This window comes from Nomascus leucogenys, chromosome 21 (assembly GCF_006542625.1).
Source record: "Nomascus leucogenys isolate Asia chromosome 21, Asia_NLE_v1, whole genome shotgun sequence".
Classification (NCBI taxonomy): Eukaryota; Metazoa; Chordata; class Mammalia; order Primates; family Hylobatidae; genus Nomascus; species Nomascus leucogenys.
The window spans coordinates 7878116-8113213 of NC_044401.1; the positions used below are offsets into that span (position 1 = coordinate 7878116).

General features: G+C 38.4%; 2 protein-coding genes and 2 pseudogenes across 3 annotated transcripts; 3 read left to right on the plus strand and 1 right to left on the minus strand.

Moving 5' to 3' along the window:
- Window positions 1-4641: 4641 nt before the first annotated feature.
- On the plus strand, window positions 4642-79502 carry SPICE1 (spindle and centriole associated protein 1). Of its 2 annotated transcripts, none has more exons than XM_030801890.1 (18): window positions 4642-4749; window positions 19381-19479; window positions 22762-22809; window positions 26417-26560; window positions 31551-31644; window positions 32388-32494; window positions 36636-36754; window positions 49127-49266; window positions 49466-49603; window positions 49961-50226; window positions 52580-52711; window positions 57557-57704; window positions 61476-61697; window positions 68086-68570; window positions 71678-71858; window positions 74020-74122; window positions 75547-75634; window positions 76863-79502. In XM_030801890.1, exons 2-18 carry the CDS (start codon window positions 19381-19383, stop codon window positions 76914-76916), a joined length of 2568 nt encoding a protein of 855 aa, XP_030657750.1. In that variant the 5' UTR covers window positions 4642-4749; the 3' UTR covers window positions 76917-79502. The 2 variants fall into 2 exon arrangements, with proteins under 2 accessions (XP_030657750.1, XP_030657751.1); XM_030801891.1 differs by lacking the exon at window positions 4642-4749 and adding an exon at window positions 4885-4944.
- Window positions 79503-80859: 1357 nt separating this feature from the next.
- On the plus strand, window positions 80860-232214 carry CFAP44 (cilia and flagella associated protein 44). The gene is made up of 35 exons (XM_003261819.3): window positions 80860-80915; window positions 88596-88700; window positions 97163-97315; window positions 98225-98378; window positions 100368-100530; window positions 103854-103956; window positions 111172-111388; window positions 113482-113596; window positions 116520-116684; window positions 118796-118951; window positions 119249-119296; window positions 119889-119988; window positions 120523-120617; window positions 123786-123995; window positions 124650-124760; window positions 139369-139530; window positions 140723-140965; window positions 146707-146852; window positions 154758-155028; window positions 157526-157581; window positions 157751-157913; window positions 162165-162295; window positions 170773-170969; window positions 173530-173704; window positions 187998-188175; window positions 191232-191732; window positions 194045-194248; window positions 195219-195414; window positions 213424-213534; window positions 215677-215807; window positions 217171-217287; window positions 218206-218407; window positions 225448-225608; window positions 227524-227658; window positions 230598-232214. The coding sequence occupies exons 2-35, from the start codon at window positions 88601-88603 to the stop codon at window positions 230787-230789; spliced, it is 5562 nt and encodes a 1853-aa protein (XP_003261867.1). The 5' UTR covers window positions 80860-80915; window positions 88596-88600; the 3' UTR covers window positions 230790-232214.
- Window positions 158296-158629, plus strand: LOC115832084 (annotated as a pseudogene).
- Window positions 158926-161831, minus strand: LOC105738528 (annotated as a pseudogene).
- Window positions 232215-235098: the final 2884 nt, after the last annotated feature.

The following is a 235098-nucleotide window of genomic DNA, read 5'->3' on the forward strand; positions in this document are numbered from 1 at the left end:
GGCATAAGCCACTGCGCCCGGCCTACACTCAATATTTGTATGTTGATCTTGTATCCTGCAACTTTGCTAAATTCATGTATTAATTCTGATGGCATTTTTCTTTTTACATAGTCTTTTTTTTTTTTGAGACAAGGTTTTGCTATGTTGCTCAGTCTGGTCTTGAACTCCTGGCCTCAAGCAGTCCTCCTGCCTCAACCTCCGAAAGTGCTGGGATTACAGGTGTGAGCCACCACGCCTGGCCTCTTTTTACAGATTTTATTGAGTTTTTTTTACATAGACATTCACTCCACTGGGAATATAGACATTTTTCCTATGCAATCTGAAAGCTTTTTATTTATTTTTCCTGTCTGATGGCACTGACTAGAAACTCCAGTACAATGTTGAATAGATGTGGTGAGACTAGACATCCTCGTCTTTTTCTGATCTAAGGAGGAAAGCATCCAGTCTTTCACCATTATGCATCGCGTTAGATGTAGGTCTTTTGTCGATGTACTTAATCAGGTCGAGGAGGTTCCTCGCTATTTCTAGTTATCTGAGAGTTTTCTATTAAGACTGGATATTGGATTCCTTCTTTCACAAAACATTAGGACACAAACACAATTTAACCAAGTTCTTACCACTTAAAAACCAGGTTTGCGTATTGTCCAGTTTCCAATATTTTGTTCCTTATTTCCACCTGAGATCTCATCAGAATTTCGTTCACTGCCAACACTTTGATCATGACCACTTAAGACTGAGGCTTTTTTTTTTTTTTACAGCTCTCCTCTCCTTCTGAGCCCACACTATCGCATCCCTTTATAGTCCAGTCTTTCTCCATTATCCAGTTCCAAAGCTGTTTCCACATTTTTAGGTAATCGTTACAGCAGCACCCCACTTCTCAGTGCCAATTTCTGTTTTAGTCCATTTGGGTTACCATAATGAAATACCTTCAAATGGGTAATTTACAAACAACAGAAATTTGCTTCTCATGGTTCTGGAGCCTGCGGAATCCAAGATCAAGGCACTAGCAAATTTAGTGTCTGGTTGCTGTGTCCTCATATGGTGGAAGGGGTGAATGCTGTGTATTCACATAGCAGAAGGGCAAAATGGGCAAAAGGGTCAAACAGGCTTCCTAAAAGACTCTTTTTTAAGGGCACGAATCCCATTCATGGTGAGCAGAGCCTTCATGATCTAATTACCTCCTTCCTGAAAGCCCCACCTTTTCCTACTATCACATTGGCAAATTGTCACATATAAATTTTGTGGGGACACATTCAGACCATAGCAATGGCTTGTTTAGAAGTGTATTTTATTCCCCAAATTTTGAGGGATTTTCCAAGAATCATTCTGTTATTGATTCCTAATTTAATTACATTGTGGTCAGAGAATGTATCTTGCATGACTTGAATCCTTTTGAAATTGTTAACATTTGTTTATGGTCCAGATTATTGTCCATCTTCTAAACTTTCTGTGTATGCTTAAGAACCACGTGTATTCTGCCAATTATTGGAGTGTTTAATAAATGTCAATCAGGTCAAGATGGTTGATAAGTTGCTCAAGTCTCTTATAACCTTGTTGATTTTCTGCTTACTTGCATTATAAATTATTCAGAAAGGGGCATTGAAATATTTGACTATTGTGGATCTTTCAATTTCACATTGCAGGACTATCAGTTTCTGCTTCATATATTTTGAAGTCCTGTTATTAGATGCAAAAATGTTTAGGATTGTTATGTCCTTTTGATTAAATGGTTCTTTTATTATTATTAAATGATCTTCTTTATCTCTGGTTATATTCTCTGCTCTGAACTTTACTTTGAACTCTACTTTGTCTAATATTGATAAAGTCACTCTAATATTGATAAAGTCACTCCAGCTTTATTTTAAACTTATTTGTGTCTTTATATTTAATGTTTTTCTTCTTATAAGCGCAATTTAAAAAATTCAAGATTTTAAACAATCTCTGACAATCTGACAATCTCTGCCTTTTATTCAGTGTGTTTAGACAATTTACATTTAATATGATTTATGAGTCTATCATCTTGCAATTTCTTTCCTATTTCTCTCTTTTCTTTGTTTTTTTCTTGCTTTATACTTTTAGATTAATCAAATATTTGTTTCATTATCCTTTACATGACTTTTCTAAGCTTTTAACAATAACTTTTATTATTTAGTGGCAGCTTTAGGGTTTATAGTATACATCTTTATTTTATCACAGTCTACCTTTAAGTGGTATCAGGAATAGTATAAGGGTCAGGCGTGGTGACTCACACCTGTAATCCCAGCACTTTGGGAGGCCAAGGCGGGCAGATCACCTGAGGTCAGGAATTCGAGACCAGCCTGACCAACATGGAGAAACCCCATCTCTATTAAAAATATAAAAATTAGCCGAGTATGGTAGTGTGTTCCTGTAGTCCCAGTTACTCGGGAGGCTAAGGCAGGAGAATTGCTTGAACCTGGGAGGCGGAGGTTGCAGTGAGCCAAGATCGTGCCACTGCACTCCAGCCTGGGTGACAGAGTGAGACTTTGTCTCAAAAAAAAAGAAACAAACAAACAAACAAACAAGGAATAGTATAAGGATTCTAGGTTGACAGCTTTTTTTTCTTTGAATATGTTTGAACAGTTATTCTGTCTTCTTGATTGTTTTTATTCTAATGAGAAACTGATGTAATCCTTAGTTTTGTTCTTCTGTATACAACATGTATTTTTTTCCTTGGATGCTTTTAAGATTCTTTTATCACTGGTTCTGAGCAATTTGATTATGATGTATTTTGATTAGCTTTCTTCATGTTTCTTGTGCTGAGCTTCTGAAGGCAGGTCTGTGGGTAAAGATAGTAATAGAAGGATTAAAATAATGATGGGAGCTTAGGGAAGTTCTCTTTTGAATAATTCAGTGTAATCAATGCAGTAGGAGCAAGGTCATTGTGTGAGAATGAGGATAGGAGACGAGGCATTGGGTATGAGCGAAGGTATAAAACTATCATGTAGGAAAATCAATGAACAGGGACCTGTAATGAGATGTTCAAGCATCTTTAAGGTCCTACTTAACATCAGTAATCATGAATTTAAAGTCAGCATGGTTGGGTGTTTTTTTTCAGATTCAGCTGCATGGGTGCAAACACTTAGTAAGTGTAAAGTAGGGATGGCTAATATGGTGATTTTGCCAAGTGATTACAGCGATTTAGAGAGGGGCAGGGAGTTGAGGATGCAAGCAAGTGGATGATTATGTTGATTATTAAATATATCTACATCAAACTTCCTCAATCAGAGTGAAAACTATTAAAGGCAGTACCTTTCCTCTAGAAGGTATTGGGCATGTATTTGCAGACCACACGTGGGTGTATTTTAACAGCAGAAAGCGAGGGGCTAAAGGAAATTGTCTTACCAGAGCAAAGAAACTGTTTTTGAATCAAGTGCTTCGTAAAGTTCTTAACGTGGTCCACGCAGCTCTGACTGTCCTGGATCCAGCCTATCAGGGCAGCCTCCCCTTCACAGCAAGTTCCCACTGTTCTCTAAACTTCAGACACACTGGACTTCTTCCTGTCCCTTGCATTTTCCACATCTTTGCACATGCAGCTCCCTCTGCAGGAATGCTTTTCCCTTCCCCACTGGCCTACTCATGTCTCAGCTTTCCTGAGTAATTCAAATATTACTATAATAAGCTAAGTATTTGGTTAGAGTGCTTCCTTCTTAGGACTCGTCATAATTTTATGTTTTTGTCATTGATAACTGTTAATATGCTGTAAGTTTCCCACCTTGCCTGTTTTTAGCTCCCATAGAACCTAGCTCTCCCGCACATTTGTAGGTTGTAATAAACAACTTTTTTTTTTTTGAGACAAGGTCTTGCTTTGTCGTCCAGGCTGGAGTGCAGTGGTATGACTGTGGCTCACTACAGCTTTGCCCTCCTTGGCTTAAGCGATCCTCGCACCTCGGCTTCCTGAGTAGCTGGAACTACAGGCCTGCTCCCACGCCCAGCTAATTTTTTAATTTTTCGTAGAGACAGAGTCTCGCCATCTTGCCCATGCTTGTCTCAAACTCCTGGGCTTAAGCAATCCTTCTGCTTCTGTCTCCAAAAGTGCTGGGATTACACTACTAAAGATTTGTAAACAAATGAATAGAGATGAAAGCAAATTAAGTGATACGTGAAGTCTGGTGAGGCGAGCAATATCTTTCTTTTGGAGAATTCTCGAGGCACCGGCTAATGCTATATGCCTATTCTTTTTTTTTTTTTTTGAGACAGAGTCTCGCTCTTTCGCCCAGGCCGGACTGCAGTGGCGCCATCTCGGCTCACTGCAACCTCCGCCTCCCGGGTTCACGCCATTCTCCTGCCTCAGCCTCCCGAGTAGCTGGGTCTACAGGCGCCCGCCACCTCGTCCGGCTAATTTTTTGTATTTTCAGTAGAGACGGGGTTTCACCGTGTTAGCCAGGATGGTCTCGATCTCCTGACCTCGTGATCCGCCTGCCACGGCCTCCCAAAGTGCTGGGATTACAGGCGTCAGCCACCGCGCCTGGCCTGCTATATGCCTTGTCTATAACAATTTGCCCTGAACCTTGCAGAGGAACCACTCCCTTGGACTCAGGACTAGAGCTAGGCTTTGGGAGGCGCCTAAGCACTGGGCTCGCCGGAAATACGCAAGGGCGTGGGGCGGAGCTCTGGTAACCCAGGCAACAGCCCGGAAGCCGCAGGCTGGGTTAACCTGTGGCGCGCCCCGCGGTTCCGGCGCCTGAAGTTTTAGTTGCGGTGGCGGCGGCAGTCGGGACCGAATGCAAGGCAGGTTGAGATGATGGATCTGAGGCTTGCAGCTCGCAGTCCCAACGAGCCTTAGGGACCAGGACTACCAAAAGGGTGGGGAGAACGGTGGTGGCATCTGTCTGTTTCCTGGGATCCAGGCGCCAGGTTGGGGAATCCTTACTTCAGGAAGCGCAGCCGCGGCTCCGTGTTTTGAGAGTGCAAGTGTGTGTCAGGGTGCGTGTCTGGGTATGTTTGTGCGTGGCGCCAGAGCACCTCGAGTATGCGCGTGCGCACCGCTTTCGGGAGCTTTTGCACAGAGCTGGTAATGGGGGGTACTCGATTGTAGCGTGGGGGGAGTTCACCGTGTAGCAGGAGAGAGGCAAACTATCCAGGGTGCTTTGGGACCGGGAGCGTCATCTAAATAGATGGATGTCAGAGAGGGGCGTCTCAGAAGGCTCCGCCTGTGAGTTTTGAGGAGTCCGTGGAAGTTAATCCGGTAGAGAAGAGAGTGAGCCTAATGAGTGTTCCAAGCAGAGGGAAAAGAATGGTTGCAACTGTATGTGAGGCGAGAGCGTGTTTTTAGGATTTGCTGGAGATGTGAGAGAACACTGGAAAGAAAGGTCAGCCGGGCCATATGGGGGAGAGGGTCCGAATGCCAAGCTGAGTTGGATTCCTCTTGACAGTGGGGAGCCATCCGAATCTAGAGGAAGTAAGTAAAGGGTTCAGATCTATTCTCTATCCATGTATTTAGGTAGGATTGATTCAACAATGTTTGGAAAGAGTTCTTGTTTCTCTTTGATCAGTTTTCCACACCAGTCAGAGTGAATTTACTGAGTCCAGTCATAACTATCCCGTTTAAAATTGTTCAGTGGTTTCCTATGGTCTTAGGTGTTCAGATTGCTGTGGCTCACGAGACTACAATCGGCTCTCTGCCTTTCTTCCTTCTTTAACCTCTCACCTTCTCAGATGTTTGTTAATTGAACTGAACTTCTCAAACTCTTCGTAAATGCGTTTTCCCTTGCCTGGAATATTCTTTCCCCTGCTTCTAACTTTTGTTTGATTTTAGCTCTCAGTGCAAACATTTTTGGGGGTATTACAGAGAGGAGGCAGCTTTTACTTACTGCATAGAGTTAGTTAGGTACTTTCATGGCACACAGAATTTACTTCCCATGCTGCTCTTTTGTTGTAAATACTTGTTTAATTGCGGTCCTCTTGGAAACTCTTAACTCTGCAAGGGCATAGACTATTCTACTTTCTTGTTTTATCTGGTGCCTCGCTTTTAGGTGGTGCTTCAAAGTATTAGTTACATTAATAGATGGATGATGAAGTCAGTGAGTGAAGAGTGAAAGGGAGACTAATTAGAATAATGAGAGCCTGAACAAAAATATTTTTAGTAGAGATGGAGAAAAGCGGGCAAGATAGATTTTTAGGGAAAAAGTTAATAGATTCTGTTATCTGATTCAGTAAGAGATAAGGAACAGAGGTGATGCTGAGGTTTTAAATTGGAGCAACTAGGATTGTAATTCTGTAAATTCAGCTTAATTCAACATATTTATCGAGTCAACCAGTTATATATCAGCAAGTAGAGATTTGGGGTATGATGATGAGCTGCATTTTGATGTACTGTATTTGTGATATTTGGGAGATGTATATAGTAGGTAGTTAGAAATGAGCATTTGGTGTTTTTGTTTTGTTTTCGTTTGTTTATTTTAAGAGACAGAGCCTCACTTTGTCACCTAGGCTGGAGTGCAGGGGCGCCATCGTAGCTCACTGCAGCCTCCAATTCCTGGGCTCAAGCAGTCCTCCCACCTCAGCCTCCTGAGTAGCTGGAACTATAGGCACTCACCACCACTCCTGGCTAATTAAAAAAAACTTTTTTTTAGAGACAGGGTCTTGCTATGTTGCACAGGCTGGTCTTGAGCTTCCTGCCTCAAGCGATCCTCCAGCCTCAGCCTCCCGAGTTGCTGGGATTACAGATGCGAGCCACTGTGTTTGAAGTTTTGAGGAAAGGTGTGAATCATTGATTTGGGACTCATTTTGACAGTGTGTTTGTTTGTCCATACATTCATAGCTTTGCTCAAGGGAGTTGGTGAGGTCACTGAGGGAGGATGTGAACTGCCCCTTTGTGATGAAGAAAGCAGCTCCATGAGAGCTGGCACCATATTAGACTTGTTTACTAATATCTTAGTTTATTTAGTTTACTTAGTTTACTTGTTTACTTGTATCTCTAATGCCTAGCCAGTGCCTGGTGTGTGCTGCACTCCCCCAAATAATTATTGAATGAAAGGAGAGGGTATCTAATGGAAAGACAAGAGGAATGAGAACTGAGATAGAACTGGGTGGAGATCCTTGATTAAATTGTTTGTGTGGAGGAGGACAATAGAGCCCGTGAAGAAAAGGAGAAAAGAATAGAAGAGGCCGGATGCGGTGGCTCGCGCCTGTAATCCCAGCACTTTGGGAGGCCAAGGCAGGTAGATCACGAGATCAGGAGTTCGAGACCAGCCTCACAACATGGTGAAACCCTGTTTCTACTAAAAATACAAAAGTTAGCCGGGCGTGGTGGCACGTGCCTGTAATCCCAGCTATTCAGGAGGCTGAGGGAGGAGAATCGCTTGAACCTGGGAGGTGGAGGTTGCAATGAGCTGAGATCGCGCCACTGCACTCCAGCCTGGTGACAGAGCAAGACTCCGTCTCAAAAAAAAAAAAAAAAAAAAAAAAAAAAGGAAAAGAAAAGAATGCTTTTCAGTGCAAAGGTGGGGTCAGAGTTTTTGTAATTAATAAAACTTGGAGGTAGAACTAAGGATTAGTAAATACAGGTGCTAAAGTGTACCTCTTCATGAAGTTGGATGGCAAGAGAAGGGCAAAGATGGGATAGCAGCTTAACTATACCTGTGTTATCCTACCGTACACAGGTAGTAAATTACCACAGATTTAGTGGCCTAAAACAATTACTATTTATCATTTCACAATTTCTGTGGGTTATGAGTTTGGACATGGTTTAGTTAGATTCTTTGCTTAGGGTCTTCCAAAGCTGTAATCAAGTTGTTGGCCAGTATGCATTCTCATCTGGAATTTTAGCTTCTGAATATTCTAATATTCTAAATGTAACTTGAAATACTTTTCCCCCCATTTTTAAGAGTAACTAGGTCCGTTATAGAAAATTTGGGAAATATGGAAGCAAACAGGTAACCCAATTCTGGCAGAGTTTTCCAGCATGTGCTTTACAGTCAGTCAGACCTGGTCTTGAGTGTCAGCTCTTGGCTCTGCCTGTTATTATTTGTATAACTTTGAATTATATACTTTCTCTAAGCCTCATTTTTCATTTTTTTGAATTTTAATATTCTTAATATTTTAAAATTTTGTTTCAATTCTAGGGTACACGTGCGGTATGTGCAGACTTGTTTCATAGGTAAATGTGTGCCATAGTGGTTTGCTGCATCTATCAACCTATCATCTAGGTATTAAATCTAGCGTGCATTAGCTATTTTTCCTGATGCTCTCCCTCCCCGCATCCCCCTGCCATCCAGCAGGCCCCAGTGTGTGTTGTTCCCCTCCCTGTGTCCATGTGTTCTCATTGTTCAGCACCCACTTACAAGTGAGTACGTGTGGTGTTTGGTTTTCTGTTCCTGCATTCGTTTGCCGAGTATAATGGCTTCTAGTTCCATCCATGTCCCTGCAAAGGACATGATCTCATTCGTTTTTATGGCTGCATAGTATTCCATGGTGTATATGTACCACATTTCTTTATCCAGTCTTATCAATGATGGGCATTTGGGTTGATTCCATGTCTTTGCTATTGTGAATAGTGCTGCAGTGAACATATATATGCATGTATCTTTATAATTGAATGATTTATTTTCCTTTGGGTATATATGCAGAAATGCGATTGCTGGGTCAAATGGTATTTCTGGTTCTAGGTCTTTGAGGAATCGCCACACTGTCTTCCACAATGGTTGAACTAATTTGCATTTCCACCAACAGTGTAAAATTGTTCCTATTTCTCCACGGTCTTGCCAGCATCTGTTGTTTCTTGACTTTTTAATAATCGCCATTCTGATTGGCATGAGATGGTATCTCATTGTAGTTTTGATTTGCATTTCTCTAAAGATCAGTGATGTTGACATTTTTTCCATATGTTTGTTGGCTGCATAAATGTCTTCTTTTGAGAAGTGTGTGTTCGTGTCCTTTGCCCACTTTTTAATGGGGTTGTTTGGTTTTTTCTTGTCAATTTGTTTAAGTTCCTTGTAGACTCTGGATATTAGCCCTTTGTCAGGTGGAGACATTGCAAAATTTTTCTCTCATTCTGTAGGTTGTCCATTTGCTCTGATGATAGTTTCTTTTGCTGTGCAGAAGCTCTTTAGTTTAATTAGATCCCATTTGTTAAGTTCTGCTTTTGTTGCAATTGCTTTTGACATTTTCATCATGAAATCTTTGCCTGTGTGTATGTGCTGAATGGTATTGCTCAGATTTTCTTCTAGGGTTTTTATAGTTTTGGGTTTTACATTTAAGCCTTTAATCATCCTGAGTTGATTTTTGTCTATGGTGTAAGGAAGGGGTCCAGTTTCAGTTTTCTGCATATGGCTCACCAGTTCTCCCAACACTATTTATTAAGTAGGGAATCCTTTCCCCATTGCTTGTTTTGGTCAGGTTTGTTGACGATCAGATGGTTGTAGATGTGCAGTCTTATTTTTGAGTTCTCCATTCTGTTCTGTTGGTCTATGTGTCTGCTTTTGTAGCAGTACCATGCTGTTTTAGTTACTGTAGCCTTGTAGTATAGTTTGAAGTAGGGTAGCATGATGCCTCCAACTTTGTTCTTTTTGTTTAGGATTGTCTTGGCTATATGGGCTCTTTTTTGGTTCCATGTGAATTTTAAAATAGTTTTTTCTAATTCTGTGAAGATGTTAATGGTAGTTTAATAGGCATAGTATTGAATCTATAAATTACTTAAAAATGGCAGTATGGCTATTTTCACTGTATTGATTCTTCCAGTCTCATTTTTCTTACTTGGGAAAAGGGTTAATTGTTGTCACTGACATCATTATCCTCAACATTTAAATACAATTTTGTATGCTAGGCAGGTGTATTAGTTCGTTCTCATGCTGCTATAAAGAAATACTCAAGACTGGGTAATTTATAAAGAAAAGAGGTTTAATTGACTCACAGTTTTGCAGGCCTCAGGAAACTTACAATTATGGCAGAAGGCCAAACAGAAGTAGGTACCTTCTTCACAAGCTGGCAGGAGAGAAAGTGAGTGCAAACAGGGGAAATGCCAGATGCTTATAAAACCCATCAGATCTCATGAGAACTCACTATCATGAAAACAGCACAAGGGAAACTGCCCCCATGATCCAATCACTTTCCACTGGGTCCCTCTCACGACACATGGGAATTATGGGGATTGCAATTCGAGATGAGATTTGGGTGGGGACGCAGCCAAACCTTATCAGCCGGGGTTCTAAGCACTTATATATTTAATTAGTTCTGTTTTATAGTTAGTGAAAAAGCTGGGATGTGAACCCAGACAGTGATTCCAAACTGCATTCTTAGCCTTTATACTATATTGTCTCTCAAGACAGAACAGGCCTCACAGGGTTGTGGGATCAAATGTGAAGCTCTTAGCAGAGATAAGTGCTTTATTAATAATGCCTATATTCTAACATCATTAAGAATATACTATACATACAGTTCTGTATTCTACTTTTTATACTTCTTTTCCTGTCATTAAACATTTTTCTTAATTTTAATGGATACATAATTCATCATATATGTATACTGACATTTTATGACTCTTCTTTGTTTTTGCAGAATAAATTAGAGATCTAAGTGGATAAAGATCTAAGTGGTTAAAATACGTTAGATTCATGTCTTTGAATAACTATTGTTTTCCTATCTTTTAAAATAACAGCTTTATTGAGCTATAATTCACCCTTTAAAGTATACAGTTCAGAGGTTTTTAGTCAATTCATGTAATTGCGCAACTAACATTACTATCTAATTTCAGAACATTTTCTTAACTCCCTAAAGAAACCCTATACCCATTAGCAGTCACTCTCCATTCTATGCTCCCTCTAGATGCTGGCAATCACTAATCTATGTCTCTGTGGATTTACTTATTCTGGACGCATCATATCAATGATACCAAACAATAGGGGGCCTTCTGTGTTTAGAACCCTTTCAAAGTTCATTCATGTTGTAGCATGTATCAGTATATCATTGCTTATTATTGCCAAGTAATATTCCATTGTGTAGATATGCCACATTTTATTAATACATTCATCAGTTGGTGGACATTTGGGATGTCTCTACTTTTTGTCTGTTCAAAATGCTGCCATGACCTTTTATGTACAAGTTTTTATGTGGACATATGTTTTTAGTTCTCTTGGATGTAAATATGCGAGTTGAATTGCTGGGTCATGTGGTTACTCTGTGTTTAGCTTTTTGAGGAATTGCCACCTGTTTCCGAAGTGCCCATACCATTTTACATTCCATGAGCAATATGTGAGGATTCTAGTTTTTCCATATTCTTGTCAGTGCTTGTTGTTGTCCGTCTTTTTGATTATAGCCATCCTAGTCGGTGTGAGGTGGTATCTTGATTGGCATTTCCCTAATGACTAATTATTGAACATCTTTTCATGTGTTTATTAGCTGTCTATAGTATCTTCCTTGGAGGAATGTCTATTCAAGTCCTCTGCCCATTTTTAAATCGGATTTTTTAAATTGTTGAGTTGTAAAAATTCTTTATGTAGTCTGGATTCAAGTCCTTTATCAGATAAAGGATTTGCAGATACTTTCTCCCATTCTGTTGGTTGTCTTCATTTTCTTGTGCCTTTGAAGCACAAAAATTCTTAATTTGGATTTAGTCCAATTTATTTTTTTCTTTGGTTGCTTGTGCTTTTTGTGTCATTTCTAAGAAACCATTGCTTAACCCACGGCTCATGAAGATTTACTCTTATGTTTTCTTCTAAGAGTTTTGTAGTTTTAGCTCTTATATTTAAATCCATGATTCAATTTAATTTTTGAATGTGATGTGAGGTAGGAGTCCAACTTCATTCTTTTTCATAGGCGTATCCAGTTGTCCCAGCACCATCTGTTGAAAAGACTATTCTTTCCCCATTGAATTGTCTTGGCACCCGTGTTGAAAAACTGACCATAAATGTAAGGGTTTGTTTTAGACTCTTTGTTCTATTATATTCTGTATCTTTTTAAATGGTACTTATGGCTCTGCTACTTACTAACTGTGTGACCTTCATGTTGGTTAACCTTTGTCTCTCAGTTTTCTCGTCTGTAAAATGAGGAATAAATAGTAAGTACCTCATGGAGTTATGAGGATTCAAGAAAATAATGTTTAAAGAGCTTAGAATAGTATCTGGCTTATAGTAAGCACACAGTATGTGTTAGCTGATGCCATCATTACCACCGTGGCTATCATCATCATTACCATCATAAAACTTAAATGTTATTTTCTAACTTGTATGTGACTTGTTTTCTTTGGCTGAATTGTAAATGCTGAAATTAGATACCATGTTTAAGGAGTGAATGTTCTTGTTAAGAGAGAGTACAGAGTGCAAGGAAGATTGAGGGCAAACTCTTAAGAAATACTTATATTTAGACATTTTTATTATAGTACACAATGTTTTTTTTTTAAAAAAAGTACTTAAGGAAAATACTAGAGTCCTTTTTTTTATTATTATTATACTTTAAGTTTTAGGGTACATGTGCAGAATGTGCAGGTTTGTTACATATGTATCCATGTGCCATGTTGGTGTGCTGCACCCATTAACTCGTCATTTAGCATTAGGTATATCTCCTAATGCGATCCCTCCCCCCTCCCCGCACCCCACAACAGTCCCTGGAGTGTGATGTTCCCCTTCCTGTGTTCATGTGTTCTCATTGTTCAATTCCCACCTATGAGTGAGAACATGCGGTGTTTGTTTTTTTGTCCTTGCGATAGTTTACTGAGAATGATGATTTCCAGTTTCATCCATGTCCCTACAAAGGACATGAACTCATCATTTTTTATAGCTGCATAGTATTCCATGGTGTATATGTGCCACATTTTCTTAACCCAGTCTATTGTTGTTGGACATTTGGGTTGGTTCCAAGTCTTTGCTGTTGTGAATAGTGCCGCAATAAACATACGTGTGCATGTGTCTTTATAGCAGCAGATTTATAGTCCTTTGGGTATATACTCAGTAATGGGATGGCTGGGTCAAATGGTATTTCTAGTTCTAGATCCCTGAGGAATCGCCACACTGACTTCCACAATGGTTGAACTAGTTTACAGTCCCACCAACAGTGTCAAAGTGTTCCTATTTCTCCACATCCTCTCCAGCACCTGTTGTTTCCTGACTTTTTAATGATGGCCATCCTAACTGGTGTGAGATGGTATCTCATTGTGGTTCTGATTTGCATTTCTCTGATGGCCAGTGATGATGAGCATTTTTTCATGTGTTTTTTGGCTGCATAAATGTCTTCTTTTGAGAAGTGTCTGTTCATGTCCTTCACCAACTTTTTGATGGGGTTTTTTTTTCTTGTAAATTTGTTTGAGTTCATTGTAGATTCTGGATATTAGCCCTCTGTCAGATGAGTAGGTTGTGAAAATTTTCTCCCATTTTGTAGGTTGCCTGTTCACTCTGATGGTAGTTTCTTTTGCTGTGCAGAAGCTCTTTAGTTTAATTAGATCCCATTTGTCAATTTTGGCTTTTGTTGCCATTGCTTTTGGTGTTTTAGACATGAAGTCCTTGCCCATGCCTATGTCCTGATGGTATTGCCTAGGTTTTCTTCTAGAGTTTTTATGGTTTTAGGTCTAACATGTAAGTCTTTAATCCATCTTGAATTAATTTTTGTATAAGGTGTAAGGAAGGGATCCAGTTTCAGCTTTCTACATATGGCTAGCCAGTTTTCCCAGCACCATTTATTAAATAGGGAATCCTTTCCCCATTGCTTGTTTTTGTCAGGTTTGTCAAAGATCAGATAGTCGTAGATTTGTGGCGTTATTTCTGAGGGCTCTCTTCTGTTCCATTGATCTATTTCTCTGTTTTGGCACCAGTACCATGCTGTTTTGGTTACTGTAGCCTTGTAGTATAGTTTGAAGTCAGGTAGCGTGATGCCTCCAGCTTTGTTCTTTTGGCTTAGGATTGACTTGGCGATGCAGGCTCTTTTTTGGTTCCATATGAACTTTAAAGTAGTTTTTCCAATTCTGTGAAGAAAGTCATTGGTAGCTTGATGGGGATGGCATTGAATCTATAAATTACCTTGGGCAGTGTGGCCATTTTCACGATATTGATTCTTCCAACCCATGAGCATGGAATGTTCTTCCATTTGTTTGTATCCTCTTTTATTTCATCGAGCAGTGGTTTGTAGTTCTCCTTGAAGAGGTCCTTCACATCCCTTGTAAATTGGATTCCTAGCTATTTTATTCTCTTTGAAGCAATTGTGAATGGTAGTTCACTCATGATTTGGCTCTCTGTTTGCCTGTGATTGGTGTACAAGAATGCTCGTGATTTTTGTACATTGATTTTGTATCCTGAGACTTTGTTGAAGTTGCTTATCAGCTTGAGGAGATTTGGGGCTGAGACAATGGGGTTTTCTAGATATACAATCATGTCATCTGCAAACAGGGACAGTTTGACTTCCTCTTTTCCTAATTGAATACCCTTTATTTCCTTCTCCTGCCTGATTGCCCTGGCCAGAACTTGCAACACTATGTTGAATAGGAGTGGTGAGAGAGGGCATCCCTGTCTTGTGCCAGTTTTCAAAGGGAATGCTTCCAGTTTTTGCCCATTCAGTATGATATTGGCTGTGGGTTTGTCATAGATAGCTCTTATTATTTTGAGATACGTCCCATGAATACCTAATTTATTGAGAGTTTTTAGCATGAAGGTTTGTTGAATTTTGTCAAAGGCCTTTTCTGCATCTATTGAGATAATCATGTGGTTTTTGTCTTTGGTTCTGTTTATATGCTGGATTACATTTATTGATTTGTGTATGTTGAACCAGCCTTGCATCCCAGGGATGAAGCCCACTTGATCATGGTGGATAAGCTTTTTGATGTGCTGCTGGATTCGGTTTGCCAGTATTTTATTGAGGATTTTTGCATCAATGTTCATTGAGGATATTGGTCTAAAATTCTCTTTTTTGGTTGTGTCTCTGCCAGGCTTTGGTATCAGGATGATGCTGGCCTCATAAAATGTGTTAGGGAGGATTCCCTCTTTCTCTATTGATTGGAATAGTTTCAGAAGGAATGGTACCAGTTCCTCCTTGTACCTGTGGTAGAATTTGGCTGTGAATCCATCAGGTCCTGGACTCTTTTTGGTTGATAAGCTATTGATTATTGCCACAATTTCAGAAGCTGTTATTGGTCTATTCAGAGATTCAACTTCTTCCTGGTTTAGTCTTGCGAGGGTATATGTGTCCAGGAATTTATCCATTTCTTCTAGATTTTCTAGTTTATTTGTGTAGAGGTGTTTGTAGTATTCTCTGATGGTAGATTGTATTTCTGTGGGATCGGTGGTGATATCCCCTTTATCATTTTTTATTGCGTCTATTTGATTCTTCTCTCTTTTCTTCTTTATTAGTCTTGCTAGCGGTCTATCAAGTTTGTTGATCTTTTCAAAAAACCAGCTCCTGGATTCATTAATTTTTTGAAGGGTGTTTTGTGTCTCTATTTCCTTCAGTTCTGCTCTAATTTTAGTTATTTCTTGCCTTCTCCTAGCTTTTGATTGTGTTTGCTCTTGCTTTTCTACTTCTTTTAATTGTGATGTTAGGGTGTCAATTTTGGATCTTTCCTGCTTTTTCTTGTGGGCATTTAGTGCTATAAATTTCCCTCTACACACTGCTTTGAATGTGTCCCAGAGATTCTGGTATGTTGTGTCTTCGTTCTCGTTGGTTTCAAAGAACATCTTTATTTCTGCCTTCATTTCATTATGTACCCAGTAGTCATTCAGGAGCAGGTTGTTCAGTTTCCATGTAGTTGAGCGGTTTTGAGTGAGTTCCTTAATCCTGAGTTCTAGTTTGATTGCACTGTGGTCTGAGAGACAGTTTGTTACAATTTCTGTTGTTTTACATTTGCTGAGGAGAGCTTTACTTCCAACTATGTGGTCAATTTTGGAATAGGTGTGGTGTGGTGCTGAAAAAAATGTATATTCTGTTGATTTGGGGTGGCGAGTTCTGTAGACGTCTATTAGGTCTGCTTGGTGCAGAGCTGAGTTCAATTCCTGGATATCCTTGTTAACTTTCTGTCTCGTTGATCTGTCTAATGTTGACAGTGGGGTGTTAAAATCTCCCATTATTATTGTGTGGGAGTCTAAGTCTCTTTGTAGGTCACTCAGGACTTGCTTTATGAATCTGGGTGCTCCTGTATTGGGTGCATATATATTTAGGATAGTTAGCTCTTCTTGTTGAATTGATCCCTTTACCATTATGTAATAGCCTTCTTTGTCTCTCTTGATCTTTGTTGGTTTAAAGTCTATTTTATCTGAGACTAAGATTGCAACCCCTGCCTTTTTTTGTTTTCCATTTGCTTGGTAGATCTTCCTCCATCCCTGTGTTTTGAGTCTGTGTGTGTCTCTGCACGTGAGATGGGTTTCCTGAATACAGCACACTGATGGGTCTTGATTCCTTATCCAATTTGCCAGTCTGTGTCTTTTAATTGGAGCATTTAGCCCATTTACATTTAAAGTTAATATTGTTATGTGTGAATTTGATCCTGTCATTATGATTTTAGCTGGTTATTTTGCTTGTTAGTTGATGCAGTTTCTTCCTAGCCTCGATGGTCTTTACAATTTGGCATGTTTTTGCAGTGGCTGGTACTGGTTGTTCCTTTCCATGTTTAGTGCTTCCTTCAGGAGCTCTTTTAGGGCAGGCCTGGTGGTGACAAAATCACTCAGCATTTGCTTGTCTGTAAAGTATTTTATTTCTCCTTCACTTATGAAGCTTAGTTTGGCTGGATATGAAATTCTGGGTTGAAAATTCTTTTCTTTAATTATGTTGAATATTGGCCCCCACTCTCTTCTGGATTGTAGAGTTTCTGCTGAGAGATCAGCTGTTAGTCTGATGGGCTTCCCTTTGTGGGTAACCCAACCTTTCTCTCTGGCCGCCCTTAATATTTTTTTCTTCATTTCAACTTTGGTGAATCTGACAATTATGTGTCTTGGAGTTGCTCTTCTTGAGGAGTATCTTTGTGGCGTTCTCTGTATTTCCAGAATCTGAATGTTGGCCTACTTTGCTGATTGGGGAAGTTCTCCTGGATAATATCTTCCAGAGTGTTTTCCAACTTGGTTCCATTCTCCCCGTCACTTTCAGGTACACCAATCAGACGTAGGTTTGGTCTCTTCACATAGTCCCATATTTCTTGGAGGCTTTGTTCGTTTCTTTTTATTCTTTTTTCTCTAAACTTCCCTTCTCGCTTCATTTCATTCATTTCATCTTCCATCAGCGATACCCTTTCTTCCAGTTGATCGCATCGGCTACTGAGGCTTCTGCAGTCTTCATGTAGTTCTTGAAACTTGGCTTTCAGCTCCATCAGCTCCTTTAAGCACTTCTCTGCATGGGTTATTTTAGTTAAACATTCGTCTAATTTTTTTTCAAAGTTTTTAACTTCTTTGCCATTGGTTTGAATTTCCTCCTGTAGCTCAGAGTAGTTTGATCGTCTGAAGCCTTCTTCTCTCAACTCGTCAAAGTCATTCTCCGTCCAGCTTTGTTCTGTTGCTGGTGAGGAACTGCGTTCCTTTGGAGGAGGAGAGGCGCTCTGCTTTTTAGAGTTTCCAGTTTTTCTACTGTGTTTTCTCCCCATCTTTGTAGTTTTTTCTACTTTTGGTCTTTGATGATGGTGATGTACAGATGGGTTTTTGGTGTGGGTGTCCTTTCTGTTAGTTTTCCTTCTACCAGACAGGACCCTCAGTTGCAGGTCTGTTGGAGTTTGCTAGAGGTCCACTCCAGACCTGTTTGGCTGGGTGTCAGTAGCGGTGGCTGCAGAACAGCGGATTTTCGTGAACCGCAAATTCAGCTGTCTGATCGTTCCTCTGGAAGTTTTGTCTCAGAGGAGTACCCAGCCGAGTGAGGCGTCGGTCTGTCCCTACTGAGGGGTGCCTCCCGGTTAGGCTGCTCTGGGATCAGGGTCCCACTTTAGGAGGCAGTCTGCCTGTTCTCAGATCTCCAGCTGCGTGCTGGGAGAACCACTACTCTCTTCAAAGCTGTCAGACAGGGACATTTAGGTCTGCAGAGGTTACTACTGACTTTTTGTTTGTCTGTGCCCTGCCCCCAGAAGTGGAGCCTACAGAGGCAGGCAGGCCTCCTTGAGCTGTGCTCCACCCAGTTCGAGCTTCCTGGCTGCTTTGTTTACTTAAGCAAGCCTGGGCAATGGCGGGCACCCCTCCCCCAGCCTCGCTGCTGCCTTGCAGTTTCATCTCAGACTGCTGTTCTAGCAATCAGCGAGACTCCGTGGGCATAGGACCCTCTGAGCCAGGTGTGGGACACAATCTCCTGGTGTGCCGTTTTCCAAGCCTGTTGGAAAAGCGCAGTATTAGGGTGGGAGTGACCCGAATTTCCAGATGCTGTCTGGCATCCCTTTCTTTGACTAGGAAAGGGAACTCCCTGACCCCTTGTGCTTCCTGAGTGAGGCAATGCCTCGCCCTGCTTCGGTTTGCGCATGGTGCACTGCACCGACTGTCCTGCACCCACTGTTTGGCACTCCCTAGTGAGATGAACCCGGTACCTCAGATGGAAATGCAGAAATCACCCGTCTTCTGCGTCGCTCACGCTGGGAGCTGTAGACCAGAGCTGTTCGTATTCGGCCATCTTGGCTCCACGAGCAGAGTCCTTGTTTTAGACCAATTGGGAGTAAGGGGGTCAGCTGGAAAGTCCTGTAATTATTTAGGTAGGTTAAAAGTATCTGCAATAGTAGTCATGTATATGTGTTGCTTTTTAAAAGTCATATATATGTATTGTAAAATCCTGGTGTTTGGGGACTATGGGTCTTTTTCTAATTTGGTATAATGTGTAGTCTAGTGTGCTTAGCATTGCTGTTTAAACAGTGGCAAGCTAATGTTGGCAATTTAAAAATTGTAGTTTAAAATCAATAATTATTAATTTGTTTATCAGCAATAGAAAAAAATCAATAATTAGCACCATTTAGCATTATGTGACAGATATATTAGAAGTGATATCATACCTCATTTGTTCTCTAAAGTTTAGCTACTTTTATTTTCAAATAAGCCCATATGTACCTGGTAGTGATTTTGAGTGTTAGAGTGCTTAAAAAAGAAGTCCAACTCTCTTTTGCCCTTTCCTCCCTTCACCTTACTTTCATATTGTTAGCTTGTGACTGGGCTATTTTCTACTAATTGTGAATTTGTGTAACTGATGACAAAGCTTATGACGAATGTGTTAGTTCTCTGCTTTAGGCCATAATTTCTGTATTCCTAGAGTTCTTTGTTAATCAAATATATAAGTTATTGACTTGAGACCTCTTTTATTATAATTATCAGTACCAACATTTATTAGTTGTAAAATGAAAGAACTAAGTATTTTGATAGGCTGTTCCTTTCATCATGCTTAAATTTTTCTTCTGGCATTTTAAAATTTGTTTTTTTTCAGGTGTCTTCCCCCACTCTGGTGATGCTTATTGTTTTTTCTTGTATTTTAAAAATTTAATGTGATTATTATTCCTAGATGTCATTTGTCAGAGTGAACCGCTGTGGTCCCCGAGTTGGTGTAAGAAAGACACCAAAAGTAAAGAAGAAGAAAACTTCAGTGAAACAAGAATGGGATGTGAGTATAGGTGGGATAGTAAATAATGTAACATTACTCTGGAGAAATGGACACACTGATACAGCCCTAGTCATACAAGATGGTGTTCTGAATGGGGCTCATCATGTAATAGGGTGGAATAGGTTTCTGGGCATGTGATATTCTAGGTCTTGGAGGGAAGAGCAGAATCCTTTGGGGGAGGTTTTTAGAATACACATGTCCAGGCTGTAACCTCTATATCCTCTGAAGAATTGGAATCTTAAGGGGATGGGGAGCATATTAAAGAAAAAGTCTTTTCACTTTCACTCTTGAGAACTCACTGCATAAAGGCAACTCTAGCTCACTGGTGTCACTGAAGTCTGTGAATTTTTTCGGTACCTTTTTTAGGTTTGCTCAGAGCAACCAGTGATATCATAACCATGTGAGTGCCAGTTTTGGCTGAAAAAAATTGGTGACCTTTGCTCTCTTGTCCCATGAATTGCTCACTTCCAGAGGTTGATCAGTTTCAGAACAAATGTTCTCTTATGGTATAAGACAAGTCTCAAGTACCTGTAACGTGATCTCTGGCCCCTAACCTGAATATTGCCTGGTGTTACCAAGGGGATTTATATCTTTTTTTTAAGAGACAGGCTCATGTCCTGTCTGTCACCCAGGCTGGAGTGATGTGATGCCATCATAGCTCACTGCAGCCTTAAACTCCTGGACTCCAGCAATCCTCCTGCCTTAGCCTCCTGAGTAGCTAGGACCATAGGCATGCACCACCACCCCTGGCTAACTTAAAAAAAATATTTTTTTTAGAGACAGGTCCTTGCTGTGTTGCCCAGGTTGGTCTTAAACTCCTAGCCTCAAGCGATCCTCCTGCCTTGGCTTCCCAAAGTGCTGGGATTATAGGCCAGCCATTGCACCCAGCTAGATTTCTCTTTTGTAACCTGGTACTTTGGTTTGGACCATGAGACTTTAGGTGTCTTTACTTTCCATTGCAAAGAGTAACTAGTTAGGGATTAGTTTGGATCTCAGGGATTCTTTTGGACTTGGAATCTTCTGGTTTGCAACCTAGCATGTTAGCCAGATATCCTGGGCAAACTGACAGCCTTTGAAGTGGGGCAGGGGGACTTCTCTGTGTTTAGATTGTTTTGTTGCTGTCTGATTGGCTATAAAATTTTAATAACAAGGATGTGACTCTAAGGTAAGGAAACTGATAAATCGGAAAAAAAAATGTGTGATAACATATTTTCCCCTTCAGAGTGGTTACTTTGAGAAGTTTAGTACAGTTGACCTTTGAACAACATGAGTTTGAGCTGCACGGGTTCATTTACACTTGAATTTTTTTTCAATAAATACAGTTGGCTGTATCCTGGGGTTCCACCTCTACAATGAAAGGTGGATTGAAAATACAGTATTTTCAGGATGTAAAACCCAGATATGGAGAGCCAGTTAGGTGGGATTTGAGTATGTGTGGATTTTGGTATATGTGGGTGTCCTGGATACTGTGGGATGACTGCATTTATTCCAATATGCCACTATTGCTTAAAACTTAATTGAAATCTATCATTTGAAATTGCGTTAAGAACCTTCCTCATTTACTTTTTATTATCTGCAGTGCTGGAACAATCTTTTGTTTTTTGAAGGTAGACTGAACTTGGAAAATAGTTGTAAGTCATTTGGAGGAAATGGTAAATGATGGAGAAGAGGTCAAACTGATTAATACTGTCTTGATAAAAACAGTGAGACATTTTCTGAAATGGCTTGTAGATTAGATTTAAATGCAATGTCAAAAGAAAATGGTTTTAAGCGAGAGTAGTGTTGATGGAATTATTATTTTCTTCCATGAGAACAAATTTCAAGCCTATCCCTTATTTGTATGCCTGAGTTTTTAAATGCCTATTAAAAACAATTCTCATGATCCTGTAGTTGTACCTTGTACCTTTCTTTTCCTTTTCCTTTTGTTTTTTTTTTGAGACAAGGTCTCGCTATGTTGCCCAGGCTGGCCTCAAACTCCTGGGCTCATGATGGGATCTTCCTGCCTCAGCCTCCTGAACCTCCTGAGTAGCTGAGACTACAAGCGCACACCACCATGCCTGGCTCTTGTGCCTTTCTAAATCATTGTAAAAGTAGTAACAGTTTTCATACAGAAAAGCCTTGAGCCAAGTATAAATCGTGGCCAAAAAGTTTAGTCTTTGATCAGAAGCCATTTTTGACTGTTTGTATTCCTCGTCACTTAGAAGTAAAACTAACTTGTTTTATTTCCTGCCTTACCGAATCTGTGTAGCAAAATGGCTGAAGTTGCTTTGGAAAGGGCCAAGTTACAGGGTTGCTACTTAGAGCTGTGCAGCCTGTGTACCACACAATTTCAAGGAGTGCTATTTACACGGACTCCGATATTAATGGTAACTTATGGAGTTGTTCAGGGTGGTAGCCCTGCCATGTTGGTTTAGTGCCTTTTAATTTAAGTGACTGTTTTCACATTTTATGAAATTATGTATTGCCCTCAAATTTCATCTTTCATTGTAGTAGCATCTATGCTTAAGGTGTTTGCAGACACAAATTGAACCTCTCTATAGTGATCACGCTTTCCTTTTTTTGTTTGTTTGTTTTTTTTGAGATAGAGACTCACTTTGTCGCTGAGGCTGGAGTGCAGTGGCACAATCTTGGCTCACTGCAGCCTCCACCTCCTGGGTTCAAGTGATTCTCCTGCCTCAGCCTCCTGAGTAGCTGGAATTACAGGCGCCCACCACCAGGACTGGCTAATTTTTGTATTTTTAGTAGAGATGGAGTTTTGCCATGTTGGCCAGGCTGTTCTCAAACTCCTGAGCTCAGATGATCCACCCGCCTCAACCTCCCAAAGTGTTGGGATTACAGGCATGAGCCACTGTACCCAGCCAGTGATCACACTTTCTTTTAGGAACCTTTAGCGTTGCGTTGTGGAGTCCTGGGATTCCATAGACTACAGTGCGAACGCTAAGACTTGAAACTTACTCATATTGAATATATACTACCATTTATTCATGTATCATATGTTCATTTTGAGTATTTTCATTGTTTTAATATAGTATATGACTGCTTGGTGAATACAGTACTTACTTTCTGTAAGACATCTAAAATTAGTCTGTTATTTTCTATAAATAGGACACCTAAAACTAATATGTGTTCATATCTAAATTGAGAATACTGGTTCCTAGAAAGAAAGAATTTTTGATCCTAGGATTTTGAAAGCATTTTAGCCATTAAAATCCAATAAATGTGTATATTTTATAAGAAAACTTTTTTATTTTTTTTTTAAAGAAAGGCCACCTTTTTTTACAGAATACTGTAACTGATCTAACAGTTCATCGGGCAACTCCTGAAGATCTGGTGAGTTTAATATCAAAACTTAAGTCATTTATTCAGTGTTTTATTTGGTATTTGACTTGTAACCTTTAGAATAGAAACTATAGGCACTTCCTGGAAGTTGTTCAGTTATGTTTAATCTTGTTTATGTCTATATAAAATCAAAAAGCCTATCTTCTGGACTTCCTGATTTTAGCTAGGAATATCAATTAGTATGTATTAGAGTTTCATTAAATATGTTGGGTTTATAGTTGAAATCTCTTCAGTCTAGTACTGCCCTGTATATATCTATCTATCTGCCTTTTAAAAAAATCTGTAGATAGCTTCAGCATTGTTTATTACTTCCCTATACAAACATATTGTTCTAGTCAGTGTAATAATTTATGTGTATTTCCATGTCTGAGCCCCTATTCCTTACTTGGAACAGTTTCTGTACCTTCTTCTCTACCTGTTCAAATCTTACTTTACTTCCTTATCCTAGTTCAAATCCTACTTTATTTTTTTATGTTTCCACTTAGTTTTTTTTTTTTTAGATTTATTGAGATATAGTTCGCATACCATAAAATTTACCTGTTTAAAGTGTGCAGTTTGGTGATTTTTGGTATATTCAGAGTTGTGCAACCATTGTCACTATCTAATTTTGGAATGTTTTCATTACCCTAAAATGAAACCCTCTACCCATTAACAGTCACTCCTTGTATCCAGTTCTTCCCAGTTTGTGGCAATGACCAATGTACTTTGTGCTTTTATGTATTTGCCTATTCTGGTCGTTTGATATATGTGGAATACAACACGTGGCCTTTTGTGTCTAGCTTCTTTGTCTTAGCATAATATTTTCAAGGTTCATCCCTGTCGTAGCATGTATCAGTCTCTGCCCACTGCAGCCTCCACCTCCTGGGATCAAGCCATCTCCACCTCAGCCTCTTGAGTACCTGGGACTACAGGTGCATGTCACCACACCTGGCTAAGTTTTGTAGTTTTCGTAGACACAGGGTTTTGCCGTCTTGCCCAGGCTGGTCTCGAACTCCTGGGCTCAAGGAATCTGCCCACCTCAGCCTCCCAAAGTGCTGGGATTATAGGCATGAGCCACCACTCCCAGCTCATATTAGTTCTTTATTCCTTATAATTGCCAAATAATATTCCATTGTATGGATCTAACATTTTATTTATCTGTTGTTCAGTTGGTGGACATTGCATTGTTTCTGCTTTTGCATTGTTAGGAATAATGCTGCTGTGAACATTCATGTACAAGTTTTTGTGTGAACATATATTATCAGTTCTTTTATATGTATACATCTAGGAGTATAATTTCTGAGTCATATAATTTCTCCATATTTAACTTTCTAAATAATTGTCAAACTGTTTTACAAAGTGGCTGCACCATTTACATCCCCACCAGCATGTATGAGGCTTCCAGTTTCCCCACATTGTTACTGTCACCTTTTTCATTTTAGTTCTCTTAGTAGGTGTAAAGTGCTGTCTCATTGTGGTTTCAATTTGCATTTCCCTAATGATAAATGATGTTAAGCATCCTTTTATGTACTTTTTGGCCATTTGTAGTATATTCTTTGGAGAAATGTCTATTCAAATACCTTAGTCATTTAAAAATTTGATTATTTGTGCTTTTATTGTTGAGTTATAAAAATTATGTATGTATTCTGGATTTAAGTTCCTTATCAGATATAATTTGCAAGTATTTTCTCCCATTTTCTTAGTTGTTTTTTCAGTTTCTTGATGGTGTCCTTTAAGCAGGGAAGTTTTTAATTTTGATGAAGTCAAATTTACCTGTTCTTTATTTTGTCACTTGAGTTTTTAGTATCATACCTAAGAAACTGTTACTTACCCTAAGGTTCACAAAGACATACTCCTATGTTTTCTTCTAAGAGTTTTATAGTTGTAATTCTTATATGTAGAACTATGATTCACTTTAAGTTAGTTTTTCTATATGGTGTGTGGTGGGAGGGGGGCCCAACTTTATTTTTTGCTAAAGGATAATCATTGTCCAAACAGCATTTATTGGAAAGACCATTCTTTCCTCATTGAATGATCTTGGCACTCTTGTTGAAAAATCACTTGTCCATAAATATAAATGTTTATTCAGCACTCTCAATTCTATTTCACTGATTTATGTGTCAATCCTTATGCCAGTACCACATTGTCTTGATTACTATCGTTTTGTAGTAATTTGGAAGTCCTGTTTTTGAAACTGACCAATAGTTATCTCCTCTAAACTATTACTACCTATCTTAGGCATTGAGTATATGACATCTAATGTATATCATTTGTCTTTATATGGATGTGCCCAATCTCAATGGGCAGATTGTTAATGCTTTTGAGAGATACAGACCATATCTTATACATCTTTGTGTACCCGGGAGTCTTAATCCTAGTAGGTGCTCATTAGCTATTTACTGAGAATAATAATTATGCCCCACTGAATTAATATTTTTTAAATGAAAAATTTCAAACTCAAGGGAAAATGGAGACAAAAATAGAAATAAATACCACGTACTGTTCACCCAGATAGGATAGTTATTAAAAATTTGCCATAGTTGCTTCATTTATCTTACCCTTTTCTTTTTTCACTGAAATATTTTAAAGGAAATTCCAGAGAGCACATCATTTTGTGCTTACATATTCAGTTTGTATTTTTTAAAAATATAAGCCTTTTTTTTTTTTCAGCATAACCACAGTGCCATTATTACATCCAACAAAAGTAAATATAATTATTTGGTAACACCTAATATCTAGCCCATATTCAAATCTCCTCAATTGTCTAAAAAATGTCATCTTCATTTTTTTTTTGTGAGTCAGAATCCTTGGGTAATATTTGTTATTGTCTCTTTAATGGATTGATTTCTTATTTACATGGGGAAAACTCAGCAGTACATTTTATCATATATATTCATGTTCATAGTTCTGAATACTAGAGTACTTGTAAAACCAAATGTCTAATTTTATTTCTTAGCCACCTTAGTGAACCTTAGCGAACCCTCCTTAGTGAACCCACCTTAGTGAACCCTCTAACACTTGAGATCTGTGGCGCGTATCTTTTCTTGCACTTCAGGAACTCTACTTCCCTGACTTCTGTATTTTCAGTGAGCCACTTCCACATGAGGCCATTGAAGGGCTATAAACACACTGCATTATTATTTCTTGGTAGTGATGTGATGATCATGAAATGAGTGTGTCTTTGCCAAAGATGACTCAGTGGATTTTGTACCTTTTACATTGTGCTCAGTGTGTGTATATGTGTGTATGTGTATGTGTATGTTAAAAACAATGCTGGTTTTGACCCATGAATTGATTTTATCATCCATTAAGTGAGTCCCAACCTGTGGTTTGAAAAACACTAGTTTGCTGGATAGTCTTGCAGAAAAGTAGTAGAAATTATTATTTCTTTCTGTACCTCTTTTAGGTAGGTTTACCAGTTCTATATACTTCTTTCTTTAAGATCATTTTTGAAAATTTAGGGGACTGAAAATTTTGGCTATTAATATATATAAACATTCAGATATTGGACCAGAAAAAGTTTAAAAAGTGATGAACTAGAGTAGGTGATCTCACCATCTGAATAGGCAACTTCTTTGTGTCTGAAACATTCCTTTATGTACTTTTCTCTTCTATATAGGTACGCCGTCATGAAATACACAAATCAAAGAATAGAGCATTAGTACATTGGGAACTCCAAGAAAAAGCTTTGAAGAGAAAATGGAGGAAGCAGAAACCAGAAACTTTAAATCTTGAGAAAAGAAGGTTGTCTATCATGAAGGAGGTAATGCTAAACTGCATTAGAGTTAGAAAGAGAAAAAGGAGATAAATAGGGTTCGTTCTTTTTCCTTCAATTTGATTCATGTTGGAGAGACTCTAGTGATCACTGCGTTCTTATTCAATAATCTACATGTGGACTTCAAAAAAAGTGACAGAGTGGTGATTGGAGTCTGGTTTGGTGGTTTGAATTCCTGTTCTACAACTTACCAGCTATGTGACCCTAAGTAAATTATTTAACTTTTCAGCCTGAATTTTCTCATATTTAAAATTATTATTTGCTTGTATTGCTATGAGATTTCAGTGATATAATACTTATAAAGTGAATAGCACAGTCTTTGCTTATTCCTCTTTTTGTATATAAGCTGCTATAATTCTTTTTCTCAGTAAAGTGATTAGCACAATCTTTTCTTATTCCTTTTTATATATAAGCTGCTATAATTATTTTTCTCAGTTTAACAGCAGTGCTGTTAGATTACTTTGAAAAAAATTATAATGCTGTATGCTTGTCCAACTGAGTAATAAGCAACTTGTCTTTGGCTTAACCTTTTGTCAGACGTGGGGTGTTTGGATAAGTAATCAGATCTGTAGGGATAAACAATATGGGAAATAAGAGGAAACTACAGCAAATAACCTTTTTAAATTTGAGCTGAGGTCATTGTAAAGGAATGTGCTTTGTCTGTAGTGTTGCTCGTTGTTCAGATTGAAGCTTATGTACAGCACTTAGCTGTCTGACCTTTCACGGCAGCTTTGAATCATACATTTTCTTTTGAGGAATTTGTTAGGCTTCTTATTGAAATAAAGTCTCAGTCTTAGACATCATCAGAAAGAATAATATCTCCCAAATAAATGTTTACATGAGCTTGAGAAAAGAACAGTGGCTTGATTGAGAGAATGCTTTTTTACAGATAATTATCTTTTGGTGATCTTGGACAAGTCACATACATTTAAATGTTATGTGGTAATTCTCAGTGAAAGGCCTAAAAACACAGATCTCACCACGAAAAAAGGCAGCCTGCTTGGATTGCATCAGACTCTGGGCTTTTTTTCCTTTCTCTAGTGGTTCGTGCTCATGTCCTGAATTTCTCAGACAAGTTATAGATGTGGTAGTAGGAGCAGGTGTTTAAAGAAGGGTGGTGAGAGACGATGAGTGACGTTTCTTTGCCTTCTTTTTGTAGATCTGCTGCCTCAGGCACTAGTGTAGTGGTTCTCAACTCTCACTGCACATTAGAATCAGTCAGGGTCAAGAAGCTCCATTAAAAAAATATGTAACAGCTGGGTGTGGCAGCTCATGCCCGTAATCCCAGCATTTTGGGAGGCCAAGGTGGGTGGATCACCTGAGGTCAGGAGTTCAAGACGAGCCTGGCCAACATGGTGGAACCCCATCTCTACAAAAATACAAAAATTAGCTGGGCATGATGGCAGGTGCCTGTAATCCCAGCTCCTTGGGGGGCTGAGGTGGGAGAATTGCTTGAACCCGGGAGGCGGAGGTTGCAGTGAGCCGAGATTGGGTCATGGCACTCCAGCCTGTCTCAAAAACAACAACAGCAAAACAACAAAAAACCCTAAAGATTAGCGGGGTACAGTGGCAGGTGCCCGTAGTCCCAGGTACTCAGGAGGCTGAGGCAGGAGAATTGCTTGAAGCCGGGTTGCAGTGAGCTGAGATCGTGCCACTGCACTCCAGCCTGGGCAACAGAGTGAGACTCTCTCAAAAAAAAAAAAAAAAAGAAAAAAAGAAAAAATCTCTCTCTCTCTCTCTCTCTATATATATATATATATAAAACTATATCTGGACTCTACACCCAGAGATTCAGATTTAGTTGACCTAGGATGTGGCCCCATGTAGGTGTTTTTTAGGCAGTTCCTTTGTAATTTTAATGTGCTGCAGGGGTTGAGCACCTCTGCTCTTATCAGGATTCAGGTATTTTCTCTCTACCAGCACATCTTGGGATAATTTCCTGTCAGTGCTTAGACATCTACCTTTTATTTTTAATGGCCAGTAGCATATAGATGTACCACAATTTATTTATCCTGTGCTTTATTGGTGAACACTTAGGTTGTGTATTAGAGTATAGTTTAAGCTTCTGGAAATAAAAAAACCCTCCTATATGTTTTGCTTTAAACAAACAAATTTGTTTCTGTTTATGAAACAGTTGAGAGGAAAGTGGTAGCTGGTAGGGAACTCTGCAGTCCTTTATTACACAGCTTCTGTCTCTGAATACAAAATGGCCATAGCAGCTTCCTTCAGCTATATGCCAGCCAGCAGGAAACAGGAAGAACAGTGCATGCTACTCCTATTACATGTCACCCAGAAGTTCTGGCATATATCCTGTTGGCCAGAAGGTCATCACATGGCCATTCCCACCTACAAAGATGGTTGGGAAATCTAGCTATGTAATTGGCTAAAATGCAGGAGTTCTGCTGTTAAAGGAGAAACCAAAAGAACATTGCTGGATACTTAAGTAGTACTGTCAGTTACCCACAGATTGTTTTCTACCTTGCTACTATCAGTAATGTAATAAATATCCTTGAAAATGTTTTTGGGTACACATATAAGTATATTTTTAGGATAAATTCTTAAAAGTAGAATTGCTTAGTCAATGGATATGTGCATCTTTTATTTCAATGTTGGTAAATTTGCAATGTGTCTGTTTAAGGGATGCAGTGGACCAAAGGAAGAAGCCTCCTTAGACATACTCACATAAGCTTCATCATTGTGTATTAAAGTTAACAGGATCCATCCACCTGAAGCTGGACTCCTAGATTAACATAAATTAAGAGAAAGCTCTTTGGCCAGCATAATCCTAGATTTCATTTGCTGTAAGATGTACCCATGCCATGGGAATCAAGCAAATTAGGGTTCCCTCTCACTCATGGAGAGGGAGGCTTTCAAAAAGATCTTATAAATCCCCAAAATGTAGTAACTTCTAAAGTCTCTTTGTAATTTCCCAATTCTACCTGATGTCTGTTACCATGGTACAAAAGGGCTAAGATGACGAGTTTCTGATAATGTCTTTTTTTTTGCAGAGACTGGGATCCTTTGAAAATCCAACATGTGTACCACCACTTACAGGTTTAAGTTTGTGCTCTGCAAACTCATTTGAGGAGTAATAGATAGAGTTAGGCTTGTAGAGATCAGTTTACCTGTCAAATGGATGGGCTTTATGAGAGGAGTTATAAATCTAGAAAGAAGAAGTAAAAGCCAATACACTGATCTTTGACCACTCAAACCATTTTTCCCAAGGGCAGGGACTAAACAGGGGTGTCCAATCTTTTGGCTTCCCTGGGGCACATTGGAAGAAGAAGAACTGTCTTGGGCCACACATAAAATAAACTACCATTAATGATAGCTGATGAGCTAAAAAAAAAAAAAAAAAGTTGTAAAAAAAAATGTCATAATGTTTTAAGAAAGTTTACAAATTTGTGTTAGGCCACATTCAAAGCCGTCCTGAGCCACAGGTTGGACAAGCTTGGACTAAAAGAAGGTGGCAGATAATGGTTTTTACATGAGACCTCATTATAATCAATATCAGGTCTCAATATGGTTATAAGATTATTTATAATCTTCATGTGTCAATTCCATCTCTTTATTTTGATAGGTAAATGCTTTTAAAAAAATAGTAAACTCTTAAAATTATTATTAGGAAATAAGCTTTGTGTAATTTTTCTGGTATAGTGAAAGATTATACTCATTCATTCACATTCTTTCCTAAGCTTGTAATTGCTTGTACTTGTAAGACGGCTAAGCAGGAATAGAAATTTGGTTTGTGGGATAATATAATTTAAGTTATAGCAAAATTCTCAAACATCTCTAGAGTGGTATATAGGTTTTCAGTGTTTCCATATCCATCTACCACCCCTGTAGGGCTGGGGAAGGGTTGTTGACTGGGACTGGACTGTCAGTCTTCTGGGTCTAATGTGCTCTTGACCTGATACCATTCCAAAGCTTACTCTTTGTAGAAGGAATAGATTCAGGGCTTTCTTCTCACTGAGTCAGCCAACCTGCTTGGCTATAGCGGGGGAAGAAGGGGAAAAATTAAGAAAGTGACTCTTGCTATTTTTCTTTCTGTGTCCTAAAACAATAACTGAGGTCACATTATGTATGTATTTGATTCTGTGGTATAGAGAAATTCTGATAAGAGTATTTGTTACCAGATATTTTATCAGTTTGAGTCAGTGTTGGAAACTGAGCAGTTTCCAGGTACTTTTTTACTTGAGAATGCCATCTGGTGGTGGTGCCGAGAGAATTATCTGGCTTTTACTCTAGCCTGTGGCCTTATAATTATGAAAGTTCCTAAGTTGAAAGTGCATAATCAGAGGCACTACTGTAATGTTACTTTTTGTGTTCCTACCTCTCCAGGGTAAAAAACTGATTTGTTTTTAAACACAGGAGCCTCACATTTTTTGTTTAATCCTAAAACTCATATCTTATGTCATGTTTTTAAAGTTGTAGGTCATGACTTGACAAATTAGTGGATTACATTAGTGGATTCTGAATTCACTCTAGTGGTTGAAACACCTCTAAGTTTATGGCTCAAAGATTCATATCTTTAATCTGTGTTTTTCAAACTATGGATTATAATTTGTTAATGAATTGTGAAGTGAGTTGCTGCCAACATTTTTAAAAAATAGAATATAAATTAACAAGAAAATATCAGTGGTTCTCATGGAGCAAGGTTAATTAAAACTTTTATCTTGTATATATACACACAAATATATATGTATATGTATATAAATATATATATTTGTGCATATATAAATGTCGTGGGTCACAATTGTATTTCTTACTTTGGATTGCAGTCAGGTATTTGAAAGCCACTAATTATTGTCTTAGCCCCATCTACTGGTACTTAAGGATATTGCTACTGAAGGATTTTAGGAAGGTAGCCTATGGTTATTTTCATGCTCCAGGCGTTTTTATGGTCTTTTCCTTTGCGATTTGAAAAGTAAATATATGTTTATCTGAATAATAATATTTGTCATTAACACGTGTCTAGATTCTTTCTGATCAATACCAGATGCAAGATATGTTGGAGAAATCTGATCATCTAATAGCTGCAGCAAAAGAGCTGTTTCCTCGTAGGCGCACAGGTATTCAATTCAAACAAAAGCTTCTCTTTTTTATTAACTGTAGCCCACAAATGACTATATGGAAGAATTTAAAGTCCTTTCTTAGGCATCATATTATTTACATTGCAAGTATTGTAGGATGGATTTACAAGGGTTGTTAGGGTTAGAGTCATTATAATCTGTTTCCTTTCCACTAAGAATATTAACTACCTGTATTACAATTACAAATAATTCAGCTAAGGAAAAGTAAATTGTTTTAATCTACTAAAATATGGTGTAAAGTAAAGGATTTTGTAATTTTAAAATGTGACTTGAGTAAAGCTTAATTTGAAACCTAAAGCAACTTCAGTCTCTCTCTAAAAGGAACTTTGCCTTTTGTCAGATACACGCATTATTTATTTTAATGTGTGTGTAGTTCATTGTTTATCTTAATCTTCTAGAAACATCATTAGTTTTTCATGTAAGGTTTGAATTCCGGCTTGGCAATTTATTAGTGTTAACTCTGGGCTAGTTACTTAATGTCTGTGAGTTTCGGTTTACTGATCTGTAAAATAGTAATAGTACTTACAGGGTTTTATGAAAGTAAAATGAGTTAATATATGTAAGTATGTTTAGAACAGTGCCTGGCATATAGTAAGCACTACATTAATGTGAGCTGCTGTTTAAGATTTTCATTAGATGATGCAAACCAATGGCAGTATAGAGCTTGTGAAGTCAAGTTAATTAAATGAAACAAATCATCACATCTTCTTTTCCTTTTGCAGGGTTTCCAAATATAACAGTGGCTCCTGATTCCTCTCAGGGTCCCATTGTGGTAAATCAAGACCCTATCACCCAATCTATCTTTAATGAGTCTGTCATAGAACCTCAGGTAATGTGTTCTACTCACAGCTATAACACTCATGCTGAAAGGAAGTTTAAGTTGATATAGGCCTTGTGGTAAATATATTAAAAGTTTAAATATCAACAAGTACTAGTTGTGGTTGCTAGCTTTGCTCTTACTTAAGTGTATTGCACTTTCTGTGAGTAATGTTTGTACCAAGTAAGACTGGAAAATAATAGCTAAAATTTATTGAGTGCTTACCTAGTAGGTGTATATACTGCTTTATCCCCATTTGGCAGATGAAGAAGTTGAAGCTGAGAAAAATTAAGTCACTTGGCCAAGATCACATAGTTTGCATCAGAGATGGGATTCAAATCTAGGCCATGTGGCTCCACAAGATTGCCACCATCAATAATTATGGAAACGGCAGGGAGTCTTTCCACTTGGAGTCAGGTGGATCTACTTACTAGCTGTTTGTTCTTGAGCTGATTTCTTAAAATATCTGGGTGGGCTCAGAATGTGTTTTGCTTCTTTGTTTTTTGTTAAATGGGACTAGAAGGTACCTGATATCGTTGTTGCATGGATCAGGTGAGATAAGTTATGTAAAGTTCCTGGTATAATACCAGGAACATAGTACTTCGTAAATGTTAGTCTCTTTTAATGTATTAGGATATTTAAAAAATAGCTTCCCAAGAAACTTGCAATGTATCAACTAGTTATATGGGAGAATTATATTACAGTAGTAAAACATTAATTAGCTGTGTTCTAACCTAACGGGAATTCTTAATTAATGAAAATGTTTAGAATTTTGAGATAGTAAACTTTTTTTAAAGCCCATGAATAATTTAATACTAAAATAAAACAACTTATGCATGACTAGGACTCAGTACCTGTTTAATGAAATTTTCTAAGTTATAATTTCTATGGAAAAAGAGAATCATCAATTAGAGGGATATTCCTAGGAGTTGCAAGGTCCAGAATCATAAAAGATTTATTAATTATATTGTTTCATACTTCCAAAGGCAATTAAGTAAAATGTTACACGTATTTTAAATAGCCAAAAATCTTTTGCCATATTTCCAGGCAGAAACCATTTATGTTTTGGCACTTAATGAGAAGTTAGCTTTCAGATAGCTGGAAATTTAATCACCCTAGAATATCTTATTGCTGTAGTATGTTCAACTGGAGATTTTACTTTTATTTAAATAAATCATGTAGTGAAGTGTGCCCTATTTATTTCAGTCATACTTTAAGCACTTTTTCCAGTTAATTGGAGCCTGGAAACAAGTACACGATGTATCCCAGCAACATGGAATAAAGCAGTCAGATTTTATTCTGTTGAAAAGTCCATTTGCACACCTGAGCCTACTACCATTAATACAGCAGTAGAATTTCAAATTAATGTTACTGATACAACTAATTTACCTACCTGGTTTAAGTTCTTTCTCAATTTACAGCTGATAGCAGATGAAAAACAGTGATGTGAGCCCCTCAAAGCAGAGGTAGCAGAGAAAAATGGTGGTGAGGGAGGAGAGGGAGGACACCTGAATAGATAAGCAGAGGACCACTATACATCAGAAAGGAAATTGGTGTTGCTATAGATAATCTTTTTTTTTTTTTTTTTTTTTTTGAGACTGAGTCTCGCTCTGTTGCCCAGGCTGGAGTGCAGTGGCACAATCTTGGCTCACTGCAAGCTCCGCCTCCTGGGTTCACGCCATTCTCCTGCCTCAGCCTCCCGAGTAGCTGGGACTATAGGTGCCTGCCACCATGCCCGGCTAGTTTTTTTTTTTTGTATTTTTTAGTAGAGACGGGGTTTCACCATGTTAGCCAGGATGGTCTCGATCTCCTGACCTCGTGATCCGCCCACCTCAGCCTCCCAAAGTGCTGGGATTACAGGCGTAAGCCACCGTGCCCAGCCTGCTATAGATAATCTTGAGTCACCAAGAAAAAATGAAATTGTAACTGCGTTACTTAAGTTCCCTGGGTCCTAGTTTCTTCATCCATATAGGAATTAGTGAGACTAAACCTACTCACTTATTCATCATGTAATATTTCAGATCATGCACTAGATGCTAAGATACATAGATGATTAAGGCATGTCTCTGTCATTGGATTAGGGAAGTAGCAGGAGTTGAGGTTAGAGAGATAAGCAGGATCTAGGTCCTGAAGGACTAAGGACTGGAAAGTAAAAGTAGAGTCACTGAAGGATTTTAAAGAGTGGAGTCATGATGAGATCCAGTATAGTGTGGAAGATGGATTGGGGAAGGACAAGACTGGAGAGAGGGTCTGGTTAGAAGACTTAGGTGGGCATCTTAGAAGTGGTGAGGGCCTGGCCCAAAGCCGTGCCAATAGGGAAGAAAATAGAGGAGAATAGGGATAGACTTGAGAGTGGTTAAAATGAGGTAGAGTTGGCAGGACTGGGTGGCCGATAGGACAAGGCAAGTGAGAAAGAAGGATAACTCCTCATTTGCTGGCTCGAGCATTTGAGTAGATGGTGACACTGTTCATGGTCTTAGGTAATATTGGCAGAAACAAAGTTTCTGGAAGAATGGTAGGAGGGGTTAGAAAGCTGTTCAGCTTGGACCTATTGAGTAGGGATTTTTTTTTTTCTTTGTTGAGATGGGGTCTTGCTGTGTCACCCAGTCTGGAATGCAGTGGCACAATCATGACTCACTGCAGTCTCTACCTCCTGGGCTCAAGCAATCCTCCTGCCTCAGCCTGTTAAGTAGCTGAAATCACAGGTGCACGCCACCAAGCCTGCCTAATTTTTGTGTTTTTGGTAGAGACATGGTTTTGCCACGTTGCCCAAGCTGGTCTCAAACTCCTGGGCTCACATGATCCTCCTGCCTTGGCCTCTTAAAATGCTAGGATTACAAAAATGAGCCACTGTGCCTGGCCACAATAGGGATATCTTATAGGCAGTTGAATATGAATGTCTAGGGCTTAGGACAGATCTGAGTGTGAAGATAGAGGTTTGGAAATTAATAGCATTTCATTTGTAATTACAGCTTTGGAATTAGATAAAAACATTCAGAAAGTGGATCAGATGAGGGGAGAAAAGGTTGATATAGGCCTTGTGGTAAATATTTTAAAAGTTTAAATATCACCAAATGCTAGTTGTGGTTGCTAGATTTACTCTTACTTAAGTGTATTGCACTTTCTGTGAGTAATGTTTGTACCAAACAAGATAAGACTGGATAATAATAGCTAAAATTTATTGAGTGCTTACTTAGTAGATGTGATGTGACTTCAGTCACATCATCAGATATAAGGAAAGGGTAGAAAAATAAGATCAGTAAAGGAGATTGGGAAGGAATGGCCAGAAGAGTAGGAGAAAATCTAAGAAAATACAGTATTATGGGAGTTTCTAAAAGAAGTGTATCAGGTAGATTTTTTTTTTTTTTTTTTTTTTTTTTTTTGAGACAGGGTCTCGCTCTGTTGCCCGGGCTGGAATGCAGTGGCATGATCACAACTCACTGCAGCCTCGACCTTCCTGGGCTCAGGTTATTCTCCCTCCTCAGCCTCCTAAGTAGCTGAGACTACAGGCGTGGACTACCTCACCTGACTAATTTTTAAATTTTTTTGTAGAGACATGGTTTCGCCATGTTGTTCAGGCTGGTCTTCAACACCTGGGCTCAAGTGATCCACCTGCCTTGGCCTCCCAAAGTGCTAGAGTTTTAGGCATGAACCACCACACCTGGCCAAGTGGATTTTAAAGGAAAGAAATGAGTGGTCAGAAAAGTAAGGGAAGGCAAAGACAGAAATACCCATTTGAGTTAGGAATAAGTGTGTTGAGGTTGACCTTGTAGAGAGCAGTTTGAGTAGAGCAATAGGGCAGAAGCAAAGTTGCAGGGCATAGGTGGTGAGCGAGGAGGGTGGAACAACTCTTTCAAGAAGTTTGGTGGTAGAAGAAAGTATATATAGCTTAAGGTAAGTGTAGGGTCAGGTTAAGATTAGAGAGGCTTGCTCACATTTGAATGTTGGTGAACTGAAGCCACTACAGAGATAGATATTGAAAATGTGGTAGAGAGATAGGATAATTGATAGGAGTGGAAGGATGTGAGAGGATTTGTGTTCTACAACATGTGGAGGGCTTAGGAGGAGGGACCTCTCTTCTGTTATGACAAAAAAAAAAGTATGAGTATATATATAATCAACTTGTGCTATTTTTATTGCTGTGTTGAGACAGGCTCTTAACGATGTAGATGGTGAAGAAGAAGGAACTGTTAATAGCCAGTCAGGAGAAAGTGAGAATGAGAATGAGTTGGATAACTCTCTAAACTCTCAGTCTAACACGAATACAGACAGGTATGTGTATATGGCATAAATATTTACAACTCTTAGCTTTTTTCCATGGCCATTTCAATGTTTGCCTATTGCATCATTTTTTATTAAATGGGAGTTTATTTTTATTTAAAAATTTGTTTATTTTGGTATTTCAAAATAATTTGCAGGGATAATATAAAAAGCTCTTATATACTCTTTACTCAGGTTCATCAATTATTAACATTTTCCACATTTCTTTTATCATTTTATCTCCTTTTCTGAGTATGCACACACATGCATGCATGCACATGTGCACCTGTCACCTGAGTAATATACATTGTACCCAATATGTAGTTTTTTATCCCGCACCTACCTCCCGCCCTCCCCCTTCTGAGTCTCCAAAGTCTGTTATATCACTCTGTATGCCTTTGCATACCCATAGCTTAGCTCCTTAACAAGTAAGAACATGTAGTATTTGGTTTTCCATTCCTCAGTTACTTCATTTAGAATAATGGTCTCCAGCTCCATCCAAGTTGTTGCAAAATACATTATTATTATTATTATTTTTGTGTGTGTGTGGCTGAGTAGTATTCCATGGTGTGTCTATACCACATTTTCTTTATCCACTCATTGGTCGTTGGACACTTAGGTTGGTTCCATATTTTTGCAGTTGACTAACATACATTTTAAAAGAACTATTTGGAAGTAAGTTGCATGCTTCATGTTCCTTTATCCCTAAATACTTCAGTGTGTGGTTCCCAAGAAAAAGACCATTCATTCAGATGAAATCACAATACAATGATCACAATCAGGAAATTACATTGATTTAACACTATTATCTAATCCATAGACCTTACTTAGATTTCTCCAGTTGTCACAATAATGTTTATTTTGTTTTTTGGATGATTGAAGAACTAATCGTAATCACTTAGTATATTTAGTTTTCATGTCTTTTCATTTAAAAAAAACCTGGAATCTTCTAAAATCTAATCTTAGTGTTTCTTTGCCTTTTATGACATTTGTATAGTTTTGAAGAAGTACAGGGCAGTTATTTTACAGAATTCTCTCTAATTTGACTTTGTCTTATAATTTCTTCATTATTAGGCTCAGCTTACTTATGCATTTTGGGCAGGAATACCCCTAAAGTGATGCTAAGTCCTCAGTGTGTCATATCAAGAGGCAGTGACACCTTGGTTTAATTATTGGTGCTGCTAACTTTCATCGTTTGGTTACAGTGATGTCTGCCACATTCCTTCAATGGATTACACTGTTTTATCTTTTATTTATTTTGATGTTTATTTGTCACATATTTGGGAGCTTCTTCAAGTAATTCCTGTGTCCTTTTAATGTATCTTCTTTAACGTTTAATTTCTGGCACAACATAGCTCTTATTATACTTTCTCTTCCCTGGAATCAACTATTTCTTCAAGAATCCTTAGCTCATTTTATTAAAGAAGGGTGTTTAGAAACCAAGCTCTAAGTATTAGATGCGTTTATTGCACTTAGCAGTCATTGTTTTTAGACCAACAGATATGTATATATGCACACATATATATATACCTATAGTCATATGTATATGAACATATCTATATTAGTATCTAGTTTTCTATTTAGCTACAAATCATGAATTTATAGTGATACCTCCAAGTCCAATTTAACACTATTGGTAGGTCCTCTTGGTCCTCTTATTCCATATTTGTATCCATATTCCATATTTGTATCACTCTTCTTTACCACTGAGCAGCATGTCTCCAAACATTACACAAGTAAATTTATTCATATTCAATCCTGTAATACATAGAAAGTAGTTTTGGAATTGCTGCACCCATACTACTGCAAAAATAAACCTGCTAAGTAGAGTTCAAGATTGTTTGCAGATTTCTAAAAGGTTATTGTATTCAGTTGAAATATAATTAGGTTCATTTGCTTCTATTTGTATTCAATTTTAGGTTTTTACCTCTCTTTTTGACAAAATTATACAAAAAGCTGTTTTCAGGGTAGTGTCACCATCCCCTATCCCTTCTAACTAGTTCCCGTCTACACTTACCCTTGTAGGTAATCAGTTTCCTTAGTTTTAAAATTTATTCTTTCTGTGTTTCTTTTTATAAATGTAAGCGATATATATATATATATCCTTATTTTCTCTTCTTTCTTATATAAAAGATAACATACTCCTTATTTTCTCTTCTTATATAAAAGATAACATATTTGCTTTTATTTTACTTTATTTTAATTGACAATAAATGTGCATATTCATGGGGTACATAGGTGTTTTGATACATATAATGTATAGTGATCAGATTAGGATAATTAACATATCCATCTATATTTGCTTTTACCACTTAATAATGTATCCTGGAAATCTCCCCATAGCTGTTTATAAGTTTACAGAGATATTTTTTCTTCATTTTCATAATAAAATGAAACAGTTGCATAGTACTAAATTGTGTGAATGTACCGTAGTTTATTTGACCATTCTCATATATATATGGTCATTTAGGTTACTTTCAGTATTTTATTTTATTTTTCATTTTTCGAGATGGAGTCTCATTCTGTTCCCCAGGCTGGAGTGCAGTGTCGCTATCTTGGCTCACTGCAACATCCGCATCCCAGGTTCAAGTGATTCTCCTGCCTCAGCCTCCCAAGTAACTGGATTACAGGCATGCGCCACCAGGCCTGGCTTATTTTGTATTTTTATTAGAGACTACATTGTTCAGCTCCCACTTAAAAGCGGGACATGTGGTGTTTGGTTTTCTGTTCCTGCGTTAGTTTGCTGAGGATAATGGCATCCAGCTCCATCCATGTCCCTGCAAAGGACATTATTTAATTCCTTTTTATGGCTGCATAGTATTCCATGTTTTATTATTAAATTAACTAGAGAGAACTAGCATCTTTATGACATTGAATTTTGCTATCCAAGAACATAGTATATTTTTCCATTTGTTAAAAGGTCCGCGGCTTTCTTCAGAGCTGTGAGGCATAGATGTTTAAGTCTGACAAAGCTGTGCCCACAGCCGCCCCTTCTCCCAGGTGCTCTGTCCCAGGGAGATGGGGGTTTTATTTATAAGTCCCTGACTGGGGCTGCTGCCTTTTTTTCAGAAATGTCCTGCCCATTGAGGAGAAATCTGGCAGTCTGGCTGCAGCAGCCTTTGCTGAGCTTCAGTGGGCTCCACCCGGTTTGAACTTCCTGGTGGCTTTGTTTACACTGTGAGTTTAAAACCACCTACTCAATCCTCAGCAATGGCCTATGCCCCTTCCCCCAGCAAGCTTGAGCATCCCAGGTCGGTCTCAGATTGCTGCTGTGCTGGCAGTGAGAATTTCAAGCCAGTGGATCTTAGTTTGCTGGGCTCCATCGGGGTGGGACCCGCTGAGCCAGACCACTTGGCTCCCTGGCTTTAGCCCCCTTTCCAGGGGAGTGAACAGTTCTGTCTCGCTGGCGTTCTAGGCGCCACTGGGGTATGGAAAAAAAAAACCCTGTAGCTAGTTCGGTGTCTGCCCAAATGGCCCCCTAGTTTTGTGCTTGAAACCCGGGACCCTGCTGGGGTAGGCACTGGAGGGAATCTCTTGGTCTGCGGGTTGCGAAGACCGTGGGAAAAGCACAGTATCTGGGCCAGAGTGCAAAGTTCCTCAGGCTTAGTCGCTCCTGGCTTCCCTTGGGTAGGGGAGACTTTAACACCTTACGGTCAATATTAGACAGATCAATGAGACAGGAAATTAACAAGGATATTCAGGACTTGAACTGAGCTCTGGACCAAGCAGACTTAATAGACATCTACAGAACTCTCCACCCCAAATCAACAGAATATACATTCTTCTCAGTATTTTATCACACTTATTCTAAAATTGACCACATAATTGGAAGTAAAACACTCCTCAGAAAATGCAAAAGAATGGAAATCATAATAAACAGTCTTGGACCACAGTGCAATCAAATTAGAAATCAGAATTAAGAAACTCACTCAAAACCGCACAACTACATGGAAACTGAACAACCTGCTCCTGAATGACTACTGGGTACATAACTAAACGAAGGCAGAAATAAAGATGTTCTTTGAAACCAGTGAGAACAAAGACACAACATACCAGAATCTCTGGGACACATTTAAAGCAGTATGTAGAGGGAAATTTATAGCACTAAATGCCCACAAGAGAAAGCAGGAAAGATCTAAAATCGACACCCTAACATCACAATTAAAAGAACTAGAGAAGCAAGAGCAAACAAATTCAAAAGTTAGCAGAAGACAAGAAATAACTAAGATCAGAGCAGAACTGAAGGAGATAGAGACACGAAAAACCCTTCAAAAAATCAATGAATCCAGGAGCTGGTTTTTTGAAAAGATCAACAAAATAGACCAGTAGCCAGACTAATAAAGAAGAAAAGAGAGAAGAATCAAAGAGACACAATACAAAATGATAAAGGGGATATCACCACTGATCCCACAGAAATACAAACTACCATCAGAGAATACTATAAACACCCCTATGCAAATAAACTAGAAAATCTAGAAGAAATGGATAAATTCCTGGACACATACACCCTCCCAAGTCTAAACCAGGAAGAAGTCGAATCCCTGAATAGACCAATAACAAGTTCTGAAATTGAGGCAGTAATTAATAGCCTACCAACCAAAAAAAGTCCAGGACCAGGTGGATTCACAGCCAAATTCTACCAGAGGTACAAAGAGAAGCTGGTACCACTACTTCTGAAACTACTCCAGTCAATAGAAAAAGAGGGAATTCTCCCTAAATCATTTTATGGGGCCAGCATCATCCTGATAGCAAAGCCTGGCAGAGACACAACAGGAAAAGAAAATTTCAGGCCAATGTCCCTGATGAACATTGATGCAAAAATCCTCAATAAAATACTGGCAAATGGAATCCAGCAGCACATCAGAAAGCTTATCCACCACAATCAAGTTGGCTTCATCCCTGGGATGCAAGGCTGGTTCAGCATATGCAAATCAATAAATGTAATCCATCACATAAACAGAACCAAAGACAAAAACCACATGATTATCTCAATAGATGCAGAAAAGGCCTTTGACAAAATTCAACACCCCTTCATGCTGAAAACTTAATAAACTAGGTATCAGTGGAACATATCTAAAAATAATAAGAGCTATTTGTGACAAACCCACAGCCAATAGAATACTGGATGGGCAAGGCAAAAGGCAAGGATGCCATCTCTCACTACTCCTATTCAACATAGTATTGGAAGTTCTGGCCACGACAATCAGGCAAGAGACAGAAATAAAGGGCATTCAAATAGGAAAAGAGGAAGTCAAAATGTCTCTGTTTGCAGATGACATGATTGTATATTTAGAAAACCCCATTGTCTCAGCCCCAAATCTCCTTAAGCTGATAAGCAACTTCAGCAAAGTCTCAGGATACAAAATCAATGTGCAAAAATCACAAGCATTCCTATATACCAGTAACAGACAAACAGCCAAATCATGAGTGAACTCCCATTCACAATTGCTACTAAGAGAATAAAATACCTAGGAATACAACTTACAAGGGATGTGAAGGACCTCTTCAAGGAGAACTACAAACCACTGCTCAAGGAAATAAGAGAGGACACAAACAAATGGAAAAACATTCCATGCTCATGGATAGGAAGAATCAATATCATGAAAATGGCCATACTGCCCAAAGTAATTTATAGATTCAATGCCATCCCCATCAAGCTACTATTGACTTTCTTCATGGAATTAGAAAAACAACTTTAAACTTCATATAGAGCCAAAAAAGAGCCTGCATAGCCAAGACAATCCTAAGCAAAAAGAACAAAGCTGGAGGTATCACGCTACCTGACTTCAAACTATACTACAAGGCTACAGTAACCAAAACAGCATGGTACTGGTACCAAAACAGATACATAGACCAATGGAACAGAACAGAGCCCTCAGAAATACACCACACATCTCCAACCATCTGACCTTTGACAAACCCGAGACAAACAATAGGGAAAGGATTCCCTATTTAATAAATGATGTTGGGAAAACTGGCTAGCCATATGCAGAAAACTGAAACTGGACTCCTTCCTTACACCTTATACAAAAATTAACTCAAGATGGATTAAAGAGTTAAACGTAAGGCCTAAAACCATAAAAATCCTAGAAGAAAACCTAGGCATTACCATTCAGGACATAGGCATGCGCAAAGTCTTCAGGTCTAAAACAGCAAAAGCAATGGCAACAAAAGCCAAAATTGACAAAGAGGATCTAATTAAACTAAAGAGCTTCTGCACAGCAAAAGAAACTATGATCATAGTGAACAGGTAACCTACAGAATGGGAGAAAATTTTTGCAATCTATCGATCTGACAAAGGGCTAGTATCCAGAATCTACAAAGAACTTAAACAAATTTACAAGAAAAAAACAACCCCATTAAAAAGTGGGTGGAGAATATGAACAGACACTTCTCAAAAGAAGACATTTATGCAGCCAACAAACATGAAAAAAAGCTCATCATCACTGGTCATCAGAAAAATGCAAATCAAAACCACAATGAGATACCATCTCACGCCAGTTAGAATGGCAATCATTAAAAAGTCAGGAAAGAACAGATGCTGGAAAGGATGTGGAGAAACAGGAACGCTTGTACACTGTTGTTGGGAGTGTAAATTAGTTCAACTATTGTGGAAGACAGTGTGGTGATTCCTCAACCATCTAGAACTAGAAATACCATTTGACCCAGCAATCCCATTACTGGGTATATACCCAAAGGATTATAAATCATTCTATACAGATACATGCACGCATGTTTATTGCATCACTATTCACAATAACAAAGACTTGGAACCAACCCATATGTCCATCAATGATAGACTGGATAAAGAAAATGTGGCACATATATACCATGGAATACTATGCAGCCATAAAAAAGATGAGTTCATGTCCTTTGCAGGGACATGAATGAAGCTGGAAACCATCATTCTCAGCAAACTAACATAAGAACAGAAAACCAAACACTGCATGTTCTCACTCATAAGTGGGAGTTGAACAATGAGAACACATGGACACAGGGAGGAGAACATCACACACTGGGGCCTGTTGGAGGGTGGGGGGGCTAGGGGAGGGATAGCGTTAGGAGAAATACCTAATGTAGGTGACAGGTTGATGGGTGCAGCAAACCACTGTGGGACGTGTATACTTATGTAACAAAACTGCACATTCTGCACATATACCCCAGAACTTAAAGTATAATAATAATAAAAGAAAACAACTAGGAAAAAAAAGTCTACTTTTCTGTTTTTCAGCAGTGTCTTAACATTTCTCTCATATAGATTTTGCTTATTTCTTATTGAGTTTATTCCTAAGTATTTTGGGGCTTTTGTTATTCTTTTTTTTTCCTTGGTAAATATTCCTTGTGCTTTTTAAAAAATTAATTTTATTATTATTATACTTTAAGTTTTAGGGTACATGTGCACAACGTGCAGGTTTGTAACATATGTATACATGTGCCATGTTGGTGTGCTGCACCCATTAACTCGTCATTTAGCATTAGGTATATCTCCTAATGCTATCCCTCCCCCCTCCCCCCACCCCACAACAGTTCCCGATGTGTGATGTTCCCCTTCCTGTGTCCATGTGTTCTCATTGTTCACTTCCCTCCTATGAGTGAGAACATGCAGTGTTTGGTTTTTTGTCCTTGTGATAGTTTGCTGAGAATGATGGTTTCCAGCTTCATCCATGTCCCTACAAATGACATGAACTCATCATTTTTTATAGCTGCATAGTATTCCATGGTGTATATGTGCCACATTTTCTTAATCCAGTCTATCATTGTTGGACATTTAGGTTGGTTCCAACTCTTTGCTATTGTGAATAGTGCCACAATAAACATACGTGTGCATGTGTCTTTATAGCAGCATGATTTACAATCCTTTGGGTATATACTCAGTAATGGGATGGCTGGGTCAAATGGTATTTCTAGTTCTAGATCCCTGAGGAATCGCCACACTGACTTCCACAATGGTTGAACTAGTTTACAGTCCCACCAACAGTGTAAAAGTGTTCCTATTTCTCCACATCCTCTCCAGCACCTGTTGTTTCCTGACTTTTTAATGATCACCATTCTAACTGGTGTGAGATGCTATCTCACTGTGGCTTTGATTTGTATTTCTCTGATGGCCAGTGATGATGAGCATATTTTCATGTGTTTTTTTGGCTGCATAAATGTCTTCTTTTGAGAAGTGTCTGTTCATATCCTTCACCCACTTTTTGATGGGGTTGTTTGTTTTTGTAAATTTGTTTGAGTTCATTGTAGATTCTGGATATTAGCCCTTTGTCAGATGAGTAGATTGCAAAAATTTTCTCCCATTCTGTAGGTTGCCTGTTCACTCTGATGGTAGTTTCTTTTGCTGTGCAGAAGCTCTTTAGTTTAATGAGATCCCATTTGTCAATTTTGGCTTTTGTTGCCATTGCTTTTGGTGTTTTAGACATGAAGTCCTTGCCCATGCCTATGTCCTGAATGGAAAAATCGCAAGCATTCTTGTGCACCAATAACAGACAAACAGAGAGTCAAATCATGAGTGAACTCCCATTCACAATTGCTTCAAAGAGGATAAAATACCTAGGAATCCAACTTACAAGGGATGTGAAGGACCTCTTCAAGGGGAACTACAAACCACTGCTCAATGAAATAAAAGAGGATACAAACAAATGGAAGAACATTCCATGCTCATAGGTAGGAAGAATCAATATCGTGAAAATGGCCATACTGCCCAAGGTAATTTATAGATTCAATGCCATCCCCATCAAGCTACCAATGACTTTCTTCACAGAATTGGAAAAAACTAAAGTTCATATGGAACCAAAAAAGAGCCTGCATTGCCAAGTCAATCCTAAGCCAAAAGAACAAAGCTGGAGGCATCACGCTACCTGACTTCAAACTATACTACAAGGCTACAGTAACTAAAACAGCATGGTACTGGTACCAAAACAGAGATATAGACCAATGGAACAGAACAGACCCCTCAGAAATAATGCTGCATATCTACAACTATCTGATCTTTGACAAACCTGACAAAAACAAGCAATGGGGAAAGGATTCCCTATTTAACAAATGGTGCTGCGAAAACTGGCTAGCCATATGTAGAAAGCTGAAACTGTATCCCTTCCTTACACCTTATACAAAAATTAATTCAAGATGGATTAAAGACTTACATGTTAGACCTAAAACCATAAAAACCCTAGAAGAAAATCTAGGCAATACCATTCAGGACATTTGTTATTCTTTTAAATGGAATTTTGTCTTCCATTATACCTCCTAACTAGTTATTCTTTGTTTTTATGAAAGCTACTGATTTCCATGTGTTGCCTTGCCTTGATATTCTGCTACTTTATTGAATCTTGGTTGAATTAGTTTTAGCACTGATTTTCTAGGGGTTTCTAGGTCGACTGTCATCTCATCTGCAAATAGACATTGTTTTCCTTGTTATCTAAGTCTTTCACCTCTAATTGGTTTCTTTTGTATATTTCATTAGTTGTAGGACAGTGTGCAATAATAATGGAGATAGTGGGGATCCTTGCCTTGTTTCTGATTGTATGAAAATGCTTCTATTGTTTCCTCTTAAGTAAGGTACTGGCTTTAGTACTGAGGTCTTTTTTCTTTCTTTAAATTTTTAAAATCATTGTTATTTTTAGTCTTTTTTGAGACAGGGTCTCACTCTGTCACCCTGGCCAGAGTGCAGTAGCGTGATCACAGCTCAGGTGATCCTCTCACCTCAGCCTCCCTCAGCCTCTAGTAGCTGGGACTACAGGCATGCAAACACCATACCCAGATAGATTTTTTTTTTAAACAATGCTAAGGAAATACCAATCAATTCTTGTTTTCTCGATTGTTTTATTTTAATCAGTAGTAAGTGTTAATTTTATCAGACTTTTTCAATATCTATAGAGATAATCATATGTTTTCTGCTTATGTCTCTTAATATGGTACATTATGTTATGAGTTTCCTAATATTGCGCTATCCTTGCATTTCTGCAATAAATTCTATTTGGCCATAATGTGTTATTTTCATTAATGGAGTATTGGAGGTTGTTTGTTAATATTTTATTTAGTATTCTTGTGTTAAAATTTATAAATGATATTCTCTGTAGTTTTTTTGTGTCTGCAGCCTTTATCAGATTGAGGTAACAATGCGATACTTGATTTCATAAAAACCATCTAGAAGATTTTTCTAATTTTTTAAGTCCTGGAACAATTTATATAGCACTGAGACTGTTTTTTGAGGCTGATAGCTTTCCTCCTTTGAGACTATTTGTGCATGGTGCTTTTTTTTTTGTGGGGAAGTGCCATAATAACTTTGCTTGTTTATTTAAGCTTCTATTTCTTCTCAAGCCAATTTTTATAAGTTATGTTTTCTTAGGAAATTTTCCATTTCATCTAGGTTAATCAGTGTATTTCTATAGAGATGTGCCAATAATCTCCATACTTCTAAAAAAATTTTGTTTCAGTGCTTACTTGCTCTCAATCATTTATTTTGGTTCTCTTTCTTAAAATTAGGTTATTTAGTGGTTTGCCTATTTTATGAATTTTTTGAAGAACTAACATTTTTAATTTATTAGTTAGAGGTCTAGTTTTCCTCATCAGTTTTTGCTTTTATCTTTATTTCCTTCCTTGTGCATTTTTTTTTGTTTGTTTACTTTGTTTTTCTAGTAACCCTAGTTGAGAATTTAATACATTCATTTTCATTCTTTTATTTTTAATTGATAAACATGTTTAGGGCTCTGAATTCTACTCTGATCACTACTATAAATGTGTACCATATATTCTGGTATGTAGTGTTTTGTTACTACAAATTTCAGTTTATATTTTCATGTTTACTTAAGAATTGTCTAATAGAAGACTTAAAAAAAAATTTCCAGAGCCTAATAGTACAGGCAAATACTATTAGGATTAATGCTCTGTAACTTGAGTCTTTACCCTTCTGGATCCATGGCTCTGCCCTCTGTGCCTGTGGTTCTGGCCTTGGCCTCTGTGCCTATGGATCTGCAGCTCTGGCCACATGTTCTCACTTACTTGTGGGAGCTAAAAATTAAAACAATTGAACTTAGGAAGATAGAGAGTAGACTGATGGTTCCAGAGACTGAGAAAAGGAGTCTGTAGAATTTTTGGAGTCTAGCACCCTTCCTTCATTTCGTCCTGCCTTTGTGTCTTTTGATTCAAACTAGCAGTATTTCTGTTGGTATAATATTCTCAAAAGATCTTGTGTCTTGTGTATGTCATGGTCATCTACTCCATAGACAGATCTTTCCTGGAAAATCCCATCTTTATTGTTAGCTTCTTCTGACATCATTGGGAGGATCCATGAATCACATGCTTTATCTCTTCAGAACTAGCAAGAGGTCATTCAGCCATACTCTTGCCCTTCTCTCCAGAGTATACTTTCCAAACAGCGACTTTACTAATCTTTTGCAATTTGGACAGGCTGAAAACTTCTCAAAACATCAAGTCCCGGTTCCTTTTGCTTAAAGTTTTTCCCTTCATTTATCTCTTTGTTCTTGCTTTTATACTAAGCCTCCAGAAGAAGGTAGGCTGTACCTTCAGCACTTTGAGAAATAGACAAATGAATCAGATAGTTGAAAATTAACGTATCAACCTTAACAGTGATAAAAATGTTTATAGCGTAACGCTTAGCTCTGTAACCAATGTGCTTGTAATTACTAACCCCTAAACTGCAGCGCCTCTTCTCACTCTATCTAGCCCCTCCCTGACACACAGGGACAGCATATGCTGTGGTCAGTTTACTTCATTGATGAGCAGAGACTGGCTGCTGTGGACAGGCTCCTTTGTAGGACCGAGTAACCAAAAGGGGCTGAGCCATATATGCTTAATTACTTTACTCTAGAGAAAGAGAGAGGAGGATGGAGCCATACTACAAAACTGCAGGAAGGGCAAACATGCCTGTGTTAGGGACCAAGGTAGGTGGGAAACTGGGAGGCAGATGGAATGATTCTTTCTAACACTAAGGTGATAGGCATTTTTGCTATCTGTCTTATAAGTTAAAGTGAATAGTGTTTTTTCTTTGACTATGAATTACTAAAAGCTCCTTCAAATAAATCATGTAACTGTTTGAACAGTTTAAATGATAGCACCTATTTTTTATATAAATTAATATAATATACATATAAATTAAATAATATAAATATAATTTAATTTATATAATTAAATTAATCATATATAATTATAAAATATTACATAATTATATATAATTAATTAAATTATAATTAAATTTATATGCATATTTATCTATAAATTAAATTTGTAATTATATAAATATAAATTATAATTAATTTATAATATAGATAATATAAATATAAATTAAATGCCTGCTATCATTTAAGTTATATTTAAATTATATTTATATTGTAATTCTAATGTAGCTTATTGTCCTGTAATTTATAGGTTTGTCCAGCAACTAACGGAAGAGAATTCTGAGTTAATTCGTAAGTTGTGGACTGATATTCAGCAGAAAATAGCAACCCAGTCACAAATAACTCCTCCAGGAACGCCATCATCTGCTCTTTCAGCAGGGGAACAAAGAGGTTTGTTTCCCTTTTGCATTATTTGTAGTTGCCTGCTTTATTAGGTTCATTCTTGAATGCAGTAATTTTTAAAGGAATGTTTTTTGAGTTTTGACTGCCTTAGCCTAGTTGACTAAAATACTGATGGATCTGTCAGTTGAAATACTTTCTTAAGAAGTTTGTTCACTTGAGTTGCTTTTGGAAATGTTCTTCCTTTTAGCTGCTCTGAATGCTACCAATGCTGTCAAGAGACTCCAAACCAGGCTTCAGCCTGAAGAATCTACTGAGACTCTAGACTCAAGCTGTGTTGTGGGACACGTGCTGAACTCAAGGAAGCAAAAACAGCTGTTAAATAAAGGTTCAGTCCCTTAATTTACAAAGATGAATTATTAAACATGTAACTTAATACAGCTGTCTTAATCTCTTAGTCAATGTTTTTCTCCCTTAATCTCATCCACATGGTTCCAACTAAAAGTTTGTTGAATGGTGGCTAAGAAATGTCTCCTACCACGTGCAACTCTGGAACAGTGGTTCTAGTGCATTCATTATAGCTAGTGTAAATCTGGTTTAAACTGTGTAATTTTTATGAGAGAAATGGTGATATCGTCTATAAAAGCCTTTTATAAATTGTGAACAGTAGTCAAAGTTTTTTCTAGTAGTTTTCTAGTCATAATTTTTCCTGGTCTTAAAATAGAATGACTTCTCTCATTATCAGTGAAAAGAAAACCGAATTTGCATGCTCTTTCCAAGCCGAAGAAAAACATGTTATCAGGTAGCACAACCTCTGCAGACTTACCAAATAGGACTAATTCCAACCTGGATGTCCTCAAACACATGATACATGAAGTGGAACACGAAATGGAAGAATATGAGTGGTGGACAGGTCGCGAGGTCAAGGGACTGCAGAGCAGTCAGGGTCTTACAGGCTTCACTTTGTCGCTGGTGAGCTCCCTCTGTCGCCTGGTTCGGTACCTTAAAGAGGTAAGAACATTAGGTTATTAGAGTTTTCTCTTCGGGCAGAAATGCATGAGTTTTTTTTCCTTTCCATTTATTGCAACCTCCAAATAAAGTACAGTCAAATTTGAATAGCTTTGTTTAAAATACCTCAGTTTTAGATTATCTGCAGTAAAGGCTTATCCTTTAAATCTTTTCTGCCGTTGGTTGATACATGCTCAGATAAGTGATTTTAATTTTAATAAGAGCTGTAGCAAATTATAATTAGTAGGGTAAATCTGCCATTAATATAATTATATCTTGTGCTAATATTAAATATTACTGTTTGACAGTTGTAGATTAAATAGAACTGTTAACTGTGTCTGCATTCTATTGCTATTCTCTGCTTCCTACTCCCACGTTCAGTTTGGAGAGTGGCATTGCCTATAATTGGTAGACTTGATACGTGGGAGAATTCTTCATGTTCCCTGTATGTCTGGAAACTCACATATGGCTTCAGTGTCTAAGTGGGAGATGTTTTATTGTTGTAAAAATAATTTATAAAATAAGCAAGAATTGTTTGTTTGGCTGGGCGCGGTGGCTCATTCCTATAATCCCAGCCCTTTGGAAGGCTGAGGCAGGCGGAAGGTCAGGAGTTTAAGACCAGCCTGGCCTCAACATGGTGAAACCCTGTCTCTACAAAAAATACAAAAATTAGTTGGGCATGGTGGCGGGCGCCTGTAATCCCAGCTTCTGGGGAGGCTGAGACAGGAGAATTACTTTCACCCGGGAGGCGGAGGTTGCAGTGAGCCGAGATTGCGCCACTGCACTCCAGCCTAGGTGGCAGAGCGAGACACTGTCTCAAAAAAAAAAAAAAAAAGAAAAAGAATTGTTTGTTTAGTTTGATTTCAAATAATCATCCACAGAATGCCACAGAATTAGAGTTAGCTATGTGTTGCATCTTTGAAAATCTATTTAAACTGTTATGTACTTAAGCCTGTTATACAAATATGACAAAAATGTTTAAGGAAACTTTATTATTTCATAAGATAGATTTACCACCTTAATACAGATGTTTCAGTTTCTCTAGAGCTGTCTTCCTAAAATTGAATTGCTTTTTTTTTTTTTTTTTGAGACAGGGTCTCACTCTGTTGCCCAGTCTGGGGTGCAGCAGTGGCATGATCTCAGCTCACTGCAACCTCCACCTCCCGGGTTTAAGTGGTTTTCCAGCCTCAGCCTCCCAAGTAGCTGGGACCACAGTGTGTGCCACCACACCCAGCTAATTTTCGTATTTTTTTGTAGAGACAGAGTCTCACTATGTTGCCCAGGCTGGTCTCAAAATCCTGAGCTCAAAGTGATCTGCTCACCTTGGCTTCCCAAGGTGTTGGTATTACAGGCATGAGCCTCTGCACCTGACCCTAAAATTAACTTTTTAATGAAAGATTCGTTGTATTGTCAGACCTATTAAAACCTTAACATTCTTTCACCCTTAACTCAGGAATCTTTGGGAGTATACTTCTGGCTCTTGGAAAGTAATGCAGGCTTAGAAGCATGTACTTTTTTTTTTTTTTTTTTTTTTTTGAGACAGAGTCTTGCTCTGTTACTGGAGTGCAGTGGCGTGATCTTGGCTCACTGCAACCTCCGCCTCCTGGGTTCAAGAGATTCTCCTGCCTCAGCCTCCTGAGTATCTGGGACTACAGGCGCACGCCACCATGCCCAGTTAATTTTTGTATTTTTAGTAGAGACGGGGTTTCATTCACCATGTTGGCCAGGATGGTCTTGATCTCTTGACCTCGTTATCTGCCCGCCTCGGCCTCCCAAAGTGCTGGGATTACAGGCATGAGCCACCGCGCCCGGCCAGAAGTGTATACTTTTAAGCTAATCACTTGTTTTACAAAGTTAAACCATTTAAAGTTGTAGTCATTTATTTTAAATTATATTTTAACCATAAATTTTTGAATTGGCGATATAGTCACATGTAATGAAATTCAAAGATAACAGCAGATTGTACTAACTCTCATCACTAACTTCCAGCTAGCACGTTTGCTTACTTATAGCCAACTATTATTCCAGATACCAGTGTATCTTTCTAGAGTTGGTCAGTGTATATTCAAATAATATGTATATGTATATCCCTCTACTTTCTTTTTAGAAAAAATGTAGTTACTTAATTTTATATAGCATTTGGTTCATTTTATTCTATTTAAAGAAGGGAAGAGGATAAAGCAGCACATTTTCTTTAATTAAATATAATAAACCTTTTAATAAAAATCTTTGTCATTACTGTCACATAATATATGCTTCTTTGTAAATATCTTCTTTGCCAGCTTTGAGTGCAAACTTTTAGTTTTCAACGAAATGTGATGCTATTGGTGGAAGTTTATTTGATATTTTTTTGTAGAGTGAGATCCAGCTACGTAAAGAGGTAGAGACAAGGCAACAACTGGAACAAGTATTAGGTGATCATCGAGAGCTCATTGATGCTCTGACAGCTGAAATTCTTCGTCTTAGAGAAGAAAATGCTGCTACACAGGTACTCAGATGAGATCCCAATTTTTATGTGTTCAGTGGTATAAAACATCTTTAAACATGTACTGGATTCTCTTAGAGTTGCTTTTGGTTTCACTTTGTTGATGTGATTACTTATCAGTCATTATTATCATCAGTGGTAGGTATTATTGAACATTCATTACATATAAGTACTAGAGTAGAAGCTTGGAAGTAGTATATGGACTGTCTCCCTGTCTTTAAGAGACTTACTATTTAGTGGGAAGACAGAGTCTACATTTAAATTATAACTACAAGTGTTACAGTAGTTAACCCAAAATGTGAAATGAGTGTTATGATAGCCACTTTTAATTTCAAAACAGCAGAAGATAGCCTTTGAGGAGTCCTTTTGCAGTCACATCAGATGCCATTTACAGTTGTTCACAGTATCTTCATATTTGTTACATAAAGTCCTCTTTGCTGCTTGACTAATTGCTCCTTTTCTTTTTTAAAAGACTTACACAGTTCTCTTCTGGAAAACCTATTGCTTCCATGCTGCACTGAGCATTCTTCCTTTGTGAACTTTTTTTTTTTTTTTTTTGAGATGGTGTCTCACTCTGTCACCCAGGCTGGAGTGCAGTGGCATGAGTTCATTGCAGCCTGGACCTCCTGGGCTCAAGTGATCCTCCCACCTTAGCCTCCCAAGTCACTGGGACTACAGGTGCGCACCACCATACCCAGCTAACTTTTTATGTTTTGTAGAGATGGGGTTTCACCATGTTGCCCAGGCTGGTCTCGAACACTGGGGCTCAAGCTATTCGCCCGCCTTGGCCCTCGAAAGTGCTGGGATTAGAGGCATGAGCCACTGCACCTTGCTTCTTTGTGCACTTCTGATACTGTCTGGATATTGGTATTACTGCATTTATCAAATTATTTTATACTTATATGTGTACTTGTTACTGAGACTGTGTTCTTCTTGAGTGTACACAGTCTATTTTATTCATCTTTTTTGTTCTCATATGATGGTTATTATTACTTTTATTTATCAGCCAGAAGAGACTAGACAAGTAATAGTTAGAAGATAAATTATGTTTGTGTTAATGGACATTAGATATAGATGTATAATTTTTTAAAATTGATAATATAGGGCCAGGTGCAGTGGCTCACACCTTTAATCGCAACATTTTGGGTGCCAAGGTGGGAAGATCACTTGAGGCCAGGAGTTTGAGATCCGCCTGGGTAACAGAGTGAGACCTGTCTCTACAAAAAATAAAAATATTAGCTGGGCATGGTGGCATGTGCCTATAGTCTTAGCTGCTTGGGGGGCTGAGGCAGGAGGATCACTTGAGCCTAGGAGTTTGAGGCTGCAGTGAGCTATGATTTTGCCATTAGACTCCACCCTAGGTGACAGAGTGAGACCCTGTCTCTAAAAAAAAAAACAACAACAAAAAACCCAAACCACATACAAATTTGATAATATAGTTCACATACCATTAAGTCCTCCACACTTTTAAAATGTACAAATCAGTGTTTTTAGTATATTTGAAGTTGTATGCCAGCACTATTATCTAAATCCAGAACATTTTCTGCACTCCAGAGAGAAATCCTGTACCCTTTTTTTTTTTTGAGACGGAGTCCCGCCCTGTCCCCCAGACTGGAGTGCAGTGGCGTGATCTCAGCTCACTGCAAGCTCTGCCTCCCAGGTTCATGCCATTCTCCTGTCTCAGCCTCCTGAGTAGCTGGGACTACAGGCGCCCGCCACCACACTCGGCTAATTTTTTGTATTTTTAGCAGAGACGGGGTTTCACCGTGTTAGCCAGGATGGTCTCGATCTCCTGACATCGTGACCCACCTGCCTTGGCCTCCCAAAGTGTTGGGATTACAGGCCTGAGCCACCATGCCAGGCCATTCTGTACCCTTTAGAAGTCACTCTTCTCGCCAGCTCCTGGCAGCCACTAATCTACTTTTTGTGTTTGTGAATTTGCCTAATATAGATATTACGTCGAAATGGAATAATGTAATATGTGCTCTTCTTTCACTTAGCATAATGTTTAAGGTTAATTTATGTTTAGCATGTATCAGTACTTAATTCCTTTGTATTGCCCAATAATATTCCATTGTATGGATGTACCATATTTTATTTATCCCTTCATTAGTTAATGAACATTTGGGTCATTTTTATGTTTTGTCTGTTATGAATAATGCTGCTATGACCATTCATATACATATTTTTGCAGAATGTATGTTTTTAATTCTCCTGGGAAGATGTGCAGTTTTTAAATGTACTAATTTACTCAACAAATCTTTGTTGAATACCCGCTGTGGACCTGGTACTGTTCTAGGTACAGGAAATAGAATAGTGAACAAAATATAGAAAACTTTACCTTCATGGAGCTTACATTCTAAGTAAATCCTAAAAACAAAAAGTTGAAGTATAGTAAGTTAGATGGTGATATGTACTTCGAAGAAAAATAAAGCACATAAAGGCATAGGAAATGTATAGGATCGGGTAGGATGCGGTTACAAATGAGATGGGCCATGCCTGTCTGAGGAAGTAACATTTGAGCCAAGACTGGAAGAGGCGAGGAGTGAGCATGTGGGTAGCTGAGAGAAGAGCAGTCCGGGCAGAGGAAAAGCAAGTGCGAAGGTCTTGTGGTGGGAGTGTGACTGGTGAGCTTAGAGTCATCAAGGAGATCAGTGTGGCAAGAGTAGAGTATGAGGAAGAGAGAGAGGCAGGAGACAAGATCAGGTAAGCCCAATTACATAGTGCCTTGCATGCTGGTTAAAGATACGGGCTTTTATGCTGAGTGAGATGGGAAACCACTAAAGAGAAGAGATGTGATTTGTCTTGGGTTTAAGAGGATCACTCTGGGCTGTGTTGAAACTGGATCAGAGATTGGTTCCCTTTCTTGGGTCACATGCCCTCAGTGTCTTATAACAAAACAGTTCTACTAGGCCAAAAACAGTTCTACTTACTAAGTTGTTAAGTCCAGACAACTATGTCCTAACAACTGAGGGGCTATTTGAGAAAAAGTAATACTTTCTCTTAAATAACTACAATTATTTACTAATGGGGTATATGCACCTTTTGAGTACTGTACCACTTCTCAAAGCTTGGAATCATATGGGGCACAATCATTCCTATTTCCTGTTCCACACTGATTTTCCTCCAGAACTTGTTTTTTTAACTTAGCAACTGCTGAAAACCCAGCCATGAGAAGATTTGACATCCTCAAAAGGAATGTAATGCAATCTGACATTGAAACTGTGAACTGTCCTGAGCTAATAGTTCACCAGTGTCCGATAGATGGCAAGCACCACTATTTCCCTTGAAGATTTAAATTTTCCCCTGGTGCCCCTGTAAGTTCACTTTAGTGCCCTGAGGTGCCTCAGCAAACAGTTTGAGAACAGTATGGGACTAGAGTAGGTGGCCAAAAAGCAGAATATTACATGAGGAGTTATTGGAATAGTTCAGGTGAGACATGGCAGCTTGGTCTAGGGTGCAAGTGGGAGACGGTGTGAAAAGTAGTCAAGTTATGAATATATTTTGAAGGCTGACCAGTGCAGTCTGCTAATTTATTGGGTATGGAGTGAAGTAGAGGATATTGGAAAAGAGTCAAGGGTAATTCCAAAGTTTTGGACTGAATAATTAAAATGATGAAGTTGCCATTTATGAGGTAAAGAAGGCTTGAGGAGGAATTTGGCTTTATGTATCTTAAGTTTGAGAAGTCTATTTGAGTTCTAGATGGAGGTGTTGAGTAGGCCACTGGATATATGAGTGTGAAATTTGGGAAAAAATTTGGGCTGGTCATATAAAAATGTTTACTATGCTTCATTCAGCAGTACTATCAATAATATTTCTGATGTCTGGCTGCAGCTGACTTTTATCAAATGTCTGTATCTAAGCATACATGAGAGAGATATATATGCTTAGAAGTTTGTTACTAGTGCCATCCTTGGACTTTCTTACTTTGTCATTATTACAGAGTGTCAGCAATTTACAGAACTCTCCTTTTCTTCCTTCTACCTGCAATCTTCTCTACTTCTAAGAACATTTGCGTCACACCAATACATAACTTAGATGAGCATGATGTGGTAGTGATCAAACCTGATGTTTTTAGATGACCTACTTATATCATCCTTGTAGAAACGAGTAAGAACAAAACAAATTCATCTAACCTTCTGGGCAATCTTTTTGACTTTTACATGTAAGAATGGAATTCTAAACACTTAACATATTCAGCTCTGTGCCAGAAAGTAAATCTATGGGTATGGTATTTTGTGGGTGATCTTTTAAATAAAAAAAAAAACCTTATGTAATATTAAAAATATATATATACACACACACACAGACAAATATGAGAATATCTATATACATATATAAAATATAGTGTTATCTCTCTCATGCACATATGTAGAAATCAAGTTGTAATATTTATATTAATTACATACAGAATTTTGTGCTGTTCACATTTATCAGTTTAAATGCCTGGGTAATATTCATTGTTTCCTCCACCTCACGTATCTGTGTCTCTTGGGGGTAGCTTAAGAGTTCGTTGAAACATCTATATGAAGAGGTTTTGTAAATGGAAAGCCCTGTAGAAAGGTTAATTCTTATTGTTATAGCAGGGTATTTATTAATTACTGTTTCATGATTTACTTAACCATTTCCCTATCATGGAACTATTAGAATATTTATAGTTATAAATAGCATTGCTTTAATTTGAAGTCTCAAATTCCTGAAGTATTTAAAATGATGATATTATACATACATATCCTTTGATATTTATTGATATGATATTATACACACATATCCTTTGTGTGGTTTGCTTTCTAGGTGGTGGTTTGATGTTTGATATGCTAATATTATTTCATATGTTTTCCTCTCCAGGCAAGACTTCAGCAGTACATGGTCACAACAGATGAGCAACTGATATCACTCACACATGCTATTAAGAACTGTCCAGTGATAAATAACAGACAAGAAATTCAGGCATCAGAAAGGGGAGCCACAGGTAGAAGAGTTATGGACAGTCCAGGTGAGTGTGGTCTTACTATCTCAGACTGTCATTAGACTACCTAATAGCCTTAGATAACAAACCAAACCTTAAATCTCTAAACTTATATAGACTTATTGACTATTTATGCATGTACAGTATTGTCACTACTATAATTGCCACTACTTTTCCAGGTAATATTGGATGCTTGCTCTGTGCCAGATACTTGTTAAGTCTTACATGCATAATTTCAATTCGTGCCATAATAGTCTGATGAGGTAGATGTTATTGTTATCCCCACTGGTGTTATCCTTAGAGGAAACTGAGGCTGAGAGAGGGTTGGTAACTTAGCAAAGTCATACAGGTAGAAAGTAGCAGAACTGGACACCTAGACCAACGAGAGTGCTAGCACTTTTAATCCCAGTGCTCTAGATTCAGAAGAGATGGTTTTGGAAAGAGAAAAATAAAATCAATGTACAAAAATCACAAGCATTCTTGTACACCAATCACAGACAAACAGAGAGCCAAATCATGAGTGAACTCCCATTCACAATTGCTTCAAAGAGAATCAAATACCTAGGAATCCAACTTACAAGGGATGTGAAGGACCTCTTCAAGGAGAACTACAAACCACTGCTCAATGAAATAAAAGAGGATACAAACAAATGGAAGAACATTCCATGCTCATGGGTTGGAAGAATCGATATCGTGAAAATGGCCATACTGCCCAAGGTAATTTATAGATTCAATGCCATCCCCATCAAGCTACCAATGACTTTCTTCACAGAATTGGAAAAAACTACTTTAAAGTTCACATGGAACCAAAAAAGAGCCCGCATCGCCAAGTCAATCCTAAGCCAAAAGAACAAAGCTGGAGGCATCACGCTACCTGACTTCAAACTATACTACAAGGCTACAGTAACCAAAACAGCATGGTACTGGTACCACAACAGAGACATAGATCAATGGAACAGAACAGAGCCCTCAGAAATGATGCCGCATATCTACAACTATCTGATCTTTGACAAACCTGACAAAAACAAACAATGGGGAAAGGATTCCCTATTTAATAAATGGTGCTGGGAAAACTGGCTAGCCATATGTAGAAAGCTGAAACTGGATCCCTTCCTTACACCTTATACAAAAATTAATTCAAGATGGATTAAAGACTTAAATGTTAGACCTAAAACCATTAAAATCCTACAAGAAAACCTAGGCAATACCATTCAGGACATAGGCGTGGGCAAGGACGTCATGTCTAAAACACCAAAAGCAATGGCAACAAAAGCCAAAATTGACAAATGGGATCTAATTAAACTAAAGAGCTTCTGCACAGCAAAAGAAACTACCATCAGAGTGAACAGGCAACCTACAGAATGGGAGAAAATTTTTGCAATCTACTCATCTGACAAAGGGCTAATATCCAGAATCTACAATGAACTCAAACAAATTTACAAGAAAAAAACAACCCCATCAAAAAGTGGGCAAAGGACATGAACAGACATTTCTCAAAAGAAGACATTTATGCAGCCAAAAAACACATGAAGAAATGCTCATCATCACTGGCCATCAGAGAAATGCAAATCAAAACCACAGTGAGATACCATCTCACACCAGTTAGAATGGCCATCATTAAAAAATCAGGAAACAACAGGTGCTGGAGAGGATGTGGAGAAATAGCAACACTTTTACACTGTTGGTGGGACTGTAAACTAATTCAACCATTGTGGAAGTCAGTGTGGCGATTCCTCAGGGATCTAGAACTAGAAATACCATTTGACCCAGCCATCTCATTACTGGGTATATACCCAAAGGACTATAAATCATGCTGCTATAAAGACACATGCACACGTATGTTTATTGTGGCACTATTCACAATAGCAAAGAGTTGGAACCAACCCAAATGTCCAACAACGATAGACTGGATTAAGAAAATGTGGCACATATACACCATGGAATACTATGCAGCCATAAAAAATGATGAGTTCATGTCCTTTGTAGGGACATGGATGAAACTGGAAAACATCATTCTCAGTAAACTATCGCAAGGACAAAAAACCAAACACCGCATGTTCTCACTCGTAGGTAGGAATTGAACAATGAGAACACTTGGACACAGGAAGGGGGACATCACTCACTGGGGCCTGTTGTGGGGTGGGGGGAGGGGGGAGGGATAGCATTAGGAGATATACCTAATGTAAATGACGAGTTAATGGGTGCAGCACACCAACATGGCACATGGATACATATGTAACAAACCTGCATGTTGTGCACATGTACCCTAAAACCTAAAGTATAATAATAAAAAAAAAAAAAAAGAAATTCATAACTTTTGTTCACGTGTGGTAGTGTTGTTTTGAAATTCTTCCTTCATCTCATGTACCATCATATGCTATAGGCTGAATTGGACATTTCGGTTTTTTCATGTGTTTTACTTTTAAGTAAGACTTTGATGAGTATCTGTAAGAAAAGTGTTTTTTATGTGTTTAAAATCGTTTTCTTAGGATGGATTCTAAGAAGTGGCTGACCAAAATTTAACTTGCATGAGGTAAACTCAATGGCTAGGGCAGATCTCTGTCTTCTGGTGGAGTCTTGCTACTTTTTTTTCTTTTTTTTTGAGATGGAGTTTCACTCTGGCACCCAAGCTGGAGTGTAGTGGCACCATCTCGGCTCGCTGCAACCTCCGCCTTCCGGTTTCAAGCGATTCTCCTGCCTCAGCCTCCTGAGTAGCTGGGATTATAGGCACCTGCCACCACACCTGGCTAATTTTTGTGTTTTTAGTAGAGACAGGGTTTCACCATGTTGGCCAGGCTGGTCTCAAATTCCTGACTTCATGATCCACCTGCCTTGGCCTCCCAAAGTGTTGGGATTACAGGCACGAGCCACCGCACCTGGCAAGTCTTGCTATTAATATCTCAGTCAAGGAATATGTTAGTGCTTTACTGTTACCTGAGTTAAGCTTCACTACTGAGAAAGCTTTTAATTATCCTATAGGTGAGAAGGGCTGGGAGTAAATGTATTGTAGAATTATTGTTAATTCTTGTTATTGCCTGTGGAAAAAGAAAGATTTATGTTGGTGAGACCAAAGATTTATGTAATATCTTCCTGAGTCTTAGCTCTTGTAACTCTTTTAAAATAATATGGAATGTGACTATGTTGTGATAATGCATGACCTGTGAAGTTCCTTGTTTTGTAATGAGCCTTATATATGGAGGTCAGTGCATTAATATACCCCATTTTAGCCATTTTGTTACTTGTTATGACCATTAAAAAGCTATTCATAACAAATAGTGAAAAATTCTACCAGCCTAGGCAACATAGTGAACCCCGTCTCTACAATGAATACAAAAAATTAGCTGGGCATGATGGTGCATGCCTATAGTCCCAGCTACTCGGGAGGCTGAGGTGGGAAGATCACCGGAGCCTGGGAGGTCGAGGCTGCAGTGAGCCAAGATCGCTCCACTGCACTTCAGCCTGGGTGACAGAGTGAGACTCTGTGTGAAAAAAAAGAAAAACAAAAAAGACAAACTCTGGAATGCCACGTAGGGTTTTTTAGGAGTCCCTCAGTGGCTCACTTTTCATGGCTTTGAGGCCTTAGTGATTTTCTCAAAAACAGTAACTTCTTATCAGTACTGGCCCCCCAGGAGCCTGCCCATGAATGATTGGCAGAGGAGGATACAGCCTAGAAAGTGGAGCTATGTTGATTCATGTGGATTTTGCACTCTACTGAGATGCATTTAAGAATAAATACCTGAAATGTGCTCATAGTTTCTTTTTGTTCATATTGTACTAATATCCTCTCATCTTCTTCAGAGGGTCCAGTTGTAAATGCCAATGTCTCAGTGCCATTGATGTTCAGAGAGGAAGTGGTTGAATTCCCACAGGAAGAGTTGCCTGTTAAACTGTCTCAGGTGCCAGACCCTCCAGATAATATGAATCTGGCCAAGAATTTTCCAGCACATATTTTTGAGCCAGCTGTGTTGTTAACACCACCCAGGCAGAAGAGCAACTTAAAATTCTCTCCTCTTCAGGACGGTAAGTCTTCTTCTAAAGTCACATGAAAGTTGTTTTTTATGTTTCATTTGTGCAATGTATTACTTTCACCATTACATGAGAAACAGAATTGAAAAAGACACTGATTACCACACATAGCCTTTAGGCTGAAGGAAGAATTTTCATGCTATGTGTATCATACCTGTGGTCATGTGTGACATTTAATTAATTTTATTGTATATCTATTTTATTAAACATTGTATTAAACTCAGATCAAAAGATCAGAGTCCTTAGCATTAAGATGCAGAGTAAGGGGAATCCCTTTTGTGCCTGTGGTCCAGGAGCATTTCAAAGAGTTAGAAGCAGGAGATTATACTCCAAAGAGTAATGAAATTTAGACTAAGGAAAGGTGAGAACTGTGACTTTAAGGGTCTTGTAAGTGACATCTGGTCATTATATTCACCTGTTTCTCATCAAAAGTTTTTCAGCTGAGTTAGTTGAGGGAATTTTATAATAAAGTTAATGGGCAATTAAAAATAGCTTTTGAGTTACTCTTGCAGCTCACAGGTAGAGTTTTGAATAAACATGTTAAGAATGTATTATTCTTAGCTCAAAGATTCTTAACTTAGGGTTCATGAATGGTCTTCAGAAGTTCCATGGACTACCTCATTGTTGGGAAGATTAAATTTATTTGTCCCCATGTACATTTTTTCTGGAGCTATTGTTTTTATTTCATTTTTAAAGAGGTCTTTAGTCAAAAAAAGAACCATCTTAAACTCTCTTCCAAAGTTTTTTGAAAAATATTATTCAGGTCTGATTAGCCTGAATTTTTATTTCTTTGACTTTTTTTTTTATTTTTACATAGGAGAACAGAAAAATAACTTTATTATTATTGGGACATACAAATTTTGTGCAATTTTCTGCACTTTGATGTGTTTCCAATAAAGGACACAAAGAAGCCCAGGGGTTAAAGAAAATGGCAAATCCTTGCTATTAAAAATTCTGTTTTGGTATTTATAATGCAGATGTAGCATTCGTCAGATCAGTGTGGTGCAGTGGTGACAGTGCCAGGCCGAGAGTCAGAAGTGCTGGTATCTTGGCCCATTTATCGTTGACTAGCTGTGAGGCATGAGGCTCAGATAGTTTACCTTTTCTAGACCTAAGTTTTTCCATCTATGAAATGAGAAGACATTTCTTTATCTTTAATGTTCCTTCCAGCTCTATCATTGTATGATTCAGTATTTCCTCTTCAGAGGGCTTCAGTTACAATAAATATATTTACTCTGATCACAACCGTACTAAATGCTTGTTAAAGCAAATTTGTCAGGGATTGCTATAGACAACATTTTGTTAGTGTCTTCAGCAAGTCTGTATTTAAAATAACTGCCCATTTATTTTATAATGTGCAGACAGCTGCTTGTGAATATGTATTTGAATTGGTGATGCTTTATTATATTTTTCAAGAATTGTTTGGAATACTCACATATAAAGAATTATTCAGTTAAACAGAACATGCAGATGAAAATGGGTGATACATAGGGCCCTTCATCAGCATTCAGTTCTCTTTTAGGATAGCTTTGTCTAATAGAATTTTCTGGGTTGATGAAAATGTTCTGTATCTGTTCCATCCAGAATGGTGGCAACTGGCTGCATGGGGCTAGTGAGCACCTGATAAGTGACCGAGAAACTGAATTTTAAATTTTGTTTAATTTTAATTAACTTAAATTTGAATAGCCACGTGTGGCTAGAGGCTGCCATATTGGACAATATTGCTGTAGAATTTCCTATCATAAATATTTTCCTCTAGCTATTGATTTATTTCTGCTTTTCTTTACAGCCATGCTTCTTCAATGAGTAGTGTGTGTGTGTGTGTGTGTGTATTTGCGTGCAGTTTCATTTCATTTTCTGATGTCCCATTCATTCCTTATTTTAAAGTGTTCATTCTAATTCATATTTGTATATGGTTTTTTAAAAAGTACTGTCAATTTAACCCAGAGAAAGGCTCTCTAAAAGAAACTGATATTTATTTGAGATTGAGAATTGCAGTGGGAATATGGTGGGCATATTCAGGGAAGTAAAGGAAGACAAGAGTTTTTAAAGGGGAAATGAGGAGGATTATTTAAGTTGTTTTGAGATAACTATCCTTGGCTACAAGGATCAATAACAAGGGTGGCATCAGTCTAAGGTTGGACAGGCAGTTGTTGGGTAGATGTCCTTGCAGAATTATTTTTTGTGTAAGATTGTGGTGGCCTTTGTGCAAGGTTCTGGTTTTTGAAGTCTCTTGAGCAGTTGTTGTTATCAGTCATATGTGCATGAGAACCCTTCCTTCCTGGCTTTTTAAGGCTCCACTTATCAGTCACTTGTGTCTGATAAAGTGACTCTGATAAAGTCACTTGCGCTCTGACACAAATGTCTGAATTTTTTTTCTTTTGAGATGGAGTTTCGCTGTTGTCGCCCAGGCTGGAGTGCAATGGTGCCATCTCAGCTCACTGCAACCTCTGCCTCCTGGGTTGAAGCTATTCTCCTGCCTCAGCCTCCTGAGTAGGTGGGATTACAGCCGTGCACCATCACGGCTGGCTAATTTTTAAAATATGTATTATTAGTACAGACTGAGTTTCACTATGTTGGCCAGGCTCATCTCGAACTCCTGACCTCAGGTGATCTGCCGACCTTGGCCTTGCAAAGTGCTGGTAGTATAGGAGTGAGCCACCGCGCCCAGCCAAATGACTCCATTTTGATTCTGACAACTTTCACAGTACATACCCCTAAAGGCAGTCAGTTTTATCCCAATTCGATTTTTATTAGGTAATTGTCTCTGTAATTAATATAAAATATTTTTGCATCTCTTTTCTTGAGATACCAACTCTACACAGTAATTATAGACTCTCCCTATGAAAGAAGAGAGTGTAATTCACAATAACACCTACCCCCCTTCTCTACTCTGGATAGTTCTGTTTTTATTTTTAATTTTTTTGTCGTTTTAAATACTTTCTATTTCTTTTTTAACTTTAGATAGTATTTCTTGACTTCCACTACATAGAATACTAGTGTCTCTTCCCTTCTGCTTCTCCTCTGTTTTCTACCTCCCACCTTCAGTTAATTATACTTTCCCTTTCACATTATTAAGTTTGATTTCATTAACCTCTTCCATTACAACTATGTTTTCTGTGTCTTGTCTATATACATATTGAAAAGTGAAAGCAAATAAATAACCATTACATTTTCTTTTTGAATCCATTGTTACTGCCAGTCCTTGTGCCAAGCAAAGGAAAAAGTTCTTATGAAAATCAATGTGAATTCTTATTTCATGTTATGAGAGCTCAGACTCTTTTAGTTTGCTATATATTTATACTGTGACTTTCTTGTACAGTTTTTGCTTCGTGTAGACTTTCAAATTGCTTTTACTTTCTTGTTGACAAAAGAATAATGTGCTTTCACCATATCTTCAAGTCCTTTAGTCATACTGTCTGTGGCGTGGAATCTGCTTTCACCCCAGAGACACCTTCTCAAAGCCCTTTAAACCTGCTGCAGCCTTCACTGATTGCTTGCTGGGCCTTCTGCATAGATCTCATCCTGGGACTTGGTATCATTGCACACCTGGATTGGATCACCTGTTTCCTGGACTCTATTTCTTATTATTTGGTTTTCTTTCACAATTTTCTGAAAGAAATAATCAGAAAAAGCGTATGCAAGGTAAACTCTGAGTTCTTGAAAATCCGAAGATGTTTTCATTTTTCTCTTACACTTGATTGATCGATAATGTGGCTAAAGAATTCTAGGTCAGTAGTTCTTTTTCCTGAGAAGTTAAAGGCATTATTCCACTGGTTTCTAGTATTCAGTGTTCAGTTGAGATGTCTGATAATAAGATGTCTTTTATTTCTTTATATTGGACATACTTGTTTTTTCTGAGAAAGCTTTTAGGATCTCTTGTTTTTATCCTGAAATTGCACAAAGTATGTCTAAATATGGGTTTTTACCTTCTTGCACTGTGAGACACACTAGTTGGACTTTTCAGTCTGAAGACATATGACTTTCTTCAGTTTGGGGAAATTTTATGTTGATCGTTGGGATCTTCTTATGTATTTGGCCTTATATCTTCCTTCTTATATTCTGGAAGATTTTTTCACTTTATATTCAAGCCTATCTTTAGGATTTTTAAAATATTGTCAATTGTATTTTTAATTTCCAAGCAAGAGCCCTTACTTGTCTGATTGTCCTTTTTTCATTGACACTTACTATGAATGCAGTATCTTCCAGAAACTCTTCCGAGGATACTAGTTAGAATTCTATTATGAATTCTCTTCCATTTTCTTCTGTACCTGAATTTTCTTTTCTTCTTGATCTGTTCTGTTTACCTGTCTTGGCTTTTTTCTTTTGTGCTGCTGGTTTTCTTCTGTTGTTCGTTTGTATTTAAGAATGAATAAGTTGAATATTATAGGTAGCTGTCATACATTTTCTCTTCTGTGCTGTAGATAAGTCTAGGTCTGTTTTCCCAGTAGACTTTCCCTTATGTGGTTTCTTGGTGTATATGGGCATGATTTGCTAACTATGGGCTTCCTTTTAGAGTGTGTAAGTAGGATCCAGCCATTCACTTGAGGCTGTCACATTTGCTGTTTCGGTCTTTGATTTTTGCTTAGAAATGGTCCAGGGAAGTGGTGTGCAGCAGCTTGACTGGCAAAAGTATACAGTAGACAAATTTTCAAATAATTCCTCAGATTTCAGTTCTGCTTCTCACTTTCTTCCTCTGTACCTGTCAGCTTTGTGGCTGTAGCCTTTTCAGGGTCCCCCCACCAAATTTTGGCTTTCACCTGTCATTTCCTTCTAGTGTATATGTATTCTGGAGTATGGTTTCTGCTCAATTGTACTCTTTCACATACTTTCCATCTACTCCCAGTCTTCCAGAGATTTGCTGAAATATCTTGTTTGCTAATGATTCTCTTCCCAGACTATTCTCTTTACTGATTATGGGTTTATTTCCTTTTATATGTCCTTGCTGTCAATGAAAGGAGGTGAGATAAATGTGTGCTCAGTCTGTAGTCTTGAACTAGAAGCATCCCTCCTTTTAATTAGGACATTCCACCTAAACTACTCTTGCTAAGGGCTCCAGTGGCCTCCCTGTTACTAAGTCTGGGGTACATTTTTCTGTCCTTATCTTTCCAGGTCTGACAGTGGTATTATGCACAATTAACCACTTTGTTTCCTTGATGCCATGTTGGTGTAATATTTTCCTTATCTTTCTGACTACTCCATTTTAGTCTGCTTTGCTGGCTTTTCCCTCCTTTACCTGACCCTACATGTCTTGATACTGGTTTCTCTTCTCCCTCTACTCTTCTCTTTGGATAATCTCACTCATTCTCATGGCTTCTGATACCTTCTAAATGTCAGTGACTTTCAGTTTTATATCTTAGCCCAGATGTCTCTCTTGATTTTTAAACCCATGTATCCATCTGCTTGGATGGATACACAGATGAATCATAGGGCACCTTAAGTTCTTGATAAGCCCTCCTTCCCCTAAGTCTATCCTCTTGCCTTCAACATATCTGTAAATGTGATCACCATCTACTCAAAATATGTGTCATCTTGATCTGTGTGTTTTTCTCACTCCCCATTTCTAGTTCATTACTCTCAGTTCTTTGCCAAAATATTTCTCACATTTATTTACTTCTCATCATCTCTAATGCCAATATACCTTAGTCAAAGCTACTATCATCTTTCTTCTAGACTATTGCAATTGTTTCCTGGATTTTCTGCTTCCATTTCTGCTATCCTCCAATTATCCACAGCATTTAAGAAATGTAAATCAAATCATTGCCAGACCTTCTCTAGGTTTTCATTGCTCTTAGATTAAATTACAAAACGTTTAACATGGTCTAAAAGGCTTTGCCAGAAATGGCCACTGCACACGTCTCTAATCTCCTGCTTTTCCGGTTCTCTCCTTGTTGCTATGCTACAGGTAGGCTGGCCTCATATCTTTGCTCTTTCCTGTTTTTTGAGCCTTCACATATGTTGTTGTTTCTGCCTGTAATGTCTTTTGCTCTAGTTCCTATTACATATGTAATCATTTAAAAATTTTACTTCCTCAGAGAGGCCTTTCCTGGCTATCTGCTGTTTAAATTGGGTACTTATACCCACTTCCTCATTCCCCAAGATTCCCAGAAGTGAGTTAATGTATGTGTTAAAATGCGAACTTGACAGATGGTTTTTCACAGGGTACTGACAAATGCTTTAAGGAATATAAAAAGTCTCTGTACTTGATTACGAGAGGTGGCATTGCTGGGGTGTTCTCTGCTGAAAATAGTTTAAGCATTCAGAAGCCAAACCCTTCTACTGAAATACTTTTCTAACTACCATGGTGGGCTAATGAAATGAGTATAGTGCCAATCTATGGGAAAATAATACATGTTTGTTATTTTTAAATTCTTATCTATAGTATTGAGAAGGACTGTTCAAACTCGTCCTGCTCCACGACTTCCTCCAACTGTGGAAATAATTGAGAAGGAACAAAATTGGGAAGAGAAGACCTTACCTATTGATACAGACATTCAGAATTCAAGTGAAGAGAATCGTCTCTTCACTCAGAGATGGAGAGTCTCTCATATGGGAGAAGATTTGGAGAACAAAACTCAGGCTCCTTTTGTTAACCTCTCACAGCCCCTCTGCAATTCCCATTCCAACACTCAACAGTCAAGAAGCCCCACATTCTCAGAAGAGCTCCCAGTACTGGGAGATGGGCAGCAGCTGAGAACAAATGAGTCATTAATACAAAGAAAGGACATAATGACACGAATTGCTGATTTGACATTGCAGAATTCAGCTATCAAGGCACATATGAATAATATTATTGAGCCCAGAGGAGAGCAAGGGGATGGACTCCGGGAGTTGAACAAACAGGAAAGTGCAAGTGACATGACTTCTGTGAGTACCATTTAAGGATTGATTAGGGACATATAGGAATTTAAATAGGAACTTTAGCTTGGGCAACTTAAGAAACTTCTTTTCTGGCTGCATAGTATTGGAGAGGAGAGGGATAGCATTAGGAGATATACCTAATGCTAAATGATGAGTTAATGGGTACAGCACACCAACATGGCACATGTATACATATGTAACAAACCTGCACGTTGTGCACATGTACCCTAAAACTTAAAGTATAATAATAAAAAAACAAAAAAAAAGAAACTTCTTTTCAGAAGTGATCTTAGAAAGCTTTGAGGCTAGATGGCTTATGCTTTGGCATGTCCTCAATACAATAGGTCCAAGTTATTTATCCGTCTGTTGTACATACAAGACAGCATAAAAGGAAAATTGTATAAATGAAAATAGGACAAAGATAAAATGTGTAGGAAAGCTAAGATTAAGTTAGGAATGAAGTTTTAAGTATAAAATATAGAATTAATATTACTTGAATGTTTGCCACACAGCCACATGTTAATTGAAAATATTTTTATTCTTAAAATGGCTCATAAAAGAGTATTGGCCCTCAACTCATGAGTAGTTAATTTTTGAGGACATAGAATGGATTTTCCTATAGAAATGAGGTGGTTTTTTTGTTTTGTGTTTTTTTTTTTTTTTTTGAGATGGAGTCTTGCTGTGTTGCCCAGGCTGGAGTGCAGTGGCGTGATCTCGGCTCACTGCAACCTCTGCCTCCCGGGTTCAAGCGATTCTCCTGCCTCAGCCTCCTGAGTAGCTGGGATTACAGGCATGCGCCACCATACCTGGCTAATTTTTGTATTTTTAGTAGAGATGGGGTTTCACCATGTTGGTCAGGCTAGTCTTGAACTCCTGACCTTGTGATCTGCCCGCCTCGGCCTCCCAAAGTGCTGGAATTACAGGCATGAGCCACTGCGCCCAGCCTGTTTTGTTTTTTTGAGATGGAGTCTGACTCTGTTGCTCAGGCTGGAGTGCAGTGACGTGATCTCGGCTCCCTGCAACCACCACCTCCTGGGTTCAAGTGATTCTCCTGCCTCAGCCTCCTGAGTAGCTGGGATTACAGGTGCTCACCACCATACCTGGTGAATTTTTGTATTTTTTGTAGAGGCGGGGTTTCACCATGTTGGCCAGGCTGGTCTCGAACTCCTGACCACATGTGATCTGTTTGCCTCGGCCTCCCAAAGTGCTGGAATTACAGGCATGAGCTACTGCACCTGGCCAGAAATAACGTTTTAAAGGATTATTAAAGCCAGACTTTAATATGCATATTAATCATCTGGGGATCTTGCCGAAATGTGGTTTCTGATTGAGTAGGTCTAGGGTGGGACCTGTGCATTTCTAATAAGTTCCCAAATGATGCCAGTGCTGCTGGTCTGAGGACCACACTTTGAGTAGCAAAGGTCTGCGTTTTATAGTGCAGGAGTTTTGTAAGTTAAATAAACTTTGTGGGCTAACCTGATAACTTAAACCTTCATTTCGTTGTTTCTGGGGGAGATAGGAAGTCTAAATTCAGCTAGGGAGGGTTTATAAAAGTGCTCCAAATGCTGGTTCCAGTGATGGTAGACACTTTCTTTTACCCCTTCTAGAGCCAAGGCAGCTCCTGTCAAGTTTCTGATTGGAGGAGCTGGGCACTGTCACTGGGGATTAGAAGCTCCTGAGGTGGCTGTGTTCATAAAGCCTTTAACAATAGTGGTTAGAGGGCTTTGGTGAGGAAGATCAGGGTGAGGTGGGCCATAGAGTAAGGGCCATCTCTGTCAGCACTGGGTCATGGGGAATAAGGACAATATGGGTATTGAATCATAGAAGTAGTAGACAGAAGGAACTGGCAGAAGAGGAGCCAGAAAGGAATATTGCTAGTAGGGAGCAGCCACTGGTAGTGGTGTATATAACTAAATACCAACTGCCTCAATTTTGAGTCACTGGGAGGCATTTATATATTCGTAGTTTTGAAGATTATTCGTTAACAGGCAACTCCTGGTTTAAAAAAGACAGCAGAGTCTAATGTTTTGCTTGCCTCTTTTTCTAATTAGTATATAGATCAAGCTAGAAGGGACTATCTAATATTTCTGTCTTCACTACCCTCTTTTGTTTTAATTGGAAATACAAAATGATCTTTAATTCATACTGATTTTCCTATTTATTTATTACTAATAGACATAAGCTAAAAATCAGTGATTTTTATTAGGGATTGTTTTTTCCCAAAGAGAAATGAAATAACTAGGACTGAAGCAATGACATAATTAGGAATAATGAAATAATTAGGAATGACATAAGCACATTTTGGGGGGGGGGGATTTTCAAATTAAACTTATGCTATATTTTTTGGGTGGCTATTTTTTACCCTACCTCTCATATTTCTTTCCAATCACCAACTATTCTTGAATCAGATACCTTAGGCCAAAAGTGGCCTGGGGAGGCTGACATACAGTTAGAAGGAGTGACAAGATTCCCAGAATCTTTGCCAAATGGTGCATATTTGAAGATTGTAATTATAGAAACTTCTGTTTCAAAGATAGCAGATCCTCTTTTCTAATCTGTCAAACTGCAGACCTGTCTTCAAAGATGTGTGGCATTTACTTAGAGACCAGCTCACTTGGAGTAGTCTCTTTGCTCATGTGATCTTTTGTGCAGCTCTGCAGATTCTAAGAGATACAGAAAAGCTTTTCCCAGAATATATGCTTAGATAAAGGGACTGTAAATTCTATTGTGTGCTCACTATTCACATTTATATATAATAAGGGCTATGAATACTAACTTGCTGGCATTAGTAAGTCAAAATTGTGTGAGATCAAGGCGGGTGGATCATGAGGTCAGGAGATGGAGACCATCCTAGCTAACACGGTGAAACTCCGTCTCTGCTAAAAATACAAAAAATTAGCTGGGCGTAGTGGCGGGTGTCTGTAGTCCCAGCTACAAGGGAGGCTGAGGCAGGAGAATGGTGTGAACTCGGGTGGCAGAGGTTGCAGTGAGCCGAGATCGCGCCACTGCACCCCAGCCTGGGTGACAGAGTGAGACTCCGTCTAAAAAATAAAAAAAAAAATTGTGGGATTTTTCAGTATTCAATTTGTACTTTTTTTTTTTTTCTCCCAAAGACTTTTCCAGTAGCACAGTCTCTAACACCAGGTAGTATGGAGGAACGGATTGCAGAATTGAATCGACAAAGTATGGAGGCTCGTGGAAAACTACTGCAGTTGATAGAGCAGCAGAAACTTGTTGGTTTGAATCTTTCTCCACCAATGTCACCTGTTCAGTTACCTCTCAGAGCATGGACTGGTTGGTCACAAATTCATGATTTAAAAACGAAATATGAAGGTTTTCACTTTTCTTGATTTTGCAAGTTTATATTAAGCCAAAAGAAATACCAGAGTGTATATTTTGGTGCCTTCAATTTTGCACAGAAAGAAACAGCCCTAACTCACAGGATAAGTGACAGAAATGGGATTAGAAGGCAGATCTCCTGATTCTTCCTATCCTATGATGCCTATAGTTAATCTTTGGTGTCTGAGTTCCTAAATTATCCTACATCTAAATGGGATTCATTATAGTGTATAGTTCACTTAGGTCATATGCTACAACTAAGCATGAAATATCTGAATGTTAATTTAGAATTTTATCAGCAACAAATTACAAGTTATTATTCTGTAAAACAGTTAAAACATTTTCACTCAATTAAATTTTTTGATACATTTAGGAATGTGAAAAGCTAGAGGGGATTCTGAATAATAAAATAGTAACTGAAAAAATTGTCATAGTATTCACATTCAAAAAGATACTGATGAAACGAAGTATGTATCAAGTTGCTTTTTATCAGAAATTGCATTATAAAGGCCCTCAAGGGACAGAGCTACATGAAGAGTACAGAGAGATTGATTTTGGCCCAGTAAAAGAGAAGGCTCTAATTATCAGGAATAAAAAAAGCTCCGTGTACCAGTAATTGATGTGTTCTCTGAGATGTTCAAACATTGGTGTTTGAAGGGGACTCATATGTCTTATTTCTGGCTGAGGTAGGTTACCTTTAAGATATCTTCCAATAAGAGTTTTCCCCTCAGAAATTATTTCCTTTTTGAAATACAGACCCAGAAAGCAGACTCTTTTGGAAATTGCTGGAAAAAGATGGTAATGCACTTCCCCAGGGCCCTCTCTCTTTGTTTATTCTAGGCTTCCTCAAATGACAGTTTTGTCTGCTGTTCTTCATAGTTATGAAGCCTAGAGACAACTTCTGATTAGAATAAATAAATCAATTAACTATGTATGAACATGTACTATGGGCGAACATGTACTATGTGCCTGCCATGTGTGGGCTTTAATACTCTAACATTTGAGTAGGGGAGCAGGCAACAAACACATCAATATTTGGGATAATATCAGTTAGTGCTAAGTGCAAGGAAGAAAAAGCAGATCAGCCTTAAGAATAATTTTGTGTTTAAATATACATCTTCCATTTCAGTATTTCTGTATGGTTAAAATATGCTTTTATTTATGTTATATAATTTAGTCCTCCACACACTTTAAGAGGAGACAGGGCTAATATTATACCTATTTGATAAATAAGTAAACTGAGGCACAAAGAGGTTATGTGATTTATCAAGTTACAAAGCAAGTTGTGGATTTGCAACTGCATTCTTTCCTGTGCAGTGATTTATCTCTAAAGTATTCTTTTTGTAAGTAAAATTCTTATATTTATTTTTAAAAAAACCTCTGTGGACTATAATGATAAAAATAAAAATAAACCATATGCCATGAAAAACCTCTTTTATTTTCTAGGGTAACTGAGGAATATTTTGTAAAATTAAATAGAGTTTTATTACCTTGTAAAGCCAGGAAGTCACACAAAGCCAGGAGCCTCTGTGAAACTGCCTGTGATGAACATAAAGTCTTTCATTAGTAAATACTTAGTAAATATATGCTGATTGATTACCTACTTCTGAAATATGGGAAATATTCATAATTATACTTGCTATTGGCCATATGGAGCTCTTCAGCCAACTTTCCTCTCCTACTTTAATGTCTTTGGTAATAGTCATAATGTAATCGAGTTAAAAGATTTAAAGTTTTACTGAATGACTTCAGAAATTTTCTTTTTCCTTTTGGGAAAACTTTAGGTAAGCTCTTTTGGACAAAGATCTCAAGTTCTTTAGGGCTAGCTCTTAATTCCTGTTTTTCACCTCCAGAACTGACGTGATGCCACTTGTCTGAAGATTCTGGCTCTCTATGAACTGGCATGCTACTGAATTAACACTAGTAACTAAAGTTTCTTATCTCACAGTTCAGTTAAAAAAAAAAAAAAGTATCTCAAGTGTATCTTGGGCTAAGATTAAAAAATACGGAAAGAACCACCAAATTTGTAATGTGTAATTTGCAGTAAGATGGAAATTGAGTGAAATTTTTATTTCATTGAAAGGTAATGAAGCTAATATTTATTTTTATATTTTAGAAGGAGCAAAGAGGACAATTGAGGTATCTATTCCAGGAGCAGAAGCCCCAGAAAGCTCAAAATGTAGTACTGTCTTTCCTGTCAGCAGGATAAATACAAGGAGGTAAGTTGCAGTGTGAATATTTACTTAAAAAAAAAAAAAAAAAAAAAAGAATTTGGTATGTATTTTATTCTCTTTGTAAAAAAAGGAAGTGTACAATATCTGACTTAGGTTGAGACAGACTCATGCAAAGAGAGTAAAATAATTGGAAAATAGAATTTTGAGGGGAAAGGGAGTGAGGAATAAACTTTAAGTAGAAAGGCATGGGTTTGCTACTGAAAACAAAAGTGAGATAACACATATGTAGAGTATTTATGGGTTACAAAATTAGGAAGTGATGTATGACAGGACAGCTGAATTGACCAATAGTATTTTCCTCCTTCACAGTAAGTGAAACTGAAGCTCTCAGAGCTAATTGGGTGATTTGTCTAGATGGGTCATATGATTGGTAAATAGTGACACTAAGGACATACCTGGCCTTTCTGTCTCTACTCTGCATCCTTACTATTGTACTGTGCTGTTCCAGGTCATGTTACTCTTCTACTACCTGGACCTTCTTCCCCATCCCTGTACGTTCATTTTTCTCTTTATTACTGAAAACTTATCCATATAATATTGTAATGGCAGATACATGTCATTATACATTTGTGAAAACCCACAAAATGTGTAACACAGAGAGTGAACCCTGATGTAAACTATGAACGTCAGTCAATTATAACATATCAACATTAGATCATCCATTGTAATAGATTTGTCACACTAATGCAAGATCTTAATAATAGGGGAAACTGTGTGTGTGTTGGAGGTTGGGGTTAAGGGGCATGTGGGAACTCTGTACTTTCCACTCATCTTTCCATAAACCTAAAACAGCTGTAAAAATTAAATTGTATTTATTAATTTATTATTATTAATTGTATTGTATTGTATTTGTATTACAATTTAATTGTAATTAAAGTTCATTTTCATGTTGCTGATAAAAACATAACCGAGATTGGGAAGAAAAAGAGGTTTAATTGGACTTACAGTTTCACATGCCTGGAGAGGCTTCAAAATCATGGTGGGAGGCAAAGGTCACTTCTAACATGGCGGCAGCAAGAGAAAATGAGGAAGAAGCAAAGGCAGAAACCCCTGATAAACCCATCAGATCTCATGAGACTTATTTACTATCACAAGAATAGCATGGAAAGACCGGCCCCCATGATTCAGTTACCTCCCCATGAGTCCCTCCCACAACACGGGGGAATTCTGGGAGATACAATTCAAGTTGAGATTTTGGTGGGGACACAGCCAAACCGTATCACTATTAATGAACAAATAAAGACTTACAGGTTGGTGAAAATAAGTTACAAATAATTTACATCATTGGACCTAAGTCAGCCATATGTTTTCAAGCTCTTGCCAGTATTGAAAATTGTCATTTGTTTGCATAATCTTTTAAGGTTAATAATGATAGCTCACTCTCTCTCTCATGTATTTTTCATAAATAGATCTTCCGGGGCTACTAGTGATTCTTGTTCTCCACTAAATGCCACCTCAGGAAGTGGGAGATTCACACCTCTTAATCCAAGAGCAAAGGTACATGTTAAAATGTAATTGTGAAATGTATATAGGGGTGAGGGTAGAAGGTGGCTGATTTAGTGATTTCCATTCTTAATTATCATTCCTGTTATCCTAAAGCTGATATGATATTCTTAAAAGAAAACAAATACTAATTTACCTTCATTAGGAAAAACAAGCCATATACTTCTTCTGTTTTCTAGGGTAACTAAGGAATAAGGTAAAATTCAATAGGATATTCAACAGTCCTTAAAGACTGGAAATTACTGGTTTCAGGTAGAGCTTCCCAAATATTATGGCAGGACACACAGGTGTGCCTTGAATGGGTTGTAGATCTACTGAGCTATCGGTTCCCCCAGTCCTTGTGCCTGGGTGGGGTTTGGGACAGCCAGAGCACTGGGTCCAGTCACTTTTCCTCTCACTGTATCCCTGTGTGCCATATCTGACTGTGCCATTGGTTAGATAGGTTATGGTACCAGGGAAAAATAAATGTCTTAATGTGTTCTTCATGTATTTTGATGTGCCATAGGTATGTATAGAAGCTAAGCATTTCACAATATATTCAAAATTTTTACAGAAGGCATTTTTTCTGTCGTGCTACTACAGTAAAATATGGTTCCTTTGAGTGGTTGTAGTAAATTGTGAGGATATCTTTAAAATTGTAAAAATTAATTTTGTAGACTTGAGCCAACAAGTGTCTGACATTGGGAAAATCTTTGCATTTCTTATTACTGAGTTCAGTAATTAGATCAAAGAGTACATGCTTATAGCCCAAATTAAATGATAGGGGAAAGATATTAAATGATAGGGGAATGATAGATATCCGAATTGTCCAGTTCTAGGAGATTTGTTCTTTGCTACTTCTTATGTTCTACAAAAGCTTTAAAGTAAGCTATTTTATATAAATTATTCTTAGTTCCTGGAATTTAGTAACATTTAATTTACTAAGACCAAATAACTGCCTTTTTATCATTTTAAAAATTTATGCCTATGATATCTATAAAACACTGGACTTAAAAAAATTATGACTCCTAAATCAGTAAGAGGATCTGTTGATCAAGTAATCAGTTATTTGGTAGTATCTCTGTTAGAGAATAAACATTGCCAATAGCAATTTAATTTCCAGTACCATTCAATGGCACAGGATGACTTTGTTTTAGGCACTTGGTCTAAATGATCTGTAAATCTTGAGTAGTCTCATGTTTCTGATTACCATCTAAATTTTTTCTGTGTCTTTGTTCAACAGATTGAGAAACAGAATGAAGAAGGCTGGTTTGCTCTTTCTGCCCATGTATCATAAGTGAAGTCAAGTCTTGCTGAGTTTGTTCTTAATAATTTATTACTCCCCTTTCCCTGCTCTGACTTTTATATCCTTTCAGATAAAACCTACAAAGATCCTGTGAATTAGTACTAATGAAACAGAGAAAGAAAGCAATTATTTTTTGACTTTCTCAAATAAGTTTTCAACAACCAGCTGACCTACAGCTCCCGGTGAATGAAATTTTGACTGTAGAGAAGTTAAAGTTTTGTATTTTAATACTTTCTTAAGTATTTTAAGGGTCTTTTTTTGATTAATACATTTTTACCTTTATCTTTATTCAGGGTTTTTTGAGGTTTAGTGTATCTTAGTTGATCCATTTATTTATTTATTTTCCTGAAGAACTAATTTGCTTTGCATGTAACTTATAATACCTCTGTGTGATTAGAGTCTGGCTTTCAGGAAAATGTAACACCCACTTTTCTTTCTTTTTTCTTGGGAAGTCATTGCTGTTCATCATTTTTTCCATCAAGTGAAATATACAGCCTTAAAAAAAATAGGCCTGGGAGTGTTTGTTTATATTTACTTAAGCAGGTAAGAGTGGTTGCATTTATTATAAAATCTTATGTAGTTTTTAAATGTGAAAGTGCCATCAATAATGGTAATGCAAATCAAATAAATATGATTCTAGAGTTCAAATGCCTAAATGTGGTAACATTGATTTAATGGTATATTTAATGTTTCAAACAATTAAATAGAAAAAGTTGCTATTAATTTTCCCAGCCCTGAATTTAAGCAGATCTTTCAGGGTAGATTTCTCTTTTTTTTTCTTTTCTTTCTTTCTTTTTTTTGAGGCAGAGTCTTGCTTTATTGCCTAGGCTGGAGTGCAGTTGTGTTATCTGGTTCACTGCAACCTCAGTCTCCCGGGTTCAAGCAATCCTCTTGCCTCAGCCTCCTGAGTAGCTAGGATTATAGGTACACGCCACCACACCCAGCTAATTTGTGTATTTTCAGTAGAGACGGGGGTTCCACCATGTTGGCCAGGCTGATCTCGAACCCCTGACCTCAAATGATCCACCTGCCTTGGTTTCCCAAAGTGCCGGGATTACAAGTGTGAGCCACTTCACCCGGCTCAGGATAGATTTTTCCAGGGTACCCATTTGATTCTGAGATGTTGATTTCTATTTTAGACTTGTTTTTTGAATGATCTCTGCTCCCTGGCTCTATGATAGGAATTCTCAACCTGAGTGAGCAATTCAAACTGAGATTACTTTTGTTTAGACTCATACATTTCGAAAACATATGACTTCTCCAGTATGTCCCAGAAAGCTGCTAATAACTTGCTCAACTTGAAATTTACAGTTTTCCAAATTACAGGTTGGCAGAGATACTGGATTGGTAACAACATCCACAGTTATGATATAATCATTCTTATGCTGTAAACAAAATTATTTTGGTTAGCAGAATTTAATAGTTAACTGTTAATACATACTAGGCACTATTGTAGCCACTTTATGTGCTTCATGACACCTTATGAGATAGGTACTATTATCCTCATTTTGCAGATGAGGAAACAGGTACAAGGAGGTATTTTCTCAAGGTCACACAACTAGAGAGTGGTGGCACTAGAATGGGAACATAGGCAGTCTTTCTCCAAAGCCTATGCTGTGCTGCCTCTTGATGGAGAGTAAACCTGTTTTACAGTGTGTGTAGTACGGAAGCAGCATAATAATAAGAATAGCTGTTCCTTATTGAGCCATTACTGTGGCAGACACTGTACTATAAGCTGCAGTATCACCATTATCTCATTTGAATCTCATAGTAGCCCTATCAATTAGAGGTATGTAAATGCGTCCTCCTCTCCCAGCACCTTTACAGATGAGGAAACTGATCCCTAGAGGTGAAGAAAGTTGTCTAATGACAGAGTGCTTGTAAGAGGTAAAGCCAAGACTTGAAGCTCTTTCTTGCAGTTACTGGATTTCTCCTAATTTTTGGGAACTAATACAGTATAGTAGCTAAGGATGCAAGTACTGAAACCAGAAATCTTGCCTCAAATGCCATTTCTGCCACTTGAGCTGTGTACTTTGGACAAATTAATCTCATCTTTCCCATTTGAAAGTCAGACATAATGTCTTCCCTAGAGGCTTGTGAGGATTAAGTGAGGCAAGTGTATGTAAATGGGCTGAGATCAGAGCTTGGCTCACAACACTCAGTAATGATCACTGCCAAATTTTTTTTTGTGTATAAATAAATACACTATTTCCCCCATGTTTCCATTTTTTAAGACCTTGTATAGTGAATTTATTGTATCTCAGATTAACAATTGCACACAGTGCTTGAAATTTAGAGGTATTTCACCTGAAAAGATGTCTAGAGGTTGAAAGAAAACATGCTGGGCATATGATTTGAAAGTATAACTAACATGCTATTTAAAATTAAGTTTACCCTATGTTTTCTATCTTTTCTGGCACCTAGATATACCATTTAATAAGTAATACCAAGGATAATCATCTGTTTTTTTAAGCCCTGGAAAATCTCGATTAAAGAGGACATTTCAGTATTGCAAATAAATGCATGGTATTTGTGTAACATTGTGGAAACTAATAAACACAAATTGTATTATAGCAATTTTTTCTTGCCAATTTTATTGACACATAATTTATATATAATAAATGACATATATTTAAAGAGAACAGTTTATTGACTTTTGGCAGTTGTATATACCCATGAAATTACCACCACAATTAAGACACAGCATTTCTATCATTTCTAAGATTCCTCGTGTCTCTTTCCAGTGCATCTCACTAAGTCCTAGGCAACCACTTTGCCCAAGTCTCTAGACTATCTTGGATGTGGAATGACTTTGTGTATGTTTAACTTTTGAAGAAACCTCTCAAATAGTTTTCCAAAGTGGTTATGCCATTTTACATTCCCAACAGCAGTGTATGCGAGTTCCAGGTGCTCCATATCCTTCTGCATTTGGTGTTGGCAATCTTTGAAGTTTTACCCCTTCACGTGGATGGGGAGTTATGTGTATTGTGGTTTGTATTTCCCTTATGACTACTGTTAAGCATCTTTCCATGTGCTTATTGGCCATACATGTATCTGATTTGGTGAAGTATTCAAATCCTTTGCCCATTTAAGAAATAGGGTGGTTTTTTCTTATTGAATTATAAGAGTTCTATTTTTTGTGTGTTTTCTTTTAATTATACTTTAGGTTTTAGGGTATATGTGCACAATGTGCAGATTTGTTACATATGTATCCATGTGCCATGTTGTTTTGCTGCAAAAAAAAAAATAAGAGTTCTTTATACATTCTGTATACAAAGTCCTTTGTCACATATTGGAATGACCATTTTAAAACAGTATTTGGTAACTAATAACGTTAGGCTAGGTACTTTAAAAAACAGTATGACCACAGTACTACAGAGAGGTTGAACAAACTGCCAAACCTAGAAATCTGTCAAGGGAGGCCTGTACCTTTGTGCCCAGAGCGCTGCGACCAAGAAACCCACAACATAAAACCTGATTTACTCTTAAAAGCCAACAGAGATAATATAGTTTTAAAAATAACAAAAATCCCACGATGTATTGTTGTTGTTGATGTTGCCGGCAAGCTGCCTACTATCTCCCAGGACCCCTCTTAAAATCGAAGTGAAAACCTCAACACAGGAACGCCGCTATCAGGGCTCCGTTGGGCCATTTTGGAATATCGGGCAGGTATCTTCGACGGTATTCATGTCATTTAATTATCTGCATGACGTCCTTTAGAGGATGATAAACTCGTCGGGCTTTTGTGTTTGGCTTTGAACCAGTGTCATGAGGCGGAAAAGGCCCAACCAGAGGGCGGATAGGTACTTGGTTCCCGACGTCACCGCCGCTGCGTGTCCCAGAAAGCTGGACGCTGGCCGCGCATGCGCCCCGCGTCCCGTCCTGGTTCCGCCTCCCTGGAAGAGGGATGGTGTTGCCTCGGTAACGGGAGTAAACGGAGGCCTCCGGCAGACGCTGTGAGGAGAGGAGCCGAGGCGGTCAGTACCTTCGGTGAGTTTGGACCTCAGCAACCGGCAGTTTCCACACCCTCCCCCTTAAATCTGTTTGTGATTCAGAGGGCAGTGAACCCCACCTGGGCTTCTCTCAGGCTGGACCAGTGTTGCAGCCTTCGTCCTCCCTGCGGTAGCTCAGCGAACTTTTGAAGCCTCGAGTATTCTCAGGCTCGGAGCTAGACACTGTGTGCACGGTTCCTGCCTGCGAGACCCTGTCAGTCTGACCGGGCAGAAGCCAGCCAGGCAGCAGGAGCACGGCTTAGTCAGAGCAGCAGCGAGTCAGCTAGGAAAGTGCTAGGGTTCCCCGCTCCAGCGAGGCACCCGCCCTGCGCTCAGCTGGGTGCGACGCTTGGCACGCTGGGCCCTCTGCACTTCGGCTTCCTCATCTCCAGAAAGAAAGGTGATAATGTGGCCTCATGGAGTTCTTGTTATTATTATTAAATAGGATAAGTAAAGTGCTTAGCACATGCATGGCACATAGTAGGTGCACATAAATATTTATTGTATAATAGGTAAAGACAGTCGCATACATGTGTGCTGCTCAGTGTGTCCAATCAATCATGAGTTGCTAAGGGTGCGTACTGATGAAAACCTTTGAGAGGAGAAGGGGCTAAGGAGGCTAGGGAGAGAGAGACTGTGACTGTAGCTGGGCTGCAATAAGCTACAGACCCTCTGACAAGGGACCTTTACACCAGACCGAGGAATCTGAGCTCTTATTTGATGGCAGTGATGAACCATTAGAGGTTTTAAGCAAGAGTGACACATTAAAAGCTGTGTTTTAGAAATACAAGCGATAGTGTAGAGAATGGATTATAGAAGGGAAGACAAAGTATGACGGTACAATAATGGTAGAGGTGAGACACAATGAGGACGAACTACAGAGGGACAGCAGGGACAGTAGGGAATGAAGGGAGGGGAGGAATTCAAAAGGCTTAATCACTGGACACTTAGTAACAGGACTTGTAAATCATTTACATGAATTGGGTGAGGAACGGATTCAGAGTAAATGTGCTGCTTTCTCGTCTGTAAAATAATGACAATAATAATAATGGATAGCAAGACTTTGTCTCAAAAATAGTAATAATAGGCTGTGCACGGTGGCTCACGCCTGTAATCCCAGCACTTTGGGAGGCGGAGGTGGGTAGATCACCTGAGGTCAGGAGTTTGAGACCAGTCTGGCCAACATGGGGAAACCCGTCTACTAAAAATACAAAAATTAGCCGGGCGAGGTGGTGTGCGCCTGTAATCCCAGCTACTCGGGAGGCTGAGACACGAGAATCGCTTGAACCCGGGAGGTGGAGGTTGCAGTGAGCTGAGATCGCACCACTGCACTCCAGCCTGGGTGACAGAGCGAGACTCCATCTCAATAAATAAATAAAATAATAATGGTACCTACCTCATAGGGTCGTTTTGAGAATTATACGATAATATGTGTACAATTTCTTAGAACTACGCCTGACACATAGTAAACATTAAAAAAGACAAGCCATTACTTTTTTTCTCCACAGCTGTATCTCACATTGCAAAGTAAAAACCGAGAGCCTGTTTTATACATCAGTCACTGTGACTCTTAAATAACCACCTCTGGCACACTGCTAGGACTGAGTGAGCTTGTGAGCATGAGGACCAGAACCTGGACTCTGGTGAATGAATCAGAGTAATGTCACCTTAGAGAGCACTCTGTCTGGCGTCCAGCCAACCTTCTAGCAACACACTCCTCTGCATCAATGTATACTATTATTTTCCCTTTTTCTTTATACTTCCTTAGGGTTGACCCTGTCAACCTAAATAACATACAGAGAGAGGCTTTCTAAAAGAAGATGATGTTTATTCAGGAGTAAGGCATTGCAATGGAATATGTGTGCCATGGTAAACTATATGTGTATTCAGGGAGGAAAGGAAAACAAAGGTTTTTAAAGGAAAAATGAAAAAGACTACGTAATTACTTTGAGATAATTATCCTTGGCTACAAAGATCAACAATAAGTGTGATGCTAGTCTGAGGTTGGACAGGCAATTGTTGGGCAGATGTCCTTGTAGAAGTAATTTTTTTATGTGTAAGATTGTGATGGCTTTTGTGCAAGGCTGTGGTTTTTGCAGTCTTTTGGGATAGTTATCCGGCATACAAGGGTGAGAACCCATTCTTCATAGCCTTCCCCAGCTCTGTTTGTCAGGGTTCTTTCTTAACACTGTTGACTCCATTCTAATTCTGACAACTTTCACAACTCAAAACTGCACAGTCTACGTAATGAGTTAGTTAAAAGAATTGGCCAAATAATTGGCCATAGGCTTTACCAATAAGCCTGGATCTAATGAAAGGAAATTTATGCTAGTCCTGCAAATAGACTCCCAAACCTAGCTAGTTTACTGACAGAAGGTAGAACATGGTCTAGAACCCAAACTTACACTGCCTTAAAGGAATACAATGAATGTCCCCAATAGATGAATTGGTAGTTCCTCTCTTCTGGTAAGTGTCCAGATCCTACAAAGAACATATAAAATTAGGAGGTATATATGATGCATTGGGAGTTAACTTCTTGAGCTATCAGGGTGGTAAAGAAAAGTTGGAAACATGTCATTGAGGAATAATTGAAATAATTGGGATACTTTCTCTGGGAAAAGAGAAGATCTGGAGAGAAATGAGAGCCAACTACAATTATTTGAATGGTTGAAGTACACAGAAAAACTTGTTCTGTGTGTTCTCAAGAAAAAACAAGGGTCAAATGGATCCAAGTTGCAGGGAGGCAGATTTCAGCTTAATATAAAATGTACTAAGAACTAGAGCTGAGCATGAACAGAATGTGCTCACCCTCTTACCGGAAATATTTAAATTGAAGCTGACTGACAATCTTGTTCTTTCATTTATTCAGGAATATATCAATAAATTCATCCTGCAACCATTTTACATCTTGACTGTCATGTATCATTCTTAGAGCTTTCCTGTGTTGACTCAGAACAACCTTATCCAGTAGGTGCTGCATTTTAAAGATGGAAATACTGAGGCACACAGTCATTAAATACTTGGTTAACACCTCACAACCAGGAAGAGGATGAGCCGAGATTTAAACCTAGTCAGACTGACTCTGTAGCCAGTATTCTCAGCCCTGGCCAACACACTAGACTGCTTTTCTGACAGTGCTGGGGTGGATGTTGAGATGTGCGACCTGCATGGGGTAGGAAGTTAAACTAAAGTCCTCTTTCAACTGTGAAGACTCCATGATTTTGTTTATTGAACTCTACATGTGTCAAAGAGAATATCTAGGAGTATAGTAAAAACAACTGCCATTTCTGAGTGCCTAGTAGGTGTTTTATATAAACTCATGATTCCTAACCAGTTCTTGTGCCTGACTGTGTGAAAGAATTATCTGGGGAGTGAGACCCTGTTAATAGTACGTTTTTAAGTTTTCCAAGTGATTCTAAAGTGCAGTCAAAGTTGAGAACTCTGTATATGAAAGATCTCATTTAATATTTACAACAACTCTACCAAATCACCCCCATTTTACATATTAAAGGATCAAGAGGTTAAGGAACTTGTTTCTTGGGCAAGCAGAGATGTGAACCCAAGTCTCTCTGGCTCCAAAGTCTCCACAGGTTACAATGTAGCTTCCCAATCTCTTTTATTAAAACAAAACAAACAAAAAAAACCCCCAAAACCAAAAATACCTTATTCTACCTTACCAGTTATACTGATAATCTCCAGGAGAACGGGAGTCTCTCCCACCTGACCTGCTCCACTGCTTTTTACAGGTTCTTCAGTTACCTTTTATGACTCAGGAAAGCTAGGAATAGTATTTATTGTCCAGTATTGCTACATCAGAACACCGGGCAAATTCCTTGGGTTCCAGTATTTTCTTCCACATTGTACACAACCCGACATTAACTGGGGTTTGTAATGTGAAAGTTTATTACATGGTAGTATTAGCCATTTGGGGAATATATTGTTTAAGATAGCACAGAATAAAGTGTGGTGCTTTTGTCTTGATACCAGCTTACCTTTTGTTGTGGTTCAACTCTTGTTTTCAGAGTGCTTTAGTTACCATAATTGTTTTTTACCCACCTTATGATTATCTTATGAATAAATTATGGGCTCTTTTTATTAGAATCTATATCCAGTTAACGTTCAGTTATAGTATGTTAAAAATAAATGTATTCAGAAACAGAAAAGTAGAAAGTGATTTCATGAACTCATGAGGCTTATGATAGCAGGAAAGAAAATCATGAGATTCAAATCACTAGGAGGAACTTGACCCATTATTCCTGGCTTTAAGGGGCACCATAAGTCAAGGAATGTGAGTGGCCTCTGGAACTTAGAAGGACTCTTGGGCAACAGCCAGCAAGAAAGCAGGGACCACTGTTCCACAGCCACATGGGGCTGAATTCTGCCAGCAGCTTGAATGAGCCCAGAAGTAGATTCTTCCTCAGAGCCTCTGAAAGTGAAGGCAGCACTGCCAACACCTTAACAACCTCCTGAAACTCTAAGCAGAGAGCTAGCTGAGTCACACTTGGCCTGGACTTTTGACCCACAAAACTGTGAAATAATAAGTGGATGTTACTTAGGCTGCTAAATATCTGGTAATTTATATGGCAGCAATGGAAAACTAAAACAGTACCTACTTACAGAAAAAAGTGCTATTGAAACTCACAGACCAAAAATTTTCATTTAGTTATCAATTGATTAGCAGCAGTAGAATATAAGTTTGATTCTGCTGGAAAACCCAGGAACTGCCTTGCCTTCACTCATTTGGGACCTGCATCATGGAAACTTAGGGAGTACTTTAGTTTCTTTCCAATACTTTAAATGTTGATTTTTATCAAAGAAATCATTATCGATCAATCATAGTCACTTCAGTCACGACTGTCAGACCATCCTTGTTTTGGTCAACCTCTGATGGATCTGAATCAGTGATTTAGAAGATAAGTTTATTCTGAAACTATTTTGAAAGAGAATTGTTAATTTCTTCATCTTGAATTATACATTGAGGTCAGAGACTGTATATTGCTCACCTTTGTATCCTCTGCAATGCCTAGCATAATAATATGCTCAATAGTTTTAAGAATTAAATTGACTTAAATTATGACAGCAAGGGAGAAAATAGTATTTAGGTGTGTGTTTATCTATCTAAACAATTTTACCCACAGTATGTGGTCATTTATAACCAAGCTCTGTAATAATTGAATTGGCTGCATAATTTTTTTTTACAAAAACAGTTACTCACTATAGAGTAACATAGAAATAAGCCTGTGTGTCCAAAACTGGAGGGAATAGAAAATATACTGAATGACAGAATGTGAATTTTAAAAGATTTTGCTACTTAAAGGTTTTTATTGTTTGATTCCTAACCCCACCCCCTCCATAAACCCCAAAAGGTATATATTCTACAATTAGGTGGAAGGAAAGAGGAAGGAAGGGAAGGAGAAAAGGAAGAAAGGATGGAAAGAGAGAGGAAGGAAGATTCAAAACTAAAAAAAGGAAAGGAAAACACACACACACACACGTACATACACTTTTTAAAAACTAAAACATTATTTTTGTAACCCAGAAGAATGCCTCCAAAGTACAAAATACAAAATTTAACAACATGAGTATCGCGTTAGACCATATGTTTTTTTTTTTTTAATTTTAGAAGCAGAGTCTGGCTGTGTCACTCAGGCTGGAGTGCAGTGGTGCTATCCTAGCTCACTGCAGCCTCAAACTCCTGGGCTCAAGTGATCCTCCTGCCTCAGCCTCCTGAGTAGCTGGGACTACAGGCATACCTCACTATGCCTGGCCATTTTAAATTTTTTTTAGAGACAGTTTGGCTGTGTCCCCACTCAAATCCCATCGTAATTATAGTTCCCATAATCCCCATGTGTCATGGGAGGGACCCGGTGGGAGGTAACTGAATCATAGGGGCAGTTACCTCATCCTGTTCTTGTGATAGTAAGTGAGTTCTCACAAAATCTGATGGTTTTATAAGGGGTTTTCTTCCCCTTCGCTCTGCACTTCTCCTTGCTGCCATCATGTGAAGAAAAGAGGTGTTTGCTTCCCCTTCTGCTATGATTGTAAGTGTCCTGAGGCCTCCCTAGCCATGCAGAACTGTGAGTCAATTAAGCCTCTTTCCTTTATAAATTACCCATTCTCAGGTATGCCTTTATTAGCAGTGTGAGAACAAACTAATACAGGCGGGGTCTTGCTATGTTTCTCATGTTGGTCTCGAGCTCCTGGTCTCAAGCAGTCCTCCTGCCTCAGCCTGTCAAACTGCCAGGATTACAGGCATGAGCCACTGAGCTTGGTCTATATCTTTCTTGATCATAGTTTATAATACAAATGTATAGACAATGTACTATTATCCCCCATACCAAAAGAAGGCATCATTATGATGTCACTGCAGGAAAACATGGAATGAACCCTAGTGCCCAGTTGAAGGGAGACAGTCATCATACTACACTCTCCTTTGTCCTTTGATCATGTAGTGTACCATATCTGCTTTAGGCATACCAGTCTATCTTCAGAGACCAGGAAGATATAACAGTGTGGCAGTTTAAGTAACCCTCATAGCAGGCTTATAAAAAGTTTTTTCTTCATTCTCATTACATTTGGGGAATTCTTGTAAAGTTTAGTTAGCTAGTTATATGTCAGTACTGGGATTCAAACCCTAATCTAACTATAAATCTGATCCAAATAGAACTGGTGTTCCATTCCGCTTTCCAGGCGTATCATAGAAGAATGTTGAGGAAACATGGGGTGTTTAGTATAGAGAAGTGAAGACATAGAAGGAAGGTGTTTTCAAATATATGAAAAGCTGCAATATAGACAGAGGGCAGAGAAAACCTGTTGTGTCACTCCCCTCTTTAAACCCTTTAATGGTTTTCAGTCGTCAAGGAAATAAGGTATAAACTTCTTAGCAAAGCTTAGAGACAACTTTATGATATGGTACCCACCTCCTCTTCAATATCCATTTTACTCTCCCACTCTGGCCAATAGACTGCTTGCAGCCCTTTAAAGATGCAGCTGTCTTTGATGTGCCTGACATATCTTTCACATTCTTTGCCTGGCCAACTCCTGACCGTCATCCATGTCTCAAACACCTCTAACCCCCCATCATGTTTTAGGCTTCTTGCTATACATGCCCACAGTACCCTCTATTTTCCTTTTTGTAGCACTCATTATTTTAATTGCTTGTTTAATATCTATCTTTCTAAACAAGCTCCATAAAGTTAGGGACCATATTTCTCTTCTCCAGTTTTGTAATTTAGTACCCAACATAAGACTTGATACACTGCAGGTGTGCTCAAAAAATATTTTAAAAACTGAAATTGATTAGTAACTCCAAGGGAATTTGAAAATAGAGAAAGAGGGAGGGATGGACCAAAGGTAGGATGGCAGAAGGTTAATTTTAGTGGTGAAGCATTTGAGGAAAAGATGAACTTTGGTAGTGGAACTCTAGAAAACCAAAGTGCACCACAATGACAATTTACCTAGAGAAAGAGAATCTGTGATTATAATTAGCTGTCTTGCAGAGGTCAGAGGTCTCTGGTGGTAGTTGCACCCTTCTGCTGGTGGGTCATCCTGGATCCTGTGCAAACAAAGGATTATTGACACAGACGGTGTTTGGTGCTTATGAAATTTGTTAGGGGGAAATCTGTTAGTTTCAATTTTACTACATTATCCATATCTCATCCCAATTTTGTACTTACAGAGGAAATGAAGGAACCAGATGATCAGGATACTGATGGGGAGAAATCAGTTACATCGAAGAGTGAAGGGAAGAAGTCTCTGAGGTCTTCTAAATCAGAATCAAGATGTAAGTAAAGATAATATGAATACTTTTAAAAGGATTAAATTTAGGTAAACATTTGAAGAATTGATTTTTATAGTAGAATAGAAAGAGCTGGATGTTATAAAATAGATCTCTTTTTTTTTTTTTTTGAGACTGAGTTTTGCTCTTGTTGCTTAGGCTGGAGTGCAATGGCATGATCTTGGCTTACTGAAACCTCTGCCTCCTGGGTTCAACTGATTCTCCTGCCTCAGCCTCCTGAGTAGCTGGGATTTTAGCGCCCGCCACCACACCCGGCTAATTTTTGTATTTTTAGTAGAGATGGGGTTTCATCATATTGGTCAGGCTGGTCTCGAACTCCTGACCTCAGGTGATCCAACCACCTCAGCCTCCCAAAGTGCTGGGATTACAGGCATGAGCCAGCGTGCTGGGCCGAAATAGATCTCTTATACTCCTTGTTCCCAGAAAGCTGTAGGAAGGTGGGCTCCATAAAAATGATGGAGTTAGCAAAGACAAAAGACTACATATGGTCCAGGAAATAGGAGATTCAAAATAGAAATAAGGCAAAGGTAATGCCTAGGATGACACATGGGCAGCCATGCAGAGAACAATTATACTGAAGCAAGGAAAGGAGAATTTTCACCTCCCAGAAAGTTAAAAATGTTAAATAATAGATTATGTTATAGATGCATGTAGAAAATTGAATTGAGTGGAATTTATAGAACTATGGCAAGATGTGGGAAGATTTATCAGGAGATTCCAGAAAGTTAAAAAGTGAAAATAAATGAGATATTAGTTTTAGAAAAGTAAGTTGTTCAAGAAGGAAATAAAATAACACATTCTTAACTCAGGAATGAGTGTTATTAAGGCAGTATACTAAAAACAGTAAGCATGGACTTCACTATAGTTTTGTTGTGTGTTAATTATATTGCAAGGGCGGAGAGATAGCAAGTGGTGATAGAGATTTAACATTCTTCATCTTCCCATAATAAACACTGTCTAAAAGTGGCTAGAGAGAGCAGTATATCCATATTATTTAGATATATGGAGGTAAATATCAGAAGAAAAAAGAGTAAAAGCTAAAAGTGATTCTTCTGGAGAGATAGAGAAGGCTGTTAAGCAGGGAAAAGTTGAGTATTTTAAAAGACAAGTCTTTTAGCATTAAGTGACTTTTGAAGTTATGGGTGTGTACTTCAACAAAAATAAAAATAATTTTCTAAAAGTCAAAAAATGGGCAAAATAATTTTTAAATAGTGCATATCTGGGTTTATAGAACAGAAATGGTTTACTTGTTCAACTCCCTTACAAAGCTCAAAGTTCCTTAAGAGCAGTCTGTGTTTTACTTGTTTATCACAGCTCCTGGCACACAGGTTGATAATAACCTATCCACACGTCTGGTCTAGAGTTCTCTTGTGAGAGCTACTAAGTCTTATATGGACTTTACTGATACAGTGTAGTGGAAAGAGACCTGGACTTTGGTTTTGAGTCCTGGATCTACCATTTGGAGATGCTTGATCTTGGAAAAATTACCACATCTTTCTGAGTCTCAATTTTCTCACCCATTAAAACAATTATGAGTCACTTGGGAATTAAATTGGATAACGTGTGGAAGGATTTCATAGACTGAAATGGAAGAAAAAAGGAGGAATTTTATAACTAGGACTTTTGAAAGACGGCTGGCTCTTTCTGACTGACTATCATGATGTTAGGTATCTTAGTGGAATCTTGACTTTTTAAGGTTCTAATCCTAAATATGATTTTAGAAATTTAATTTTGACTGTTCACCTAGAGAAGATCAGGTCCTGGGAAAATCAATACACATGCAAAATTTGCATTAAAATCTTTTTTTTTTATTATTATTATACTTTAGGTTTTAGGGTACATGTGCACAATGTGCAGGTTTGTTACATATGTATCCATGTGCCATGTTGTTTTGCTGCACCCATTAACTCGTCATTTAGCGTTAGGTATATCTCCTAATGCTGTCCCTCCCCCCTTCCCCCACCCCACAGCAGTCCCCGGCGTGTGATGTTCCCCTTCCCGTGTCCATGAGTTCTCATTGTTCAATTCCCACCGATGAGTGAGAACATGCGGTGTTTGGTTTTTTGTCCTTGCGATAGTTTACTGAGAATGATGTTTTCCAGTTTCATCCATGTCCCTACAAAGGACACGAACTCATCATTTTTTATGGCTGCATAGTATTCCATGGTGTATATGTGCCACATTTTCTTAATCCAGTCTATCGTTGTTGGACATTTGGGTTGGTTCCAACTCTTTGCTATTGTGAATAGTGCCGCAACAAACATACGTGTGCATGTGTCTTTATAGCAGCACGATTTATAGTCCTTTGGGTATATACCCAGTAATGGGATGGCTGGGTCAAATGGTATTTCTAGTTCTAGATCCCTGAGGAATTGCCACACTGACTTCCACAATGTTTGAACTAGTTTACAGTCCCACCAACAGTGTGAAAATGTTCCTATTTCTCCACATCCTCTCCAGCACCTGTTGTTTCCTGACTTTTTAATGATGGCCATTCTAACTGGTGTGAGATGGTATCTCACTGTGGTTTTCATTTGCATTTCTCTGATGGCCAGTGATGATGAGCATTTTTTCATGTGTTTTTTTGGCTGCATAAATGTCTTCTTTTGAGAAGTGTCTGTTCATGTCCTTCACCCACTTTTTGATGGGGTTGTTTGTTTTTTTCTTGTAAATTTGTTTGAGTTCATTGTAGATTCTGGATATTAGCCCTTTGTCAGATGAGTAGGTTGCAAAATTTTTCTCCCATTCTGTAGGTTGCCTGTTCACTCTGATGGTAGTTTCTTTTGCTGTGCAGAAGCTCTTTAGTTTAATTAGATCCCATTTGTCAATTTTGGCTTTTGTTGCCATTGCTTTTGGTGTTTTAGACATGAAGTCCTTGCCCAGCCTATGTCCTGAATGGTATTGCCTAGGTTTTCTTGTAGGATTTTAATGGTTTTAGGTCTAACATTTAAGTCTTTAATCCATCTTGAATTAATTTTTGTATAAGGTGTAAGGAAGGGATCCAGTTTCAGCTTTCTACATATGGCTAGCCAGTTTTCCCAGCACCATTTATTAAATAGGGAATCCTTTCCCCATTTCTTGTTTTTGTCAGGTTTGTCAAAGATCAGATAGTTGTAGATATGCGGCGTCATTTCTGAGGGCTCTGTTCTGTTCCATTGATCTATGTCTCTGTTGTGGTACCAGTACCATGCTGTTTTGGTTACTGTAGCCTTGTAGTATAGTTTGAAGTCAGGTAGCGTGATGCCTCCAGCTTTGTTCTTTTGGCTTAGGATTGACTTGGCCATGCGGGCTCTTTTTTGGTTCCATATGAACTTTAAAGTAGTTTTTTCCAATTCTGTGAAGAAAGTCATTGGTAGCTTGATGGGGATGGCATTGAATCTATAAATTACCTTGGGCAGTTGGCCATTTTCATGATATTGATTCTTCCAACCCATGAGCATGGAATGTTCTTCCATTTGTTTGTATCCTCTTTTATTTCATTGAGCAGTGGTTTGTAGTTCTCCTTGAAGAGGTCCTTCACATCCCTTGTAAGTTGGATTCCTAGGTATTTGATTCTCTTTGAAGCAATTGTGAATGGGAGTTCACTCATGATTTGGCTCTCTGTTTGTCTGTGATTGGTGTACAAGAATGCTTGTGATTTTTGTACATTGATTTTGTGTCCTGAGACTTTGCTGAAGTTGCTAATCAGCTTAAGGAGATTTTGGGCTGAGGCAATGGGGTTTTCTAGATATACAATTATGTCATCTGCAAACAGGGACAATTTGACTTCCTCTTTTCCTAATTGAATACCCTTTATTTCCTTCTCCTGCCTGATTGCTCTGGCCAGAACTTCCAGCACTATGTTGAATAGGAGTGGTGAGAGAGGGCATCCCTGTCTTGTGCCAGTTTTCAAAGGGAATGCTTCCAGTTTTTGCCCATTCAGTATGATATTGGCTGTGGGTTTGTCATATATAGCTCTTATTATTTTGAGATACGTCCCATGAATACCTAATTTATTGAGAGTTTTTAGCATGAAGAGTTGTTGAATTTTGTCAAAGGCCTTTTCTGCATCTATTGAGATAATCATGTGGTTTTTGTCTTTGGTTCTGTATCGCAGACATGTCTTGTAAATACAGTTTCTGCAATTGTATTTTATTTTAGGCATTTATCTTCTCTGGTTTGGACTCTTGCAACATGGATTTCTACCTCAGTCTTCCTGTCCAGATCTCCCTCCATACCACCACTAGAGTTCTTTCCAAAAAGTATGATTATATCACTTACCTCAGAAACTTTAGTTTGTTCCCCCCTTGTTTTTCCTTTTTCATGTTTCTGTACTCCCTACATTTCTGACACAGAATTGTCTGTGTTGGTTTCCAGTCCTTGGCAGTGTTTTCCTGGATGCTACTCTCAACTTTCCCTTGATGGATTTAATGATAATGACCCTTTGTCTAGTACTGCCTTCCTTATGTCAGACCCTCTTAGGGGCAGACCTTTTCAAGTGTGACCTGGCCCAGTGCTCAGCTCATTAATTAGTTCATATATCATAGGTCTTAGACTCCCAAATGATAATGTGAAATAATTTTCTGGCATTCTGAACATCCTGTACCTTGTTGCTGAGTGGAGAGGTGTCTCCCTCCTAGCTCAGCCTCATATCTGATAGCTGCATTCCCCCCACCCCTGGAAACCTTGCTTTGCTCTCAGGCTTGTTAACACATCCGGGCAAGTTTTTACTCTGGGATTCTCATGTAGAATGAATAAAAGTCCTTGTATTCCACCCAAGCAGAGAAGTTGGAGTAGACTTTTTCCCATACTTAACAAGAGGTTTCTGCCCTCTCTGAGTTCTATTAAGAAATTTAGGTCAAGTGTACCAGCTAAACCATCCATCATTTCTCATGATGGTGAAGGACTGTTAGTTACTAAGGCATTGATTTCTGATTCTTATCAAAGGACTAAATTATTGTAGACCTTTTTTAATAATTTCGGAAAGTATTTTGTTCTTTTCTATTTTCAAAAATATTTTGTGTAGAATTGGTATTATTTCTTCCTTAAATGCTTGGTAGAATTTACCAGTAAAGCTGTCTGGGCCTGGAATTTTCTTGATGAGTGGGAAAATTTTAACCATGAATTCAATTTTTTAAATAGAGAGCTCTCTATTTCTTCTTTACTAAGTTTTGCAAGTTTGTATCTTTCATGGAATTTGCTCACTTCTCTTCTAAATTGTCAAATTTGTTGTCATAACTTTGTAGGATCTGTTTTCATTCTTGATGTTGGAGATTTATATTGTTTCTCTTTTATTTCTTCATTGGTCTAGCTAGGAGCTTATCAATATTGTTGATCTTTTCAAAGACTAAGATTTTGGCTTTGTTAATTTAGTTTGGATTTTTTTTTTCATTTATTTTTCCAGCTTCTTGAGGTGGAACTTTAGGTCATTGTTTTTTTTGACTTTTGTTCTTTTCTTACCTATGTATTGAAAGCTATAAATTTCCCTCCAAGGACTGCTTTAGCTATATCTCAATTTTAATATGTTGTATTTTAATAATAATTTAATTTGAAAAATTTTCTGATTTCTTTGTTGATTTCCCCTTGACCCATGCATTATTTTTCTTGTGTAATTTAATTTCCAAATATTGGACTTTTTTTCAAGGTATCTTATCCTTATTGCTTTCTAACTTACCTCCGTTGTTTTCAGACAACATATCTATTCTATATAATTTCAATCCATTTAAATGTATTAAAACTGGTCTTATGTCACAGCAAGTGATCTGTCTTGGTAAATGACCCATGCGTGCTTGAATGTGCATCTTGTATTGATAGGTGTAAGTGTTTTATAAATGTCAGGTCAGGATTGTTGATAGTGATGTTCAGATCATCTGTGTCTTTACTAAGTTTTTGACTAGTTGTTCTATTAATTGCTGAAAGATACGTGTTACTATAATAAATAGTAACTCTAAGTGGACTGTGAAAAGTTGTTATATATTACAATCTCTGAAGCAACCACTAATAAAACACAGAATTGCTAAAAAGCCAACAGAAATTTAAATAGAATTCTAAAGAGTAAATAATCTAAAAGAAAACATGGAAAGAGAAAAAGAAGGAAAAAGGACAGGTAGGAGGAGAAAAACAGAAAATAAATTATCAAATATTGTTTGCTAATTTCACAAGCATATGTTATTAAAATCTAACCATATCAATAATTACATTAATTATTAGTTAACTGAACATTAATATAAAAAGGCAGAGATTATCAGCATGGCTAATAAAAACAAGAACCAACTATATTATGCTCATAGAAAACACATGTTAAGTATAATGATACAAATAGGTTGAAAGTAAATGGATGGAAAAAGATATATCATGCAAACAGTAAGCATAACACGGCTAGAGTGGCTATATTAATATCAGATAAAATAGACTTCAAGGCAAAGACTACTACCAGTGACATAAGGGTAAAACGATCAATTTATTCATAAAGATAAAAGGCTCAATTAAGAAAACATAATAATCATAAATATGTATTCACCTAGTAACAGCATCACAATACACAAAGCAAAAACAGACAGAATTAAAGAAAAACTAAGTAATTCCACAATCATAGTAAGAGAGCAGCCTGGTACTAGTTACTTCATAATAGCCAAAGTATACATGCCTACTATTAATATTTGTATATTGTTGTATGCAGTAACCATGCTGAACTCTTTTTAAAATTATAATAAATTATAATTTAGTTCTTATGAATTTTTTATAAAGTAGCTCTTACGGATTTTTCTGTATGTGCAACCATAGCATTTGTAGGCTTTCTTATAGTGTTCTTAATCTCATGGAAAAGGTAGAGGTAAATAAGGAATCACAGAGGCAAACTGCGGGAAGCAGTATCTCTGAGATAGCTGGAGAGGAGAGGCCCCAAAGCTTCCTGCATCCATTGGCTGGAGGAAACAAACAAACAAAAAAAATGGAAGAAACTCACATATAAAATTGTGGGTCATACACCAAAAATCCCAACAGGTTCTTTTTGATATCTACAGTTATGGCATTCCTTTCTCCTTGGTCACCTTCCTTTGCTTCCTCCTGCACCCATCCTTGTTCAGTCTCCACTAATTTTGCCGGCCCTTTTGCCAGCAGCCCTGCCATCCATTTGTGAATTCGGGTTTTAACTGCTTCTAGTTACATAAAAAAATGGAGTTTGTGTTTTTGTCATTTATTCTCAATGTTGATTTTAGATTATTTCCAAGAATAGAAAGGCAAATACTGATTTATTCTTCAAACCATAAGTCTTCCACCTGTCTATTTTAGGATTACAAAAATTAGAGAAATATCCAGCCCTCACAAAGTTGCCTAAGTGTGTTGATTCGCCAGCTTGATTTAATGTGCCTACTTCCTGCCAAATTAGTTTTTTCCCCCAAACTCTAGTTTTCCATCAGTAGCACAACTCCAGGGTCAGAATACCCATTATTTTTTATTACCTCTTCTCCTTCATCTGTATTCACTCTCAATTCGTTAATCAGTGATCACCTTATCTACCAGTTCTATCTCCTTTCCCGGGGAACCCAGCAGTTAGGAGTGTAACATTTGTAGTGCCCTAATCTTGAAATGAGGAAATAGTCTTTTGTTGCTACAGTCACAAGAAAGAGCTAAGATATTATCAGAGAGCAGTTCTCCAGGGCCCCCCCTTGGGGAATCTGTTTGGCCGATTTAGTCACCCAGGATTACTTTCTTGCCATCCAAATACATGAATCCTAAGGAACTCTGCCCTGTTCTGCAACTAATTGGCTTGGCCCAGCTTTTCTATCTTATTCATATTAGTCTTGGGCTTTGTTCCTAATCTTTTAGCCTCATCTCAGATCTACTACGTAGCTCTGGTACCTAGTAGTACATTTGCCATTTCTTCCTTATTCTTCTGAAAGTTCACCTAGCCCTATATGAAAGTATACCCATCCTGCTTGGCATTGTATATTTTAACCATCCCCATGTTTGGACTTGATCTGAATGTTGGCTTATACCTAGGGCCATTCTACTCCTATCCCAGTTCTCATTCCCAGCTTGTCCTAAAGCCAATATTCCAACTTATTCCTGGGATATCACTTCCAAGAGAAATCATCATACTCAGAGAAAGAAAGACGATAAGCCTTATTTGTCTTTAACATAACAGGTTCCCTATAAAAGTTAGTAAAATTGAATTTAGTTGAAATTATGATAGCAGTGTACTAACCTCTTTATCTTTTTCTTCTTGTAAGTATTAGTGATAGGAAATAGACTGGAAATGAAGTGAAAATGGAGATTAACAAGCAGAAAAGGCTTTCTTATTTTGTAAAGTTACAAGACTGACCAAATAAAATGATTCTTCTAGAAATTTTTGAGTATGTATTAGATTTATTACATCTATAGCACAAGCAAATTGGAAGTTTTAGCTACTTTAGAAATAAGAAAATGTTTAATCAAAATTTAGAAGTTATTAAAACAAATTTTAATAGCTCCTGTTGAAGAAGATAACACATTTTTAGAAGATGACACAGATGAAACATTTACTGAAGGGGAAGGATCATATTTAGAAGAAGACTCAGATGAGGAACGTTTGGAAGGAAGTTTGAGTTCATTTCAGTATGATGATTTGCAAAGCACTACAGGTAGGTATTATTAGTTTTCTGTCAGTAGTTGTCACTGTTTTAGAGACAAAGCCCAGACAAATGGAACAGTTATAAATCCATAGAAAGAAAAAATGCAGGATGTATATATGTGTGGGAATGATAAAAGGACAAGTGCATATTTTGGTAGGGTACTTCAGCAGCCCTAGACTTGTGGTTTTTATTTCTGAGGATCACATAGAGTACTCTGACACTCATTCTTCTGGGTTTTAAGAAGGTGTAAAAACTGCTCCACTACAGATTAGTGGGAGTTCAACTTTCCCTTGGAAGTAATTGGGAGTTCCCCTTGGAGACTGTTGTGCCATGACTGACCAGAACTCTGCATTTACTCCTGATGCACATGGGCATGATGGCTCTTCCTTCCGTGCTCACTGGTGACTGCTTCCTATCTTCAAGCCAGTAGTAGTGCTTACTGCTAGAGTAATGCAGGCTGTGTACATTCCTCCTTTCTCTGGGAAATACAATTTTGGATTCACCAGGCACTCTTTGTATTAGTCCATTCTCACGCTGCTAATAAAGACATACCCAAGACTGGGTAATTTATAAAGGAAAGAGGTTTACTTGACTCACAGTTCTGCATGGATGGGGAGGCCTCAGGAAACTTACAATTATGGCAGAAAGGGAAGCAAACATGTCCTTATTCACATGATGGCAGGAAGGAGAAGTGCAGAGTGAAGGAGGGAAATGTCCCTTATACAACCATCAGATCTTGTGAGAACTCATTCACCATCATGAGAACTGCATGGAGGTAACAGCCCCTGTGATTCAATTACCTCCTACCAGGTCTCTCCCACGACATGTGGAGATTATAGGAATTACAATTCAAGATGAGATTTGGGTGGGGACACAGCCAAACCATATCACTCTTCTTAAATTATTTTATTTTTTTAGTACCTCAGCAAACCCCTGCCCCAGCTGTGGAAGAAGCAGAGGAGGAAGTTAAGAAGAAAATATCAGAGAGATTCTTCTATGATTATATGGAGCTTGCTTCGATGCCTTTTGTGACTCTGGATTCAAACATACCACTGGATCTTCTCACACTCGTGTATCCACCCTGGCTAAATATGTATAATTTTGGGATTTTCATTTCTTAGGTCAGAGGTCAGCAAACTATAGCCCAGGGAGCCCAAATGTGCCCTCCCACCTGTTTTTGTAAATGAAGTTTTATTGCAACACAGCCATATCCATTTGCTTACATTTTGTTTATTATGGCTGCCATCACACAACAAAGACAGGGATAAGTAGTTGTGACAGAGACCATCTGGCTCACAAGGCAAAAACTATTTAACTACCTTCCCTTTATAAAAAAAAGTGTGCCAACCCATGTTAGGTAATTCTAAGAAGCTTGAATTCTTAAGAGATTTGATAGAAATGCATGATCTTAATTTAAACTAAGCTTTTGTTGGATGCCAAATAACCATATAGAGAAATATTTTTCTGGCTGTCCTTTGCACAGGTGGAAAGGCTGCAGTTCATGAGACCTGAGTGAAGGAAATCAGAAGGCTTTTTGTTCCCATTTACTTTTGTCAATGCCTGTCAAGTTAAATAATCAATTTCCCTTCTTGAAACACTTATGTGTCTGTCCATTGTAAGGCATTAGTACTTTCACATTATATATCAGATGAGCTATCACAGAAGACAATTCTTAGGAAACAGGGCACAAAATATCAAGTTTTAATTGGTCTGGAGAATAAGAGTCTTTGAAGATATGTAGAAACAGGGATGATTGACAAGGGGATTTTGTGTTTGTCATCACATTATGATGTTAGGTTTGCAATGCGGGTAGTTAGAAAACAGTTTCCATTGAGGTCCTTAGCTGGCAATTTACTGTGCTTCCCTTTTGGATAGTTAGTACTTATCACCACATGGCCTAAAGCACCAACTGGCCTCTTACATAAGGAATACTTTCAGAGATAGGGTGGTGTACTCCCTAACTAGTTTTGCTTTTTACATAAAAACATAAAAATAGAACATGTTGTTAAATCCCAGGTGTAACTAAACTAATTCACGCTGAATTATCTTGTAACCTGGAATTTTCTCTCTTCATGGCTTTTTTTTTTTTTTTCCTTATCTTTGGACAAGTTTCTGACAAAAGTTATGCTGTTTGCTTTCTTTTAGCCTTTTTTTCCCGAATGGGGTGGGGTGGTATATTAGAGTCCCCTGGAAGTTTTTCCTGAAGTGCACAATGCTCTGATGCCTTCCTGGACCTACTGTGCTAGTTCTGTGTGGAGAGGGGCTTGGGCATATGTACTCTGAAAAAACTCCGAGATGGTTTGGCAGTGCACTGCCTTCTCACTGCTCCAGGATGGGAGGGTCTGTATTAGACAAATATGACCAAATTCTAAACAGCAGAGTCAGAAGAACCTCAACTTTTATTTCAATATATGAATTATCTCTATTCATGCTGGATGGGTGGCTGTATAAACTATAGCCTTTTCTTAAACATTTTCAACACCAGGAAAACCACAAAGTAGCTTACCCCACTTTGGATGGCTCACTAGAGAGCTTTTTGGGCCTTGAATAAAATTCTGCCTTGCTGGGATGGCTGCCATTAGATTTAGTTCTCCTCTCTGCAGATGGACTTATATAATTTCTGTATCTTGTGAGGAATTCTAGGAAGAACAAGTCAGCTATCATGTATTCCCTAAGTACTCTTTTAATTAACCCTTTCATTTGCTGCCTGTGGTACCCAAATAAGTTTAACCTTATTTATTTTTGCAAAAACAATTAATGGGCTCTCAGGATTTCCCCAGGAAAATTAAAATAGTAACTAAATCAGAGTATGGGGATAGTCACCTGATTTATTTATTTATTTGTTTATTTTTTTCCTGCCCAGGCCTTTTTTTTTCTCACCTAATTTAAAAACAAAATTGTTAGTAATACGTAGAAAAATCATGAGTTTCAGGGTAAAATTCAACTACTTCAACCTCATGTCTTCATCTAAGAGTATAGATTTAAAAATTTTTTTCATCACTTTTCCAATCCCTAGGATGGTATTGTTTTTCACTTCTTTTCCTTAGCAACTTTCCCTCAGACATTCTTTTGGTTATGAATGTAGAAAGCGAGCCAACCTACAACTTCTGGACGACAGTATTGCAATGTACATAGCTGGGAACCAACTGATCTTTCTGAATTTGAAAACCAAGGAACAGATCTACCTGCGAAGTAGCAGTGGTGAAGGAATTGGCGTCATTGGGGTATGCCTTCAATAAATTAGAAAAAAAAAACAAACTATCTTTTTTCTTGTTCTGTGGACCAGTGAACATGGTTGTTAGATGCCAACACCGTGCACAGTATTGTGGGATCACATGAGATGCACAGCTGTCTTTATTCCAAGGCATTTTCAATTCAGTTATTACAAACACTCATTCACTGTCATTACCTCTATGCACTATTATAATATTATTATTTCTTTTTGCAGATAAGGAAATGGGCTTATAGAGGTTAGGTGACTTCCTCATAGTTGTGCAAGTTTTTCATATTTAGATTAGAAGTGGAGATGAGTGGGGAGATTTTAAAGAATCTTAATCTGAAGACTGAAGCAGGCACATGGCCATGGGAATGGAGAAGGTGAGGAAAATGTGAGACACACAGATAGGACGTAGACATAGATTGATTATGGAAACAGGATATGTTGAGATGTATGGAGTGAAAGATACTATCATGTTTGTTTCTTTCTTGATCATCGATCTATATATAGTATGTGTACATGATAAAAGTCCATGTCCTTGGAGAGTTTGTTATAAGACTAATTAATAAGTTCAGCAATAATTTATTACGTAATACTGTGCATCCAACACTACACAGAACATATAGTGGGGAATTTAAATGAAGAAGAACTCATGACCTCTGTGAATTCAGAGTTTAAAATCCATCTAAAGAGACAAGACCTATGTTTGTAAAAAGAAAAACAAAAAACTAGACACACAAGCACAAGATAATGTGGTAATATCTGTGTGCAGATAGCCATGGGCCCAACAAGAGGGTCGTGGATTTTATGGAGGGAAGTCAGTCGGGGCCTATGAGGTTTCAGAAGCCCTGAGGTCCACACCATCTGCAGGGGACCAAGAAACATCTAATTATCACGTATTTATCTTATTACTTTATGGCCGTAATAGTTTTAAAATTTCTATTTTAATATTTTGTTATAAAATAATTTGGTTTGAGGACAGTAGTCAGAGGTGTAGTGTGGTCAAGAATGCTAATCCTGGCCAAGCACGGTGGCTCATGCCTGTAATCCCAGCACTTTGGGAGGCTGAGGCGGGTAGATCATGAGGTCAGGAGATCAAGACCAGCCTGGCCAACATGGTGAAACCCTGTCTCTACTAAAGATACAAAAAATTAGCCGGGCATGGTGGCACGCGCCTGTAATCCCGGCTACTCAGGAGGCTGAGGCAGGAGAACCACTTGAACCTGGGAAGTGGAGGTTGCAGTGAACTGAGATCATGCCGTTGCACTTCAGCCTGGGCGACAGGGCAAGACTCTGTCTCAAAAAAAAAAAAAAAAAAAATGCTAATCCTAATCTTCATCCACCTGGATGTTGAGCAGTTTTATGTCCACAAGGCCTTTTCTCCATGTGTGCTGGAGCTGTTGAAGCCTGGGTAGTGACAGAGGCCTTGCCTCCACTGTCCATGTTACCTCATCTTTTCTGAAACAGTTATCAAGTTATGGTTGAGAAATACTTCAGCAAGGCTATGAGAAACCTATGAGAAAAGTGTCTGGGCACCCTACCTGGAAAAGGTATGGTGAATCTCTATGTTGAGTGTAAAGTAAATTATTTACTAATTCCAGGTCTTCACCAAAAATAAAACTCCTGGCTTGGCACAGTGGCTCCTACCTGTAATCACAGCACTTTGAGAGGCTGAGGTGGGTGGATTACTTGAGGCCAGGAGTTCAAGACAAGCCTGGCCAACATGGTAAAACCCCTTAACTACAAAAAATACAAAAATTAGCAGGTGTGGTGGCACACACTTATAATCCCAGCTACTCGGGAGGCTGAGGCACGAGAATTGCTTGAGCCTGGGAGGCGGAGGTTGCAGACAGCAGAGATCGTGCCACTGCACTCCAGCCTGGGTGACAGAGTAAGACTGTGTCTCAATAAATAAATAAATAAATAAAACTCCCAAACTCAACCCCACAGCAATTTCCAATATGAGAGGCAGAAACTTTTTAATTTACTGTAGACAAGACCTAGAAGGGTAAAGGATTTGCCTGAATCTTCATCCAAATTTCTTTGACCACATGTTCTACACCATATTTCTTTACAAATGGGAATCTAGATAGATATGGTCTTAATCCATGTCCCCTACTTCCTTGAGATCTGCTATTTCTTAGGCCCGTTTGCTTCCTGACTCTGATACTTAGCTTGAATCCAATCTCTTACACTTAACACATTGTAGACTGTGTGACTGCAGGAAAGTTACTTAAACTCTGTGCCTCAGTTTACTCATCAATAAGATGGAGATAATAATGGTATCCAAGCTCACAAGGTTGCTATAAAATTTAAAGGAAATAATGTTATCTTGGGTACCAGGATTAACAATCTATGTCTGAGAACCAGGCTCTTTGTCTTATATATAATCAGGAGATGTGAAATAATATCTGAAAACAGAATTTTATAAGCATGATATGTGTTTTAAATAGCTTATCCTTATAACAACTTATTTTTATTTTCATTTTTTGGCTGGCCATTTACCCTTCCTACACATTTGGCTTACCAATAGACAAAAATAACAGAAATGAACATACTATTTTATCCAACTTATATGGCTATCTTTGAAAATACTGACACAAATAGTTTATCCAGGGCATACTTACTGTATTTTCCTCTGTGTCTGGCTTGGAAGTACTATATCTTTCTCACTTCTAGTAAGTTTACATTCGTTTGTAACTTTTTCCACAGTGAAATTTTAAAAATTGTGATGTAACCTGGTCTGGAAACAAGAATCCCATACATTCCATGAATTTTTCTATATAAAATTTAGGTTGATTTATATGTAGGGTAGACAATTCATCTCAGTGATTCTCAAAGCAAGGTCTCCAAACTAGCTGCATCAACATCACCTTGTTAGAAATGTAAATCACCTTGTTAGAATGTAAATCACGTAGTTAGAAATTACCTTATTAGACATGTAAATACACATTCTTGAGTCCCAGCCTGACCTATTAAGTCAGAAACTCTGGGGGTTAGGGCTTGCAATCTGTATTTTAATAAGCTCTTTAGTGGATTCTGATGCACGTTGAAGATAGAGAACCATTGTTCTAGCTCTTCCAATGGCAATTAAAGAAATTGTAGAGTTAGAAATGGCTGTCTTAAAGTAAAATTTAAACTGTGTATTCTTCTAGTTTTCAGTTTCAATTGTATCCATCATTAAATATCTGATGCCCATTTTTGAATTTTCTATTAGAGTAAAGCCTAATAAACAAATTATAAAATAATGGATACTAAATACTGCATTAATCAGACTATTTATACAAAAATCTTTCTTTTAATATTTTGGTGAAATTTTATCTTTTGTAGGTTCATCCACATAAAACTTATTTCACAGTAGCTGAAAAAGGAAGTTTTCCAGATATTATCATCTATGAATATCCTTCTCTGAGACCATACAGGATCCTTCGAGGTGAGTCCAGAAGCACATTTAAATATTTCATGTTCAAGGATAACAACATTCTGAAGAAGGTGTGACATTATGTCATAAGTCAAGGTTCTCCAGAGAAACAGAACTAGTGGAAGATAGAAAAGAGATTTATTCAAATTCACACACAACAATACTAACCTTAAATGTGAATGAGCTAAATGCCCCAATTAAAAGACACAGACTGGCAAATTGGATAAGGAGTCGAGACCCATTGGTGTGCTGTAATTCAGGAGACCCATCTTACCTGCAAAGACACACACAGGCTCAAAACAAAGGAATGGAGGAAAACTTACCAAGTAAATGGAAAGGAAAAAAAAAGAAAAACACCAAGGGTTGCAATCTTAGTCTCTGACAAAACAGATTTTAAACTAACACAAATCAAAAAAGACAAAGGCATTACATAATGGTAACGGGAACAATTCAAGAAGAGCTAACTATTCTGAATATATATACACCCAGTACAGAGCACCCAGATTCATAAAACAAGTTCTTAGAGACCTACTAAGAGACTTAGACCCCCACACAATAATAGTGGGAGAATTTAACACCCCACTGTCAGTATTAAATCAATGAGACAGAAAATTAACAAGGATTTTCAGGACTTGAACTCGGCTCTGGATCAAGTGGACCTAGTAGACCTCTACAGAGCTCTCTACTCCAAATCTACAGCATATACATTCTTCTCAGTGCTACATGATACTTATTCTAAAATCGACCACATAATTGGAAGTAAAACACTCCTCAGCAAATGCATAAGAATTGAAATCATAACAAACAGTCTCTCAGACCACAGTGCAATCAAATTAGAACTCAGGATTAAGAAACTCACTAAAAACCACACAATTTCATGGAAATTGAACAACCTGCTCCTGAATGACTCCTGTGTAAATAATGAAATTAAGGCAGAAATCAAGAAGTTCTTTGAAACCAATGAGAACAAAGAGATGATATACCAGAATCTCTAGGACACAGCTAAAGCAGTGTTAAGAGGGAACTTTATAGCACTAAATGCCCACATCAAAAAGCCAGAAAGATCTCTAATTGACACCCTAACATCACAATTAAATGAACTAGAGAGGCAAGAGCAAATGAATCCAAAAGCTAGCAGAAGACAAGAAATAACTAAGATCAGAGAAGAATAGAAGGAGATAGAGACAGAAAAACCCTCCAAAAAAATCAATGAATCCAGGAGCTGTTTTTTTGAAAAAATTAACAACATAGGTACACCACTAGCTAGACTAATAAGGAAGAAGGGAGAGAAGAATCAAATAGATGCAATAAAAAGTAGTAAACGGGATATCACCACTGACCCCACAGAAATACAGACTACCATCAGAGAATACCATAGATACCTCTATGCAAATAAACTAGAAAATCTGGAAGAAATGGATAAATTCCTAGATGCATACACCCTACCAAGACTAAACCAGAAAGAAGTTGAATCCCTGAATAGACCAATAACATGCTCTGAAATTGAGGCAGTAATTAATAGCCTACCAACCAAAAAAAACTCCAGGACCAGATAGATTCACAGCAGAATTCTACTAGAAATACAATGAGGAGCTGGTACCATTCCTTCTGAAACTATTCCAGACATTTGAAAAGGAGAGACTCCTTCCTAACTCATTTTACGAAGCCAGCATCATCCTGATACCAAAACCGGCAAGAGACATAACAAAAAAAAGAAAACCTCAGGCCAATATCCGTGATGAACATTGATGCAAAAATCTTCAATAAAATACTGGCAAACCGAATCCAGCAGCACATTGAAAAACTTATCCATCATGATCACGCCGCCTTCATCCCTGGTATGCAAGGCTGCTTCAACATACACGGATCAAAAAACGTAATCCATCACATAAACAGAACCAAAGACAAAAACCACACGATTATCTCAATAGATTCAGAAAAGGCCTTCAACAAAATTTAACATCCCTTCATTTTAAAAACTCTCAATAAACTAGGTATTGATGGAACATATCTTAAAATGATAAGTGCTATTTATGACAAACCCACAGCCAATATCATATTGAATGGGCAAAAGCTGGAAGCATTCTCTTTGAAAACTCATACAAGACAAAGATGCCCTCTCTCACCATTCCTATTCAACATAGTATTGGAAGTTCTGGCCAGGACAATCAGGCAAGAGAAAGAAATAAAGCATATTCAAATAGGAAGAGAGGAAGTCAAGTTGTCACTGTTTGCAGATGACATGACTTTATATTTAGAAAGCCCCATCATCTCATCCTCAAAACTTCTTGAACTGAGAGGCAACTTCAGCAAAGTCTCAGGATACAAAATCCATGTGCAAAAATCACAAGCATTCCTATACATCAACAATAGGCAAGCAGAGAGCCAAATCATGAATGAACTTCCATTCACAATCACTACAAAGAGAATAAAATACCTAGGAATACAGCTAACAAGGGATGTGAAGGACCTTTTCAAGGAGAACTACAAACCACTGCTCAAGGAAGTAAGGAGGACACAAACAAATGGAAAAACATCCCATGCTCATGGATAGGAAGAATCAATATCGTGAAAATGGCCATACTGCCCAAAGTAATTTATAGATTCAATGCTATTCCCATCAAACTACCATTAGCATTCTTCACAGAATTAGAAAAAGTGATTTTAAGTTTCATGTGGAATCAAAGAAGACCCCATATAGTCAAGACAGTCCTAAGCAAAAAGAACAAAGCTGGAGGCATCACACTACCTGACTTCAAACTATACTACAAGGCTACAGTAACCAAAGCAGCATGGTACTGGTACCAAAACAGACATATAGACAAATGGAGCAGAACAGAGACCTCAGAAATAACACCACACATCTGATCTTTGGCAAACCTGACAAAAACAAGCAACGGGGAAAGGATTTTCTATTCAGTAAATGGTGTTGGGAAAACTGGCTAGTCATATGCAGGAAACTGAAACTGGACCTCTTCCTTACACCTTATACAAAAATTAACTCAAGATGGATTAAAGACTTAAACGTAAAACCCAAAACCATAAAAGCCCTAGAAGAAAACCTAGGCAATACCATTCAGGACATAGGCATGGGCAAAGACTTCATGACAAAAGAGCCAAAAGCAATTGCAACAAAAGCCAAAATTGACAAAAGGGAGTTAATTAAACTAAAAAGCTTCTGCACAGCAAAATAAACTATCATTAGAATGAACAGGCAACCTACAGAGAGGGAGAAAATTTTTGCAATCTACCCATCTGACAAAGGTCTAATATCCAGAATTTACAAGGAACTTAAACATGTTTACAAGAAAAAAACAATTCCATCAAAAAGTGAGCAAAGGATATGAACAGATACTTCTCAAAAGAATACATTTATGCAGCCAACAAGCATGTGAAAAAAAGCTCAACATCACTGATCATCAGATAAATGCAAATCAAAACTACAATGAGATACCATCTCATGCCAGTCAGAATGGCAATTATTAAAAAGTCAGGAAACAATAGATGCTGGCAACGCTCTGGGGAAATAGGAATGCTTTTACACTTTTGGTGGGAATGTAAATTAATTCAACCATTGTTGAAGACCGTGTAGCAATTCCTCAAGGATCTAGAACCAGAAATGCCATTTGACCTGGCAATGCCATTACTGGGTATATACCAAAAGGAATATAAATCATTCTGCTGTAAAGAGACATGCACACGTATGTTTATTACAACACTATTTACAATAGCAAAGACGTGGAACCAACCCAAGTGCCCATCAATGATAGACTGGATGAAGAAAATGTGGTACGTATACATCATGGAATACTATACAGCCATAAAAAGGAATGAGATCATGTCCTTTGCAGGGACATGGATGAAGCTGGAAGCCATCATCCTCAGCAAACTAACACAGGAACAGAAAACCAAATGCTGTGTATTCTCACTCATAAATGGGAGTTGAAGATTGAGAACACATGGACACAGAGAGGGGAACAACACATACCAGGGCCTGTTGTGGGGTGAGGGTGAGGGGAAGGAACTTAGAGGACAGGTCAATAGGTGCAGCAAACCACCATGGGACACGTATACCTATGTAACAAACTTGCACGTTCTGCACATGTATCTTTTTTTTTTTTTTAGAAGAAATAAAAGAAAAGAGATACATTTAATGGAATTGTTATGGGAAAGGGGTCCCGATCCAGACCCCAAGAGAGGGTTCTTAGACCTTGCACAAGAAAGAATTTGAGGTGAATCCATAGAGTAAAATGAAAACAAGTTTATTAAGCTGAGACGACGGCGTTTTCTAAATATACAATCATGTCATCTGCAAACAGGGACAATTTGACTTCCTCTGTTCCTAATTGAATACCTTTTATTTCTTTCTCTTGCCTGATTGCCCTGGCCAGAATTTCCAACACTGTGTTGAATAGGAGTGGTGAGAGGGGGCATCCCTGTCTTGTGCCAGTTTTCAAAGGGAATGCTTCCAGTTTTTGCCCATTCAATATGATATTGGCTGTGGGTTTTTCATAAATAGCTTAAGCTGATAAGCAACTTCAGCAAAGTCTCAGGATACAAAATCAGTGTGCAAAAATCACAAGCATTCTTATACACCAATAACAGACAAACAGAGAGCCAAATCATGAGTGAACTCCCATTCACAATTGCTAGAAAGAAAATAAAATACCTAGGAATCCAACTTACAAGGGATGTGAAGGACCTCTTCAAGGAGAACTACAAACCACTGCTCAATGAAATAAAAGAGAACACAAACAAATGGAAGAACATTCCATGCTCTTGGGTAGGAAGAATCAATATGGACATGGCCATACTGCCCAAGGTAATTTATAGATTCAATGCCATCTCCATGAAGCTACCAATGACTTTCTTCACAGAATTGGAAAAAACTACTTTAAAGTTCATATGGAACCAAAAAGCCCACATTGCCAAGACAATCCTAAGCCAAAAGAACAAAGCTGGAGGCATCACACTACCTGACTTCAAACTATACTACAAGGCTACAGTAACCAAAACAGCATGGTACTGGTACTAAAACAGACATATAGACCAATGGAGCAGAACAGAGCCCTCCGAAATAATACCACACATCTACAACCATCTGATCTTTGACAAACTTGACAAAAACAAGAAATGGGGAAAGGATTCCCTATTTAATAAATGGTGCTGGGAAAACTGGCTAGCCATATGTAGAAAGCTGAAACTGGATCCCTTCCCTACACCTTATACAAAAATTAATTCAAGATGGATTAAAGACTTAAATGTTAGACCTAAAACCATAAAAACCCTAGAAGAGAACCTAGGCAACACCATTCAGGACATAGACATGGGCAAGGACTTCATGTCTAAAACACCAAAAGCAATTGCAACAAAAGCCAAAATTGACAATTGGGATCTAATTAAACTAAAGAGCTTCTGCACAGCAAAAGAAACTACCATCAGAGTGAGCAGGCAACTTACAGAATGGGAGAAAATTTTTGCAATCTACTCATCTGACAAAGGGCTAATATCCAGAATCTACAAAGAACTTAAACAAATTTACAAGAAAAAAACAAATAACCCCATCAAAAAGTGGGTGAAGGATATGAACAGACACTTCTCAAAAGAAGACATTTATGCAGCCAACAGACACATGAAAAAATGCTCATCATTACTGGCTATCAGAGAAATGCAAATCAAAACCACAATGAGATACCATCTCACACCAGTTAGAATGGCGATCATTGAAAAGTCAGGAAACAACAGGTGCTGGAGAGGATGTGGAGAAGTAGGAACACTTTTACACTGTTGGTGGGACTATAAACTAGTTCAACCACTGTGAAAGTGTGGTGATTCCTCAGGGATCTAGAACTAGAAATACCATTTGACCCAGCCATCCCATTACTGGGTATATACCCAAAGGATTATAAATCATGCTGCTATAAAGACACATGCACATGTATGTTCATTGTGGCACTATTCACAATAGCAAAGACCTGGAACCAACCCAAATGTCCATCAATGATAGACTGGATTAAGAAAATGTGGCACATATATACCATGGAATACTATGCAGCCATAAAAAATGATGAGTTCATGTCCTTTGTAGGGACATGGGTGAAGCTGGAAACCATCATTCTGAGCAAGCTATTGCAAGGACAAAAAACCAAACACCGCATGTTCTCACTCATAAGTGGGAATTGAACAATGAGAACACTTGGACACAGGAAGGGGAACATCACACACTGGGGCCTGTCGTGGGGTGGGGAGGGGGGGAGGGATAGCATTAGGAGATATACCTAATGCTAAATGACGAGTTAATGGGTGCAGCACACCGACATGGCATATGTATACATATGTAACAAACCTGCATGTTGTGCACATGTACCCTAGAACTTAAAGTATAATTAAAAAAAGAAGAAAACAAGTTTATTAAGAAAGTAAAGGAATAAAAGAATGGCTACTCCATAGGCAGAGCAGTGGCTTGGGCTGCTTGGCTAAGAATACTCATAGTTATTCTTGATTATATGCTAAACAAGGAGTGGATTATTCATGAGGTTCCGGACAGGAAAGGGGTGGGCAATTCTTGGAACTTAGGGTTCCTCCCTTTTTAGGCCATATAAGGTAACTTTCTGATGTGGCCATGGTATTTATAAACTGTCATGGTGCTGATGGGAGTGTCCTTAACATACTAATGCATTATAATTGCATATAATGAGTAGTGAGGACGACCAGAGGTCACTTTCATCACCATCTTGATTCTGGTGGGTTTTGGCCAGCGAATTTACCACATCCTGTTTATATCAGTTGGGTCTTTTGACCTGTATCTTGTGCCAACCACCTATCTCATCTTGTGAGTTAGAATGCCCATCCTCCTGGGAATGCAGCCCAGTAGGTCTCAGCCTCATTTTACCCAGCTCCTATTCCAGATGGAGTCACTCTGGTTTTAATGTTTCTGACACTGCTATCTAATATGCGTTTGTGTTTCTCCCCAAGTCATGAAATGGAATATGTTCTCAAAGTGTTTTTCTCATGCAATATATGATTAAGACTTCTTTACCCTCCCCCTTCATATCACGTAATTCATTCTAAAGCCAAAGATGGTGAATGTTTTTGGAATTGTTCCTTTAGGGTATTCTTGGCATTCTTACATCACCATGGGCTGACTCCCTCTCTTTTTTTTACAATATGTTTTTGAAAATGAAATAAATGTGTCCTTATTTATTAGGCTTCCATTTATCCTTCCAGATGGGACTGAGAAGGGATATGCTTATGTGGACTTTAACTACAGCGGTACCTTGCTGGCCTCTGTTGGTAGCAACCCTGACTACACACTGACTATCTGGAACTGGAAAGAAGAACAACCCATACTGAGGACAAAAGCTTTTTCTCAGGAAGTTTTTAAGGTTACTTTCAATCCTGATAATGAAGAGCAGCTTACTACATCGGGATCAGGTCACATCAAGTAGGTTGGGTAACCAACAGAGGTGCCAGTAGGTATCACAGGAGTATTTTTCTAAGAGGATCTAAGAGCTGGAGACATTTTTTTTTTTTGCTGTTTTGGTTAACATTAGAATTATTTAAAAATATGTTATTTTAAAAGCTAACTAGTAATGCACCTTTTCTAATTAGATATGTGGGATTTTATTTCTGCAAAGAGCATAGATAAAATAAGGGCTTTTTTATTTCTGCAAACAGCATAGATAAAATAAGGGCTTTTTTTTTTTTTTTTTGAAATGGAGTTTCTCTTTTGTTGCCCATGCTGGAGTGCAATGGCATGATCTCAGCTCACTGCAACCTCCACCTCCTGGGTTCAAGTGATTCTCCTGCCTCAGCCTCCTGAGTAGCTGGGACTATAGGCGCCCACCACCACGCTTGGCTAATTTTGTATTTTTAGTAGAGTTGGGTTTCTCCATGTTGGTCAGGCTGGTCTCGAACTCCCGACCTCATGTGATCCACCCGCCTCAGCCTCCCAAAGTGCTGGGATTACAGGCATAAGCCACTGTGCCCAGCTAAATAAGGATTTTTAAATATAGCCTGCTGCCTTCTTGTAGGCTCCACCTCCTAAAAGAGTTTGTGTAGTGTCTTAATAACTAACACTGGGATGGTATTTCCAAATTCGTATTGAGCTTTCACATCCACTACTGAATTTCTTGTTTGTAGCAACTCAGTCTTCATCCGTAAAACAAGAATTATCACAGTATCATTCCTGACAAGGAACACTCGATACGAAACAGTGGCAGAACCTACTCTTGATCTTAGGTCTTGCTCCAAACTCCATGCTCTTTTCATTATATCATACCCTCGTCTATTTCCAGGATGGAATGATCTTGTCTTTCTCTCTCTTTCTTCCATTTTGTCTCATGCATTTGTGTAACGATCTTCTACCACCCCAGAGTTTCCCATAACTTGATTATCAGTGTCTCTTTAAGAGAAAGACATTTTTATCCATCCTGAATTCCTCTTGTCTCAATTTAAATCTGGTCTTTTTGTTATTCATTTATTAGAAATATAGACTAATTGAGCAGATTTTTAATTGTAATCTTTGGGGGAATTCTCAAATAACCTTCTGCTAGCTATATGCGAAAAGTTTCCAATTTCTCATATTTTCTGATTATTTAGTAAAATCTGTATTTTCTATGCCCCATATCTTTGGGGAAAAGGCAGACATTGAACAGTTAATTTCATGTGTGAAGTGCTATGAAGGAACCCAGAGTATATGGAAGCATATCATCAGGGGACCTACGATTCCTTTGGAGAGGATGTTGGCTATCTAGGCTTTTGGCTTTGTGTGATTGACTTGTTGATACTCTCCATTATCTATTTTATATCTACTTGGATAGGTCTTCTTTTTCTACGTGGTCTTCATCATCCTGTGCATTTGTTTAGACTATTAATAAGAAAATGTCAGTAATAACATTTATTGACTGCTTTCATATGCTAGGCACTGTTCTAAGAATTTTTCAACAATTCTATGAGGTAGATGTTACTAATTTTCTCATTTTATACCTGAGAAAATGAAGGCATAGGGTGGTCTAGAAAAGTGCTCAAAGTCACACAGCTAGTAAATTAGAATTCTTTGGAAAACTTTTATGTCTTCTAAAACAATACTGTCTAATAGAACTTTCTGACAGACTGGGAATGTTCTATGCTGTCTAATACAATAGCTGCCAGCCACATGTAGTTACTGAGCACTTGAAATTGGCTAGTGTGACTGAAACACTAAAATGTTGATTTTATTTAATGTTAATTACTTTAAATCTAAATTTAAATAGTCACACATAGCTGGAGGCTACTGCATTAGGTAGCACAGCCCTAAAATATAAGATGCACAAAAACAGGAAATTTTATTTTTCGCCTATTTTGATCATTGCAGAATTCACATTGCCTAGAACCTTGCCAGACAGGTAGTAGATACTTAATAAATCTTAATCAGGTAAATGAATGAAGGAATGAAATAATATAGGCAACTATGAAATATGTAAATGTTTGGGTCATATTGAAATAAAAATCAATAAAATATCTTTGAGGTACATTCAGTGTCTTTCTTGTTTGTAGGTTCTGGGAAATGGCATTTACATTCACAGGTCTCAAGCTGCAGGGATCACTAGGTCGATTTGGCAAAACAACCACTACTGATATAGAAGGCTACATGGAGCTCCCAGATGGGAAAGTGAGTACAGCTACTATTCTACAATATTAAAATTGTGTTTTCAAGTACATATATGAAAGCACACGTATGTGAAAATATCTTACATTCTAACAAGCTCAGCCAGTAGCAGATATTATCATTGTAAATGTAATGAACATTTAATTTTACTTCTTCAATTATCAATTGTAATTAAAATATTTCCCTGAAATTGTCATAATCCATATTTACCTACCATTTTCTATTTTCTTTTTACTAAATATTGTACACACATATGAAGTATGTGAGCATTTTCATATTTTAACATAATGACATATTTGTTACTTTTTTTTTTTTTTTTGAGACAGGGTCTCGCTCTGTTGCCCAGGCTGGAGTGCAGTGGCACGATCTCCACTCACTGCAAGCTCTGCCTCCCGGGTTCACACCATTCTCCTGCCTCAGCCTCCCGAGTAGCTGGGACTACAGGCGCCCCCCACCATGCCTGGCTAATTTTTTGTATTTTTAGTAGAGACGCGGTTTCACCGTGTTAGCCAGGAGGGTCTTGATCTCCTGACCTCGTGATCCGCCCACCTCGGCCTCCCAAATATTTGTTACTTTCAATTATGTCACAGAGTTGCAGTATTTATATACTTGTTTTTCCCCATTTTGTCTTGCTATCATGATCCAAGAAGACTTATTGGATCAAAGGTTATATACAACCATGTGGCATTTATTTTTATTGTCAGATTATTACTCAGAAAGAGCAAACCACTTTATAGAGGCATCTGCAACACTGCAACTGTAATCCGTTAATTTATTATTTAATATTGTTAGTTTCTTTCCTTTCTTCCTCTTATAAAATTTATAGGCATATTGCCTGAAACAATAGTTAATTAGGATTAGTTCTCTATCAATATTTTACATAGCTTCCTATTAGAATGAGTTATGCATTATTATTTGTGATAATCTCAGTTGTAAGTAAATGCCAGCATACAAATATTACTCTAAGGAACCAAGTGGTCTAGTCATCTACCCGACTGAATATTCTCAATTCAAAAGCATGGTATATAGGAGGAAGTAAAAAGCCTTGGATGCTGGCGAAACTATATATCTAAATCCATGAGATGATCTTAAATCATCCCAGCTTCCAATTCTCAATACTGTAAGAATTAAGCTAAGATAAAGATCAATAGAATCCTTGTTAAAAACCTGGTATGAGATACATTTTTTAAAGTGTTGGTAGAATTTGTATAGATATAGGGAAGAAATAAGCCATTTTAAATGATAGAGCAACTAAAGGAAATGTTTAGCATTAGAAATAAATATCAAATTTTTAGAAGGCAGATTGGAATAAACCATTTATGTTGGCAAAAAGTGGAGAATTTCAGTTGAGAAGTATGACTGGGTCCTAGTGTACAAGGAGTTTAATAGGTAGGCAGAACTACTCTACATGGGAAGAGTAGACTTGCAAATGAAAGAAGTAATAAACAAATTTGGCCATAAAATACCAGGTTGATTAGAAGGGAAATCTGGAGTCAAGGAAATGAGCTAGAACAGAAGCTGTTGCTGTCATCTAAAAAGAGATGATCAAGGGCCTAGACTTCTCAGAACAAATGGAAAAGGGAAGCTAGATATTAGTCACATTTCAGAAAGGAATGCCTTATAGGTTTTTGTCATCACTGCTGGCTTTCATCACTGGACAGAAGAAAATAAGTCTAAAGACTACCATAAAATGGCTGAGGCTTAAGAACAGAATCAGCAAAGTCGGTAGGGTTGTTAAAAAATAGGTAGATCCAAGAGATAAAAGACTGAATAAAAGCATCAGTTTCTCTAGATAAGGGGGAAATGGAAATGTAGACCTCTAGAGCATGCAGGCAAAAATTAGAATAGAGTTTCCCAAAGTGCATTTTTATGGAACATCAGTCTGTACAGAAGCTCCATAAAAATAAGACTTTTTAAGTCAAATTCCTTTGTATCTAAAAATTCCTCTTGGTGATTCCCAGCAAATACATCTCTATTAAAAGTTCCCAGGGGTCCTAGAGAAAATAAAGTTGTTTGACTTTGTTTATCCTAGCAACTGCCTTCTGAGGCTGTGCAGTTAGAATAGGAGGTTTTGAGCTACCTTGCTTGGATTAGAATGCTGACTGGGTAGTTTTGGGCAAGTTACTCAACTGTTTTGTGCTTCAATGTTCTCCTCTGTAAAATGGGGATAATAATAGTCAGGGCTGTCATTGGCCCATATGGTTCCTTTGTGGGAGTCAGAAAAAGCTGTTTGTTTTAGGAGAATGAGGTACCCAACATGCACAAGGGTACATGGTATCCCTGATAAATGTACCTAGTTCATATGGTTTTTTGCATTAAATAACTTAACATATATAAAGTACTGAACCAGTGCTTGGCACAGAGTCAGTACTCAATAAATATTACTTTATTTGTGACACTTGTTAAATATCTTAACAACTAATACTTGGTGGCATGCACTTGGGAAAATGCCAGATTAGACAGATTAATTTGAGAAAAGTTTTAGATGATTATCCTTGTTTGAAATTGGATACTATTATGCTATAATCTACTTAATTCAGTACTGGCCTTACAAGTTATCTAATATCTAAAATTTGATAGTATTACTTTTAAAAAGTAGACTCTCATCTAATTCCACTCCTGTCTTTTGTCCTAAGAGATGTACCAAGAAGTCTATTGTATACATACATGAACAATTACCAACAACATACAGCCTAATCAAAAAGATGTAAAACTGATCATATTGCTGGAAGGAAATACATCAAAGTGTTATTAGTAGTTGTGTCTGGGGTAGAGGTCTTCATTTCTGTATTTTTTTATTTTTCCATTTAAAAATTTTATAATCAATAAAAATAACCTTAAAAATAATTTTCACCTACTATTTGAGGCATAAATACATACACTTACCTGTTTTAATGCACATTTCTTTTTTCCACATACCTGTCAGGTGCTCTCAGGGTCAGAATGGGGCAACATGCTGCTTTGGGAAGATGGTCTGATCAAAGTGGAGCTCTGTCGAGGAACAAGCAAGTCATGTCACAATGGTCCCATTAACCAGATAATGCTGTATGAGGGTGAAGTTATCACTGTTGGGTCAGATGGATATGTTAGGGTAAGTTTTCTTGATACTTGGACGGTAGCACCCATGTTTAAGACTTGTAGCTCACCCAAAGGGTTTTATTTCTCATAAAGGTTATTTTGTGAAGGAGATCAGCAGTCATTTACTCCCAAGGCCAACTCACTTTAAATATTGCTTCTCTTGTGGTAAATATTTGCATTCTTGTCAAAATTAATTTACTGCATTTTACCACTGAAACTTTTTGAGAGGGCCTCTTGTTATTTTGATTCTGTTGAAATAATAGCTTCAGAAGATGAAAACTCATGTTAGCACAAGATGAACAGTAGACCCACATATCCTTCCAAAAGGCTCCGTGTGAATGGGCCATTTTGTAGGAACAAAGAAGCTGAACATTTGTTAGTTATTTTTTACTGAGGTTACCACTTAGAAATATACCCAGAGGTGAACTGATGGAGTTTGCCTATGGATACTACATTCTTCTTGCTCCTTATGCTAGGGAACTCACTTGCTTTCTCTTGGGGATACTCTCTTGCCCAAAGCCTGGGCTTAGCTGGAACATCTAAGTTCCAGCATCTAAGTCCCCTTGATTGCTATTGTCACACTTCTTCCACCCACTCTGTGTAGCACTTTCTGTTAATGAGTATCCTGCTGTGGCTGGTCAACCTGTAGCCTTGTGATTTGCCTTGTAGTCCTCTTGGTAGATATTTTCAGTGGGGCCTTTCATAAGAAAGTGGTAGTGTTCTATTGACATTCTTTAAGAAATGTTATCAAAAGTAAGATTCTTTTTTTTCTTTTTTAAGAGTCTGGTCACTCTGTTGCCACCGATTGAGCTTACTGTGTTTAATATTGTTTAACCCATATCTCCCACAGTGGGTCCTCTTACCACTGGCTTTTTGAGCCCCAGTGTATGTTTTTACATTTACAATATTAAATTTAATCTTGTTAGATTTCACACATTGCTCTGAGAATCTTTTGTGTCCTTTATTTTGTCATATGATATATTTGCTATCTTTCCAAGATATACGTTACCCCAAAATGTCTAAATACCAAGTGGGAGAGAACCTCAGGAGAAAAGAAGTTAAGTATTTCACAGAGGATCCCTTCATGGACACCAGTAATTCCTAAGCTTGCTTCTCTTTTCAGAGTCTGTCCGTGTCTTTTCAGTCCTTCACACAGTAAATCTCTACCTCTTACCCTTTAGAAAAAACCTAGCCCAACTCCCAGGGGTTAGTCTGATCCTAGTTTGATCCTTAACCCTAACCCTGACCCTCAGATATTTCCCTCTTCCCCCAACCAGGCTAATCTATGGGACAGTCTTCCCAGAGTTCCTTTCTCAAAGTCTCAGTTACTCAGTCTAGGATCACATGGCAGGGTATGTCGCCAGAACTGTCCAGAATGAGCTTTGGCCCCTCACAGGGGAGGTCCTGCTGAGCCTCCCTGCCACCGTGAGGTAAAACTGTGCTCCCTCACTCTTCCTGTAGTATTCTGGACTCCTCTCCCAATGGACAATCTACACTTAACTGTCTCACTGTCAGATAGTAACATTTACTGTCTCACTTACTATGAGACATGTTTGGTGGTATGCACTTGGGGAAATGCCAGATTTTCCCAATGAGATAGTAAAGTGTGAAATATTAATATTCAGGAAGAGAAACATTTTCTAATGGAGACTTTATCTACATCTATATTCTTTGCTTCTAATGAGATAGTGCTTGAGTCACTAAGCAAGAAGGTGTATTTCCCCCTTCCAGGGGCCTGCTGGTATGTAGAAAACAGGGTTCATTATAATGTCTTGCTGAACAACTGAACCATATACTCCTATGGCCACTTTATGTAAAAAAAGACCTAATAGAAACCTTGAAATAAAATTTGTTTTGGATAAATTAGAATTCTTATGCAAGGCTGTACTTTCTCACTAATCTTTATAAACATAAAGGAAACTATAATAACTTATCATACCTCAGTTCAGAGTAAAATTTCAGGGGTCAGGTTTTGGCTGGTGTTCTTATCACACCTGTTCATTGTTACTTTTCATGAAAGAAAAAGAAATGACTTTTGAAAAAAAAATCAGGGTTTTTCTGTCTTAGAAAATAAATGTTCAGAAACTACTGATCGATTAAAGTATTTTCTTTTCATTTTACAAGATATGGGATTTTGAGACAATAGACACTGCTGATATAATAGATGAGACTGGATTGTTGGAGATTGAGCCTATTAATGAACTTCAAGTAGACAAGAATGTGAATCTCTTCTCTATGATAAAAATGAATGAAACTGGAAATAACTTTTGGTTGGCTCAGGTGTGTTGCATTCTTCTCTCTTGGCTCTTTAACATTACATGGACCAAAAATTAAAATCGTAGTATGATTGATTTGGCTACAAGTCCATTTAACTGTTAAGTGTTATGAGATTGCTTATTGTGTGGCTTTAGTCTAAAATATAGAAGTTGTTTTTATTAAATTTCTATTATACTTTAAAATATATGTGAGCTTTTGATATTATTGCTTGTCCTTACTTTAATAAATCATAGGAAGAACATTTAAAAAATTTGATGAGTTTAAAATGATAAAACAAAATACTATGTAATTTTTTTTTAGGATGCCAGTGGAGCCATATGGAAGCTTGACCTTAGTTTTTCAAATATTGTAAGTTGCCTATTATTCTTATTTTCCCCTTTCATAGTAAAAACTTTTGTTATTTGTCTTTAAAGTATTCTTTATCTTTCTCCATATTTGATCATGGTCCTCAAAAAACTTGCCCAACATGTGCTACTCTTGAGAATTCTCTCTTTCGTTATGATTTTACATAAAAAAGAATCTATCTCATAGCATAATTTACCAGAAAAGTGACAGTGTCAATACCTAACATTATATAGTGCTTTATAGTTTTTATAAATATATGGAATTTTCATTTATTTTATCTCATGTGATCCTCATCACTACACTATTTAGTAGGCAAGCAGCTGTTATCATTTCATTTTACAGATGAAGAAATTGAAACTGGCATTTGAGGTGACTTGCACAAAAATCACACAGCCATTAAGGGCAAAGCCCAGGACTCTATCTGGTTTTCCTAATTCTGAACCAGTGTTCTTTCTAACTTTTTAGGCTTTTTCTTATTTCTATCCAAATAAAATCACACATGTGTTATATTTTTATCTTTGCATTTTTTTAAACTTGATCTTAATTCTTTGTTACCCTGTCTTTGAGATCTAGTAAGCTGTCTATCTATTCTCAGACCCAGGACCCAGAATGCCTCTTCTCCTTCCATTCTGGAGCTATTGAAGCCGTAGCTGTTTCTCCTCTCACTTATCTCATGGCCACAACTGGCTTGGATTGTAAGTAGGAACTCTTAATTAAAATATGTCTGGCCTTGTTTTGTTTTATTTGCAGTAAAATTTTTATGTGTGTTTGACTTAAGAGCATTTGGGGATTTTCCCAAAAGGGCAGCCTCTTGAATGCAAGCGAGGTGAGTTGTGGAGAGGAGAGGGCACAAAACGCAGCAGCCATGGTTATTGTGAGAGATTAAAAGAAGGACAAAATCTGTAAATTGCTCGTGAAAATGCTGCTCGTTTTGATATTGTCCACGTTTGTGTTTTTTCTATTCTTTCCGTCTCCTTTCTTCCTTCTTAACTTATGGCAAATCTATATGGACTATGCAAGGTGAAATTGACCCAGCAGTCAATCATCTGTTTTCTTCTTTATTATTCATGTTTATGAATTACCTGTTTGAGGTTGTACATGAAATTTTTTACAAAAGAAAGTTATTGACTGATTTAGTTAAGAAATTTCTTGTTATAATATTCAACATGTAAAAAGTGAGCCAAGACTTAAAAAAATTATGTATTTCTTTTAAAACTGTCTTTCCATAGGCTCTGTTCGAATCTATGATTTTGCTAGCAAAATTCCTTTGGCCCAGATGAAATTCAAACAAGGAGGTACTGCCCTTGTTTGGGTACCCCGAATGGTAAGTTTGTTGTTATAATGAACTACCAGAATCTATTGGTAAATATGGTATATCAATGCTATTTCCTGGAAATATAGATATTTGCTGACTCAAAATTTTAAGGAATAATAAAAGTTTTAAGTTAGCTTATTTAGTCAGAATGTAATAGAAATCTTTACCATGATTGTTGTTATGGGTTTGGTCTTGTTTTTAGTGAAATTTTTTGCCACCTGTAGATTTGTAACAGTTTCATGTTGCAAAGCAATTTCCCAACAGAACTTTGTGTATCTAGCCTCGATCCATCTGACTCTGATTTCATTCATTCTATTAATATTTACAGAGTGCCAACAATGTGCCAGGCCTTGTTTTAGATTCTGGGAATATAGCAGTGAATAAAAAGACAAAAAATACTTGCCCCTCATGGACCTTATGCTTTAGTGGGAGGGAGGCAGAGACAGATAGTAGTCAAAATAAGTAAGTTAAGTAAATGTTATGTTAGATAATTATAAGAACTATAGAAAAAAATCATGCTGAGATAGGGAGTTGTTCCATTTATCAATTGCTGTATAATAAACTATCTCAAAATGTAATGGCATAAAATAATCATTTTATTTTGCTCATGTAGTCTTTGTGTTGGGATTCGGGTGACAGCAGGGATGGATTGTCTCTGCTTCAGAGTGTCTGGGAACTCAGCTGGGAAGACATGAATGGCTGGGCCTGGAATAATCCAAAGGCTTCTTGATCACAAGGCTGTCACCTGGGTTGGATGACTTGAAGGCTAGGCTAAGCTGGGACTGCCAACAGGAGTGTTTATACCTAATACCCTCTCCATGTGGCTTAGGTTTCATCAGAACATGGCAGCCTCAGGACAGTCACATACTTTTTACATGGTAGCTCAGGGCTCCAAGATCTAGTGTTCCAACAGTAAAGGCAGAAGCTGATGGCCTTTTATGGCCCATTCCCCAGAAGTCAAAATATCACTTCTACCATACTTGATTGGGTGAAGCAGTCACATAGTCACAAGCCCCACACAGAATCAAGAGGAGGGAACTTAAACCCCATCTCTCCATGGGAGGCCCATCAAAGATTTGCAGCCATATTTTTAAAATGCCATGGAAGTATTTGGGGAAATATTTAATCTTTACTATTTTGGGTTGAAATTAAAGAGAAAATATTCCAGGCTAAAAGTAAATGTGGATATAACTGGAATTAGGGGGAATTCCATGATGGGATCAAGATCAGAAAGAGAACTTAGTCCAGGGAACAGAGCCATCTTCATGATGAGGCTAGAGTAAGTAGAAATGACAGAGCATTTGGATTGGCAGACCTAGCTTACTCACTATCCTAATCTAGTTACACTCCTAACTGAAGTCTTAAAACTACAATCCAGGTAATTGAATTGTTTATTCAGATGGTCGTGTAATGTTCACAGCATGTTTCCTTTTTTAGGCTTATATTCGAGTAATGATCATATGGATTTTAAGCTACAATTAAAATGTCCCTTCTCCATACCCCCTTACCTTTCTGGAAGGCTACGCATCAGTCTTTATGACTTAGCTCAGGTCAGACATCAACTCTGCATAGCCCTCCATGAATCTATCTTCAAGTAGAGTTAGGGCCTCCTTCCTCTGTGATTTTTTTCCCCTTAGTGCTTGTGTGTATATCTCTTACAGCATTTATCACAGCATACTAAGATTATGTGCTTTATTGTCTTCCCACTAGACTGTTTTTCATGGTGACAACCATGCCTTATTCTTCTTTGCATCTCCAGTGCCTCTATAGTTACTGGTACATTTAGACACTTAGTAAATTTTTATTGGATAAACAACATTCAACTGAAGTTGAATGGTATACAGCTTTTTTATTCCGCAAATTCTCATAACTGATGGTCACTGAGCTCTACAGGATGCCCAGGATCTTCCAAGACAGTAGATTTGGTACATTCCGACATTGGTAGGTTTACATGTCTAGCTGGGACTTTTCCTCTAAGCTGCAGACTATGATATCTTTATTTTAAAATCTCAAGGGGACCTCAAACTCAATGTTTCCAAGACTAAGTCCATGATCTTCTGCACATCCCCAATCATCTCTCTCTCTAAATCAACAATAGCAACTACAAACCACACACACACCTGGCTCCCTTCCAGTGTTTTCTGTCACAGTAAGTGCCATTATCAGTCATCCTTGACTCCTCCCTCTGCTTCATTCTCCATATCCAATCATACCAAGTAGGGCCATTACACCTCTTCCTAAAATATGTCCATATCCCTCATCTTCACTACATTACCTCAGACCAGTAGTTCTCCTGAAGTGTAGAAGCCATCTTAAAAGGTCTTTCAAAAGTTCTCCCAGCATCCTATCCAAACCACCTCATATCTATTTTCCACACTGCAGCTAGGATGTCATTTTAAAAATAGCAAATCTGACCATGCCACTACCACTTCCCCCTGGAACCCAACTAAAAACACTTTGATGGCTTTCCACTGCTCTGGGATGAAGACTTTTCTTATTGTGATATGGAAGCCATTTTGTGATCTGCTGCCTGCCTGTCTTCCTCTCCAGCCTCCTGGGGAAACATTGTTCTCTTACTCTAGTCAGACTATAACTTTTTCTTGAGTTCTGTTATTTCCTGCCACAGGACTTCTGCACAAGTTAAATTCTCTCTTAGGAGTGCTTGTCCCACCTTCCTGTACCTAGCTAATTCCTGAGCATCCTTTTGTTATCAGCTCCACCATCTCTTTCTTAGGGAAGCCATAAGTCGAGGTCAGCCTTCTTTGTTATATGCTCTCAGAGAATACGTTTCTTTCTTTTAGCACTTATTTCAGTTCATAATTTCACACTCATTTATGTGATTAATGTCTGCACCTTTCACTAGACCAAAACTCTGTGAAACCAAGCACTGAGTCTGTTTATATTCACCACTGAGTTGCTGATGATAGGTGCTTAGCATGTGGTAGGCAGACACTCTGTTGTTTGTTCATTCAGTGTTTGAATTAACGTTTATCCTTCCTGTGGTCATTGGTTATAAGGAACTATGCTAGAATGGGCAGAGGTTACCAGAAAGTGGTATAAAGAATTGCCAATGGGCAGCCAATATTAAATTACCTGAGTCTAAATAAAATATCTGTTATATAGTACAACTTTCTCAATTAACTAGTTTCAGGTCCCTTATCTTTAATTTTTTCCAAGGTAAACTTCACTGGAGCACAAATTATTGTAGGATTTGAAGATGGAGTTGTTCGAATTCTTGAACTTTATGATCCAAAAGGGCTCACAATTTTTGCAGGACGGAAGAAAATTTTGGATGCTGATGTTCAGTTGAAACAGGTTTTCAAACCCCATACTGCTTGCGTCACTGCTTTAGCTTATGAACGTGATGGGGAAATTCTAGCCACAGGGGTAAGCCGTACATTTCCTTTCTTTTCTTGTTGAAATTTTATAGTTAACATTGCCTTATAAGTCCTCCTACTTCATCATGTCTAATTTACTGAAATTCATTTTCTATCAATATATTCATATTTTGCTTTCTTTGTAGTCATATTCTTTCAGTGTAATCTGTGAATAACCCTCTTTTTAATCAGAAGAGAGGTGGAGCATGTGAATAACACTTAAAAATTCTTACAAATTGAATTCTAATGCTTATTTTAGGTGAATTGAAAATTTCAACTGGGGACCATGCTAGTTGTATTATTTATAATCAGTATTTTATTCAGCATAGGTATGTTCTTGTATAGAATTGCCATAAATGAAGAGAATAACTGTGTAAATTCTTTATGCACTAATAGGTGAGCATATGTGTGGTATAATTTTTTGTGTGAATTTCTGAAAGTATGGTGATCATATTTTCAGAACCACATACTGAAACACATGGTTTTCCAAATGTTCTAACGGGGAAAATGGAGCAAGTTTTAGAAATAAGAATTCTCCTAGAATAATCTGGGATATATGACCATTGTAGATAGAGAGAGCGTATGCTATTAAATGCTTTTTTGTGATCTATAGACTAGATTTCATAGTAATATTCATTTTGTCGGTGTGTCTCTTTTTCCTTAGAGTAAAGATCAAACTGTTTTCTTCTTTGAAGTGGAAAGGGATTATAAGCCAATTGGTTATATTAATACTCCTGGACCTGTGTGTCAGTTAATGTGGTCTCCTATGTCTCATGTAAGTCATTATTATTTGTCTTCCTGCTTAAACCTCAATTACTACATAGTGAAACTATCTTGTAGATAGAGAATAGCAGGTGGAATTTTTAGCCCACTCCTGGTTCCTGCAGTGAGGGTCAGGGATGCAGCAACAGAAAGCTCAGGTGGCTGCTGCTGGGGTTGGCCTAGAGCATGGCTCAGGAGCCTTACTCTCTCCTCATTGCCTCCTTTCTCTTCCATGGTCTTATTAGTTGACCACGATCCTCTCTCAAAACCCAGGGTTATATCAGGCTTTGCTCCAATGGGACTTTTGGCCACAGGCACGGCATGTCAAAATGCTTTCACCTGGGTCAGTCAGTCTCTCTGACAATCAGAAGCTGAATTCTAAGGTCTGAATGTACTTTTCCTCATCTTTATCTCTTTACTTCTCCTCTGCCCTCTATCCGCATCTATTTTCTTTTCTATCCTTTTATTTCTTCTTTCTTAGCAATTGGTAATTCAGTATTGATTACTAATCTCTTTTAATGTCTCCAGTTTTACTAAATGTGAGCATATGATAATTCAGTCATCTAAATATTGATTGACTGTCTAAACCAAGTGCTGTGCCAGGTGCCAAGATAATACTGATGAATTGCATAGAAGTGCCATCAGGATTATTGGAGTAACATTGGTGATCCACTTTAAGCTTTTCTAAACAAAGGGCCATAAAATATATTAGTATTATCTACAAAATGCTTTTTGAAATTAGTCAACAAATACTCATTGTTTCTATCTTTTCTAGGTACTGTGGTAGATTAAATAAGCAGTACAAAATAGTCTCTCAAGGAGAAAAAAATATACATTTAAAAAGTTAAATATAACTTATCATTGAAAAATAAGGTTTCACAAAGGAATTGGTGACTAAAATATCAATGGTATAGACCAAGCTTGTCCATCCTGTAGCCTGTGGGCTGCATGCATGTGGGCTTTGAATGAGGTGTAACACAAATTCATAAACCTTCTTAAAACTTTATGAGATATTTCGCAATTTTTTTTTAGCTCATCAGCTGTTGTTAGTGTTAGTGTATTTTGTGTGTGGGCCAAGACAATTCTTCTTTTTCCAGTGTGGCCCAGGGAAGCGAAAAGATTGGACACCCCAGTATAGAGAATGTGTGCTGTGAATTTAGAGCAGGGAACTATCAAGAAAGGAAGAAGTTAAAATTAAGTTATTATTTTGTATTATTGTACCTTGATTTTGAGAAATTGGTAGGATATGACCAAATGAATATGAGATAGGTACAGATGGTTCAGGTGAAGGGATTGGTAGCTGCAAAGGAAGCTCTGTGAGAAAGCATGAATGTTTATATCACAACATACAATATTACATGCATCCTTCATTCACTTCCTTAGATACAAAGTTAAAAAGATCAACATTTGCCAGGGTTTGGGGTGGTGAGTGTAAGGGGACTAGGTGTGACATTAAAGAAGTAGCTTGAAGGAGACCTTTGTGGTGATGGTATAGTTTTGTGTCTTAATTGTCATGATGCTCACATAAATCTACACATATGAAAAAATGATGTAGAGCTGTACACACATTCTATACTAATGTCCATGTCCTGGGTGGTTTTGTATAGTTGCATAAGATGTGAACAGTGGTAGAAACTGAGTGAAGGGTATGTGATACCTCTCTGTACTATCTTTTCAACTTCCTGTAAATCTATACTTATTTCGAAATAAGTTTAAAAAAATTAAAAGTAATTATTAGTTTATTTGTGTGGCTATAAAGGAATACTTGAGGCTGGGCAATTTGGCTCATGGCTTTGCAGGCTATACAAGAAGCATGGTGCCAGCATCTTCTTCTGGCGAGGCCCTCACGGGCTTGTAGTCATGTCAGAAGGTGAAAAGGAGCTAGCCTGTATAGAGATCATGTGGTAAGAGAGGAAGCAAGAAGGAGAGTGGGGAGACCACGTGCGGTGGCTCACACCTGTAATCCCAGCACTTTGGGAGGCCAAGGCAAGTGGATCACTTGAGTGCAGGAGTTGAGACAAGCCTGGGCAACATAGTGAAACCCTGTGTCTACAAAAAATACAAAAATTAGCCAGGTGTGGTGATGCATGCCTCTAGTCCCAGCTACTTGGGAGGTTGAGGTGGGAGGATTTCTTGAGGCTACAGTGTGCCAAGATCGCGTCACTGCGCTCCATCCAGCCTGGGTGTCAGAGTGAGACCCTATCACAAACAAACAAACAAAAGAGGGAGTTGGGAGGTGCCAGGCTCTTTTTAATAACCAGCTCTCCTGGGAATGAATTGAACAAGAACCCACCCCCTTCCCCACCCAGGGAAAGCATCAATCTATTCATGAGGCATCCACCTGCAAGACCCAAACACCTCCCATTAGGCCCCATGTCTAACATTAGAGATCAAATTTCAACATGAGATTTGGAGGGGACAAACATCCTGTAACATACAAGACCAAAACAGCATAATTTAAAAGTCATTTTTGGCAGTGCTGCTTGCTAGCACTTGTATTTCTAATATCATTTGCAAATTACTAAAGTAAAAAGTAAATTACTGTATGTAACTGACCTGCTGCAGACTTTAATTGTCCAAATTGCAATAGGTCTTAGCCCTTACCAGCTGAAATATCAGACCTCATATCTGAGCATAATGTATTAAGCTTCTGCCTGATGGCTTTGGGTGGTTCCGGTAAGGGTCCCATGTACACACAGAGCCATTCTGTCTGCCATGGTTACTACCATGTTCACTTTGGCAGCAGTGTGGAGAAGATACAAGGGAGCCAGGTCAGGGGCAGGTGGATCTATTGGGCAGCTGTGATGTGACTAGAGCATGAAAGACTGTGTAGACAAGAGATATTTAGAAAAGAGAATTGACAGAACTTGGTGATCTTTTATTTTTGTGAAGACAATTTTGAGGTATCTAAATGGAGTTCATTATAGTTTCTCTAAGACATGTTCTTCCTCCAGTATTATTCTTGGGCTTCCATTTTCCCTGTCACTGAAGCCAGAATCTTGAGAGTTATTCTGGTCTTTATTATTATTATTATTAATTTTTGTGGGTACATGGTAGATGTATATATTTATGGGGTATATGAGATATTTTGATAAGGCATATAATGCATAATAATCATATCAGGGTAAATGGGATATCCATCACCTCAAGCATTTATCCTTTGTGTTACAAACAATCCAATTGTACTCTTTTAGTTATTTTAACATGTGCAATAAATTATTATTGACTATAATCTCCCTGTTGTGCTAATAAATACTATATCTTATTCATTCTATGTATTTTTTCTTACTCATATACCATCCCCAATTTGCACCCCACCCCCTGCCACACCCACCACCCTTTTCAGCCGCTGGTAACCATCATTCTACTCTCCATCCCTATCAGTTCGGTTGTTTTAATTGTTAGCTCACAAGTAAGTGAGACCATGTGATGTTTGTCTTTCTGTGCCTGGCTTTTTTCACTTAACATAATAACCTCCAGTTCCATCCAGGTTGTTGCAAATCATAGGATCTTATTCTTTTTTATGGCTGAAGAGTACACATTGTGTATATGTACCACATTTTCTTTATCCATTCCTCTGTTGAGGGATGCTTAGGTTGCTTTCAAATCTTGGCTATTGTGAATAGTGCTGCAATAAACATGGGAGTACAGATATACTGATTTCCTTCAATATACTGATTTCCTTTCTTTTGGGTATATACCTAGCAGTGGGATTGCTGGATCATATGTTAGCTCCATTTTTAGTTTTTTTGAGGAACCCCAAACTGTTCTCTATAGTGGTTGTACTAATTTACATTCCTACCAACAGTGTATTTTACTCCACATTCTTGCCAGCATTTGGCATTGTCTGTCTTTCGGAAAAAAGCCATTTTAACAGGAATGAGATGATATCTCATTGTAGTTTTTATTTGCATTTCTCTGATGATTAGTGATGTTGAGCACCTTTTCATATACCTGTTTGCCATTCGCATGCCTTCTTTTCAGAAATGTCTCTTCAGAACTTTTCCCAATTTTAAAATTGGATTAGTAGATTTTTTTCCCCCATAGAGTTGTTTGGGCTCCTTATATATTCTGGTTATTAATTCCTTGTCAGATGGATAGTTTGCAAACATTTTCTCTCATTCTGTGGGGTGTCTCTTCACTTTATTGATGGCTTCCTTTGCTGTGCAGAAGGTTTTTAACTTGATGTGATTCCATTTGTCCATTTTCGCTTTGCTTGCCTGTGCTTGTGGGGTGTTATTCAAGAAATCTTTGCCCAGTCCAATGTCCTGGAGAGTTTCCCCAATGTTTTCTTTTAATTGTTTTATAGTTTTGAGGTCTTAAGTTTAAGTCTTTAATCCATTTTGATTTTATTTTTGTATATGGCAAGAGATAGGGGTCATTTTATTCTTTTGCATATGGATATCCAGTTTTTCCAGAACTGTTTATTAAAGAGACTGTTCTTTGTGCAATGTATATTCTTGGCATCTTTGTCAAAAATGAGTTCACCGTAGATGTATGGATTTGTTTCTGCATTCTGTATTCTGTTCTATTGGTCTGTGTTTCTGTTTTTATGTCAGTACCATGCTGTTTTGGTTACTGTATCTCTGTAGTATAACTTGAAGTCAGGTAATGTGATTTCTCCAGCTTTGTTCTTTTCGCTCAGCATAGCTTTGTGTATTCTGAGTCTTTTGTGATTCTGTATAAATTTTAGGAATTTATTTCTATGTGTATGAAGAATGTGATTGTTATTTTGATGGGGATTGCATTGAATTTGTAAATTGCTTTAGATAGTATGGACATTTTAACAATATTGACTCTTCCAATCTATGAATATGGAATATATTTCCTTTTTTGTGTCCTCTTCAATTTCTTTCATCTGTATTTTATAGTTGTCATTGTAGAAATCTTTCACTTCTTTGGCTAAGTTAATCTGTATGTATTTTATTTTATTTGTAGCTATTGTAAGTGGGATTACTTTTTTGATTTCTTTTTCAGATTGTTTGCTGTTGGTGTATAAAATGCTATTGATTTTTGTGTGTTGATTTTGTATCCTGCAACTTTACCGAATTTGTTTACCAGTTCTAATAGTTTTTGGTGGCATCTTTAGATTTTACCAAATATAAGATCATATAATCTGCAAACAAGGATAATTTGACTTCTTTCTTTCTAGTTTGGATGCCCTTTATTTCTTTCTTATCTGATTGCTCTATCTAGAACTTCCAGTACTATGTTGAATAACAGCAGTAACAATGGGCATCCTTGTCATGTTTCAGATCTTAGAGGAAAGGCTTTCTGTATTTCTTCATTCAGTATGATACTAGCTATAGGTCTGTCATATATGGGTTTTATTGTGTTGAGGTATATTCCTTCTCTACCCAGTCTTTTGAGAATTTTTATCATGATGGGATGTTGAATTTTATCAAGTGCATTTTCAGCATCAATTGAAATGATGGTGTGATTTTTGTCCTTCATTCTGTTGATATGATGTATCACATTGATTGATTTGCATATGTTGAACCATCCTTGCATCCATGGGATAATTCCCACTTGGCCATGATGAATGATCTTTTTAATGTGTTGTTGCTAGTATTTTGTTGAGGTTTTGCATCAATATTCATCCATGATAGTGGCCTGTAGTTTTCTTTTTATGAGGTGCCTTTGTCTGGCTTTGGTATTAGGGTAGTACTGGCCTTGCTGAATGAATTTGGAAGTATCCCCTCCTCCTCATTTTTCATAATAGTTTGAGCGGGATTGGTATTCTTAAATGTTTGGTAGAATTCAACAGTGAAGCCATTGGGTCCCAGGCTTTTCTTTGCTAGGAGAATTTTTTATTATGGCTTTGATCTCATAACTCATAATTGGTCTGTTCATGTTTTGAACTTCTTCATGGTTCAGTCTTGGTAGGTTGTATGTGTCTAGGAATTTTACTATTTCTTCAAGGTTTTAAAATTTATTGGCATACAGTTGCTCATAGTAGCCTCTAATGATCCTTTGAATTTCTGTGGTATCAGTTGTAATGTCTCTTTTTTCATCTTGGATTTCATATATTTTAGTCTTCTCTCTCTTTTTTTGTTAGTCTGGCTAAAGGTTTGTCAATTTATCTTTTGAAAAAAACAACTTTTTAATTTGTTGATCTTTTGTTTTCTTTCAATTTCATTTAATTTTGTTCTGATCTTTTTCATTTATTTTCTTCTACTAATTTTGGGTTTGGTTTGCACTTGCTTTTTTAGTTCTTTAAGGAACGTCATTAGTTATTTGAAGTTTTTCTGTCTTTTTTGATGTAGTTGCTTATAGCTATAAACTTTTCTGTTAGTACTGCTTTCACCGTATCCCATAGGTTTTGGTATGTTGTGTTTCTACTGTCATTTGTTTCAAGACATTTTTAAATTTTCTTCTTAATTTCTTCATTGACCCACTGGTCATTCAGGAACATATTGTTTAATTCCCATGAGTTCATGTAGTTTCCAAAATCCCTTTTTATTGATTTCTAATTTCATTCCATTGTGGTCAGAGAAGATATTTGATATAATTTCATTTTTTGGAATGTTTTAAGACATGTTTTGTAGACTAACATATGGTCTGTTCTTGAGAATTATCCATATGCTGAGGAGAATAATGTGTATTCTGCAGCCATTGGATAAAAAGTTCTATAAATATCTATTAGGTCAATTTGGTCTATAGTGCAGATTAAGTCCAATGTTTCTTTGTTTATTTTCTGCCTGGATGATCTGTCCAATGTTGACAGTTGGGTGTTAGAGTCTCCAGCTATTGTTGTGTTGGGGTTGATCTCTTTCTTTAGGACTAATAATATTTGGTTTATATATCTGAGTTCTCCAGCATTGGATGCATATATATTTACAATTGTTATATCCTTTTACTGAATTGACCCCTTTATCATTATATAATGACCTTCTATGTCTTTAAATCTATTTTTGTCTGATGTAAGTGTAATTATTTCTACTGTATTTTGATTTCCGTTTGCATGGAATATCTTTCTGTTCCTTTACTTTCAGTCTATATGTGTCTTTATAGATGAAGTGTGTTTCTTGTAGGCAACAGATCACTGAGTCTTATTTTTTAAATCCATTCAGCCATCTCATTTCTTTTGTTTGGAGAGTTTAGTCCATTTACTTTCAATGTTATTGTTGATAAGTAAGGACTTACTTCTGCCATTTTGTTATTTGTTTTCTGATTGATTTGTGGTCTTCTCTTTCTTCTTTCCTTCCTTCTTATCTACCTTTTAGTGAGGGTGATTTTCTCTGGTGGTATGTTTTAAATTTCTTGTGTATCCATTGTATGTTTTTTTCATTGAAGTTACTATCAGGATTGCAAATAATATCTTATAACCTGTTATTTTAAACTGATGACAACTTAACACTGATTTTATAAACAAACTAATATGCAAGTCCCCACCACAGGGACTGTGCTGGGTCAGTCCTGAAGCCAGCATAGCACTGGGTCTTGCCCAAGGCCTGTGGTAACCACTGCCTGGCTACTGCCTATATTTGCTCAAGTCCCTAGGTCTCTACACTCAGCAGGTGGTGAAGCCAGCCAGGCTTGTATTCCCTTCAGGGTGGTGACATCCCCAGGCAGGTCCAGGGATGCTGTCTGGGAGTCAGGGCCTGGAGTCAGAAACCTTAGGAATTTGCCTGGTGCTCTATTCTACTGTGGCTGAACTGGCACTCAAACCACGAAATGCAGTCCTTCCCACTCTTCCCTGCCTTTTCCACAAGCAGAGAAGTCTCTTCCCAAGGCTGCCACTACCCCAGATCTGTGGCAAGTACTCCCTGGCTATTGCTGATTCTCACTCAACGCCCAAGGGCTGTTCAGTCAGCTTGTGGTGAGTGCTGGCAGTCCTGAGTCTTTCCCTTCAGGACAGTGGGCTTTCCTCTGGCCCAGGACCAGAAATGATGTCCAAGAGCTAAGGCCTGAAATTGGGAGCCCCAGGTGTGCACTTAGTGCTCTATTCCACTGTACCCAAGCTGGTACCTAAACTGCAAGACAAAATACCCTTGACTCTTCCCTCTCCATATTTCTCAAGCAGAAGGAGTCCTTCCTCATAGCCACCACAGTTGGGAATGTGCTGGTCATACCTAAAACCAGCTTGTCTCAGAGTCTCATCCAGGGCCCACAGTATGTACTACCTGGCCATCACTGTTGATTACTCAGGACCCAAGCACTCTTTAGTCAGAAGGTGATGAATTCTGTCAGGATTGAGTCCTTCTCTTCAAGGGGATGGGTTCCCTGCTGTCCCAGCATGTGTCTGGAGATATCATCTGGGACCTAGGGCCTGGAATGGGGGCCTCACAACTCTTCCTGGTGCCCTACCTACCGTGGCTTAGCTGGTATCCAAGTTGCAAGACCAAGTCCTCTTTATTCTTCCCCCTCCTCTCCTTAAGCAGATGGGAGAATTATCTCCCAGAGCTGAGAGCTGTGCTGCCTGGGGTTGGGCAAGAGGGGGCACAGACACTCTCTTGGCCACCCAGGCTGGTGTCTCACTATATTGCATGCCCTCCAAAATCCACTGGCTCTGAGCCCAGTACAGCACAAGGACTTGTCTAGGAATTGCAGTCCTTGTGGCCTAGACTGCCTTTCAAGTTTATTTAGGATCCCAGAGCACTTTAGGCTATGGTGGTGAGGCTTACCAGAACTCTGGTTCTGACTACTGGGCTGAATCATTCCCCTCTGACTAGGGCTGGTCTAAATACTCTGTCTGTGGGCACTGTCTGAGTTCTGCCCAAAGCTGCTTTCTGTTGTGACAGGCAGCACTGTGTTCTGATGCAAACTCACAGTTATTGCTCTGTCCTTCCCCCAAGTACCCAGATTATCTTTTCATGCCACACAGCCACCAGAGTGGTGTCAGCAATTCAAGACGGTCTTTCCTACCCTCTGCAGTGCCTCTTTCAGTGATATAAAGTTAAAACCAAGTATTGTGATCACTCATCTGATTTTTGGTTCTTAACGAGATGTTTTTTTTTTGTGTGTAGATAGTTGTTAAATTTGGTGTTCCTGTGGGGAGGTCAATCGGTGGAGGCTTCTAATCAGCCATCTTGCTCTGCTTCCTCCTTATTCTAGTCTTGTCCCTGCCTCTAACCACCTTGCCCCTCAGTAGTTCAGAAAGGCTTATTGATTATACAACCTAGGCATCTCTTGAATCTGTCTTCTCCTCTGTATCTTCTTTGTTCTTCACTGTTTCATGTAACATGCTTTTGAACTTGATCTTTTTTGCCTTAAATGACAAAATATAAGAGAAGACAGCAATAGACAAAAGACAGACAAAAGACCTACAGACTAATAGGAAATAATGAACAAGACAACAATAGTAAATCCTTCCCTATCAATAATTATTTTAAATGTATATGGATTAAACTTCACAATCTAAAGACATAGAGAAGCTGAATGAATAAAAAAATAAGACCCAACTTGGTTGAAAGTGAAGAGATGAAAAAAGACAATCCATGCAAATGGTAACCAAACATGAGCAGGGATTGCTGTATTTATATCAGACAAAATAGACTTTACATAAAAAACTGTCATAAGATACAAAGAATAACATCTCATAATAATAAAAGATCAGTCTACCAGAAAGATATAACAATTATAAATATATAGACATCCCACCTCAGAGCACCTAAATATATAAAGCAAACATTGAGAAAGATGAAGAGAGAAATAGACAGTAATACAATAATAGTAGACTTCAATACCCCACTTCTAATAATGGATAAAACATATAGATAGAAGATCAATAAAGAAACAGAGGCAGGGCGTAGTGCCTCACGCCTATAATCCCAGCACTTTGGGAGGCTGAGGCAGACAGATCACCTGAGGTCAGGAGTTTGAGACAAGCCTGGCCAACATGGTGAAACCCTGTCTCTACCAAAAAAAATACAAAAATTAGCTGGGTGTGTGGCGTGCCTGTAGTCCCAGCAACTGGGGAGGCTGAGGTGGGAGAATCGCTTGAACCTGGGAGGCAGAGGTTTCAGTGAGCTGAGGTCACACCACTACCCTCCAGCCTGGTGAGAGTAAGACCCCAGCTCAAAACAAACAAACAAACAAACAAACATATAAACAAAACCCCAGAAGACTTGTATAACACTGTAGGCCAAATAGCCCTAACAGATGTGTTCAGAGCAGTCCACCAACAGCAGTAGAATACACGTTCTTGTCAAGTGATATGGAACTTTCTCTGGGATAGATCAAATGTTGTTTTTACTACATACAATGAAGTTTTTTAAACAAGAAAGAAAATCATAAAATATAAACTGTTTCTTTGAGGCTCTTGTCATTCACCTATAACATCTTTTTTTTCTACATTGCTATCATCTTCTGACCACCTGGTTGATCCTGTTTCTTTATTTGAATTTTAAGAATATGGTTGTCTTTCTCTCCAATAAAAGTGCAAACAAGTATTCTGAATGATATTGTATTAGTCTGTTCACACTACTGATAAAGACATACCCAAGACTGGATAATTTATGAATAAAAAGAGGTTTAATGGACTCATAGTTCCTCGTGGCTGGGGAGGCCTCACAATCATGGTGGAAGACAAAGGAAGAGCTAAGGGACGTCTTACATGGCGGCAGGCGAGAAGAAGACTTGTGCAGGGGAACTCTTCTTTATAAATCTATCAGATCTTGTGAGACTTATTCACTATCATGAAAACGGCACAGGAAAGACCTGCCCCAGTGATCCAATTACCTTCCACCAGGTCCCTCCCATGACACATGGGAACTGTGGGAGCTACAATTCAAGATGAAATTTGGGTGGGGACACAGCCAAATCATATTAGATATTAACCATGTGGATAATTGATCAAACAGCATCAGACTCTGAACTTCCTGACTCCCTCATCTTCCATGATTTTTATAGTTTGCCCACACACTTTCACAGCTACCCACTGGATACTTATTACTGTGTTTTTGTTTGCTAGACCTACCATAACAAGATACAATGAAGCGGATGGCTTAAACAACATAATTTCTTTCTTCACAATTCTGGAGGCTAGAAGCCCCAAATCAAGTTGTTGGTAGGTTTAGTTTCTTATGAGACCTCTGCTTGGCTTGCAGACAGCTGTTTCTTTCTGTGTTCTCACATGGTCATCTCTATGTTTGTGTTGTCTGTGTCTTAATCCTCTTTTCTTATAAAGACATCAATCATATTGGATTAAGGGCCCACCCTGACAACCCTGTTTTAACTGATCTCTTTTAAAGATCTATCCCCAAATGTAGTCACATTCTGAAGTACTGAGGGTTAGGACTTCGATATATGAATTTTTTTCTGAAGGGACACAATTGAGCACATAACAACTATAAGAGCTCAAGCTTAAAAGTCAACTATTTGGGGCCAGTTATGGTGGCTCACACCTGTAATCTCAGCACTTTTGGAGGTCAAGGTGGGTAGATCACAAGGTCAGGAGATCGAGACCATCCTGGCTAACATGGTGAAACTCCGTCTCTACCAAAAATACAAAAAAATTACCCAGGTGTGGTGGCGGGCAGCTGTAGTCCCAGCTACTTGGGAGGCTGAGGCAGGAGAATGGTGTGAACCCATGAGGAGAAGCTTGCAGTGAGCTGAGATTGCACCACTGCACTCCAGCCTGGGTGACAGAGCGAGACTCCGTCTCAGAAAAAAAAAAAGTCAACTATTTGGAAATCATCATTCTCAGCAAACTAACACAGGAACAGAAAACCAAACACCACATGTTCTCACTCATAAGTGGAAGTTGAACAATGAGAACACATGAACACAGGGAGGGGAACATCACACACTGGGGCCTGTCAGGGGGTTGGGGGCTAGGGGAGGGATAGCATTAGGAGAAATGCCTAATGTAGATGATGGATTGATGGGTGCAGCAAACCACCATGGCATGTGTATACCTATGTAACAAACCTTCATGTTCTGCACATATATCCTAGAACTTAAAGTATAATTTTTAAAAAAGGTCAACTATTAAACTAGCCTTTACTCTGACTTCACCCTTTGTCTTTTCCAGACAATTTATTTGCCACTCTTATCTCCAAGTAGTTCTTTCATGACACAGAGACCTGTATTTCATTCACCATTTGCTTTTCCTAACTTACTAATTCACTCTTTTCTTTACTGCCTTCCATATCCAGCTTAAATTTTATAATTCTTTATTTCAATAATACTATAGACTGAATGTTTATGCTCCTCCTGACACTCCAATTCATATGTTGAAGTCTAAATTCCCCATGTGATAGTATTTGGAGGTGGGGCCTTTGAGGTAATTAGGTCATGAGGGTGGAGCCCTTGCTAATGGGATTAGTTTCCTTATTAGGGGATGGAGAGACCAGAGTTTCTTCTCTCTGTCCTGTGAGCATACAAGAAGACCACTATTGATGAACCAGGAAAAATGCCCTTATCAGATACTGGATCTGCCAGTCCCTTGATCTTGGACTTCCCAGCTCCTAGAACTCTGAGAAATGAATTTCTGTTATTTAAGCTACTTAGTTTATGGTATTCTATTATAGAAGCCTGAACTGACTAAGACAAACAAGGAACAATAACATTCTTCCAATGCCCTGATTTCCTTTATCCCTCTGTCTTTTCTTCATACCCATCTAGCAAAAGTCCATCTCTGAATTTCCCCAACTAATTTATATTTGCCTATAGTAATAAGCCAAAGGCTGCTGGAGATAGTTATATGTCAACGAAGATTAGCTCCTCTATAATTTAGTGATTAAAATGGCCTTGACATAATCCATGAAATCGTTCAGCAATCCTATGACATTTCTCTTATCAACTCCCTCTTTCACACATGATGACCATTTTAGAACTTTTCTTCTCCACAAAGCTTCAAGCCTTTTGCTCCCAATTCACTCTCAGCATTACTTACATCATAGAAAAACTAGGAGCCCTCAGGCAGGAACTTTTTCACTTCCCACTACCAAACGGAAAACCCCATCTGCCTCTGTATTCACCTGCTCCTCCTCCCTCTTTTGCAATAGAGAAGCTGTCTCCCTTCCTCCTTAAGGCCATTTCTGCCTCTTGCCCTTTTGTTTCTACTTTCTGCCAGTTTTTTTTTCAATATTTTACATTATTTCTCTTTTCTGTCATAGAAATTTAATCATACCTGTTTATTGGATTGTTTCCTTCAGTATTTAAATATGTTCTTTTCTCTCCCACTTACAAAATATAACTTCCTTGATCTTATATTTTTCTCTACCTACTACCCTATTTCTCTAATCAGCCAACTTTCTCAAAAGGATTGACTATTCTCAGACTCCATTTCCTTATATATCACTCTGTCCTTTATGTGCTCTTACCTGACTCCTAGTCTCATCATTCCACCAAATCAGTTCTTCTAAAAGCACCAATAATATCCATTTAACATTTAGTTCTTATCTTTCTTGACCTCTTAGCATCATTTGATCCTGTCAATCTTTCCTTACTTTTTGAAATACCATCTCACTTTCACTTTTGTGATACTATGCTTTGCTGGTTCCCTCTCCCACATCTTGTCATTCTTTTTCAGTCTCCTTCACTCAGTCATTGAGTATTAAGTTTCCCTAAGGCTCTCCCAATCTCTCCTCTCATTCTGTTCTTTTGCCCTAGGTGATGCCATCCAAGCCACAATTTTCTTTTAAAAGCAAATGTTCCACAGGACTTTTGCACATGGTGTTTCCCTTGAGGGCTTGCTCCCTCAAACCCTCCCTTAACTCATTTTATAATTATAATTTATACATTCTTTACCTTGAAGCTCAGCTACCACCTTCTCTGAAAGCTTTATACAACCTACTTGTTCTTATGACACCTCTGCAGGACTTCTGCAATTATAATTTACATTTATTTATCTGATTTGCTAAATGACAAGCTTCCATTGGAGGTAAGCTACATAATGGCAGATATTATATGTTTTTCTTATTATAAATTTATCCCTACCACTTAAGAAAATGCTGAGTACATAGTAGGTACACAACAAATAATTGTAGAATGAAATAACCAAATGAATAAACATTTCAAATAATGTATCTGTAAATATCAAGATGGGGATTTCCCATTCATGATTAAATACATGGTTTTGAAGCCAAGAGAGAGGTCTGGGCTGGAGAGATTAATTTGAAATTTAATTGCATGTAAGTGGTAATTAAGGTTGTAAGATTTCCCAGAAAATGCTTATGGAGGGAGAGAAGAGGGAAGAGGACAAAAACCTCGGGAACATCCATGTTTGTTAAACTGAGGCAGATAGAGGATGAGCCATCAAAGTAGGATGGGACTGACTACGCCATCCACACACGTGGACTTTCCTTGGCAGTCCTAATTTTAATATTTGGCCCTTTCGGCTAACAGATTTCACAACCACATATATTCATCAGAAAACCAGAAAACATATATGAATCACATATGTTATAGCATCTATAAAGGAACCAAATGTAAATCTAATTTTAATAATTATTAATTTTTAATCACTTATTAATGATATAACAATAATTAGTACTTATGACTATATAATAATTATTAATAAACTTGACTTTTTACCAATAACTGCAGTGAGGAATTAAGTGTGTTTTAAACATGGCTAATATACATAGTAATTATATTTTTATTTATAATCTTTTTAAACTATGCTTTTAAAAATTTGCCTAAATGTAAATATGTTCAATTTTTCTTTTTAGCCTGAAAGTACTTTACTAATTATCTGTGAAAATGGCTATATTCTTGAAGCTCCACTTCCAACCATAAAGCAAGAAGAGGATGATCATGATGTAGTCTCCTATGAAATCAAAGACATGTGCATAAAATGTTTCCATTTTTCAAGTGTCAAATCTAAGATTCTGGTATGGAATATTCCTGAAGCATTATCTTATAATAATTTCCTTTCCTTAGAATATAAAATATCCTATGTTAAGTGCTGATGGAATACACAAAAGAATAAAACATAGGCCCTGAACTTAAGGAGTTTATAATCTGGTAGGAAAGCAGCTATTAGAAGGCAGAAGTAAATAGATACTGAAATCAAAATGCAAAGAAGGAAATTTTAGGTGTCTGCAGAGGAAAAGAGACAAGATTCGGATAGAGGGATGGGAGGAGGTCAAAGATGACTGCATGGAAGTGACATTTAGTACCTACAGAATGGGAGGGGCCAGGCACATTGGCTAATTCCTGTCATCCCAGCACTTTGGGAGGCTGAGGTGGGAGGATCGCTTGAGCCCGGGAGTTTATGGCTGCAGTGAGCTGTGATTGCACCAATGCACTCTAGCTCAGGTGACAGAGTGAGACCCTGTCTCACAAAAAAAAAAAAATAGGGGGAATTTTGAGAGGCGAAAATAGGATGATGGCCGTAAAGGCTGGAAGAACATCCCAAGAGAATGCAGAATTGTGAGTGTTTTCAAGAAACGAGGAATAGATCAATAAAATATAGGGAGGCAATTTGTTGAAGGATGTTGCAAGAGTCTGTGACCAATGCATGGAGCTCCTTAAATGCCAGCCAAGACATTTCATTTTAGACCACTGGAATCCATTGTGAGTTTGTGAGGAGGGGATTGATGTGATGATATCATATAAGTTAGGAAGATTATTCTGAGGGGTGAACAGAATGAAGTGGTAAAAGATGGGAGGCAGAAATACCAGTGTCAGAGGGCTTTTGCAAAGGACAATTGATGGATGATGAAGGCCAAACTCACAGTATTACTAAAGTTGGAAGCAACTTTCCTTGTGAACTATTTCAGTCTACCTAATTCCTGGGTTAACAGTGATAGGCTCTAAGAGAAGTTATATTTAGCTTCTCTATTAGGAAAAAAATGACCAAATAATTTCTATAAAACCAGGATTGATGGGGGTAAAACAAAAATGAGTCATTCTAATGATTTAAAAGTTTTAATGATAAAAATATATTCTCACATTGGTGAGTATTTTTAAATATTATTTGTTACAGAGTTGTATATCTTCTATTTTCATTGTCATCCCCAATGGTGTAAATGAACGAATGAGTCATAATTTTTTTTACCTACTTAATGTTTATTTTAAAAGAGATTAATAGAAATTGAAAAGAGGGAGAGGCAAAGGGAGTTGAAGGAGAAAATAAGGGAAGAAAGGAGGAACAAGCTAGCAGCAGAGATGGGAGAAGATGGAGAAAAAGAATTTCAGGAGGAGGAAGAGGAGGAAGAGGAGGAGGAGGAAGAAGAGCCATTACCTGAAATATTTATTCCATCAACCCCCTCTCCCATCCTCTGTGGATTTTACTCAGAGCCAGGGAAGTTCTGGGTTTCTTTGGTAAGTAACAATGTAATAATTTTTACCTCAATCATATTTCAATATAGTTTATAGTTATTGTAACTTCATTCTTTCTTACTCTTATGTTAAGATATCATTTATCTATTTTTTTTTTAGATTTCATTTATTAAATACTATTGAAGTTGTGAGTTTTGGTGAATGAATGTAGGATATAGTTGTTTTTAAATAATTTTTCCATCTCTTTTATATGTCTACTTGTGCAGATAATTGTACAGATAAATCCATAGATTATCTATTATCTGCTTGTCAATCATACATGTTCCAGGCAGGTCAAAGAGGAGAAGGATCAAGCGTAGAAAGGCAAAAGGCAAAAGGCTAGGGGGTTTTCCAACCAAGACTGTTGTTTTTTAATTTTGAAAAGAATAGCTTTCATGGCAGTATATCCAGTAGACTTTTCTTACTTCTCATTATCTACAGCTATGCTGTGGGGTCATATGCAAGTCTAGGAAGATAAGTGTTTTTAGATGGTCTAATTGCCACCCTGAATAAAACCAGAACTTGGCTCATAAGGAAGAAGGGAAAAATGGATATTAGGAAGAAAGTACCAGGGCCTATCACAATGCTATAGGAGTATATCCTCCGATTATACATTTTTTACTATTTGCTTGAAATATTTTATTGATCTACTGCAAAGCAAGATTTCCTTCATTATAATTTTGTCACAATTTTCAGTTCCATCCACCAAAAATAATTTCATAAAAGTGTATGTGGAAGATCATTACTAATTCATCCCTGATCCTAGGTCTTTAGCCAGGCCAGGACACTGACTAGCCAAGGACTGTTGCTGTAAGGAGTGATGAGTGTTGACTTTTTCCCTTCTCAACTTTTCCTAGAAATATATCTTTTGTATTACTAAGGAGGCAAGCAGAAAGAAGGATGGAAAATAGCATTAGAGACATCACAGGACATCGTTTATTAGTTTCTCTACCCTTTCTGCCTGTCTTCTGTGTTTTATGAAACAATTGTAAATGGCTACTATTGTATGGAGTTCAAAAGGTAAAGGGATAAAGAAAAGATGGTTCCTCCCTTCAGGAAGTCTTCATTTGAGGGAAAGACATATAGAAACAATTAATGTAATACAATGCAATAAATTTCCAGTGTCGTGGAAATATAGATGCAAAAATTACTCATTATTTAACAAACATAATTGGGAAGATTGGGAAGATTGCTTGAGCCCAAGAGTTCGAGACCAGCCTGTGTAATATAGTGAGACACCATCTCAAACAATAACAACAAAACACAAACAGAAAACCCCACACCTATTTGATGCTTACTCTTAGGGTTTCCAAGTAAAATTACATAGTACATACTTACACTAAAAATTATTTTTGGCTGGGTGCATTGGCTCACACCTGTAATCTCAGCACTTTGGGAGGCTGAGGCGGGTGGATCACGAGGTCAGAAGATCAAGACCATTCTGGCCAACATGGTGAAACCCCGTGTCTACTAAAATACAAAACATTAGCCGGGCATGGTAGCAGGTGCCTGTAGTCCCAGCTACTCGGGAGGCCAAGGCAGGGGAATTGCTTGAACCCAGGAGGTGAAGGTTGCAGTGAGCTGAGATTGTGCCACTACACTCCAGCCTGGTGACAGAAAAAGACTCTATCTCAAAAAAAAAATGTATTTTTTTGTTTGTCTGAAATTTAAATTTAATAGATGTCCTTTATTTTCATTTGCTGAATATGACAACTTACTTATTCTGTACCAGGTATTTTTCTAAGTAATTTACTTAACCAACTATAAAATAAGTGCTACTTTTTTTTTGCATTTTATATATGAAGAAATCAAGGCATGGAAATGTTAGGCATTTTATCCAAGGCCATATAACTAATGAGAAGTGAAACTAGGATCTGGACTCAAGCAATCTGGCTCGAGAGTTCATGCCCTTAACCATTAAGCTACACTGGTGAACAGTGTTAAAACATAGTTAACAGAGGTAGCAAAGCTTGAGTCAACTATTTGACAACTCTGTGCCTGCAGCCAAACAAATGGTGAAGAAAAACCGGTCTCATTTTGAAGTAATGACTGCAGTTCTCAAATCAATACTCACACTGCAGGCCAATTCTACTGCCCAGCCATATTCACTTTCCAAATTATTGCATTCAGTCTTTCTTCTCCCCTCAAACATTTTGTACCTTCTCTTACTCTTCAATGATAACCTCATCTCACGTTTCACAGAAAAAAAAAAGCAGATGGAATTTCCTTTTCTTGTCTCAATTAGATGTAACACCCTATAGGGATCTATATACCTTTTGTCTGCTTTGCCTATTGTTATAATTGGAGAACAGTCCCCTGCAACTCTCCAAGGACACTGTTCCCAGTGGCTCCTTGATCCTATCCCTTCTCATTTTCTCAAAAATTTTGCTCCTGAGATAGACCACTTGGTCTCCTGTATCATCAGTTTCTGTCTTTTCTATTCAATTATTATCATGAGCATACAAACATGCTCTGGTACTAATCTTAATTTTATTTCCTTAACCTCTCTTTCCTTTTCCCCCCTTGCTGTGTTACAGGAAAAGTTATTGAAAGAATCATCTGTAATCATTGGCTTAACTTATTCACCTCCTATTTGATCTTCAACCCATTCCAGTTGGGCTATCTCCATCATGTCACTGATGATGACAAGCTCAGAGGTCAATTCTCTGTCCATTTGACTTTTTGGGACATTAACAGAGTTGACCCCTCATACTTCTCAAATGCTTTCTTCTCTTGGCCTCTAAGACATTACACTCTTCTGACCATTCCATTTCAGCCTCTTTTGCTGGCTTCTCATGTGCAGAACAAGCTTTGAAGTTTGAAATACTCCAGAGTGTGGCCTTGGGCCCCCTCTTTCTTGCTAAGGTGACTTTACACAGTCTCCTGGCTTTAAATATCACTTATCTTCCAGTGAATCTCAAATATTTATTTCTAGTCCTGACCTCTCCCCTCCACTCAGACTTGTATATCCAACTTGACAATGCTCCTTGGCACCTCACAATTAACCTGTCCAAGACATTACTTTTAAACCCTACATGTCCCATGCAAACCTGCTCCATCTCCATCTCAGTAAATGAGACAATCATCCACTTAGTTACTATGCCAAAACCTCGATGTTATTAAGGATTCTTCTCTTTCCTTTACTATTCGATACCCTTATATCGAAAGTAGGTCTTTTGTAAACAGTATATGGTTAGGCTTAAAAGAATCCTATAGGATTATGTTTGTCTTTTAAAAAAGTACTATGTTCATTTATATTTAATGTAATTACTGATATATTTTAGTTTAAGTCTACTATCTTACTAATGATTTCTATTTGTCACACTCATTCTAAATTTCTTTTCTTTCCCTTTTTTTACCTTCTGTTGAGTGATTAGGTAATTTTATCCACAGTTTTCTTCCTCTACTAGATTATTAGTTATACATTCTTTTACTATTCTTTTAGAGGTGATTTTATTTATTTATTTTTATTTTTGAGACAGAGTCTCACTCACCCTGTTGCCCAGGCTGGAGTGCAATGGTGCCATCTCGGCTCACTACAGCCTCTACTTCCCAGGTTCAAGCGATTCTCCTGCCTTAGCTTCCCGAGTAGCTGGGATTACAGGCGTGTGCCAACACGCATGGTTAAAAGGTGTAGTTTCTTCGTTTTTATTTTGTTTGCAGTTCGTAGCACTCTAAATTTCAACATATCTCTTCAGTTTTAGAAAATTCTCAGTCATTATCTACCACAATGTTGCTTCTGGCCTATCTTTTCACTCTCTTGTTCTGGGACCCCAACTTTATGTGTATTACATCCTTCTCATGTTCCATATGTGTCTTACACCATTCAAGAAGATTTTCCATCCCTTTTGTCTCTCTCCATGCTTTAGCCTATTTTTTCTGATCTCTGTTCCAGCTTCATAACCGTCTTGTTTTAAAGTTTGTTTTTCCAATTGCTTTTTATTGAAGTAAAAGACACATAACATAAAATTGACCATCTTAACTATTTTTAAGTGTACAGCTCAGTAGTAGTAAATGTAGTCACAATGTTGTGACGTCATCCCCAACATCGGTCTCCACCGTCCTCCTCATCCTGTAACACTGAAACTCCCATACCCACTAAATGATAACTCCTGATTCTTCCCTTCTCTCAGCCCCTGGCAACCATCACTCTACTTTCTTTCTGTATGATTTTGACTACTCTAAGTATCTCAAATAAGGGAAATTATGTAGTATCTGTCTCTTTATGACTGGCTTGTTTCACTTGGGATAATTTCCCCAAGTTTCATCCATGATGCAGCATATGTCAGAATTTCCTTTCAAGGCTGAATAATACTCCATTTTAAGTACATATCGTATTTTGCTTATATACTCAGTCATCAATAGACACTTGGGGCCAGGCATGGTGGCTCACGCCTGTAATCCTAGCACTTTAGGAAGTCAAGGCGGGTGGATCACTTGAGGCCAGGAGTTCCAGACCAGCCTGGCCAATGTGGCAAAACCCCATCTCTACTAAAAATAGAAAAAATTAGATGGGTGCAGTGGCTCACACCTGCAATCCTAGCTACCCGGGAGACTGAGGCAGGAGAATTGCTTGAACTCGGGAGGTGGAAGTTGCAGTGAGCCGAGATGGCACCACTGCATTCCAGCCTGGGTGACAGAGTGAGACTCCATCTCAAAACAAACACACAAAAATAGACACTTGGATTGCTCCCACCTTTTGGCTATTGTGAATAATGCTGCTATGAATGAGGTGGGTGTTCAAATATCTCTTTGAGACCCTGCTTGAACCCTGGGAATTATTATTTCTTTCTCCATAAGTCTATGAGACTGCAGATAGCTTTGTCCAGCTTCTTAGCCTCTCAGCTGCCACATATATGTAACAAACTTGCACGTTGTGCACATGTACCCCAGAACTTAAAGTATAATAATTAAAAAATAATAAAAAAATTAAAAAAAAAGAACTGACAGTTGCTTCAGGGAGTAAAGCAGTGTCAAATGCTTGACTCACTTCTGGCTTTCCCTCTTTTTTGGATCTTGCTACTTTGGTAGCTTTCCAATGCCTTCAAACACATTTATGAAATTTGTTCTGGTTGTTCTCAGTGGGAGAGTTTGGCTGAAACAATCTATTCTGCCATTGCCAAAAGTGAAAACTTAGTAATTTGATTTTCAGACGTGATTATGTTGTTACCTTCTCTTTCTTATTTATTCTTTTTTTGTTCATAAAGTTGTTCTAATGCTTAATTTGTTTCCTATAATAAGGAATCTCAGTATTAAGGAAATTAGAGTTGGAGCAATATCGCTCTTCCAGTTGATCATTCGTCTTCTCACTACATGGATAAATTTTTCTGAAATAGCCCTTTCTGGAAAATTAAAGTGTTTACAGTTACCTTAAACTGAAAACTAGCTGTAAAAATGAGGAACTGCAAAACCCTAATATTTGTTACTGCTTATTCAGAATAATGCTTGAAGAAATAAAATGAAATTCTATAGGTAGGGAGTCAGAGGTGATATCTCTCTTGTATTGGCTTTTAAATGAAAACAAATCATCATAAGGTTTTTAATATAATTATATAGTTGTGTATAAATGGATAAAGGAGATGCTTTATAGAAATAATAAATCTATAATCATAGAAATTATATAGAAGTAGATGTTTGAAAACATCTATTTTATGTTTTCAAATTTGAAATAATCAAAAAATTCTCATGCATTTATGTGTGTTATATTCAAGTACCACCTTCTATGTTACTTATCTCTTTTCTAGGGTGACTATGATTCTGGTTTTCTGTATCACTGTGAGTTCCCCCCTTGTGATGAAAGCAGTGATTTCAAAGAACAAAAAGATGAACCTATCGATGTCCGTTATCTTGAGGATACAGAGGATAATCCCATCCAAACTATCACTTTCAAGTGAGCAGTATTTCAAAAAGCTTTAAAAAAAACCATATCCCGTTAGTGTCTATGCTTTTGTCCATCATGGATATTGTCAATTTTTAAAGATCCATCCAAATAAAGGGGTACTTAAAAAATATTCGGTTAAATAAATCAAATGAATAAATAAAATCAAAGCTAATACTGAAATCATATTTAAATACCCCCACCAAATATTCTGTCAGTATTTTTGTTTATCACACAATTGAATTGTATGGATTTACGTTCTGCTACCTAGGAGGATGCTACTTAGTCAGAAATGAAGGTTCAGAGTTACAGTTATTCTGGAGAAATCACAATTGAATCATTAGCCCTTTCATAATTGAGAACTAGGCAAATATACCAGTTATTCTTCTGACGATGCAATATAATAGCTTCAAATTTCAAATTGGCCTTTTTTCTCTGTTCTTTTGCATTAGTTTGCTAGGGCTGCCACAATAAAACACCACAGACTAGGTGGCTTAAACAGCAGAATTTTTTTCTCTCACAGTTCTGGAGGCTGGAGTTCCAAGATCAAGGTGTCAGCAGGGTGGTTTCTCTTGAAGACTGTCTTCTTAACTTGTAGATATTTGCCTTCTTGCATGATCTTTTCTCTGGGTGCATGTCATCCCTGATGTTTCTGTCTGTATCCTAATCTCTTCTTCTTATTTATTATTATACTTTAAGTTCTAGGGTACATGTGCACAACGTGCACATTTGTTACATGGGTATACATATGCCATGTTGGCTTGCTGCACCTATCAACTCGTCATTTAAATTAGATATTTCTCCTAGTGCTATCCCTCCCTCTGCCCCCGACTCCCCAACAGGCCCTGGTGTGTGATGTTCCCTGCCCTGTGTCCATGTGTTCTCATTGTTCAATTCCCACCTATGAGTGAGAACATGTGGTGTTTGGTTTTCTGTCCTTGTGATAGTTTACTGAGAATGATGGTTTCCAGCTTCATCCACGTCCCTGAAAAGGACATGAACTCATCCTTTTTTATGGCTGCATAGTATTCCATGGTGTATATATGCCACATTTGCTTAATCCAGTCTATCATTGATGGACATTTGGGTTGGTTCCAAGCCTTTGCTATTGCGAATGGTGCCGCAATAAACATATGTGTGCATGTGTCCTTATAGTAACATGATTTATAATCCTTTGGGTATATACCCAATAATGGGATCGCCGGCTCAAATGGTATTTCTAGTTGTAGATCCTTGAGGAATCGCCACACTGTCTTCCACGATGGTTGAACTAATTTACACTCCCACCAGCAGTGTAAAAGCATTCCTATTTCTCCACATCCTCTCCAGCATCTGTTGTTTCCTGACTTTTTAATGAGTGCCATTCTAACTGGTGTGAGATGGTATCTCACTGTGGTTTTGATTTGTATTTCTCTGATGATCAGTGGTGATGAGCATTTTTTCATGTGTCTGTTGGCTGCATAAATGTCTTCTTTTGAGAAGTGTCTGTTCATATCCTTTGCCCACTTTTTGATGGGATTGTTTGTTTTTTTCTTGTAAATTTGTTTCAGTTCTTTGTAGATGCTGGATATTAGCCCTTTGTCAGATGAGTAGATTGCAAAAATTTTCTCCCATTCTGTAGGTTGCCTGTTCACTCTGATGATAGTTTCTTTTGCTGTGCAGAAGCACTTTAGTTTAATTAGATCCCATTTGTCAATTTTGGCTTTTGTTGCCATTGCTTTTGGTGTTTTAGACATGAAGTCTTTGCCCATGCCTATGTACTGAATGTTATCACCTAGGTTTTCTTCTAGAGTTTTTATGGCTTTAGGTCTTACATTTAAGTCTTTAATCTATCTTGAGTTACTTTTTGTATAAGGTGTAAGGAAGGGATCCAGTTTCAGCTTTCTACATATGGCTAGCCAGTTTTTCCAGCACCGTTTATTAAACAGGGAATCCTTTCCCCATTGCTTGTTTTTGTCAGGTTTGTCAAAGATCAGATGTTTGTAGATGTGTGGTGGTATTTCTGAGGCCTCTGTTCTGTTCCATTGGTCTGTATATCTGTTTTGGTACCAGTACCATGCTGTTTTGGTTACTATAGCCTTGTAGTATAGTTTGAAGTCAGGTAGTGTGATGCCTCCAGCTTTGTTCTTTTGCTTAGGATTGTCTTGGCGAGGCGGGCTCTTTTTTGGTTCCATATGAAGTTTAAAGTAGTTTTTTCCAATTCTGTGAAGAAAGTCATTGGTAGCTTGATGGGGATGGCATTGAATCTGTGAATTACCTTGGGCAGTATGGCCATGTTCATGATATTGATTCTTCCTATCCATGAGCATAGAATGTTCTTCCATTTGTTTGTTTGTGTCCTCTTTTATTTCATTGAGCAGTGGTTTGTAGTTATCCTTGAAGAAGTCCTTCACATCCCTTGTATGTTGGATTCCTAGGTATTTTATTCTCTTAGTAGCAATTGTGAATGGGAGTTCACTCATGATTTGGCTGTTTGTCTGTTACTGCTGTATAGGAATGCTTGTGATTTTTGCATATTGATTTTGTATCCTGAGACTTTGCCGAAGTTGTTTATCAGCTGAAGGAGATTTGGGGCTGAGACAGTGGGGTTTTCTAAATATACAATCATGTCATCTGCAAACAGGGACAATTTGACTTCCTCTTTTCCTAATTGAATATCCTTTATTTCTTTCTCTTGCCTGTTTGCCCTGGCCAGAACTTCCAACACTACGTTGAATAGGAGTTGAGAGCACATCCTTGTCTTGTGCCAGTTTTCTTTTCTTTTTTTTTTCCTGCATGATCAAGATCAAAATTTTTTAAAAATTATTATTATACTTTGTTTTAGGGTACACGTGCACAATGTGCAGGTTTGTTACATATGTATCCATGTGCCATGTTGGTGTGCTGCACCCATTAATTCATCATTTAGCATTAGGTATATCTCCTAATGCTATCCCTCCCCCTCCCCCCACCCCACAACAGTCCCCGGTGTGTGATGTTCCCCTTCCTGTGTCCATGTGTTCTCATTGTTCAATTCCCACCTATGAGTGAGAACATGTGGTGTTTGGTTTTTTTGTCCTTGCGATAGTTTGCTGAGAATGATGGTTTCCAGTTTCATCCATGTCCCTACAAAGGACATGAACTCATCATTTTTTATGGCTGCATAGTATTCCATGGTGTATATGTGCCACATTTTCTTAATCCAGTCGATCGTCATTGGACATTTAGGTTGGTTCCAAGTCTTTGCTATTGTGAATAGTGCTGCTATAAACATACGTGTGCATGTGTCTTTATAGCAGCATGATTTATAATTCTTTGGGTATATACCCAGTAATGGGATGGCTGGGTCAAATGGTATTTCTAGTTCTAGATCCCTGAGGAATCACCAGACATTTATGCAGCCAAAAAACACATGAAAAAATGCTCATCATCACTGGCCATCCTAGAAATGCAAATCAAAACCACAATGAGATACCATCTCACACCAGTTAGAATGGCGATCATTAAAAAGTCAGGAAACAACAGGTGCTGGAGAGGATGTGGAGAAATAGGAACACTTTTACACTGTTGGGACCGTAAACTAGTTCAACCGTTGTGCCTGTTTTCAGAAGGAAATGCTTCCACTTTGCCCATTCAGTATGAAATTGGCTGTGGGTTTGTCATAAATAGCTCTTATTATTTTGAGTTACATTCCATCAATACCTAGTTTATTAAGAGTTTTTAGCATGAAGCGCTGTTGAATTTTGTTGAAGGCCTTTGCTGCGTCTATTGAGATAATCATTTGGTTTTTGTCATTGATTCTGTTTATGTGATGGATTACTTTTATTGATTTGTGTATGTCGAACCAGCCTGGCATCCCAGGGGTGAAGCCCACTTGATTATGGTGGATAAGCTTTTTGATGTGCTGCTGGATTTGGTTTGCCAGTATTTTACTGAGGATTTTTGCATCTATGTTCATCAGGGATATTGGTCTAAAATTCTCTTTTTTTGTTGTGTCTCTGCCATGCTTTGGTTTCAGGATGATGCTGCCCTCATAAAATGAGTTAGGGAGGATTTCCTCTTTTTCTGTTGATTGGAATAGTTTCAGAAGGAGTGGTACTGCCTTCTCTTTGTACCTCTGGTAGAATTAGGCTGTGAATCTGTCTGGTTCTGGACTTTTTTTGGTTGGTAGGGTATTAATTATTGCCTCAATTTCAGAACCTGTTATTGGTCTATTCAGAGATTCAACTTCTTCCTGGCTTAGTCTTGGGAGGGTGTATGTGTCCAGGAATTTATCCACTTATTCTAGATTTTCTAGTTTATTTGCATAGAGGTGTTTATAGTATTCTCTGATGGTAGTGGTGATATCCCCTATATCATTTTTTATTGCATCTATTTGATTCCTCTCTTTTCTTCTTTATTAGTCGTGCCAGCGGTCTATCAATTCTGTTGATCTTTTCAAAAAACCAGCTCCCAGATTCATTGATTTTTTGAAGGGTTTTTTTGGTCTCTATCTCCTTCAGTTCTGCTCTAATCTTAGTGATTTCTTGCCTTCTGCTAGCTTTTGAATGTGTTTGCTCTTGCTTCTCTAGTTCTTTTAATTGTAATGTTAGGGTGTCGATTTTAAGTCTTTCCTCCTTTCTCTTGTGGGCATTTAGTGCTATAAATTTCCCTCTACACACTGCTTTAAATGTGTCCCAGAGATTCTGGTACATTGTGTCCTTGTTCTCATTGGTTTCAAAGAACATCTTTATTTCTGCCTTCATTTCATTATGTACCCAGTAGTCATTCAGGAGCAGGTTGTTCAGTTTCCATGTAGTTGTGCAGTTTTGAGTGAGTTTCTTAATCCTGAATTCTAGTTTGATTGCATTGTGGTCTGAGAGACAATTTGTTGTGATTTCTATTCTTTTACATTTGCTGAGGAGTGTTTTGCTTCCAATTATGTGGTCAATTTTAGAATAAGTATAATGTGGTCCTGAGAAGAATGTATATTCTGTTGATTTGGGATGGAGAGTTCTGTAGATGTCTATTAGATCCACTTGGTGCAGAGGTGAGTTCAAATCCTGGATATCCCTGTTAACCTTCTGTCTCGTTGATCTTTCTAATAATGACAGTGGGGTATTAAAGTCTCCCATTATTATTGTGTGGGAGTCTAAGTCTCTTTGTAGGTTTCTAAGGACTTGCTTTATGAATCTGGGTGCTCCTGTATTGGGTGCATGTATATTTAGGATAGTTAGCTCTTCTTGTTGAATTGATCCCTTTACCATTATGTAATGGCCTTCCTTGTCTCTTTTGATCTTTGTTGGGTTAAAGTCTGTTTTATCAGAGACTAGGATTGCAACCTCTGCTTTTTTTGCTTTCCATTTGCTTTGCAGATCTTCCCCCATCCCTTTATTTTGAGCCTATGTGTATCTCTGCATGTGAGATGGGTCTCCTGAATACAGCACACTGATGGGTCATGACTCTTTATCCAATTTGCCAGTCTGTGTCTTTTAATTGGAGCATTTAGCCCATTTAAATTTAAGGTTAATATTGTTATGTGTGAATTTGATCCTGTCATTATGATGTTAGCTGGTTATTTTGCCTGTTAATTGATGCAGTTTCTTCCTAGCCTTGATGGTCTTTACAATTTGGCATGTTTTTGCAGTGGCTGGTACCAGTTGTTCCTTTCCATGTTTAGTGCTTCCTTCAGGAGCTCTTGTAAGGCAGGCCTGGTGGTGACAAAGTCTCTCAGCATTTGCTTGTCTGTAAAGGGTTTTATTTCTCCTTCACTGATGAAGCTTAGTTTGGCTGGATATGAAATTCTGCGTTGAAAATTCTTTTCTTTAAGAATATTGAATATTGGCCCCCACTCTCTTCTGGCTTGTAGGGTTTCTGCTGAGCAATCTGCTGTTAGTCTGATGGGCTTCCCTTTGTGGGTAACCCAACTTTTCTCTCTGACTGCTCTTAAAATTTTTTCCTTCATTTCAACCTTGGTGAATCTGACAATTATGTATCTTGGGGTTGCTCTTTTCAAGGCGAATTTTTGTGGTGTTCTCTGTATTTCCTGAATTTGAATGTTGGCCTGCCTTGCTAGGTTGGGGAAGTTCTCCTGGATGATATCCTGAAGAGTGTTTTCTAACTTGGTTCCATTTTCCCCATCACTTTCAGGTACACCAATCAAACATAGATTTGGTCTTTTCACATAGTCCCATATTTCTTGGAGACTTTGTTCATTTCTTTTTACTCTTTTTTCTCTAATCTTGTCTTCTTACTTTATTTCATTAATTTGATCTTCAATCACTGATATCCTTTCTTCCACTTGATCGAATTGGCTATTGAAACTTGTGCATGCATCACGAAGTTCTCGTCCTGTGGTTTTCAGCTCCAGGGGGTCATTTAAGGTCTTCTCTACACTTTTTATTCTAGCTAGCCATTCATCTAACCTTTTTTTCAAGGTTTTTAGCTTCTTTGCAATGGGTTAGAAGATGCTCCTTTAGCTTGGAGAAGTTTGTTATTACCAACCTTCTGAAGTCTACTTCTGTCAACTCATCAAAGTCATTCTCTGTCCAGCTTTGTTCCGTTGCTGGCGAGGAGCTGTGATCCTTTGGAGGAGAAGAGGTGCTCTGGTTTTTGGAATTTTCAGCTTTTCTGCTCTGGATTCTCCCCATCTTTGTGGTTTTATCTACCTTTGGTCTTTGATGTTGGTGACCTACAGATGGTGTTTTGGTGTGGATGTCCTTTTTGTTGATGTTGATGCTATTCCTTTCTGCTTGTTAGTTTTCATTCTAGCAGTCAGGGCCCTCAGCTGCAGGTCTGTTGGAGTTTGCTGGAGGTCCACTCCAGGCCCTGTTTTCCTGGGTATCACCAATGGAGGCTGCAGAATGGCAAATATTGCAGAACAGCAAATATTGCTGCCTGATCCTTCCTCTAGAAGCTTCATCCCAGAGGGGCACCTGCCTGTATGAGGTGTCTGTCATCCCCTACTAGGAGGTATCTCTCACGCTACGTGGGGGTCAAGGACCCACTTGAGGAGGCAGTCTGTCCGTTCTCAGAGCTTGAACGCTGTGCTAGGAGAACCACTGCTCTCTTCAGAGCTGTCAGAGAGGAACGTTTAAGTCTGCAGAAGTTGTCTGCTGCCTTTTGTTCAGCTATGCCCTGCCCACAGAGGTGGAGTCTATAGAGGCAGTAGGCCTTGCTGAGCTGCAGTGGCCTCTGCCCAGTTAGAGCTTCCCAACTGCTTTGTTTACTTAGTGAAGCCTCAGTAATGGCAGACGCCCCTCCACCCACCAGGCTGCAGCCTCACAGGTTGATCTCAGACTGCTGTGCTAGCAGTGAGCAAAGCTCCGTGGGCATGGGACCCGCTGAGCCAGGCGTGGGAGGGAATCTCCTGGTCTGCCGTTTGCTAAGACTTTTGAAAAGTGCAGTATTTGGGCAGAAGTATACCGCTTTTCCAGGTACAGTCTGTCACAGTTTTCCTTGGCTGGGAAAGGAAAATCTCCTGACCCCTTGCACTTCCCTGGTGAGGCAACACCCTGCCTTGCTTTGGCTTGCCTTCTGTGGGCTGCACCCTCTGTCCAACCAGTCCCAATGAGATGAACCAGATACCTCAGTTGGAAATGCAGAACTCACCCGTCTTCTGAGTCGATCTTGCTGGGAGCTGCAGACCGGAGCTGTTCCTATTTGGCCATCTTGGAAGCGACCCCCTTTAATATCTTCTTCTTATGAGTACACCAGGTGGACTGGATTAGAACCTACCCTAATGTTCTCATTTTAACTTAATTACCTCTTTAAAGGCCCTATCGCAATGCAGTTACATTCCGAAGTATTAGGGGTTAGGGCTTCAATATAGGAATTTTGGGGGTGTACAATTCAGTCCATAACAACTTGGTTATTAATTTAGCCACTTGTCAATTAAGTTGAAATTAAGCATTATTTTCAGATTAGTGGGAAGAACAATTTACATTTTTTGTTTCATAGCATTAACAAAGTTATGATGTTTTGTGGAATGAAAAATGGAGCAATTCGAGTCTATGTCCTAAATCAGAATGATCCTTCATTGACCAGTTTGGTGGACTACTGGCACTTCAATATGCACGACAATAATTATGGATGTATTAAAACTATTGCTAGTAGCTTTGATGATCGTTTCTTGGTGACTGCTGGAGCAGATGGTAATATCTTTGTTTTCAACATTTTTTCTGAATTTATGCTAAGGAAAGACATGAAGGCCAAAGTTCCATCTCCCAGGGTATGTAATTAATTAACCAGTTAATTAGTAACAAACTGTATTTAAAAATAGTGATATTAAAATTGTTCATATTCTTTATAAATTGAAAGTTATTTAGACATATTCACCTTATAGTCTAATCTTCCTGCTACTATTATAATTTGACTTTCTGGTGCTTCTATATCAAATATTAAAGGTATTACATTCCCCTTGTTATTAAAGATTGAAATTCCCCAGATTAAAAAAGAATGTGTCAGTTTTTCTATATAGTCAAAAGTTTGTAGATTAAAAAAACTTTCTTAATCAAAGTTTTTTTTCAAAGTTCACAATTTTTTCAGATTTTCTTTTGCCTTTCATTTATTCATTCACTCATTGTAAGGGCTGATATAGGACATATGCCATAAAGTGTGGTTTTGATAGGGGTTGCAAAAATATAGTTGTTTTTAGTATTAGAATGTGACAATGCGGGTCATGATCAAAGATTCAGTATAAAGTATTTTTTTAAAAGCAGAACTAGATTTTTGGCTTTATGATGAAGTTTGAGGGTTCAGATCCCTAAATTATATCCTTTTTTCCTGTCACAGAACTTGAATTTCATATTATCAAAGCAATTTATTTGGAAAAAGTCAGTAGTTAATAACCATTAGAATTGCTCCTAAGGAGAAAGGAGTTGTATTAGAAAGATTATAGCTAAAATTCCTTTGAACATATTGGCTTCCCATTTAGCAGGTAACCTACTTCAAGTACACATAAGAATGTAGGGAAGATATGAGTAGGTCAATTTTCATTTCTTCTAATAGCAAAATTTGGAGTATGGGCTGCTGTTTAGAGAGGGTCCAGCTCAGAAAAAGTAATTACAGGAGGGAAAGTATATGAACGAGAAGAAAATGCCTTTCTACCCGGTGCCAGCCCTCTCTATAGAAACCCATATTGGATAGAAAAATATTTATTCCACATTTCAGTAATCATGTCCTTTTATTTACGGCTGCAGTCAATATCCCTCTTTACAGAAACCCATATTGGATACAAAAATATTTATTCCACATTTAAATTTATGGCTGCAATCAATATTTCTTAAATCACTGAAGCAGACATTGCTTTTAAGAAAGAAAAATGAGAAAGATTTAAAAAAAAAACAACAGAAAACAACCAAGCTCAGCACTGATCTGAGGTTCTTACCTTACTGTACTTTAGAATCGGCTAGGGAGCCCTAGAAGTACAGATGCCAGAGCCCACCCAAGAACAATTAAATTACAATCTGTGAAGGTGAGGCCCAGTCTTCAGTATTGTATACACTATCCTTCATGTGATTCTACTGTGCAGCTAGGATTGAGACCCATTGGCATATATTTTGGAACTAATTGGCATATTTTTGGAACTTTGTTTAACTCAACCTTATTGGAAACAACTGTGGCCAGGAGACAATTACCCCAGTATCAGCATCAAATCCTAGAAGTTACACTGATATTAGAAAACCAAGGTACTTAGCTCTGGCCAATAAAAGAATAAAAAATAAATAAAATTCAATAAATTTTTGTCCTAAGTGATTAATAATCAGTACAATTTATTAGCCATTACTGTCTCTTATATTGATCATGTTTTATGACTTTGCTCTTATTAAAGTCATAAACCTTGACTTCCATAAAAATTTGTAGATTTACATTTCATACATATAAAGACTAATAAAACAACTTTATCAAAACAGAATCTTTATTTACTTACAACAAATGACAGCAAAACAGAGACCTATCTTTTATGAAAGAGAATAGGGAATAAAGTTTAGTTTTATTTATGAACAGACTAGTTAGCAAACTAAGACTATTTTGTTCACTGGGTTATAATTCTCCTTCCTTAATATCACAGACTAAGACATTTTACAGCACAGTACCTGAATAAACAGAGTACTTTTAAGTGATTTACTTTTTAGTTCCCCCAAATTTAAACTGATTTCCTTTCTTAAGGGAGACTTGTATTTCTGAATTCATATCTTTCTCTTTCAAGGAGGGGGATTATATTGTTCTTTGCATTTTGCATTTTATGGCTTCCTTTGAGAAGGTGATATAAAATGCTTACTTAAAATGTCAAAATTTATATATTGAAATATTTCTAGGACACACTGAGGTATTTGGACAAATGATTCATGTGATAAAGGTATATACTGAAAAACAGCATTTTGAAATAAATGATCTAGACTTTTGTGAATTCTGTGTTGATAGTATATGAACATTAGTAATTTACATATTGAGGGGAAATTATGGGGATATTAACATTTTGCAAACATATGATGAGGTTAAGACTCTTCCTATGTACTCCTTCAAATAAAGCAGAAACAAATAAGTTTAGTAAACTGCATTTTTTTCTTGGATTTTTGTGAAACTGATTTTCAGACCTACAATTATTATAAAATTGGCAGAAAAAACCCGAACCAGTTTGAGTTTTGAATTTACTTCTTGCTAGATATTTTAAGGAAAATACTACGCAGTTTTAAAGGGCTAACCTTTTACTTCCCTTCTTATAGTTTGGAATTGAAACAGAGCCAATTCCAGAAGACATTGAAGATCCCAAAGCCTACAGGTATGGGAATTTTTGATAAATACTGACTAGGCCTGAGATTTTGCAAAAGAAATCAACAGTGCAGAAGTTGACCAAGCTTAATGAATTTTCAAATTATTGAATACTAATTTTCTCTTTCTCTGCTGTTTCTGTATCACAACCTGTTATTGTTTTAAATTTCTGTTTTCAGTATCGAGAATGCTAGGAGAAAAAGAGAACATGACAAGTTAATGAAAGAAGTGGAAGAAATAAAGGCACAGAAGAGAGAGAAAATCAAAGCTTTGAGGAATGAATTTTGTAAACTATTAGAAATGAATGAAGAATTACCAAAGCATATGCAGTTTAAACGAACAGTAAGCCTAATATAAACTTGATTTTTATTTTAACATATGCTATTTCTGGATAGAGATGACTATTTTCCCAACAAATAGAAACACTTAACATCATCTTTCTTTTTTGTTTGTTTCTTTCAAAATTTCAATAGCCATTTATTTTGGGCATCTTTTAATTTGTATGTGGGGTTTATCCATTTTAATCAGTTAAGATTCTTGTTGACACAAATTGTTTTACATCAACTGTTGTTATAGAACACATGAAAGGAATACATGGGGAAGAAATAAAGTAGAACCCAAGAGTTCTTTTAAGTTTTCTGTTATGGAGACATGAATAACAGATACGCTGAAGTATAAACAAAAATTGGCCTGAAGTGTCCGGTGGCTGTCTTTGTTGGGAACTATGGCTAAACATCATCCCGATTTGATCTTTTGCTGCAAGCAGACTGGTATTGCTATCAGAAGACTGTGTGAAAAATGTGATGGCAAGTGTGTGATTTGTGACTCCTATGTGCGTCCCTGCGCTCTGATGCACATATGTGATGAGCGTAACTATGGATCTTACCACGGGTGCTGTGTGATCTGTGGAGGCCCTGGGGTTTCTGATGCCTGTTATTGTAAGGAAGTGCACCATCCAGGAGGAGGATAGGGATGGCTGCCCAAAGATTGTCAGTTTGGGTAACTCTAAGTCAGACCTTTTCTATGAATGCAAAAAATACGGCTTCAAGAAGAGGTGATTGGTGGGTGGCCCCTTCCTCCCCTCCACATCAAGCTGCTGCAGCTGCCAAAAAAGATGCCTACTACTACCAGCAGAAAGGGAGTGGAGCCCAGAGCATCACCAGGAGTGCCTTCTAGTGTACTGTCACCTTGCCACCCCCTCCCCTCCCGTCACCCAGACACATGGAAGGGATGGAAAAGGATTCTTCACAGAGCACTCCGGTACACTGTATCAGAGAAAAATTGATAGATTAGCTAATGGTTTTTCTTGAATTTGAGAAGCAAAGCCCTGTTCTCCATATTGATGTGTTCTCCCTCAACCAAGATCTTCTAAAAAGAAATAATATTTTAGTCTTCTGCTTGAGGAGTTGACTGTGAAGCTATGTCCAGTGAAAAACATATTCTTGCAGCAGCTCTGGTGGCAGTTGTCTTTGAGGAACCTTCCATGTGTGGTGGGAAGCTATCGGAACAAGAAATGTAGGCATTTAACCTTATAACACTTGTGCTGGTTTCCTGCCTTCTGAGATATTAGAAACCCTTTCTGTGGCTATTATATTAATAAAATTGGTGTTTGTTTTCTGGTAAAAAAAAAATTGTGGTCAGAATAGCAGGTCTTCAAAGTATAAAGCAGAAAATAAAATACAGGCCTTTAGGCTGGGCATGGTGGCTCATGCCTGTAATCCCAGCACTTTGGGAGGCCAAGGCAGGCGGATCATGAGGTCAGGAGATCGAGAGCATCCTGGCTAACATGGTGAAACCCTGTCTCTACTAAAAATACAAAAAAATTAGCCAGGTGTAGTGGTGGGCGCCTGTAGTCCCAGCTACTCAGGAGGCTGAGGCAGGAGAATGGCATGAAACCCGGGAGGCGGAGTGTGCAGTGAGCCAAGATTACACCACTGCACTGCCGCCTGGGGGACAGAGCGAGACTCTGTCTCAACAACAACAACAAAAAATACAGGTCTTTATTCTACAATATGTATAATTATATAATGTTTTATAAATTATAAAATTACTTTAACACAATACACAAAATAATAACAGTAGTCATTTTTTGATTCCATAAGCATTTCAAATACAGACATGTTGAGATGGCAAAATTATGCTATACTACGCAACTTTTGCCTCAATGAATCTAGCTTACTAGCTCAGGCTGAATATTCGCCCTCTGAAGCACTTCTTCAGGCATGCCAAAATAGGACTGACAGATGAAATTACATACGCGGTTTATTTCTCTCAATCCAATGAAGGCTTCCAGTGATCTTTAGGAAAGCCAACGCCCACCATGAATAGCATACACCTGGTAAGTTCCCTGGCCTTCCATTAAATCCACCCGAGGGTAACTCATTCACAAAACCACTAACCAGGTAAATCACAATTTACTTGATGTGACTGACTTGGTAATAGCCAGGAATCCTGTGCAACAATAAATTTGCCCGGCATAGGATTCAGAACCTGGTCTGTAACCAAATCCACCATCAAAATTCATACACAGATAAAACAAATTCAACTGCCTTTTTTTTTTTTTTACATTAATAGCATCAAGCTTCCCCAGGAGAGCCAGTTTCCACCGCACAAAAAGAGAATCTTGTATCAATTTCCCCCTACTTTATAAAAGTAGATTTTCCCCATCCCATGAAACAGCTGGTCTCTCTGCCCTGCACTGCGTTCATCCCTTATCTTTCAGGCTGGCCCCTTCTGGTCCATTAATTCTGTATGCTGATAAAACTACCACAGTGCACGCTGGAACTTCCAGCAGACCATTAGCTCAAGTTAGAGCAGCTGCTCAGTGGGACCCCAAAAGTCTCCAGCAAGAGAACCATCTTCTTTTCATAAACTTGGAACATATTCCACAACTTTTTTACATCGATAACATTAATCCTATCATACAAAGTAAGAATCTGGACAGCACTAACAGTGTATAAAACATGAGGATCATGTCTGATATTAGCACTTATTCCACCAAACTCATGTTGGCAAGACTTAATAAATGTCAGAATTTCTTCACTATTCATGCAGTGAAGTTGTCCCATGAGATCCAATACTGTCAGACCCCAATAGACGCCACTCATTCTCAAATACTCAGACATATAGTATTCATAATCATCTTTCTTTGAGCCATAGGATGTGATACAATCTACATGTTTCTCCAATAATAAGGTGTCTGGTGTATCTCACTTGATAATAACATGCCCATGTCTAAGAGTGAAAACCAAAAATCATCTTTAAGCTTCTTTTTATCTGGCCAGTCAGTATGTTTGCAGCAAATAAACTACTCTAGAACTTGACACACTGCTTGGTTTGGAAGCAGATGAACCTCTTTACTTTAGATTTGCCTACCACACTTTTTTTTTTTTTTTGGTAACAAGATAAGACATAAGTATAGGTTTGAATCTGGTTATCAACTCGTATTGTACTTAGCCAAAATACAATGGGTAGATGCATGTATAATTTGATTATCTGTGCTTCTATTTCTATAATTTATCAGATCTGTTGAAAAGACAGTACCCGGTTGATCTACAAAACTTTTTTTAAAATGACTTAATATAGTTGTAGCTATTGGGGCAATCACAAAATTGTTTAAGCCAATTTTGTATTCTACCTTTTTTTCTTTTGTGAGTTACTGCAAAGCCCCATGTACCTGCTAGTGGTTAGCTTTTTTTCATTTTGTACCCCTTCCGAAATGGAGTTAGTTAACCATCTAATCAAGTAAAAACCCATAATTCATAGTATGCTCATGGGTTACCCAGTCCTGTAATTCTAGAAGCACTTTGCCAATTTCATATAAAAAATGCTTTGGTGAAATCATGATTTAATCATGTTGGTTAAAAAAACGAAGTCAAAATAGTTAAAAGACCTTTATGCTATTTTTCTAAGAAAAATGTTGAAACTTCCAGAGCATGGGTAATAAAATTTAAGATAAAAAACAACTGAGGCAAGTGCTGTGGCTAAGCACTTTGTACACATCATTACTTAAATGACACACAAACACCTCTGGAAAAAATAATTACTACTCACAATTTAGCACAAATATTGGCTCTGATATTTTTCCAGGGATGAAGTTAAGAAACATGAGACCTCTAAGTATCCTTATGGGAGAAAGTGGAGCCCTTTGTGAAGGAGATTCAACAAAAACTTGGTGATGTCAAGAAGACACCAGATACTGCTATCTTTCCTGGGTGGGGTCACACCAGGGGAGATGTTCGGATAATGATCAGTTGCCATAAGCATCTACCTCGTGTCCAATTTTTATGTAATAGTAGTTTCTTTGAGATGGCGTCTTTAAAACTGTATACTCTCCAAATATTGATAGCATTCATTATTTTTATTGTGGGAAAAAAACTGTGTAGCTTTATTTGCATTATTGTTAATTGTGAAGAACATTTCTCCTTATATTGTGGAAGTAAAGTTAAAATATGCTGTTTTTCTTCTGTAATGGACAGTTTATGATATTTGGGGAAGAGTTATGATGCAGCATGAAACTGGGGACAAAACTGAAATCTATGAAACAGAGTTGATACAGTACCCTTTTTGATGAATAGATCTTCTTATCTGCAGGATTTTGATGTAGATTCCCAAATCCGTGCTGAGATGCACAGAAAAACAGCTTTCAAAATTCAACAAGTGGAAAAGGAATTAGCTTGGGAAAAAGAGAAACATGAACTCGGCCTAATGAAGCTAAAGAATCGGTAGGATCCATATTCCCTACAAGCTAAGATGTTTGAGACCACATGTTTGAATAACATAGTTTATAGTAGTGTCAGTGAAGTGGCCAGATAAGAGGGCTCTGGAAGTACCCACTGACTTGAAATCTCAAGGAATCCTCTTGTCACTGCTACTGATATTTTCCTGAGCTTTCTGAGCACTCCTTTCTAGTTTAAATGTGGGAAATTTGTTTAACACTTAGATTTTAAAAATTATATAATACATATTTACTTTGTTTTGATGAATTATTTATTTTCTATCAAATTAATTAATGAACATGTATGTATTAAGAAATAAAAAATCAAATGGAACCAAAGGACTTTAAACAAAAGACAACCAGAGGTGGCTCTGGTTTTATCCCTCTCATGCATCAATTTGACTTCCAGGGGAAATGATTTTTTTTTTGCCATTTACTGAGATATAATTTACATAAGTAAAGTACATAAATCTTAACATCTTGAAAGTTTTTTACGGATGTATAAATATATCTACTACTCAGATTAATATAGAGAACATTTATAGCACTCCAGAAAGTTTCCCCATGTCCCCCTCACTTAATACTCTCCAAAGTTGAATCTTTATTGCCTTATATTAGTTTTGTTTGTGAATTCCATATAAATAGGGTGTTACAGTATGGATTCTTTTGCATCTGGCCTTTTTAAAAACTCATATGATGTCTAAGATTATCAATGTTGTTACATATATCAGTAGTTCATTCTTTTCTGTTGCTTTTTAATGTTTCTTTAAAATGATTATACCACAGTTTATCCCTTCTACTGTTAATAGATATTTGAGTTGTTTCTATTTTTGGCTACCATAAATAATGTCACTATGAATATTGTGTATGTTTTTTGATGGAAATAAGTGCTTATTTCTGTTGGTTATATACTCAGTTGTGGAACTGCTGGGCCATAGTTTATATGTATGTTTAGTTTTGTTAGATCTTGTCAGTTTTTCAAAGCGGTTTGAAAATTTACACTCTTCAATTTACACACTTACCATCAATGTATGAGAATCCCAATTGATCCCCACTGTGTTAGTGTCTTAGGGCTCCTGTAAAAAAGTACTACAAACTGATTGGCTTAAAACTGGTTATTTACTGTCTTGCAGTTCTGGCGGCTAGAAGTCCAAAATCAAAGTGTCAGGCAAGTGGGTTCTTTCTGAAGACTTGGTGGGGAGAATCTGTTCCATACCTGTCTCCAAGCTTCTAGTGGTTTGCCAGCAACCTTTGGTTTTCTTGGCTGATGAATCCATCACTCCAAATCCTCTGCTTTCACTCAAATGTTCTCCCTGTGTCTCTTCATATAGGTTTCCCTGTGTATGTCCATCTCTGTGTCCAAATTTTCCCTTTTTATAAGAACACCAGTCATGTTTCATTAAGGCCTGCTGTAATTATCTTATTTTAACTTGATTGCCTCTATCCAGACCCTATTTTCAAATAAGGTCACATTCTGAGGTGCTGGGGGTTAGGACCTCAACATAGCTTTTTGGGGGGACACAAATCCATAATACTCGTGCTTCGGATTGTCAGCCTTTTAAATTCCAGCTATTCTGTAGTAGCATCTCAGTATGGTTTACATTGGCATCTCCCTGATGAGTGATGATTTTAAGTCCCTTTTAATATATTTACCAATCATTCGTATATTTTCGATTGTTAGGTGTTTGTTCCAGTCTTTTGTCCATTTTTAAAACTGGGTTGCAGGAATTATGTATATCTTCTGGATATGAGCTTTGGTTATTTATATACATGTATCATATGAGTGACTATGTATATGACATGTATGTATGTGTATATGTGTGTGTATGTGTGTGTGTTTGCACATATAAAATACCTTGCTGTAGTATGTGGCTTTAGTCTCTTAAAAGAGTTGTTTGTTGAATAGAAGTTTTTTCTTTTAATGCAGTTCAACCTATTAGTCTTTTTTTAAAGATTAATGCTTTTGTGTTATACTTAAAGAACTTTTGCCTACTCCCAATTCATAAAATAATTGGTTTCTTCTAGAAGCTCTATTGTTTTTCCATCTTGAATAATTATTATGGGTGGTGTGAGATCATGTCATTTGTTTTTATACTGATATCCAATTGACCTAGTATTGTTTGTTGAAAAGACCATCCGTTCCTTACTACATTATAGTGATGCTTTTGTCATAAGTCAGGTAACTGTACATGTGTGGGTCTGTTTCTGAACACTTTATTCTATCTCATTGGCCTATCTGTCTATCCAGGTGCCAGTATCACTCTGTCTTAATTAAATCTTGACATCTAATATTGTAAATCCTGCAGCTTTGTTCTTCATCTCCAAGATTGGTTAGGTTCTTTGCATAGAATCAACTTGTCAATTTTTACAAAAAGCCTGCTAAAATTTGTATTGGAATTACATGGAATCTATAGAAATAATAGACATTAAGAAATAAATTCCTATTTAGGAATAATACACATTTAAATAATATTTAAAGAATAAATATTATCTTACATAAACATGATATATCTTAAAAAGAATCAGTTTTAATATTTTTATAGTGGTTACAACCATATATCTAAATAATGTATTTATATGTATTTATTATTAGTCATTTTTATTGACTTCCTAGTGTGGTAGCTAAGGATTTTCCTCACTTTAACTTATGCTTTCCTCTACCTTCTTGAAAATGTAGAATATATTATAATAATTATATACATTTTATATATAATATATAATTCTACATAATTATGTATAAATGAAGAATATATTATAATAATTGCTTTAATGTCTTTGTCTGCTAGTTATATTATCTGCATCATTTCTGTGCATGTTTCTATTGACTGATATATTTCTCTTCATTTTGGGTTACATTTTTATGCTTTTTTTAAATGCTTTTTTGGGTTACATTTTTATGCTTTTTGCCTGTCTGCCTGGTAAATTTGATTGTAAATTTTACATTGCAGGTGCTAGATATTTCTGTATACTTAAATTTTTTTGTAACTTTTTTTTTTAATACTTTAAATTCTAGGGTACATGTCCACAACCTGCAGGTTTGATACGTAGATATACATGTGCCATGTTGGTTTGCTGCACCCATCAACTCATCATTTACATTAGGTATTTCTCCTAACACTGTCCCTCCCCCAGCCATCCACCCCCTGACAAGCCCCGGTGTGTGATGTTCCCTGCCCTGTGTCCAAGTGATCTCATTGTTCAATTCCTACCTATGAGTGAGAACATGCGGTGTTTGGTTTTCTGTCCTTGTGATAGTTTGCTGAGAATGATGGTTTCCAGCTTCATTCATGTTCCTGCAAAGGACATGAACTCATCTTTTTTTATGGCTGCATAGTATTCCATGGACGGAGTCTCACTCTGTCACCCAGGCTGGAGTGCAGTGGCGTGATCACGGCTCACTGCAACCTCTGCCTCTTGGGTTCAAGCAATTCTCTGCCTCAGCCTCCTGAATAGCTGGGGTTGCAGGCGCCTGCCACCACGCCTGGCTAATTTTTTTTCATTTTTAGTAGAGACAGGGTTTCACCATCATGGCCAGGTTGGTATTGAACTCTTGACCTCATGATCCACCTGCCTAGGCCTCCCAAAGTGCTGGGATTACAAGCATGAGCCACCGTGCCTGGCTTAAATTTTTTTTTTTTTAATTTCAATAGGTTTTTGGGGAACAGGTAGTGTTTGGTTACATGAAAAGTTCTTTAGTGGTGATTTCTGAGATTTTGGTGCACCCATCACCTGAACAGTGTACACTGTACCCAACGTGTAGTCTTTAATCCTTCGCCATCCCCCACCCTTTCCCTTGGGTCCCAGAAGAGCTACCGGGCTCTGGGTTGGTACTGGGGAGTGTCTGCAGAGTCCTGTGATGTGATCCATCTTCAGGTCTTGAAGCCATGGATACCAGAACCTGCTCCAGTGGAGGTAGCAGGGGAGTGAAGTGGACTCTGTGAGGGTCCTTGGTTGTGTTTTTGTTTAGTGTGCTCGTTTTGGGTTGGTTGACCTCCAGCCAGGAAGTGGTGCTTTCAAGAGCCCATCAGCTGCGGTCCTGTAGGGAGGATGCAAACTTACCCTAGAGACACCTAGTTAAGTATTCAGGTTTCTCAGGCAGTGGGCAGGGCCATATAGAGCTCCCAAGAGATTAGGACCTTTGTCTTCAGCTACCAGGGCAGGTAGAGAAAGACCACCAGGTGGGGGCAGGGATAGGTGTGTCTGAGCTCAGCCTCTCCTTGGGCGGGACTTGCTGTGGCTGCTGTGGGGGATGGAGGTGTGGATCCCAGTCCAATAGAGTTATATTCCCAGAGGGATTATGGCTGCCTCTGCTGAGTCATACAGGGAAGTTGGGGAAAGCTGGTAGTCATAGGCCTGACCCTGCTCCCATGCAACCCACAGTCCTAAAGGCTGGTCTCACTCCTACCATACCCTCCCAAGTCTGTTTCCAGTCAGCTGCTGAGCAGGGCTGAGAACTGCCCCAGACCAGGAGTCTCCCCATTGAGAAAGCAGGCAGATTCAATTTTTTGGCGTCTCAGGGAAGCTGCATGGGTGATCCAGTTCCTTCAAAGGGTCTGTGGATTCTCTCAACTTTCCTGGATATGTTCCTGTGGTAGTTCTTGGAGCAAAAGTTCATGATGTGAGTCTCCACATGAGGCTCTGTTCCCATCTGCAAGCTAATCCCGCCTCCTATCTGCCACCTTAATCTCTGTATACTTTTAAATATTCTTGAGCTTTGTTCTGGAATTCAGTTAAGTTACATGGAAAAAGATTTTTTTTTTTTTTTTTGAGGCTTGCCTTTAATCTTTGTTAGATGAGATCAGGGCAGCCTTTAGTCTAGGGCTAATTTTTTCCCAGCTACTAAGACAACACTCTTCTGAGCAGAATATCCTATGACCCATGTATTATCAGCTTTATGGGAACACAAGCTATTTCAACTGTGTGAGATCTGTGGATTATTCTGCCTGTTCCTTTCTGGTATTTCTTTTCCCAGCCTCAGGTAGACTCCTTCTTATGCAGTGCTGATTAGTACTTAACTGCAGAGTGGAAGGGAGCCCTCTGCAGATCTTCAGAGCTCTCTCTCTCTGACTCTGGTTCTCTCTCTCCCTCTGTCTCTATTGTGCAGCTGTCTCCTCTCTGGTACTTCACTCTGAAAATTATAGCACTTCTTACCAGGTATTAAATCTCTGAATAGTTGAATTCCTGGATAATATTTCAATATTTGAATCCCTGAATTATAACCAGATTGCTACCTGCTAAAAGACGAAAGTGGTGAAGAAGTTCCTCTCAGAAAGAACTCAACATAGCAGCCTATGTTTGGCTTTAATAAGTATTCACAGTATATATAAGGTGTGTGTGTGTGTGTGTGTGTGTGTGTGTGTGTGTATTCATACATATATACGAATCCTAACTCACAAACTTAGGTATGTAAGTACATGGCTGTTCTTTATTTTATTTAAACTAACTTAAATCTGACTTTGACTCTGGGCTTCTATTCTATCAAGAAGATAGGAAAGTCAGTCTTAGTACTGCCGAAACTCATTGTCTCATTTTCCCAGACTGCCTGATTCTTTTAGTCCTTTGATTCTGTGGTTTCTGTGCTCTGCTGGAGCAGGCAATGTTTTGTGAGACCAGGAGCCACCTGTGCCATAGATCAAACACACATACAGACATCACTCTTAAGGCCTTACCATCTCCCCAGATGCTTTCAGATGCAGGGAACAAGTGCCCACAGCTCTGGGACCCACCTGCCCATCCTCCTCTGAGTCAGGGTTCACCTCTGCCTCTCCACCATCCTTGTTATCAAATACTCTTTTCCTTAACTCCTGCTTTCCGTCCCTGATCTGGGCACCCTCCATCCACCATAGCATCATGTTTTCAGGGAACATATGGAAGGAGATAATAAGAACCTAGCTAGCTATCTGATCGGAATGTGGGGAGAGGATAAAGTTGTACCAAATAACACTGGGTATCACCAATGTTTTCATCTTTACCAATCTAATGGGCAAAATATAATAACTCTTGATTGAATAATCTGCATCCTTTTTATTATTGGTGGGGTTCAGCATTTCCTTTCATATGCCTATGGTTCATTTATATGTATTCTTCTGAGAATTGTCTGTTTAGATTTCTTGTTCATTTTTCTTTGGGTTCTGTTTATTTCCCACATTATTTTTAATTTTAGCCTCTTTATCTATATTACAGATATTTGCCTTTTATTCTACATATTGTAAATGCTTTCTCCTGCTCTGCCATTTGCCTTAAACTTTGTTCATATTTTTCTAACTGTGCAGAATTTTAAATTTTTATGTGATCAAAACCAGCTATATTTTCCTTCATGTTGTGTCTGGAGTTGGTTCCTTCCAGTGGGTTCTTGGTCTTGCTAACTTCAAGAACGAAGCTGCGGACTTTCGCAGCGAGTGTTACAGCTCTTAAAGGTGGTGTGGACCCAAAGAGTGAGCAGCAGCAAGATTTATTGTGAAGAGTGAAAGAACAAAGCTTCCACAGCATGGAAGGGGACCTGAGTGGGTTGCTGCTGCTGGCTGGGGTGGCCAGCTTTTGTTCCCTTATGTGTCCCCACCCACATGCTGCTGATTGGTCCATTTTACAGAGCGCTGATTGGTCCATTTTAAAGAGTGCTGAGTGGTCCATTTTACAGAGTGCTGATTGGTGCATTTACAATCCTTTAGCTAGACACAGAGTGCTGATTGGTGTGTTTTTACAGAGTGCTGATTGGTGCATTTACAAGCCTTTAGCTAGACACAGAGCGCTGATTGGTGCATTTTTACAGAGTGCTGATTGGTGCACTTACAATCCTTTGGCTAGACACAGAGCGCTGATCAGTGCATTTTTACAGAGTGCTGATTGGTGCACTTACAATCCTTCAGCTAGACACAGAGCACTGATTGGTACATTTTTACAGAGTACTGATTGGTGCATTTATAATCCTTTAGCTAGACACAGAGTGCTGATTTGTGCGTTTTTACAGAGTGCTGATTGGTGCACTTACAATCCTTTAGCTAGACACAGCACTGATTGGTGCATTTTTACAGAGTGTTGACTGGTGCATTTACAATCCTTTAGCTAGACACAGAGCACTGATTGGTGTGTTTACAATCCTCTAGCTAGACAGAAAAGTTCTCCAAGTCCCCACTCAACCCAGGAAGTCCAGCTGGCTTCACTTCTCAATGTTAATCTGAGTCTCATGGAAAGGCTAAAATTTAAAAGTTCCAGTGAGCAAATACATAAAGGAAATAAGTCTTAAAGAGGTGAGAAAGATAGTATGTATGAAAGAAAAGGGAAAATTAAAAAGAAATAGTAAATCATTTTAAAAGCAGACATAGAGTTTAAAAGATGAAGTTAGAAAAATAGTAAGAAAGGCAAACAAGCTAGGAATAATGAATATATACAAAAATAAATTAAATTCTAAGAAGTGCATGTTTGTGTTTGTGTGTGTGTGTGTGATAATTATGAACCAATGCCCCCAAATAACAAGGTAATTGATGAAAAAAAATTTTTAATTAATTTTTTAATTGACAGATAGATGAAGAGCTTTTAAAAATAAGACTCTGTGGGCTATGAGAGAAAGATGAACTAGAGATTAGTATGATTTCCTGAGCTTGATGTTTTTTACAGAGGCAAATAGGGGAATCTGATAGATTGGGACCTTTGTGAAATGTCATTAAACATGGAAAATTGAGGGGCAAAGAGTAGAAATGAAGAGGTCTGCACTTTTATTCAACTGCTCAAGGTCTGCTCTTTTTATAGTTACTATGTGCAAATAAATTGCATTGCCACATGTATGGAAACACACACATATATACACACCACACATACCATGTAATTTAAGAAAAAAAATGTATTTTTAAAACATTTTGTGAGGTGAAGAATGAACATTCTTTAGTCTCTGGGGAATGAGAGTTAAAAATTATTTTTCCACTTTTTGATTTAGAGACCTTCACTCAAACACAGATATTAATATGTTTGTTTATATAATTTACATGTTTATATTTATTTATATATCTATGCATCAAAACACATACACAAACTATATATCTATAACAATATCTATTATATATTTTATATAATAATCTATCATATACATATATGTGTAGATATATATACATAATATATAATATATAGTCTATTATATATAATATGTAGGGAGATGGATTATATTTCCTCAGAATTTGATATGATCTATTTACCATTAAACTGCAGTTTACCTGCAAAATTTTCATTTTTCCACATATTATGAAAACACTGGTATTATAGTGATTAATAATGAGTTGTTTAGTATTTTCATTAGAAAGACCATATTTGCTCTTTAATCAAGTCCAATCCAACTTCCATCACATCCTGTTGGTAGATATATGTTAAAATTTGAGTCTAGCACAATATAATGATATAATAAGAATAGCATATTGTAGTTTTATTTTATTACTTAGTAATTATGCGGAATGATCAAAATGGTGACTACTGCAAATACTTGTTTTATTTTTTCAGATTTCGAGATCCACTGGAAAGTGATACTATTGTGGTTCATGCCATAATGAGTGACCACAAGATATCCTCTTACAGGCTGGTGCAGCCCTCTAAGTACTCCAAATTCAAACGAGCTAGTCAATCAGAGAGAAAACCAAGCAAATTGGACAGGTTTGAAAAAGAGGGACCTGGAAGAAAGGACAGTCAGAGAGATGCAGGTAGCCTATGACAAGAAGACTTTTAAATTCTTATTTACTAAGACTTCAAAAGTGAATTGTCTGTGGGCAGAACCATTGAACCTTCTTTGGTGGCTTGAGCTCAATCTCTTGTCCCTCTTCCTTCCATGTTGGTTTTCTTTGGAGTAAATAATCAAGAGAGACTAAAGTGTATGGTATAGCTGACAATGAGAGGCCACATTTTCCCAACAAATGCTCCATGTCCACTTTCCTCTTTAACGTAGTTTGTAAGAAAACCTACCCTGGTCATGTGACTGAGAGTGTGTGAGAGGACTGGATGCTGCTGTTTTCTTACTTGCCACATCTAGCTATTCTTAAATCTAGGATTTCCCCAGATGCTAGGAATCTAGGCAGTGGTTCGTTTCAGATTCCTGGGCCCTATTCCAAAGTGTGGGGCTAAAACACTGCATTTCAGACTATTTTCCAAGAACATATGCTTTAAATAGAATGATCAGAGAATAGAGGTATGAAAATAGTACCTCTAATCCCTGCAACCTGTTTCTTGTGGCTGCCCACAAGGTGACTGCAGATTAGTAGAAGAACAAGAATTCTGGAAATGGCTTGGAGAGCCATTCAATAATAAATAAAAGGTGCTGCTGCAGCCTGGCTAGATCTAGGCTATTGACAATGATATAATACAAACATTAATATTGGTTTATCTTCTTCATTGGGAACTCTTTAATGTCTCCTTTTTGCTTCTAGGATAAATTCTGAAACTGCTGTCCTGATACTTAATCCTTCCACAATCTATCCCTATTCTACGTTTCCAGTAGTGCCTTCTCATACTGTTCAGCTTGCCTGTTTAGTCTTTTGTCCTGCCTGCTGCTCCCTGATTGTGTCTGACACTTCTACACTCAGGCTTCTGCCAGAGTGACCTCTTCACTTCTCTCCTCTCTGAATTCTACCAATTCTTGGGGATGTAGCTTAAATTACACTTTTGTTTATAAGGCCTTCCCATGACCACCCAGGCCACATAAACTCTTCTTTCTCTATACCACCATATATTTGAAATATGAAATATGATGAAATGGTTATTTATAAGTATATAAGTATCTCATATTATTTAATTTTTCATGTCTATCTAAAGCTTGAACATGAATAGAGTAATTCCCCAATAGGAACTTGTTAGTAGACCAGGTGTGGTGGCTCACACTTGTAATCCCAGCACTTTGGGAGGCCAAGGCAGGTGGATCACTTGAGGTCAGGAGTTTGAGACCAGCCTGGTCAACATGGTGAAACCCCATCTCTACTAAAAAATACAATAATTAGCTGAGCACGGTGGCACATTCCTGTAGTCCCAGCTACTCAGGAGGCTGTGGCAGGAGAATCACTTGAACCCCAGAGGCGGAGGTTGCAGTGAGCCAAGATTGCATCATTGCACTCTAGCCTAGGTGACAAAGTGAGACTCTGTCTTGAAAAAAAAAAAAAAAAAAGAAAAGAAAGAAAAGAAACTTGTTAGTTGACACAGCCAATTTTTTTTTTTTGAGACAGAATCTCTCTCTGTTCCCCAGGTTGGAGTGAAGTGGTCCAATCTAGGCTCACTGCAACCTCCGCCTCCCAGGTTCAAGCAATTCTGGTTACTTCAGCCTCCTGAGTAACTGGGATTACACCCAGCTAATTTTTTTTTTTTTTGTATTTTTAGTAGAGATGGGGGTTTCACCGTGCCTAGGCTGGTCTTGAACTCCTGAGCTCAGGCAATCTGCCTAACTTGGCCTTCCAAAGTGATAAGATTATAGGAGTGAGCCACCAAGCCTGGCCATAAAGCCAATAATTTTTAAATTATTTATTTGATTGTTTCTGACGAGTTTTTTAGTTGGCTTCAGAGCACTTCAGTTGGTATGTGCCACCTCAAATTGCATGTATCGAATTGGACTTACTCGATTTTTCTCCTTTTCCCCACCATCATGTCACAAACACTCTTTCCCAACATGTTAATGGCCCACCATCATTTATCTTGTTCTCTAATTGTTTAATATATGTCTTATCTTGCCAACTTTTTAATAAGGTTTTTAAAAGCAAAAAAATGTGGCTTAGATCTTTTTATTTTGGCATTCCACAGTACTTATTATGGGGTTGAATTCGTAGTAGTTGGTCAATAAATACATTTTTGTTTTTGTTTTGTTTTGTTTGAGACAGAGTCTCACTCTGTTCCCCAGACTGGAATGCAGTGGCAAGATTTCAGCTTACTGCAACCTCTGCCTCCTGGTTTCAAGCAATTCTCCTGCCTCAGTCTCCCAAGTAGCTGAGATTACAGGAACGCACCACCACGACTGGCTAATTTTTGTATTTTTAGTAGAGATGGGGTTTCACCACGTTGCCCAGGCTGGTCTCAAACTCTTGACCTCAAGTGATCCACCTGCTTCAGCCTCCCAAAGTGCTGGGATTACAGGCGTGAGCCACCGCACCTAGTGCTCAATAAATACTTTGATTTACAAATTCAATATATTCTCTGTTTTTTTTTAATGCAGCAGGTTAAAAACAATATCTGAGAGTTTTGTTTTTATGTCTCAAAAAGGCTGAAAAATGTTGATTCTCTATATAGGTGGGAGTGTTACCATACAAGAAGAATCAATAATAGAAAAAGGGAAGAAATTTCGGCCTAAAACCCTAAGTGAAATTATGGTGGAAAATCAAATTGAGAAAACGAGAAAACTTATATTAAAAGCTGAAAGGGCACAACTAAAGATTCAACAGCGAAAAAAAGAATGGGAGGAACTGTGAGTTTTTTTTTACCTAAACTCTTTTTTTTATTTTATTTTATTATACTTTAGGTTTTAGGGTACATGTACACAATGTGCAGGTTTGTTACATATGTATCCATGTGCCATGTTGTTCTGCTGCACCCATTAACTTGCCATTTAGCATTAGGTATATCTCCTAATGCTGTCCCTCCTCCCTCCCCCCACCGCACAACAGTCCCCAGGGTGTGATGTTCCCCTTCCTGTGTCCATGAGTTCTCATTGTTCAATTCCCACCGATGAGTGAGAACATGCAGTGTTTGGTTTTTTGTCCTTGTGATAGTTTACTGAGAATGATGTTTTCCAGTTTCATCCATGTCCCTACAAAGGACATGAACTCATCATTTTTTATGGCTGCATAGTATTCCATGGTGTATATGTGCCACATTTTCTTAATCCAGTCTATCATTGTTGGACATTTGGGTTGGTTCCAACTCTTTGCTATTGTGAATAGTGCCGCAACAAACATATGTGTGCATGTGTCTTTATAGCAGCATGATTTATAGTCCTTTGGGTATATACCCAGTAGTGGGATGGCTGGGTCAAATGGTATTTCTAGTTCTAGATCCCTGAGGAATTGCCACACTGACTTCCACAATGGTTGAACTAGTTTACAGTCCCACCAACAGTGTAAAAGTGTTCCTGTTTCTCCACATCCTCTCCAGCACCTGTTGTTTCCTGACTTTTTCATGAGTGCCATTCTAACTGGTGTGAGATGGTATCTCACTGTGGTTTTGATTTGCATTTCTCTGATGGCCAGTGATGATGAGCATTTTTTCATGTGTTTTTTGGCTGCATAAATGTCTTCTTTTGGGAAGTGTCTGTTCATGTCCTTCACCCACTTTTTGATGGGATTGTTTGTTTTTTTCTTGTAAATTTGTTTGAGTTCATTGTAGATTCTGGATATTAGCCCTTTGTCAGATGAGTAGATTGCAAAAATTTTCTCCCATTCTGTAGGTTGCCTGTTCACTCTGATGGTAGTTTCTTTTGCTGTGCAGAAGCTCTTTAGTTTAATTAGATCCCATTTGTCAATTTTGGCTTTTGTTGCCATTGCTTTTGGTGTTTTAGACGTGAAGTCCTTGCCCACGCCTATGTCCTGAATGGTATTTCCTAGGTTTTCTTGTAGGATTTTAATGGTTTTAGGTCTAACATTTAAGTCTTTAATCCATCTTGAATTAATTTTTGTATAAGGTGTAAGGAAGGGATTCTGTTTCAGCTTTCTACATATGGCTAGCCAGTTTTCCCAGCACCATTTATTAAATAGGGAATCCTTTCCCCATTTCTTGTTTTTGTCAGGTTTGTCAAAGATCAGATAGTTGTAGATATGCAGCATCATTTCTGAGGGCTCTGTTCTGTTCCATTGATCTATGTCTCTGTTGTGGTACCAGTACCATGCTGTTTTAGTTACTGTAGCCTTGTAGTATAGTTTGAAGTCAGGTAGCGTGATGCCTCCAGCTTTGTTCTTTTGGCTTAGGATTGACTTGGCGATGCGGGCTCTTTTTTGGTTCCATATGAACTTTAAAGTAGTTTTTTCCAATTCTGTGAAGAAAGTCATTGGTAGCTTGATGGGGATGGCATTGAATCTATAAATTACCTTGGGCAGTATGGCCATTTTCACGATATTGATTCTTCCAACCCATGAGCATGGAATGTTCTTCCATTTGTTTGTATCCTCTTTTATTTCATTGAGCAGTGGTTTGTAGTTCTCCTTGAAGAGGTCCTTCACATCCCTTGTAAGTTGGATTCCTAGGTATTTGATTCTCTTTGAAGCAATTGTGAATGGGAGTTCACTCATGATTTGGCTCTCTGTTTGTCTGTGATTGGTGTACAAGAATGCTTGTGATTTTTGTACACCGATTTTGTATCCTGAGACTTTGCTGAAGTTGCTAATCAGCTTAAGGAGATTTTGGGCTGAGACAATGGGGTTTTCTAGATATACAGTCATGTCATCTGCAAACAGGGACAATTTGACTTCCTCTTTTCTTAATTGAATACCCTTTATTTCCTTCTCCTGCCTGATTGCTCTGGCCAGAACTTCCAGCACTATGTTGAATAGGAGTGGTGAGAGAGGGCATCCCTGTCTTGTGCCAGTTTTCAAAGGGAATGCTTCCAGTTTTTGCCCATTCAGTATGATATTGGCTGTGGGTTTGTCATAGATAGCTCTTATTATTTTGAGATACGTCCCATCAATACCTAATTTATTGAGAGTTTTTAGCATGAAGGTTGTTGAATTTTGTCAAAGGCCTTTTCTGCATCTATTGAGATAATCATGTGGTTTTTGTCTTTGGTTCTGTTTATATGCTGGATTACATTTATTGATTTGCATATGTTGAACCAGCCTTGCATCCCAGGGATGAAGCCCACTTGATCATGGTGGATAAGCTTTTTGATGTGCTGCTGGATTCGGTTTGCCAGTATTTTATTGAGGATTTTTGCATCAATGTTCATCAAGGATATTGGTCTGAAATTCTCTTTTTTGGTTATGTCTCTGCCAGGCTTTGGTATCAGGATGATGCTGGCTTCATAAAATGTGTTAGGGAGGATTCCCTCTTTTTCTATCGATTGGAATAGTTTCAGAAGGAATGGTACCAGTTCCTCCTTGTACCTGTGGTAGAATTTGGCTGTGAATCCATCAGGTTCTGGACTCTTTTTGGTTGGTAAGCTATTGATTATTGCCACAATTTCAGAACCTGTTATTGGTCTATTCAGAGATTCAACTTCTTCCTGGTTTAGTCTTGGGAGGGTGTACTTGTCGAGGAATTTATCCATTTCTTCTAGATTTTCTAGTTTATTTGCATAGTGGTGTTTGTAGTATTCTCTGATGGTAGATTGTATTTCTGTGGGATTGGTGGTGATATCCCCTTTTTCATTTTTTATTGCATCTATTTGATTCTTCTCTCTTTTCTTCTTTATTAGTCTTGCTAGCGGTCTATCAATTTTGTTGATCTTTTCAAAAAACCAGCTCCTGGATTCATTAATTTTTTGAAGGGTTTTTTGTGACTCTATTTCCTTCAGTTCTGCTCTGATTTTAGTTATTCCTAGCCTTCTGCTAGCTTTTGAATGTGTTTGCTCTTGCTTTTCTAGTTCTTTTAATTGTGATGTTAGGGTGTCAGTTTTGGATCTTTCCTGCTTTCTCTTGTGGGCATTTAGTGCTATAAATTTCCCTCTACACACTGCTTTGAATGTGTCCCAGAGATTCTGGTATGTTGTGTCTTTGTTCTTGTTGGTTTCAAAGAACATCTTTATTTCTGCCTTCATTTCATTATGTACCCAATAGTCATTCAGGAGCAGGTTGTTCAGTTTCCATGTAGTTGAGCGGTTTTGAGTGAGTTTCTTAATCCTGAGTTCTAGTTTGATTGCACTGTGGTCTGAAAGACAGTTTGTTATAATTTCTGTTCTTTTACATTTGCTGAGGAGAGCTTTACTTCCAACTTTGTGGTCAATTTTGGAATAGGTGTGGTGTGGTGCTGAAAAAAATGTATATTCTGTTGATTTGGGGTGGAGAGTTCTGTAGATGTCTATTAGGTCCACTTTGTGGAGAGCTGAGTTCAATTCCTGGATATCCTTATTAACTTTCTGTCTCATTGATCTGTCTAATGTTGACAGTGGGGTGTTAAAATCTCCCATTATTATTGTGTGGAAGTTTAAGTCCCTTTGTAGGTCACTCAGGACTTGCTTTATAAATCTAGGTGCTCCTGTGTTGGGTGCATATATATTTAGGATAGTTAGCTCTTCTTGTTGAATTGATCCCTTTACCATTATGTAATGGCCTTCTTTGTCTCTTTTGATCTTTGTTGGTTTAAAGTCTATTTTATCAGAGACTAGGATTGCAACCCCTGCCTTTTTTTGTTTTCCATTTGCTTGATAGATCTTCCTCCATCCCTTTATTTTGAGTCTATGTGTGTCTCTGCACATGCAATGGGTTTCCTGAATACAGCACACTGATGGGTCCTGACTCCTTGTCCAGTTTGCCAGTCTGTGTCTTTTAATTGGAGCATTTAGCCCATTTGCATTTAAAGTTAATATTGTTATGTGTGAATCTGATCCTGTCATTATGTTAGTTGGTTATTTTGCTCGTTAGTTGATGCAGTTTCTTCCTAGCTTCGATGGTCTTTACAATTTGGCATGTTTTTGCAGGGGCTGGTACCGGTTGTTCCTTTCCATGTTTAGTGCTTCCTTCAGGAGCTCTTTTAGGGCAGGCCTGGTGGTGACAAAATCACTCAGCATTTGCTTGTCTGTAAAGTATTTTATTTCTCCTTCACTTATGAAGCTCAGTTTGGCTGGGTATGAAATTCTGGGTTGAAAATTCTTTTCTTTAAGAATGTTGAATATTGGCCCCCACTCTCTTCTGGCTTGTTGAGTTTCTGCCGAGAGATCAGCTGTTAGTCTGATGGGCTTCCCTTTGTGGGTAACCCGACCTTTCTCTCTGGCTGCCCTTAACATTGTTTCCTTCATTTCAACTTTGGTGAATCTGACAATTATGTGTCTTGGAGTTGCTCTTCTCGAGGAGTATCTTTGTGGCGTTCTCTGTACTTCCTGAATCTGAATGTTGGCCTGCCTTGCTAGATTGGGGAAGTTCTCCTGGATAATATCTTGCAGAGTGTTTTCCAACTTGGTTCCATTCTCCCTGTCATTTTCAGGTACACCAGTCAGACGTAGGTTTGCTCTTTTCACATAGTCCCAAATTTCTTGGAGGCTTTGTTCATTTCTTTTTATTCTTTTTTCTCTAAACTTCCCTTCTCACTTCATTTCATTCATTTCATCTTCCATCAGCAATACCCTTTCTTCCAGTTGATCGCATCTGCTACCGAGGCTTCTGCAATCTTCGCTTAGTTCTCGATACTTGGCTTTCAGCTCCATCAGCTCCTTTAAGCCCTTCTCTCCATTGGTTATTCTAGTTATCCACTTGTCTAATTTTTTTTCAAAGTTTTTAACTTCTTTGCTGTTGTTTTGAATTTCCTCCCGTAGCTCGGAGTAGTTTGATCGTCTGAAGCCTTCTTTTCTCAACTCATCAAAGTCCTCCTCCGTCCAGCTTTGTTCCACTGCTGGTGAGGAGCTGTATTCTTTGGAGGAGGAGAAGTGCTCTGCTTTTTAGAGTTTCCAGTTTTTCTGCTCTGTTTTTTCCCCATCTTTGTGGTTTTATCTACTTTTGGTCTTTGATTATAGTGATGTACAGATGGGTTTTTGGTGTGGATGTCCTTTCTGTTTGTTAGTTTTCCTTCTACCAGACAGGACCCTCAGCTGCAGGTCTGTTGGAGTTTACTAGAGGTCCATTCCAGACCCTGTTTGGCTGGGTGTCAGCAGCGGTGGCTGCAGAACAGCGGATTTTCGTGAGACCACAAATTCAGCTGTCTGATAGTTCTTCTGGAAGTTTTGTCTCAGAGGAGTACCCGGCTGAGTGAGGTGTCAGTCTGTCCCTACTGGGGGGTGCCTCCCAGTTAGGCTGCTCGGGGGTGAGGCACCCACTTTAGGAGGCAGTCTGTCCGTTCTCAGATCTCCAGCTGTGTGCTGGGAGAACCACTACTCTCCTCAAAGCTGTCAGTCAGACAGGGACATTTAAGTCTGCAGAGGTTCCTGCTGAGTTTTTGTTTGTCTGTGCCCTGCCCCCAGAGGTGGAGCCTACAGAGGCAGGCAGGCCTCCTTGAGCTGTGGGGGGCTCCACCCAGTTCGAGCTTCCTAGCTGCTTTGTTTACCTAAGCAAGCCTGGGCAATGGCGGGCGCCCCTGCCCCAGCCTGGCTGCCACCTTGCAGTTTGATCTCAGACTGCTGTGCTAGCAATCAGCGAGACTCCGTGGGCATAGGACCCTCCGAGCCAGGTGCGGGACACAATCTCCTAGTGTGCTGTTTTCCAGGCCCATTGGAAAAGCGCAGTATTAGTGTGGGACTGACCCGATTTTCCAGGTGCCATCTGTTACCCCTTTCTTTGACTAGGAAAGGGAACTCCCTGACCCCTTGTGCTTCCCTAGTGAGGCAATGCCTCACCCTGCTTCGGCTCGTGCACAGTGCGCTTCACCGACTGTCCTGCACCCACTGTTTGGCACTCCCTAGTGAGATGAAACCGGTACCTCAAACAGAAATGCAGAAATCACCCGTCTTCTGTGTCGCTCAGGCTGGGAGCTGTAGACCGGAGCTGTTCCTATTTGGCCATCTTGGCTCCACCCCCTTACCTAAACTCTTATCTTTTTAATATGTGAGCCCCAAAATAACGTCTTAAAAATCTTTATATTTATTGACATTGTGATCATTTAAATTCAAAAGTGAAAACAATAAAAACAGAGAAGGAGATATTACAAACAGGTCAGCTGGAACTTTTAGGGTGGGAATACCTTGGTAGAACTTCTATAATCCTTAGAGTTTCTGGTCCAGGAATTCCATTTTGCTAATAATACTGTATAGTCAGAATGATTTTTAAGAATTAAGAAATGCTTTTCTATCTCAGAATCATAAACATATTCTCCTGTATTTTCTAACATCTTATAGTTTTGGTTCTTACCTTTATCTTTAACCATCTGAAGTTAATTTCTTTCTTTTTTAAAAAAAAAATCCAATATTGATACGGGAGTGCTGGGAAGGGAAAGGAGTGGTCCCTTTAAATGATATGGAAGGGAGGAAGGGAAGTGCTGGGTAGAGAAAGGCTTGGTCCCTGGGTAGGGCTCCATCTCCACGGACCTAGGTGAGGACAGGCATTTCCTGCCCAAATGTTGCATTTCCCAAGACCACCCTGGCTTACCATGCCCCTATCCTGGGCCTATTAAAACCTGAGACCATAGCAGGCAGACACAGAAATGGCTGGACATCATGAGGGACACAATGGCAGAAGAAGACACACATAACTGGTCATCAAGAGCATGCTGACAGGCATCAACAGATGCCAGCACGCTGGCAGGCCATTGACCAGTGGGACGAGGCAGAGTTTGGCGGGACAGTCAGGCTGGGGCTGCCGAGTGGCTCAACTCCAGGGAAAAAACATCTCCCTTCTGGTTCTCCCATTGGTGGAGAGCTACTTCCATTCTATAAAAATTTGCACTCATTCTCCAAGCCACATGTGATCTGATTCTTCCAGTACACCAAGGCAAGAAACCCCGGGATAGAGAAATCCCTCTGTCCTTGTGATAAGGAAGGGGGTCTAATTGAGCTGGTTAACACAGGCTGCCTATAGACAGCAAACTAGGAGAGCATCCTGTAACACACGCCCACTGGGGCTTCAGCTGTAAACATTCACCCCTAGACACTGCCATGTGGTCGGAGCCCCACAGCCTGCCTGTCTGTATGCTCTGCTAGAGGTTGGAGCAATGGGGTACTGAAGAAACGAGCCACACCCCCATCGCACACCCTGCAAGGGGGACGAGGGAACCTTTCCCATTTAAACTGGGGACTCATCTGGGATTGTGGAAGGTGAGTGTGAGTGAATGCCAAACTGTTGGGTCTGCCTCTCTTTCAAAACCTTGCCACCTTTCTTTTTCCTGTGGGTAATAGGCTCTGTTTCTCTTCACTGGGTTTTAAAAACTCCACCCTAACTGGGAGGTCGAAACCCCCAGGCTTTGTCTCTTTTCTGTCTTTGAAATGGCTCTTATTTCTTTTTTTATAATGTTAGGAGTTTTGCTACAGGCTGTGGAAATGTTACTAAGCAAAATGAGCATTAGGCTCAGCCTCTGAAGGTGAAAATCAGACCAACTTTTCCTAGAGATGCCATGTATGCCTCCACTTTGACAGCTGCAGGCATGCATGGCTCAGGGCACCTCTCCTTACCCTTTTTCCTCCCAGCTTGGGCACCTGGGCATGCCCGCAGCAGGCAAGGGTCGAGCCCAACAGTCACAAGCAGGGCGGGAGTAAGCCATGATGGTAGCTGCAACCCCACAGGGCCAACGGACATGTGCTTCTTGCCCACCATGCCAATGGACCCTCTCCTCCCCTGGCCAAAGAATTCAAACTAGTCTGAACTGGGGGAAAGATACAAGGATTAGAAAGGCCCAGTTGCACTAAGCAAGGGTTTCTTCCCCCAGACTCTCTCCTCTTTTTGCCCCTTAAACTGTTTTTCTCTTTTTTTCCTTTTCTACGTGAGAGGGCTCCCCCTAGCTCTGTTTCTGATAAGAAAGTTAACAGGAATGGCCCCTGCTGGCTGAGCACTGCGAATTTGGCAGTGCACATTTGAGACACTCTAAATAGATATAAACAGCCTCTAAAATACTTTTTCAGTCCCAATCTCGATTCCAAGCTTCAGGCTGAGGACCTAGAAAGAAAAACCCCGTCTGAGGGATCCAAAGCCAGGCAACAGGCACAGTGTAAAGCAGGACCAATTCCTGCCGACTAAACCTCTTACCCCATGGAAGGAGACCATGCTTCATGGCATAAACAGGCCCAGGAAGCTCAGTTTTCCGACAGCAGGGAGAAATGGAGGCATAGGTGAGGGTGGTTAATTCCTATTCTCTAGGTTTCCCCTGCTTCATGGGTACATACCACAGTGGTACCTATGGCCAGCTCAGGGATAAGGGGTGGAAAGTGAAAGGAGGATGCTAGCTTTCTGTCTCCATCACACTGAGTTTTCACTGAAAGAAGGAAAGGAATGAGGGCTGCCTCTATTCCCTGTCTTTCAGACACTCCTCTGGAGTGTATGCTGAACCACTGGGACTGTTTGACCCTCTGAATCTGGAGGGAAAACCCCTCATAGACCTCTGCACAAGTGTTTGGCCAAATTATGATTTACAGGAAGGATGGCTTGGCCTCAGGAAGGAACCATTCATTTTGATACCATTCAGCAGTTGGAATTTTTCTGTGGATGTGAGGACAGATGGTCTGAAGCCCCATATGTGCAGGCTTTCTATAGCTTGCAAGGCAACCCAGACTTTCCCAACAGTGTAGGATTGATTGATCCAGCCCTCCTGTTGGCCATCTCAGGTAGCAAGGGGTAAGCCCAGGGAATTAAAGATATGAGTCCCAAAGGCACCCCCAGCAGAGGAGTCAGCTCCCTCCAGCCTTGCTCCTCCAGATCCACCCTGACCTCCATATCCAGCTTCAGCCCCTCACTTGCCCCCTTTTAGAAATCCTCACCCTAAACAAGCCCCAGTCTCACTCTTGCCCCTCCAACAGATGCCCAGTGAATTTGGGCCCAGTAAGGCCAAGGTCCCCTTCTCCCTACAGGACTTAAAGCAAATTAAGAGAGATCTTGGCAACTTTTCAGATGACCCTGAGAGACTTTCCAGAATTTCACCCAAATGTTTGAATGCTCCTGGAGAGATGTTATGTTACTTTTCAATCAGACCCTGACATACACTGAGAAGCAGTCTGCTCTGCAAGCAGCAGAGAGATTTGGGGATTAAAAAAAAAATCTGATATGAGGTAGTTTCACGTGACAAGCACATATTTTCATTGGTTTATTTGCCATCTATATATTTTTGGTGACATGACTCTTCGTGTCTTTTTCTCACATTTGAATAGGATTGTTCGCTCTTTTACTGTTGAGATTTTAGACTTCTTTATATATTCTAGATACTAGTCCTGGATATATACTATATACTAGTTGGATATACAGTTTACAAATATTTTCTCTTAGTCTGTAGCTTGTCTTTTCACTCCCTTAACAGAGTTTGTTCTTTTTTTTTTTTTTTGTAGACAGAGTCTCGTGTGTTGCCCAGGCTGGCATGCAGTGGTGCAATCTCGGCTCACTGCAAACTCCGCCTCCTAGGTTCAAATGATCCTCCCGCCTCAGCCTCCCAAGTAGCTGGGATTACAAACTTGTGCCACCATGCCCCACTAACTTTTGCATTTTTTTTTTTAGTAGAGACAGGATTTCATCATGTTAGCCAGGCTGGTTTGGAACCCCTGATCTCAAGTGATCTACCTGCCCTGGCCTCCCAAAGTGCTGGGAATACAGGTGTGAACCACTGCACTTGGCCTCCCTTAACAGAGTTTGTCACAGAGCAACAGTTTTTAATTTAGTTGATGTCCAACTTATCAATTTTCCTTATATAAATCTTGATTTTGGTGTCAAGTCTAAGAACTCTGCCTTGCCCTAGGTCCTAAATATTTTATCCTATTTTTGTTTAAACATTTTATAGTTTTTCATTTTATATTTAAGCTAATTTTTAAATAAGTTATCAGACTTAGGTTGAGATTTGTTTGTTTTTTCTTACAGATGTCCAATTACTCTAGCATTTTTGTTGAAAAGACATTTCCTCCACTGAATTCCTTTTGCACCTTTGTCAGAAATCATTTGGACATATTTGTGTGGATCTATTTCTGGGTTTACTTTCAAGTCTGTTGATCTATATATCTATCCTCTTACCAACACTGCATTGTCTTGATTCATATATCTATGTAATAGATCTTGAAATCCAGTAGAGTGATTCCTCTCATTTTATTTTTCAAAATTATTTTAGACATTATAATTACTTTGTCTTTCCATATAAATTTCAGAAAAATCTTGTCTATATGTATACAAAATCTTGCCATAATTTCAATAAGAATTATATTAAAGCAGTGTATTAATTTGGGGAGAATTTGTATCTTTATTGTGTTGAGTCTTCTAATCCATGGACATGGTATGACTTTCCATTTATTTAGATCTTTGATTTCTTTCATCAGTGTTTTGCTGTTTTCAGCATAAAAAAGTTCTATACGTGTTTTGTTAGATTTGCATGTATGCATTTCTTTTTTGAGCAATTTTAAACGGTATTGTGTTTATAATATTGGTGTCTATGTGTTCACATTCACTGCTAGCATAGAAATATAATTGATTTTTGTTTATCTAGTATCCTGTGACCTTTCTGGACTGTCTCAGTTGTAAGAGTTTTTTTGGTAGGTTTCTTGATGTTTTATGTGCAGACAACCATGTCATTTGGAAACAGGAACAGTTTTATTTCTAATCTGTTTGCATCTTATTTCCTTTTCTTATTGCACTGGCTAGAACTTCCAGTACTATATTGAAATACTGTGGGAAGAACTAGCATCCACACTTTGTTCCTTATATTAGGAAGCATTCAGTGGTTAAATAATATAACTGTTTCCATCCTTTACCTCAACCTACCTATACTTTTATATTTGAAGTTAGTGTCTTTACTAACTTCACTAGGCAACATACAATTGGGTCGTGTTTTTAAATCCACACTACCCATTTCTGTCATTCAATGGTATATTTAGACCATTTATGTTTAATGTACTTATTTATATTTAGGGCTTACATCTGCTATTCTATATTTTGTTTTCTGTTTGTTCTATTTTTTGGATTTCTGTTTTCTTTCTTCTGCTTTACCAAGGAATTTTTCAATGACTTCATCTGTAAGTATTCTTTGAGGGATAGTTTTAAATACAAATTTAAAATTTTTGTTGTTATAGTGCTATCCAGATGTTCTGTTTCTTCTTGAGTCAGTTTTTATAATTTGTGTCTTTGAAGAAATTTGTGCATTTCATCTAAGTTGTCAATTTTATTGGCATAAAGTAGTTTATATTATTCCCTTATGTTTATTTTAATTTCTGTAGTATCTGTTTTGATGCCCTCTGTTTTATTTATATTGTTAATTTTCATATTCTCTCTTTTTATTGATCATTCCAGCTAGTGATTTACCCACGTTACACATCTTTTCAAAGAACTAGCTTTTGGTCATAGATTTTAAAATATTGTTTGGTGTGCTTTCTCTGTCATTGATTTACTATTATTTTTATAATTTCTTCCCTTCTAGTTAACTTAGGTTTAATTAGCTTTTAGTTTCTTGCTTCTTAATGTGTGAACTTGTGTATAAGCTTTCATTCTATGCCCTTCTTGTTTTGTAATATAAACATTTAAACTATAAATTTCCTCCTAAGCATTGAGTTAGCTGCATTACACATTTTCATATGGTAGATATTTATTATCACTTAGTCCAAAGTATTTCTAATATCCCTTGTGATTACTTCCTTGACTTGCAGTTTAGTTTCCAAAGATTTGGGGTTTAAAAAATATCTTCCTGTTAGATTTCTAATTTAGTTGTTTGTGGTAATAGAAAATAGTCTGTATAATTTAAGTTATTAAAGATTTATGGAGAACTGTGTTATGGCCATGCATATACAGTTTATTTACATAAAAGTTCAATATGTGCTTGAAAAGAGTGTGCTTTCTTGCATTGCTTGGTGTAGTGTTCTATAAATGTCAATTAGGACAAGATGATTGATAATGTTTTTCATATCTTCTATGCCTTTCTCTCTTTGAAAGCATGATTTTTTATGATTATTCTTGAATGTCCTCTGTACTCAACAAGGTCTCTCCAGTTGGTGGGAACATGAGTGATTCCCAGCTATGTGTAAACTATGAGAATTATTTGTTCTACAGTTTCCCAGTAATTGTACTTTTCCTAGGAATTGTTCTTTGCCCAGCTTCATGGTGGTTCACATTACACATGTACAGATTAATACTCAGACAAAATGTTAAGGCCCTATGTAGATTTCCAGAGGCATTTATTTGTGTACCTCTGATATTCTTTTCCACAAATTCTTAGCACCAGATTTGGCCTCCCTGTACTCTAATCTCTGTCTCTTCAGTCAGTGAGTTCACTGGGCTGTATTTGGGATCCTGATCCTACTCCACAGGCTGGTAATTTCCTATACGCGGCAGCCAGGAGATAATAAGGATCATGTCTTTTTACTTTTCTCAAGAATTACAGTTTTATGCTGCTTATTTTCAATGTCTGAACATAGTTGTTTCACATATTTTTTGTTCAGTTTTCTGGTTGTTTAAATTATGAGGATAATAATGGGCCCTGTTACTCTCACATGGCCAGAGGCAGAAGTAGCTCTTCTCTTCCCTTCCCTTCCTTTTTCTTTCCTCCTTTTTGTTTCTTTCCTTTCCTTTCTCCCTTTCTCCTTTCCTTTTCTTTAATAATAGTAATCCTTCATTTTAGTGCAGTTTAAATGATTATCAGTTAATACAACAGATGGTATGGGTTTCCTCTGAGAGCTATGTGTACATGCTCATGTTGGCTAGTAGACTTTACTTTAAAAAATTAGACAGGAATGTTGCGATCTCCCAGTGAAGGGCCTTTTATTAGTACCAAGGTACTATGATAGCCCATACCTTTAGATACCTTAGTGCTTCCAAAGCAGAGAGTTCAGTTTCTGTAGAGTAATTCTTCAATTTTAGTCTGGATATAAAGATTGCCACTGTTTTCTATGTGTGTAGGTGGGAAAGTTTGGGAGGGCCCAACTGGTTTAAGCATTTTTTTCAATCCTTTAATTAATTTTGCTAAATATATCTAGCATTCCATTCCACTCTCTATACCTGTCCTCTTTGTGCTTGGAGCATTCTAGGGACTTCACCAAGAAGATAATATTCAATCCTTTTTGTGGCCTTATCTTGTGGGTATTCTGGGCTATAGTTTGGTCTGGTTTATTCATTGATGTAATTTCATCTTCGTTTTGTCTTCCAGAAGTGGATCAGTGTCACTGGTTTGCTCATGGCTTTCTATTCCATTCTTAGCTTTTCTGATAATTTACAATGTTTTGTACTTCTATACTGTCATTTTCAGGGAATTTGGGGACAGAGGGAGAGGCAAATATATGCTTATGCTATCATCTTAAACTAGATACCTTTTCTGAAAATTTTACAGCAAGCACTTATGCAATTAAAAAGTTTAATTTTCCAGGCATGATGGCTCACACTTATAATCCCAGCACAATGGGAGGCCGAGGCAGGCGGATCATGAGGTCAGGAGATCGAGACCATCTTGGCCAACATGATGAAACCCCGTCTCTACTAAAAATACAAAAATTAGCTTGGTGTGGTGGTGCATACCTGTAGTTCCAGCTGCTTGGGAGGCTGAGGCAGGAGAATCACTTGAACCTGGGAGGTGGAGGCTGCAGTGAGCCAAGATCACACCATTCACTCCAGCCAGGCAACGGAGTGAGACTCCGTCTCAAAAAAAAAAAAAAAAAAAAAAGTTTAATTGACTTTTTAGTCATTAAAAAACCCACCTAATTTCCAAGGCTTAATTTATATCAAGAGAATAAATAACAATGTTAATATGAATTACTTAGAAGTGAACCAAAGCCTACCAGTAATTCAGATTATTTCAGTACAATCTAGTGATTGGTTCCTATTTATATAATTGCATATTATTTTGCTTGGGATACTTTAAACACTGTAATTGACTTTTAAAAAATGCTTCAGCTCTGTGACAAAAGTGGCATCACAGATTTGAAATTATACTTTTGTTTCATGATTTAATTTGAATATATGCCTATATTAAAGTAGACAAATTAGAGTTTATTGTCATATTTGTGTGTGGGTTGTCTGTTTTTCTAATAGATACAAGAGTAAACCTGGTGATGACTATGAAGATCCCAAAGATCTTCAAGCCATCAAAGAAGCCCAGGTGTACATGGGAGATTTCAATCTGAAGACAGCCCCAGACTACAAGATACCTGAGCACATGAGAATAAATGCGGCCAAGAAGGAAGAGGAACTAGGACACCTAGATTCTTTGGTACTTATCTACAGATTTTATGACAATGGAGAAAGCACCCTGGGTTCTTAATTAAATTCTGCTAAAACCACTCATTTCCCTATCTGGTCAATAAGAATATATAACCATAGAAATTTAGAACTGGAAAAGACTTCCACGATTATCTAGAATGTCCTCTTTTTACAAATAAGGAAACTGAGGCCCAGAGAGGACAAGAGATTTGCCCATGGTTAGTCAGCTAATATGGAAGAACCAGCTGCAAATACTTATAGTGTATCTGAGGGTTATAGATAGGTATTACCTGACAGGTATGGCAGGGTCATCAAGGATATCTGGTAATCTAGGTTGGAGTTTGACTCTCTGATGAACGTCTCTATCTCTTTTTTTGCTGTGGCCTTATTAGAAGTATTAATACATCTTTGTTGAGTTAGCATTTCCCAGAAGACTCATTCTGTCTTTGAGCTTTCCTTAAAATACCATGTTTCAGTACCAGTTTCATGGGTAAGCTTATATTTTGTGGACTTTGAACCTCTGAAATTCAAACAAATCCTCATTGGATGTAGTTTTTCGTTGCCATGGACCACTAAGGACTTAGATTTAAAAGGCCGTTGTTTAGCCTTTTTTTGTAGGACTTCCAAACTTTTCTAGGCAACTCAATGCTAACAAACTAATATATTTCTTTGTTATTTTCTCCACATTCCTCTAAACCACTTTCAATCATCCTGATCATTCTGGTGCCCATTTTCTTATGAATGTTCCTCTTCCTGCTATATTAATTCTTTAATCACCATTTGAACTGACAAGTGACTTTTTATACTTAAAGGCTTAAAGGTCATCTGAGCTACTACTTTTAGGAGAACTTGATACATGGTAACGTAATGTGGTTGTGGAGGTTGCACGTTTCAAGGCATCACTTTGGAGAGGGTGCCAATCACATCACAGATATATTAATAGTATTTTTGAATATTTTATAATTTTCTGACAAATGAAAATGAAATATCCTGAGGAAGGGGTGTCTTTTTCTGTTTCACCAAAGAGATGCATCCCAGCAGCATAAGGGTCCTGGTTTGGCAATTCATATCCATAAATCCATTTTCATAACTCATAACTGTGTGTTTCTCATCAAAATGGAAAATTTGGACATTTTAGTAATGACCATTTGGATTGTTTTCCTAGTTGTTCTTCTAGGTAATTTTTATTTATTCATCATGTTACATACATCATTGTAGAGAAATGTTCTTATGACCAACAATTTATCCAATCTGAAATTTCATACTCTAGCTAGAGGAGATGGGCAGGTATGATATCTTCAACTTAATTGCATTACACTGAAATTTGTTTTATTAAAATAAAATCATGGCCGGGCGCGGTGGCTCAAGCCTGTAATCCCAGCACTTTGGGAGGCCGAGGCGGGCGGATCACGAGGTCAGGAAATCGAGACCATCCTGGCTAACAGGGTGAAACCCCGTCTCTACTAAAAATACAAAAAAAAAAAATTAGCCGGGCGTGTTGGCGGGCGCCTGTAGTCCCAGCTACTCGGGAGGCTGAGGCAGGAGAATGGCGTGAACCCCGGGAGGCGGAGCTTGCAGTGAGCCGAGATTGCGCCACTGCACTCCAGCCTGGGGGACAGAGCAAGACTCCGTCTCAAAAAAAATAAAATAAAAATAAAATAAAATCACATAGAACACCTTTTTCTATAAGTCAGAAGACTGGAGTTCTGTTTCCATCTCTGCCACTTAATAGCCATGTGAACTTTGCTAAGTCATATAAATCTCCCTAAGCCTTTTATTTCATCTATAAAAAGAGTATTAATACCAATTAACAATAAGACATGTCTGGTATACCTCATAGGGTTAATTTAATGGTCAAAATCCATAAATGGTCTTTATTGTCATGGTCAAATTGAAAACCATTGAAAAGTATTAAATATTTTTAAAATAGTGTATTATTCGTCTTTTTTCTCAGCCAGTATTTAGGTTTGTGTGGTATTTGAAAAACTAGAAAGAAAGGGTTGATGTGTGAAGAGGCTCCTTAAAGAGGTAGGCCTTGCAGCCATCAGTGATTTGGGTTTGTTCTTGGTGGCCTAATCTGCAGTCCCTCAGACACTTCAGAGGTGGTTGTCCATTCACCCAACTGCTGGCTTTTGAGTTTAAACCTTAGTGGTTTAAAGGTTTATTTTCAAGTTGCAGAACATTTCCTCTATCTTGATACAGTTTTCTGTGTTGCAGATAGTAAATATATATGTAGCTTTTGTAAGACTGCTTGAAGGAGTGACTTTTGATCTTTAAAAAACTGTATGTTTATGCAAAGTAACACTTAATGGCCTTTGGACAATCTAGTAGCCTAACTGCACACAGGAAGTAGGGTAGGGTTGCATGTGCTCTCAGGCTCTCGGAATGGCATTTAGAAAACACAGACCAGGGAGACAGCTGGTAATGAAAGAGCAATGGTATTGTATAGCCTCTGTGCCTGGAAGCAGAGGCACAGCTTGGCTTTGATAAATGGAGAAGGAATGAAGGAAGGATCCTGCAGTCTCTTGGTGTGACATGCTACTGAAATTCAGAATCATGGCCTTGCCTACACAAAGAGTAACAATAATCATGTGGCCAAAATACAGAATGAAGATAGGCTAACCTGTAGTTTGGGCCTAGGTGGGCAGCCCTAAGTGAGTCTGTCAAAGGGATTCAAAGTTCCAGGAGGAAAATGAATTAATGGCCTTCCCCTTCCTCCCTGGAGAGAGTATCCAGCTTGAATAAGGCTCCTGGAAGGACTTCCATGGAGTGATAAAGGAGGACAGGGGAACTCAGCCACACGAGCCAGCTGGAGGGAACAAATTTTGGGAAGCCGAGAGATACCAGAGGTCACATCTAGACTGTCCTTCCATCTTGGAGGGTCTAAATGGAAAAAATCCTAAATATTAGAGTAAAGGGAAACTTGGTGGTAAAAAGGTATGATCAGATGAATTTTTATCTTGAATTTTTGCTAGGCCTTTCAGCAAGGGAAAAGAGCAGATCATATTCCATACAGTTATTTGTCAGAGGGTTGTACTGTTGTTTCCTTCCTCTTCTTTTTTTCAGGTCCATGGAAATAAAAGGCACATGAACAAGTGCATTCTCTCTCTTAGAGACCTTAAAGTGGCTGTTGTTGAGGAAATACAGTGCCTGGTACAAGAACTGAAGAACATTCAGTCGACTCTTCACATATCCAAGCACATACCCATTCCCAAAATTCCTCAGATACACCCAGAAGAAGTTCCAGAAAAGAGATTTCAGTATGATGAAGAAACTCTCCTAAATTTTAAGCAACAGCAAATGCAAAGTAACGATGAGAAGTCCCCCGGAGTGGAACAGATAGGGTCTGGAGGTCCAGGTGGAGGATTCCTCAAGCTCTCTTCTGGAAAGGATGGGGATTTGACAACCCGCGATTCAATATCTAGGTCATCAAAGGCATCAACATTCAGCCTAGATATACCAAAGTGTATGGAATTTGAAAAAGCAGAGCCAACGGATGTGGAGCTGGAAATTATGAAGAGAGACGAGATTAAACATGTGTACATGCAACAGTATTTGGTCAACAGGGTAAGCAGTGAACCTGTTCCTAGTTAAAGCTGAAAGAGAGAAGAGAAGGGAAAAAATTGGGTTGGGTTTTTTGTTTATTTATTTAAAATTTATCTGCATGAACCTTTCCCAAACCCTGACCAGCTCACCACTCAGTGATGGCTTGGCTTCCTCCCCATCCTTGGCCTTCTGGAAATCATCGTGCTCTTCCCAGAACTACAGAGTTTTTAAACTTTTTGTTTTGGAAAGCTGACAAAGAATGAAGGGGAAGCCCATGTTTCAGTTACTTGGCATCTAACTGAAGTCATCGTAAAGGGGAAGTGGAGGAGCAGCTTTTAGATGATGGATGGAACATAGATGATGGATAGAACATAGTTAAGAATTTTCCAGGGAAACAGGACACCCTCTGCTTTTCACACCATCCTTTTTCTCTAATGTGTGGTTTGTTGCATTAGTAGAAGTGTTTATGGTAATTACTGGGTTTGAGATTGTTCTGGAACTGGAATGACGACTATTTTTATTTCTAGGAAAATCATGACCAGACTAGGGCCTGTTGGGCAGGAGAAGAACCTTTCTTGGATAGATAACTTTCTGCTGCCAGCCATGTGGATTCCCTTTCCTCAGTGTGTCTTTCCAGCTCCACCCTGTGGTGATGCCCTCAATAGCTTCCCAGCCTTATTCTTCACCATTATCTCTTCTTTGTCCAGCCCTATTTTCTCACTGCTCTTGCCCTCTCCACTCCACCTTTTCCTCCCACACCATTCTGAGTTTTATATCTGTGCTTTTTCCTTTGCTGTTTCCTTCTACCAGTAATGACTTCCTTCCAGAGTTGAGTCATCATTCAAAGCACAGCTCAGTTCCAAACCCTCTCCAGCATTTTCCGCCCACATTACTTATGCTGTCCTTGTTTCTAAACTCCAGTTGCACCTGTAATAAGCATCTCATGTTTTACACTAATTTTCCTTGCTGTTTCGGGGGTATTAGTATTGTTTTGAAAATTAGATTACACAATTCTTGAGCAAAGGGCCACATATACTTCTTCTGATTCCTCCACATAGTCTAGGACAATGTCAAACATATAATAGATATTCAGTCAAAGGTTTTGATTGATTTAATTGTAACTAATTTATTAATTTAACAAATATTTATTGGATGTTCTGTATGCAGGGACACTGATAGATAGGATTAGGGATACAACAATTCTTAAGAAAGACATGTTCTCTATCTTCACAAAGCTTATAGGCTATTGGGATTGGAGAGAATAAAACAAGTGTAATCCTTACAGACTTGGAGACGTATGTGGTCCAGTTTAAGAATGGTGTTGCGTTGAAGAAAATATAGACCTGCCTCCAAATAAATGCAGGAATAATTCAAGTTTGTTAAATATGCTTTAAAGGGGAGCCCAAACATATAGTCTATAGCGATAGTTACTTAAAAGTTTAATTTTTTCTTCTCTGTTTTTTTTTTTTTTTCAGCTCTCTAAATTTCTCTGGTAGTTTCACTGCTCCAAACCCACAGATCTCTTTCCCTCCTCAGCCCCAGTCTGGGTCCTCACTTACTACAGGCTTTTGACAGTTGAGGCCACCTATCATGTACAAACTAATTAAAAACATAGAATGGTTTGTCTCTTCCTATTGTTCCAGTTTCCTCAGGAGAATCAGCCCTTGGGGCTCTCTCTTGACCTCTTCATCTCCTTTGTGATACTAGGGGGGAAAGCTGTTCCAAAATCAGAACAAAACTGAGGACTTAAAATTAGAAGGATCATAATGGATTAAAGTCTGGACCAGGACTTGGGATACTTAGGCTCTTATCAGGAAAACTACCTTTGACCTTAATTTCTTCAATCTTAGGAAAAGATTGAACAGATTTTTTGTGGCTCAATGATTATTTTGTCTATTTAAAATATTTACCATTCTGTGGGTTTGAAAATTTTCAACATAAGAAGTTGGGAAACGTATTTATTTGTGCTTACTATATAAAAGGGATTGTAGAGATACTATGGAGAATAAAGAGGAGATGGATAGAAACACTACCCACTCAGAGAGCTCATAAGCTACACAGTACAGCAAGAAGGGCATTCTTGATTGATGGCTTAGTCAATGGTGAAGAAATAGGTGGAAGGACTTCTAGTTACACAATTCCTACCACTTAATAAATTTATGTAAACTTAATGCCATTAATGAATTTATTTTTGTGACTGTACACACACACACAATTCTCCATCCATAAGGGCATAATAAAAAATGATTTCATACAAATTAGTACTGTTAGATAGTTTAAAAATGCATTTATCTAGTCTTCTAACATAGCCTCAAATATTTTTTCCATCTCAGATCAAAGAACTGGTTGTCACTTTCGATGCAGAACTCCGTCTCCTTAGACATCAGAAACTGAAACTAGATACTCAGATGAAATTATCTGACCTGCACCATGTCACCTTATTTCAAGAAATACTTCTCCTGAAGAATTTTGAAAAACAGGAGAACATACTTCAAGAACGTGTTAATTCCTTAGACAAAGAGGAACAGTACATGCAAGTATGCGTGGGCAGAAGAATCCTAGCTGGCTGCTTCCTTAGTTATGGAGAAACTTGATTTCTTTTTCTTCTTAACTCAAATCTCCCACTTGTTCTAGCCCTCATCTCTTTCTTGTCTTCTTTCCCCTCCTCCTTTTTCCTGTTATTCCTACCTACTCTCCGTCTTTAGTATTCATGGTCAAAGAGAAATGATTTAGATTTTTTAGTAAATTTGGTCTGATATTCTGTAAGGTAGGAGAATAAAATTTTCAAAAGTGAGACTTTGATTGTGCCACTCTACTCCAGCCTGGTGAGCTGGGTTCCCTAAAAAATAAAAAAGTAAGCTGTGATACAAAATTGAGTTTTGATTATATGTTATCCTTATGAAAATAACTGAAAAAGAAGCTGGTGAGTTTCTTAAATGTGATAGCTTCAGTGTAATATATGATTGAATATCATAAGAAATGAGGTTCCTTTGTTATATTTGTATATTAAATTTCAGAAAATAAATTATACTAGCTTTGTTTTAAAAGAAGAAAGATTCTATTAAACAGATAGTATATGCTAAATAGTAACATTCCTTTTTAGGTATATTAGCTTCACTAGAAATTATCTGTCTCTTTGTTTTAGTTATATATCAATACAAAAAATTCATTGGTTTTTGAGACTACACATGCAAAAATATTAGCTGACATCCACATATTCAATTTAAGGAATTTCAAGGAAAAGTTTCAATTTAATTTAGATTTTGGGGGGATGCTTAGCACTAAAAAGCTGATTTTCTAGTTCTAAACATAACTGATTTTTACAAAGGAATTATAAAATTTTAACCAATAAATGGATGGCTCTGCAAACATCAGAAATGTAAACTTCTTTTAAGAAGTTTTAAAAAATGTATTTGTAAACTGTAACCTTGCATTGTAAAGTACATTGCTCTCTGAACTTGGTTTATCAGAAATATTTATCATTTGTCCTTGTTTTTATTCATTTAGTGGAAAATAAATGAAACTCTTAAAGAGATGGAAGAGAAAAAGAATGAAATCACCAAACTCCAGGAGCAAGAAAAGGCACTCTATGCTGGTTTTCAAGCAGCCATTGGAGAAAACAATAAATTTGCAAACTTCCTCATGAAGGTCCTAAAGAAGAAGATTAAACGGGTAAAGAAAAAAGAAGTTGAAGGAGATGCTGGTTTGTATTTCTTTCTTGCATACGATCTTATTTTCTCTCATTAACATGAAATACAGAGGTAACTAAGGGACCTGTTAGATACCCTATTTTTTTCACTGTAACATGGGCAATGTAGAGATGCTGTGGGGGCTAAAGAGGAGAAGACATAAACCTTAAGGTCTTCCAACACCTGGAGTTAATCTGTGTGCGTGTTTGTTTGCACCTGCGTGCATGTGTTTATGTGTATCTGGTATGAGTTAGCATAGTGTAGTTTAAGTTAATAAGCACATCTTTTTATGTGTTTATTTGCCATATGTATATCTTGTTTGGTGAAATGTCTCCTTTTGCCCATGTTTGAATAGGATCATTTGCTTTTTTTACTGTTGAGTTTGGAGAGTTCTTTATATATTCTGTATACTAGTCCTGTGTCAGATACGTGGTTTGCAAATATTTTTTCCTAGTGTGTAGCTTACCTTTTCATTTACTGTAGTATCATTTGTTGAAAAGGTTTTCTCTCTTCAACTGAATTGCTTTGATCTTTGTCAAGATCATTTGGGCATCTTTGTGTGGATGTATGTCTAGGTTCTGTATTCTGTTACACTGATCTATGTGTCAATCTTTTCACCAATACTACGGTCTTGATTATTGTAGCTACATATTGAGCCCTTAAATCAGGTAGACTATCTCCTCCTACTTTATTCTTCTTTTGTAAAATTGTTGTAGCTATTCTAGTTCCTTGATATTTCCATATTTTAGAATAATCTTGTTTATATCTACAAAAAATCTTGTTGGAAATTTGGTAGTAATTGTGTTAAAACTGTATATTAATTTGGAGACAACTGGTATCTTTACTACATTGAGTTTTCCATTAGAAAGCACAATATGCTGTAGTCCTAGCTACTCGGGAGGCTGAGACAGGAGAATGGCGTGAAGCCAGGATGCAGAGCTGGCAGTGAGCCGAGATCATGCCACTGAACTCCAGCCTGGGCGACAGAGCAAGACCCCATCTCCAAAAAAAAAAAAAAGGCACAATATGTCTCTATTTATTTAGAACCTCAGTTTCTTTGATCAAAATTGTATACTAGTATTCAGTATATAATTCATGTTCATGTTTTGTTAGATTTACACCTGTTTCCTTTTTTAGTGATTTTTTTTTTTTTTTTGAGACGGAGTCTGGCTCTGTCACCCAGGCTGGAGTGCAGTGGTGTGATCTTGGCTCACTGCAAGCTCCGCCTCTCGGGTTCACACCACTCTCCTGCCTCAGCCTCCCGAGTAACTGGGATTACAGGCGCCCACCACTACGCCCAGCTAATTTTCTATTTTTAGTAGAGACGGGGTTTCACTGTGTTAGCCAGGATGGTCTCAATCTCTTGACCTTGTTGTGATCTGCCCACCTCGGCCTCCCAAAGTGCTGGGATTACAGGCGTGAGCTACTGTGCCCGACCCCTTTTTTAGTGATTTTAAGTGATGCTGTATTTTTAATCTCAGTGTCCTCATGTTCATTGCTACTAATAGATTTTTACATGCTTAGCTGATATCCTGTAACCTTACTTATTAGTTCTAAGAGGTTTTGATAGATTCCTTGGGAATTTCTATGTGATTATATTAGGTTGGTGCAAAAGTAATTGTGGGTTTTGCCATTAATAATGGGAAAATAATTTCACCTAATAATTTCATCTGCAAATATAGGCAGTTTTATTTATTTATTTCTGATCAGGATGCCTATTTCATTTTCTTGTCTTATTGCATGGCTAGAACATCCAGTACTATGAGAGTGCTGAGAGCTGACGTTCTTGCTTTATTTTCAATATTAAGTATAATGTTATCTATAGGTGTTTTATAGATACTCTATTAAGTTAAGGAAGTTCCCCTCTGTTCCTCTTTTTCATGAATTTTTTTCAGGAATGGGGGTGGAAATTTGTCAGATGCCTGTCTACATTGATTCACGATTATGTAATTTTCTTTTTAGCCTATTAATATGGTAGATTACATTGGCTAATTATGGATTATTAAATCAGAATTGCATTTCTGAAATAAACCTTCCTTGGCATAGTGCAAAATTCTTTTTATATATTGATTAATTCTATTTGCTAATATTTCATTAAGAAATTTTTTGTCTATATTCATGAAGATCTTTTTTTGTAGTTTTCATTTTTTGTACTGTCTTTGTCTGGTTTTAGTATCAGGGTAATAAAAACTAGCTTCATAATATGAATCAGAAAATTTTCTTTTCCATTTGATTTTCTGGAAGATCTTGCATGGAATTGGTGGTAATTATTCTTTAAACACTTAGGAGAATTCACCAGTGAAAGTTTTTGGATTTGAAGATTTCTTTTGGGGGAGTTTAAATTACAAATTCAACTTTCTTAATAGTTATAGGGCTGTTCAGATGATCTATGTCTTTCTTTTTTTTTTTTTTTTTTTTTTTTTTTGAGATGGAGTCTTGCTCTGTCACCAGGCTAGAGTGCAGCGGTGTGATCTCTGCTCACTGCAACATCCACCTCCCAGGTTCAAGCGATTCTCCTGCCTCAGCCTCCTGAGTTGCTGGGACTACAGGCACGTGCCACCATGCCCAGCTAATTTTTTTGTATTTTTAGTAGAGACAGGATTTCACCATGTAGGCCAGGATGGTGTTGATCTCCTGACCTTGTGATCCACCACTCTTGGCCTCCCAAAGTGCTGGGATTACAGGCATGAGCCACCGTGCCCAGCCCAAATGATCTATTTCATATTGGGTGAGTCATGGTAGTTTGTGGTTTTTTGAGGAATTGGTATATTTCATCTAAGATGCCAAATTAATGCATGAATATCCTTCTTTTTAGTGTCTACAGGGTCTGTAGTAATATCACCTGTTGCATTCTTTTTTTCTAAAAAAAAATTCAGCTTTTATTTTAGATACAGGGGTTATGTGTGCAGGATTGTTACATTGGTATATTGCACCCAGGTAGTGAGCATAGTACCTAATAGGTAGTTTTCAGCCAATGCCCCCCTCCTTCCCTCACCACTCTAATAGTCTGCAATGTCTATTGTTCCCGTGTTTACGTCCATGTGTGCTCAATGTTTTTAGCTCTCACTTATAAATGAAAATAAGTAGTATTTGGTTTTCTGTTCCTGTGTGAATTCACTTAGGATTATTGACTCCAGCTCCATCCATGTTGCTGCAAAAGTCATGATTTCATTCTTTTTTTATGGCTGTATAGTATTCCATGATGTATATGTAGATTTTCTTTGTCCAACCCATCATTGATAGGCACCTAGGTTGATTCCATGTCCTTGCTGTTGTGTATAGCACAGTGTTATGGTTTGGCTGTGTCCCTACCAAAATCTCATCTTGAATTGTGGTCCCCATAATCCCCACATGTATGGGAGGGATCTGGTTGGAGGTAATTGAATCATGGGAGTGGTTACCCTCATGCTGCTATTCTCATGATGAGTGAGTTCTAATGAGATCTGATGGCTTTATAAGGGGCTTCCCCCCTCCCCAACTTCACTCTGCACTTCTCCTTCCTGCTGCCATATGGAGAAGGACATGTTTGCTTCCCTTTCTACTGTGATTTTAAGTTTCCTGAGGCGTCCCCAGCCATGCTGAGCTGTGAGTCAATTAAACCTCTTTCCTTTATAAATTACCCAGTCTTGGGTATGTTTTTATTAGCAGTGTGAGAACGAACTAATACACATGGCAATGAACATGAGTGCATATGTCTTTTTGGTATAATGATCTATTTTCCTTTGTGTATATACTCAGTATTAGGATTGCTGGGTCAAATCATGGCTCATTTTTAAGTTCTTTGAGAAACCTCCAAACTGCTTTCCACAGTGGCTGAACTAATTTACATTCCCACTAATGGTGTATAAGTGCTCCCATTTCTCCATAGCCTCACCAGTCTCTTTTTTGACTTTTTAATAATAGTTATTCTGACTGGTGTGAGATGGTATCTCATTGTGGTTTTGATTTGCACTTCTCTGATGATTAGTGATGATGAGCATTTTTTTCATGTTTGTTGCCTGCTTGTAGGTCATCTTTTGAGAAGTGTCTGTTCATGTCCTTTGCCCATTGTTTAATGGAGTTATTTGTTTTTTTGCTACAGGTTCTGGATATTAGTCTTTTGTTGGATGCATAGCTTGTGAATATTTTCTTCCATTCTGTATGTTGTCTATGGCTAGCCAGTTGTCCTAACACCATTTATAGAATAGGAACTTCTTTCTCCATTGCATGTTTTTGTCAACCTTGTTGAAGATAAGATGGTTGTAGGTGCACAACTTTGTTTCTGAGTTTTCTGTTCTGTTCTTTTGGTCTATGTGTCTGTCTGTTTTTGTACCAGTACTGTGCTGTTTTGGTTACTACAGCTTTATAACGGAAGTTAGGTAGTGTGACGCGTCCAGCTTTGTGGATTATCTTTAGGATTGCATTGGCTATTTGGGCTCCTTTTTGGTTCCACACGAATTTTAGAATAGTTTTTAGTTTTTTCTAGTTGTGGGAAAAGTGATGTTGCTAATTTGATAGGAGTAGCATTGAATCTGTAGATTGCTTTGGAGGATATGCCATTTTAATGATATTGATTCTTCTAATCTATGAGCATGGGATGTTTTTCCATTTATTTTTGTCATCTCTGATTTCTTTCAGCAGTGTTTGGTAATTCTCCTTGTAGAGATCTTTCACCTCTTTGATTAGCTATGTTCCTAGGTATTTCATTTTTATTGTCACTATTGTAAGTGGGATTATATTCTTGATTTGATTTTCAGACTGTACATTATTGATGTGTGGAAATGCTACTGATTTGTGCATATTGATTTTGTAGTCTAAAACCTTGCTAAAAATATTTACCAGTCCTACTAGCCTTTTGGCAATCTTTGGGGTTTTCTAAGTATAGAATCATATCATCAGCAAAGAGAGTTATTTTGACTTATTTTCCTGTTTAGATGCCTTTTATTTCTGTTTGTTACCTGATTGCTCTGGCTAAGACTTCCAGTACTTTGTTGAATAGAATGGTGAGAGTAGGCATTCTTGCCTTGTTCTGCTTCTCAAGAAGAATGGTTCCAACTTTTGCCCATTCAGTATGATGCTGGCTATATGGGTTTGACATAGAGCTCTTATTATTTTGAGGTATGTTTCCTCGATGCCTAGTCTGTCAAGGATTTTTATCATGAAGGTATGTTGGATTTTCTTGAAAACTTTTTCTGCGTCTGTTACGATGATCACATGGTTTTTGCTTTTAATTCTGTTTATGTGGCAAATCACATTTACTGATTTACGTATGTTGAACCAATCATGCATCCCAGGAATAAAGCCTGTTTGATCATGGTGAATTAACTTTTTGATGTGCTGCTGGATTTGGTTTGCTAGTATTTTGTTGAATATTTTTGCATCTATGCTCATCAGAGATATTAGCCTGAAGTTTTCTTTCTTCATCATATCTCTGCCAAAAAATTTTGATGTTAGGCTGATGCTGGTTTCATAGAATGTTTTAGGGAGGAATCCTTCCTGTGATGGTGAGTGTCAGCATGATTGGATTGAAGGATGCAAAGTATTGATCCTGGGTGTGTCTGTGAGGGTGCTGCCAAAGGAGATTAACTTTTGAGTCAGTGGGCTGGGAAAGGTAGACCCACCCTTAATCTGGGTGGGCACCTCTAATTAGCTGCCAGTGTGGCTAGGATATAAAGCAGGCAGAAAAATGTGAAAAAACCAGACTGGCCTAGCCTCCCAGCCTACATCTTTCTCCCATGCTAGACCCTTCCTGCCCTCGAACATTGGACTCCAAGTTCTTCAGTTTTGGGACTTGGACTGGCTTTCCTTGCTCCTCAGCTTGCAGATAGCCTATTGTAGGACCCTGTGATCATGTGACTTAATACTTAATAAACTCCTTAATACTTAATAATATACATCTATATATATATATCTTCATTATATTTATACATATATATAACTTCATTAAGATATATAAGATATATATGCTCCATGTTCTTGAGCTGCGCACCACGGCCCTGGAGACACTGGGATATCTTGAGATTCAGGGTCAGAGTCAGGTTCCAGCTGCACTGGGTGATCCGATTTGCTCTGCGGTTGCCAGAACAAATATAGATCTATATATATTGAGAGAGAGAGAGAGAGACTAATATACCTCCTCAATTTTCTGCAATAGTTTCAGTAGAATTGGTACCAATTCTTCTTTGTATGTCTGGTAGAATTCAGCTGTGAATTCATCTGACTCAGGGCTTTTTTTTATTGTTATATATTTTTTATGACTGATTCAATTTCAGAATTCAATATTGTTCTATTCACTGTTTTAACCTCTTCCTTATTCAATCTTGGGAGATTATGTATTTCCAGGAATTTATCCATTTCCTCTAGATTTTCTGGTTTGTGTTCATAGAAGTGTTCATAATAGTCTCAGAAGTGTTCATAAATAGTCTCTGATTATCTTTTGTATTTCTGTGGGATGAGTTGTAAAGCCATCTTTGTCATTTCTAATTGTACTTATTTGGATCTTCTCATTTTCTTTTCTTTGTTAATCTAACTAGTGATATAGCAATCTTGTTTATTTTTTTGAAAAAACCTCTTGGTTTCATGAATCTTTTGTATGGATTTTTATATCTTATCTTCATTAAGTTCTTCTCTAATTATAGTTATTTCTTTTCTTCTTGCTTTATGACCAAGCATGTGGTCAATCTTAGAATACATTCTGTGTGCAGATGAGAAGAATGTATATTCTAAGTTGTTGGATTGAGTGTTCTGTAGATGTGTATTAGGTCCAATTGGTCGAGTTTAAGTCCAGAGTTTTTTTGTTAGTTTTCTGCCTTGATGAGCTGTCTTAATACTGTCAGTGGGATGTTGAGGTCTCACACTATTATTGTGTGGTTGTCTAAGTCTTTTTATAGGCCAGGAAGAACTTGTTTTATGAATCTGGGTGCTCCAATGTTGGGTGCATATATATTTAGGATAGTTAAGCCTTCCTGTTGGATTGCACTCTTTATCATTATGTGATGCTCTTCATTATCCTTCTTAATTTTTATTGGTTTAAAGTCTGTTTTATCTGATATAAGAATAGCAACTCCTGCCCTTTTTTTGTTTTCCATTTACATGGTAGATCTTTCTCCATCCTTTTACTTTGAGCTGATTGGTATAATTATATCTGAGATGGGCCTCTTGGAGACAATGGATGGTTGGTTCTTGTCTTTTTATCCATTTTGGCACTCTAACTTTTAAGTGGGGTGTTTAGCCCATTTACATTCAAGGTTAGTATTGATACGTGTGATTTTTGATCCTGTCATCATGATGTTAGCTGGTTGTTATGTAGACTTGATTTTGTAGTTGCTTTATAGTGCCTGTCAGCTGTGTGCTAAAGTGTGTTTTTGTGGTAGCAGGGTTTATTTATTTATTTTTTTTGAGTCCATGTTTAATACTCCCTTAAGGACCTCTTGTAAGACTGGTCTAGTTGAAACTTATTCCCTCAGCATTTGCTTGCCTGAGAAGGATTTTATTTCTCCTTCACTTATGAAACTTAGTATGGCAGGATGTGAAATTCTTGGTTCGAATTTATTTTCTTTATAAGGACACTGAAAATAGGCCCCCAGTCTCTTCTTGCTTGTAAGATTTCTGCTCAGAGGTCTGCTGCTAGCCTGATGGGGTTCTCTCTGTGTGTGACTTGACCTTTCTCTTTAGCTGCCTTTAAGATTTTTTTCTTTTGCATTTTCCTTGGTGAATCTGATGACTGTGTGCCTTGGGAATGGTCATCTTGTATAGCATCTAGCTGGGGCTCTTTGTATTTCTTGAGTTTGTATTTCAAACTCTCTAATAAGATTAGGGAAATTTTTGTGGACTATATTCTCAAATATATTTTCCAAGTTGCTTATTCTCCTTCTTTCTCAGGAGTACCAATGAGTCATAGATTTATTCTCTTTATAGAATCTCATATTTTTCAGAGATTTGGTTCATTTAATTTTTTTCTTTACTTTTGTCTGAGTTGATTCAAAGAAGCATTCCTCGAGCTGAGATTCTTTCCTCATCTTAGTCTATTCTGCTGTTAATATTCCAATCATATTACGAAATTCTTGTAGTGAGTTTTTTAGCTCTAGAAGTTCGGTTTTCTTCTTTCTGAAAATGTTTAAAAACTTTAAAAATTTGGTTTTCTTCTTTCTTATTTCATCTTTCAGCTCTTGGATCATTTTACTGAATTTCTTGAATTGGGTTTCAACTATCTCCTGAATCTTGACGAGCTTCCAGTCATCCAGATTCTGAATTTCATGTTTGTCATAAAAAAAAAAAATAACAGTAGTGCCCAGTAGCTGTGTTAATACCCAGCTGCACAGCTCTTTAGTATTTCCTTGTGTTTGCAGGTGTGCTCTGAAGTAGGGGTGAGGGAGTGGGAGAGATGGCCCACTCACCAGGTCCACTCCTGGGCCTTGGGGGAGCCCCCTCCAATCACTGGCACTGTGCCTGTGTTTTTGTTGTTGTTGGGTGTTCCAGGCCATGGGGCTCCCTTCCACAAAGACTGTAGCAGGGAGATATGCAACATCCTTTCTGGACTGCCCTGCAAAGGAAGAAAGCCCCACTCACCCCAGCCCAGGAACCCATGCGTCTCACCCCTCTCAATACTCTCTGAGAGTGAGGGCTCCTCCCCAACTCAAGTGCTGGCCATAGATCTTGGCTCCATGCTCTTGAGCTGTGCACCACGGCCCTGGAGACACTGGGATATCTTGAGATTCAGGGTCAGGATCAGGTTCCAGCTGCACTGGGGGATCCGATTTGCTCCGCGGTTCCCAGGAAACTACTCAGGTGCAGCAATGCACTCAGGCTGGGCTGCAAAGGCTGTGTTGTGTACCTGCTCCTGCAGGGTGGCGAGGCATGGACCCCGGGAATGACTGGCAGACAGGAGGGCTTGCAGAGAAGATGTGCCCCAGTCCCACAGGGAAGCCGGCCCTGCTCTCTCCTGGCTTGGAGGTCAGCTGGAGCCCATGCCTCCCAGAGAGGGATGAGGAACTCTGGGGAATGAGTGTCTATGGCCGCTCTCTGCCAGAGCTGCCCAATGCACAAAAGCACTCAGGATCCATGTCATCTGAAGGCCTGTCTCTGCCTGCTCCCTGGGGAGATCCCCCTGCCAGGTCACACATCCATGAGAGTCATGGGGTCCCCTATAGCAGGATTCCAGAGGTCTGTGGTAAGAGTAAGCCATCCCTCAGTTCCCTTACTCATTCCTTTCCCAGTAGCTGTTTGGGGAGAGCCCTGGTGTTTGGTTACCCTGTTCAGGGTTCCCAGCTTCTTTCCTCTTCAGCCTCACCTTCGCTGTTGCCTCTCAATTCACTCTTGGCATTTTCTCTCTGGAGATATTTTTAAATTATGGTGGTTTACTCCATAATTTAGGCTATCTCAGTGGGAGTGGCACTTCCTGGCTGTTTCTAAGGCCATCTTGTCTGTTTGTCCTGTTGCTTTTTTTTTTTTTTTTTTGAGACAAAGTCTCGCTCTGTTGCCCAGGCTGGAGTGCAGTGGCGTGATCTTGGCTCACTGCAACCTCCGCCTCCCAGGTTCAAGCAATTCTCGTGCCTCAGCCTCCTGAGTAGCTGGGATTACAGACACCCACCACCACACCCAGCTAATTTTTGTATTTTTAGTAGAGATGGGGTTTCACAATGTTGACCAGGCTGGTCTCAAAGTCCTGACCTCAAGTGATCCACCCACCTCGGTCTCTCAAAGTGCTGGGATTACAGGCTTGAGCCACTGCACCCGGCTGTATTCTTCATGTTGGTAACTTGTGTCTTTTTTTTTTTCAGTCTGGCTAGAGGTTTCCAATTCAATTAATCCTTTCAAGAACAAACCAGCTTGTATTATAAGGGATTTTCTTTATTGTTTTTCTCCTTTTAATTTCATTGATTTCTGCCCTTATCTTTATGATTACATTTTTTCCTGCTTGCTTTTGGTTTATTTTATACTTCTATATTTAGGTTTTGTTGTGGGAGCTTAGATTATTGATGATATTTTTCTTCTTTTCTAATTTAGTGCTATAAATTCCCTCTTAACTCTGCTTTGGCTGCATCTCACAAATTTTAAGTTGGATTTTTTATTTTCACTCTGGTCAATGTGTTTTTAAAATTTTTATTGAGACCTGCTCTGTATCCCATTAATTGTGTAGAAATGTGTTGTTTAGTTTAAAGTGTTTTGGAATTTTTCTGTTATCTTTCTGTTATTGATTTCTAGTTTGATTTCATTGTGGTCAGAGAACATATTCTGTATTATTTCAATTCTTTTGTAATTGTTAAGGTTTGTTTTATGGTCTAACATATGATCTATCTTGTTATTTGTTCTCTGGGCACTTGCAAAGAATATATAGATGCTCCTTGATACACCATGGGGTATGTCCTGATAAACCTATCTTAAATTGAAAATATCACAAGTCAAACATGCATTTAATACACCTAAAGCTTAGCTTAATTTCAGAATGCTGGGAACACCTATGTTAGTCTGGAGTTGGGCAAGATCATCTAAAACAAAGTCTATTTTATAATCAACTATTGAATATCTCATATAATTTATTGAACATTGTACTGAAAATGAAACAGAATGGCTGTATGAGTACTTGAAGTCTGGTTTCTACCAAATGCGTATTGCTTTCATACCATCATAAAGCTGAAAAATTATAAGTTAAAATGTTTTAAGTCAGCTACTGTCTGTATATTCTGCTGTTTGGGTGGAGGGTTTTAATTACTGTCATTTAAATCCTGTTGGTTGTTGATGCTGTTGAGGTCTCTTACATTCTTGCTGCTTTTCTATGTAGTTGTTCTATCAAATGTTGAGAGAAGGGTGTTAAGGTCTCTAAATACAACTGTGGATTGTTTCATTTCTTCTTTTATTTCTATCTTCAGAGCTTCAAATATTTTACAGCTCTGTTGTTTTATGCATACAAATTTACGAGTGTCATGTCATCTTGGTAAATTGACATTTTTGTCATTATATAAGGTTTCTTTCTGTTTCTGGTAATTTTCTTTGCTCTAAAGTCTATTTGTCTGATATTAATATAGCTGCTCCTGCTTTGCTTTGATTAAAATTTGTGTAATATTTCTTTTTCCATCTATTTACTTTGAATTTGCTTGTCATTAGATTTGGAGTAAATTTCTGGTAGTCAGCATATGATTGGATAATGTTTTTCATTCACCCTGGCAATCTCTGTTTTTTCTTTGGTGTATTTAAACCATTTACATTTAATACAATTGTTAATATTTTAGAGCTTGTCTATTATTTAATTTTTATTTTCTGTTTATGTTCTCTGTTTTCTTTTTTAAAATTTTTCCTGCTTTCCTGTGGGTTACTTGAATATTTTGGGGGATTCTATTTTAATTTTTTATAGAGTTTTTGAATGCATCTCTTCGTATAACTGTTTAAGTTGTTGCTCTTTATATTTCATTATATATACATAATTTATCCCAGTCTACCAACGTCATCATTTATCCCAGTCTACCAATGTCATCATTTTACCATCATTTTACATCATTTTACCAGTTTAAGTGAAGTATAAAAACCTTACTTACCATTACATCCCTTTACCCTCCCCCATTTATAATATACTTGTGTATTTCCACTCCATACATCTAGAACCACATTAAGTAATGTTATATTTTTGCTTCAGTCATCAAACATAATTTAAACACTCATAGAGAGGAGAAAAGCCTGTTGTATTTACCCATATTTTTGCTTATCATGTTCTTCTTTTCTGATGTTCCAAGTTTCCTTCTTTTATTATTTGCTTTCTGTTTAGAGAATTTTCTTTATCCATTATTTTAGGATAGGCATACTGGTGACAAATGTTCTTATTTTTTTAAAAAAATCAGATAATGTCTTCATTTTTCCCTTTTTGAAAGACATTTTCACTTGGTATAGAATCCTAGGTTGACACTACTTTTCTTTCAGCACTTGAAAAATCATTGTGTCATTTCCTTTTGGCTTCCATGGTTTCTAATGAGAAATCCACTGCTATACAAGTTGTCTATCCCCTATAGTTAATGTGTCACTTTTCTGTTGATGCTTTCAGGACTTTGTCTTTAGTTTTCAGAAGTTTGATTATGATGAGTTTTGGTGTAAATTTATTTGGGTGTATCTTGTTTGGAATTCAAATTCCTTAGCCTGTCTTTTGGCAAATTAGGGAAGTTTTCATCCTCATTCTCTTCCTTCTCTCCTTCTGGTACTCTGATGGCATAAATATTAGATCTTTCATTATAATCCAAAAGGTCCCTGAGGCTCTAGGGTTTTATTTTGTTTCATTTTTGCTCTTTTCTTTCTGTTGTTCAAATTGGATGATGTCTATTGTTCAGTCTTTACATTTATTGATTCTCTCCTATCTCCTTTCTATTCTGCTGTTGAGTTCATTCATTGAGTTTTTATCTTGGTGTATTAGTCTGTTCTCACACTGCTGATAAAGACATACCCGAGACTGGGAAGAAAAAGAGGTTTAATTGGACTTACAGTTCCACATGGCTGGGGATCCCTCAGAATCATGGTGGGAGGCAAAAGGCACTTCTTACATGGTGGTGGCAAGAGAAAATGAGAAAGACGCAAAGGTGGAAACCCCTGATAAAACCATTAGATCTTGTGAGACTTATTCACTGCCATGAGAACAGTATGGGGGAAACCACCCCCATGATTCAAATTATTTTCCACCAGGTCTCTCCCACAACATGTGGGAATTATGGGAGTACAATTCAAGATGAGATTTCAGTGGGGACGCAGAGCCAAACCATATCATTCTGCCCCTTGTCCCTCCAAATCTCATGTCCTTAACATTTCAAAACCAGTCGTGCCTTCCTAAAAGTCCCTCAAAGTCTTAACTCGTTTCAGCATTAACCCAAAAGTCCACAGTCCAAAGTCTCATCTGAGACAAGGCAAGTCTCTTCTGTCTATGAGCCTGTAAAATCGAAAGCAGGCTAGTTACTTCCTACATAATATGGGGGTACAGGTATTAGGTAAGTAAAGCCATTGCAAATGGGATAAATTGACCAAAACAAAGAGATTACAGGGCCCATGCAAGTCTGAAATCCAGCAGGGCAGTCACATTTTAAAGCTCCAAAATGATCTCCTTTGACTCCAGGTCTCACATCCAGGTCACTCTGATGCAAGAGGTGGGTTCCCATGGTCTTGGGCAGCTCTACCCCTGTGGCTTTGCAGGATACAGCCTCCGTCCCAGCTGCTTTCATGGGCTGGCGTTGAGTGTCTGCGGCCTTTCCAGGTGTATGGTGCAAGCTGTTGGTGGATCTACCATTCTGGGGCCTGGAGGACAGTGGTCCTCTTCTCACAGTTCCACTAGGCAGTGCCCCAGTAGGGACTCTGTGTGGGGGCTCTGACCCCACATTTCCCTTCTGCACTGCCCCAGAGGTTATCCATGAGTGCCCCACCCCTGCAGCAAACTTCTGCCTGGGTATCCAGGCATTTCCATACATCCTCTGAAATCTAGGCGGAGGTTCCCAAACCTGAATTATTGACTTCTGTGCACTCACAGGTTCAACACCATGTGGAAATTGCCAAGGCATGAAGCTTGCACCCTCTGAAGCCATGGCCCCACCTCTATATTGTTCCCTTTCAGCCATGGCTGGAGCGACTGGGATTCAGGGCACCAAGTCCCTAGGCTGCACACTGCACGGAGACCCTGGGCCCTACCCAAGAAACCATTTTCTTCTAGGCCTCCAGGCCTGTGACGGGAGGGGCTGTATGAAGGCCTCTGACATACCCTGGAGATATATTCCCCACTGTCTTGGGGATTAACATTCCCTACGACAATGGGGAATTTACATTCTCCAATTTACTTATGCAAATTTCTGCAACCAGCTTGAATTTCTCCTCAGAAAATATGTTTTTCTTTTCTATCACATTGTCAGGCTGCAAATTTTCCAAACTTTTATGCTCTGTTTCCCTTTTAAAACTGAATTCCTTTAGGCCGGGCGCAGTGGCTCATGCCTGTAATCCCAGCACTTTGGGAGGCTGAAGTGGGCGGATCACGAGGTCAGGTGATTGAGACCATCCTGGCTAACACAGTGAAACCTCATCTCTACTAAAAATACAAAAAAAAAAAAAAAAAAAAATTAGCCAGGCATGGTGGCGGGCACCTGTAGTCTCAGCTACTCGGGAGGCTGAGGCAGGAGAATGGTGTGAACCCGGGAGCTGGAGTTTGCAGTGAGTGGCGATTGTGCCACTGCACTCCAGGCTGGGCAACAGAGCATGACTCGGTCTGAAAAAAAAAAAAAAAAAAAACCAAAAACAAAAACACCCAAAAAAACCTGAATGCCTTTGACAGTATCCAAGTCACTTCTTGAATGTTTTGTTGCTTAGAAATTTCTTCCGCCTGACAGCTTAAATCATCTCTCTCAAGTTCAAAGTTCCACAAATCTCTAGGGCAGGGGCAAAATGCCCCCAGTCTCTTTGCTAAAACTAACAAATGTCTCCTTTGCTCCAGTTCCCAACAAGTGTCTCATCTCCATCTGAGACCACCTCAGCCTGGACCTTATTGTCCATATCACTATCAGACTTTTGGTCAAAGTCATTCAACAAGTCTTTAGGAAGTCCTGAACTCTCTTACATTTTCCTATCTTCTTCTGAGCCCTCCAGACTGTTCCAACCTCTGCCTGTTACCCAGTTCCAAAGTCACTTCCATATTTTTGGGTATCTTTTCAACAGCGCCCCACTCTACTGGTTCCAATTTACTGTATTAGTCCATTTTCACACTGCTGATTAAGACATACCCAAGACTGGGAAGAAAAAGAGGTTTAATTGGACTTACACTTCCACATGGCTGGGGATGCCTCAGAATCATGGCAGGAGGTGAAAGGCACTTCTTACATGGTGGCAGCAAGAGAAAATGAGAAAGATGCAAAAGCGGAAACCCCTGATAAAACCATTAGATCTCATGAGACTTATTCACTATCATGAGAACAGTATGGGGGAAACCACCCCCATGATTCAAATTATTTCCCACCAGGTCCCTCCCACAACATGTGGGCATTATGGGAGTACAATTCAAGATGAGATTTCAGTGGGGACACAGAGCCAAACCATATCACTTGGTTATTGTATTTTTCAGTTCTTAAATTTTCATTTAGTTATTTATAATTTCTATTTATTTGCTGAGACTGCATTTTTTCATTTCCTTCAAGTATGTTCAAATTTTGCTCATGGAAGCGTTTTTATCGTGGCTGTTTTAAACACTTTATCAGACGATTCTAATATCTCTGTCATCTTAGTGTTGACAGCTATTGGTTTTCTTTTTTCACTCAGTTGGAGACTGCATTAGTCCATTCTTGCATTGCTATAAAGAAATATCTGATATTGGGTAAGTTATAAGAAAAGAGGTTTAATTGGCTCATGATTCCACAGGCTGTAAAGGAAGCATGGCAGCACCTGCTTCTGGGGAGGCCTTAGGGAGCTTTAACTCACAGCAGAAGCCAAAACAGGAGCAGGCATCTTATATGGCAGACACAGGACCAAGAGAGTGAGAGAGAAGGCACTACACACCATACTCTTAAAACAACCAGCTCTCATGATGACTCACTCACTCACTATCATGAGAACAGCACTGAGGGGATGGTGTTAACCATTCAGGGGATTCCTCCCTGATGATCCAATCACCTCCTGACAGGCCCTTCCTCCAACACTGGGGATTACAGTTCAACATGAGATTTGGTGGGAACACAGATCCGAACCATGTCATATATCTTCCTGGTTTGTGGTATGAGTGACTTTTAATTGAATCCTAAAAACTTTCATATTATATTATGAGACTCTGTATCTTATTTAAATCTTCTGTTTTACTCGAATTTCTCAAACACTAATCTGACAAGGAAAGGGATGAGAGTCTCCTTACTGTTGGTGGAGGTAGAAATCTATATTCCCCATTCAGACTTCATTGTCACCCAAGGGATGGGGGGCCTCTTTGATACTGCTGTGTATGGGTATGAGTTCCAGCTGCACATGTAGTTTCAGTGATCGACATGGCGGGGATGGTGAGTACTTACAGATAATGATGAAAGTCCTGACTCTCTATTAATGTTCTTCTGATACCACCCCTGAGGGGAGAGGGGAGAGTACCTTATTACTGACCTTGGGAGTGGAAGTCCAGGCTATCACATGGCCTCCACAGGCATCTTGGTGGTGAGGGTGGGGGCGAGGCTGGGTACCAGCCAGTGTGAATAAATGTACTGGCTCCCTGCTTGCCCTTCTCTAACACCATCCAGTGGGAGTGTTGGGACACCCAATTACAGCCCTGTGAGGGTGGATGTCTAGCCTCCCCCTTAACCTTTGCTTATTTAGTTGGGGATTGTACCAGAGTTTTTCTGTGGTGTTTGGTTGGAATAGAATAGTTACTGTCTAAAAGTTTTCTCTCCTGCTAGGCTGCCCCTTTCCTGCTCCTTTGGCTCGAGAGAGCAAGCTTTTGTTGAGGCTTTCTGTATCTGTAGATCTGTTGGTGTTTCTAGGCTGCCAACTTATTCTTCTCCAAGTCTGAGATAGATGGGGCTAAAAGAATATCCAAGAAACTCACCGCAGTGTTGTTCCTCAGGTTCTAAGGCGCATAGTTGCTCTACTTTCTTCTCTCCATTTTTTTCAGAGTCTTCTTATGTTTGTTTTGCACATAATGTTTAGCTGTATTTATAAATTGTAAATTGGTGATCTGTAGTTCATAGATGGCCTCAAGGTGTTTTAAAAGAAAGTGGGGCAGGTTGGAGTGGAAAGGTCTACAACCCCTTATCTAAAACCCTTGGAGACAGATGTATTTTTGTGTTCAGAAATATTTCTGAAGATATTATATATGATATAATAAAGAAATCATTCCTGACATTTATTAAAAACAACAAGGCAGACTTTATTCAGGGGGCTACTATAATGGGGTTTTGTAGCAGGGAAGAGAGATGGGGCTGAACTCTGAATACAACAAGGACAAGTGGAGATTTATAGCCAAGGAACAGAGTGGGTGTCAGTGGACAGAAAATTACTAAGAAGTAGGGTAATTCTTCACTAGACTGTTTTAATAGGACTTTTGCTGAGGGCAAGCCAGGTGATAAGATAATAAGGGTGGAGTGATGAGGAATTTGATCAGATATCAAGTTCTCTCCATTGGGGGAAGTGGGAAATTTTTTCTAAGCTAACTTGCAGGATTCTTGCTAGAATTGGACTAAATAGGTTAAGGACACAGCTCAAGGTCAGGAACTAGTCAGAAAAAGGACTCAGAGAAGTCTGACTCAAGTTGGGTGAAAGGAGAGAGTCTTTGTCAACATGATACCACTAGCAAGTTCTGGTACAGAATCCCAAAATCAAACATCTTAGTACTTCTGCAGCAAAACATGAATATTCATACCAAGTTAAATAAAGACTATAAATGTCATTACTTCATTTCAGATAACTTATGAAAATCTTTTCAGGGCCAGGCACAGTGGCTCAAGCCTGTATTCCCAGCACTTTGTGGGGCCCAGTTGTGCAGATCCCTTGAGCCCAGGAGTTCGAGATCAGCCTGGGCAACATGGCGAAACTCTGTCTCTACAAAACAAACAAACAAACAAACAAAAACCAAAAAGTAGCTGGACATAATGGTGTGTGCCTGTAGTTCCAGCTACTCAGAAGGCTAAGGCGGGAGGACTGCTTGAGCCCAGGAGGTGAAGGTTGCAGTGAGCCGAGATTGCATCACTGCACTACAGCCTGGGCAACAAAGCCAGATCCTGTCTCAAAAGAAAAAAGAAAAAAAAAGGAAAAAAATCTTTTTTGTCTGATTTTAGAGCATCTTATAAGTTAGGAATTGTGGGTCTATTTCACTAACTGTCTGTTAGATGGACTACAACATCTGCAGCTTGGGAACTTGGTCTCACCTCCCTCTGGCTTGCATTGATAGTAACTGCACAACCTTCTGCAGGCATTTGGGTTTGTGTTCTTTGTGTCCTTAACCATTTTAAACTCTTATATTGAGTTATTTTGCTAGTGACTGGCTCATTGAAAAAGAGTTTACTTTAAAAATCTAGTATTTAGTTTAATATAGAAACTTATTTGTTAACAATGCCCTCCTCTTTCCGTAGATGAAGATGAGGAGAGTGAGGAATCAAGTGAAGAAGAATCTAGCTTGGAGAGTGATGAAGATGAGTCTGAATCCGAAGATGAGGTTTTTGATGATTCTATTTGCCCAACAAGTAAGTTAGATAAAACCACATGTTCTCTGTGAAGTGTGAATATTGATTGGCAATACTGAGAAGGCCCTTTTTTGGTTTCTCTGTTCTCTGATAATTCAAAAAAAGGATAGTTTAAAATGTATGATATAGAGTCTAATGAATACCTTTTTTAAAGTATAAGGATATTTATTTACTTATTTGAGACAGAGTTTAGCTCTGTCACCCAGGGTGGAGTACAGTGGTGCGATCTCGGCTCACTGCAACCTCCACCTCCCGGGTTCAAGCTATTCTCCTGCCTCAGCCTCCCAAGTAGTTGGGACTACAGGTGCATGCCACCACGCCCACCTAATTTTTTGTATATTTTTTAGTAGAGATGGGATTTCACCATGTTAGCCAGGATGGTCTTGATCTCCTGACCTCGTGATCCACCTGCCTCAGCCTCCCAAAGTGCTGGGATTACAGGCGTGAGCCATCGCGCCCAGCTAGGATATTTATTTCTTTATTCAATAATATTCAACTTCTACTATGTGCCAGGCACTTATCTGATGCTAAGTATACATCAAAGTATAAAACAAACTCCTCCATCCTCATGGAGCTTATAGTCTAGTGGAGAAAGGCAATAAATATAGTAAGTCAATTCAACAGAATCTTAGAAGGTGGTACATACTATGGGAAAAGAACTGAAGGGAGTGCGGGAGTGAGGATGGAGAGGAACATTGCTATTTCCAATAGTATGGTTAGGGAAAATGTTCATGAATACTTTTGGGGGCTCTCTGGGTGATTTATTATCTGTTCTCTCAGGCAGCCATTTATGAGTGACAAATAATATACAGACAGTTGACAGTTGATTCAGAGTTATAAATTATGTAGCAAGTTTAATTTTATAGAGAAATGCCAGACTATAATTTACATATATATTTTACAGTAATTTCCCTTTTTGACAAACCTATTCAAATTTTTGTGTTGCAAATCTGTTTTGTAAGGGCATTTTGACTAGTTTCCTGGAAATGCTTGACAATTTACATTCACTGTTTTCTTTTTTTTTTTTTTTTTGAGATGGAGTCTTGCTCTGTCGCCCAGGCCGGACTGCAGTGGCGCTATCTTGGCTCACTGCAAGCTCTGCCTCCCGGGTTCACGCCATTCTCCTGCCTCAGCCTCTCCAGTAGCTGGGACTACAGGCACCCGCTACCGAGCCCGGCTAATTTTTTTTGTATTCTTAGTATAGACGGGGTTTCACCGTGTTAGCCAGGATGGTCTCGATCTCCTGACCTTGTGATCCGCCCGCCTCGGCATCCCAAAGTGCTGGAATTACAGGCGTGAGCCACCGTGCCCAGCCTCATTCACTGTTTTCACTGGCGAAACCAGTCTGGAGCATCCAGACCAATTTCTTACAGTCTCAATAGATGAATGGTTCAGTAGAGAAAAAACAAGTTTTGGGATCTGTAATTTGTTTTTCTAGACATTTCAAATAAGGTTTTAATTAAATTTTAAAAGTTTAAGTTCAGATAAAGTTTTATCTTGTTTTACTTTTGAATACAATGGTCTTTTAAAATCATAATATTTATGAGTGAAATAGAGCACACAAACCTTCTAATGCCAACTCATTATTTTTTAGCAGGATAATTAAATGGCTTGAAGAATGACTCACAGTTAGTATGATGATAGCAGTATGATGATAGCTAGATCTAAGCTTCCTGAATTCTATTTTAGTATTCCATTTCTACATTCTCTATTACTTGGTGGATAAAGGTGGCTCTTAGTGTGATACTGTGGAAATAATAGATAATGCACTTGAATCCCATTCTGTTATGTACCAGTTATGTCACCTCTCTGAGACTTAAGGTATTCACCTATATATGGGAACAATAGTTTCTGCCTTGCAGGGTCTATGAGCCTTGAGTGAGATAATGTACATAAAGGGCTTAGCACAAAGCCTGCTTCAGAGTACTGCTCACAACATCAATACTATTATTATTATTATTATGGTTATTAATAATACTAATAATTTCAACCTGGAACAATTAAGCCATAAGTGTCTTAAAAGCTGGCTAGAGTGGATCCATAAATAGACATTATTGATTCTGAATCTCCAAAGTTCACAGTTTTAGTACTACCACATTCCATAACAAATGGGGCTGGTTTTTATTTAAATTCTCTTGGCAGACTGTGATGTGGCTCTTTTTGAGCTGGCCCTTCAACTTCGAGAGAAAAGGCTGGACATCGAGGAGGCTTTAGTTGAAGAAAAGAAAATTGTTGATAACCTCAAAAAGGAATATGATACATTGTCAAAAAAAGTATGGTGATCTGTCTACTTATTTATCCTCTCAAAATGCTACACATTCTCCTAGCTATAATGTTGCCTTTTTATAGCAATGACAATATTAGGACTTCTCAGAAATGAAACATTTCAAATGTTAAGGCCAGGTTTTTTTCTCCCTAAATTGTGGGGGACATTGCTTTTTTGATGATTGGACTTACTTTGTGTCAGTCATTGGTCTCCAGATTTTTCTGATGACTTTACTCTGTAAGTAAAAAAAATGAAAATGGAGCCCCTCCCCATACAATAAATGTCTATGTATTTATAAATTGTATTTATGAACTATTATATATTTTGTACAATAGGAAACATCCACAAAAACAGAAATTAAATAGAATGAGATGAAAATAAATAGAAACGCTGACATTTTCAATTTATACCCCAATAGATGATTTTGTTGATCATCTGGGGTGCATGCATCCCATGTTGGAGACCATCAATTTCTGCCTTAATCTGCTCACTTTCCCTCTTAGGTACTCTCTTTTTTTTTTTTTTGTTTTTTTTGAGACGGAGTCTCGCTCTGTCGCCCAGGCTGGAGTGCAGTGGTGCGATCTCGGCTCACTGCAAGCTCCGCCTCCCGGGTTCACGCCATTCTCCTGCCTCAGCCTCTCCGAGTAGCTGGGATTACAGGCGCCCGCCACCACGCCCAGCTAATTTTCTTGTATTTTTAGTAGAGATGGGGTTTCACTGTTGTCTCGATCTCCTGACCTCGTGATCTGCCCGCCTCGGCCTCCCAAAATGCTGGGATTACAAGCGTGAGCCACCGCGCCCGGCCTGTACTCTTGTCTAGAGCAATATCACTTAACTTCATTCATGTTCAGAATATATTCATGTTCAAAAATATTTTTGATGTATTATTTCTCCTCTTGCAAATAGGAAATGATCTGGAAAACTTTCAGGTTTTCTAGGACATGGAGAATGTGCTTTAGAAATACTATAGTTAGCAGTTTCATTGCTTTAAAGCAATGAAACTTCTTTAATTTGTTGAAGTCATGACCAAAAAAGACTTCCACCATTCTGTCAAAGACATTCCATGCTGATGGGCTGCTTTTCATGCAGAAAATAAAAGGGAGATGAGGACATGTCTTCTGGGCTCTTATTCACAAAACTTTATAACTCTGGAGTCATAGAAATGATTGAAGAGTGATGTGGATCATAAGTTGGCAGAAAGAAAATAATATGCATTCCTGAGTTGCAAACTGGGATCATGCACTTAATCACAGCCCAACAAAGCAGATTCTGCTCATGCTTTATTTCCTCCAAAGATGCCTTCATTCACCATCTTTAGATGTATGTTCAGTGAGTCTTGTCACCATTTCACGACACGGGGCTTTCTGCAGGTGAAAATTGTCGCAACTAATCTGAATGCAGCAGAGGAGGCCCTGGAGGCTTATCAGCGAGAGAAGCAGCAGCGGCTGAATGAACTGCTAGTTGTGATTCCGCTCAAGCTCCACCAGGTGATGCATCTGGGGAGGCTGCTCCATCCTGTCGGAGAAGAGTCATCACACCCAAGCTTTTCAGAGAGATTCATAGTTCACTAATGGGGAGAATCATGGTTCTTTGTTGAGAATTCCACCTGTAGAATGACACCTACACTTGTATTATCCACTGTCAGATTGTTATAAAAGAGTAAGATCAAAACACGCATATTTCCCTATGGCCTATTAGCATTTTGGAAATCAGTCATTTCAAGTCTAGAGAAATGAGGAGCCTATGATTTAAGAATGCAGTGGCTCAGAGAGTGAAATCTTGGCTCTTATATCCATGCCAGTTTTCACACCATCTTTATCTATACGTGGACTAATCATGCTAAAATGACCTTTGCTTAGTCTCTACTCATTGGTGAGGGAGGTCAAGACAAAAGGAAGATATTTTCTCTTTTTTACTTTTCTTGTTCATTTCTGTTTGAATTGCAACTTATATTAAATTGCAGGAATACATATCATTAAGAGAAAAGGCTTATTGTATTCTCCTTTGTCAGGTTAAGAGAAAAAGCTGTATTTTAGGAAAACAACAACAACAAGATCAGCCTTATATATGTTTTGTGAAACCTGACCCAAACTGGATGAGCTAAATGTAGCGGTTTGCCTAGGGTGCCAGCCCTGAAATGTTTGTCATATCATTATGCAGTAGATAATAGGCATGATCTGTGTGGGAGGATTTGCTATCCCCACAGAGGTGTGATGTGGCTTTCTATCTGACAGCATCTTTCTGTATTTGCCCGGCCACTGTTACTTGGTAAGGAAGAGGGAGAAGCCCGAAGGCAAGGAGCTAAACAAGGGACAGAGAAGGAAGTGCATCTCTTATGCTTTCTGTTGCCATATACAAAATCTGTGTTTTTGTCTATTTTCTTTTGATTTGCTTTATGCTTGTAGATAGAGTATGTGGTATTTGGAGAAATACCTAGCGATCTTTCTGGTACTTTGGTCTTCTCTAACCACGCCTTGAGACGGCTGCAAGAACGAATCCGTGAGCTCCAGGAGGAAAATTCCAAGCAGCAAAAACTTAACAAAGAATGGAGAGAGAGACGTAAACAGCTCATCCGAGAAAAGAGAGAAATGACAAAAACCATATACAGTGAGTATCTAAGCCCACGGCCTCACTAGTAAGGTTTATTGGTAACAAAGGGAATTTATCCAAGCAACTGTCTCCAACTGTGAAAATAGTAATTGCAGACTCAGAACCACTGAGAAGGGAAACGAGAACACCACAACATCTTCCTACTCACCGTTTCTCCTGATGCCATGAAAAGTTCACTTTCCTATTTTAAAGGGAGAACCCTTTCGTCATAGAATCATCTTCTCTTTGTGTATGATTAAAATATAGAATAATACAATAATAACCCAAGTGCAAGACTACCCAGCTTAAGAAAGAAAACGTTGAGATACAATCGAAGCCCCATCTCTTTCTAATGGGATTCTGTGGCTCCTTCCTCGGGATTCACCACCAGGTATGCACACATACATATGGACGTGTCCACACACAATATGGAGACCTACCTTGCATATTTTTAACTGTGATGATATTTATATCATTTTGTGGTTCACTTTATTAAACCAACTTTTGAGTTATCCATGAACTACAGATAGTTTATTCACTTTACTGCTATAGTATTCCATTTATGAATATTAAAGATTTTATTTCTTTAGCCTTCTATTGATGGATATTTAGGATATTTCTTATTTTTCATTATTATAGACAATGTTACAGGAAACCTTCTTGTACACATCTCCCTGTGCACATGTGTGAGAAGGTGAATCCTAGTACTGGGTCTCTGGGTTACAGAGGGATATGTACATTTTCAGCTCTCCTGGATATTGCCAAGTTGCCCCCAAAGTGGTTGAACAAATTTCTCCTCCCCTGGCAACGTGTGAGAATTGCCCAGGCTCCGTATTGTCATCAACACTTGATATTATCAGACTTTAATATTTTTGCCAGCCTGTGAGATGTTAAATTATATTTCTTTGTGGTTTTTGTTCACATTTTTTGATTGCTGGTGAAGTTAAACATCTTTACATGCATTTATTTGCCATTTATTTATTTTCTGTAACTTGCCTGTCCTATCCTTTGTCCATTTTTGATTTCTATTTTTTGTTTTTAAATTGATTTTAGGGAGTTCTTAATATATCCTTTTTGTCCATTAAATGCACTGCAAATCTCTTCTAGTTTGTAGCTTGTCTTGTCTTTTTTCTTTTCTTTTCTTTTTTTTTTTTTTTTTTGAGACAGGGTCTCACTCTATCGCCCAGGCTGGAGTCTCACCTCTATCACAGTGGCGTGATATTGGCTCACTGCAACCTCTGCCTCCTGGGCTCAAGCAATTCTCCTGCCTCAACCTCCCGAGTAGCTAGGATTACAGGTGCATGCCACCACGCCCGGCTCATTTTTGTATTTTTTAGTAGAGACGGGGTTTCTCCATGGTGGCCAGGCTGGTCTCAAACTCCTGACCTCAGATGATCTGCCTGCCTTGGCCTCCCAAAGTGCTGGGATTACAGGCGTGAGCCACCGTGCCTGGCTCTCTTTTTTTTTTTTTTTTTTTTTTACTTTGTCTAGTGTATCTTTTGGATACAGATGTTTTAAATCTTAATATAGTAATGTTTATCAATCTACTTATTTATGGTTTGTGCACTATGTGTATGTGTGTGTGTCTTGCTTAAGAAATCCTTTCCTATTTTGAGGTCATAAAGAGATTTTTTGGTCCAACCATTCCACTACTGGGCATATATCCAAAGGAAATGAAATTAGTAATCAGTATGCAGAAGAGATATCTGCACTCCTATGTTCACTGCAGTATTATTCGCAATTGCCAAGACACAGAATCAATCTAAGTGTCCATAAACAGATGAGTGGATAAAGAAAATATGGTATATGTACACAATGAAATACTCTTCAGCCTTAAAAAGGAAGGAAACCCCATTATGTGCAACAACATGGATAAACTTGGAGGACAATATGTTAAGTGAAATAAGAGGCACAGAAAGAAAATACCACATGACATCACTTATATGCAGAGTATAATAAAATTAAACTCATAGAAACAGAATAGAATCATGATTACCAGGGTCTGTGGTTGTGGGCTGGGGTACAGTTTGGGGAGATGTTGGTCACAGGATAAAAAATTTCAGTGAGATCCAAAGAAAAATTTCAAGAGATCTATTGTATGATGACTAGAGTTAATAACAATGTGTTATATTCTTGAAAATTGCTAAGAGTAAATTTTAAGTGTTCTCACAACAAGAAAAAGAAAGTATGTGAGGCAATGCATAAGTTAATTATCTCAATCTATTAATCTAGCCATTCCATAATGTGTGCATATTTCAAAACAGCATGTTGTACATGATAATATATACAATTTTTGTCGATTTAAAAAGATCATTTTCAGTAGTTTCCTTATTAGTAGTGCCCTTCACATTTGGGTTTTTAACCCACTTAAAATTGAAGTATATAGTATAAGATGTATAGTATAAAGATAATTATCTTTTAAAATAATTTAGTAATATTTGATATGTGGAACATACATATAAGCAGTGGAGTATTACAACAGAAGGAACCCACCCACCCAACTTATTAACAATAGTATTACCAACACTGTAACATCTATCTGTGTGCATTCTTTCCATCCCATTCTGTCTCCCCATATTCAGAGATAACCACCATTCCCAATTTTATGTTTAGCATTCCCTTTCATTAAAAAAAAGTTATAACATATTTACATGTATTTCTAAATAATATATTGCTTTAGAGCTTTGTAGAAATATTATATCATATGTAGCCTTTTGAAACATACTCTCATTCAATATTATATTCATAAGAGTAGATGTGATATAGCATATAGCTGTTGTTGGTCTTCATTGTAAAATATATCATATGATTCTACTAAAATTATTCATTCTTCTGCTGACAGTGGACATTTAAATTGCTTTATGTTCTTTTGCTTTGATAATTCTGCTATGAAAATTCTTGTACATGGTATATGTTTACAAGAGTTTCTAAAAATATAAGGGTTTCGTACCTAAAAGTAGAACAGCTGGGTCATAGGGCATATAAGTGTTTAACTTTTTAAAAAATGTTAAATTCTCTTCCAAAATGATTATATCAATTTACACTCCAATCAGCGGTACTTAAGAGTCCCCTTTGAGCTACATACATCATTGAAAATACATAATCCTATTAGACTTTGATTCTTTGCCAAACTGGAAAGTATAAAGTGGTAAATCATGGTCTTAATTTCATTTTCCTAACCATTAATAAGGTTAAGCACATTTTGTATGTCTTTGGACTTTTAATGTTTCCTATTCTATAAAATGTCTGTTCATGTATTTGGTTCATTTTTGTCTTGATTTGTTTGCCTTTTAAAAAATTGATATGTAGGAATTTTTTTTTTTGATACTAATCCTTTGTTGGTTATGGGTTTTCCAAATATCTTCCTTTGGTTTTTTGTTTTCACTTTTATGGAGGCTTTTTAAAGATAATTAAAAATTTGTTTTCAATTTTTATTTTTTGTGGGTACATAGTAGGTATATATATATTTATAAGATATACGGGATATTCTTATACAGAGATACAATGTCTAATAATCATATCAGGGTAAATTGGGTATCATTACCTCACGCATTATCTTTTATGTTACAAACGATCCAATGATACTCTTTTCGTTATTTTAAAATGTACAGTTAAGTTGTTATTGACTATAGTAACCCTGCTGAGCTATCAAATACCAGATTTTATTGATTCTATCTAACTGTTTTTGTACCCATTAACCATTCCCACATCCCCCACCTCCACTATCCTTCCCAGACTCTAGTAACTGTCATTCTGCTCTCTATCTCCATGAGTTCAGTTGTTTTAATTTTTAGCTCTCACGAATAAGGGTGAGCATGCAAAGTTTGTCTTTATGTGCCTGGCTTATTTCACTTAATGTAATGACTTCAGTTCCATACATGTTCTTGCAAATGACAAGATCTCTCTCTCTCTTTGAGACAGGGTCTCACTCTGTCTCCCAGGCTGGAGTGCAGTAGCGCAATCATGGCTCACTGCAGCCTTGACCTCTCGGGCTCAGGTGATCCTTCTGCCTCAGCCTCCTGGGTAGCTGGGACTACAGGCATACACCACCATGCCTGGGTAATTTTTTTGCATGTTTTTGTAGAGATGGGATCTTGCTATGTTGCCCAGGCTGGTCTCAAACTCCTGGGCTCAAGCAATCGCCTGTCTCAGCCTCAGAAAGCCCTAGGATTACAGATGTGAGTCACTGTGACTAGCTGGATCTTATTTTTTAATGGCTGAATAGTACTCCATTGTCTACATGTACCACATTTTCTTTATCCATTGTCTGTTGAGGGACAGTAAGTTGCTTCCAAATCTTGGCTGTTATGAATAGTGCTGCAATAAATATGGGAGTGTAGGTATCTCTTCAATATACTGATTTCCTTTCTTTTGGGTATTTATCTAGAAGTGGGATTGCTGGTCATATGATAGCTCTGTTTTTAGCGTTTTGAGGAATCTCCAAACTGCTCTCCAAGTGGTTGTACTAATTGACATTCCCACCAACAGTGTGTGAGGGTTTTGTTTTCTCTACATCCTCATCAGCATTTATTACTGCCTGTCTTTTGGATAAAAGCCATTTTAACAGGGGTGAGATGATATCTCATTGTAGTTTTTATTTGCATTTCTCTGATGATCAGCGATGTTGAGCACCTTTTCATGTACCTGTTTGCCATTTGTATGTCTTCTTCTAAGAACTGTCTCTTCAGATCTCTTGCCCATTTAAAAATTGGATTAGTAGATATTTTTCTATAGAGTTGTTCAGGCTCCTTATATATTCTGGTTATTAACCCCTTGTCAGATGGATAATTTGCAAATATTTTCTCTCATTCTGTGAGTTGTCTTTTTACTTTGTTGATTGTTTTATGGTGGCTTTTGATGAACAATAACTGTGTGATTTTAATTTATCAATCTTTTATTTTAGGGTTAATAATTTCTAAGTTTATTTTTTTAAATTGCAGTAAAATGTACATAGCATAATATTGATGATTTTAACCATTTGTAAGTGGACAGTTCAATGGCACTAAGTACATTCATATGATTGTGCAACCATCACCACCATCCATCTCCAGAACACTTTTCATCTTCCCAAACTCCATATCCACTAAACAGTAACTCCCATTTTCCTCTCCCTCTGCTCCAGGAAACTGCCACTCTACTTTCTGTCTCTGTGAACTTGACTACTCGAAGTACTTCATAATGAGGAGAATAATACAGTATCTGCCTTTTTGTGACTGGCTTATTCTATTTAGGATAATGTCTTTCAGGTTCATCCATGTTGTAGCATGTGTCAGAATTTTCTTCCTTTTTAAGGCAAATAATATTCCATTATATGTATATGCCACATTTTGTTTACACATTTATTTGTCAATGGGCAGCTGGATTGCTTCCCATTTTTTGGCTATTGTGAATAGTACTGTGATGAACATGAGTGTACAAATATCTATTTATGTCTCTGCTTCCATTTCTTTTGGATATGTGCCCAGAATTGGGATATATGGCTGGACCATGTGGCTTAGAAGTGGTGAATAACACTGCAGTTAGCTTGTTGCCTTTCTCCATCTCTAGATCCAGTGGGGAAGAAGAGGAGAGCCTAGAACATGAGGGTGAGAAGGAATAAGTTCTCTCCATTTTAGGGAGAGCACAGCTCACAGCCATGGGGAAGGTGGGTAGCGAGTGTTCCAGAAGACTTTATGTCCCTAGTGAGCATTAGCTAGACTCTTCAGCATAGGAGAAGGACACCGGGCTGGCTCCACAATGGAGCTGGCAAGGATCAGAGTACATGTTCTGGTATATGAGGCTGCCATGCAAGAGGGCAACCCCTTTTATGGGGGTGGGGCTAGCTGAGGGGAAATCAAAGCTCTTACTGAGAGAGGCCAGGCAGGCAGCCACAGGCCAGTACACATGTGCACATCATCCATTCATCGTTTCATTTGCGTCACTGATTAGATGGCCACCACATTATACATGTCCGTGGGGCACTACTTACATAGAATAGAAAGTGAATAGCCCCTCCTGGATTGTGCATAATGGCAGCCATGCCAATTGTACTATTCTAATTCAAGCGTAAATCATAACAATTATGCCCAAATACAAATTTCTGCACTATAAAAGAATTGAATCATCTTGCTGCATATTAAGGCCTTCAAACTTTGCTTGGGGACAGTCTGGTCATTGAGAAAGTCCTGTTACAAGATTGTGTTTTCTTGGAGAGGTGTTCTAGTGTTCTCACACTGGGGAAACACAGAAACAAAAGTAAAATATATTCCATGTTAGATATTACATGTTAGATAATTGCTAAGGAGAAAAATTAAAAATGGATTGAGAAAAAGAATGCTGAGGTCCATGGAAAGCAGGGAAAGCCTCCATGGACAGGCAGCACATCTGATAATATGTAGTTATCCCTGGCTAGAGGATAAGAGCCTGCTCTTAGTCACAGCTCCAGTATCAGCTTGCTTTTAGAAAATGGGCTGGGAAGAGCAAGCCATGTGGGTCTCTGGGGAAGAGCAGTTTAGATCAGAGGAAATGAGGCTGGGGTGAGCCTGGCATGTTTGAGAAGCACAGAGGAGGTCAGTGTGTCTAGAGTAGGGTGGTAAGGAGGAGAGGCGTGAGAAAGCAGGGGGAAGAGAAAGCAGGGTAGGCAGGCAGACCACGCAGGGCCTCCTGAATTCCCAAAGGGATTGTCATTATTTACCTGGAGTAAGATGGAGACTTCTCTGAAGTGCTTGCTCTATTCTTAATACTAGATGCTGTAAAGTGCCGTATTTGAAAAAAAATTGACAAGCTCATAATCTAGTTGGTGCCTGTTAACAGTCTGAGGAGGGGCAGATCAATCCGTAAGCCAGTTGGGAACATTGAGTCAGTTTTACACAGGATTCAGAAGGTGAAAAGACAATACCAAATGGGCATTTTTAAATGAGGAAAGCAGCAGGCAAAAACTCACAGAAGAAAAATCACTGATGATATAAAATCTTTCACCGTCTTACAAAAGCAGTTCCTTAGAACGTTCTTGTTCCTGGTGTTAATTTATAACAATGGGAGCCATTGAACAACCTGAGCCAGTGACTGTCTTCTTTTAGAAATGGAGGAAACAGTCCGGCAGCTCATGATCAGCAAGTTTGGCCGCGTGGTAAATCTAGAAGCCCTTCAGACGCTTTCTGTTAATACAACACTTGAAGAACTGAAGATCAGAAAACTTCGAAAGGAGCTAGCGAATGCGAAGGAGATGAAGATGTGGGAGGTAAGGAGGAGAAGGCAGGTGATCTTTGGTTGAATCTGGCTGAAGGCAAGAAATGCCAGGGAGCAGGAAGTGGTACCCGTGAAGCATCTGTGTAGCTGGAGCTGGTCTGCGAGACCCTTTGGCTGCCGCAGGATCTTAGGCCTGTCTCGGCTTCCTTACTGTTCACTTAGTTAGAGGGATTTGTTTATCTTGGAGTGAGAGCACCAGCACTAGGTTTTGGGGTCCAGGGTGCATATACATATGATGTAAAATGGATGAAAGATTATGGAGAGATCCCATTTTGAGGCCTACATTAATGTATAAATGCTCTGCAGCCAAAAATTGTATTTAAAAATGCTCAGCATCACTAATCATCGGAGAAATGCAAATTAAAACCACAATGAGAAAATGAAATATCATCTCACACCAGTTGGGCAAAGAAAATGTGCTGTGTATGTGTGTATGTATATATATGCATATAGAATACCATGGATTACTATGCAGCCATAAAAAAATGAAATCATGTCCTTTGCAGCAACACGGATGGAGCTGGAGGCCATTATCCTACATGAAATAACTCAGAAACAGAAAACCAAATACTGCATGTTCTCACTTATAAGTGGGAGCTAAACAATGGGTACATGTGGACATAAAGATGAAAATAATAAACACTGGGGACTCCAGCAGCTGGGAGGATCGTGGGGGTGAGGGTTGAAAAATTACCTACTAGGTACAACATTCGCTATCTGGTGATGGGTCCACCAGAATCCCAAACCTCACTATTACACAATATATCCAAGTAACAAACAAACTTGTACATGTATGCCTGAACCTACATTTTTAAAAAAAGTGTAAATGCTCTGACAGTTTTAGAAATGGAGTGGCTATCCTCTCAGGCTCGAATTGTATTACTGTATGGTTTTTGCATGCTGTGCCAATTTGGAAATTATGAAACACCTCTAAGTAATAAATTTTGTAACAAGGCATACACTGTTTGGCTGATACAGTCTTAGAGGATGTTAATGCCTACATATTGTTCCCTGAGCCATGAGATGAGCCATGGCCTGGTTCCAGTCTGATTTAGAGGTAGGAGCTTTCACAAAGATTTTATAAGTCCACAGAATCATGATGACTTCTCCAGTTTCCTGTCATATGTCATTGGCAGATGGGGTAGGAAGAGAGCTTCCTAGTGCTGTGTTGTCCAATGGTCCATCTCAACTTTTCTAATCCAAGTTGTACCACTGTACTTTAAGGAAGCAAATAGTGTTCATGTCAGTGGGACTGGTCCCTATTAAGGGAATGTTGGTGATAATATATGCAATCTAAAATAATTTGTTGGAAGCCTGGGCAATATAGTGAGACCCTGTCTCTACAAAAAATTAAAAAATTAGCTGGGTGTGGTGTTGCACACCAGTAGTCCCAGCTACTTGAGAGGCTTAGGCAGAGGATCACTTGAGCCCAGAAGTTCGAGGTTGCAGTGAGCAACTGATGGATCAATAAGAAAACAAAAGAAAGCCATTATACAGATGTGTGGCCATTCAAGCCAGCTACCTTAAGGATCCTGGGCCAAGACTTGGGAAAGATGGGGAAAAAGCAATATAGAAAAGTTAGCTGCTTAAATTATCATCCTTCCTTTTAAGTAATGAGTACCAGCAATCAGTATGCATAGTAATTTCATTCCTCAATAATACAATGATGTCTGTGTCTATCTTATTTCTACCTACTCCTATTCTTGAGCATACTTATATTCTTATCTTTAATCAAACCAGGCCCAATGCAGTTGTTTCTGTTGCATTTTCATATTGGCTTCTGATTATATTTTCATATGGGCACATTGCTCCATTTGCCTGATGATTTTGACCAAATCTGGACACTCATTTTTCTTTATTTCTTCTTTTATTCACTACATCTATTTTGCATCTTCCCACCCTGGTAGGAAAAGATTGCTCAAATGCGATGGGAACTGATGATGAAGACAAAAGAACACACCAGAAAGCTTTATCAGATGAATGATTTGTGTATTGAAAAGAAGAAACTTGATTCTCGGTTGAATACGCTACAGAATCAGCAGGTATGTTCTTTACCTTCAGACCCTTTTTCAGAATTGAGGGAGCTCTGTCAAAGGTAGCTATTCACAAGAACGTTAAGTACTGGCATTTAAACAAACCTTGCTTGATCTTGGACCACTTCTAGACCATCTGCGTCTCTGAGGACACTGAGTTGGTGTTAGCCACATTACAGTGGGCCTGAGGGATTAGCTTTATTGAATGCCTCTTGGGTGCCATGAACTCATATAAGTACTAATCAATAGAATTGCCTTGGTCCTAGAGAGGTGTAAGGTTACTTAGGTATAAATAACGACACCATTATACTCCCTGGGTTTGGTGTCAAACATCTATTTCCAATATCTGCATATTTCATTTGACTTGAAGTGGGCATCTTGAGTGCTGAAATCTACCCTGTTTTCTTATTAAAATGCTTGTCACTTTGTGTGGGTTTCAACTTGCTATTACATAATATTTAGCCAGCCTAACATTGTACTTAATACATTGTATGTGGTGGATAATAATAAATATTTACCCAATCCAAGTCTTGCCCTCCACAAACCTAACACATGTATAGCATATTCTAAACTCTATGTTATATACTTAACAATATTACCTTCAAAAAGGCCAGTTGTTTCTCTTGGTTTTCTTTGCTTTATATTTTCTTTCAGAACCCTGCAAGTGGTCTAAGCTAAGTGTTCTAACAGTTTGGTCCTCTGAAGAAGAGCATCGGCATCACCTGGGAACTTGTTTAAAATGCAGGTGCTAAGGCCCCAACCCAGTTGTACTGCTTCAGAAGCCCTAGGGGAGGGGCCCAGCAGTCTGCATTAACCAGCCTTCCCGGGGATTCTGAAGCACACTAGAGTTTAAGAATCATTGGTCTAAACAAAAGTCCCAAAGTAAGAAATAATGCTGTTTATTCCATGAAAAGTGAATTAGGAGGATTGGGAAGGCTTATAATTGAAGATTAGATGTGAAAGGAAGACTAGAATTTGAATATTGAAGGGTCTTTTTCCACTGAATAACTTTTGAGTGAAGGATCAAGGCAGTGTTTGAGAAGGTTAATACCTAACCCAAATCTTCACAGACTGAGTAGTCAGTCAACATTTGTTGAGTCGATGTGCTCTGATCAGTCCAGATACATTGGAGAGGAGACAGCTTAGAGGCAGGAGATCAGTTGAATGGGAGAGGAAGTTACTAGTATCTGTCTCTTTACACAGTATATCTTTACATGTATGGCCTCTTCACATAGGGTATCTCATTTAATCCTCAAAACAGTACTTTCTAAAGCTCAGAGGAGCTCAGTAAGTTGCTGAAGCTCTTAGAGCTAATGCATGGTGAAGTTAGTTTTGAAATTCAGGTCTGTCTGCCTCCAACGCTGACTCCATTGCTTCTTACAATGATGTAGGCATGAATTGGGATATAGTTGGTGACAACAAAAATGTGTCAAATATCAAAAGCCATCTCAAAGTAAGAATAACCAAAATTTGACTGAGTCTGGTGAGGAGAAGAAGGGGAAAGTGAGGTGACTTCAAACTAACCCACTGGAATGACTGGACATGAGTTGGTGTATGAGGCATGCTTTTAGCTACAAGTAACCAAAAGCCCTATTGAGAGTACCTTAAACAAATAGGACTCATTTTTCTCACTTGACAAGAAGTCTAGAGGGAGATGACTACAGGCTTTGGTTTTGTAGGACCATGATGCCAGAGCCCGTATCTCTGATTTTCCCAAAGTTTCCTTCAAAGTCACATGACAGCTGCTTCAGCTCCCATGTTTCACATCCATGCACCAGCCTCTTCTGTCCCTTTTATTAAGGAGCAAAAGTTTCAGATTATATCCACTTAGCTCCTCTAGCTGGAGGAGAAAATGGGTAAGGTTAAGTGGTTAGCTTTCATGGCCTGTAAAATAAAAGTGAGCAAGGGAGAAGAGGCAGAGGGTGTTGGATAATCCTTACTTACTATGCAGGTCTGCTATAGTACATAGGAGTAATGGGAAAAGTATGGACTTTTAGCATCAGGCAACCTGTTTCTAACTCTGCTCCCAGCTTGACTTGGCCAGTTAATGACTCCCTGAGTCTCAATGTCCTTATCTGTAAAACTGGAATGATACCACCCAGTTCAGAGTCGTTTTGGGGATTAGATGAGAGAGCATATGCAAAGCACCTTGCACAAAGTGGGCACCATGCAAGTATTATGTCTTTCCTTTCACAGATGTATTCATGCATTCAAATGTTATTGAGCATCTACTTATGTAGTAAGCACTAGGGCAGGTATTGGCAGAGTGGTGAGACTTAGTCATATGGAGCCCTGTTTCTAAAAGACAGGATCTCGCAAGAAAGATAGGTAACAAACAAGCACTTCGGTCATGCCATATTAAACTGCCATTGTTTTAGATTTTTAAAAATGGTCAAATATCATAAATATTACATGGTTCAGAATGAACCATATAATATTCTGTAAATTGTAGTGATGTATATATATAATGGATGTTTCAATAAAACAGAAAGCAGGAAATCCTAACCTAGTCCATGGGGAAAAGAAGGCCTCCCTGAAAGTGATGTGTGAAACATGAGTAGGAGTCAGCTGGACAGGGAAATAACTCAGATGAGGAAACAGAAGATTTCATTCTGGGAACCAAAATACGGGCTGTCCAGAAAAAGAAAGACATACTCTGTCTTTTATTATTCCAGTGATGAGCTCTCTAGGTAATGAATGACTGATAGCTAGCTTAAAGTGTACTCATCCAAAGAGGATTTGCACTTGAAGAGTTGTTTATTAGCCCAAAGGCACACATTTCTAATGGTGGGATTTTAGCAGAGGAATTGAAGGCTCCTAAGATTAAGGAGCAGTGGCTGTTTAGGGTGACTGTCAGGCCAGCACTCATCACAGATACACAGTATAAGGGCATGGAGTTTTTCACATACCAAATGATGCTTCAACAGGGAGCTGTTTTCTTTCAACAGGGCAATGCCTTCCAGGGCCCTCGGGAAGCAGATGTTGTGGCAAGAGAGGAGGTCACTGAATTGATCCAACTCCAGGCGGAAAGGATTTCGGCCTTAAAGGAGGAGATTGCTCTTTTGCGTAGGAAAGGTGGTCTTATCCTCCCACCCATTCAGTCTCCACAAGAGAAACAGATACAGCCCGTGGACCTTTGAGTTTGCTACTTTCTCAAACCCATACAAGATTTCTGACATAACTCACCGGAAGTTCTGTCTCATCACCTCCAACAATCTTATTACTTTAAACTGAACTTGCCTGAAAGTCTAAAACCAGATCCAGTCACGTAGCTTTAAGGATCTCTCTACAATTTGGTTATCTTAGAACGGACTGCAGCACCCAACCTCTGTTATGAAACTGAATCATTTTAGATATTTCGAAACTACTAGATTGAATATGAAGTCTCGGAAGGCTGTGTTTCATGATTGCAGCAAATCATCTGTAATATATTTTGTTTTAGGAAAATTTGATTTGGGGGTATGCTGAATTTTTAGCCCTTGGCAAGAAAAACTATCATTCAGCAATTTGTGAGAAAACTTTGTTTTCTTGATCCTTAGAAAATAAACTTAGATGTTATTAAGTGTTCTCTGATAGGATGCAGGAGAAAAGGACATTTTGCCAACTATATCTTAGAATAGAAATGCAAATTTCAGTTTTGCCGTTGTTGACTTCATAAAGCAGTTTTTTGAGGGCTCAGGATTCAGGAAATACAAACAGACATGGCAGAGCAGTTTGCTTTGGGTTGGCAGAAAGCAGGAAAATAACCAGCCTTCTTGGATTGCCCACAGTTTTTGTAGACTCCTCAGTTCTGAGTGGAGCAGAGGGGCATGCTTAATAAAACAGTCAATGAAGAGGCTTTTCTTTAAAGATTTCTGCAACTCCATCAGAATTCTAAGTTTTCCCCACAGTTGCTCATGTCCTCTGCCATCTTCTTTCAGGTTTTACTTGGGCCATTTTCTGGTTTTGATATAGATGAGGAGATAATGAAATAGATTTACCTTAGAGATCATCTTTAACAATCACCTTTGATTACGCAGAACATTTTAAACTAATTTGAGTATCCTTTTGGTTTGGGGGTAAGTGCTCATTGAAGCTCCCGGCTGTAACCATTGCAGGGTAATCTCAGTGACGTTTGGAATCCTGTTAGTAACAGAGCATAGCTCTTTAGATGAACAGCTCTGTATTAATGAGCTACTCATTGAGGCTGTTCCAGGATAAGCTGGTCACTGAGAAGGGCGGGTGAAGAAAGGAACATTGCATAAACATAGAAGGGAACTCAGCAATGCCAAGTCTTCCTCACCTGTGATTAGCCTGCTAATGTGCCCCCCAAAATTATAGACAGGACTTGCTTTCTTTGTACCTCAGAACATTCTTAGAGGTGGCCACTTGGCCTATTGTCTTCCTAAGATTCCTTCATATTCCCATTTAAGAGGTCAGAATACCTTATTGTTTGCACTTGTCATCATTAATTTCTGATGTAGTCACTTCTCTACTGGAGAAGTGACTTTTTAAAATCACTTTCTGTGTTGTATATCCTAAGCCATGTGTGCCTTTCAAGTATTTTTAAAAATATGCTAGTCATAGCCCTGAGTGTCTTATTTATTGCAGTAAAAAATTACCCCCAAACTTAGCTTGAAACAACACACTTATGATCTCACCCAGGAGTGAGAGGGTTTCTGAGGTCCAGGAATCTGGGGACAGCTTGGCCGGGTGTTCTGGCTCAGGGTCTCTCGTGGAGTTGCAGTCACACTAGGAGCTGGGGCTGCAGACATCTGAAGCTTGGCTGGAGCTGGAGGGGCTATTAGCAAATTCACTCCCTTGGCCATTAGGCAGGGCTTCAGTTCCTCGCCATGTGGGCCTCTCCATAGGGCCGCTTGGGATATGACTTCTCCCAGAGCAAGTGATCCAAGAGTGAGGGAGAGAGCAAGAGAGAATGACGCACACAAGAGCCACAGTCTCTTATAGCCCAAGCTCAGAAGTGACATACCGTCACTATTGTCATATGGGTCACAGGCTGACCCTGTGTGATGTGGGAGGGGACTGAACAGGGTGTGAATGCCAGGTGGGGGTTACAGGGGCCTTTGTGGGAGCTGGCGACTGCAAGAAGCAGCTGCCTGGAGACAGTGGCTGGTCTCTGAGAAAGGTCTTGAGGCGATACCACCCCCTTGGTAATTGTAGAGAATCAGGAGAAGTTACGTTATCTTCCTGGGCCTCATTTTATTATCTGACAAATGAAGGATTGGTAGAATGGGTTCCTTCCCATTCTGAGATTCTGATTCTGATTGCAGCAAAAATGAACCTACAGTCTATAGAAGAGCCACATCAGGATTCGCTGTGCATTTCAACTGAGAGGAAAGCTAATTGGGATAATTATTCCCAAACTGAGCTAGACTAAATCACTAGTTAATTCTACAATATTCAGGGCTTCATTCCTCATGTTTGGGAATTGACAAGACAGTTAACACTCAATTACTTTATTTTGAATTGGACAAAATATGTTGATAGCTTTAGGTTCATTTCAACTGGATTCCAGGCTTAGTCTTAAATTTGTAGTTAAGTTAGAGCATCTGGGTCTTTGAGAAGTTAAGCTTCAAACACAAGTAGACCAGCAGGGTGTGGCATGGGCGGGGTGGCTGGAAAGCTGTCCTGCTCCTGGCACAGTTCCCTGCCTCCTGCTGTGCTCCCAGAGGAGCGGCCTCACCTCTGAGGGTGAGGCCAAAAATCAGCCTACACTGAGTTACTTGTGGGTCAATTGTTCATATAACTTGGCTATTCTGAACTCTCATCCATAGTATCGCTGATGATCAATCTCAGCATTGGAAGAAAAAGAAACCGCAGAGTCCACCCCTCTGTCACAACTTCAGAGTAAAGGAGTTGCTCATGCCTGCCAGTCAGCCTGTCCCACCACAGCGGGCTCCCTCCTTAGGGAGGTCTGTGAGCCATGCACTAAATTTCTCTTTAGAGCTAAATCCATTGAGTGCTATGATTCCAGTCCTGTGTAGAAAGCAGATGTTTCACCTATCACTTCAGAAAAGTTCACCAAAATTCATTTTGACAGCTACCTTAGATCATCAAGGAGAAAAGAGCAAAGGAAAAAATGTAAAAACCGGTGGGGCTAGAAGGTGAGTTACAGTTCAGATTGGGGGGGGCCTCTGGATAGCAAAGCAATGACTGAGAGCGTCAGCCCTACCCACCCAGAAGTGAGCTCTGGGCCGTGATGCCAGGTTGTCTGAAATCACAGTATCTTATTTTTTCTCTTCTCTTCCCTGCTTTGCTTCTCATTTCCTATCATTTACCTGTTCCTTACAGTCCTTCTTTTTAAAAAATCTTTTTAAAATACTGCTTTCCTGAAAACCATGCTGCATTTCCACATGAAGTTCTCTCTGACGTTGAGCTGTTTGATGGAAAAAGGATACAGAAGTCTGAGGAATAGCAGATGCTATACTTATTTTGGCCAGCAGAGGATGCACTTGCCCTAAACAGTCAGAGTGACTCAATGCCCTGGGGTTCCCTAGGACCCTGTTTATCAAATTCTTCATGTTTAAAAGCCAGGGTCTGGCCCCCACTTAACGAGATTGTCTCAAGTGGCATTTCATCTGTAACTCAATTTTACTGAAATCTAGAAAATACAGGCTCCCCCCACCCTCTCCAGCCCCAAAACTCAAAGCGTAGTAAGGCTTTCATTGTAAGCATCGGTCTCCATCTAATTCCACTTCCACATATAAAGATTTCTAAATTTCAATTAAAAAAGAATCTATGGTTGATCCTTTGGTTGGACAACAGTAAGTAAATGTTGATTTTAAACTAGTGAGTCAACTACTCTGGCAATGTTGGTGTATCTTTGGAAAGAAGGGAAGTGAATTTATCACGCACTGTATGTCCATGTGTGGCAGAGCACTTAGCTAAATAGTATTTTGGAGAAAATATTTGGTCTTCAACACACACCTATATAAAAAAGATTGATTTTATTTCTTCACTATGACCTAAACTTTCTCAAGTCCAGTTGGTAAGAGAACTATGAATCTGTTTTTCCTGGTCTGTTGTACAACGGTTCCCTTGTGGACTAAACAGTAATGTGTTCTGCATGAATCCAAGCACAACTGACATTCACTGTTTTAAAAAACAAAAAAGAGAAACATTTGCTGCCTTTTCCAGATCTCATTTCTGGTGGACCTGAAAATATTGTAAGTGGGTATTTTCTTCAAATACTGAGAGACTGAATTCTAACATGTACAGAAAATGCTGACTCACACATGACTCAGTTGAAGGTTACAGGGAAGATTAAACATTTATTTAGAAGTTACAGTGTTTGTTTTTACAGAGATATGTTGCCACGGATTATTGATTCTGGAAGGTTTTTTAATGCTCATACTGCTGTACACATCTTGGTCTGTTTTCATGGTCATCTTAGGAAAACGTTTCCCGCAGCACCGGATCCAGCCATCTGTGTGGGTGTCTCCAGGCTGT

Bases quoted from the DNA above. Each gene is read 5' to 3' on its own strand.
- SPICE1 (XM_030801890.1), top strand. From the start codon at position 19,381: ATGTCATTTGTCAGAGTGAACCGCTGTGGTCCCCGAGTTGGTGTAAGA. The intron at 49,267-49,465 runs GTTTGTTTCCCT...TCTTCCTTTTAG, and splicing joins TTCAGCAGGGGAACAAAGAG to CTGCTCTGAATGCTACCAAT. The intron at 52,712-57,556 runs GTACTCAGATGA...TTTCCTCTCCAG, and splicing joins AAGAAAATGCTGCTACACAG to GCAAGACTTCAGCAGTACAT.
- CFAP44 (XM_003261819.3), top strand. From the start codon at position 88,601: ATGAAGGAACCAGATGATCAGGATACTGATGGGGAGAAATCAGTTACA. The intron at 88,701-97,162 runs GTAAGTAAAGAT...AAATTTTAATAG, and splicing joins TTCTAAATCAGAATCAAGAT to CTCCTGTTGAAGAAGATAAC. The intron at 97,316-98,224 runs GTAGGTATTATT...TTATTTTTTTAG, and splicing joins TGATTTGCAAAGCACTACAG to TACCTCAGCAAACCCCTGCC.